Below are 283,373 nucleotides of genomic sequence, written 5' to 3' on the forward strand. Positions count from 1 at the left end.
GTGTTTATACAGCACCTAGCACGATGTGCTGGTCCTTGACTGGAACCCCTAGGTGCTACCGCAATACAAACAATCACTGTTACCTGGGGATTTAATCTGACTTTTTGGAGTTACAACAGAATCAGGACCATTTAAGCCTCCCTCCCTTCTGGGGAAATCTACAGCCCATAGGTTCCCCTACTTGCCCACGTGTGTTGGCTGCAGGTTTATCCGGGTTGAGTTCACTCTCCCTTCTTGCTCAACACCAAATATAGAACAAAGTAGGAACAGCCATTGTCATGGGTGCAATTTAAAGATAAGTCAGCTCATCTATCAGTTGGGGGGTTGCTAAACAAGACTAGAGCAACAATGGGACCATACACACATTTAAAAAAAAAAGACTGAAGCACTTTGAGACCTGATAGAAAGCATTTTATGAAAGCTAGGTATTATTAACCTAAATGTGACATCTATTATGGAAGTCCTGAACAGTTTTCTGCATAAAGTTAGCTTAGTAAGCCCTCCGTCACAGAACTCAAGACTGTTTCAATTCACTTTCTATTTTAACCACTAATTTTTCAGTGCAAAAATAGAACACAGCTCATCTCTGCAAGCCCCATGGAGTCTGTACAGGATAATATCCCGTACAGCACATTTGTAGTAATCACTTACTAATTACTTCCTTTTTGGTTCTTGTTTTGAAGGACTCTCAGCTGCTCTCTAACTAATGATTCCCTCCTCAGCCTAAACATCAAAAGAGCTGATCAGATAATTGTGACCTTAGGTCCCACACACTGAAGATACTCAAAACTAGGAGCTAAATCATAGCAAAAAGCTAAATGCACGCTCTACCTGTGCTGAAATAGGTGTCTTTCAGCCTTTTCTCTTGGGTATGAAATCATCTGGAAAGGTGACGCCTGCTTTATACCTTACCAAGGAATGCTGAAGAAGCAGGCAATAGAGGAAAGCTCATGAACCCTGGAAACAAGAATTGAGATCCTTACCTCATGCTTTAAATAGAGCCAGTTTCTATTTATCCCATTTAGGCTAAGTATGCTTTCCAACAATATACCCGTATTACCACAGGGGCATTCCAAAGGCCTCACGGGCCATAGCAAGTCCCACCCTGGGGCTAAGAAATGCCTGATGCAGGACCAGGCATCAAACAGAAGGGAAGGTTCATTCAATCCAGTGCCATATGTTATTTGCTGTGACTCAGGGTTTGCCTATCCAGAGATTTATTGGCATTACTATATCAGTATATGTATCAGCATGTACACTTACTTGGAGTAAGTGTCCTTTTATGGCTTAGCTTGTTGCCACCAAACTATAACTATAGCAATGCTGGTCAATGCCCCATGTAGACAAGACCTCTGTATGTGATCTGATTCAACTGCCATGACAGTACCTTATTAATTTTGGTCATAGAAAGCAGTTTACTAATTTATAGCTTGTTTGTATAGCAGCTAGCAGGATGGAATCCTGGCCTATGACTTGAGCCACAGGCACGATGGTAATACAAGTCAGTAACAGCAGGAATGGTGACAAAAATCAGGATTCCAGTCAGTTTTCCCACCAAGTCTTGGCCGAGACCTTGGTTTAGTTAGTTAAACTGTATAAAACGAGAGTAGTGCTAGTAAGTCACTTGGATCCTCCTGCAAGAGATCTGAAATGCCATGCATTAGCTTCTAGTCTTTCCTCTCAGCTGTATTCTTTGCCTCTCCATAGATTTAGGCCCAGGATGACTGGCAGCAGAAGTCAGTTTCTGGCTATTGACTTGGCAGCCTGACCAGAGAAGTTCATCCTTTCATGAGAGGATGCCGTCTAGTGTAGCATATAGCAACGCCATACTGAACAGACCACCACTAGTATGCAAGCCTTGGGAGAACAGCACCATCTAGCGAGTAAAAGCCTTCTAAAATGAAGGCTTTTAGTAAAATGAGGAAAAGGCTGTACGGATAGAAGTAATTTGTTGTATTATATGTCAGAGGTTAGAACTAGGTGGGTCTACCGGTCTGCCACTAATTGTGGTGAATGTTACAATGATATGGGGGTACTGGCCATTTTCAGTAGCCTGGGCTTTGCTAGTTTTAAAAAGAAGCTGCTCAAGGGATCTGCAAGGCCAAGCTTGAGGGGATGTTCTGCAGATTTGTGTTGGGGAAGCCTGATGCAGCTACAGAATGGAATGTTACAAAGCACTGGGAAAATTTCTCTTTAATTTAACTGGAGCGTATCCTGTTGCAACAGCTGGCCAAGTCCATTTGCCTCTCTTCTAGAGAGGGTGGTGTACTATTTACTCAAGAAGCTCCCAAAATTTCTCCAGAAGTGATCCTCAGTATTTCCCAGAGACTAAATATGACTAAAGAGGAGCTCAAGAAGTTAGAGTGCACATCAGCTTCTGCACGTTACTGTGTTCCCTTCTTTGAAGAGAGGAAGAATTGATCTTGTGTTTGTGAATATTAAGTACGCAAATGGCAGCATAACTGGGTGTTGCAGTATGGGTGAGACCTGAAAGTGTAATCTTTGAAATACTGTTTCCCATTCTCATACGAGCGTTTCCAGCTTTAGAAAGCCAGAAATCACATTGGAGAGTTTCACAATGAGTACCCTGAAAAAAACAGGAGGCTGTTTTATTGATGTGTAGAATTCCAATTGACAAATTGAGAGCAGATAATACACTAATACAGAGTGACTTAGATCAAAGCTCGTGCTTTGCATCTGGAGTCTTTTAAAGTGACATGATGCCTTAATAAATTAAGGAAACTGATTCTTCTTCCCTATCCGCTCTTCACTTCATGCTCTTCACAAACTCCTCTCCCTTCTTGATAGAAGCTTTCAGCTCAGTCATGGCCTCAGCTATCATCTTTTCTTCATAAGGAGAGATCTTGCCAATACCTAGATTCTTCTCAATTCCATTTTTCTGACAGGGGAAGAAGGGTTTTTGGGTTACACAATCATTGCACTCTTTAGCAAGGAATAGCTTTCATATCTGTGCCTAGTTAGAGGGTTAAACTTGGGTTTAAAACCAAACTTCCTCCTCCTCAGGTCTCTATAACTGGTATATCTGCAGGAGAATCTCACAAAGCAGTTCAAACAGCTCCTATATTTCAATATGAATTTCCTACCCACCAGTCAGGATGGGGGAAAAGAATGTGTCCTGTCTAATTTTAGGACTGACTCCTTCCTAGAAGAGGAGCTGAAATACCAACTGGTCCTTTGGTGCTTTCATCCCTTCCCTTCAAGTGTTCTGTTTTCCTAAAGCCACACACTAGTCCAACGACCTGAAATTTACTCTGCAGGAAGATGACCATCACATACATTTTCACCAATGGCTTCCAATGAATTTTCAAATCTCTTTAAAAAAGTGACCCTTCTAGCTTTCTAGATCCCAGAGAGTTTAGAGACTAACATCCTGTATCTGACCTGCTGGGCCCACTTATTTCACTCCAGTCTTTACTTCTGTCCACTCACCAGTGTGAGTGCGATACTCTTTCACTGTCCATAATTAATTCTTTCCCTCAAGGACTGAAACTCCCTTTTCTTTTTGTTGCCTCAAAAGCTTCTCTTTACATAGTCCACATAAAATAAACTACATTACTGTGTTTTAATGACACTATAAAACACTCTTATGTCACGTACAAAGGCCACAGCACAATCCTTAACCCAGCACCTGTACTGGCCATCAAACTGCAATCCCGGACACCAGTAGAACTTTGAAAACCTCAGCGTGACTTCCACACACACAGGGGTCAATGTGTAAAGGATTTATTTTAGTAGATTAAGTTAAGGTGACCAGACAATTGGGCTTTTATTGACATTTTGAAAGCTCTTCATACATGGAGACACTACAACCTCCTATTTACAGTGACTAGGAACCAAAAGTTCAGGCTGAGACACTGATTTAAATTAGAGGACCTGGTTACCCAGTCAATTCAAGTGCAGAACTAAGGACAGGAAGTAACTGAAACATGAAGTTTGCACTTGCCTGAGTAAGCAAATTACTAAAATAGCCAAGCCCTTCTTTTATTTAGTTTTGTTGAAACACCAGGAGCTCAAAAGCTATTGCAGGTATTTCTTTAAAGTATTCCATAGTCCTTGACATTTTTAATGAGAAATTAAAATAGCTTTATGAGTTAAGGCACTGCCCAGTCAAATACATTAGAATACGATTATTAAAAGTCTGAACCAAGTATCCAAAGTGTTAAAATGCTTTCTGAACAAGTGTTGCATTAGCCAAGCAAGCTAATTCTGCAACACCCTTCCTGCTTAATAAAGTACAATTTATTACATTAAACATGTCAGTTAAAAGCACCACCGTCCAAGATACATACCCCAAGTAGCAGAGGTGTGGAGAAGTACGGACACTCTGTTTCTTCCGATCTAACAAAGGAACATTCAATAACCCCTTCCTTTCCATTCATTGCATCCAGGACAGAAAAGACAAACCTGGCACCAGCATATGCCATAGATAAGGTGGCAGATCCTGTGCAAACAGAAGTCAGAACAAAAATATTAGAGATCTTAGTGGTATGGATTAATACACTTGTTATTAAACTTTACGCCCAATTGAGAAGTTAGTACTAGTGTAGGATGTAAATTGGTTTACAGTCTCTGCCATTTGAATAACTGTCACATTTTTGGCTAGGTGGCTGCCACAAGCTCAGAAGATACTGTAATTACATATTTTGAATACTTCAGAAGCATCAGAACCCATCCCATCATGCCAAGGGCATCTTTTCTTTCAAAGAGGCTGCACAAAGTGGGGGGAGGGAGGGAGGAGGGAAGCAGCTTTGCCTTTTACTGCACTATGTATCAAAAGGAGCAGAATACATTTTTCCTTTGTGACGTTCCTCTGCTTGTTTTTTCATATTTGCACTAGCTGGTCCTTACTTCCCTCTGTGCTGCAATGAGATAGGCAAGTTGTGTGTTTTTTTTAAATAAAGAAGAGTTGTATAGCAGAAGGGAGCAGTAAAGGACAAGAGTTGTGCTTAATTGTTCATAATTAACAGTACACTCGTCAAGTCCAAAGGATGTCATAACACACGATCAAAAGCCCTGAATCGAACACTAAAACAGTAACTTTTGGCCACAGGCATGCCATTTTAGTGATATGTGTTTGACCCGTTTAATTTGCTGGTGACGAGGGTTGTTGCACAGTAATAGATTCCATACAGTAGGTTACTGTTTAATTCTACCTTAAAGACTGAATTGCTTCTAAGCATGCCATTGGCAGCACTAACCCATTTGCAAAGATTTGTAATAAAACACCAATGCATTACATTGCCCTATAGTTTCCAGTCTATTCTGGAATAGACGAGTACTGCTCACACTCAGAACTGGTCAAAGACACAAAACAGTTTCCAAGAACCAACCTGCTCCTGCTTTAGCTTTCACAACTTCAGTACCAGCCTCCTGAATTCTCCCCGTAAGTGTTTCCAATTGATCCTGAGGGAACTCCACTTTTGGTGTACACTAAAATAGAAAGGTATCAGTTATCAGTAAATCTCAACATCCCTTACTTTCATTATAATGCTTTAGCGGCCTAAATACCCACATAGTATTTTTTATATTCCTATAGCAATTTTCATCAGCACATAGTCGAAGTGCTTCAAAGCAGGCAGACGCGTATCCCCATTTCAGAGACAGGCAGAGCCATTATGGAGCCTGATCCAGTTGCCATCAGAGCCAACAGAGAAGCTCTCATTGACTATAAATAGAGCTAGATCAAGTGATTTGCCCAAGGTCAAACTGCCACTTAATGGTAGAACTAGGAAGAAAACCCAGCAGATCCATCTTGCAGCCTCTTTCACCAGACAGACTCCCTTCAAGTAATGTGCATAGTGACTTCTCAAAGCTATACACTAACGCAGGCCTGCACAACTCGTAAAGCGGTGAGGGCCATATTACTCCAAAGAAAAACAGCTGAGGGCCGAAACCCCCTGGGCCCGCAGAAACACCCCCACCCCCAAGCATCGCCCACCCCGCGGAAACAAACCCTCCTTCCCCAGGGCCACCCCGCTGGGTGTGAGGGGATGCAGGGGGCAGGGCAGGGGGCTGAGTGTGTGTGTGGGGGGTGCAGGAGTCAGAGCAGGGGGAGTGTGGGGGGATGCAGGGGCTGGAAAGGATATGCCCTGATCCCAGCCCCTTCCCCAAGGCCATGCTTCCTCCTCTTCTCCTCCTCGTCCCTGGAGCAGCGAGCATACTGAGGCTCCGCTCTTCCCCCTCCCTCCTGCTGCCACTGTCTGCTCAGTTCATCATCCCCCCCACCCTCCCCGGCTTGCCTCCTCACTCCCTGCTGCCCCCTCAGCCCCCCTCCCCTGCCGCCAGCTCACCTGCCCCCCCAGCCAGCCATTGGCTTGCTCCACCCCGCCGCTTGCCTATTCACCCCCCCACGGGCCGCACAGTGAGGCCGCATGTTGTACAGGCCTGAGTCACTAATGGTTTCCACACCTCTAGCACAGGGGATTCCCTCTGGATACACACTGCCAAGAACCTCGTCTGCTGCTGGTGTTTACGAGGATTTTGAACACTTAAAGTCCTCTGTTCTACTACGGTCATCATCCACACCAACCATTAACAAATGTGCTCCCCGAATTGCTAAAATAATCTTTTCCAGTCATTTTGGCACCCACCCCTTTATTAGTTTCCTCCTTTTACTACATCAAACTCAAGATCCTGGACCTTTCCTTCCTAGTGCCATATAATCACACTCCTCACTTACACTTGAGCATAATTCCTCCCATTCCCAGCCCTCTCTCCTTTCTGTTCCCATCATGTCTTGTTAGCACTCATCTATCACACATTTCTTATCCTTGCAACAACCCACTTCCAGGATTCCTTCCTTCCCTTTTTTCAAAGTCTTGTGTTTCAGGCACAGGACTGAGAGTCAGATGTGGGTTTTCTTCTCGTTTCTGCCCAAAGGCTCCCAATACAACCCTAGGCCATTCATTTCATCTCTGTGCTTCAGTTATGACATTTCTCAGAGATGGATGCAGCTTAACTCATTTACGATTGTGAAGTGTACACAACAGTGAATGTCACAAATGCAGATACTAGATCTCTCTCAGCTCTCTTCCCTAAGCAGATGTGCCACGGTCTTGTCTATTTTAGACTAAAAGCTCCTTGAGGAAAAGGGTCTTACTCTCAAATGCCACATAAGTTTATGGTGCTTTAAAAGTCAGAGGAATTTTAGGTTTAGGACTTTGGAAGCATGCAGAATGAATTTCCAATCGTACAGCACAGTGCCTTGTGAATGAGCACACACAGATAGCTGGAAAGAGACATCAGCAACAGCATTTCAGATTAACGCTAATGCAATACTGAATGGGAGCGGGGAAGAAAGAACATTTCCATACATTGGGTATTTACTGTAACATACCTGAGAGATCAGAGGGATGATAGTCTTTCCTGCATGGCCACCAATAACGGGAACGTTTACTCGAGCTGGATCTAAGCCCTGCAGGAAAACTCATGGCTTTAGCAATTATTTTTAAAAGTGTCTGAGCAAGAAAAGCAGTATGCTTTTAAACACAATGTGCCCTTTTATCCTGGACATTTAATCAGACACCTGCAATGTAATGCTACATGGTGTAGAATAATGCAAGTGGTTTAAAGTCTAGTCATGTTCTGAAGAATGAATTAAAACCACATCATAGAAATCTATGTTTGTTATCCCAGTAACTTACTCTCACTAGGCTTTTATAAATGAACTGAAAGGCCAGCACTATAAACTCCACCCGGCGTATGAAAATCAAGCTGTTCTCCCACGAGACAATATCCTGCAACAAGTCTGTTGCTCAGTGGGGCGTGTCAGAAACCAGCTCACTTCCACAGTTGCATTGCACTCTAGCACTAGCAGGAGTGAAAATGCCACCGTCAGTAAGGTAAACGCGTGGCTCAGACTATCAAGCTGCAGCTATGAAATTCTCTTCCGACGACAACTGCACTGTGAAGGACAGAGACCCTATCCTGAGACTATTCAAAGACTGGAAATAGTAAAACATGTCCCCTCATCCTTGAGTTCTTGGGGAATCCGTGACCACTTGGCTCTGTTCACTCATGATTTATGACAAAGAGCATTGCTAACATGAATGATAAAGGTTCATAGCGACAAATCTATTGAAGCAGGAAGATTACAACCTACCTTTAGTTCAGCCACAAAAGTATTTGCTCTGACAATGTCCAGTGTGGTAACACCAAAGATTCTGTTGGGATTATAAACCCCATGCTTCTTAAAAAGTTCAGAGGTTATCGGGATGGTAGAATTTACCTACAATTGAAAAGCAGGCAGGCATGCATTACTCCACTAATACTTTTTGGTAGCTATTATGTTTTAACAGACTTACAAACCCTTACCAGGTAAATATCAAACAAAATAATAGTTACAAAACTTTTGTTTAGAGAAAATTATAATATAAACAGATCTCACTAACATGGTAGAGTGAGCCTCTTTACCATACCTATGATGTCATTTCTACTGTACCATCACAATTTTATTACACAAGCAAGCTGACAGTAGTGCTCAAATACCTCTGTATATACTAGTGTGCAGTTTTCCTGTGTTAAATGCATTCAGCAAACAAAAATTTATTCAAAGTCTTTGTCAATAACTAAACTGAAGAGCAGAACTCAGACTGCTGAAATAACGCTTCATCAAGCCTGGATCAAGACTCTCACTGGTTTATTCATCTTATGAAGGGCTGCATGTTAAAGAACCAAAGCTTCTAAGCAGACTAATTTACTGGTAGACACATAAATCCTATGTATCTGTCTCTTGTGGGTGTACTGCATGATATTGGTTTAGGACCGCTATACCATTTTATACCTATGGAACTGGTCATATTCACAGGACTTAAACATGAACTTGGGAATCTAGCTCTAGCCAATTTGTTTTCAGTCACAACAAGATTGGAAAATGCGTTAATAAGGATGGTACTACATTAATTCTTGGCTTGTTAATACAGTCAGTTAACTAACGCTGCTAGTCCCTTGGCTTCTCTCCACTATGTATTCAGACTCTCCCAGACATTAATGTTTACCGGGTTAGCAATAATGCAGATCATAGCTTCTGGACAGTGCTTGGCACAGGCAGACGTCAAATTCGCAACAATGGTAGCGTTGGTATTGAACAGGTCATCACGGGTCATACCTGGAAATCAACAAATTTAATATCATTCCAGAAGTTAACCAAGTTGTTCTCATTACAGTTGTTAGAAATGTGAGCACGACCTACCCCATCATTAACACCAGGAGGGATCAGTGTTAAATTAGACCCCACCGAATTCTTTCCTACTTCTCCTGGCTGAAGACTCTCCATTTCCGAGAAGGCAATTCATGTCCTCCAAGGCTAGTATCAAGGTTATCCCTTACAACTAGCTTCTGATAGTAAGACACTTAGGCCTGGTAAACACTTAAAAGTTAGGTCAACATAGCTACACTAGTGAGGGGTATGAAAATTCCACACTCCTGACCGATGTAGCTATGCCAACCTAACTCCCAGCATATATTGCTTGGAGAGATGGTATTCCTACAGCAATGGAAAAATCCATTCTACTAGTGCAGGTTGTCTCTACACTACAGGGTTATGTCAGCATAGCTACGACAATGTAGTTCTGCTGGTAATCTCCACAGTGTAGACATATCCTAAACTTCTCACTCCTGAAATATGCTTGACTACCTACTGGCCCGGGGAGCAGGTGCCACAGGTCATAACCCTGGTGATCTAGACAGCAGCCTAATGTATTACTATCACCACATCAGTCCAGACAAATACCAGTAGGGGCAGTCATTCAAAGAAGAGTGCACAGAGTAGGGGCAGGTGCACAGTGTTTACCCCATTTTGTGTGTCCAGGTACTTAAAAGGCCCTTATCACTATAGTATCTTGTCATTAACTGTCAAATATGGATACTCTGCTCATTGTATGGGTGCCACAGCCCTCTCTGTGAAGGCCAAAAGTATAACTGGGTTAAAAAAAGAATTAGATAAGTTCCTGGAGGATAGGTCCATCAATAGCTATTAGCCAAGATGGTATCAGAACGAAACCCCATGCCCTGGGTGCCCCTAATCCTCTGACTGCCAGAAGCTAGGACTGGACAACAGGGGATGGATCACACAATAATTGCCCTGTTCTTTTCATTCCCTCTGAAGCATCTGGCACTGGCCAGTGTCAGAAGTCAGGGTAATTGGCTAGATGGACCATTGATCTGACCCAGTATGGCCATTGTTATTCCACACTATTGGTTATGTTCCTAACACAATAGTTTAAGAACAAGATTTAGAGTCAAGAAGTCTGGGTTTATATAGCAGAGCTGGGAAATAGACTCCCTGTATGACCTTAGGAACAACAACAACAAAAAACCAAACACCAGCAAACAAAAGGCAATTTCCACTCATTTGTAAAATTCAGGGAATACATCACAAGGGTGTTGTGAAGCTTTATTAATATTTGTACAGTTCTCAGATCCTCAGAAGAGAGTAGTATAAAAGTGTCAGTACTACATTAATTTTATACTCCCAAGATTGGTCTCTAGTCTCAGTTAATAGCAGGATAAAATGAAGTTTTGTTCCTGGAACGTCCATCAGTACTACTTACAGCATGAAGCCCTTATGGGCTTTTCTATGATGCTTATAACTCTAGCATGAGTGCCTCATATATTCAATAATTCAGTAAATACTTACACACCTGCAAGGTAGGCATCTCCCTTTTACAGATGAGGAACTAGGAAACGGAAAGATTGTCTAATGTCTCACAGGAATTCTATGGCACAGCCAGAAACAGACCCCAAATGTCAGAGTCCATCTAGTGCTCTAAGCCCAAGATGGTCTTCTGAGAGACTTGCAGACTCAAGACAGAAGTAATGGTGTAGCATTTCAGGCCTTACTACAATAATCCAAACATTTTGGAGTGCTATGTTCAATAAAATTAAGACCTACCTGGTTTTCTAGGGACTCCTGCAGGAATAACTACAACTTCACAGCCCTTCAAACAGTCTGGCAACTGCTCAGATCCAATAAAACCTGCAATGGAAGATCCAGGTAACTATGCAGTTACTGTTACAGTGAAAGATTAAACTGTTCAAACCGAATTTAATAGTGTATGAAACTGTATGTTTACGGATATCCATGTTATTTTTTAATGTAGCTTTCACCTTCTTCAATATTAATTTAATTCCTTAGAATGAGAATGGCTAAGTTTTACTAGAGGGACTCAAACAATCTTATATGCAAATACCTCTGTCCTCAGAAGAAATGTTTGCAATTATATTCCATGAATCAAAACAAATCCCTATGCCTCATATCAAGCAGCAAGCAAAACTTTCTCCTTTGATAACAGACCCTATAAATGAAATGGAAACCAGAAGATTAAATAGCCTATCTAAACTTTCAGTTTAATGATACATCTGAATCTACACTCCTAGAACGCATCTCCCAAGGATGTGGCTTGGTATAGGCAATCTCAAAGAGCTACTATGGTAACCGGTTTTTCCTACAAAATTCTGAGTTTATGGAAGTAAGAAAATACAGCTGCTAGCTAAAGTCTATGATCAAATTTCTCAATTTTTACTGAATTTATTCTGGTAGCCAGTGTAAACTTTCACATTAACCAGAAATAGTTTCTCAGTGGACAAAAAAAAAAAATATATGAAAAAGTAGCTAAAGATGTTCTGACCATCTTAGCAGCAGCTGATATATTTAACTAAATCTTGTTCTGAGAAGTTATTTGGAGAAATAAGCCATTTCCAGCTTTAGTTTCAACTTAAGAGAAATTTAATTTATAAAGGACAAGTAGTTCCCCACTTCATATATAGTAATATTGGTGTGTATCCCACACATAACACATTTAAGAATCATTTCAATCTAGGACTGTTGTGTGCACAGTAACATGCCTCAGATAATATATAACGACTTACGATACCTTTGACATTGGCTCTTGTCTCAATGTGGCTGAGGTCAGCTGCAACGCCAGGGGTGTGAGCAATATCATACAGGCCGAGGTGGCTCACTAAGGGGCTATTCTTCAGTAGAAGGGAAAGAGGTTGGCCAATCCCTCCAGAGGCACCAAGCACTGCCACTTTAGCATTGCTCTGAGGAGAAAAGAAAGAAGGACACAGATGGTTTTTAGTAGTTACTCAGTAATGGCTTTGGAGCCTTCATCATACTTTTTTGCTTTGATTTTTGAAGAGCTCTATTTGTCTAAGTTTAGTTTCGTTTTAAACCAGACAGTGGGCAAACTGGATTCAAAACTAAATTCTTATGGAAGACATAATTTCTTAAAGGGAATATCAGTAGCAAGTCTTTGAAGAGACAAGACAAACATTTAAGAGATGCATGCTTCCTCAAAGCTGGATTCTTTTCAGTAAGGAAAGGTAATCAAATAAACAACTGTCTCTCAATTTGGAGATTCCCCCCCCCCACCCACAGCAAATGCCATCCAGAACTCTGCTAGGAGTAGCGCCCTACCAAAATCATGACCATGAAAAACACATCACGGACCGTGAAATCTGGTCTTTTGTGTGCTTTTACCCTATACTATACAGATTTGATGGGAGAAGACCAACATTTCTTAAATTGGGAACCCTGATTCAAAAGGAAGTTGCAGGGGGGTTGCAAGGTTATTTAAGGAGGGTCACAGTATTGCCACCCTTACTTCTGCACTGCCTTCAGAGCTGGTGGCTGGAGAGCAGCGGCTGTTGGCCAGGCACCCAGCACTGAAGGCAGCGCCCCGCCAGAAGCAGGGCAGAAAGTGGCAATACCATGCCAAGTGACTTACTTCTGCGCTGCTGCTGGTGGCTGCTCTGCCTTCAGAGCTGGGCTCCCAGCCAGCAACTGCCTCTCTCCAGCTGCCTAGCTCTGAAGGCAGCGCCGCTGCCAGCAGCAGTGCAGAAGTAAAGGTTGCAGTACTGCAACCCCCCCCACAATAACTTTTGTGACCCCCCCCCACAACACTCCTTTTGGGTCAGGACCCCTACAATTACAACACTGTGAAATTTCACGTTTAAATATCTGAAATCATGACATTTATGATTTTTTAAATCCTGTGGCCGTGAAATTGACCAAAATGGACCGTGAATTTGGTAGGGCCCTAGCTATGGGTCTACCTTCTGGTTTTTTAGGGAAGCACAATACTGTGGCTATTCCAGTTTTAGTTGTCAATATTAGAAGAAAATCTGCTTTCTTCCTAAGCTAGCTGAGTGAGTGACCATGCTGCAGGACGTTCCACCTACTTACTCGATTAGCAGCTGATGAGTTGTATCTTGAGCTGCTGCATCTCCACTGCATGACCAGCTCCAGTGTTAGCAGCATTTGGGCTTCAACCCACCCTCCATAACAGGCCAGCTAGCTCTAGCTTAACGCACCACAATCGAGATAGATGCTTTTGCAGACAGGAGTTGCGTTGGGGCAAAACTTGAGTTATAGTTCAAGTTAACAATGCAGTGAAGAAAAATCCTGAGATGTGGCAGCTAAATTCATGTGTTCACAAACAAGCGGTGCATCGCTTTTGCTACTGGAGTGGCAGGAAGCACTTAACTGCAGTGTTAAAATGGCATGGTCCAGTGAATCATTATGAAGCCTGTATCCTCTACAATAGATTGCTAGTTGATGAAACCCAACTCACGTAACTAAACTGCCATCTGACAGCACTAGATCAGGATGAAGACACAATGGTAAAGCAGTGAGAGAGAACACCCATATGGCTTTGCTGTATCGTCTTGTGTGACTAGAGGACCTTTACTATGCCTGATTGACAATTTTGAGCCTTTAACAAGCAGTACATGAACACACAAAGGTATGCTCCTAACCAGCTACCAGGTTGCACGGGTTAGCATAAAAGCGGAGTGCAAATCTTTGAATAGATTTCTTGAGTGTGCTTAGCGCTACTGCTTGAAAACAGAAATTTGAATTATACAGAAGATACTATTTTTAGTAGTTTGCTCTTGCCACGCAGAACTCTGCTCTTAGTTCCTGATTAAGAACTCTATCCACTTAGATTGCAGAGAGTGAATACTTATTGTTTAGACTAGGTCACCTGCTGCATTTTTCAGAGGTAGTTTCTGACTTGTAAAAGGGTTGCCGAAAACGAAGTTTTGCATTCTCACCTCTGCACTGCCTCATGTTCACATTTTTAGAAGGAAAAGTAAATGCAGTTGAAGTTTAATAGAAGAAAGTTTATTTTACTGATAGAGTTATCTTGCTAAGATACATTGGAATCAGTGCCCCTTTAAAATGAATGTACTGACTCAGTACATAATCATATAGCTTTAATGACTAATGTTTAAAGCTGGGATTTTCAAATGGGCCCCAAAGGAGTTGGGAGCCCAAATCCCACTAAGAATCAATGGGAACTGGGCCCCTGAACTCTTCAATCCCTTTGAAAAATCTGTTTAAATGGCTCTATATTTAAAGGGGGAAGACTATATCACTGTGACAAAACAGTAATTAGACTATTTATCAAAAAGTGGATTCACTTTGGCAGTAATCCAACCTGCTTGTTACTGGAAGAAGTAAAATTCTGCATAAATGCCCTCTCCCACAGAGATCAAAATCTAGCAATGGTCATAGGCAGTGTACTGCTATGAAGTGACCAATGAACCTTAAGTCTGCATTGTTTGAAATCACACTTAGGGGAAGAAGTCTTATAAATCTCTTAAATGACTTGAAGTCATGAGAAAATTAATAGGCAGTGAGTTCATTTCTAAGTACATCTGAATGTTTCTATTAGTCTTCCCCCTTTACACAATCACCCTTATATTCTCTTGCAATTAAGACATAGTCCTCTTAAATGAACACTTTACCATTGAGAAATTATTTACTTAAGATAGAAGGCAATAGAATGCTAGCCTTCCCCCAATACCAAAGATCAAATTTCATGCATAAATTGACTTAAACAGATTTAATCTGCAGCCTCCATCCTTAATTCCCATCATTACTTTGAAATATTAGATACTTATGTTCAGGAATGGATTGATGTAATCAATACCAATCTACCTCTCAGCTCCATTAAATCTTGTCAATACTAGTCGCCACACACCTGTTGATTACTAGCTACATCTGACCAATAAGAGACCATTTCTGTCCTGATCTGAAATGAATAGCCAAAAGGATAGAGAAGCAGAATGGCATGTTTATTTTGTGGCCCAGTGTCATCTCTCCTCTGTTTTTTCCACCAAATGCATCCGATGAAGTGAGCTGTAGCTCACGAAAGCTTATGCTCTAATAAATTTGTTAGTCTCTAAGGTGCCACAAGTACTCCTTTTCTTTTGGTAAAATTGATACCTTCAACTACGTGTGTTGCTGGACACCTAAAGATGCCAATATGCCCCATCTTTCACTCCAGTATTTCAGAGTTGCTACCCCATTTCTAACCTGTTTTGTTGTTTGTAGTAACTATTTAACATGAGATCCAATTTAAATAAGGTAATACTTGGTTGCAGCCATGCTGGTCCCAGAATATCAGCAAGACAAGGTGAGTGAAGTAATATTTTTTATTGCAGCAACTTCTGTTGATGAAAGAGAAGCTTTTGAGCCAAACAGAGGCTTATTGGACCACAGTTGGTCCAATAAAAGGTATTACCTCATCCACCTTGTCTCTCAAGTTAATACTTGTCACTTAAACGTAAATGTTAAATTTAACAAGCAACGTGTAACACCATAACTGACTACACATGCCATTAGCATAGTAGAGTTAAACTGAAAAGACTCCATCTCAACACATCTGATTTGTCTCACAGGACACAGGCGGGAGAGCACACACTTGAGTTAGGCTCGACATAGGATAAGAAAGGGAGAAAAGCAACAAGGAAGCATGGGAAGGAGGACAACAAAAAAGGATGGGCAAGACCCAAGAGGTGATGGAAAGACTGTCAAGAGGCATTTGAAGAGAAAAATGCCCCATGCTTAAGACCTACAAGCTCAGGACACAGGCCAGAAGGAGTGGGGAAGAATCGCCGGCACCTGCGACCCCGTGTAAAGGAGAAGAAGGGTGGAGAAACGACTGGTTTATCTCGGGGGAGCGTGGCCTCGCAGCCAGGGCAAAGTAAAGAAAGTCACGGCTGGGATGTGCGGTGTGACCTTGGGGAAGTCACACCCCGGGCTGCGCCTCAATTCCCCCCATCTGGAAAAGGGAAGGGGGAGGGGGCTGCCCTACAGCCAAGGCTCCCAGGTGGGGCTGCCTGGCCGAAGGGGGGTGCTCGTGGTCGAAGGCCCAGCACGGGGACTCCCCCCATTTTACCCCAAGCGCGGAGCCGGGGGGGGGGCGGAGCGGGGCAGCGCGGAGCCGGGGGGGGGGGGGGGGGGGGGGTGCGAGGGCAGCGCGGAGCCGGGTGGGGGGTGGTGACGGAGCGGGGCAGCGCGGAGCCGGGGGGGGGTTGGGAGGAGGGGGCAGAGGGAGCCGGGGGGGGGGTGAGGGAGGAGCGGGGCAGGGCGGAGCCGGTGTGGGGGGTTGGAGGAGCGGGGCAGGCGCGGAGCCCGGGGGGGGGGTTAGGAGCGGGGCAGCGCGGAGCCGGTGGGGGGGGGAGGAGGCGGGGCCGCGCGGAGCCGGGGGTGGGGGGAGGAGTCGGGGCAGCGCGGACGGAGCCGGGCGGGGGGGGGGGAGGGCGTGCCAGCGCCGGAGCCCGGGGGGTCGGGGGGAGGACGGGCGGCAGCGCGGAGCGGGGGGGGGGCGGATCGGGGCCAGCGCGGAGCCGCGGGGGGGGGAGGAGCGGGGCAGCGCGGAGCCGGGGGGGGGGGGAGGAGCGGGGCAGCGCGGAGCCGGGGGGGGGGGGGGGGAGGAGCGGGGCAGCGCGGAGCCGGGGGGGAGGGGGGAGGAGCGGGGCAGCGCGGAGCCGGGGGGAGGGGGGAGGAGCGGGGCAGCGCGGAGCCGGGGGGAGGGGGGGAGGAGCGGGGCAGCGCGGAGCCGGGGGGGAGGGGGAGGAGCGGGGCAGCGCGGAGCCGGGGGGAGGGGGGAGGAGCGGGGCAGCGCGGAGCCGGGGGGGAGGGGGGAGGAGCGGGGCAGCGCGGAGCCGGGGGGGAGGGGGGAGGAGCGGGGCAGCGCGGAGCCGGGGGGGAGGGGGGAGGAGCGGGGCAGCGCGGAGCCGGGGGGGCAGGGGGGGAGGAGCGGGGCAGCGCGGAGCCGGGGGGAAGGGGGGGAGGAGCGGGGCAGCGCGGAGCCGGGGGGGAGGGGGAGGAGCGGGGCGCGCGGAGCCGGGGGGGAGGGGGAGGAGCGGGGCGCGCGGAGCCGGGGGGGAGGGGGAGGAGCGGGGCGCGCGGAGCCGGGGGGGGGAGGGGGAGGAGCGGGGCGCGCGGAGCCGGGGGGGAGGGGGGAGGAGCGGGGCGCGCGGAGCCGGGGGGGAGGGGGGAGGAGCGGGGCGCGCGGAGCCGGGGGGGAGGGGGAGGAGCGGGGCGCGCGGAGCCGGGGGGGAGGGGGAGGAGCGGGGCGCGCGGAGCCGGGGGGGAGGGGGAGGAGCGGGGCGCGCGGAGCCGGGGGGTAGGGGGGAGGAGCGGGGCGCGCGGAGCCGGGGGGTAGGGGGGAGGAGCGGGGCGCGCGGAGCCGGGGGGGAGGGGGGAGGAGCGGGGCGCGCGGAGCCGGGGGGGAGGGGGGAGGAGCGGGGCAGCGCGGAGCCGGGGGGGAGGGGGGAGGAGCGGGGCAGCGCGGAGCCGGGGGGGAGGGGGGAGGAGCGGGGCGCGCGGAGCCGGGGGGGAGGGGGGTGACCCGGGGCGCGGGGCAGGGCCCGGGCCCGGGCGGTACCTGGGCCGAGGTGGCGATGCCCCGGCGGAGCGCGGCGGCGGGGCCGCTGAGGCGGGAGAGCAGCATGACGGGCCCGGGGCAGTGACTCCAACGACCTCCACCACTGGCAGCACCGCGAGATCACCTCCGCTCCCGAGCGACTCCGGCCTCCGGGCAACGCGAGAGAGCCAGCCCGAAGCACCGCGAGACTTGCCGCTCAACGCGCGCCCGGGCGAGACTGCGCCCGCCAAAGGATCGCGAGAGCTGGGAAAGGGGTGGTTCCCAAATGACGTCAGCCGTGGTTACGGCCGAGTGTCGCTGCGTAGCAACCGGGAGGTGAGCAGGGAATGGGACCGGGCCCAGGGCTTTGGAGACCCCAGCCTGAGCTAGCGCGACCTGGACAGTCCTAATGGGGGGCACAGCTGTAGGTGCCGCGGGTGTCATGACAACAGACCTCCATGGGTGCCATGGTAATAAATCTCCATGGGTGCCATGGCAACGGATGCCACAGGTGCGATAGGTGCCATGGCAACTGATGCCATAGCAACAGACACCCTGGGTACTACTGCTACAAACTCCATGGAAGTGGCATTGAACAGAGTATTATTTTGTATTAACTGAAATTTGATGTCATATTTTTTTACAAAATATAGAGAGAAACTCCAAGGGTATGGTGGGCGGGGAAGGTCGGATCGGGTCAGAGGAAGATCTCAGGCTTTTCAGTCTCCCATTGCCAGCAGGAGTGGTGTCTATTTATTCTGTTTCCTAACAGCACAGACACTTGGGAAACACGTGTTTCTAAATTACTGAGAAATAAATTGTTAATGACCATGGCCCCAATCCTGTGAAATGCTGAGCTCCTACATCTGCCAGTGGAGTCAGCCTCAGCACCACTCAGTCCTTAAATTTAGAAATACTGAACATGGATTTTTTTCTCCAAGAAAACAATTTTAAAAAATGTTTCAGAGTAGTACCCCTGTTAGTCTGTATGATTTTAGGCAATAGGATCTCTCCTTGTTCATTTCATAGCTGAGTGATGTGCACAGGTTTGGATGCTCTGTACAATGTACATCATATTCCATTTTTATATTTCACTATTTAAATTAGATTTTTTTAGATTGAATTCTGACCTATATTTTAAAAAGTCTGATCTTGCAGTTCTCATGGAGCAAATATTCCTTATGAAGGCAAGGATTTAAGGACTCAAGCTTGGGCTCAAAGAGATTGTTTTCATTCATAGATGAGTTGGGATGGATAAAAAGTAAACTCTTCATGTTAGCTTGGTTATTTTGCAAAGAACTCACATTTTAAGAATGTATTGACTCTTTAATTATTATTTCCATCCAGTAAAATGGCAGGGTTGGTTCTCTGTGAGCCCATAGAGCTTTACAACATCTTGAACCAGTCCACGAAGCTCTCCAGGTTAACTGAACCTAACTATCTCTGTTTACTGGGTAAGCTAATGAGAGTGTTGATATGTATTTTTATTGTGCAGTTTGTCATACGGGTCATTCTATTGTTTAATTATTGGGGCTAGATTGTTGGAAAACTTTGTATATGCTTTGGGAGTGACCCATCTGCCATAAAAGTCAGTGAAAAGATGCCTATTAACTGTAATGGGAGTTGAATCAGGCCCTTTGCAAAATGACTGTACAAGGTTCAGGGCAACAGGGATAGGTCTCTCAGTCCTGTTTGAACCATTAGTATCATATGATTGTATGGTGCACAGAGGTCTTGTGGGTCACTGTGATTTATGTATAGCTGTTAATATTTTACTTTGTAGTTGCATCTTTTATTAGAATTTGGGAGACCTATTTATCTTCGGCTATGTCTTCACTGCAAATATAGATGTGTTTTACAGTGAGATAATTATCTGGAGATAAGCATCTCAATGTGAAAGCCTAGGAGAGACAAGACACAGGAGTTGACTTGTGTCCACTAGGATTTCACAATGAGGTGGCTTTCTCAGAACAGGTGTTTTAATGTAATAAATACACCTGTATTTGCAGTGCAGACATAGCCTTAGAAGAGGCACCATTGTCTTGAGGACTGAGCATGTGTCTGGAATCCAGGAAAATGCTGAGTCCACTGCTTGCTCTGCTGCTGTCACTTAATCTCTCTGGACTAAATTTAGAAATGGTGTAAATGAAAGTGTTAATTGCATGCCTTTAAATAGGTCTAACTTACTTGCTGTGGGGCGGGGGGGTAGAAGAAAGGGGTATAACAGGAAAAGCAAGTAACAGGAAAGCAAACACCTCCTGCTTTGTTGCCGATTTGTATTATTTGCTTTCTCTGACACACCACTCTCCAGTCCCACCCCCTCAGCATGTAAACACCCTTAAGTCACCTTAGAATCATAGAAAATCAGGGTTGGAAGGGATCTCAGGAGGTCATCTAGTCCAAACCCCTGCTCAAAGCAGGACCAATTACCAATTTTTGGCCCAGATCCCTAAATGGCCCCGATCCCTAAATGGCCCCCTCAAGGATTGAACTCACAATCTTGGGTTTAGCAGGCTAAAGCTAAAACCACTGACCTATCTCTCACACACCTTACCTGTGTTTAACTTACAACATGATTTATATCATCTCTGAATTGGCCATCAGTGTCTCAGTTTCCCCTCAGTCAAATGGTGATAATGAGCCAAATTCATACCTAGCGTAAATCCATTCAATTATACCTGGGATTAATTTTGCCTGCTAATATTGCCTTCATCACAGAGTTTTTGGGAGGAATAATTAGTTAATGTTTGAACGATGCTTTGAACATATGAAGTGCTATATAAATGTTAATGAGAGTTATATTATTTTATAATAGGAACTACTAATTCATTTAGGAATTTTTCATAGACATTGTTTTAATGTTGCCATATTATAAAAGTGGTCATGTAAAAATGGCACCTACATACTCTACACAGGTTTCAGAGTAGCAGCCATGTTAGTATGTATTCGCAAAAAGAAAAGGAGTACTTGTGGCACCTTAGAGACTAACAACTTTATTTGAGCATAAGCTTTCATGAGCTACAGCTCACTTCATCGGACATGCTGTAGCTCACAAAAGCTTATGCTTATGCTCAAATAAATTTGTTAGTCTCTAAGATGCCACAAGTACTCCTTTTCTTTTTGCGAATACAGACTAACACGGCTGCTACTCTGAAACCTGTCATTATGCAAGGCACTGAATTTAGCCGTATAGAGTGGAAATCTATCAAATTCATGAAAGGAATGCATCCAATGAAGTGAGCTGTAGCTCACAAAAGCTTATGCTCAAATAAATTTGTTAGTCTCTAAGGTGCCACAAGTACTCCTGTTCTTTATACTCTACACAATTGCTGTCTGGGTGCATTCCAGCTTATCTATTTAATGTAATAAAAAAATAAATTATAACTATTATTTGGGTTAGCACAGTAGAGGAATAGAGTTATGGGAGAAATTGCTGATTCTGGTCTGGCTTTTGCATCATCGATAGAATTGTTTGCTAAATTCCAGTTGCAGCAACAAATTCTGCCCTGTATTACATATATGCAATCTCCGTGCAATGACTGCAGACTTTGGTCCTGCAGAATCTTTATTAGTGGTAGTGATGAAATGTGAGAAGGAAATAATGCAGCTTGATTTTCAAATCCCAGGTTAAATTCATAAAGCTGACATCTTGAAAAAATATTGTTTGCTTGCAAACGGAGACATTTAATCTGAAAGTCAATAGGCACAATAAACATGGAATCCCATGAAGAAATGTATACAATCAGTATTTTGGTGATGGGTATCTAGTTGTAAGATTTGTAGAGCTCTTTGCAATTTAAACTGCCATTGGCATCATTAGGAGCAGGATTCTGTCTTGAAGGCACTATGTAAGCCATTCACACAATCTTCATTGTTTTTTTCAGATGCCCGTACAAAGCGTAAATACAATGAAAGCCATGTGATTACAGCAAGAAGGGTTAAACAGGTAAGTTGTGGTTTCAAGTGGGTTTATCATTCATGTGTGCTGTCCATGACCTTCTGTTCTGGCTGGGGGGAGGAGCATATCACCTGGTCAGTGTCACCAAAAGGGCTCCAGGGAGCTGACAGCAAGCTAAAGCTGCCCCTCCTCCAGAAAGTAACAATGCAAACACCACTTAGGCTTCTCAGGGGGATATCTTTCTCAGGCACAGCAGCCCCTGCTGTCATGAGAAGAGAACACTTTTGTATCCCTGTGCTCTGGATCATTAATGAGACACACACACTGATGAGTCTAGGATTTAGCATTTAGCAGTGAGATAGAATTAGCCGAAAAGGATGAGGAACTCCCGTGCCTGATTCTGGAACATTTAATTTATCCCACAAGAGTCGATGCAGATTGGGGTAGAAAAGAGGGAAGTGAGATTATAGCAGCCTAAAGAAGGGAGACATTGAAATTGAATATCAGGAAGATATCCAGCAATAAGAGCTATTACACTGCAGAGTTGTCTCACAAAGGGCTGAGGGGAAACCCTTATTGCTTGAGATGTCTAACATTAGAGAGGACAAAGCATTCAAAAATCTACTGTATTGGCAGGTAAGCCGACAAAGTGACCTTCTAGGTATTTTCCATCTCTAACTTCTGGGATTCACCTAAAGGACTTAGATACACAAGTCCCATTAATGGGAACTGGGCTTCTAACTCCCTTAGGTGGTTTTGCAAATCTCAGCCTTAAGTGTCTTCACTGGTAAACATCACTGCATTCAATAAAAATTACAGGTGAAGATTTCAAGAAAATAGGAACAGTTGAGCTGGTCTAAAATAGTTCCATGGTGACCATTGCAGTGATAAGTAAATACAGCAGGGCTGGAGGCTGCTAACTTAGGGGGAAACACATTCAGAGATCTGGGGGAAAAAGCTGATGCTCAAAAGACAGTATGAAACAAAGGGGTGACTCTGAGGAGGCCACACTGTCCACTGCTTTGCATTTACAGCTGTGCAATGTAGCTGTAAATCGCTACCATTCTGAAGTAGTTATACCCACTTTACATTGGTGTAAATGATTGCTCAAGGTGAAAGGCAACAGTGAATCAGGAATGAGTTGGTGTACTTACATCTTCTTGGCAGTTCCTCGACGTACAAGTTACACACCAACCCTAGCTCTCCCATAGACTTAGACCTAGACCCACTTGCTGACATGTAAATTACATCACTTCTGAATTCCGCCCACTTTTTTCAAACTAAGGTACAATGGTAATTTGGAAGAAATTGATAGGGATAGTTGCATGAGAAAAATGCAGTCCCCCTCCTAATAATATTCTTTTGTGGTTTTGCTAGAATCCTAAGGGAGAATATCTGGTACCTGAATCAGTTGAGCTGGACTGTGTCAAATATTGTGTCGTGTATGATGGCAAAACCAGCTTTTTGGATGATACTTATTATGATGATTATGAGGAGAAGGATAAGGATGAAAAGGGTATGTTTACTGGCTAGCAAGAGATTCTTACTACAACTCACAGCTCAGCTGTATTCTGTTCTCTTCTATCAGCTCACCACCTTGTATGTGAATGCCTCTCATTCCTCATTTGCCTTTATTAACTTATTTCTATTTCAAATAACTTGACAAGAATACTTAAGTGCAAGCCTTTATTTTGGTAAATGTCATCAATAAGCCTTTGTCTGTCATAATATTTCACATATTCTGTTCTAGGCTTTATAAATCCAGATTTTCTTTCAAGGTCCCTGGGTCTGGGCTGGCTCATCTTCTAATATGTGTGAACCCTTCACTTTCAGAATTATTTAAGTGGAAAATAGGCTATTTTTCCCAGTTCAGCTGGGGTTGAGTGTATTTATTTATTGCTTTTTAGGGACTAAAGCTTCCTCAGAGATCTCAAGATATAAATCAAGTTCTTCATGTTTACAAAGTGAGTTCTTTCTTTTTATTAGTAAGCTCAGGATAAAAAAGAGAAGAATTTGCATTTTCATAGTAACAAAAATAGGACTTATCTTTAATGAGAGTAGTAATTAGATGAAGTTCTTTGGCAAATGCTTAGGTCTGGAAACCCAGAGAATAAAATGCAGATCATGGCACTGATAGCTTTGTGCATCTGTTGAGTTCATTTAAAGATACCAGGAAACATTGAAATTATTTTTCCCAAATGGCAGATTAGCTTTTAGACCCTGAACTTGTAGTGACATTGCATCTTATTGCAGAATTACAGTTCTAGCTTCTAGATCTCCCCCGCCCCCCATTATCCAGTGTTGCAATAACAGTTCTAGTTAGCATAGAAGTATTTTGCAAATACAGATGTTTTTAAGAGGATTATCCACTTTGTGCACATTCACCTTGTTCAGGCATTAGTTTGAAAGTGACGAAGCTAAGGAAGTTGACATTTCAACTGCTAATTTGTTAAAAATAGCTTTGTGGATTCTGAAAAGCCAGCTATTTGCAGATTTGATAAAATTTTCCAGAAAACCTAACTAAAGGCTTGTCTATGCATGCAGCAGCTGAGTATGTTTTTTCACACCCCTGAGTGATGTCATTATCCTGACCTAATTTCCTAGTGTAGACCAGGCTTAAGAAGTGAACAAACATGTACCTTGTCTTTGGTATATGCTTCAATCAGAGCTTTAGGCCTTGATTCTGCAATGGCTTGTCTGCTCAGAGGTCATTGTGGAATAAAAGGCTTAGGGATCCCATCCTGTACAGGAAAATCATTGGGCCTACAGGTGGTTCAAAAGTGACTAACAATTTGGAATACTTCAACTTGAGACTCCTTAAAGAGACCCGATTTTCAGAGAGTGGATGCTCAGCACTCTCTGAAATTCAGATCCTTTATGGTTGTCTCAACTTGGGCACTCCAGATTGATACCTAAATCATTAGGCACTGGAAAATGTAAAATCTTCATCTTTGCATCAAGCTCATTGATTTTTTCTTCTGTATCTGTGGTACGTTGTTCCAAACATATAATGTGATTTGAAACGGTCTGATTGAGACTCCTGTGTTAAATCTAAAGAGCCAATCCTACCGACATTTATGTATACACGCATAACTTGCTCACAGGAATAGTCTCATTAGGTACACACTAAAATGGACCTTATTTCAGAGTTTTATTGTGGAGAAAATCATCCTCCCATGAGACATGAAAAATGGAATGCGAGGGAGAACCAGAATCAGATTTCCATTGTGCTAGTTAGCTGCTTCTAAAGGTAGATACAGCTGAAGCAATCAGAGATGAGTCGGGGGGGGGGGACATCCTACATCCCCCATTTTTAGCCCCACTTGGGGTCATGATAGATCAAAGATGGGAAAAATTTCTCAAGGCACGTCTCTGTGTCCCCTCTGCCTTTTGTTTGGTGGCATAATGATGCAAGAAAAAGCCACCCCAAGAACCAGGAATATTATTTAGTTTTAAATAGCAGTACTTCCCTGTAGTGTACCTCACTGCAGGGATCTACAGAGAATAACGGGAGTTAAAATAATACCTGGACCTATGACAGAGCAAGAGAAAGAAAAACATATTCCCCACAGGAAAAAAAAAGTGACATAGAAAAAGAGGTTCACAGGGAATGTCAGAAACATCCCCAGTGGCTTCCTTACAGCAGCAGTGGCTGGAGAACGATTGTAGCTTTAAATCCTGCTCTCTCAAGGTTCTTCAGACATCAGGGTGAAATCCTGGCCCCATTGAAGCCAAAGGGAGTTTTGCCACTGATGTCAGTAGGGTCAGGATTTCACCCCAAGTACTCAAGGCCTGTTGGAAATAACCCTCTCCCGCATCAGATTCCCTGCAGCAACTGTGTATAATAGCTTTTCCATGTCTTTAGATGCTAAGGTAGGGGCTGCCATCCAGTGTGCCAGAGTCTTAGAGCAATTAACCCGCCACCCTGTCCGCATCCTGAAAGGAGGGTATGAGCGCTTCACTGCGTGCTACCATTTCTTGAGGACTCAGAAGATATTCTGGATGCCTCAGGTGAGATTATTGGAGAGAAGGGCCAGGCTTTCATGCTATAAACAGAATTTTTCTATGTACATTCAACTAATTCTAGTGAATTCCCTAGTAATAATTAAAGGGACACTGTCAATCTGCTATCTAGTCAATTTTAAAAAAGGAGTCAAAAGTCATTTCAAGTAATACCCTCGCCCCTGAGTCCCTCTGCTAATTTTTGTTCTTTTACAACCACAAGTATCTATTTTTCTCTCCCTGATGTTGTGGGGAAAAACTCACAAAAACAACATGGGAAACTGACTAACTGTAAAGTGTGGTTAGATTAAATAAATCTCTTTCCGTTATCGTCATCTGACATGTTATAACAATAGCAGGTAAACACATTTGGCAGAAATTGTGACTGTTGGGTTTTTTTTAAATGATAATATGTCTTTAATAACTTCTTACATGCAATGGCTTTCATCCCAAAGGATCACAAAGCAAATGGATACATTTTTTTCAGTATTGACTCAGGGAGAAAAGTGCCACCTATTGAGTCACTTATATTATTTCCAGCAGTGTTCTCTTATCCAAATATTAACCTGACTGGAGCCTGCTTAGGCTGTGAGAGATAAGCATCTCACTTTAACATCTAGAGCAAGGCTTAAAAAAAAAAGGTAGTTACACGTCACTGCAACATGTCTTTTCTTTCTGTTACTTCTTCTATTTCACACAAGCTATGTAATAAGTTGCTGGCCTGTGCAGCGCTCGAGTGCCATGTGCTGGCTTAATAAGGTGGCTTTTGAGTGATCTGCAAAGGAGAAAATTAATTGTCTTTGTGCCCTTTTTTGCTTCTTTATGATGCCTGACACTCCATCTACCTCAATTCTCATTGCAGTTACAGTTAGATACAGCATTCTTCTATCTGCCTTCTCTAAACTATTGTTCAGTGCTGTTTTGTGCTGTCAATCAGCTATTGTGTTTCACCCTAGTGAGGGCTGCACTTCAGTGGTGAACACTGGTGCATAGTCACTACTCAACTCTCTTCCCTTCCACTCTTGGCATGGCAACAGAATTTTGTCCTTAGCCTTCATGCTGCCCAAATAGTAGGCTGCTAAACTATGCTCAGAATTTTTCGTGCTCTGGTAGAAGCGATGAGTTGGAGTTGTGTTATGCAGTCACAGTACACCTGCCAGTCCCATTTGGCAAGTGGTTTCATTTGGCATTGGACCAAGTAATTAATAAACTCTAATTAATCTGAGGTACTAGTGTCCTTCCGTACATTACAAAGAACATAGTCTAGCTCTTATTCTTTTTTTTATTCCAGCAGGGCCACATTGGCAGTGACCATGTTAATTTCATTGACTGAGTCTAGAGATAACTTCTGTTCTTCAGAATATCTGTCTGATTAAATGAATGTACCCCATTTCTGTTTGAATGTAGGTGCAGAACATTGACTTAGCACTGGTTCATTTCTTCTCAGGATTCAGGTTTAAGAACTTTCCAAACTAAGATTAAGGCAAATAGATATACAGTTCTTTCAACTGTATTAATCCTTTTGTTTCTCTTGTGCAGGAATTGGATGCTTTTCAGCCATACCCTGTAGAGATATTGCCTGCTCAGTTATATATGGGAGATTGCAGACAGGCCTGTGACCAACAGATTCAGAAGGCTCTGAAAATCAAAGCACAAGTCAACATCTCAGAGGAGATTGCAACACTGTAAGTCAAATGGTCCAGTTAAATTTGCATCAAAGCTGCATGTTAGGAAACCTTCCAGGAACCTTGTGAGATACTCATTCAGTCAGAGTAGGATGGTGATTAGAAGTAGTGGGATAAACTTAAAGCTATTTAATGCTTGTTCTTCTGACTTCTCTGCTATAGAGGTTGCAAAGCAATGACTCATTACTGCATCAGCCTACCATAACTCAGAAGAAGTGAGACTATGTAGCCCAAGAATGGAATCTTTAGCACTAGAACCCAGATCCTCAGAGATACCTAATCTGGGCCTAAGAGTTCAACAATTAGCACCAACCCTCACAATGAACCTAATGCTAAATTTTGAAACAACATTTAAGAGGAAAACTTACAAACCAACATGCTTTAAAATGTAATTCATTTACCTTTTGTGTGATTTCTCTTGCTTCTTTTTCTGTATTTGTCAATGACTGAAGCTATTTGACTAGCCGCTCAAGTCAGTGGGCGAGTGATATTAGAACTACAGCTCGACACAGCCAAAAACCCAGTGACGTTTTGCAAGGATGTTACCAGCATGAAGCGAGTGAGGAAGACTATAGCTTTCTGCCTGGTTACATCTACACAGCCAGTTTTATAAATAACCAAGCATTTCTTGTGTATCTGGCTCCAAAGAGAACCCTCAAAAATCTCGAGAACTGGGCTTCCTCTCAGCTCTAAGTCACTGCTCATTATATGAAATGCATCTGCATAGCTTAAAAATTCCTCTTCATTGTTTTGCAGCCTTTTCCCAGTGAGATGAGATACCTTGTAAGGTGTATAACATCTTAATAAGAAACCACATACAGCAGCATCTTTTGATGTTACTTACATATTTAGGAAACTCCTAAAATATGTTTGACATGAAAGAACACTTGCTTTCGGCTATCTGCCTTCATCAGGCTCCCAGGTAGAACATACTATAGGGTCATGTTAATACACAATTACCAACACAGTTTAGGGTAGCTGACTGATAATGGAATTATTGGTTATGCACCTAATGCAGCCTCAGAGTCTTACTCTTCCTTACTGTGATGATGACAATGAAAAGTTATTACTCATGTAACTGCAAATAAAATATTACTGATTTGCCCTAGGCAAGTAGAATTTGGCAGAGCTACTTTATTGGCCTGTTTAACCTCTCCCCTTGCATTCCCTTTCCAGTTTCACAGATGAAAGCAAAACACTTCATGTTTCTGTGGCAGACTCCCCCGACGCAGATCTTTTTTCCTTTTTCCCCACCATTTGTCACTTCATAGGTGAGTGGATTCTGATCTACAACTATCAAGTGTGCACACTGATCCTCTGAGTGTGGAGGTTCGTAGTCTTTTAACATCTAGAAACATGGTCCTAAAGCCACTGCTCACTGGAGGTGTTCAGTCCATTTACTGGTGTGATGGGTTCCCCCACTCTCGGGGTGCTGCCTGGAACTGGGGTACCACTGAGCCCGCCTGACCCACCAGCCTGGACTCCCTTTTTACCCTGTAATGTTGTGACAAGTTGCTAAGCTCTCAAAGCTTGCTATTTCACCAGCATACACACAAGTAGGGACACACTCAGGTTCAGCACTACGCACACAGGTTCTTTAACCAGCCTCTGCATGGGAAGGCAAAGCTACGGCACCTCCCAGTTCCTAAGGCATGCACCCCGCTCTAGAGGGTAAACCCAAAATTGTACCATCTTGCGCTGCACAGAGAACTGTATAGCATAAGCTCATGAAATTCGCCCCCTCCCTCAAAGTGGAGAGGCATATACACAGCTTTCTGCCCCAAGTTATGATTTCCACACACTGGTTTTAAGTTTAAAGTTTATTAACTACAAAAGATAGTTATTAAGTGATCATAAGGGATAGCAAATAGATCAAAGCAGATTACCTATCAAATAAAACGAAAAACGCAGTCTAAGCTTAATATACTAAATAAAGTGGTTATAAGTAGCAAATTCTCACTCTGAATGTTGTTTTAGGCAGATTGCAGAGATTCTTGAAGGCAAGCTGCACTTGCTAGCAGCTTAAAACTCCAGATATTCCTTTCACAGGCTAGTAAACCCTCTAGCTTGGGCTCAGCCCTTCCCTCAAGTTCAAGGCTTTTGTTTCTCAGGTGTTTTCAGTAGTCTTCTTTCTTGGGTGGGGAGTCAGTGAAGAACGAAGCACAATGATGTCATTCCCCTGCCTTAAATAGGTTTTACATATGGTGAGAACCCTTTGTCTCTCAGTTTTATTCCCACGCCCCGGTCCGTGGAAAAACACTTGTATTATCATGGAGTCCAGTACCAGGTGACTTGGTCACATGTCTCTGTAGGACCACAGCAGCCATGAGACAGAGGCTGTCTGTAAGGTCCTCAGGAAGGCTTCCCAGGATGGCTCCCGGATGGGAGATTAGCATCTTCCAAGACTTACTGTTCTCCCTAATGGCCCTTTTCAGACAGCAATCTAGACTGATCGCATTCTGCCTAGTGGGTGTTCCCCAGGTGTAAACACATTTGTAATAGATGCCTAGACAATATTCCTAACTTTAGATACAAAAATGATACATGCATACAAATACAGTGAATCATAACCTTTTCAATGATACCTCACATGACATATCTTGCATAAAATACATCTTAGTTATGCCAGAATTATATCAGAACATATCTCTATGAAGAATATGGGGCACAGTGTCACACCTCCCCCCTCAGATTACTGTCAGAGGGTTAGTCACTGACAAATGTGAAGGCAGTGTGCCTGATGTCCTCCTTAGGTCTTGGTTATACAACTCCCAAGTTTTAACAAACATTAAAGTGTCATCCACAGGTGTTTTCGCAAAGCTCTGTGTTTCTTTTCCCAGGATGCCTGAAAACATTTTTGTGTGTATCATTGTTATCATAATACAGATCTCAATACCTTTGGAGTGTAGGTGTCTTGGCATTAAGCCACCAATGCCATGAGATGGCGTGCCTCAGTTTCCCCTTCCACACAGCAGTCTAGATTTGTTATGGTTTTTCTGCTGTGCTGGCTGTTACTGCTGTTACTGGCCAGCTCCCTGTGGAGCTGCATTCCATCTCCAGAGCTGTGCCCATACAAAAAATCCACCCTCCCTTCTAGGGTTTCTTTGTAATTTTCACTCCAAACATTGGAACTTTCCCCACCCCCTTCTCTCAGCAGCTTTTGCTTAGTTTCTGGGTGAATTTTACCTGCCCGGGAGATTGCTTCCTCCTCCCTTTTCTCAGATGCGTCATTAGCATTTTCACTGACACCCAAGTCGTTAGTAGGATTCTTATCCTGTCTTAAAGAGACAGAGTTAGTTTTCACAAGTACATTAGGAACAGCATTTTGCAAAAGTGGGACCTGTATTGGGATATCCTCTGTCACCCCTCTCTGTTCCTTCTGGGAGGTCAGTTACACATTTTCCTCTTAAAACCTGAACCACGGACTGGGTGCCTGGCAGCACAGACACCGACCCAGCAAATCTGGTCTGGGCAAACCCTCCCATGTGATCAGTGGGGAGACACTTCTGTACTCCCCCAAATTCCTTCTTAACGTCCTCCTCTAAGTCATACACATTTGTGCTCCCTAGCGTGGGATCTATCCCCTGTTCAGCTGTGGGCTCCTTATTGGCTCTTTATTTTACATATTATTTAAATTAACATCTGCACCAATGTCCTTCCTACACTGTAAATATTGATAGCATTTTAATAATACATTCGCAGTTCTCAAAAACACTCATTAAAAACCATGCTTAAACTAGTTATAACCAAAACATAACAGTAACATGACCCTGCACCTTATCCTTGGTAACTCTTCCTTTCTCATAACTCTCTGTCTCCAACTTATCTCTAACTTCTCACACTAGCAACTTCAATTTTCCTTACTCATCCACACTTAGGCTAACTTAAGTCCAAAAGCTAACTTCTTAACCCAATCCATCCTATAGCGAAAGGACAGACCCTTCTGGGGCAGCGTAGGGAAAAGTGTCTTGACACTGCCCAGCTGTACCTATTCAGTGGTTTAAGCGGGCTTGTGTCTCTGGGACAATTTATCTGGCACTTTTCACCAGCATTAGAAATTCACTTTAAAAATAACAGGAGTGGGGAGAGTTGTCTGGCTTTGATTTTTCAAGACACTAATTTGTAATGCACTTTTCTTTGTTTAGACGCTCAGATGGCTTTTGGAGCAGTTCTGGTTTTCTCTACCCTGGGTCTAAGTCGGAGCAGCACGGCAGTAATGGCTTTCCTCATGCATTCATCCCATTATCCCTTAAAGGTACATCAGCACTTCTGCTTTCTGCAGAGAGTGACTTGGTCTCCTGTACATTTCTATTTCTGAACTCTTCTGAGGTGTGTAGTAATGAGGAGCAAATAACCTGTGCTTTAATTCAGACTCCCTGAATACATTGTGTGACATATCTGTAATATCAAGGAGGAGACTTGGGTTTGATTCCTGGGTGGGCCTGTGATAATGCAGCTCAGAATCTGCGTGGAGAGTGATATGTATCTACCCTCCCCTGTTTGCCAGCAGACCCACCCAGAAGCCAGGACTACAAACATGGCTGACTGGAAGGATTACAAATCTAAGCAACTCTGCTCTCCTGGATCTCAGAGAGAGAGAGAGAGAGAGAGACTTTCTGAGTCTGCGAGCTACCATGAGCTGGCTTTGTCCCTTATTACTGAGGGATATAGGAAGTCCAGTCCACTCTGTTTATGGAACTCTGGCTTTGTGCCCTAAAGCTGAGGTTAGCAGCATGGCTGTCTTTAAAATCCCAGATTGCTTCCCCAAGACCACAGACCTTGACCCACAGATATTGTTCTAGGGAAACCCAGAATAAGGTTGCACTAATCTAGGAGGGGTGCCCTCCTCAACCTTAAAGGACCTGCACACCTGTCATAACCATACAGCTAAGGGTAGCCTAGAATTCCTCCTTACCTGTAAGGGGTTAAGAAGCTCAAATAACCTGGTTGGCACCTGACCAAAAGGACCAATGGGGAAAGAAGATACTTTCAAATCTGGGGAGAAGGAGGCTTTGTTTGTGCTTTTTGTTGGGTGTTCTCTCTTCTGGGACTGAGAGAGGCCAGGCTGAAATCCATCTCCTCCAACGAATCCTGAACCAGTCTCTAATATTATAAAAATAGTAAGTAAACCCAGGCAAGGTATGTTAGATTGTTTGTTTGTTTTTTGTTTTAGTATGTGAATTTTCCTATTGCTAGAGGGAGGTTTATTTCTGTTTTTTGTAACTTTGAACTAAGCCTAGAGGAAGTTCCTCTGTGTTTGTGAATTTTTTGTTACCCTGTAAAGTTATCTTCCATCCTGATTTTACAGAGGTGATTCTTTTGCCTTTTCTTTAAATAAAATTCTTCTTTTAAGACCCTGATTGATTTTCAGTGTCCCAAGACCCGGGGGGGTTGATCTGTGCTTACTTTGTAACCAATTGGTTAGGATATTATTCTGAAGCCTCCCCAGGAAAGGAGGTGTAAGCGCTTGGGGGGATATTTTGGGGGAGGTAGGGCTCCTAGTGGCCTTCCCTGAATGTTTGTTTAAATCACTTGGTGGTGGCAGCATACCATCCAAGGACAAAAGGGATTTGTGCGTTGGGGAATTTTTAACCTAAGCTGGTAGAATTAAGCTTAGGGGATCGTTCATGCGGGTCCCCATATCTGTACCCCAGAGTTCAGAATGGGGAGGGAACCCTGACAACACCTCATTACGTAGCTCCACAAGTCTTCAGAAGAATATTGAGTGAAGGCTGAGAAGTACCTAGCTGTATACTAGATTGATTGCTTATCCCAAATTCCAGGATGTTCCTCGGTTTACTCAGTGTCCCAGCATTTTGAAAAGAGAGATCTGTCTCTCATTCTGCCTTTTCTGGGCAGACCGGGATATCAGTGGTATCCAATCTCCTCCATGCCTTTGAAGTGATTCCTGCTAAAAGTCTTGGTTGTGTTTGGAAAAGGAGCCCCTCTTCTGGAAGTTGAGTACAGTATTTGAATCCAAACTGTCCTGAAGCTGAGCACAGATCTGGCCCATTTTTTTGTGTAAACATTTGCAACACAAAATGAGGCTTCTTATCCTGCAAGGCACATCAAAGAGCAATTGCAGAATGAGTTTGCCAGTGGAATAATAGAGACTCGCTGTGTGCTCTGCACAGGAACCGGAACCTACGGACCTACCCTACTAATATTGGATCTGATTGCTCCCACAGACTGATAACAGTTCTATCACTATCACACCCTCCCATGCTGAGCCCTAATAAAATACTTAACTTATTGCGCCCACAGTGCAAAAGTCCAAGGCTGATAACTGACTTTTCTCTTTATTGTGATCAACGTTTTTGTTTTAACATCTTGTCAGGTCTAAACAGAAATGCATCTACTCCAGAGCACCCCCACCATAGGCTGCCCATAGTGAAACAGGTTGAATGCTTGAGATTCCTGTTGCATGAAGCTTTCCTATGGGATGATTCAAATAGACAATCTTGCTGGACTGCAGCAGTGAAATATACTCAAGCTGCTCTTTCAATTAGGTCTTTGACCCAGTTTGGACAAAAGTCTTGGAATGCTTTAGTGAGGCTTCAGGGATCTGGAGACATGAGTATGTTAAAAGAAATTGCACTGGTAGAACATGCTCCTACCAAACCCTTACTCATATGAGTAACTAGTGTGTGTGGAGACCCACTGACGACTTGTTTGATTAGGAATTAATCATAGGAAGATTGGAGCTTTAGGCTGTTGGTCTGCAGTATCAGACATCCAGAAGAAACCATGCAATACCATTTCACCTTTCATCTCATTAAGTTTAAGCAATCCTAATTATGCTCCTGATTGCTATAAGAAATCCTGATTTTTTTTATCTGGTGAGAGGGACATTACTCAGCAACTTCAGTTGTGTAGCCTGAGAGGAGTGCAGTGCATTTGTATAACAACCCTGTTGTGTAACAGCATTCCGAGCTAATTACCTGAAACTAACAAACAATCCAGATGGCTGTAATTAGCACTTTGGGATAGCTGGACCGCTCCTTTGATGCTATAGATCACCACTGTGTAATAGCATATAGTGCCAGTCCAGGAACAGGAGAACCTCTGTCATGCAGCTTTAGGTAGCTGCTGCTTTTCTGCTTTTTCCACTGAAAAAGATGGTTAGCATTTTACACTACAGTCAGACCCAGTAGCACAAGGTAGGGCTCTGGCACTGTCTTGTTGCAGAATGATGGCAGGTACATCATAGATGAAGAAAGAAGAATATTCATAACTAGGATATCCTGGTTCATTATATATAGGGCCCTACCAAATTCAGAGTCAATTTTGGTCAATTTCACAATTATAGGATTTTAAAATCTGAAATTTCATGGTGTTGTAATTGTAGGGGTCCTGACCCATAAAGGAGTGTGTATGTGTATGTGTATGTGTGTGTGTGGAGCGGGAGTTGCAGTACTGCTACTCTTATTTCTGTGCTGCTGCTGCTGATGGCGGCGTTGCCTTCAGAGCTGGGCAGCTGGAGACCAGCAGCTGCTGGCTGGAAGCCCAACTCTGAAGGCAGAGCAGCCGCCAGCAGCACAGAAGTAAGGATGGCATGGTATGGTATTGCCACTCATACTTCTGCACTGCTGCTGGTGGGGAACTGCCTTCAGAGCTGGGCACCCGGCTAACAGCCACCAGTCTCCAGCCCCCCAGCTCTGAAGGCAGCACAGAAATCAGGGTAGCAATACTGCGACCCCCCTAAAATAACCTTGTGACCCTGCTGCAACTCCCTTTGGGTCAGGACCCCTCCCAATTTGAGAAATGCTGGTCTCACCTGTGAAATCTGTACAGTATAGGATAAAAGCACACAAAAGACCAGATTTCACTGGGGGAGACCAGATTTCATGGTTCGTGACACATTTTTCATGGACGTGAATTTGGTAGGGCCTTAATTATAGAGATAAGAGTCTACTCTAAAGTTCAGATCTGATCCAAATTACCTCCAGGTTTGTTCTGGTTCATACCAATCCCTAGCTATGTAGTGCATAATGTGGGGGGAACCAATATGTAATTGTGTAATTTACAAATATAACCACACAGTGTAACTGTGTTACATTTGCTTCCTACAGTATCTGTGTGACATTGTATTTAGTGTCTTTTAATAACACTCCAAGGGCCTGCATTTGAACTTTGGAATCAGGACCAATCTGCATTCTACAGGAGTATTCCATTAATAGTGAGTGTTACTACTGTGTTTGTACTCCCAGAGGTCAAACTAGGTAAATAGTGGGGGTCTGTACTGGGTCCAGTCCTATTCAACATGTTCATAAATGATCTGGAAAAAGGGGTAAACAGTGAGGTGGCAAAATTTGCAGATGATACAAAACTACTCAAGATAGTTAAGTCCAAGGCAGACCGTGAAGAGCTACAAAAGGATCTCACAAAACTGGGTGACTGGGCAACAAAATGGCAGATGAAATTCAGTGTTAATAAATGCAAAGTAATGCACATTAGAAAACATAATCCCAACTATACATATAAAATGATGAGGGTCTAAATTAGCTGTTACCACTCAAGAAAGAGATCTGGGAGTCATTGTGGATAGTTCTCTGAAAACATTCACTCAATGTGCAGTGGCAGTCAAAAAAGCCAACAGAATGTTGGGAATCATTAAGAAAGGGATAGATAATAGGACAGAAAATATCCTATTGCCTCTATATAAATCCATAGTATGCCCACAGCTTGAATACTGCGTGCAGATGTGGTCACCCAATCTCAAAAAAGATATATTGGAACTGGAAAAGGTTCAGAAAAGAGCAACAAAAATTATTAGGGTTATGGAACAGCTTCCATATGAGGAGAGATTGATAAGACTGGGACTTTTCAGCTTGGAAAAGAAACAATTAAGGGGGGATATGATTGAGGTCTATAAAATCATGACTGGTGTGGAGAAAGTAAATAAGTAAAAAAAAATATTTACTCCTTCTCATAATACAAGAAATAGGGGTCACCAAATGAAATTAGTAGGCAGCAGGTTTAAAACAAACAAAAGGAAGTATTTCTTCACACAATGCACAGTCAACCTGTGGAACCCTTTGCTAGAGGATGTTGTGAAGGCCAAGACTATAACAGGTTCAAAAAAGAACTAGATAGGTTCATGAAGAATAGGTCCATCAATGGCTATTAGCCAGGATGGGCAGGGATGGTGTCCATAGCCTCTATTTGCCAGAAGCTGGGAATTGGCGACAGGGGATGGATCACTTGATGATGACCTGTTCTGTTCATTCCCTCTGGGGCACCTGGCATTGGCTACTGTTGGAAGACCGGATACCGGGCTAGATGGACCATTGGTCTGACCCAGTATGGCCACATTGTTCTTATGTTAACTAAGGTTTCAGTGTAAAAGGATGTGCCCAAATTGTTTGCTGTGGAGACCAACCCATGGCAGATTGTTCTGCCTCCCCAAAACTAGAACATTGCAATCCAGTGCAGTTGTTAGTGAATGGTCAGGAAAAATTCATGTGTTTGGCATACAGACTTGATTGCTTGTGTCACTTTAAATACATCTCAAGGAAATTACTTTTACTAGCCAGCATGGTCACTGGGGTATTGTGCTATTCTGTGATTAGGGAAGCAGACGCAAGATCCTCCCTCTGCTTGGGAGGCAGAGGGCCAAATCCTGGCTCTTCAGCGGCAATAAGAGTTTTGCCATTGACTTCAGTGAGATCAGGATTTGATCTTTACTGTAGGTATTTATAAGATATCAATTGCCTTGGTACTGAAGGACTTTGAATGCATTGTTTGAATCAGAACACATTTATTTTCCATAAAGGAAGGTAATGTTTGCATCTTCTCATAGGCCCTTTCTGCCCACTCAACCACAGGTCAGCACTGGAGTTGGGTCCTGAGGCAGGGGAGAGCTAAGGGAACAAAGATACCATGAGGCTGCCCAAGGTGTGTGTGGGAGAGAGACATGGTGTTAAGCCAAGAGCTCCCAAATGAGCAACAGTTGGAGGGTGAGACAATCATGTTGTTATTTGATTTGCAGTAGCTCCAAGGAGCCTGTCATGGACCAGGGCTCCTTTGTGCTAGATGCTATACAAATACAGGACAAAAAGACAGTCTCTGCCCTCTGAACTCTGAACCCTTCCAAGCCCCATAACATAATTTTAATTCCAAATTCCTGGTAGAAACATAGGGGGAAACACTCTCTGCTCAATGTGCAAGGTTCACCGTTATACCCCTGCCTTGCAGAGACCACCTCTAGGAGAGAAGTACTTCAGTCTCCATGCAGTCCTTAGCCTCACTGCTGAGGCTGCTAAGTAGAGTCAACGGCTTTAGTGAAACTGACATCTATCCAATGGAAACTAGACTGAGACCTACAGTTTCTTGCTCAGAGGCAACTGGACAGCCATCACTTGATCATGAATTGTGATCATTACTGAGCTGGACTCAAGCCAATGATCTTCACGGACTGGAGAAAGGCTCCATATCGTAATACTACTTCCCTCAGACAGTTGCCGTGGTACTTCTTATTTTCAGCGGTCTAACTGTGTATTACTAAAAATGGAAGGTTAACAAAACCTTGTAATTGACTGTGTCCTTTTCTTTCTCTACTGGTGCAGATTACAGATTGGTTCATTTTTGTTCTGTATTTGCTCAGCACTTGGCACAATAGGGTCCTGGGCCATGAGTGACGCTCCTAGGTGCTATGGAAATGCAAATTATTAATCATTCTGAGACTTAGAAGTAATTGTAACCTGGACAAAACACAATAAGCACATTCCTGAGTCTTCTCTCTATCTTTACTTGTATTTGTAGGGGGCTTGGAAATACATCCAGAAATGCAAAACAAATATGAGACCAAACCGTGGCTTTGTGCAACAGTTGTCCGACTGGGAAAGCCAAATCTACGGGTCAGCGATCACCGATATCTCCGAACCACATTATTGACAGGCAGCAAGGAGAACATACAACAGGCAAAGAAGCTTTTCCATCTGTACCACCATTTAATTTGGGCTGTATTGTTTGGGTAAGGTCTGACTAGAATTGGTTGCGGTGAGTAAAATAATAAAAATAATATAATAACCTTAACCTTTAGGATTGGTTTTCATCTTCACATGTTATTATTTACATCATTTGGGGGCCATCATTTGGGATCCAATCTCTTATTCAGGCAAACTTGCTGAACGGTCAATGGGAGCTGTGCATGAGTAAAGACTTCAGGATTTGGCTCGTTTTGTTTTAATTGTCACTCTTGCTGGCTGGGACAATTGCGAGCTGATTATCAAAGTGCTGAGCAGTTGCAACTCCCATTGAAGCCAGTAGGGGCTGCAGGTGAGCAGCATCATTGAAAACCCATCCATGGATCTCTATCCTTGGACGGTAACTGGGTACTTAACCAGACAAACAGTTTCAACAGATAAATATGTGAGACAGCATTTCAACGTTTCAGGAATTCACCCATTACAAATACATTCTCTCAGATGTACAGTGCAATACCAAGATGGAGTCATGCCTTCACACACGCATGCATCTCCCATTGATTTATTGGGGCCCAGGCTCTCCAGCCTTGCCTCCTACTTGCATCCTCATATTTCAACAGTCAGACTTCTTTGCCTTGAAGTTCTAGTTGAAGGTCCAGTCCTATTATACTAAGCCAAATAAAAGTCCTGCCCAAGCTGATTCCGTCACCAGAGTAGCAATAAGATGGACACCTGAAGACAAGCGAAAAGGAGGCCACCCGAAAACAATCTGGCGAAGAGCTGTGGAAGCCGAGCTGAAAAACCTGAGGCACGGCTGGGGAACCATTGAAAGACTTGCCAGAAACAGACAGGAGTGGAGGAGTTTCATTGCTGCCCTAAACACCGGAGGTGTAATGGGAACATCATGATGATGATGATGATGATGATGAAGCTCAATACCATCTATCTCGAGGGCAGACAAACTTTTTGGCCTGAGGGCCACATCGGGTTTCCAAAATTGTATGGAGGGCCGTTAGAGGAGACTGTGCCTCCCCAAACAGCCAGGTGTGGCCCAGCCCCTGCCTCCTATCCACCCCACCCCCCTGTTTCTTGCCCCTTGAGGGCCCCCCAGTACTCCTGCCCCATCCGACCCTCCCCACCCCTGTCCCCTGACCGCCCCCGGAACCCCCGCCCCTGCCGCCCCATCCAACCTCCCCCTTTCTGACTGCCCCCCGGGACCCCTGCCCCCATTTAACCCCCGTTTCCTGCCCTCTAACCGCCCTGCCCCCTTACCATGCTGCCTGGAGCACCGGTGGCTGGCGGTGCTACAGCTGCGTCGCCTGGAGCACCAGGACAGGCAGCCGCGCTGCCTGGATGGAGCCAGCTACACCACCACGCAGCACAGAGCACGGGTCAAGCCACGGCTCTGCAGCTGCGCTGCCCAGCAGGAGATCGCAGCCTTGCCACCCAGAGCATTACGCCAGCAGCGCAGTGAGCTCAGGCTGTGGGGGAGGGGGAACACCAGGGGAGGGGCCAGGGGCTAGCCTCCTGGGCTAGGTGCTCAGGTGCCAGGCACGAGGGTCCCGTGGGCCGAATATGGCCCGCGAGCCGTAGTTTGCCCACCTCTGATTATCTCCTTTTTAACATTGTAAATTCTGTACGTTAGCAGCCTAGAATAAGAGTTTATAGAAAATGTTGTTTAGGCCTTACACCAAATTTTGATCTCCCCACTCTAATAGTTGTATTATGTCCTTCATTTTAAATCTTCATCCTAGATCTGAACCTTCAAAGGTTTTTTGACACATTTGTAGCAAAACATTATTACAGCCTCAATAACTCTAGCTTGGGACAGAATTACTCAACCTTGCCATTCTTGCTAATGAATTTAGACAACTAACTACTTCTGAGTGCTAAAATGTGTGTGCTTTGTGGGAATTGGATGACCAGAAATAAGCGCCGGTGCTGTAAATCGCAATCAGAGGTAGATTTTTCTGTACTAATGTCTTTTCACTGCAGTGAGATCTATAAATGGGTCTATCAGTTTTGTACTTAGTTTCAGATTTAGTTGGGGATTGGTCCTGCTTTGAGCAGGGCGTTGCACTAGATGACCTCCTGAGGTCCCTTCCAACCCTGATATTCTATGATTCAGAACCAGTATTTTTAAAGAAAATACTATGTACTTATGTGGCACCTTATGGTCCAGATCTTCAGCTGATGTGTAGCAGCAGAACTCCATTAACTTCCAGGAAATTATGCCAGTTTACACCAGCTGAGGATCTGCCCTTATTTCCCAGGATTTCAGAGCAATTTATAAAGGTGGATCTTGTTCTAACTGTTTTGCGTATGGGGAAGCAGAAGCACAGAGTGGTTTGACTTGTTTAAGTGAGTGAGGGTATGGCTACACCGGAGTTAAAACCCATGGCTGGCCCATGTCAGCTGACTTGGGCTCATGGCACTGGGGCTACAGGGCTGTTTAACTGTGGTGTAGACTTTTGGGTTCGGGCTGTAGTCTGGGCTCTGGGACCCTCCCCCCTCACTAGGCCCCAGAACTCCGACTCTACATCTACAGAACAGTTTTACAGCACCACGGCCTGAGCGAGCCCAAGTCAGCTGACACAGGCCAGCTGCAGAGGTTTAATTGCTGTTTATATCCTCAGTGACAGGTGGAACTAGGACTCAGGCTTGTGACTTCCAGTTCCAAGCACTAACCACTTGGTGGCACTTCTCAATAAAGGACTTACTTACAATTCTTTCCTTTCCTTAAAGGGCCACAAGGCTTGTGCAGTCTTCCAATTTGCCCAGTAGCAAAGACTGTATAGACTTTTCAAAGGGGCCCCAGGGAGTTAGGCACTCATCTCACATTGTATTGCAATGGCATTTGGATACCTAACTCTCTTAGACTCCTTCAAATATTCCAGCCCTTGCAGCCAACAAAGTGGGTTTTCACCCACGAAAGCTTATGCTCCAATAAGTCTGTTAGTCTATAAGGTGCCACAGGACTCTTTGCCGCTTTTACAGATCCAGACTAACACGGCTACCCCTCTGATACTACTTGCATTAGTATCTCAGATGTACTGATTTCAGTGTCCTTCCAGAAAGATCTCCAGAAGCGAGTGCTGTGTGCAGTGCTGAAGGCACGTGCCGATTTACAATGAAAGGGCAAACAATCGATGAAGTTAGCCCCATAAGAGGAAAATAAGCAAGGAATGAACAGATCCTCCAAACACTGCAGAGGGATTTCCTCACATTAAAAAATATAACTCTAATCTAACAAGAACATCAAAATAACACACTGGGGGGACTGAAGATGGACTTCACAGTATTACGGATGTAGCCACAGCCACAAGGAAAACAACAGTGAAAAGAAAGAGGGCAGATGATGGAGGAGGAAACAAAAATCCCCAGCAGGCTTGGAGGAAGAGGGGAAAAATCTAGACCATGTGCCCTATAAAGTGATGATGATTTTGTTGATTTGAAATCAATGGGAGTTACGTGCCTAAATACATGTGAAGATCTGGGCCTCAAACACAGTGGCGATAAGTGTGGTATAAGGGACCAGGCCAAATCTCACTGAGATCAATGGGAAGATACACCCCCATCCAGGCTGCTCCCCCAGGTCACCTCTAACACCCCCTTCCCAGGGCTGCTCCCCCAGGTGACCCCTGACATTGCCCCCAGGCTGTTCCCCCAGGTGACCCCCAGTACCCCCTCCCCAGGTCACCCCAACTCTGCCCCCAGGGCTGCTCCCTCCCCCAGGTCACCCCCAGAACCCCCTCCCCCAGGTCACCCCCAACACTGCCCCCAGGGCTGCTCCCTCCCCCAGGTCACCCCCCAGCACCCCCTCCCCCAGGTCACCCCCAACTCTGCCCCCAGGGCTGCTCCCTCCCCCAGGTCACCCCCGACACCGCCCCATCCAGGCTGTTATTGCCGCAACCTTCCCCACCCCCCACCGTCGCGTGGCGTTCGAAAGCACCGCTCCCGAGCGCCGATTGGTTGTGACGTCAGGATGACGCTCCCAGCACCCGCTGGACGATTGGTCGCGGCGGGTCCCGGAAGCGCCCCTGCCCGGAGGCTGTGGAGAGCGGAGCGGCGCTGCGGGTTCCTGCCGCTCGGTGACCTGCCGGCGCCGCCATGAGCCTCCGGGCCTCGGTCAGCGAGTGTCTGCGGGACTGGGAGGAGCTGCAGGGCGGCTTCCAGCACGTGCAGGTGCCGGGGGGCAGGCGCTGGGGAGCTATGGGGGGGGGCAGGCACCCGGGGCAGGCGCTGGGGAGCTATGGGGGGGCAGGCACCCGGGGCAGGCGCTGGGGAGCTATGGGGGGGGCAGGCACCCGGGGCAGGCGCTGGGGAGCTATGGGGGGGCAGGCACCCGGGGCAGGCGCTGGGGAGCTATGGGGGGGGCAGGCGCTGGGGAGCTATGGGGGGGCAGGCACCCGGGGCAGGCGCTGGGGAGCTATGGGGGGGCAGGCGCTGGGGAGCTATGGGGGGGCAGGCACCCGGGCAGGCGCTGGGGAGCTATGGGGGGGCAGGCGCTGGGGAGCTATGGGGGGGGCAGGCACCCGGGGCAGGCGCTGGGGAGCTATGGGGGGCAGGCACCCGGGGCAGGCGCTGGGGAGCTATGGGGGCAGGCGCTGGGGAGCTATGGGGGGGCAGGCACCCGGGGCAGGCGCTGGGGAGCTATGGGGGGGCAGGCGCTGGGGAGCTATGGGGGGGCAGGCACCCGGGGCAGGCGCTGGGGAGCTATGGGGGGGGGCAGGCGCTGGGGAGCTATGGGGGGGGCAGGCACCCGGGGCAGGCGCTGGGGAGCTATGGGGGGGCAGGCACCCGGGGCAGGCGCTGGGGAGCTATGGGGGGGGCAGGCGCTGGGGAGCTATGGGGGGGGCAGGCGCTGGGGAGCTATGGGGGGGGCAGGCGCTGGGGAGCTATGGGGGGGGCAGGCGCTGGGGAGCTATGGGGGGGGCAGGCGCTGGGGAGCTATGGGGGGGGCAGGCGCTGGGGAGCTATGGGGGGGGCAGGCACCCGGGGCAGGCGCTGGGGAGCTATGGGGGGGGCAGGCACCCGGGGCAGGCGCTGGGGAGCTATGGGGGTACCACAGTGCCTGTCTCTAGGGCTGGGGTTCCCCCACTGTCAGGGCTGGGCTGGGAGGACCATGTCACTGCTGCCCGGCTCTGGATGCAGGCCCAGCAGGCGGGGGGTGAGGAGACCAGAGCATGGCCTTCCCCTGGCAGGCGGGAGCAGGTGCATGTGGGAAGCAGCCACTGGGCCCCCGCAGCCTCTCCACGCTCTGGGGGCTTCACAAAGCTGCTTCGAACCTGCCCCCTCAGTAAGACCCTGATAACCGCCCCCGGCGCGCACCTGGGACACAAGCTGTGACTTGCCTGCCCAGAACCCCGCGACTGCGGCGGTGAAGTTGGCTAGCCTGCCTCGCTGCCACCCGCAGCCTCTCAACGGTGCCCTGCATGTCCCTGCGAAACGCTGACCCTTGCACTGTGCCCACAAGGGTGGTACACCCAAGCTCTGGTGGGAGGAGGGGGACATGCATCTTGGAGTTGAGGACTCGCCACTAAAAATACCCTGCCAGCCACCCCATTCCCAGGGGACTCCAGCACTTCCACTGATCACAACCGTTGTGCTGTGTGGGGGCAGAGGCAGTAAGGCAACCAGATCACCAACAATTAACAGCTTCAGAGGAAATTCCCCCCCCTCCACCTTACAGGCCCCTCAATGGGCAGTCAGTGCAGGCCATGGAGTGCTGGTATGGTGTGGCACTGCCTTTGGAGATGCATTCATCCAGTCCCGTATTGTTCAGGGTGGATGTGGTACATGAGTAACTGCTGATTTTAGATCCGATGAAGTGAGCTGTAGCTCACGAAAGCTTATGCTCTAATAAATTTGTTAGTCTCTAAGGTGCCACCGGTACTCCTTTTCTTTTTGCTGATTTTAGAATATCTCTAGTCTCCGTTATTTTGTATGTTGCCAAAGGTTCTTGCCTCAACAGGTCTAAACATTTGTAAAAGAACTTTAAAACAAAAATCTGTAATCTCTGGCTCTGGAGGAAAGCAGATAGTCAAGGCATGCAAGAGTGGCCATTTTCAGCATCTATTCTCATTTATTTTTATGTCCAATATTAATCATTCTACCTCAGTAGTCACACATATATAAATGCATAGTGAGAAATGGTCCTGCTGTGACCAGCCAAGCTTGTAGTCTGGAAGGAATTTTTAATCTTGACTTTATTAATGCCATGGCAGGGGGATGTGGGGGGAATGGTGGCCTTTAATGGAAGTATAAGGCTGCTGAGTGAATTGTGACCCAGTGACTCTTATCTAGTGTCAAAACACACACTGGAGGTGTGATCTCAGGCAAGGGTAGAAGAAAAAAAGAATAGAGGTGAAACAGCAGAGAACCATTTAGCTCCCATGTTGTATCCCTGTCTGTGAGAAGCAAGAGGTTTTAGTTGCTGCTAAGCTTGTCATTCAGTAACTGAGTCTACCATACACTTTATCAGTCAGTGATCAGTGGACCTTCCTGTCCCCCTTCACACTTCCTTTGTTATGTCTACCCTGCTTTGTCACATACTGATTATCTGCTGTCCTTGACAATCAGGACAAAACAGTCTCATTGGCTGGGGAAGCCCTTGTGTGTTTCTGGGCTGAGCTGTTTGGGATTTACATCTTGTGTGGATGCAGCTAGAAAGGAAACAATCATTTTAAGGTCTCTTTCGGAAGTCTGTTGTCTGTGGACAGGTTCAAAGATGCATCTGTTTTACTGGTAGGCTCCTTGCCTCTTGACTGTTTTTCTTTTAGTAAATGATTGAATGCTTTAATGTGTTCACTATGGAGTGAATACACTACAGTGTGTTTGTCCGCCTGCCTGGTGTGATTTATATGACAGTATGTGTAGTATATGTTCTTCTCCAAAGCTTTTTGTAATCTACTTGGTATGAATACACTTTAACTCCCCTCCTCTCCACTTGGTTCTTGTCTATGGTACTTAGGTGGTTCCTGTGTCAGTTAGATCCGAGACCTACCGGTGACATGCTTTAGGGGAGAAGATTCCTCTGTCCGTGTCCATTTGATGGAGACCAAGGGTACAGAGTATACTCAGGGCAGCCTTTCTTCACTGGCTCCTCTCAGATGCTGATGGCTTTTTCCCTCTTGGGACAGTCTGTGAAATTCCTAATCAGTCACTCTAGCGGCCTTGACAGAACAAGATTTATTAATACGAGAAAGAGATCAGATTCAAAGGGGGCGTCTCAAAGTCATCTAAGTGACGCAGCACCAAGTCCTGCTTTTAGATATCCCACCCTAGAACTGCAAAGCCAGTTTGCATGGCATATGTAGCGCCGCGTTCTACAAGAGGGATGTGTGGTATAATGGATAGAACACTAGACGAGGACTTAGGAGACCTGGCTTCAGTTTTGTCTCAGCTGCAGGCTACCTGTGTGTCCTGGGGTACGTCGGTGTGTCCTGTGCGAAATGGGATAAAATTTCCTTGCCTCACACCTAGTAGCAGTTATGTTATACCAAATAGTAGATGAAATGGCATATTTAACACGCCTTTCAGTATAAGGTTCTATCTATTTTAGGTCCGTATATGGCCCCTGTCACTCTAAAGATTAGGAGGAGCTCAGATACTAATCTTCAGCACCCCTGTGAGGTAGGAAAGTACCACTTTACAGATGGGAAACTGAGGCATAGCGAGACTAAGCAACTTGCCCAAGGCCACACACAAGTCTGTGGCATAGCAGGGAACTGAACCTGAGCCTCCCAAGTCCTAGTTAGTGCCCTAACCCTTAGGACCGTCCTGCCCCTTTAATAGTTGAGATTAGTGACAGTAAAAAATTTGCATCTGCTGTGACTCCATGGATGAGTTAGACATAGTGCCTCCTGCTAGGAATCCCCAATACAAAGTGCAGTGAACCTTACCACAGATTACCCAATGTTTCCGTTCCCTGGCAAGGCACACAGGGCTAAAGTCAGAGTTGTTGTCAGTGGAGCTGTACTTTATTACACCAGACTCAACTTGTCCCGGAGCTGCGACCACAGACGACTAACCACTATCAGGGCTGTGACTTCAGACGGGGCATCCGTTGCTGAGGACTAGGGAAGGAGTTACGCTCTAGGGAGACGCTCAGCCTCGGGGAGGGGACCACACTAGGCGTCAGTGAAGGTCTTTTGAGTTCCTCTGCGTGGAAAGCTGTGGGTGTCCTGCCTCAGAAACAGCCGTCTCTGGTACTGTCAGTGGTTCCTAGATGTCTGGCTGCTGATGCATCTGCTTGAATGACTGCAGTTCTTGCCAAGTACCGTGTTCACTTGTACTGGCTCCCGCGAAGGCTTTTACAGCTGCTCCGAACTTCCGAGTGTCGTGCCCAGTGATTTATGGGTGGCCAAGTCCCATTAACACACACCCAGCAGAGTACGTGGGAGTTCTCTAGGAGTTAGTCGTAGAGCAGGGGGTTTTCCAACCCCACTGGTGATTGTTTATGCATATTCCCATTCAGCGGCTCACTGCCGGAGCCTAGGGGGAGGAAGCTGCTCAGAGAAGTAGGATTCCAGTAGCTCTGCAGAAATCAGGCTGGCTATATTGCTTGGCATGGGTCACAGCCAGGAATGAACTGTTGCAAACTTTCCCGTGCGGTTACAGCAATTTACCTCTACCCTACCCCCCAGCATTCCAAGACCAGAGACTCTCAAGCACAAACTGCATGGTCAGCCTCCTCCTGGCCCTGGCTAAAGTGGCCATCTATAAAACCAGAGTGAGGAGGTTGGCCGATGGAGTCCCCTGTGACTGGGGGGCCTATTTCCAATCCTCCATCCGTTCATGCCTCCAGGCAGAGTTCCTCTGGGCGGCGTCCTCTGACTCCCTTGACACCTTCGAGGAGAAGTGGGCGCTGTCCGGGGTTCTCTGCTCGGTGTCCCCGTCCAGTTCCCTTCGTTTGACCCTTTGACCACACTCCTGTCCCTGTTGTTCATTAGTTGTCCCCCGTAATTATTTGGCTTTCCAGGTCCTGTGGACCCCCCTCTTAGGGTGGGGGGGGGCCTTTAGCAGTTGGTGGGCAAAACCCGCCCACTTCCTGGATCCCAATAAGGACAAACTGCATGGTGGCTTCTTGATTGGGGCACCTAAGTGAGACCAGCCAACTCGTTTCACTGGTGTCTCAAGACGTGCTGGACTCCAAGCCCCCTGATTCTGATTGACCAAGAGCGTGTGTGTGCCGCTCCCCAGAAGGGTTAAGTTAAATGTACCAGAGTTGCTGTGTGAAGGGTTGAGGAGGCAGAGTGAGAAGTGATGTAATCTGCTCTCATCCCCCACCCGTGGCATATAATCTTGTTCTTGGGAAAGCGACCTGCTCTTGAGAGACCTATCCTCGTTTTGCTCTTGATTTGGCCAATTTGTGAAAAGCAGGCAAAGATCTAATCTAACATCTTAACAGCTCTTAGTTCCTTCCTCTTACCTGCTACAAGCAGTGGGGTAAAGAACATGCCGTTTTAGAAGCAACTTGCGAGATGACAGCCCTCAAATATTCCACAGCGCACTCAGAGCTGGTCTGCTTGCACCCCAGTGTGCAAATTAAAAGGCTGCAAATTTAAATTGGGTGGAGAATTGTTTTCAGCAAAGTAGAACTAACCTGTGGGACTCCCTGCTGCAGGACACAGATAAAAGTAATTAAAAAGATAGTGGCTAGAACACTGGGCTAGAGCTCAGACTTTGGTTGTGTTCCCAGTTCTGCCACTGACCTGCTGGGTGACCTTGGGCAAGTCATTGCGCTGCTCTGTGCCTCAGTTTCCCCAACTGTAAATGAGGATAATGATACTGACCAACTTCCTAAAGCGTTTTGAGAGCTACTGGTAAAAGCTGTAGAAGGGCTTGAGATTCTAGATCTGCAACTGAAGGTTCATTATAAGATTAATTGTGAGCTCAGCTTTAATTCTCTAGTTGAAGGTGCTATTCTGAATTGTTCATCGATGTCAAACATGTAGCATCTCTCAGCAGACTTTCAAAAGAAGGGTAAGCGTTGATGTGGCAATGGCTACCACTGATTTCCTAAACACAAAACAAGGCAGGGCAGCATTTCAAAGACCATCCGTGCCAGGCTGCAGGCCATGACCCCTGATCACCAGCTGGGGGAAGATAGGGGCTCCTTCCTCCCGCAGGCTATGTCAGTCAACACGGTACGGGACCAGTCGGTGTTACATGGACACCTTCCCCTGAACCATCTGCCACTGGCCATGGTTGGAGGCCGGATGCTGGGCTCTTCACGGTCGCCTGGTTCTATAGGGCGGCTTTTAGTTCAGCAGCTTCCCCTCTGTCCCAGGCAGGTCCCAGCTGGGCGAACTTCCTCCCTGGCTGGGTGGGAGGCTGCTGGGAAATGGTGAGTCAGCTGGCCCCAGCTGGCTCCCGGGGCCTGGAAGCGAAATGGCGGTTCGGGGCAGGGAGATGCCCTAGGTCACCCGGCAGGTTGGTGGCAGGTGGGGAACAGAAGCCAGGGTCCAAAGCCTAGTCTAGGCTTCAGCTGGAGGTGGCTCCTTGCCAACTACTTGCTCTCGGCAATGAGGAGCAATGGAACACCATGGGCAAGCTTATGCCAGCCGAACTGCACCCCCTACCGTGGGGGGTGAGAGATCGTCTAAGGGAAACTGAATCCCAGTTTGGGACTGAAGGGGGTGGGGAGGGGGGTGAGACACTTGGCTCTGGGCTCACTTCCCACTACTCGTAGAGGCTGCATCAGGCCAGGGAAGCAACCCCCACTTCTCCGGTCTCCAAGCATTTACCCAGTGAGTTTCCAGCCCCAAACGGAGGGGCAAATACACTTCCCAAGCGGATGCCACGAGTTGGCGGTGGAGCTGGAGATGGTGTTCTAAAGTCCTGCCTCATGTTCCTCTGAATCCCCAGCCCACCCTCCCTCTCACACCTTCAGCCTCCCAGAGAATTAAACAGGCTCCCAGCTGAGGCACCTGGGCTCACCACTGATCTGTCCTTTCCATTGCCAGGAGGCCCATAAGCTGTACAAGCAGAAGCTCGAAGAACTAACCAAGCTGCAGGATGGGATCTCCAGTTCCATTGCAAGGCAGAAGAAGCGGCTGAAGGAGCTGTCTCTTGCCTTCAAAAGGTAAAGAGCTACGTGGGAAAACATAAGGACATCCTTGCGGAGCCCTGGTTGGAGGGAGTGTGGGAGCCTAGCAAGCAGCAGTCCTACACCGTGGGGTGCTGATTGGGGGAGGAATGATTTGGAGTAGGTGAACCATGGGGGCGGGGTAGGATGAAGGATCTGTTGCTTCTCTCATACCCTCCTTTCCTTTCTCCAGTAGTTCCTTCATCCCTTGCCCACATTAAACATCAGCTCCCCGCACTGACTTCCTAGGTTTAGAAAATTGGTGGATGCTCATTCATGCTGGTTTCCACCCTGCTTCCTCTTAGCCTAGGTCCCATTCAGAAACTTGGGGGCAGACCCAGGAATTAGCTTCTAGATTTCATCCCCCAGTTAATTCTGAATTAATCTTTTGTTTCCCGCTGTCGCACTGTCCTGCGGTGGGACAATGTCATGCAGCAGCAGCTGTTGGTTCTTTTTGTCAGACCAAGTCATGTTCCTTTCCCCAGCTGCAAGTCCTCAATAACCGCCGAACAGGAAGAGTCCATCCGGGAGATCCAGAGCCTCATCAAAGAGAGGCAAAGCATCTTCTTTGAAATGGAAGCGTATTTGCCAAAGAAGAATGGGTAAGAAGCCGTCCCATGGTCTTGGGGTCTTAGCCAGCAGTAAAAGGATTGAAGCTATTGACTTCTATGCAGCCGTTACTAGAGATTGCTTGGGTTTCCAGCCAAAAACTGTCCAGACTCTAGCAGAATGTCAGTGAGAGACCTGATACACAGCTGGTGCAAGTTAATTTCTCATCGCTTCTTTTCAATCCCCATCCTCCTGATTCAGTTTCCAAGCCCCCATTTCCACCGGGCTTGGGAAAACCTCAGAGTAACCAGCCAGAGACCGTTTAGGTTAGGGGCCTTGGAACAGTGTGTTGCCAGTTCGGAGCAGAGTATAACCCCTGGGGCTGGCTGCTTGGAGCAGCGGTGTCTTCGGACACCGCTGGCATGACGCTCGCTCGCTGTCCAGTGTACACTGGTGATGCCCTGTGACCAGCAGCCTGACCTCCCACTGGCCGGGCAAGAGGCCCATTAGTGGGGTGTTTGAACAGATGTTTATTCTAGGGTAACAGTCTCTCCTTAATGCAGTAAAGTGGGTGGGCGGGCGGGCGGGCGGGGGGGGAACAGTGACAAATGCTGCTTATTATCACTGGTTAGGAAGGTGAGGGCCGGGGGGTGGAGTTAAGGTCCCAGGTGGGATGTTTTGGGTGTGTTACCAGGCAGTGGAGCACAGGACTGCCTGCGTTCCTGGTTCCCCCACACAGCATCTGCAGTGTGCTGCTAAGCAGGGAGCCTTCCATTCAGCAGTTACTCTGCAGGCTGGCAGAGCGGGAGTAACCATCGCAGTCCTGGGACGGGAACGGCCCCATATTTTGCCTGATGTGACGTGCAGGGTTCCTGTCTCCATACCCCGCTCGTGCTATTGGCTGCCATTAGTGACTTTCCTAAATCCTCCTGCCATTGACTTGGTTGTGACAGCAGCGGCCCCAATTTGGTCCAGAGTTCTTGTCCCCAGCAAGCGCTACCCACTGTCCAGGGACCCTTGTGAGCATTGGTGGGGAGGTCCTAAGGGGCACAGGTTCTGCATTTGGCCATACTTATCCAGACTGCTGCAGGTGCCCGAGGCAGCCTTGGCCAGAAGCCACCTTCCGCTCTGCTAGTGACAGACCTGTGGCTGCGTCCTTGACAAGTGGAAAATGGACGGCTTGTCCCAGCCGGTGTTCCCACCAAGGGACCGACAGATGAATGAATAAGCCTACGTACGTCTGCACAGAGCGTGAGCGTAGTAATGCTTGGCGTCGAAGCCTGTACAATGCGTGTGTGTGATAGCCACGCACTAGCCATGCAGCAGGAGCTCTTTCAATCTCGGATGCAAGTCCGGCCACTGTCACAGCCATGCAGCTGGCTCCCCGCCTCAGTGGGCAGGGGGGGTGCTGTACACCTCCTGCGTATGTTCTCATTTCTCCTTCCATTCTCTTCTAGGTTGTACCTGAGTCTGGTGCTTGGGAACGTGAATGTGACTCTACTCAGCAAGCAGGCTAAGTAATGCCCCTCTGCTGTCCATCTGTTTGCGGCCGCTTACGGGCAGTAGAATCCTCTTTACTCTTGGAGAGGTGGGACGTCTTCTGCCAGCGCGTGAGCGTGTCTGGCCGTGACCCTGGCCAAGCTGAGCTGCAGTGCTGAGCACTGACCCGGCACTCTTCCGAGTCCCAGCACCCGCAGAGACCCTCTTCCACCAGCAGACTGATCGTCACGCTGACCCTCCCCAGGGCTGGGTTTAGGACGCTCCCTTCCCTAGAGTTATCCTCTGACACCTGACCTTCTCTTGCATGTTCTTACAACTGTCCTGCCTCTGGCGGGGGTCTTTCAGTCAAGCCTTGATGGGAGATGTACTGGGAAAACACAGGTTTGTTAGTGGTTCAGTAGGTGGCATTCTTAATCCAAGACATGCTCAACTAAGAGCCCCAGCACCCTTCCCTACAGTGTTGTGGGTCTCCTGACCAAGACGCAGTAGCTCACAGCCCAAGCTGGTATGGCCGCAGGGTTCAGGTTTACCCGGTTGCTCTTTGTAGCCACGGGAGATGGCCCTTGTCCACTGATCATTGCCTGAAGACTGGGCTTATTCTCTGCATACCATGACCCTTCGCTGTGCTTTTCTGCAGGTTTGCTTATAAAGATGAGTATGAGAAGTTCAAGCTCTACCTCACCATCATCCTGCTTATCATCTCCTTCTCCTGCAGGTTCCTTCTCAACTCCAGGTGAGTCTGTAGTGAGATGCTCACTAAGCCATGTGGGCAGCCTTACAACAGAGACCATCTCCTGGGCTGAAAGCAGGGTCTGCTAACAGACTGCTTAGGTGAGGTGCATGGGGCTCGCATGGAAGGTGCCGGGTTGAGTAGCTTCTGACTCAGGCTACCATCCCTGAATGATGGGAACCAAACTGCAGACTGGTGCCTCTATAGGATCCTGCAAGGACTGTGGGGCTACAATAGGATTTCTGGAGGTAACAAGATCTTGAGCTGAAACGTTCCCCTGGTGGGCTAGAGATGGGACCTCGGATAACAGACTGGAAAGGCGACAGTCGCGTCTCCCCAGCTTGGATCCAGTTTGCAGGCGTGCAGTGTGTCTGCTGGTAGCCCACTGGGTTCTGATGTGGTTGAGGCTGGCCAGCCATGGGGAACGGTACCCACCTGGGGGAGCAATCCAGGTGCTGAACAAGGCACCTCCACAAGTTGCCACCCTGCAGTACGGTGGGATTTTCCTGGTGCCTGTTCTGCAGTAAATTTCCATCTCATCGAAGGCGCGAGGGATGTAGCATCCAAGGGGTAGCATGGCTGGACTGGGTCAAAGGTCTGTAACTGGCTCGGGAATCGGGACTCTCCAAATAGCTGGTGACCTTTTTTCACACTCACACCCTGGTCAGTCGATGTCGCTGTTCCTGTCTCAGCACCTGGGTTGACATACAAGAGGCTTCCACTCCTCTTGGTGTGGCTGGAGCAGCTCCCCACTGAGACCAGAGCTGGTGGCCCCCGCTGAAATAACTGCACACTTGGAAATGCTCATTCAGGGGTGCGCTCAGACCCCTGGCTTCTCAAAAGCGTGCTCCTGTCTTTATTCCAGAGCCACGCCACTGCTTTCAAGTCCTTCCCAAAGAGCTTGACCTTATGTGAACAGGTTAGGTTGCTTCCCAGTTTAGGCTGTTCAGTGCCACTCTTACATTCCCTGCACTTGTTTCCTGCGTCCTGCCATGCTGCGCCCCTCGAGACTATCCCAGAGCTTGCCTCTCGGCAGCATGTGGGTCAGGAGTGGGAATGCACCAGAGCGCTTGCGTTGCGTTGCATCCCTGCCTCCCTGCAGCGGTGGCGTGGCTGTTCCCAGCAGTTCCATGGTAGCAGAAGCTGTTTAGTGAGCCAGACACTTAGCCCCAAACCGTTGCTCTGCATGTGGGCTGAACGCTCCTGCAGTGGGGAGTTCAGAGATGCCCTGCAGTGATGTCTGTCTGGTCCCCTGGGGAGCTGCAGAGACCCTGCTCTGCTCCCCTTCTTCACCGTCCGCTTTGTGTGTGACAGGGTGACGGACGCCGTCTTTAACTTCCTGCTGGTCTGGTACTACTGCACCCTTACCATCCGCGAGTGCATCTTAATCACCAACGGGTCCAGGTGAGCAGGGTCCCGTCCTCCCACCCCACAGCTGAACCCATCAGAGCCCTGTGTCCCCAGCCTTGCCAAGGAGGGGCAGTACGCAGGCTGAGCAGACGGACCCCTACCTGCCCCGAGCTCCAGGGAAGCGGGCGAAAGAGCCCCCCCAACTTGGGATCGCCTCGGCTAACTGGGAGAATGGCTTGCTCAATATTGTGAAGCACTCCCAGGGGAGGGTCAGCGGTGTCTGGGATGGGGCCATGGGAGGAGAACCAACAGCTTCAGGGGTAACAGTTCCAGCAGCCTGGCTCGCTGATTACAGCCCGGGCACGGCAGTCCCTGCTTCATGCCATAGTGCCAGCACCATCTTGGTGCCAGCTGGGCGTCTGCCCTGGCCTTGTTTTCTGCCCGCTCCTTGTGAGCAGGGGGGGAACTGATGACCTGTCTTCTCTGGCTGGAGGGGCCAGCCTGGCCCTCAGCTCCCTTGCAAACCTAGCCCCACCTGTGTGGGGGTCTAAGTCTGTCTCCCTCTTCTCTGATCCCCCAGAATCAAAGGCTGGTGGGTTTTCCATCACTACGTCTCTACCTTTCTCTCGGGCGTCATGCTGACTTGGTGAGTCTCCATCTCTGCCCGTCGCTGTGGATCCTGCATCATCCTGCCCTCTCCTCCCTGGCTCGCAGTTGGGTCACGATGAGTTAGAGGACAGATTTCACCTGGGCGGGCTCTTGCCAGCCTCCCCCTAAATTGTGTCCCTGCTGCCCTTGGGGCCTCAAAGGGAGTAGCCAGGGGATGGGGCTGTGGGACACACGCAGATAAAACCCATGGAGCAGGCTGATGCCAGCAGGGCTCTCCCTACGCGGTAATGCGCTGAGCATCCCCAGCCATCTCTTCTCTCCCGCAGGCCAGATGGGGTCATGTACCAGATGTTCCGAAACCAGTTCCTCTCCTTCTCCATGTATCAGAGTGAGTGTCCCTGTGCGGGCGGGCAGCAAGCCTGGGTGCTGGGCTTTGGAAACCAGGGCTGCTTGGAGCAGCCCAGCCGAAGCTTCCAGAGCAGCGGGCTGGCGGCTGCGTCCCTCTCCTGTTGACCTGTTTCAGCCGTGCCCTCTGGGTCCACAGCGCTTACAGGGGGATTTTTTGATGGGCCAGCAGGGGCAATGAGACTGTTTCTCCTCCCTGGCGCTCTGTGATGCTGCAGGCTTGGAAGCAGTGACAGAGCACTGGCCTGGCCTGCGTAGGGCACTGCCCAGAGCTGGGAGGGCCTGTTGCAGGCCAGTGGATTGCACGCTGGCAGTTGTGTAGGAATCTCCCCTTCCTGAAGCTCTCCTCTCCTTGCAGGCTTTGTGCAGTTCCTCCAGTATTACTATCAGAGTGGGTGCCTGTACCGGCTGAGGGCGCTGGGGGAGAGGCACAACATGGATCTCACCGTGGGTAAGTTGCTTCCCATCTCCCCGCCAGTGGCCACAGCTGAAACAGACCCCGCTGCTGTCTGCCCAGGCTGGAAGCTGCAATCTACCACCCAGCTGGCTGTCGTAGCAGCTGGCTTGGAAATGATCAGGCCCCGACCCTGACTTCATGCCCGTGGGGCAGCTTAGCCCATCCCCAAACTCAGTGCAGTCAGTCGGCCATCTGAGGGCCGGAGCAGCCCTGCTGCTCTCACCCTGAAGCTCAGGGCCGGTTGCACTTTTGGTGTTCCCCTCACTGGCGTTATGGCAGAGCAGACTGGGAGCATGGGCTGGGTCATCCCACAAATGTCTACCTCACTTGAGGCCACTGGGCATGTTTCTCTAGGGTACCTGGCTCAGTCGCTCTCCGGCTGGACTACACCTTCTACGGTGCACCGCTTCTCCCCTCCAAGTGCGAGGAGGGCATATGTCAGAGGGGTCCCTAGCAGTTGTGCATGAAGGGAGATGTAATCCGGCCAGAGGTCCCAGCCCAGAGAGGAGAAAGGGAGTGCAGACCATCTGGATACAACTCCCCCGAGGCTCTGGCACCAATTAGAGTGGGAAGATTTTGGTTCCTTATAAAATTTTCTGCAATCAAGTTTTCTTGTAGATAGAAACTTTTGACCAGCCCTACCGTTAACCCGCAGCATGCCACATGCACCCCTCCTTGCTTTCCAGCGCTCTTCCCTGGCTCTCTAAGATGCTGCTCACCCAATAAAGGCCGTCTCCTACGGCGGGTGGCCTTGCCTGGAAGCTAACGCCTCTCTCGGGGCTGTGGGATCCTTTAGGACACCAGGGTTGTCCCTGACGTCCGCGTCCCTTGTGTGTCCAAGGCTGCATAGCTCTTGGTGCTGGCTGAATCCAGCCCCGTACTCACAGCTGTAAGGCACGGAGTTCTAAGGCCCCTCTTCATGTCCTGTCTCTGCAGAGGGCTTCCAGTCGTGGATGTGGAGGGGCCTCACTTTCTTGCTGCCGTTCCTCTTCTTTGGCCAGGTGAGAACACACAGTCCGCCCTGGACGGCTCTCTGCCTGTTGGCAAGGGGGCTGTGCGGCTCAGAAAGCACTGCTGTAAAGGATCGAGGATTCTAATGGGTTTTTCGGCGCTCGCTCCTAACTCCGTCAGCCTTGGAGACGGATGAGAGGGAAGGGGAGCGAAAGCCACGGGCTAGCGCGCTACCGCCCAGGTGCCAGGGGAGGAGAGATTCCCAGCCGTGTTAGTGCGAGCAGAGTGCCTGGGAGATGCTGGCGTCTTGCAGGTGCAGGAAGCTGGGGAGTGGGACTCTGGACGGCCCCTCTGGCTAGAGACGTGCATAAAACAAGGCTCCTTAAATACTTAAACCAGCATCTCTGCTGAGCAGCACCTGCTCTTGCCTAGTGAGTTGGACTTTTCAGAAGTGGAGCTACCTCAAATCCCAGGGATGTTCAGGAAGAGCTGCCAGGTGCCTCAGGCTAGGTATTTGGGTAGCAGGAGGTAAGGCCCATGGCACTGGCCTGGGACATGTCCATGCTGGGGACCATCTTACATGAGTCTCTGTGAAAACCGTCCCTTAACCCTGTGTCTCCTTCAGTTCTGGCAGCTTTACAACGCCATCACCCTCTTCCGTCTGGTCAGACATCCGCAGTGCAAGGAATGGCAGGTAAGCGAGCGGCCCGGGCAAAGGGAGCATGGAGAGAGGGGTGGTGGAGCAGGGAAGTGAGAGGATGCCTTGGAAACTGCTGCCCCCGGACCCCCCTCGCTGCCAGCCCTTGTCCTCCCTGCAAGATGCCCAGGCAAGAGGGAAATTGTTTTGGGTGTGGTGGGTGCAGCCATTCTGCTGTGCAAGGATCGCAACCTCTGGCAATTTCCTGTCCTCATTCACTGCCTGCTGCTGACTTAGGTGGGGCATGTGCAGTGTGGGTCTGGTCGCCAGGCTTCCTCCCTCCCCTCTTAGGAGGGTCAGAACAGGGCTGAAGGGGCCACCTGTGCCTCAGCACAAAGGCAGAGAGAAATGTGGAGCTGGGAGCTCAGGTCTAGTCCCTCCTGCTGTGCTGAGGCAGGAATACGTCCACATGCAGCAGCTGAGCCAGGCTGCAGGGAAGAGACAGAGCAGTGTGATGGATGGGCCGTGGCCCCTCTTGCTGGCCACGGAGATCCCAGCTCAATACCCCCCTCAGGCTCCTGCTGGTGGGTTAATTCTAGTGTTTCCCATCAAACTCAGGTTCTCATGTGTGGGCTCCCCTTCTTCGTGCTCTTTGCGGGGAATTTCACCACCACCCTGCGGGTTGTCCACCAGAAATTCCAGAACCAGAACCAAGACACGAAGGCTGAGTGAGAAGAGGAACTGATGCTGAGATGGTGGGGGGGCTTGCTCTCTCCACCCCTCCCCACCCTCCCATCTCCTAGCCATACTCCAGGCTTTGCCGTCCGACTCTCCTCCTCACCCCTTGAACATGTTGTGCCCGTTCCTCAGAGGCAGGCCCGTACGGCCAACCTCGGGGGAACATATATGATCCAGTAAACCAGGCTGCTGAAGTCCGATGCACCCGACTGGTGCGAGGCTCCCTCCCAGTCCTGGCCCCGGGAAATGCTGCCTTTGGTTGGAGCCGCTGCACATCTGCTGTGATACAGGAGGATGGGAGCGATCTCCCCTGAGGACACCGGGGCCAGCCAGCCAATCATTTGTCCCTCTCTGCCCCCCAAGAGGTAGGGACTGCATTACCCCCCCTTTGCTCCAGAATTGGGGTGACTAGGGCAGCTACCCCAGACCCTTCTGTGCTCAGCTCTGATGTTAATGTGACCCCTTTCTTAGGGGTCAGGCCAAACCACTACCATGAATACCCAGCTTGCTCCAAGTAACCTGAGAACTGAATTCCCCCAGTTACAGCTGGTGGGGCAAAGCCTCCTACTTGGCTTCTGTTCTGAACCCTCCTGTGTGGACAGCTGGGCCTGAGGGGGAGGGAGCAACCCCCAGCCTTGACCTTATTCCAAGCTCCCCTTCCCATGGACAGTGCTGCTGAGACACAACGGGTGAACGGCTCAGCAATCATCCCCTTTGCATGGAAACGGGCTCCTTGCTTATTTGCTGCTGAGTCCCCAGTGGAAGTGCTCCGGCTGGGGGAACTAGGCTCTCCCAGCCCCAGAGTGGGAGCAGATTCCCTAAGGCCTGGCTCTTTCCTAAATCTCCTCCTAGTGATGGAAAACACATGCTTTAGAAGTGTTCTGTCCTCTTTACTACAGAGGTGGCAGCTGGTCTTCAGCCCAGGGCCACTCTGCAGCCTCTGCTTTAAGGGCATCCTGGAACTGCTGCAGCCTAATGCCCCGGCCTCCCCTTCCACAGTCCCCCCTACGCCCCCAAATCAATTCAGTGGGTAGCAGAAGCAGAGCGAGGGAAGAGATGCCAAAAACCATACAGGACACAGTGTGTGTGTAGCTGGTGCTAGCAAGTAGCTTGATGACTTAAGCTCTGACTTCCTAGCCAGCAGGTTCCCTGGGCTGGTCTCCCACCTCCTTGCTGGAGCAGCTGTCCTTGGCTGGCTTGTGATCTGCTGGGGGAAGTCTGATCAGCTAACGAGCTTTGGTTCTGCGGAAGACATGTCATGGAGGGAACTGTTGTACCTGTATTAATGTCTGTGCCTCCTTTGACAGGAAGCTCATCCAAAATAAAGGGAGGAAGGGGGCCATCCCTTCCCATGATGGAGCTGTCTCTGACCCCAACCACTGTTAATCCGCTGGTGGGGTAGTTCCAGGCTGGGGGGGAGGAGATGTTGTTTCAAAAGAAGGAAGAGGCTTGGGGGAGCCCTGTCCATTCTCATTGCCTCTGCCCAGAGCTCTGCTGCTGAGGGGTAACTCAGCAGGGGTAAGTGTTGCTTAGGCTTACACCCCCCCGCAGCATGAAATACAGACTGGGCAAGGCTAGTGTTGTTCAAGCTAGCCCAGGTGTGTGCCACAAGTGCAGCCAGACAGCTGCACGCAGGCTGCCATGTGGAGCAGTACAGCTAGAATTGAACCTGCCTTGATGCCAGTCCACATCCCCTTCTGACTGGGGAAGTTATGTGGTTCAGTCTTTGCCCTTAGTGCTAATCATACTGCTGAACACGTGACTCACTGCGATTACAAGTTGTTTTCCATCAACTCTCCACTGGAGGCCTGTTTGGAAAGAAAGCAGAGCTCTGAACCAGCCATGGAGGGAAGGAGAGAGGCCCAAAGTCAGCCAATGAGGAGAGAAACTCTGAATCAGTTTGAGCTCTTGGGGGCTGGCTGTGACAGCATTGTGTATAGCCAGACCTGAGCTAGCTTTGATCCCAGCAGTGAGCTGCACTTCAAGTCAGCCTAGAGCTGTATGTGGGACTAGCCCATGCTGCAGGTTCACTGCTACTGGAAAATGAGGTCAGGTGGAGCTTGCATGCACAGGTACCAAGGAAACACAGCCACCTTGGGAAGTGAGTTTTAAACACACTGGAGCCATGATGCACTCCACAGCTCTCCAGCACAGTCTTGCACTGAAAAGAGGGAAGAAGAGACTAAGTGACATGCCCAGGGTCTCCTTGGAAAGGCTGTGACAAAGCAGGGGACAGCAGCTGGGTCTCTTGGTCCCAGATTAGCACCCGAAGCATGGGCAGGCTGCTTGTAAAGCTCTTCTCGCAAGGAAGGTGTGACCTTCCCCCGGCACTGGAGGCCTTGTGAAAGGGTGTGGCAGCAGCCTGTAGCTCTTGCCTCTCAGGTCTGTTTCTCACTGAAATGAAGCACGAGGCAAAATAAAGACCCTGTTTTATTCCCAGGGGACAGTATATTTAAAGTATTTACATTCATGGGAGAGGCTGAGAGCGCTTTTCTGTGAGCAGATCTCAAGCAGGGGTGAACATAAAACACAGATACCAAAACTGGGCCTGGAGAAGCTGCAAAGGGGGGTTCTGTTCATGTAACTAACCGGGGTGGGGGACCCAGTCCTCCCTGCTCCCCTGGGCTGACTACAGCTGCACGAGTGCCCCCTGCATGCCAGTAGCTGGAATTATTCCCCCCCTTTCATGGGGCCATCTCTTGTCCCCTCTGACTAAGGAAACAAGATTCAGTGGAGGCAAGCACTGCGGTTAAGTCCCTGACCTGGTGGCATCACACAAGACAAACCCCAGGCCAGGGAAGCAGTCCTGGGAGGTTAGTGACAGCTCAGGAGGAAGCCAGCCTCCCCATTCCAGGGCCCAGGCTTCCAGAGGACTTTTCTGTCGCTGGGCTGGGACCTTACAAAGCAAGTCCCCAATTTGCTGAGACTGGAGCATTAAGCCACTGGGAGGCAGCCCTGACTCCAGCTCCCCACCACCACCAGCCAACTTACTGCTAGGGCCTGTGGGACCGAGGCGAGGCCAGGGCTGGCGCGAGCCTCGTGGCAGAGCAGGACTGGCACAGCTCTCCCTGGGTGCTAATGGGTTCCGAGAGCAGGTCTCTAGCCAGACCAGAGACGCCTCCATATCACAGACTGGGCAGGAGTTTACACCAGCACGGGCTTGTCCTAGATGTCGCCCGGCCCAAACAGGCCACGGTAGGCGTCGCGGGCTCTCAGCTGGCCAGGGCTGGTTTCAGACCACAGGAGAATTTCAAAGGAGGGCAAAGCTGCAGGCTGCCCCATCACAGCGAGAGGGGGCACATCCCAGCCCTATTGCTCAGGCCAAGTGCCAGCAGGACAGGACCTGCTTTGCCCACGAAACGACCAGCAAGCAGCGAGAGCTGGAAGTCTCGTAGGGCAAGGGAGACACGGGCTCAGCATCCTGGCCTCTGCCAGTGGAGACCTTCTGATGCCCCCCGAGGGAGCTAGGCCCTCTCTCTCCTGCCTCATGGGCCCTCAGCACTGGGCTCCCCACATGCAGCAGCCAGGGGGCTGGGTCGCTTTCCAAACCAGCATGCTCCAGGCAGCACACACTGCCCAGATCACCACCAGACCATGCCTGAGCAGGGGGCGTACCTCTGCTTGCACCAGATTGTCCCCAAAGAACGGGTTAAAAACCGAGGCAGCTGCCTGGGAGAGAAGGGGGCACTGGGGTCTATGCGACTAGGCCCAGAGGGGGTAGACTGGAAGCCAGGGGCTGGGTACAGGAAGGGCGGCCCCTCGCCCCCTGGCACAGTTTCCACAGGAGTACAAAGCAGCTCTGGAGAGAGGAGGGAGTGAGCGTCCTGCAGACTGTTTGCTGCACGGCAAAGCAGAGCGGGCAGCCCTGCCAGCGCCGCAGGAGAGGGGAACCCAGGAGCAGTTCATCAAGCCACGGCTCCTGCTGGTTCCTGGGGCGAGCCCGTCCATCTCAGTGGAGATGCGTCTCCCTCCAGAAAACCCAGGGGGGTTCCAGCAGTTCCCGCCCCGCCCTTTGCAGGGCTCTCAAGAGCTGTCTAGGGGGGAGGTGGATACAGAAGGGCGATTACCAGGTAAGGGGATCTAAGGTTTAGTTTAGTTTCATAGCACGTTCTTGCAATGGCTAGGGCAAGGGCTGTTCGTTTCCCGTCCAGCAGCCATCTGGGAATCCCTCCTCTCTCTGGCCCAGCAGCCCGGCTTAGCTCCAGACATCCAGGGAGTAGCGGCCCTTGGTCATCAGTTTCTTTACATAGTCCACGGCCTGGGGCTGGGTCATGCTGCCGAACTCGGCCACGATTTCGTAGAAGGCGTTCTGCACATCCCGCGCCATGTTGCGAGCGTCGCTGGAATGACAAGGGCACAGAGGGCGTGAGTGAGGGCAGGCGTCGCTCCTCCACCTCCCTCGGCTCCATAGCCCCAGGAAAGGCGAGACATTGCAGAGGCCAGCCAGGGCAGAGACTGGAAAGAAAGATACCAGCTCCCCAGCCTCTGGTGCCAGGCCTCAGCTGTGCATCTCCCTTGGGGAAAGTGACTTAGTTTGGGCCAAGGACAGGCAATACCAGGCTGGCATGTGGGCACCTGCAGCGGCATCTGGCCTAGCCAGGATCAGCCCCAGGTCTAAGGAGCTTGGCTACTGAGAGATCAGAGGTACACTGAGCAGGTAAACTCCACATGATGGTGTGGGCAACTATCCCTGGGGCCAGCAGCCTGCACCGCGCGTCGGCCTGGCACCCGCAAGCGCCCCCCAGGGCCAGCAGCCTGAACCGCGCGTTGGCCTGGCACCCACAAGCACCCCCCGGGGCCAGCAGCCTGCACTGCGCGTCGGCCTGGCACCCGCAAGCGCCCCCCGGGGCCAGCAGCCTGTACGGCGCGTCGGCCTGGCACCCGCAAGCGCCCCCCGGGGCCAGCAGCCTGTACGGCGCGTCGGCCTGGCACCCACAAGCGCCCCCCAGGGCCAGCAGCCTGTACCGCGTGTCAGCCTGGCACCCGCAAGCGCCTCCCCGGAGCCAGCAGCACCCCTGCGATGCAAGGACCTGCCCCAGTTTACATCCTGGGAAATCAGCAGAGGAGGGGTGTCTTGCCAAAGGCTATTTGACAAGTCCATGGCAGAGCTGGGGGAGAACCAAGGAGTTCCTGGCTCCCAGGCCTGTGCTCAGACCACACTGCTGTTATTCCATCCCCAGCTGCATTGGGAGGAGGGGAGGTGTTAGAGCCCATCACTCACTGAGCCTGAACCTGGCCCCTTTGCAGCCAGCTCTCCTCCCTCCCTGGAACCCACCCAGCCCTCTCTCCTTCCCCAGGCATTTCCCAGTTAGCCCAGGATACTCTGATTGCCTCGAAGTGCTCGGCCCTCCCCAGGGGCCAGGCCCGCTGTGGGCGCTGACAGAGCCAGCAGCCTTTGGCCCAGGGAGCTGCTGAGAGGGCTTTATTTGCAATCGACCCTGCTGGTTCAACTCCCCCCACCCCATTAGCTCAGCAAGGCCCTTCTCTGTGGACTCTCTGCAATGCCTCTATTCCCAGCCTGTGTCGGTTGGGACCTGAGCTGTACATATGGGGACACAGGGCAGGAGGGGAAGCTGGGGACCAAACCCAGGGCTCCCGTCCGCACCCATAGCAAGGCCTCAAGCCTGACACCTGCTGGCAGACCCAAGCACTCCCGTGACTTTACTGGGGCTCTGGATGGCCGGGATCGGAGCCTAGCACAGGACAGTGACTGGGAGACAGGGGTGTTGCTGGCCGTGACGGGGATGGCGCCACCGCCTTTGAGGTGCCAGCCCCCATGTGTGCGAGGCAAGCTCTTTGTTCCTCCCCTTGCACACGGGAGCGTCAACAAACCCAATATATGGGTTAAGAAGTGAGAGTCCAGCCACATGGTGCATCCCTTAAAGTAAATCGAGGTGCCAGGTCCTTGTAAAGCCACATGCCAGCCCCCTTTGAGCCCCCCCGAGAATAGGGCCCTGCAATGGGAAACCCCGGATTATCCCACTGTCTAGCCAAGGGCCCTGACGCAATTGAGCCTGTGAGGAGCCCAGCAGTGCTCCGGGCTGGCCTTACCCGCACACATAGATGTGAGCGTTCCCCTCGTGGATGAGCTTCCAGACCCCCGCTTTATTCTTCTTCAGCAAGTGCTGAACGTAGACCTGGCAGAACAAAGGCAGCTGGGTTTAGAATAGCGAGAAAGGGAGCAACGCCGACACCATGCGCCAAAATTGGCCAGCAGCCGAGCTGGCGGCTTCGTCCCGGAGCTGCTGCATGTCCCGCCGGGAGGGAACCAAAGCTGCAGGTCTGACCCACTCCGGCAACAGCCCGGGGGATGGCGGGGGGACATTAGGGCAGGCTCTCAAGCCAAGCAGGAGTGCAGACTGGGGCTCCCCATTCACGCCCAGCCAGGTGCTCTCTGCAGGGCATGGGGCCGCCTCACTCTGAAGTGCAGGGTACAGGCCGATGCTGCCAGGACGCAGTTGGAGCAGTAACCTGGGCTGGGGCTGGCAGCTCCTCCTGCAGCACCCTCCCGACTTTAAGAGTCCAGCCTCCCGCACATGGGCCGGAGGGAGGGAGGGACTGGAGCCTCTTCGCTGGGCTTTACCTTCTGGGCTTGGTCCCTGGAGAAGGCGACGTTGAGCTGGGTGAGGGCTCCCTCCTTGTGGAACTGGGCAAGCTCCTCTCGGTATAGGTAGTCCTCGTTCTCATGGCGACAGCCATAGTACAGCACCGTCTCGCCAACGTCCTTCCCTGGGACCCAACGGGACATCTGTCAGCCCATCCCCGTCACCTCCACATGGACTTCCATGGCCCCTGCTGCCGTCGCGTCTGAGCACTGCACCTAACTTCCATTGCTTGCAACGGGACATGGGCCTAAGTGACTTGGACAAGGTCACACAGGGAGTCTGTGCTGGAGCAGGGAATCGAAGCCAGGTCAGTGGCCCATCCTTCCACCCTACCAGGTCTAGCGGAAGGCAGAAACCTTCCACCCCTGCAGCCACATAACCTCCTGCTCCAACCCATGCCAGGTCTCTACAGCACTGTTATCTAGCTCCACCTGCCACTGGTTCCGCAAGCGCGAGCCAAGTTCGATGAAAGCGGCAGGGAAGCAGCTAATCGCAGGAGGTTGAGTTGAAACCTCTTCTGCTACTGACACCACTGGGTGCTTCCTCCTTTCTGGGCGTGGGCACCTCCAGATCAGCCACAACGCTGGTCAGACCCACCTTCCCTCAGCTCCCCGGCGCTGACAGACCCACCATGCTGCCTGCACCCCATTGCAGAGAAGGGAAGCAACGCTCCCTCCCGCTTTCCTGGCATTGAATGGTGCAGCTGTGTGTGTTGGACCAAAGTGCCGCCCAGCAGCTGGGCCCACAGAGGAAAAAGGGACCTGCTCCCCCCAGCAGCGTGTGCTGGGGTAGGAGCTGAACCTGGGGGAAAAGGCATTTTGGAGCAGATGTTACAATGATGAGACATGGCACCATTTAGGTAGGGCAAGGGGGCAGCTGCCACTCGTTATCTCAGGGACCCCAGCCCAGGTGTCATGCAGCTTCCCAGGGCTGCAAGTAAAAACAGGATGGGCTGCCGCTGGTGCCCTGAGCGCACCCCAGGGTTGCTCCATAGAGCCCCACGATAACGAGAGCCGTGATTGGCCCGTGGTGCTGTCAGTCACCGCAGGTCAGGGTGGGAGGGGATGCCCCCTACCAGCCTGCACATCTGCAGCAAACCATGCTGACCTAGGTGATTGCGGGGTGTGCGGAGTTGGGGGGGATGGGTGGCGGGGGTTTACAGGAAATAATCAGAACAATGCTCCCGTAACAGACTGACTTTTACATTCTAACCTTCAAAAACTCCAAAACCTTATGGCTGCTGAAAGTCTCTCCCCCCGGGGTGCCCCCCACACATGCTACAGAGAGAGCTACTTTTGAAGCCCCCTCAGGAACGATCCCCAGGTGTCTGGGAGGGGGCCCACCTCTGACAGCCAACATGCGATTGTCACTGGACACTGGCTCTATAGCGATGAGGCAGCACATCCAATCGATGGCTACTCCGGAACCAGCCCATCTGGCACCACGGCTGCACACTCACCTTGCTGCTTCAGCCAGGCCCGTTCTTGAATGAAGCCAACGAACGGGGCGATCCCAGTCCCGGGCCCAATCATGACGACGGGCGTGCTGGATTTGAAAGGCAACCGGAACTGTGACTTCCTGACGTACATGGGCACCGTTAACTTGTGCCCGTTTTCATTGGGCACCTTGTTCTTCAGCCAGGTAGTGGCCACTCCTTTGCTCACCCGGCCTGTCTTGGTCTCGTATTCCACAACCACAGCACAGATGTGGATGGAGTGAGGGTGAACCTGGAGCAAAACCAAAATTGGCACCAGCTTTAGAGATATGCGGTCACCCATCTGGCTTCTGGGAGGCACGTGAGGGTGAATTAGTCCCACTGGCTGTCCATAGACAAGAACCAGCATCCACTGGAGCGGGGAAGCTCACGAGAACAGTTGGTACAAGCCACTCTTTCCTGCAGCTCTCAGGATCTCAGATAACAGCCCAAGTGGACCTCCTGCTAAAGACTCATTTTATACCCCCTCTATCTTACACGGCTCCACGGGAACAATTTTGCCTCTATATATTCCACTCAGGGTACATCTCCATTGCAGTCAGAGGTGTGACTGCAGCACCGGCTTTGATCTAGCTAGCTCCAGTAACAATAGCAGCGAAGTCATGGCGGCATGGGCTACGCAAGCCCGCTTGGGACCTTGGGTTGGTACTTGAGCAACCACTACCAATGCTGTCACAGCTTCCCTGCTATTATTTGTTCAGGCTCCCTAGAGCAAAGCTACAGATGCTGTCACACCTCTGACTGCAGAGCAGACATGCCACAGGCTATGTTAAATCCTAGCACCAAAACAAGATGATATTGGGGAATCGATTATTTTTTGTCACGGTCCAAATTTCTTGGTCACGGTCTAGCCAAGAGAAAATAATAATAATTATGATAAGTAAATAAAAAATTTTCGGGGGTCTGTGCAAAAGCATCTGGGGGTCCGGATTTGGCCCCCTATTGACTACCCCGGTGCTCAAGGGAGTTGTCCTTTAGTGCCCCCTGCTGGGAGGAATGCCAGAGTCCTGGTGAGCTGATCTCAGTATCACTAGCCAGGTTAGTTGCCCAGCAGGATGGGGAGGAGGCAGAGTGCTGGTATGACATGCTCTCTAACTGAATCCTGTGACAGATCCCAATCCCGTCCCCCTGCATTGCGGGAGGAGTGAGGAACAAGTTGAGCTTTGAGGCAAAGCGAGGTTTTGCTGCACCTCAAATTCTCTCTGTGAGAGTTAGGGATGGAGCTAGGTCAGCAGGGGCTATCTGGAGGAACGGGAGCTCTGCATCAGCGTGTGGGACGTGTAACTGAAAGGATGCTGTGATCTGTTCCAGAGGATGCACCTCTCCCGCAATACCATGTCAGCTCTCTGGGCCGAGCTGTTCCTCTGCTTCTCTCCAAATTACAGCTCAGGAGATTTTCGATTCAGCATCCCGTTGTCCTGAGCTAGCTTGTAACGGCATCTCCAGCCTCGCAGGACACTTATTACTGCAGCAGACCTGACGCCAGTCTGAGTCTCAGCTACGGCTTCAGCCTGGTGCATGCTCAGAGCTGAGGTGTAGGGCTCTGCCCCATTCTGAGCTCCTGGTACAAAGTGCGAATGAAAACAATCCCAAGGCACGGAGTATTTACCTCCAGAATCCACCTCGCTACCAAACCATGGAAGCAGGACCCGAGAGCAGCAAGAGCGAAGCGGGGCAGCCTCAGGGCTGTGATGGGGACACTGATTCTGCATCCCACATGTGAAAGACCAAGTGCACAGTATGCATTTCCTTAAAGAGGAAATCCCTGCATTCCTTTCCCAGCCCCCAGATGCCCAACTATGCAGGGATTTGTCAGGATGGCTGGGGGGTTGGAAAGGGAGGGGATTCTCTCAGGGTTGCTCAGTGGCCTAGATCTTGCCAAGAAACAAAGTCCTTCCCCAGAGCTGATAGACTGCCCAGCTCCTGGAGGCACGGGGAAAGGACTCACCTTGGAAGAGGAGGCAATCGAGTAGTAACGGGCCTGCAGGCGAGGCAGCAGCTCACAGAGGTGGTCGATGGGAGGTCGGAGAGAAGATACATCCTGCAGAATGGCTAATATGTTCCTTCTGGCCTCCACAACCCAGCTGAGGTACAGCGTCTAGGTGCACAGAGGGTGTAGACAGGAGAACAAGGCAAAGGTGAAATCCTATGGCCTGTGAGATACAGGTGATCTGACTAGAGGATAATAATCATCCCTCATGGACTTAAAATCGGTGACTATCGGACATCAGTCACCAGGTTTCCTTGCACCCATCCTTTGGCACAATGAAGGAGCAGATCTGTGTAGGGAGCACAGGAGCAGGAGAGGAAATTGTAGCAGACTACAGGGAGTTGCACCGAGATGGATGGGGCTGGGGAAAGTTATTTCTGCAGGGCAGGTGGGAGCACTCTGCCTGCCATCAGCAAAGGCACTGCCAGCAATATCTGCACTCACGGCCTTTAACTCCTCCCCCAGAACACTCCTCCGCCCACCCCACCAGGTGCTACCTCCCTGCCCTGTCACATGGTGCAGGCCACTGGCACAGACCAAGCACGATAGGACTCTTGGAGTTCACCCAGCCTCTCTCCTAATAACCAAGGCAAGCCACCACTAAGGCCTCTGTTTGTCCTCTCCACCGTCACCCGGACACTTGGCACCGACAAAGATTAGGGGCAACATTTTCAAAAATACCTGTGACCGGTAGGCTCCCAAGTCCCATGTCCAGAAGTGACTGAGACACATGGGTGCCTGAGTCTCACTGGAGGTCAATGAAATTTAGGCTCCTAATGCCAACATTTTGGGAAAGAACCAAAACACACACACTCATTGAAACCTTCCTTGTCTTTTTCTCCCATCTACCTGCTGCTGCCCAAGGCTCTACTAGGGATTTGTAGGCACCTGGCTGTCTCAGGTAGATATTCAGGGGTTTAACTACTCATGACACCTAATTAACCCTTTCCCAGTAGCAAAACCAATTCCAAGGTTTGTGGGCCATTATTTACTTTAAGTATGATTTTCCCCCCTTGTTTTGCCGTGACATATCGTCGGCCTTGGACATAGATGGATAATTAGTTCAGCCCCAGTTACATTACAAATGGTAAAATATTTTATAATTTCAAAAAAAACCCACATCTATATAAATCCTCATACTTCAAGGCATAAGCCAACCTTTGACAGGTTACAGGATGGAACTTCTACAAACAGGTTACACCCTCGTTATCCATCCAGGGCTTCCTCAGACCGTCCTGTGACGGATCCAGGAGCAGTCAGTGTCCGAAAGAGGACACTGAGATAGACCCATCTGGCAGTTCCCAGACAGCCCGCCACCAGCCCACACAGAGAGAATCCCTGTTAAACAGCCTCCTCGCCCACAGAAGCGGTGGCACGCTCACCTTCCCCTCGGCAGCAGAAGACGCCATCTTGCGGAGGTGCTCCTGCTCGTTGGGGTCTGTGGCATACTGAGCCAGCTCGTACAGGACGTTGGTGCGCGGTGGGTTGGTGATGTCCAGGTAATAGGTCAGGGCTGTCCGGTACGTGGTGGGGCAGGGGAACGGATGCTTCTTATTGGATTCCTCTGGGGAAGGGAAAAGAGGAGGTTGAAATTCAGCGACACCATTGAGTCTCTGTGAGGCCATTAGAAAGAAAGTACACGGGGAAGACCACATTTATGGGGAAACAGACACAGAAAGGGGAACTGACTTCATGGAAGGCAGTGTGGCCTAGTGGCTTGAGCACCCTCTGAACGAATCTGTAATCACTAAGTGTAATTAACTCTAATCACCAGCACAAATGCTCCGTGACTACCCCGATGATCAGTCACATAAGCCGGAGTTAATTCAGTTTAGTGAGCTAGGAAAGAGTCCAAGGTATGCTGCCTGGGCTGTAACAGACAGAGAGGGCACTGCAGGCCGGGATCTTGTTGTCTCTACCTGCATGTTAAAGAAGTGGACAAGCTGCTTCACCTTTTGGAAACTGGGGCACTGGTTCTCAGCAGGGGCGGCTCTACCAATTTTGCAGCCCCAAGCAGTCACCGCCGCAATAGCGGCGGAGCTGTCGCTGAATTGCCGCCGCGCCCGGAAGAGCGGCGGAGCTGCCGCCGCGGGACACGGAACGCCGCCCCATTCTGAATGCCGCCCCAAGCACCTGCTTGGAAAGGTGGTGCCTGGAGCCAGCCCTGGTTCTCAGCCACCAGGAAGTTGCCTTCAGAGGGTAAAGCTTGGGTGTCCCTTCCCTATAACAACCTGTTTTCAAGGAGTCCAGACTAGGCTACTGTCCAACACAGAAGAACAGAACTGTAGGTGAAAAGGCCGCACGCCCCACACAGTGTCCATTCATAGCTTTTACATGCTGTCCTGCCAGAGCGCCATCGAGGAGGGTCAGCAACCTTGGCTGACTCTGCTGAGAGCAACGTGTGGAAGTATGTGCGGTGCTGTGACAAGGGCGTTATCGCTGCACAGTTCAATACACCGCAAGTCAGAGACTAACCCTTTAATTAAATAATGGCACTAAGGAACAAGGGCTCTTCTGGTGCTGCAGATTATCAGGTAACGTATAGGGAGAACACAGCAGACTCGCTCTGGTATCCTGTAACTAGGGACAAGTCAGGTGCCTCGCTTGTGCATACATCTGCGTAGCACATTCACAATAGAGCTACTTAATTATGCAACAGCACTGAAACTCGGCAGTAGTAATGCCAGTTATCCAGAATCCTGCCTCAGCGCAGGGGGATGGAACTGATGACCTCTTGAGGTCCCTTTGAGCTCTATGTTTCTACAATGATAAATTCTTTGTATTTTGGTGACACTAAAAGCCACGGTCACAGACTAAAATTCAGCAGTGCTAGATGCTGTACAAACACAGAACAAAAATATGGTCCCCGCCCCACAGAGACAGCAGGATCTGAAGTTCTTCCTAATCTGGGTTCTGATGGAAAGGCAGAGGATCAAATCCACTGCCCTGATTCTTAGAGCCTCAGGCCAAGTATGATCCAAATCAAAAGATCCTTCTCTGCAAAAATACCGATAGCATGATCAAAAGCAGTTCTTCAGTTCGTCTCATGTAGGGATAACCCCACTCTGCATAAGTAACACACAAAAACTCAGACACAAAGAAAAGGAGCAAATTTCCACTTGGCTGCTGGAACGATGGCTCTTGTTTGGACTACTAACCATCCAGGTTGTTTAAGGACATGATCATATCCAGATCTGCGCCCAGAATCTCGCCGATCTGGTTCACTAGTGATGTGTCGTTAGCTGGGTACACAGCAATATGGTCCCCAGACTCATACCTAGGGAGAGGAAAAGGATATCAACATGCAACACTGACTCATGGATGCTGTAGAGTCAGATGACCTGGTCACCTGATATAAACCTGCATCTTGGACTGCTGAACTGTTCCACAGGAGGATGGGGGGAATCAAACAAAAGTTCCCGCCTTATGGAAATTCTACATAAGGTGGGGGAGGAAAATAATGATTGTCTTCAGCTTGCTTCTCCTCTGCTCCCCACCCCAAAGAGATACTTGAAAACACCTGGAAACAAAAGGAGTGGAACTGAAAGGGGGAGAAGAACTGCTGGGCCCAAGCTAGAACTGCTGGCCTGTGAATGACTCTACCTGAACCAATATCTAGGGTGAGGAATTATTTGTAACCAGTTTCTTTAGGGAATCTAGCTTAGTTTGCTGCCTTGTATAATTTTCTTAGTAATCTGCTTTGCTGTTTGCCACCTCTTTATCCACTTAAAATATACCTTTTTGTAGTTGTTACAATGATCTATTGTTTATAATATAACCCAGTTTATAAAATTTCTAATGGGGGGCATCACCTCCTCCCTCGATGTGGAGGAAGGTGGTGAACTTCATATAACTTTGGGCTTGTACCCAAGGGGGGTGAACATCTGGGTGCTGTAGTAAGTCCCTTAAGCCGAGTCCTCACAGAGCTGATCTCAGTGGTTGTATCTTCCGCAGCTGGGGGTGGCCCTGCCTGTGAGCTTTGCTGGGGGAGGCTTAAGAGCCTGGCTCGGCAAGACGGTGTTCAAGGAGGCCCAGGCTGGCAGAAAAAGGCGGGCTCAGTGGTAGCTTTAGCACCTCAGGTGATATCTCAGGGGGTCCAGCCCATCATAGTGGGATGCCTGAACAGCCCTGTCTGAAGTGAGGCCAAAAAGATGAGTGTACTGATCCCATTATGATGCTCTCTTCTTCTAGCATATTTACTGAAGAAGGAGCCCAAAGACCATTAGACTGCAGCTATAGGGATTCCTCAACTGTGACCGACACATACAGCCACCTCTGGGGTAGAACACGGCAGCCGTTCTGTGATGAAACAACACAGTATTTAAGACAGGAGGAAATAACTGCAAGGAGAAAAATAAAAATTGATCAAAGTTATCCTGATCCAAAACCACAAAGGAACCTTGGTGCCAGAAAACACAATAGTGAGACTCCAATCTAAGCTCTGGGAGGAGTCAGGCACGTGAATTCCCAAGCTTCACTTATGGTCCCCACACCTTATCCCAGTATAATATCCCCCAGTGGAGGGGTACCTGATTTTGGAGCCAGAGATGTCCAATTCCAAGTGCATGAGGTGCCTCTCTCCGCCCTGGTTCAGCTTTCGGTTCAGGGTAACAGGTGCCAGGAAAGGGTTCTTTGCATCAAATGGGCTGGAGGGAACAGCAAGCACTCCGTTTACAACTAGACTTTACAGTATCCTTGTTCTGTGCAACTTAAAGGCACGATTAGTTTCACCCCATTGCACTGATCTTTCGGTTCATTTTCTTCCTTTTTCTAACGGAGTTTTTCTTTTTTTGATAGGTCAGTAGTTGACTTTACACAGAGTAACAGCTGGCTGGCTTGGAGGCATGAAAACATCAATGGATAAGACCTTCCTTTTCCAGGTCCTTCTACTTATGGGTCTCCCCATCTATAAAATGGGGATACCACCTCTTTTGTAAAGTGTTTTGAGATCTACAGATGAAATGCACTATATAAGAGCAAGGTATTAACATTACTGTTCCCACCACAATAGTACCTGAACCTCTGACACTCCCGCTTCCCTATATGGCAGGAATACAGTTTATTCCACTTTGCAGCACTTGGTTATAGAAGCTCCCAGGTCACCACCTACAGCCTGGTTGCTGACCCTGGGGATGAATGCAGGGCTCTCTGCATTAATTCTACAAGCAGGTGCCAGGGAGATTACAAATTAGTCTCTTTCCGCTTATAGTTATAGATGTGATGGCCCAGGAGCTTTTGACAAACTTTAAAACAGTCCATACCAAAATAATAAAACCTAGCAGCAAATCCTCGCCAACAGCACAAAAGTAACCAACCAAAGAGATGAGAGACCCCCAATTCCCTCCCAACCACACCAACCCTCATGTATCTACCACCTCCCCAAAAGTCCATGGAAAATCAATAGGTTTTGCAGAATGCGGGCCCCACCCAAGTTGCTGCAGGTGCTGCTTTAATCAAGGGCTTCAAATCCGGCCTCTAAGTTTGTTCCTGCCCAGAGAGAGAGAGATGCCAGCAGGTAGCACTGAAACTATGGGGTGTGTAGATGCAACAGGTATTCAGGAACTAAAATACTATTTACACACTTTTCTAGAGCACCACATCGTCAAGAGCGTCTGAGCACCATATATGCACTAGCGAATATAACCCAAATGCCCAGGTGAGATAAGGAAGGATTATAAAAAAGGATCCCCTCTCATGCAGATGGGGAAAACTGAGTGCGGAAGCAATTTCCTCTAAGGCCATCCAGCAAATGAGTGGCCTGTAATGTGCAAGTAACACTAAATGATCATGATGGTCCCTTCTGACCTTAGAGTCTATGAGTAGCAAAGCCAAGAAAAGAACTCCTGATTGCTAATTTAGCGTCTCAAACACAAGTCCATTCAGCCTCTCAGATCTGCACACTATTAAAACGCCCTGGTTAAAAACATAGCCTCTAGTGTTTAGAGCAAGTACCAGTTCCCACCTGCCAGAAAGGGTTTTTTTGTTGAAGTGTTGCAATTCCCCTGTAGCTCCCAAGAGGGAAAGCAGCTCCTGTAAACCACTAGCATGTCTCCCTCCAACAGCATTACGGGAAGGTGCGCAGCGTTTCATGTTCCCAAATGCAGCGCTGCTCATGAGCCAACCCAAAGGATCATTGCCTAAGCAGATGAACAGCCACAGTGTCCTTACTGAGAGAATGCAGAGCGTGACATTGCACCTGGTATCAGAGGACTTTCTGTTGGATCGCAGCTTTGCGGCTTTACAGGGCCAAACCTCTGAAGGTTAACAGACACCGGAGGGAAATTGCAATGGACTTTTCATGGGGTTTTGTCCTTCCATGTTCTGTGCCAAGCGCTGGTTTCTATTATCTGTCTGCAAATTGGTGACTCTGTCCCCACCCTTTCTGGAGCATGTTTCAATAGACATTGCAACATGTGCATGGATCTTCTGAGAGTGTCACATGGTTTTTCCTCACTGGCCTTCTACACTCAAGGGAGCAGAGAGTATTTCATAACACACTGAGTTCAGGAACTGCCATTCCAGAAGGGAAGCTAAGAGAGGGCTATGGCTTGGAAGTTCCTTCCACCCCCTCCATCTATCGATCGTACCTATATGGCCCCCAATAACTGGGGTATCTGAGCACATCCCGATCTTTAATGTATTTACCAAATCCCATGAGGGCAGTACTATTATCCCAATTTTAAAGGCGGCAAACTGAGGCACAGAGAGACCTGTCCCAGGTCACACACAAAGTCTGTGGCAGAGCAGAAAATTGAACCCTGGTCTCCCAAGTCATAGTCTAGTGCCTAACCCACTGTGCCACCTTTCCTCTCTTCTTCCACCCCCCCTAAATTAGTTGAAACTTAGTACAATGCAATCTTGTAAACTGACACAGTGTTAGAAGATGCATCAATGCTCTCTCTCTCTCTCTCTCTCTCTCTCATTAGCCCAAAATGGCTCCTCCTGGTAGCATGAAAAACTAGATCGGATCAGTTGGATCTGAAAAAGCCCTCTACTGGGTCATTTACCCCTCCATCACGCTGCAGTTCAACAGGACTGATTTCATTATCTTTACACCGTCCCTAAGGAATGGGTGTCTAGCCTTGACTATCCGGGCAGAGCCTCCCTTGGCAGCTTGATCCTTATGGTTATTCCTGATGCTTAACCTGAGTTTACCCTGCGGCAAGTGATCTCTTTCTTTCTTCTTCTGTCCTGTATGAAACTGCGGCCTCTCCCCTGCAGAAGACAGCTGGCTTCCCCCTTAGGCTTCCTCCCAGGCCTCAATCTTTCATTACAACAACATTTGTGGCTCTGCTCTGACCTCTCCAATGCATTTGTCTCTTGAGAAAGCGGTGAAGAAAGCTGCAATACCTAAACCAATGTCACAAGTGCAGTGCTGAAACTACCAGATCATTTTAAACTCAGTGCCTCTGATCATTGCCTGCTTCTCTCATTCCAGCAGAGCAGGTCTCAATCAGCACAGTCTTACCCATCCCATATAGACCAACCCCTGACTCAATACAGCACAAAGGGAATAAAATGTAATGGTCAGATCTTCGCCTGCATAATGCTTTTTCTTGGAAACTAAATCAGGGCTCAGGAATGAGACAGGACAGAACAGCGTCCCAAAGTTCTAAGTGAAAGTTAGTAGCAGCATTTCTGTCAGGTCATTGTGGGACACGACTTTTGTTTTTCAATCTCGACTCTGGTATTTTACAGCCACACATTCAAATAATGGGGTTTAATCTGCAAAATATGCCCACACAGACAATGTAATGCAGGCGGAATAAGCCTTTGCACATGGGTTTTGTATATACAATGGCATGGCCTTGCAGGAACAACTTAATTCCTAGTGTGGCCTTAAACAGCACTGGCGAAATTCAAAAGCAGAAGTCTACAACAGCATGTTTAATATAGCTGACTTTTCATCACCATTGTATTAGTCCTCATTATTCAGGTGGCACCTACAGGCCCCAATCAGAGTCCCACTGTGTTACGTACTGTACACACATAATACAAGAGACTGCCCCAGAGAGTTTATGGTCTAAGCACTGGCGGGGATTTTAGGAGGCCATGTTAGGGAAATGACAACTTCCAGCAGAGCCTTTAATATTAGGCTTTGAAGGACATGCTCCTTGACTTTTCTGCACTGACCACTCTCAGCCAAAGTTACCTGGGATAATCTGATACTTACGGTTTCTGGCTTTCATAGCTCTTTAGCCGGCCCATCTCGCCAATGTAGACCTTGTTCATATTGATGTCTGTGTGGACCACCAGCTCATATTGACGGATGCTGGAAAAAAGAGAGAAAGAAGGCAGCTGTGAACCACCAAACGCAGCTTGGACAATGTGTAGCATCTGATTTGCTGGGTGTAATCAACAACCCTCTTTTCCCAGTCAAAGTCCCTATGCAGAGAAAGCACTTTTGGAAGTGGTGGGAAGTAGCGGCATGATGAGTTATTTTAGCATTTTAAGCTTCAAAAATGCTGGTCAAAGCTGCTTAGGTCACACATACCACAAGTTTGGAGGTCTCAGTCTAATGGCCTAGAGACCACAGGCCTCATCACAAATACACTTAGTAATGTGGCACAACCCTCAGCTTTCTCAGAAAAGATCAGGGCCAGAGCTACCTGGGGAAGCTTCAAAAGGAAAAAACAATGTTCACTAAGCGCTGAAATTTGCTGAACCCTTTACGATTGATTGGAAAACGTTCTTTGCGGGACTTTGCTCCCGAGCTGTTAATCGACACAAAATTCATCAGCTTTAGGCTGTCAGACAAACGTTCCCCATTTATGAACTACAGTTTATGAACTACAGGGAGAGAGATAGCTCTAGATTGCATTCAATCAGTATTCAGCGTGACATGTTGGTGCCCAGGCTTGCTTTGGCAGATGATTTAAGTATTTTATCAGACCATGATAAATGGGGTTGGGCAGTGCCTGGGAGATGGCCTAGTGAGACACAAGAGGGAGACCAGAGAAACAGCAGCAGCATCACTGGACTCATCACCAGGTTGACAACTTGACAACTATTTATAAAGAGTTTTGTGCCATGGAGCCGCGAACTCAACAAATGGAGCCAAAAAAGTTCTGATCTGAAGTCACTTACCCCAGGACGTAGGGATGTTTGGACTGGACCCTCTCTCATTTACAAGGGTGAATCTACTTAAGGTTTCTCGCTACTTTTAAGTCTCAATAGGGTGATTCTTTGCTCTTTGAAAAGCAGACACCAGCTCAGGCCTGGATGGGGATTGGATGCCAAAATGCCACTTTCCACTTGGGATTTCTGCAAAAAAATCCATGCCGGTATCTCCTCTGCTCCCACACTTACCTGGACTCCTCTCCGGTAGCTTCCACGCCAAAGTGCTCGCACACTGCCGGCCAGAACTGCTCACGCCAAGTGATGAAATCTTCTTCCAGGCTGTTCAGGGCAGGAGAGAAGTAGCAGTGTCAATGCCATGTCCTGGACAGCCAGAGGGGTGCTCCGGAAGCAAACTGCAGTGAGGCCCCAATGCAATATCTCCTCCCACACCGCATGCACCCCTCCGTACCTGCCCTCCTCTAGTTCACACACCAAATAACTAATTTTAGCTGGACCCCAGGGAGCTAGGATGACAAATTCACATTCAGACCCAGGCCATGTCTCCATTTCTGCAATATCATCAGTGATTCAGGCAGCAGCCATACAAGAGGGTGCCGGTGCGATACTGGTGACCGCATGTTCACTGGTGAACTCCAGTTCACACAGAAGAATGTGCAGCAATGCTTTCTCCACTTCTGGGTTTTTTCTCCAGAGGTTTCCTCTCTATATCTGGCCCTCACTAATAAAATCAGAGCCCTAGGTGGGGAGTCTGCAGGCAGCATTACCGAGAAAGATCAATCAAGGTTTTGGGAGGCCTTTATTTTATTGAACAGTTTTAACTTCAGACTGAGAACACTTGAGGCAAGCTCCGGGCTAATGCAAGTTTCCATTTGGTGGAATAATCGCAGGAGTGATTGCACCCGTGCATGTAAAAGCAAATCAAAAGCTACAGTAACAACAGTGTGTCAGGCAGATATAGACGTGGGGGTTGAGAAAGACAGAGGGTCCAGCTAGTTTATACACTTGAAAGCTAAAGAATTTTAGCTACATCCTGCTGCCTCTATGAAAACAACTCCTGATGCACAAGGGATCTGGCAAACTACACGACTCCGAACCGTACAGCAATCCCATAGGTTTCTGCCCCAGTGAGGACGTAAAGCCCACTTCCCAATTCAGCACACATCCTAGCCCCCAACCAGTCTCTGCCAGGTACATATGCTAGTTAGCAGAAAGTTAGCCCCCATACGTTTTATATAGACACACACACAATATGGTCTGTTCTGCTGTGCTTGCTCCGAGCCAGCCAATGCTCAAACCAAACATCCAACTCTACTCACTTCCCATCATCATCTCCCATGCCGAGCTCAAATATCCGCTGGGCTCCAAGCTGCTCCAGCCTCTTGTCCACGTATTTCCCCATCGCGTTGAAGTGCTCGTAAGTCTTGTTGCCTAGCCCAAACACCTGGAAGGGAACGACAGTCAATCAATCAGACCAAGTCAATGCATTAATTCAAAAACCTCACGCCAAAGAGGATGGCTATAAACATATAAAGTCTCTATCAAAAGGAGTCGGGAAGCCCATTTGGAGGGCTCTGGCTGGCAAACGAGGTAGGTTTTCTGTGGCTATAACCTTTCACCACTATTGTAGGCCACTGGTTCAAATTCAGCCCAGATCCACAGTGACCAAAAGCTGTCCCCATCTGCTGGTTATTTGGTGTTCTCTGAAGTGAGCTGGAGGTTTCAGTTCCTGAGGGACAGAACCGTACTAAAAAGCACCCCCACAACTGGCTCCTTTTTAGAAGCCTCAAGAAAGAGGCCCAGCACTGAATGAGCCATGAGTCTGAACTGTCCTCTCCCCCATTATAAATAATCTGAATACCACCACCTTGCTCTTTCATAGCACTTTTCATTAGTAGATTTCAAAAGTGCTTTGCAAAGGTGTCATTTTACAGACGGGGAGACTGAGGTATGTTGCAGGGAAGTGACTCGCCCAAGGTCATCCCACAGGCCAGTCGAGCCAGGGATGGAACCCAGGTCTCCTGAGTCCCAGTCTGGAGTTCTATCCACTAGGTCACACTGGTTCAGGCACGTGAGTGGGGCAGAGTGAGGGTAGTGGCACCTCTTCTGGGGCCAAACAGAGAACTTGGCTCTACATCTCTCATCAATATCCAGCTCTCTAATCTACCATCCCTTCCATTCCATTGTCAGCGATGGACATCTTTGTACCGTATGTTATATCCCCACTGGGGTGAAACTACCTCATTTGGAGACCAAGCAATGGATTATCTCATTCTTTGCAATTCTGGGTACCACCCAGCCCAGGAAATCTGCAGGGGAGGTAGGTAAGGCAGTTCCATCTCAGCGATTATTAAATTTAAGTACAGGAAAGAAATGATACATTTCTTGGAATGACCTAATTTGCAGGAGAATATCTGGCCTAAGGCTGTCCAATTAGCCTGCTAAACAGTAACAGTAGCCTGTAACTGAGTTACAGCCTATGCATTCATGTGCATAGTAGACGCCGTCTGCAGCAATATGTACCCAATGATCCTTCCTGATGCAGAGGGGAAGGAGGGAGACATGAGTCATTTTTAAAGCACACAGAACCATGTTTACAAACGTGCAGCACACAATGGTGCGCACCTGATATAGACATGCAAGTCATGGATGCAAGGCATGCAAACTGAGACTGCATGCTCACGTGTAAATTCATGTCTGATTTGGGCATGTGCATTGGGGTCTTTCATACCTAAATCAGGCATAAGCAGTAACGCAGAGCTGGTTTACTTACTGCAAATTTGAGACCAGTCAGGTCAGTTTCAGTCTCCTGCAGCCAGTCATAGAAATCCTGGGCATTGTCCGTGGGATCACCCTCTCCGTACGTAGCCATGCAGAACACGGCCAAGGAATTGTCAATCTCAGAGAGGCGGCTCAGATCAGACTAGAAACAAGGCCAGAGAGATTAAGTTCCTTATATTATGTAACACTTCTCAACTTCAAGGATTCCAAAGCAATTATTGTGAACGTTATTATGGCTGGGCGGGGTGGGGGGGGGGGTTAACATCACCACCACTAAAATGCAACTGCCTCTGGTGTGCAATGTGGCAATTGTTTGGTGTTACTTTGCATTGTTAACCAATAGGATTGCGGCCAGGACAGTGCGGTTAATGCTCTTACTCTTCAGGAAAGCACCATGGAATATTCTGAACAGGCTACAAGTGGTGAGGCCAAATGTTTAATCGAAGAGATAGCACCTCAGAACCCTTCAGGTGGCCTGGCGACAGATTCCCAGGGTAAAGGTGACCTATCAGATCACCAGAATCGAGGTGTTGTCTGTGATACAGAGGTGGTAGAACATCTGCAAGGACTTCGGAGCACTGGTTCTGGTCCCAACTGAGAGATTTCTCTCACTCACTGGTTCTAAGAGCATGAGGTCCAATTTCTCTTCGGAGTGAAGTTCCTCTCCGACTCAGATCCCAGAGCAAGGTGGCCTCCTGCCCAGCCAGGCCTCAGAAGAGGAGCTTCTGGCTCACTTCACTTTGTAAGCAGCTATTATTGTCTATACTCTTCAGTAGCATATCTGACTGGCATGCCGAGGTCACAGAGGTCTCAGTTCAGCGGGCAGAGGTTAGCTAATGGAGGAACACGAACCAGAGCGGGCGAGCTCTGCAGAAGCGGCTAGCTCATTCTTTCCAAACAGCCCACAATAGCTTCCTGCTTGTTCCCACCCTTTCACTGCCTGGCATGATCAGCCCTGTTCAGCTCCTGCTTTCGGCACAATCAAGCCAAGAACCTGCTTGAAGCCCCAGAGCACACCCAAGATCTGCGGCTCACAGCCCTGCCCCAATCCCACTGCCAGAAAGGGAGAAATCCATTGGCCCAATCTCTCCTCCCAGCAGATGGTAAAGTCTGGCTCTTTGGGGGACCCTAAAAATGGTTGGTTCAGTTCACGATTGCTCCCCTTTTTGGAATAACACTGTAAAGCAGGTGGTGACCCCTCCTCGTTCCGACAGGAAGCAGCACATCACTTTCCAGGGGCTAAGGCCCTTGATTTTGCTAGCACTAAATGGTTCAATGACACATTCCTCATCCCTGTGCCATATCTTACTGGGTCCACAGTTACTTAATAATTGCTGCAAGCAGCCGATGCTAACAGCTCATCCCCTTCTTTGTTAATTAATAACACATCCCTTCAGCATGCTTGCGGGTCGCAGGCACCACTTACATACCCTTCGCACGCACGGAATTCGATAATGGAGTAAAGATGCTGTGTGCAGCAAAATTTAACTTACCAAATCATACTCCTCGGGGTCCGCTGACATACCTCGCATGCCGTACCGATGGGCATCTTTGGAAAGGCGATTGGAAAACTCCTCTGCTGTACCAGTCTGGGAACCATAAAACACCACGATGTTTCGCCCCTGGAAAGATAGAGACCCAGTTACACACAAGTTGCTAATTTGGCCAGTAACTGGAGTTCAGGAGCAAGGAGGGTGTTGTCATGGTTAAAGGAAAGGACCGGGAGTCAGGAGTCCTGGATTCTATTCCTGGCTCTGACACAAACTTGGGCAAATCACATCTCTGGGCTTCTGTGCGATACCTACTCACTGGGACTGGGAGGCTAAACTACTGCTCACACAGTGCTTTGAGATCCACTGTGGAAACCTGCTAAAATGTGACATGTTATTATTCTGTGAGGGGTTGGGGAACAATGAACAGTGTGTGATTGGAGAACAGCTCCTTCGCGTAGGAACTCCTTCGAGCAGAAATTGGTAATTCTGACGCGTTTGGAAACCACTTAGCAGGTGCTACCACAAATAATGATCAGTCAGGGAGTTTAAGGAATTCCACCATTTTCCTCCTGGTCCCAACCTCACATTACACTTACCTTTGTTGCTAAGTCCTCACCTGAATTACCTCTCTCTTCAAAGAGGCAGATTTCATCTGTCTAGTACAAAAGGATATCTGCAGAGAAACAGCCCTGATTTCCCACCCTCCCTTTTATTTAATTTGACTGGCCTTCCAGAACTCAGGTACTGCACAAAGATGCTCATTAGTAGCAGGACCGAATCCATCTCTCAGCAGCTCCCTGCTGATGCTAGCTAGACAACTCAGCTGCTAAGCAGCTCCTGCTTCTTTAGCGCTGGAGGGGTCTAGTAACTCTCACAAGAAGCTGCCCAGCCCCCCCAGAGTGCCATGAACAGTGGCAGGAATTGGAAAGACAATTCTCTCACCATAGGGAAGGAAGAGGTCTCCATCCCCTCCACACTGGCTGAACAGGAAGAACCTGCTCCTTCCACAGCCTCAGAAAGGAGAAAGAAAAAACTTACTGTTTTCTTCATCTTCTCAATGAAGCTGGTCTCCCTCACCGAGGATGTTCTGAAAGACAGCAAAGGCCTCCCTTTCAGTGGATGTGTAATTCAAAGAGAGGCAAAATGGGGCAGTCTGAGAGCATGGAGCGGGAGCTTGTTACACATGGCTAGGGAAGAGACCCGCTTCACAGAGGCAGGATAAGGCTACAGAGGGGAGCAGCCTGGTGAACATGTCCCGCTGCCATTCACAAGGGCATTAACAACCCTGAGATCCTACCTACATGGAACCTGGAGCAGGACAGGAGTGATGGAGCAGAGAGGACTTTCCCTCACCACCCTGAGAGATGAGATCAGCCCACTCCAAGAGCACTAGCAGTTGGATGATCTGCAAAGTGACAGGTACCAGGGAGACCAATGGGTGGGGAAGGAAGGGGAGGGGAAAGTCAGCCCCAAAAGGAGATGGGCAGTTAACTTACACACACACACACATCCCCCTCTGTCCTAAGCTCCCCACCCTGAAATGCAGCAACTGAAATGCAGACAAGACTCAGGATTACACGATCTATTGAATTAGCTGCAGGCGATACATGAGCCTTCTGTTCCCCTGTGCCTCCCCCAGACTGGGGGACACTGGGCTATGGATTGAGACTGAAACACTTATGTTGGAAGCATAAACCTCTTCATGGTGGTAGGGCCTGACTACTTCTGTTCCCTCCTTGATCTTCACAAGCTACCGTCACTGGAAACCAAGAACACACAGTGAACAGTGACGCTCCCTCGCTCCCAGACACTGATCCCCGTCTCGATTATTTTCTTGGTTTAATTGCCCTAGCTACTGAGATTACATCACTGCTTTATGAATCCATGGATACACCCTCGCCTTGAGCAATGGTGCTTCCACTTTGGCCACAAGAGCAGACAGAGAAGGACAGCAGAAATAATCAGTCACTGGGGTTGGGGCGCCCATGGGAGTCAGGTGCCTAACTCACTTTGGCACTTTCTAAAATCCCTCTAGGCGCTCAGCTGCGACTTCAAGCACCTAAATCCCTTTGTAAATCTAGCTCAAGGACTATTTAATCTAGAAGGCAGAGCTCCGATAGACATCTGTAAACACAGCAAGTTGCACAGAGATGCTCAATCGAATGCTTTTGTTTAACCAGTCCCAGAAGGCACTCAATGAAGTTATACAAAGGAAACAATCGAAATGCTTTTATGCAACATTAACCACTGAACTCACTGTAGCAGGAAGAAATAGCTCTAGTGGAGAAATAAGTAAAAAACAACAACAATTAATCATCTATATGAATAAAAGCAGCATCTGCACTTAAGCTAGCTAGGATACAGACTACAAAGGGTTGCTACTCCTCATGTTTTTAAGTCCAGATCCACACTACCAACTTTGGATGGCCTAGCCAGATCAGTCAGAGGTGTGATGGGGACACATCTCTGACAGAGACAGCTGTGCTGGCCAAACCCTGCAAAGCAGACACAGTTCTATCGATCACACTGTGCTTTTGCTAGCATAGCTTGCTTCACTCAGCAAGGATGGGGGCCTGGGATAACTGTACCAGCAAAGCGCGCATAGTATAGACCTGGCCTGAGTAAAAGCTGATCCCCAGTCTGGGATTGGGAATAAGCTCTCCTTCTCCCACCAGCGCTGCACTGATGAGAGGCAGGCGATGACCACTGCTGGAGACATGCTACCAGACTAGATGTGCAATTATTCTCTTTTGGTTTGGCAGTCCCTACGTTCAGGACACCTGGAGGACCCCAGTCGGTCAGTCACAGGGCTTCTTCATCTCAAAATCCAGCCAACAAGCTGAACAGATGTTTCAGTTTGCACAGCTCCCTGGAACTCCCTCCCCGTCTCGGGCAAACCTCAATGTGACGCAAACTCTGAACCTTGCGGCTCAACATAGGCCTCCAATTCGATGGATTTCCACTCAAGTCCCTTCAAACGTCCTTTCCCGCCTCTTGGCTAAGATGATCTGTTCTGAGATTCATTATCCTACAGGGTTCTCATGACTGCCCCGCACCGATATCCCTTGCTGGCGCTATCCATGGGGCAGGGCTGAGGAGAATGCAGGGCAAGAGAAGGGAAGGATGAACGTCTTGCTTCTCTCCAGGGGCAGAAAAGGGATGCTCTTTCATCCGTTAGCATTAGAGCAGAGTACATTTTAAACACATCAGACTCAGAAAGCAGGCACATCGGCCCACAGGCGCAGCTGCCCCTCATTACAAAGCTTCTAGGACAAGCCTGTGTCCTGTGGTTGCTGCTTGAGCTGGGGACTGGATGTGAAGGAACATGGCTGCTCTGCTCATAGAACGAACTAACGCCACAAGCCTCCATGGGTATGTGTACACTATGATAAAAAAAACTCCACAGCACCAAATGTCAGAGCCTGGGTCAGATGATTTCAGCTCGCAGGGCCAAATGGCTACATTGCAATTTTATAGTCAGGCAGCCCAAGTCAGCTGACCCGAGCCAGTTGCGAGTCTTTTGTCATAGTGTAGATGCACCCTAAGAACCAAACACCTGGAGACCTCCTTGGAACAGAGCTGTGCCTCTGGGGAGACTGATTAGAGCTACCAAAAGTCCCTTGCCAGCAGGTTGCTGCCATTAGAGGGCTAAAGTCTCCTCTCAGGCCTTGTCTACACAGGGATTTCAGCCACTGATGCAGGCCCCGATATAGACACAATTTATACTAGCATAGTGCAATTTGTATCAGTGCAGCTTGCTCCACTTTGAAACAGGAACAAACTCCCCCAGTCCAAATTGTGTCTACACTAGGGTCATTAGTGGCTAGAAAGGCAGTATAAACAAGGTCTCAGTCACACCAGTGCAACTGCACTCATCTCACAAGGGTGACACTGGTGTAAGGACCCAGATGACTCTGGAAGTGAACAGAAATAAACTATATGAGAACGTGATCCAGTCCTGGGAACCCTAGGAGAGGTGGTGGCTTTCTCACTATAGTCTTTTCCCAGACAGAAGGATGAGTGCCAGCCGTTTGCTCACTCTCATTCACCGCATGAGGCTTTAGCAGCACGCAGGAAGCGAGGAGCATGGGACGCGTTCCCATTTCCCTTTCACAGTGGAAGAATGCGAGGCTGGGTCTCCCGTGGGAAGAGAGGAGCCTCTGGGCAAAAACAAGAGGCTTTGGCTTCTGACCGTGTGAGAATGTGGAGAGTTCGCTAACAGTTTCCTAACCCGTGCGGCCCTGAAGGAGGGATTCCAGAGAATGTGTCTGAGCACATCCCCAGCACAAAGAGGGCTTTAAATAAATCTCTCTCCAGGCCTTCTCTCCCCACCCCAAAATAATGAACTGCTACAGCTCCCCTCACTAGGCTCTGACTGGACACTGTTCTCTTTGCAAGAAATAAGTCCCTTACAGCTACAGGTTAGGTGTCAGAGGAGAGAGAACTGTGCAAGGAGGTCTGACCTATTAGAAGAAACAAGCACCAGACAATGATAGATCCACGTAGACATTGTAACTTACACAGCAGCTGTACTAGACCAATTTTAAGGGAAAGCCATCGGGGGATTAGGTTGTTAGAAGCAGTTACACAACTTAAAACCAAAAGAAAATATGTTTCCTTACACAATATGTAGATTGTGTATCTTATTTAGATACACACTCATCTAGGTTTAGCTATTGTGGTGATGGGCGCTCCATAAACACCAAACAAATTAAAGACAACAGGTTTTGGTTTTTACAACCCACTGCAGCACCCTGATAGACCATGAGAACCTGCATGTGAAAATGAACAGAAATGGATGATAAAAGCCATCCAGAAATCTATTTTCATTGCCCGAAAAGGAGAGAGAACCAAAACAGTAAACCTAAGGGGTGAAAAGTACCGTCAATATGTACAATGCTCTTTTATTTCTAATAGTCTATGGTATAGTTTGTACCATAAGCAAGGAACAAGGCAGAGGGAGGGGGTGTTAATTTAACCTACATCTTTAAAATATAGAACTATACAGACTATGCTTCTCTGACTCTTCCTACCAACATCCAAAAATGCAGAGAACCTCCTTCAGACTCTGTCCCTTGTATGAGTTTAAAGCCAACAGTTCAAAAGAGAGAAATGCCAACACAGCCTGATGAGGGTCTGGAAGTCTCCAGATCATAATCATCCACATCCCAAGCTCCCAAGGCAGCAGCCAAGCTCCCAAGGCAGCAGCCTCCCAGCAGAGCAGTCTTGTTTAGTTACCAACTTGCAGAGTTGGCACTAGGCATAAGCAGATTAAGCAATTGCTTAGGGCCTGGAGCATCTCAAGAAGTCCCCCTATTATTAGTATGTATTGTGTGGGGGGGCCCCCAAAATATTCCTTCTTAGGACCCCCAATGGCACTAACTTGAACGTATTTTTCAGCACAAGACCCTAGGTCCAGATGTCGCTCTAAGTCAGAAAAAAAACAAACTGCCCTATACACCCTCCATCCCGCTGGACAGAGAGCAGTCTCTTGTACTTCTCAGTCTTAGTAACAGTTTAGGCAGAACCTCCTTTCCCCTTCTCTCCTTGCCCTCAGAGTTCAGCAGGGAGATCAATATACAATTACTGCAGCTCTTAAGAGAGACGCGGTCCTGGGAGTAAGATCTACAGATTGCTTGATCGGGAAGATTGACTCACCTCCCCAGAGTCAGGTCCTCTTGCGGTACCGAGTACAGACATCCCATGGTTAGGGTGGAAAAAAGGCAAACGAAAAGAATCCCAGAGCTTTTGTATCCGTCCGAGAAGAGAGAGATTTTAACTTAGCTGTTGAAAAATGTGCACACAGGCCTTTCCATTCTGCACCTCTCGGAGCTTAAAGCAAAATCGCTAGTTTCTTTTTGTTACGGAGAACGGAGCCTGCACGCCAAGTCCCTGCACAGGTCATGGTTGGAGCAGTTCAGTTCGCTAGGATTCTCGCCGGATGCTTTGAAAGTTACCAAGCAGATCCACACAACCCTGAGAAACTGCAACATCTGGCAGCAGTGGCAGAAAGGAATTAGGAGTCGAGAATGAAACCTCCCATGATTCTCTGCAGCACACTCTTCCCCCCCTCCCGCCAACTTCCCTTCTTCTGTATGGAAGGGGGGGAATAAATCTCCCTCCCCTGTACCCTTGTTACCCCAGCAACAGTTTATATCATAGCTGCTTTTTTCTTTTTTTAAAAGGAAACCATGTAGATTGAATGAAGCGATTCCAGACACCAGAAAGGCAGCGCTGAATGTTACTATGGTAGTGTCATCCATTAGGAAGAAAGGCTGTATTGATCATTGCAAGTTTGTTCCCTTTGGGGTCATATTAAATTAAATTAGAGATGGTCTCGCTCTCTTTCACACATACCCCCGTCCCCAATAAGTTAACTAATCAAGCCGAGAAACTGGAACAACTCCTAAAACTAGGAAGCCCTTTAAATACAGGGAATGAATCTCTCTAACATTTGAGGATACAGATAAGCCAGTTTCCGTCCCACATAATGCTGCAGGACAGATGGAAAATAATTACATACCAGCTAACATGTCTCAGCATATTCTCCATCTAACAAATACCACAGCAGAGAAACAGGAATGCACTAGGATATGGCGAGAAATCTAAGATCACGAAAAACACATATGCCGCCTTGCAAAGAGCTAGCTCCCCAATAATTCCACCCAAAGGCAAGTTGCATACTCACTGGTCCATGAGCCTAAGGAGATCAAAGGGACATTCCTCTCTAATGAGATCTGCATAGCAGGCACTCTAAAAATGAAACTCTAACGGTTTCAATTAAGTCTTTGAATGGTCAAAATGCAAGCATACTTCTCTAGGTTTCAATGTGCTAGCCTGCCACGAACGGCCAACTATACTGTGTATTTATACATGGTCTTTTGTACAAAGGTCTCAAGCATTTTACGAACATTAAGCCTCACATCCCATCCTGTGAGGAAATGACCTCCATTCTGCAGAGGGAAAGCTAAGGCATGGAGGAGTCAAGTAACTTGCCCAAGTCAAACAGAAAGTCAGTGACTGAGCTATGGAATAGGCCCAAGGAGTCCTGATTTCTATTTCTGTGCCCTAGCCATGACTGAACGCTGCCATTCCTACTGTGGCAGATCGCATGTATTGGATGCTCTCCATCCAGTTCAGACTGTCCAGAACAGGATTTTTGGGTCAAGCACCGTTTCCCTAGTAACCATAATAACCTCAACCATGTTGTACAATAGACTCAAACAAAGTTGTACAATAGATTCCCACCACACATGATGCAAGGCACCTTCACATCCTCTTCTGCATTATCAAATCAAGAGAACATTTTCCATCTAACCAAGAGCAATCTAAACATCCCAGCAGCAGCTCATACTAAATAAATCCTTCTGGGAAGTAACAGTGCACAGACACCTCCAGTCTCCCTCCCAGCTCTTCATTCCGCTGCTCAGTTTGTTTTGCATGGAGATCTGGGCAGGCTGTAACCTCTAGCCCAATGCAATTACGGAAGAGTCTTGGTTTGCAGCATTTTCTCCAGTAGGGCATCTAGGGATTATCCCCTTTGCAATCTGGATAACTACTCAAATTCTTCATTTACTGATAACTACATCTCAGTTTGGGATTTAATCCATCTCTCAAGTAGCAGCATTTTTATATCCAGTATGTCTTTTGGACTAATTTATCAACAGTTCTCTCCTTTCATGGGCAGAGGTGAGGTCTTTTTATCTGGCCTTTTCCATCCATTGTGGCAACCAATTCAATTCCATCCCATGAGTTTAGGCTACAAACTAAATTGCTCCATAATCAGCATAGACAGACACTGCAACAACAGAGAGCCAGCAACCTAACTCAATGCTTACTGCCCTGACACACGCAGTGGATGCTGAGCAAAGAGCTAATACCCATGAAGATGACAGGCAACTGATTTTTCTTCTCTGTAAATGGACATAGCCTTGTTGTGAGTGTCTAGTGCCAGTGAAGGATTATATTAGTAAGTGACATGTGAATCAAAGCATCATGAAGAAATCTGCCAAGGGACGCAACGAGTGTAATGTGACTACATTGATTTTTCATGACTTTAAAAAACAAATGCACGGCACTGCTGTAGTTACAGGTTGAACTGAGAGAGGTAAGAAACAAACAGCAACTTTATACCGTGATAGGACAAACATGCCCACAATAGTCTGAGGAGTGGTATTAACACAATGCAACCTGGGAAGGCTTCTGCCAGCCATGAGGGAGGAAGATCACAGCACTGAATAAAACCAACATACTGTAACAATAAAGGTCTGGGCTTAAGTCATTGGTAGCTTCAGCCAAGAGCCAACTGCCCATGTGGGCCTGATTCTCAGAGGCACTTAACTGCAGCTTGCACTGAAATCCAAGTGAGTTGAGGATGCTGAACATTTACTAGGATCAGGCCTTCTGAGTCCTGCCTGATTAATATACCCAGCTGTGGCTGGCTGACTAGTCAATCCATCATCAGGGTCAGGGTAACCCATCAAGAGGGCTAGGCTAGCTGCCAGATCTTGAAGCTAGAGTTAGTAGTAACTGATTCTGCAATGCACCGATTTTGCATATTTATCAAGTAGGAAACCCTACCCTGGGCTAGAGGATGGGAGGGAAGTAAATCCCAAGATAAAACAGCCTCACTCATTCATTTCCCTCAAGATTCCAATTATCCTAAAAATGTAGCTACAACCACAATCACAGGGCCCCAATCCAGCTGCAGCCTCTAGTTTTGCCTTTGGTGGCAGGCACGCAGCTTCTGGTGCCACTGGCTTAAGGCTCGGGAAATTAGTAAAGCCGCCAAGCAATTTGCTAACATGACTTATGTAGCCTCAGCCTGTCACTGCAGCAGAGTTGACTCTGGATTGCATGGGAAGAAGCCATTTCGAGGCTCATTTCCCATCCCCCTTTAATATCAAAATAGATAAGACTTAGGGTGTGTTACTGATGTCGCAACATGCAATTGTGCCAGACACACCAGTTATAGAGCAACCTTGCAAGCTGCATTCATTCAGCTGTTGGAAATGGGCAATGTCCCAGTGGGCAGGAGATATTCACACTTCAAGAGAAAACAGGAGGTACAGCTCTTCCACAGCTCCTAATGACCCCCCCCACCCCCGGTGGAGGAGCAGTGCAGCCACACAAGGACGACAGCACAGTGTGTACAGTGCAAAACTGCTAGAACTAGAATAAGTGACAGTGCAGGATAAAGGGGTGAAAACCCCGTGAACCAACTCACACTGGCCCCAAACCTCTACCACATTCTAAGATAAAAGCCCATAAACTTGCTCAGGTTTAGCGGGGAAAAGAACAGAGTGTGTGTGGCTGGATGCTTCCACCATACAAAGCAGCACAGACAGGCCTAGTGTTCAGTGCAGAATGGATGGCATGTTCTGCTGGGAGACACAGAAGGGCTGCTAGGACATGAGCTACTGTCATCTCAAAAAGAACAGGAATACTTGTGGCAATTCACTGGATGCATAGAATAGAACATATAGTCAGAAGAGATGGATAGATAGATAGATAGATAGATACACACATACAGAGAAGGTGGAAGTTGCCATACAAACTGTAAGAGGCTAATTAATTAAGATGAGCTATTATCAGCAGGAGAAAAAAAACTTTTGTATGATAATCAAGATGGCCCATTTAGACAGTTGACAAGAAGGTGTGAGGATACTTAACATAGGAAAATAGATTCAATATGCATAATGACCCAGCCACTCCCAGTCTCTATTCAAACCCAAGTTAATGGTATCTAGTTTGCATATTCAAGCTCAGCAGTTTCTCGCTGGAGTCTGTTTTTGAAACTTTTCTGTTGCAAAATTGCCACCCTTAAATCTTTTATGGAGTGGCCAGAGAGGTTGAAGTGTTCTCCTACAGGTTTTTGAATGTTATGATTCCTGATGTCAGATGTGTGTCCATTTATTCTTTTGTGTATAATAGCTCATCTTAATTAATTAGCCTCTTACAGTTTGTATGGCAACTTCCACCTTGTGTGTGTGTGTGTGAGTGTTTTTACTATATGTTCCAGTCTATGCATCCGATGAAGTGGGCTGTAGCCCACGAAAGCTTAAAGCTTATGCTGTCATAAATTTGTTAGTCTCTAAGGTGTCACAAGTACTCCTGTTCTTTTTGTGGATACAGACTAACATGGCTGTTACTCTGAAACCTCTCATTTCAAAGACAGTCCTGATGAGATCTGGAGCTGGATTCTCCCCAGCCTTGCAATGAGTGTAGTCACGAACACCTGTGCAAAATGAGTGTGAAAAGCTGCCACTCAGACATCAGTGTTTTACCCAGATGTAAATGACTACACAAGGTACAGGACGAGGGTGAGGAAATCAGGCCCTACAAAATGGCCAGTGGCTCTCAGCCCCAGAAAAGAGTTGGCCAATGTCACAAAAGCAAATAAAAAAGCCTCACAATGCCAGCAGTCTCTGCTTATGGGTGGGACAGAAGCTCAGGATGGAGACTTAATGGCAGATCTATGGTGCCTGCCTGCATTAACTACCTGCCCAAATGAGTGTTTCACTCCTTCATTTTCATAAGCACCAAATCATCGTCTCAAAACAAAAATATAAAACTATGGGCAACAAGACTCCTGCAGATAAAAGGGATGGGGCTTTGGGACACTCCTTCCAGACAAGGGGCCATGGTTTTACAGTTAAAGCCTTAATACAGGGCCAAGCTATCTGAGAGACCATCACAGCCCTTTGTCTTATTGCAGTGCCTGAGATGAATCCGGTGAATACTGCCAGCCATCCCATGATATGCAACAGAGGATGGGAGACAGGGGTTTCTCCTATGACCCTGGCATGCCCTCTTCCTTCAATGCACATCAAAGGAGAAGTGCCAGAGACTCCGTGAAGTCCTTTAGGGATGTTGCTAATTGCTACCGATTTTACATGGAAGGTGGTCACATACTGGGGTGACAGGCAGCCGCGAACAGCCCAAAGAGAGCTAGATGGATCTCAGGGTTCCTCTATGGTATGTTCCTCTGCAAGGCGCAGGATCATCTCCTTTGAAGCGCTGTGAGATTCGCATTCACAAGAGCTGTCCCTGGGAGTTTTAGCAGCTGATGGCACAGGAATCTAATTCAGCGTTCCAGTTTGCAGGAGTCTAGCAATACCATTCTCCTGGCTACTCCAGCTCCCATCATGAGAGATTGGGACTTATTAAACTCCCCAGAGATGAAGGCTGGAGCAGATAAATACACAAAGGGTGACCAGATAGCTAGTGTGAAAAATTGAGCCAGGTGTGTGTGTGTAAGTAACAGGGGCCCATATAAAGACAAAGCCCCGAATATCGGGCCTGTCCCTATAAAAATGGGGACATCTGGTCACCCTAAATACACCATTCACAAGCAAGGCCATTGGTGGAGGGAGGGGTGCTTGAACGGTCCAAGGAAACTCACAGGTTATGACTGAAGTTAGGACAGATGACAATTAGTAAACAACCACCATGCACAGTACCAGCTGCTTCTCTCTCTCTCTCTCTCTCTCTCACATACACACACACTCCCACCCACCCCCATCTCTCTGCCCCATACAGTGACTTCATTGCAAGATGCTTGCGAACAATGTGGGCTCCTCTCTTTAAACTTCTAGCCAGGGCATGAACTTTCCTTTTCCTGATGAGATCCATTTTCCTACGGCTTATGTTAAGCCACGCTGTTTCCTCTCTGTTAGCGTGTGACATTTGGCCCCAGGAATTTCACAACCCACCTCACTCCTGGCCTCTCTTCTGCGCAGAGACTCAGGGCTTGTCTATGCTGTGGCACTGACGTGCTGTGCTGTAACTCCCCCGTGCAGATGCTGCGGGCATGAACTGAAAGATTTCTACTCCATGTTACCATCGTCCTCTTGAGACAGGATTACATAATGAGAACTAGAAACTTTTCAGTTCATGCCCGCAGCATCCACATGGGGGAGTTACAGCACAGCAGCTGCAGGGCACAGCCTCAGTTACACCTAACACTGGGATGAGATTAAAGCAGTGGCTGAAGAGAGACTACAATGAAACCCAATGCCTTCATTTTCACTTGTGACCCACATCAGACCGCAGGAGTGAAACATCAGCCTCACCCAGACCCCCTGTCCTTCAGTTAACTCACTCTGCAGCAGATCCAGGAGTTTGGGAAAGATAAACAGAGACAAACATTCATTTCTAGTGCCTAAATCAGAATTGGTGTTACATTCACAGTAACAGAAGCATGGCATCCTTGCTGAAATTCACCTCTGTGCAGAGGGCCAACACAAGGCAGCTATGGATCAGTTAAGCCTTGTGTCAAGGGTGCTCATTTGACCATGCTATGGACATTTCTTTCCACAGGCATTCTGCGATAAACTGTAATTCTTGCAGTAGTGAAAGGATACTTCAAAGTAAAAGACATTTGTATTCACCAGCACAGGGCCTACTATTAGGTGGTGCGCAGTGGACAAACAGAGGAACCCATTCTACCGAAAATGCTAATGCACCATCACATCTGAGACATTAACACCATCTGAAGGCAGGACACTGGGCAGAAATCAAGGTCCCATCTCCTTATCCGTATGCATTCTGTGACCACATGGCAGACCCTACCAGAATACTGGGCATCTGCAATTTACAAAATATTTACCTTGCAAATAATTTCTATTTCACAAATAAGGTGAAATTCATTCCAAAACAAAGGCCAATTTACCCAAGCCACTCTTACGAAAAGGTCTTGGTACATCCTGTAGTCATCTTGGACCAGTGAAGTGTCTCTAGGAGCTACAGTCTCATCAGGTGAGGATGAATGCAAAGAGGCGGAGGCTGATCCTCCTGCAGTGTAGTGGGTGGATGTTGCAAAGCTTGCAGGCCTTGAGCGTTTTGTTCGGTACCGAAAACATCCTCCTGGGACTCCTCATGGAGCGTGGTAGGAGATCTAAGAGACTGAGGAACCAGGGAGGATCTGGAAACTAGAAACACGCCCCATGGGTTCCAGTAGGGCCACTGGTACAGCATAGGACCCCAACCATGAGTGAGGTTTCCTTTCTCTGGAGTGTCTCTGTATCTCCGGTGGGTACCTCCCTTGACGGAGGAGAGGAGTGCCGACATCTGTCTCAAGAGCAAGGGGCATAAAAGCCTACCTCAGGCTCCGAGCAAGACCCTGAGTCAGCCGATCACAGTGGTGCCATACCAAGCGGTGCCAAGGTCGAGGTGCACTGTTCTGGAGCTATTGGTACACAGCTCTGAGATATCGAAGTAGGTTTATCCCAGGACTGCACTGCTTGAGAAAATGCCAGACAGCTGGAAGCTTTATCCCCCTGCAGTGCCAACTCACTAGCTTCAGGCAAGTCCATAGCTGGGGCCTGAGGATGCACTGTCACCGAGTGAGTTGCCTCCTGTACCATCAGGGAGCCTGGCACCCAAAGGCAGAGTAGATCTCGTGCGGCCAAATGTGCCTCTGGCATCGTTGGTACAGAGATACTTTCTTGTTGCAGATGTTGTTGCCCAGAAGTAGCTGGTACAATGGCAGGGATCAGTTGCCAGAGTTGATGAGCCCTGATGCGAATAAGTCGGTAGGGGGAGCGTCTCTTGCCAAAGGGCCCCTTCCTCTGTCCTCCTGAGCACTTACTGATCTCAGCTCCTTGGACAAATCAGCTCCTTTGCATGGGGAAGGGGACTGGTGCCGACGTCCCGAGACAGTGTCCGGAGAGGCATTCCGCACCCAGGCTGAAGAGCCCTGTGCTGCATGCCCCAAGCAGTAAGGCTCAGAAGGTAAATGCAGGACAGCCTCCATCTTGGTCTTTCTTCATTTGAGGTTTAAAGTCCCTGCAAATTTGGCCACGGTCCCTAATGTGACCCTTGCTGAGATGCTTTAGGCAGGTGGAATGAGGGTAACTTACCGGCACAGGTCTTTTGCAGCTGGCACAAGGCTTAAACACTGGAGATCACGGCATACCCTAGTATTGGGGGTCTGCGCCCTGTACAAAAGGGGAACTGATGCGCCAATAAAACAATACAAATAATAAATGAAACTTATATTAATCTAAACGACTAACAAGTGGCAACTATTTATAGTAAAGCTGAGAGATTCCCCATAAGGGGATAAACTTGCAGAAGCAAGCCAACACACTCCGATTACCGATCACAGGCAGTGAGAAAGAACGTGGGGGTCTGGGGCAGCTTGGCCCTTTATACCATCATGCGGCAGTATGAGGCAACAGAGGCCACATGCTCTGCCCCAATGTTAAGGGAAAAATCCCTGATTCTGGGGCACTGGGCACACACACTCGTGAAGAGGAATGGACACGTGCACTCGAAGAATTCTGAATTTCTTAGCTTTTGTGGGGTTGAAATCTTGATTTGAACGTTGCATTAATGAAGCTGGGCTTTGTTTATAAAGGAGGGGGAAAAAAGACAGTGACAAAAAATACCAATGGGGAGAACTAAGGAACTGGCTGGAGGGGTATGCACACACTGAGCACCCAGCCCCAACTAACACTGGAGAATACTGTGCCCAGGGCTCGTGCTCTCAATATGGTCCCTGATCTAGAAGAAATAGAATGTTGTAGGGCAGATATAGGAGGCCCAAGAAAGTCAGGCACAAAGACAAGTCATGGTTAAACCCCTGAATGCTTGGAGTGCTTTTCGGATTCAGTAACTAATAAAGGAGCTTTCCCAGATGCGATGCTCGTGTTGCCAGAGAATGGTTCCCATTTTATCTGGAGTGTTTTCTCTTCTGTACTTGCTATTAAAAGCCATATTCGCTTAAGAACGACAGAAGCAACTGCTAAGCCATGCAAGGTACAGCCTGATGCTTTCAGACAGGCTGCTCCTGTCTTGCTGGAGGCTGGCACCAGTAAGGGGAGTAACAGCCAGGATGTGGGCCATTGTGATTCATCACCTTGCTCTTATGAGGTGTTACAGAGCGGGCAAGTGCAAGGCAAGGAGAGGATGAAACGGCCCACAAATAAATAAAGGAGACAATCATTAACTCTCCTCCTCCCTCTAGTACCTGTCAAGAGTGAAGGGATGTGGAGCAGCTCTCTAAGCATGCACAACTCCGCTGACTTCAGTGGTATCGCAAGCACTTGCAAAAGGCATGTTTTTGGCTCTTTGGGTTTCAAAAGCATTCAGTTAATCCATCTCTATATTCTGGTCACAGGCCAGTGGGTCATCTGATTAGTTCTGTTAATGATTCCTCTATGCTGGAAACTCTGAAGAAAGGTCTCCTGACATTACCCCACCGTGCCAATCCTTTTGCGAGGTGTTCTTTGCCCCAAACAAAGGCCTGTCTAAGCGATCACTGCTTCTCTGACCTTCCCCCCACGCTGTCAGAGAACCTCCATCCACCCATCCGGCCCCACATCACAGTTCTTCTGAAGGAGGATCCCTTTGGAGACATCAATCCCACACCTTAGTGGATGGAGTCAATACTGGGCAATATCACTGCTGCTGCACGGGAAGGAGTCTACTGAATTTACACTGCCACCCAGGAAATTCATTTGATTCCTGGTGTCTCACCTTCCAGGCTAGCAGAAATCAAAGCAGTGGATGACAGTGAAGAAAATAACCAAGCAGGGAAGCCTTTCTCCTCCTCGCTCTGGAAGTATGTTTAAAGCAGAGACCAGGTATAATGGCTGGCACCAAGGCTGACTTTATTCCTGCTCTACATGGCAGAGTTATGAATGGCAAGCCCCCACATCCCACCCTACAACTTAGTGGGACAAGGTAAAGACAAGCACTGATGGTACCACCTAACTACCCTCTGGTAGCGGGAAAGCCAGTTCTTCCCCTTCTGGCATCCCAGCGATGAGACTGGCCATGGCTTTCCCAACTTGGCTGGTAAGAACAGGATTTACATGCTAATCTCACTTAACACAGAGGAGTGGGAGGAGGGGCAGAAAAGAAGGGGAAACTGAAGAAATGTTATGACTGTATGTGATGGGGAACACAAACCCCACACTGGAGAAGAAAGGGTTAAGGAGCTTCTCTGGGCCCAGGCAGCCCCCCACCACACACACACACACACACACACACACACACACACACACACTTGCAAAGCCTGCACAAGCCGGTAAAAAGGGAAGTTGAGTAACTCAATGGCAGAGAAACAACAGAAGTGAACTGACCTGTGCTCTTAACTCCCGAGAAGGAGCACCACAGGGCACCTGCTGATTGAAGCCAGGTGATACTGACCTGACCCAGCCTGCAAAGCAGGGACTGGTGACTTTTTAAAGATTAGAAACTTTATCTGTGTGTTCAGTTATTTACTTTACCCTTTGGGAAGAGAGGGCACTGGCAGGAAATGATCCAGGGAGGTACCTGCATAGCACCTCAATGTACAGGGCCTAGCTGCCAATCATTGGGGCCCCAGATCGGAGCCCAGTGGAGAGGGTGGGCTCAGGCTCTCCTACCAACCCTAAAAAGGAGACAATGACAGAAGTCTATCCCTCACCAAGAAACCAAGTTGGGAAGACCCTGAAGATACGAGGGTTCACACCCAAGACCCTGATGCAAGAGGGGGAAGTCCTGAAGCCCTTGATGATTTCTGAAGACTTCTCCATCATTGGACTCTGTGTAACCCGAAAAAATTAGACTTGAATTTGTGACCCAGCCGGAGTGCAGAGACACTGAAATGACAGATCACCACAGGGCGACTATATAATGAGAAAGGGGATCACCCAGGAGGAAGACAACCTGCCACAGCCCCGCCTGACCACTAGGTGTGACTGGCGGTGAGCATTCCCCTTCACAACATACCAATGGGATTTAGATTCATCCCGATTTCATCAGGACAGTCACTTACATTGGCTGGATTTTGGTGAATTCGGGGATTTCTTCCTTTTTCTTGCGGAAGAGGAACCAATAAGAAAGGAGGCCAACGATGAGTGAGAAGAGAAACACATCGGTCATACTAAAGAGAGTGCCCTCCGGGACAGCACTTTCAGGAGTGGGGAGAGTGGAGTCCATGGCAGAATCCCCCATGACAACTGGCAACACTAGAAAGAGGAAAGAGAAAAAAAAATAAATTACATATAATCAAAATGCCAATAGTGACAGAGCATCACTGGAATGAGATGGGAGAGACCTAGGAGAAGACCTCCCAGTACATGCTGCGTCCACTATAGTTTTCAATGTCCCAAGAGCTAGCCCATCCTTTAGGGGATCATTTCACAGCCTAATGCATCTCACTTCGAAAAAGAAGCTTTCTGCTATATTCAGCCAAATTCCTACTTTCGAGTTGCATCAACCCTGGCCAGCTTGCACTCCATCCTTGGTATGAGCACATTTCAAACAGCTGTAGCCTTGTGCCTCTCGCAGAGGTCCTCATCTGGTTCCCATCAACGTCAGTGGCAAAGCTTGTGACGGGAGCCAGATCAAATTCACAGCTGGCCCTTGCCCCAGTAATACATATTCTGGAGGAGTCAATTCCTCCAGCCATCCCGATCGTTTTTGTTGCTCTTCTCTCTTATATCTTTCTAGGGCAGAATTTACTGCTGTATGACTCAACCACACCAGAGCCATGGAGAGAGCCTGTTACCTTCCTCCATAGCGGTGTGATGCCTCGTTGGATGCATCCCCAAGCTGCGTTCACTTTTGTTTTGCTTCAAATTCACGTCTAATTTGCCATCCACTAGCACCTCTAGGTCCCTGTTGGCACTACAGCATTCGCGTTCCCATTCCTCAAGATGAATCCCAGTTTGTTCATTTTTGTCCACCTTTCTATTCTCTCTAGTAAATCATAGGTCCACTTATACTATTGTCTTTGCACTCATTTAGTATCTGTCAGTTTTATTAATACCCGCTTTTTTCTTTCTTCTAGATCATTAAAGTGGCTAGATGAAGATAGATTTCTGAAATGACAAAGAGCAATGTAATGGATTGGATGGGACTGTTCAAGGAACACCTCTATGTTGATTTGCATGCAATTAATCATGTGTTACTGATCTATTATCAATTATTCTTATTTTCCCCCCTCCCTCCCGAAAAGCATCAAAAAAGAACTGATCGTTCTGAGCACATTCGGACTAGCAGTTCCCCTGATCCATCTGGCTAAGGTACTTACAGACGCTCCCCAGGTTACACAAGATCCGACTTATGTGAATCCGCACTCACGGAAAAAGTTACATAAGCTAGAAATAGGAGAGTTTTTTTGTTTGTTTTTGCACATAATGGTCGGGTATACATTTCCGACTTACGCAAAATTCGACTTATGCAAGGCATTCCGGAACGGAACGATAGCGCAAGTCAGGGAGCATCTGTATTTCGCCCTCATTACCACATTAGCTCAATGCCTCACAATCTTTAATGTATTTATCCTCACAACACTCTATGAGGCAGGGCAGTGCTATTATCCCATTGTACAGGTGAGGAACTGAGGCTCAGAGAGGTTAAGTGACTTGCCCAAAGTCACACATGGAGTGTGTGGCAGAGCAGGGACTTGAACCCAGGTCTCGCAAGTCCCAGGCTTCTGCCTGAACTACTGCCACCCTGCCCTTCGAGAATAAATAGCTACTGCTTTTCCTCTTCCATTGCTTCCCCAAGATTCCTATTAATCATGCTTCACATTGGAAGATTAGTTTCATAATGGGCAGAACAGAGTTCTGAGTGGGCAAGCAGATGATTAACTTGAACCATGATCCGTGGGGGTAGAGTAGTGACAAAGTTGACAGCGGGAAGAGTAGGCAGCACAGATCATTGCAATGGTAGCATTACATTAGGAAACTGGCAGAATGGTGACTCATAGAGCTCAAGGGAACATCGTAATCAACTAGTCTGACCTGCTCTTTAACCCAGGCCAGAGACCTGCCCCAGAATTATTCCTAGAGCAGTTCTTTTGGAAAAACATCCCATCTTGATTTTAAAATTGTCAGTGATGGAGAACCCATCACAATCCTTCCAATGGTTAGTCATTCTCACCGTTAATAATTTACACCTTATTTCCAGTCTGAATTTGTCTAGCTTCAACTTCCAGACATCGGGTCATGTTAGACCTTTCTATGCTAGACTGAAGAGCCCATTGTGCAATATTTGTTGCCCATGTAGGGATTTAAAGACTGTAATCACGTCACCCCTTAACCTTCTCTTTACTAAGCTAAACAGATGGAGCTCCTTGAGTCTATCACTGTAAGGCAGATTTTCTAATCCTTTCATCATTCTCATGGCTCTTCCCTGACCCCTCTCCAATTTATCACCATCCTTCTTGAATTGTTGGCACCAGAACTGGACAGAGGATTCCAGCAGCGGCTGCACCAGTGCCAAATACAGAAGTAAAATAACCTCTCTGCTCTGCCTCGAGATGCCCCTGCTTATACATCTCAGGCTCATATTAGCTCTTTTGGCCGCAGCATCACACTGGGAGCTCCTGTTCAGATGATTATTCACCACGGCCCCAAACTGTTTGCAGAGTTGCTGCTTCTCAGGATAGAGTCCCTCATCATGTAAGTGTGGGGAATTCTTTGTTCTTAGATGCAGAAACAATGTGATTCAGTTAACCTCCCTCTCCATGTGCCAATGAACTGGCTCTATCCACATCGCAATTGAACACCCATTGAATTGAACTGGCCCACGTCAGCTAACTTGAGCTCACAAGGCTGGGAGTATGGGGCTGTTTAACTGAGGTGAGGACGTTTGAACTCAGGCTGGAGCCTGGGTTCTGGGACCCTTCCTACTCGCGTGCAGGCTCTGAGGCCTAAGAAAGTGGGTGGGCGTCAGAGCCTGAGCTGCAAATTCAAAGCACTGTCTGTACAGCTATTTTAAAGAGCTAGCACAAGCCCCACTAATCCAAGTCTGTCGACCCAGACTGGTAGGCTTGTTCCAAAATGCAGTGTAGAGACACTTCTACAAACTGAGTGATCCCTCTATTGTGTTTATTATCAAAAACATACTAGAAAACACTTTGAGGCCACCAAAAAATTTGTTGTTAGAACCCTTCTAGTGGGATGTTACTGTGGGACTATAGCGAATTGCTGAACAGCACTGCTGTCAAAAGTTACAAATCAGCACTTCAGTAGAGGATGTAGAGACGCACATATGCACCTTGCAGTGACATTAGACAGGCCTTTCAGGTGCACCAATCAAGGAGCTTGCACTTCCAACATTGCAAGGCTAGTGCAGGAATAAACACAGAACAATTGATTCTCAGACCTGTTCAGAGTTTTATTTTACTAAAGAATTTAAGAATGCAATTCTACTCTGAGGAGTGATTAAACAAGGAGCCCCATGATGTTGTTTTCATTGTCTGGATTTCCTAAAAGTGAAGAGTTTTTTCTAGCCAGTACCCCTGCATACTAACTCTGAGAGTGTTAACCAGGAGGTAAGGTTTGGCTTTGTGCATCACCACAAGTTGCCCTGAGCCAACTGAGGTGGGTCATACCATAGATGCAATTACAGAGTAGACTTTATGATAAAGCCTCTGTACCTTGTGCCAAGCAACTTGTGTTTTCGGGCTCTCTTTTGTTCTCAAGGATGTCTGCGCATCTCCATTTATCGTTGATGTGCATTGTGTGCCAGAGTTGCAGGGAGAGTTTTTAGGCTGTTGGCCACTTTTCAGAGACATTTCCTGCCAAGGACTGTGTTTGTACTAATGACTTAATTGATAGTAATTCACTAGTGTTACGGCCAGGTCCTATGACCTGTTGAGCACCCTCCACTGACTCTGAACTCAATTGTGGAGGGTGCTCGGTGTCTTTCAGAATCAGGCCCTTTGATGCTCCCGATTCCGTGAAATGTCTGGCACTGAAGTTAGATGACTTTTAATTAAAGAAATTAAATGTGCATGAATTCACTGCTGTAGAACATTTCTGTATGACTTCACAATGATCTCAACTATACATGTATTTAGGGACCAGACCTTCTAAATTTAAGACAATATCAGAGCTCTAAGTCTGAAAAGGGACCATTTCAAAGCTGAATGGGCTAGAATATAACCATGCCTAACATATCCCCCCATTACTTCTTAATTTGTATTATATTGCTGCCTAGAGGTCCCAGCTGAGATGGGGGGAGGGTCCCCATTTTGCTGACAGAGTAAATAGACAAGGCAGAAAAGGAAATATATCCCACTTCACCAATGGGAACCAAGGCTCACAGAGATTTAAGGCTCAGATTTTCAGAAGTGATTGGTTATTTTGGGTGCCTCAGTCTTTGCCCATCTTGAGTCACCTCAGAGGGGCTCACAGTTCCAAGTGCCCACACTCTGTAAACCAGGCCCTTTAAGGTGTCTCAGGTTGTGCCTGTTTGAAATCTCCCCTGAAAGACACAAGTGATGGGAGATCTCTGAAGCAGAAATGCTGGTTTGGCTTTGTGCAAAGGGACAGTGGATGTTAAGAAGGGTGGGTGAGACATCTGGTGCTTGGTCTTGCAGTCCTTCCTCATGTGTAACCCCATCAATGCCTGTGAAGCTACTCAAATGTGAGTTGGGGTTGCAGGATTGGGGACCCTCTTTATTTTCTGCATGGACTGGCAAAAATGCACCTCACGTAAATATCTATCTAATCAGCTGCCTACTTGTTAGAAGGCCTTCAACTTCCTCCTTTCTTGGGCAGATCAGGGCTATAAGATAAAGCAGCTACCATGTTCAGTTTCCCATGTAGGAGTCAGCAATTTCCATATGTAATTTTTGCTGAGACCTTAAAGAGAAGTTGAGAATAAGCTGGGGCATAAGGCAGGAAGAAGTATTAAAGAACATAGAAGTGTGTATGAGAATGTGTCTTATTCAAATAATAACTCAAAGTGTTAAAGGCAGGGCTTTCCTTGGAAACAAGAGACCAGGTGGGATCAGAATTAAAACTTGTTAACTCTTGTCAGCTGTAGGTGACTCAGTGTCTCATCTGCCTACAGATAGTTTGTATAGGCCAGTTAATACTGAAGAGCAAGTACAGCAATATGAGAGAGGTGGATTCTTCCCTGACTCATGCATCATTCTGACAATGACATGAGGCCTTGCTATGCAGTTACTAGAAAAGAATCAAATCTCAGAACGTGCCCCAAAAGCCCAGAGATGTGAAAACCAGACCAACTTTCTAAAAAAAAAAAATAAACATTGTGGCTTTTTGCAAGGTAAACAAAGAGGCCTTTTATTTACACAAACATCTGTGACCCAACATTAATAGAAGCAGATAGGTGTGGAGACATTGTTGCAATTACATGCATTAGGTCAGCTTCACTTCCAGGTTATATAATCATAAAACTGAAGGGCTGGAACGGACCTCAAGAGGTCGTCTAGTCCAGCTCCCTGTGCCGAGACAGGACCCAGTACACCTAGACCGTCCCTAACGGCTGTTTGTCCAACCTGATCTTAAACTCCTCCAATGACAGAGACTCCACAGCCCCTGTTGGAAGCCTGTTCCAGATCTTAACTATCTTTATTAGTTAGAAAGGGTTTCTCAATGTCTAACCCTAATCTCCCTTGCTACAGCTCAAGCCCATTACTTCTTTCCTGCCTTCACTAGCCATGGAGAACAACTGATCACCTTTCTCTTTGTACTAGATCACGGATACAGTTACCAGGCCCCCTCCAGCATTTTTCCTCCAGACTGAGCATGCCCAGGTTTTAAACCTTTCCTTATAGGGCAGGCATTCTAGACCTTCTGTCATTTTTGTTGTTCTCCTCTGAACTTTCTTCAATTTCTTTAAATGTGGCACCCAAAACTGGACACAATTCTCTAGCTGAGGCCTCACCAGTGTCACACAGGGTGAAAGAATTACTCCATGTCTTACATATGCCCCATGACTGGAGTTTAGGGTTCTCCCTACAATACCTAGTGACGAAAATCTCCGGGCCCAATTCTCCCCTTACTTGCACTGGTGTAAATCGGGTGTAGCTCCACTGACACTGAGTTACATTCATGCATGCAAGAGAAGATTCAGGACCACTGCACAAAATGAAGCTCCAAGCTACTCTTCTGGGCTGTTCACTCCTCTTCCCTAACTTGACAACTCTGTCTCTGTCATTTCAGTCTCACTGAGTTTTCAGGCACTGGATCATCCAGGACACTTTGCCATCAGGTCTGCAACTGTGCCCAGCCCATATACAAGCCATGCAAGGTAGAAATGGATGAGGAAGAGGGTATTCCAGTTCCATCCACAACCACTGTGAACCCACGCAAGATCTATCCAGAATCTGGTTCTATATATGCAATGCAGAAGAAAAGAGATCTAGAGAGATGTTTTCTACACCATTACTCTTCTATCCATGAACTTTTATTCTAAGCAATAAGACAAGCTATACAGTTTCCAAACATGTAAAATCAGTGGAAGCAGCCACCTGTAGGAGGTTGGGCTGAGATTAAAATAGGACACTGCTGGCAGATCTGCAGAGGACATGTTTGGCAACACATACAGAGAGGCCTGCAATTAAGAATTTAAGGGTATGTCTATACTACGTGCCGGATCGGCGGGCAGCAATCGATCCAGTGGGGGTCAATTTATCACGTTTAGTCTAGATGCGATAAATCGACCCCCAAGTGCTCTCCCGTTGACTCCTGTACTCCACCAGAGTGAGAGGCATCGGCGGAGTTGACGGGGGAGCGTCAGCAGTCGACTCACCGCAGTGAGTAGATCTAAGTACATCGACTTCAGCTACATTGTTCAAGTAGCTGAAGTTGCGTAATTTAGATCGACCCCCCGCAGTGTAGACCAGACCTTAGAGAATAGTTTCAATTACTGAAGATGTACGTTCCAATCATAGACAAGAGTCAGAGAACTGATAATGGGGCATGGAGCCTTTCATCAGCTTGGTCCCATGCAGATATTAAGTGAAAATCCTTACTCGTTGAGTGTTGTGCTAATCTTTGTGGAAAGGTGGGACTAACAGCCCCCAATTCCCTGTTCAAAGCTTTAAGCAAAGTTCAATTTGCTTGAAAACATTTATTTTAAGATTGAGTTGTTGAAGCAGAAGTTCCAGTCAGAGCAACACATGACGGCTACAGAGAAAATGCTGATGCAAGTAACCAAAGAAAAGGGAAGGCAGAGAAAGTGTGCTGCCGATATAGAGAATCACAGCTAAATATCTGGGCAACAGACGGGATGACTTGGCAGATCAGCACTCTGTCACATTTCTGCAGTCACATGATGCCCCAGAATCGGCATGACTCAATACAGATATCATTAATAAAAAGGAAGTTGAAACACAAGACAGCAATGATTTTCCATCCCAGGAACCCTTGGCATCGCTAAGAACACGAAGGATTACACCATCATTGCAAAAATCATCATCTCTCCCAGTTAGGATACAACTGAACTTTTCCCTTGCGTGCAGCTGAGGAGCACAAAGATAAGGGAACACAAAGATAAGGGAAAGCAGAACCATTTGCTCCTCTTTACAACTTAACTGGAAATACCAATATTTGGGGGAGGGAGTAAAGTGCTTGGTCAAATACATCAGCCATGAGAGCACTTTACAAACTGTACAAAAACAGCTCCATGGAAATGCAACCACCTCTGGAGTGGAGGGCAGCAGCCTAGATGAACAACTGTGACATACCCAGCTCTTATGAATAGGGCAGGGGGTGACCTTTAACAGGCAGTATAAATTAAGGAAGGTGTTCATTTTGAAATATAGGGCAGTGACTCAGTTCTTTCAGCTATCAAAGTTACAAGAGAGATGTTATTAAAACATATTTAGTAGAGAGGCATTAAAGTGAGCACAGCTAATGTTAGCCAACCAGTGTCATAATAAGCAGTGAGGAGACAAACTGATACATATCTGGAGTGATACAAAAGCTACAGCTGCTTAAGGGAGGCATTGTGGCCAAAAGCACTGGCCTGGGACTCAGAAGACCTAGGCTCTGTTCTAGGCTCTGCCACTGGCCTGCTGTTGACCTTAGGCAAGTCATGTCCCCATTCTGTGTCTCAGTTTCCCTATCTGTAAAATGTGGATAATGACACTGACCTTCTTTGCGAAGCTTGCTGAGATTTAATTATGAACAATGCTATACAACATCCAGGTATTCATTATTACCACCACACTGTGCGTTAAAAATCAGTGCCTTCTGCTCCAGGATACTCAGCACAGAAACCCATCTCACAGCCTTTGTGGTACGTGGCATTTATACATTACAACATGCAGCATTAGCCAGAAAGAATTGTGGGTCTTTCTCCATGTCTGTTCAGCACCATTTTCCTTACCAAACAAACACAATTCACTAGAATGAAAGCTCTGATGCAGATTGTTTACCATTCCTCACCTCTTGAATTCAGGGCAATTCAGAAGATTTTCTTTTTCTCCATACCTTTGCAGTCCCAAGCACATAGCCTACCCTGATAATTCTCCCTCACTTGGCCAGATAAAGCAGGGAGGACTCTGAGCAGATGTGCTGCGGAGTGTCTCATGTCAGGGTGGCTTGCTATAGGTATTACCATTTCCTTCCCACTTTACCCACAGGGAATTTAAAGTACCAGTTATTGTGTTTTTTCTTGGTTGGTACCAGACGTATTCATAGATTCATAGATACTAAGGTCAGAAGGGACCATTCTGATCATCTAGTCCGACCTCCTGCACAGTGCAGGCCACAGAATCTCACCCACCCACTCCTATGAAAAACCTCACCTATGTCTGAGCTATTGAAGTCCTGTATTGTTTGGTATCTAGACAAAAAGACAGCGGAGAGAAGCCCCACAGCAGCCCAAGTGACCTCTACTTCTGGGTGCTTGTCACACTCGCTTCAGCAACGGTGAACAGATCACAAAGACTGAAGATGAGCTCTGTGTAGCTTGAAAGCTTCTCTCTCTCACTGACAGAAGCTGATCCAATACAAGACCTCACCCATCTTCTCTCACAGATTCAATGGCATTTTTTTGAGCATGGCACTACCTCAGCCTGCTATAGTCAAAGGGCCTGGTTTTATATTCCTTATGCAGACAGAACCCCCACTGTGGTCACTGGGAATACAGGACAGAGATCCAACATACAACTGCCAGTAGGAAAATGGGATTTCTCTAGTAGGTAGACAGAAAAGGTCCAGAAAGATGATGTCAAGATTCTGTCAGTAAAATTAACCCCTGGTGGAAACTACAGAGAACTCTACAGAGGGGCTGCTGAAACATACAAGGATAACTTTGCATGCACTATTTGATTCAATGATAGAAGACAATACCCAGGTATGGACGAAAAATTACTTTGCCAAAACCTCTTTTAAACCAGCCTTACACAACTTCCAGGAAGATGCATCAGCCCAGGCACAGAGTCTAGTTGCCTGCCATCTGCCCAAGTGGTTAGTTTTTCCTCCTCATTATCAAGGATATTTTACCCATTTGTTCTTGGCTCCTTCCCCCCTAAAGAAAAAAGTTCTATTCACTCTGGGTGAAAAGAATCTTTCCTAACTCTCCACGATTGGCATGATGCGCTTCCCAAGTCTCGACACAAGGAATCATCTCTTCTCTCGCAGATCTCAGTGAAGAGGGTAATTTAATATACAGACACTGTGACGTTGCACTCTATATGATTTTATAAAAGTATGCTAATGAGTGCAAATATAACGTAACTAAAATATGCTTCATGCAAAAGGTCTCTTGTGAGGTATCACTACAAAGCTTATAATCTATTGAGTGTGGTCATCCTATTTGTATAAATGTATCACTCTTGTATCTGAAACTAGAAATATGAAATATAACTGAGGTCCTATTGTAGTTATGCAAAGTGTGTGCCATTAATGGTAGTTTGGAATCTTAATGGCTCCCATTAACCAGGACAATTGACTGTAGATGGCTCTGTTTTACCTGTAAGTATTCCTTACAAGTGAGTAATGAAGTCTTACAGTGACATGTGATCATGTCACCTGAACTGGAATGAAGTGAGCTGTAGCTCACGAAAGCTTATGCTCTAATAAATTTGTTAGTCTCTAAGGTGCCACAAGTACTCCTTTTCTTTTTGTATCTTTAACCTGGTGCTTTTCCATTGAGAAGAAGGGTGGGAACCGAGAGGGACTAAGGATTCCCACCTTATGCAAAAGATATATATAAGGGGTGGAACAGAACAAAGGGGGCGGCTATCATGCGAAATCCCCTAGCTACCACCTGAGCTGAAACAAGGGCTGTACCAGGGGAAAGGATTGTGCCCAGACTAGGAAGGTGTCCAGTCTGTGAAAAACTTATTGAAACATCTCTGAGAGTGAGATTTTATCTGTATTCAGTTTTATTACTGTACTAGGCATAAACTTCATGTTTTATTTTATTTTGCTCGGTAATTCACTTTGTTCTGTCTGTTCCTACTTGGAATCACTTAAATCCCACTTTCTGTATTTAATAAAAATCACTTTTTACTTATTAATTAACCCAGAATATATATTAATCCTGGGGGGGGGGGGGTAAACAGCTGTGCATATCTCTCTATCAGTGTTATAGAGGGCAACAATTTATGAGTTTACCCTGTATAAGCTTTATACAGGGTAAAACGGATTTACTTGGGGTTTGGACCCCACTGGCAGTTGGGATTCATAGATACTAAGGTCAGAAGGGACCACTATGATCATCTAGTCTGACCTCCTGCACAACGCAGGCCATAGAATCTCACCCACCCACTCCTGCAAAAAACCTCACCTATGTCTGAGCTACTGAAGTCCTCAAATCATGGTTTAATAACTTCAAGGAGCAGAGACTCCTCCAGCAAGTGACCTGTGCCCCATGCTACAGAGGAAAGCGAAAAACCCCCAGGGCCTCTTCCAATCTGCCCTGGAGGAAGATTCCTTCCTGACCCCAAATATGGCGATCAGCCGAACCCTGAGCATATGGGCAAGATTTGAGTGTTAAAGACAGGAACACTTCTTAAGTTGCTTTCAGTTAAGACTGCTGCAGCTTTGGGGCCCGTGGTTCAGACCTGGGTCTGTGTTGGAGCAGACTGGTGTGTCTGGCTCAGCAAGAGAGGGTGCTGGAGTCCCACGCTGGGAGGCAGGGAAGGCAGGAGCAGAGGCAGTCTTGGCACATCAGTTGGCAGCCCCCAGGGGGTTCTGTGATCCAACCCGTCACAGACACAAAGCACATTCCTAGTCCAATTCCTACCCTAAATGCATCCGATGAAGTGAGCTGTAGCTCACGAAAGCTTATGCTCTAATAAATTTGTTAGTCTCTAAGGTGCCACAAGTACTCCTTTTCTTTTTACCCTAACTGCAAATGCTTCACTGCACTCAGACCCAGCCCTGCCTGACGTTCAGCTCCGTCAATTCTCGATGAAATCCAGGTCAGTTAGGATTGCTCAGCACCAACCAGGATCAGGCACCTACTCCAGCCCCGTAGCCAGGTGGAGGGAACGGGGGAGTGATCCAAAAACAAGGCGCCACCTGCTGCGGCGCTTTTACTCACCCGGCGGCGCTCCAGCGGCCGGCCCTCGCTCACACCGGGTGTCTCCGGCGGCACTGACGGTCCCACCGCTGCCAAGGCGCTGCCGAAGACCCGGAGTGAGGGGAGGTCCCGCCACCAAAGACCTGGAGCGAGGGGAGGTCCTGCTGCCAAGGTGCCGCCGAAAACCCGGAGCGCCGCCGGGTGAGTAAAAGCGCCGCAGTGGGTGGCACCTTGTTTTTTGGATCGCTCCCCCTGTTCCCTCAACAGGGGAAAATGTAAAAGGCGCCAAGACACTGACAAGATGCCACTTGTGCTCAGTGGGCGAGCGGCCGCTGCCCCTCTCCCCCCCCAGGCTACGCTACTGACCTACTCCACAGTTTTTATGCGAGCTAGATTTTTTTAAATCTTCTGTTCCTCATGTAAGAGTTTTGAGGAAAAGCTCAAATAAATCTCTTCTTGCTTTGCATAAATGTTTATTACACCATTGCTTGGCATAAATGTTTATTATACCATTGCTTGGCACTTCTATCCTTGGTTGGGAGGTGTTGTAGAAGCAGCACTGATGCAGCCTCACAACCAGGATGAGGTCCTATTTTTCTGATCAGGAAACTAGGGCATGGAGCAATGAGGTCCAGCCTCACCAGGAACGGTATAAAAAGAATGGTTGTTATCTTCCCTTGCAAGACACTGGTTTCTCAACAATTTTCAACAGCTCAGAATTCCCAATCTGAGCCGACGGCTTGGCTCTAGGAGCAAGTGAAGTAGGAGTAAAAACCATGTTGCATAATGCATAACTGTGAAGGGTTGTTTTTTTTTTATGTACAAAAGTAAACAAAAAAGCCATTCAACAAGGCATTCCCTTCTCATCAAATCTTGATGCTGTAACTCTCACAAGATGAAGACTGTACTTAGAATAGAATCTGTGCCAATGTGTATTTCTTCCTAGCAGATTTTTTAAGCATGATCTCAGCTTCAAGCATTGTACATTTGGGCTTTCATTATCAACCAAAAACAAAAAAAACTGGCAGCAGCCCTCACTTGAGAAGAGCGGAATGATTGTAAAAGCTAGAAGACAGAGCATCAGAAAGAAGAGGATGGTTTCACAGGGACAGGAAGAGAATTCTGTCCTTGGGCTGACAGATTCTGTCTTTGGGCTGCGTGCCAATTCAGGTTATCTTATTTTTGTAGTTTGAAGTCTCTTGTATTTAATTTGGTGTTATTAATTACAGCTTAGAGAACAGCTGTTTTCAACAGCCCTGAATCATTTCCCTTGAAAGCTTCCAGCCTTGAAAAGCCTGTCTGTTTTTGATTTTAAGCACCAAACATTGTGAGGTATTTGCCTCAATGTCAAACTGCCCTACCAAGAATGCCACAGTTACTTGCACACCAATTAACGTGGATCAGCATGGATGTTTTTGATTCTGCTCCCTAGACAAACTGAAACAATGAGGGCACGAGGTAAAAGAATACCCTCTTCCAACCAAAACTGTTGACCAGTTTGGTTTTCCACTGGGAAATAAGTTCAGATTGTAAACAGCAGTGTGGTAAAGGGAAAAACCAACACAGTAAAAAAGTCCACGTATCAAGACAGGGCAGCAGATGGTTAACTTCAACCCTGCACACTGTATTGTGGGGCATTGTTTACACAGTAAACACCTCTGCACAAGCTTACGCAGCAGAATTTTAAGAGCCCCCATGTAAACTGAATATTGTGGAGGGTTCAAGAATTTATCTGCAGGTAGCTGGATTTGGAGATTTGGATATGATTAAAAGGATACCGCCAATTTACATATCATACACCTGTCTGAAAGTGTTACAAGCAACACCTACAATCACTGTATCTTCTCCCTCTATCAATTTCTTTACCCTGTGCATTTGAGAGCACTTTGTGCATAGTTATCTCCACGGAGTCCCCTTGTATTCATAGTTGATCCACACAAATGGGAAATAATCCTTTCACACAGCAAGGGGAGAGTGGAGGGGGGGAAGACACATTGATGAGCAGGTGATTGTAAAGCCACCAGAACTGGCCAGGGGATTCATTAGGTGTCTGATAAATGTGAAGTCCTCATCATCAGTGGGGAGGTTTAGGTTGGATATTAGGAAAAATTATTTCACTAGGAGGGTGGTGAAGCACTGGAACGGGTTACCCAGGGAGGTAGTAAAATCTCCTTCCTTAAGAGGTTTTTAAGGTCAGGCTTAACAAAGCCCTGGCTGGGATGATTTAGTTGGCGATTGGTCCTGCTTTGAGCAGGGGATTGGACTAGATGACCTCCGGAGGTCCCTTCCAACCCTGATCTTCTATGATTCTATGATCCCCCACACTGTGGCTTCTGGTAAGGGGGCTTCTCTCTCAGCACATTGTTTCCTGGCTGTTGCAAGGGTAGGTTCCCAGCCTGCAAATCCTGTTCCCCCAGCGAGCAACTCCAGCGTCTGCCTCCGCTGGTGCTGCTACTGCTCTCAGCTTTCCCAACCAGCAGAAGGATAGTGAAACTGACAAAAATTAGGTCAGTTTCACTGTTTCCCAACCTTTCCAGCACCAGCCCTGATAAGGGACAAGACTGAGTTTTCACTCTGCTGCCCCTTGGCAAAGCACTGAGCAGCACCCAGGGCTCTAGAACTATCTGGCTGCACAATCAGGCAGACAGCCCTGCGCAGGGGTTCCTTGGTTCTTATTTTGACAGTTTCCTTTGCAACCATATGTGCTTAAAAAAAAAAAAGTCTGGGTGGGGGGGCAATGTTGAATGAAAGCTCAGATTCTGCAAAAGTTAAAGAATTGCAAATATGCATTATTAACCCAAAGTGTAGCAAATATCAGTATGATTTTTTTAAAACCCAAGATTTCATCATTAGTATATTATCACACTATTTCTTCAAAGCACTTCACGTCCATTAAATGTTTGTCTCAACACCTCCGCAAGGGTGGGAAATATTATTTTACATGAGAGAGAACAAAGATGCTGTGTCTTGCCCATGTCATGCACTATAGTGGTAGAGCACAAAACAGAACCCAGATCCCCAGACTCCCAATCCTGCTTTTTAAATACAACCACCCTATGCAAAATTTGCAGGAACATGATAGTTGCTGAAGATTAAGGAGTCCGAGTTAGAGAGCTTTATTTTACCAGGAAACATTTTTTTTTGGGGGGGGGGGGACGACAGTTCTAATTCAGTGCTCTCTGATACAGTCTTCACATTTGGGGTTTAGTGAGCATGAAATATGTCACATGTATTTGTTTTCTCTTTGTATACTTGAGAATTATTGGAGTGTTTTTCCTTTGTCTCAGTGTGAGTGGCTTACCGTTTGCCTGACACAGTTACGTATATGCCACTCCAATATTACATAATCAAGACTTGTGCAATGATTCTACCCTGTACTTTACCAGGCTGATACCCCAAAGTAGTGTCTAACTAGAAACTGGAATAAATCCTAGTCATGTTCCATGAGAGGTGATCAATAGTTACATTTTAGAAGTGACTTGCATGGTATCTGGATATTATAATGAGAGATAGTGTGCTTGTCAGTGCAGAAAACTGAGAACCAGGACTACTGGTTTCTATTTCCAGCTCTGCTACCAACTTACAGCAAGTTAAGTAAGGCACTTGGGCCAAATTTTTTTAGAAGTTTCAACACCTCCAATTAAGGCCAGATTTTCAGAGTTGAAAATATGACTCACTTCCCTACACAATTCCAATCCATTTCCTCTTCTGATCTGTAAAACAGAAACATATTTACCTGCCTCACAAGAAGTGATGAAGTTGGCCTGCTAGCAAAGTGCTTCGAAATGTTCAGAACTGTACAGGCTGTACAAATGTAAAAGGAAAATTAGGCTATTAGTACTCCTCAAAACATTCCAAAGAAACTATGCAAGTATCATTTAAAAAAAAAAAAAAACACAATTAGGAAGACACCCTTAGTTACTAACTAAGCAAGAACATTAAAATAATATGCAGCTAAAAGTCAAACCAACTGTCCCAGTGTGTGACTTTGGACTGTCACGGTTCTTAGGAGTAGCCTTCAGTACTACAAAGGCTTCTTGCTCAATGTTTTCTTTCTGCAGGTTCTATGGCCCAGAAGTAACACACAAATGGATTTTGGTGTTTAACCGAGTAAGAGGTAATCACAGATTATTAAATTTCAGACTGTCCATGTTGCATACAATAGAGTAGGTAATTAAGCTTATTAAGGACTCTATAAATATTGATCTTTTGAATAGGTGCACCAATACAATAGAACATGTGACACACCTTTTACAATACCTTGTGAAGCGTAATCCTAGCACTAGGATCTAGTTATACTGGGAAAACAACTTACATAAGATATTAACCATGGTTTTTTAGTTAAGAAAGCAGAACAAAGTTCATCCAGGGTAGATAACATCCTCTTGGTATCAAGTATCCGGGGGTAGCCGTGTTAATCTGTATCCACAAAAACAACAAGGAGTCCAGTAGCACCTTAAAGACTAAGATTTATTTGAGCATAAGCTTTTGTAGGTAAAAACCTCACTTCTTCAGGTGCATGGAGTGAAAGTTACAGATGTAGACATAAATATACTGACACATGAAGAGAAGGGAGTTACCTCACAAGTGGAGAACCAGTGTTGACAAGGCCAATTCGATCAGGGTGGATGTAGTTTTTTTATATAAAAGAGAACTATAAACTCTTGGTAGTTTTTTATATAAGAGAAAAAGGGAGAGACCAGGATGGGTATGGTACTGAACAAGGTAACAGATTAATCCAATTCTCTGAAGATCACACCAACGCAAAAGAGTAACTAAAAAATTACCCTATGGAATTCTATAGTTACTCTTTATCTGTAACTTATGAACCAAATTTGCTTCACCTCACATGTCTGAAGTTCAGAGGGCACTGTAAATTTGAACTCCAGTCAGTTTAAAAAAGAAGAAGTCGTCGTCATTTAGGTTTCAGAGTAGCAGCCGTGTTAGTCTGTATTTGCAAAAAGAAAAGGAGTACTTGTGGCACCTTAGAGACTAACAAATTTATTAGAGCATAAGCTTTCGTGAGCTACAGCTCACTTCATAGGTCTTACAGCTGCCTCTGAGGCCCCCAATCATTTTGGTGGTTTTCACAAGCAAGTTCTCCTGCTTCTAATTTTTTTTCTCATTCCTGTTGCAGTATAAAAGATCCCCACAAACATGGGAAACTGATCAAATGAACAACAGAGGAAAAGTGAGAATGATTATTCAGTAACAGACAGCTCTGTAAATGAAATTACTGTAAGTACAGGTTAATTGCTTAAAGAGATGCTAACTTACAAAGCCCAATAGTCTCAAATTTTTTCCATCTATTGTTTCAAATTTAGTACTTTAAAATAATAGGTAAGCTTAGTATAAACAAATGAGATTGGAAGAGTTTATTTGCTTTTGTTATAGATCCATGGTGTTTTGCTCCTACCAATGAGAATATATGTAAACAACTAGTTTGGCCAGATCCTCCCCTAATAGCTGGCTTAGTTGACAGCTTCTCAAAGCACATTTCAAGTTATTAATGGAACCACACAAATTACAAAGTGGGGCTCTGTTTGTTGTTGTTTTTAAAACACATTCAGGAGGACTTGAATGTTCAAAATACACATTTGAGGGCCTGAAGGAAAAACAAAAAACCTATTCATGCAGTCTTGCTATTGCCCTCACAGACAGATAAATACAGCCTTACAGGCACAGAACAGACCTGTCCCCAAAAAAAGTGCTGTGGAATTCTGCACCCATTCCACCCTCAGCTATCAGGAGATCTGCAGTTAAACCTATTACTGTAGTATGCGGATGAATGACTGCCAATGAAATGAATGAAAAAGTGGTGTTGCAATCCAGTAGATGGTGCTCTTCCCTCTGAATGAATGCCCCGGCATGATGATAATAGGGCATTTCAATAGGGCAAAGGTATGCCCTAATTCCAAGTCTGACCTGTTGCAGCGACAGTGTGCATCATTGAAACCAGTTACTCTATTTCACTCCAGGGTGGCTACATTTCAGCAGTGGATGAAGCGACCACTACGAAGCGTGCATCAAGCTTGACACATTTTGAAGTTAAAGGCTCCATACAAGTGAAAATATTGTCATTTCATATTCAGAACTGGGAAATATTTTAAGTGACTGGACTGAAGGAGATTCAGTTCTTTTTGACTTCTGGCCTGCGAGTTAGCTATTGAACAAACTCGGATTTTAAAAAAATCAGAAAGATGGAAGTGCAAAAGAACTTCAATGATACAATAATTCATCCTGTTCAGATGAAATGAACAAACTGTCTCTATATCTGGTCCACTCTTCCAATGGCTTATTTTAGCTTCAATAGCCCCTTTCAACCAAGGTTACATAAAATGTTTGGCCAAAACCCAGTGTAAGTGCCGCAGGATGGGTAACTTACTCCTATGAATGAGGAAACCTGATAAATGGAGGCATCCACTCTGCTGGTTAATCTTAGCCATTATGTTCCCTGTAGCTTGTCCCACAAGTTTTAACTCTCCACCACCTCCTTTGGAGAGATTTTTCTTCAGTCTATTAAACCTACATTTTTATTTTGTTTTTTTAAATTTCACCCCACCACTCCTAGCGATGTCCCTTTGTGCACAGATATTTGAAAGATGGAAAAAGATTTCCCGGGCCAAGCTGCCTACATGGCAAGAAAAACACCTGTGGAGATAACATAGGAGTTTTGAGTTTTAATAGCCAAGTCAGAGTTCTACCCCAGCACAGAAGCTGGACGGGAACAGACATCACTGGACTGCAGAGCCTGCCACCAGGCGATAGGGCATTCTGGGGGAGGTCTCCTCCAGCTCTCCTGTTGAAGCTGTTCCATTTTGGTTTAAAATTCTTGAACAGTCACTGGGCCAGAAATAGAGTGCAAGGAGGACTCTACAGCCTGGTGATCAGGGCCCTCACCAGGGAAACCTCGGTTCCAGTTCCTGCGCCAATAAATATTTAGTTATATATACAAAGTGAACCAGCTTCAACAGGTGAGATCAAGAAAGGCATAGCCTATAGCATCCGATGAAGTGAGCTGTAGCTCATGAAAGCTTATGCTCAAATAAATTCGTTAGTCTCTAAGGTGCCACAAGTCCTCCTTTTCTTTTTGCGAATACAGACTAACACGGCTGCTACTCTGAAACCTTTGTGGTTAGGGCATTCATCTGGGAGAGAAGAAACTTGGACTCAAATCCCTGCTCCAGAATGGGGATCTGAACCTGGGTCCCCACATCCCAGGTGAAGGTTCTAACTACCGCAATAAAAGGTGGCCAGTGGCACTACCCCCCCCCATCACCTCCTCCCCGATTTTGTGACTCTAGCCTGTCTTTCTTCTTCTGACCAAACTGCATTTTTGACAGACCCTTGTCGAATTTGCCAGTAGTTTCAGGTCAATTAAAACCAGCACTTTCCAACAAATGAACTATTCTTCTAAAAAGTTTCACCCAGCTCTTCTGTGGGGCACATGGCAGACCAGCTACCCTGCACAAGGAGCCACACAGCTCTAAGAGACTTCTGTCAGCATTCAGACAGAGCCACGGACAGAAACAGGAGTCCTGGTTCCCTGGCTCAAAGCCACCAGAGCCAGAAATAGCTCAGGAGTTCTGGCTCCCCCTGCTTGAATCCACTAGACCCCACTCCCCACCCAATGGTGGTGAAAGAACCCAGGAGTCCTGGCTCCCAATCCTCTTCCCTCCCCACACCGCTCTAACCCACTAGACCCCCCGCCCCACACACACACACACACTCTCCTCCCCAAGCAAGGGGAAAACCTCAGAGTCCCGGCTCCAGGCGCCCCATGTACCCCAGGAAATCCCCCCCGCAGCGCTGGGGAAAGAACCCAGGCGTCCCGGCTCCAGGCCCCCCATGTACCCCAAGAAATACCCCCCCTCCCCCAGCGCTGGGGAAAGAACCCAGGCGTCCCGGCTCCAGGCCCCCCATGTACCCCAAGAAATACCCCCCCTCCCCCAGCGCTGGGGAAAGAACCCAGGCGTCCCGGCTCCAGGCCCCCCATGTACCCCAAGAAATACCCCCCCTCCCCCAGCGCTGGGGAAAGAACCCAGGCGTCCCGGCTCCAGGCCCCCCATGTACCCCAAGAAATACCCCCCCTCCCCCAGCGCTGGGGAAAGAACCCAGGCGTCCCGGCTCCAGGCCCCCCATGTACCCCACGAGAGCCCCCCCCTCCCCCAGCGCTGGGGAAAGAACCCAGGCGTCCCGGCTCCAGGCCCCCCATGTACCCCACGAGAGCCCCCCCTCCCCCAGCGCTGGGGAAAGAACCCAGGCGTCCCGGCTCCAGGCCCCCCATGTACCCCACGAGAGCCCCCCCCTCCCCCAGCGCTGGGGAAAGAACCCAGGCGTCCCGGCTCCAGGCCCCCCATGTACCCCACGAGAGCCCCCCCCTCCCCCAGCGCTGGGGAAAGAACCCAGGCGTCCCGGCTCCAGGCCCCTCATGTACCCCACGAGAGCCCCCCCTCCCCCAGCGCTGGGGAAAGAACCCAGGCGTCCCGGCTCCAGGCCCCCCATGTACCCCACGAGAGCCCCCCCCTCCCCCAGCGCTGGGGAAAGAACCCAGGCGTCCCGGCTCCAGGCCCCCCATGTACCCCACGAGAGCCCCCCTCCCCCAGCGCTGGGGAAAGAACCCAGGCGTCCCAGCTCCAGGCCCCCCATGTACCCCACGAGAGCCCCCCTCCCCCAGCGCTGGGGAAAGAACCCAGGCGTCCCGGCTCCAGGCCCCCCATGTACCCCAAGAGCCCCCCCTCCCCCAGCGCTGGGGAAAGAACCCAGGCGTCCCGGCTCCAGGCCCCCCATGTACCCCAAGAGCCCCCCCTCCCCCAGCGCTGGGGAAAGAACCCAGGCGTCCCGGCTCCAGGCCCCCCATGTACCCCAAGAGCCCCCCTCCCCCAGCGCTGGGGAAAGAACCCAGGCGTCCCGGCTCCAGGCCCCCCATGTACCCCACGAGAGCCCCCCCCTCCCCCAGCGCTGGGGAAAGAACCCAGGCGTCCCGGCTCCAGGCCCCCCATGTACCCCAAGAGCCCCCCCTCCCCCAGCGCTGGGGAAAGAACCCAGGCGTCCCGGCTCCAGGCCCCCAATGTACCCCAAGAGCCCCCCCTCCCCCAGCGCTGGGGAAAGAACCCAGGCGTCCCGGCTCCAGGCCCCCCATGTACCCCAAGAGCCCCCCCTCCCCCAGCGCTGGGGAAAGAACCCAGGCGTCCCGGCTCCAGGCCCCTCATGTACCCCACGAGAGCCCCCCCTCCCCCAGCGCTGGGGAAAGAACCCAGGCGTCCCGGCTCCAGGCCCCCCATGTACCCCAAGAGCCCCCCCTCCCCCAGCGCTGGGGAAAGAACCCAGGCGTCCCGGCTCCAGGCCCCCCATGTACCCCAAGAGCCCCCCCTCCCCCAGCGCTGGGGAAAGAACCCAGGCGTCCCGGCTCCAGGCCCCCCATGTACCCCAAGAGCCCCCCCTCCCCCAGCGCTGGGGAAAGAACCCAGGCGTCCCGGCTCCAGGCCCCCCATGTACCCCAAGAGCCCCCCCTCCCCCAGCGCTGGGGAAAGAACCCAGGCGTCCCGGCTCCAGGCCCCCCATGTACCCCACGAGAGCCCCCCCTCCCCCAGCGCTGGGGAAAGAACCCAGGTGTCCCGGCTCCAGGCCCCCCATGTACCCCACGAGAGCCCCCCCCCCCCCAGCGCTGGGGAAAGAACCCAGGCGTCCTGGCTCCAGGCCCCCCATGTACCCCACGAGAGCCCCCCCTCCCCCAGCGCTGGGGAAAGAACCCAGGCATCCCGGCTCCAGGCCCCCCATGTACCCCACGAGAGCCCCCCCTCCCCCAGCGCTGGGGAAAGAACCCAGGCGTCCCGGCTCCAGGCCCCCCATGTACCCCACGAGAGCCCCCCCCTCCCCCAGCGCTGGGGAAAGAACCCAGGCGTCCCGGCTCCAGGCCCCTCATGTACCCCACGAGAGCCCCCCCTCCCCCAGCGCTGGGGAAAGAACCCAGGCGTCCCGGCTCCAGGCCCCCCATGTACCCCACGAGAGCCCCCCCCTCCCCCAGCGCTGGGGAAAGAACCCAGGCGTCCCGGCTCCAGGCCCCCCATGTACCCCACGAGAGCCCCCCTCCCCCAGCGCTGGGGAAAGAACCCAGGCGTCCCAGCTCCAGGCCCCCCATGTACCCCACGAGAGCCCCCCTCCCCCAGCGCTGGGGAAAGAACCCAGGCGTCCCGGCTCCAGGCCCCCCATGTACCCCAAGAGCCCCCCCTCCCCCAGCGCTGGGGAAAGAACCCAGGCGTCCCGGCTCCAGGCCCCCCATGTACCCCCAAGAGCCCCCCCTCCCCCAGCGCTGGGGAAAGAACCCAGGCGTCCCGGCTCCAGGCCCCCCATGTACCCCAAGAGCCCCCCCTCCCCCCGCGCTGGGGAAAGAACCCAGGCGTCCCGGCTCCAGGCCCCCATGTACCCCACGAGAGCCCCCCCCCTCCCCCAGCGCTGGGGAAAGAACCCAGGCGTCCCGGCTCCAGGCCCCCCAAGAGCCCCCCCTCCCCCAGCGCTGGGGAAAGAACCCAGGCGTCCCGGCTCCAGGCCCCCCATGTACCCCAAGAGCCCCCCCTCCCCCAGCGCTGGGGAAAGAACCCAGGCGTCCCGGCTCCAGGCCCCCCATGTACCCCAAGAGCCCCCCCTCCCCCAGCGCTGGGGAAAGAACCCAGGCGTCCCGGCTCCCGGCCCCCCATGTACCCCAAGAGCCCCCCCTCCCCCAGCGCTGGGGAAAGAACCCAGGCGTCCCGGCTCCAGGCCCCCCATGTACCCCAAGAGCCCCCCCTCCCCCAGCGCTGGGGAAAGAACCCAGGCGTCCCGGCTCCAGGCCCCCCATGTACCCCACGAGAGCCCCCCCCCTCCCCCAGCGCTGGGGAAAGAACCCAGGCGTCCCGGCTCCAGGCCCCCCAAGAGCCCCCCCTCCCCCAGCGCTGGGGAAAGAACCCAGGCGTCCCGGCTCCAGGCCCCCCATGTACCCCAAGAGCCCCCCCTCCCCCAGCGCTGGGGAAAGAACCCAGGCGTCCCGGCTCCAGGCCCCCCATGTACCCCAAGAGCCCCCCCTCCCCCAGCGCTGGGGAAAGAACCCAGGCGTCCCGGCTCCAGGCCCCCCATGTACCCCAAGAGCCCCCCCTCCCCCAGCGCTGGGGAAAGAACCCAGGCGTCCCGGCTCCAGGCCCCCCATGTACCCCAAGAGCCCCCCCTCCCCCAGCGCTGGGGAAAGAACCCAGGCGTCCCGGCTCCAGGCCCCCTCACCCACCTTGCGGCTCCTCCTCGGCGGCTGCAGCGGGGCCCAGCACAGCGCGGCCGGCGCGTACGGCGGCACCTACCACCTCGGGCCGTGGGGGGGAGGGTCTGGCCCCGCCACCGGGGCCTCCTGCGCCGCCGCCGCTCGGACCCCGGAGCAGCCGCGACCTCGGCGCGACCCCCGAGCCCCCCCGGCTTCCTCCCGGAGCGGTGAGCGGCGCCGACCCCCCTCCCTCCGCGGCCCCGCTTGGTACAGTCCGCGCGAGCGCCCGGCCTGGCGGGGGTGGGGAGGGTGATAAAGAGACAGCGCCGCCCAGGGAGGCCTGGCTGGGGGGGGGCAGACGGGGGGGTTGGGGGCGTAGGGCCGGTTGGGGGGCAGACGGGGGGTTTGGGGCGTAGGGCCGGTTGGGGGGCGGGGGCAGACGGGGGGTTTGGGGCGTAGGGCCGGTTGGGGAGACGGGGGGGTTTGGGGCGTAGGGCCGGTTGGGGGGCGGGGGGAGACGGGGGGGTTTGGGGCGTAGGGCCGGTTGGGGGGCGGGGGGAGACGGGGGGGTTTGGGGCGTAGGGCCGGTTGGGGGGCGGGGGGCAGACGGGGGGTTTGGGGCGTAAGGCCGGTTGGGGGGCAGGGGGGAGACGGGGGGGTTTGGGGCGTAGGGCCGGTTGGGGGGCGGGGGGGAGACGGGGGGGTTTGGGGCGTAGGACCGGTTGGGGGGCGGGGGGGAGACGGGGGGTTTGGGGCGTAGGACCGGTTGGGGGGCGGGGGGAGACGGGGGGGTTTGGGGCGTAGGGCCGGTTGGGGGGCGGGGGGAAGATGGGGGGTTGCTGAGGGCTCAGGATGCAAGGCCCAGTTGAGGGGTGGGGAAGAATGGGGGTGCTGGGGCCCCATTGTACTAGAAGCTGTACAAATTCATAGCAAGAGACAGTCACTGCCCCATACATCTATCTAGACAAGACAAAGTATTATCCCCATTTTACAGCACGGCGCTGAGGCATGGAGAAATTAAGGCCCAGATCCTCACAGGTATTTGAAATCAATAGGCATTAGGCACCTGAATACCACAGGGTTATGAAAAACGTTGTACCCTAAAAACGCAGGTCGAGTCACCCCTGGTACAGATGCAACTAGGTTGACAGAAGATCGACCTAGCTACCGTCTCTGGGAGAAGTGGATTAACTACATTGATGGAAAAACCCCGATTGTCGATGTAGGAAATATCTGTACTACAGCTGCAGCTGTGCTGTTGTAGCGGCTATGGTGTACATGTGGCCTAAATGACTTGCCCAGTGTCAAACAGGGAAGCTGTGGCAGAGTTGGTAACTACAAGATTTTCTGCGAGAGCATCTTTCCTAAGAAAAAGCCATCAGTGAGTCACTTAATATCCATGAAAAGAAAAGGTGGACTTGTGGCACCTTAGAGACTAACAAATTTATTTGAGCATAAGCTTTCGTGAGCTACAGCTCATTTCATCGGATGCGTTCATTTTCCACCGATGAAGTGAGCTGTAGCTCACGAAAGCTTATGCTCAAATAAATTAGTTAGTCTCTAAGGTGCCACAAGTCCTCCATTTCTTTTTGCAGATACAGAGTAACATGGCTGCTACTCTGAAACCTGTTAATATTCATGGTACATGTTCTTAGATTTAATTTAAAAAAACTATTGCTCCTGGAAAGATAACTCTCTATCTTACGCTGAAGGAAAATCTATTATAATACCATCAGATTTTGGTCTTGGGGCTTGTCTACAAGGTAACTAAAACCAAAATAACTAAATGGGTTGTAATTCACATCTTCAGTGGAAGTGTGTGGGGGGGATTTCCTGTGTCTGATTCCTCACTGCATTTCTCAACCTTTACATTAGTGTAAATCCAACTAGTGATTTCAGCAGTTACATCAGCGTAAAAGTGGAGTAACAGTGGTGACTTGCCTCTGTTACACAATCAATATTCATTCAAGAGCAAACCAGTAACCACAAGAGCAGAAGCCAGACCAGTCAAACATGCTCTAAAGATTTCCTGGGCTTGTCCTCAAGCAAAAGTTGTACTGCTTTAAGTGGTATAGTTAAAGAAGTACAAGCACCCTAGTTTGGACCAAGTTATACTGGTATAAAAGTGTTAATACTAGTATAGGGATACTCGTATAGTAGAGAAGGGGAATGAGCTATATGAATATTTAGCACTTACATAGAAGTTTTCATCCATAGATCTCAAAGCACTTTACAAAGAGGTCAGTATCATTAACCCCATTTTACAGATGGAGAAACTGAGGCACACGAAGGTGACATGACTTGCCCAAGGTCACCCAGCAGGACAAAACCAGATCTCCGGGTCCCAGTCTAGTGGTCTGGTCACTAAGCACCTTTACACCCATATAACTATGTCAACACAAGGAGTTCTACTAGTAAAAATCACCCCCCTAACAGTGAGTTATACTGGCACAACAACTGTGGGTACTAGTCAAAGTGAATGCAGCAGGTGGGAACTAAGACCACTAACCTTGTCAAAGGTAGATCTGTCCAATGTCACCAGCTTTGGCTCTTTTCTTGTCCTGGTTTTTTGATTATTTTGATCGATTGATTTTTACCATCCAGTTGGTGTCATATGATGTTGCCTGTGGTGGAAAAGCCTGCTGCATTCACACGTCCTTTTCTGGGACCCGTATTCCACATAAAGCTGAGTAACAAGGTTTGATCTCTGTAGTTCTGCGGAAGAGTTGACAGTATGTGCAAAAGGAAGAGCTGCCTCTCCGATTTCCTTTTTATTTCCTGGGCTGACCCTGTGTGGTTTAAGCTGAGGGGAAAGTCAGATGTGGAAAGGGTGGAGCCGGCAGGGAGGAGGGGTTATGCTAAACCTGGTTGCGGGGGCTCTGCCTTTGCTCCACAGCCCAGCCCCTTAAAATCAGAAATGCGATGATTCATATTTAGTAGAAAATGACCTAGGGACTCTTTGTACTTTCCTGTCCATATGCAACAGTAAGGTTGAAATCTGCACGTTTCTGTGGAAGAGGCCAGTGTTCTTGTCAAAATGACAACTGGTTACACAATTAACTTTTTCACTGCTGGCCCTTTACCACACCTGCTGGGCTGCCGTCATTCCTCAGGATTTCACTGAAATCCACAGAGCATTAGGGTGCACATTGAGAGATTCACCTCCGCAGCAGGAGCGTTCTACCTGCGCGCTTCAATCATTCAGGGGCACTACAGGGGCAGCCGGACAGGATGTAACCAGGGCACTGAGCAGCGTGGCAGTCTCCTTCTGCCTGGACCTAACTAGGACAGATTCCCAAGCCAGAAAGGACCACTGAGATCATCTAGGCTGACCTCCTGCATAACACAGACCAGAGAACTGCCCTAAAATAATGTCTAGAACAGATCCTTTACAGTTAGCCATATTAAAATGTATATTGTGTGCTTGTGCCCCGATCGCCAAGCAATCCAGATCGCTCGGTAGCAGTGACCAGTCTTCATTACTTACCACTCCCTCAATTTTTGTGTCATCTGCAAACTTTATCAGTAATGATTTTCTGTTTTCTTCTGGGTCATTAACGGACATATTGCCTAGCGCAAGGCCAAGAACCCTTTTGCCTCATGCACTGATCCAAGTGTGGTAGATGAGTACCTCCTCATCAGTCTATGCTTCAAGTATGCATCACGGCAGGTCACTTCTTTCGAGTCTGGGAGCAAAAGAGTTAATTCCTCCATAATGGTGGCAACTGATCCTGATGGCATTTTTGTTAGGCCAGCGGTCTAAGATTTCTAAAGGGAGTGCCATTCAACATTTTCCCAGGGTCCACCAATGAAAAAAGATTGAAAACCACTGAGTTAGGCCTGTAGGGGGCCTGCTTTAATAAATATCACGGGTATAGATCGGGATGACCAACTTGAGCCTGAGAAAGAGCCAGAATATACCAATATACATTGCCAAAGAGCCACAATAATACGTCAGCAGCCCCGCATCAGCTCCCCACACCTCCCACCCACCGATGGCCCCACAGATCAACACCTTCCCCTCCCTTCCCGCACCTCCTGATCAGCTGTTTCGTGGCATGCAGGAGGCTCTGTGGGAGGAGAGGGGGAGGAGTAAGGGCATGGCAGGCTCAGGGGAGGGGGCAGAAAGGGGTGGAGTGGGGGTAGGGCCTGTGGCAGAGCCAGGAGTTGAGCAATGAGCACCCCCTGGCACATTGGAAAGTTGGCGTCTGTAGCTCCAGCCCCGAGTCGGTGCCAATACAAGGAGCCGCATATTAACTTCTGAAGAGCCGCATGTGGCTCCAGAGCCACAGGTTGGCCCCCCCTGGGATAGATGAACAGAAGGATTAAAGTTCTCCTTTGGCAGAAGGAGCTGGGCATGAAAGCAATGATAGTCATTAGTTCCATGAACGAATATATTCCTTATATAAACAATAGCACAACTGGCCGATAAAACCATCACACCCCTCCCCAAAGCAATTGCAGCATCGTATTCCCCCAGTGCATGACACAGAACGAGATGCCAGGGTTACAGCCAGAGCTGTGTAGCACAATGGGACCCTGACCTTTACTGGGGTGTCTGGCCGGTATTGCAGTATAAACAATAAGTTACCTACAAAAGAAAAAGACATTAAAAGAATTTTAAGGTGCAAGTCAAGCACCCCAAAGTTGCAACCTTAATTTGGCCCCCTGGTGTGTCTGCATTATGATACAGTTTTTAACTATGTGCTCATACTCACATACTATTAGTCCACAGCTACCAGCTCCACCTGTAGTAATAATAATATTTAATAAATTAGTCACACCAACATGCCGGAGCCACGCCCAAGCCAGGTGCAAATACCTCATCATTCCTCCTGGATGACGGCAGTCACTTCACATACACAGCAATTGTGCCATTAGCACGAACAAAGTGCCCTTCTGTGACTCAGAGGTGCTCAAAACACACCTAGACGGGTATATTACACCCACCTCCAGCCATCTTCTCAATATTACACCAACAGGGGTTGTGTGGTGTCTCTTGTCATGGGTGTTGCAAGATGTTTTATGGGAAATAGCAGATAACGTATGTAGGACATTAGAATGTTAGGTTGCAAAACTGTTGCAGTCAGACTTCTTGTCACCTGAAGTGAGTGGCAGTCTCAGGACTACTTCAATCAATGTTGGGAACAATGGATGTCCATGGAGACAGCCTCTTGTTTACTGTCTGGGCCGGGTGGGGACTGGAACATCCACAAAGACAAAGGAAGCCCGGGATGGTGCTCTGAAGAGGGGAGTGCCTTGGGCTAAGAAACAGTGGTAGCTGTATAAGAGCAGGAGAAATGCCCAAGTTGTGATCTATTACAGGAGGACACCTTCTGCTAGTGGGGCCTCTTATGCAAAGCAGATCCCAGCTCATTGGACTGCGTTAGTGCTGCAAGCAATAATATTTGGGTGAGGAATACATTATTAGCCGAGAAAGTAACTGTAGCGAGGCGGTGTGGTGCCCCACCACCCCACAGAGGGAAGAACCTCCCCAGACACCAAAGTGGGCAGAGCCAGTGGATCCTGCGCCCGACCCCCAGAGGTCAAGGCACAGGACAGGAAGTATAAAAGCCCAACCCCAGAGCTCACTTGGGCTGCAGCTGCTGGAGAGGCCAGATGCTTGTGGCCTGGCTCTGGCTTGGGAGACCCTAGCAATGCGTGGCCGACCCGAGGACTGGCCGGACTTAACTCAGGAACCAATCCATGCAACAAACCTTGATGCCTACTCTGCCCACATATCTACACCAGCGACACCATCACAGGACCTAACCAGATCAGCCACACCATCACCGGTTCATTCACCTGCACATCCACCAACATAATCTACGCCATCATGTGCCAGCAATGCCCCTCTGCTATGTACGTCGGCCAAACTACACAGTCCTTATGTAAAAGGATAAATGGACACAAGTCAGATATTAGGAATGGCAATATACAAAAACCTGTAGGAGAATACTTCAATCTCCCTGGACGCAAATAGCAGATTTAAAGGTAGCCATCCTGCAGCAAAAAAACTTCAGGACCAGACTTCAAAGAGAAACTGAGCTTCAATTCATTTGCAAATTGGACACCATCAACTCAGGATTAAACACAGACCGTGAATGGCACGCCAACGACAAAAGCAGTTTCTCCTCCCTTGGTGTTCACAACTCAACTGCTAGAAGAAGGGCCTCATCCTCCCTGATGAAACCAACCTCGTTATCCCTGGCCTGATTCTTGCTTGCACATTTATACCTGCCTCTGGAAATTTCCACTACATGCGTCCGACGAAGTGGGTATTCACCCATGAAAGCTTATGCTCCAATACGTCTGTTAGTCTATAAGGTGCCACCGGCTTCTTGGCCACTTTTACAGATCCAGACTAACATGGCTACCCTTCTGATACATGCACAGATAAGTGATACCTGCTTAGCGTTATTATCATCAATGCATTTTCTTTACTCCTATAGTAAGTGTGGGGGCGGGGAAGGGGAGGTTGTGAAAAAAAATTGATTTCAAATAAAGGGTCGCCAACTTGGGAAACACTTTGTAGCATGCTGCCTCTCTTGCACCATAGGAAAAGCCTGTGAACAAGAGAAGCCCTCGCTGTTTTGCCAGCCAGGGTGGAAAACGTTTTCGGTGCACATGCCCTCCCCATGGGCCAGCTGGTCAATCAGAGGAGCAAAAAAAGCCGAGCGGCATGGTTGCCCCTATTAGTTGGCACCCAGGGAAGCGGCCCTGCTCACCCACCCTAGAACCAGCCCTACCAGTGAGCCCAGGACATGCTGAATAATGGCACCTGCATGACAGAGCCCAGCTCGCTTTGGCTGGTTGCTTTGCAGGCTGGTGGCATGCAGCAAGCTGGCTCTCCTCATTTTTCCGCTCCCCTCTAGCCTTATCTTAGGAACATAGGACTAGAAGGGAACTTCTGGGTCATTGAGTCCAGTCCCCTGCTAACCCAGGCGGCCCCGTCGCAATCCGTCGTGCAATCCCGTCTCATGCTCCATCTTAAAGCTAGTTAGGCTGTTTACTTCCTCCAGCTCCTACCGGGAGCCTGTTTCAGAATCTCCTGCCACTGATAGTTAGAAATCTCTTCATTTTCAGCCTAAACTTATTCAGGGCCAGTTTATCCCTGTTTGCATTGTCCAACTGCTTCAATAGCTCTTCTCCACCCCAGTGTTTGCCCTCCCCGCCAGGTATTCAGAGAGCAATCTGATCACCTCACGGCCTGCGCTTTGCCAAGCTAGACAAGGCAAGCTTTTTAGCCTCCTCTCCACACCCCAATCATCCTAGCAGCCCTTCATTTTGAAGTTACACTGTGTAACAGAAGGGCTGCAGCCTGTCCTACAGTATGCTGGGCTGGAGCTGCACCATTCAGAGCCAAACCAGAGCTGCTGTTCCACAGAGTGCACGGTGTTTTAATCCAGACACTTAGTTTGGCCTATTATATAGATAGGAGACAGCTTTGAAATCTGGATTTGACCTTCACCTGAGTTTGATTGGGCTGGGCCCAAACCAACCCACCAGCCCCATCTCCAGTGTCAATAGTTGCATAGGTTTCAGAGTAGCAGCCGTGTTAGTCTGTATTAGTTGCATATTGCATGGTGCATCCCCTAAGCCAGCCTGCACCTGCTGGGCTGATAAGGCTACGCAAAGCAACTGCCCTTGCTAGCACTGGTGATGTGTCAGGCTGCCATCTGTAGAGAATGGATGGGCAGGGCCAGCTCTCCAGTGACAGGGTTAGAGCCATCCCTGGGCATTGTTCTGGAAAGTTACTGAAGCCGGGTAAACATCCCTGCCATGCAGCTGCAGGAAGCGAAGCTGCAGAGGCCGAAAACTCTTCAGTCTCCCTATAGGAGGATCTGGGAATCCTTCAGAGACTGCAGTTCCCAGCCCAGCAGCAAAGAGGTAACAGCAAGGGGGAGGAAAAGGCAGGGAGAACTGATGCAGCAAAGGGCTACCTGGTTTCAGGGAAGCGTTCCCAGACAACTTAGGGGAAATCTTTTAGGGTTCACCAGCCATTTCCACCTTCCCCTCCATGTTAGGCATTCTGTGTGGCCCCCTCCCTGTGGTCCCCCATTTTCCCATTCCCGCTCCCTCCACCACCGTTATTATTTGCCTTGGAGGGCAGTCCTTCAGGATGTCAGCATGCTAAATTCTATTGCCAGGGCATGCAGAAAAGATACGGGGATTGTTATGCTGGAAGGCATAAATGGGTGCCACCAGCCAGTAGTTTGAGGCATAGATACTTGCTTGAAGCTGTGGCTGTGTTAAATAGATGGCAGAGGATTCATGTTTCTCCCCCTGCCCCAGTTTTTCCCCCTTTCGGTTTTCTAATTTCCCCCCAGATGAACAGGATTCTGGCCACCGTCGCCTAGAATGTTCCCAGAAATTTTGGAAGTGATCAGATGTGTCATTCAAAAGTTACTGTGTTATAGACAGACCAAGGAATGCTGAGCATAAAGCCTCTGCAAGCTCTGTCCCGAAGCCCACACTTCCTAACCCGGTGCCTCGTTCTGAGCACCGCCGTTTCAGGGCGTCCAGTTGTAGAAACTGTGCTCCTGATTTTCAGAGAGGCTGAACTCCCCAAACTCCAGGCTTCTAAAACTGGGCACCCCAAACTAGTGGCCACTTTGGAAGATTTGGGCTCAAGGTCTCACTGAGTCAGCAGTAGGGTTGATAATAGAACCCAAGACCACTGGCAGTATGTGCATGAATCCATGCACCTATGGTGGGTCTATATTATAAGTACATCTTTATGCAGTACTGCTTTTCTGTATATACAGGCCCAGGACCGGCTGTGGTCCTTATTCAAGCGCTTGAATAGCAAGGTGATGGGCCCCTTCTAGAAATTCCATAGAGAGACACAGGTACTCTTCCATTGACTTCAACAGGCGTTTGCCTTCAGGATACAGCCGGTAGAAACTGCCATTGGTATATTTCGTGACTGCAGTGCATGCGCTGTAATCTAACCTGGATGTCAATGGGTGTTTTAAACAGAGATGAAGAGTAGACTCTGGTCTGAACTGTTGCCCATGCCAGCTTCTCCATGGCATGACAAGGGGTTAAATGTGTTGAAGTGTTTGGCCTTCAGGCAGTCCCCGTTTCACATGGGGTGTAGCTGTTTGCTTTGTGTTTCCATGCTGTTCGTCTGGGCAGATAAGCTGCTTTCCTGAACCAGAAGCTCCGTGGAATGGGATGTGCTAGTGGCGTCTGTCATGATAATGATAAATAACTAGTGGGGAGGCACCACAGGGCCATTCTACACAAACAAAAGAGACAATGAACTACCCAGGGGAGAAAGCAGAAGCCACCAATGGCTGGGACAGAAAGAAAGGACTGAACGATGTAACTAAAACTAGACTGGCCAAATCTATCCCTCTCTCCAGATGTTTATGCACCCATTGAAGTCAAAGACAACATTCCCATTGATTTGAATGATACAGGGCCAGACTCATCGCCAAGGTATCTCAGGGTATGTTTACACAGCAGTGTAAGCCCAGGGTTAATAGATCTCGAGTTAGCAAACCCAGGGCTTGAGTGTAGGAATTGTTGAACCTGTAGCTCCAGCGTCTACACTGCATTCTGGGGGTCCAAGTCCAGCCACCCATCTCCCAGACTTCCTAGCGCCCTCCCACAAGGTGGCCACTCTAGCCCTTTTTTCATGGTGCAAACTTGATTGCATGGGAAAACTTGATTGTCCACCAAACTTGACTGTCCAGAGGACAAAGAAAGTCGGCCCATGGGATTGTGAGATACTTTTGGAGGATCCCCAGAGCATGAGTCTATACTGCAGTGCAAAAGGGCTTGAACCCTGGGTCCTGGCTTGAGGAAGGCCAAGGTAGGAAGAAGCCTAAGGATTCCTCAGTGAGGAATCTGGAAAAGGTAGTATGAGGACTCCCTGGCAGAGCCTGGGTAGGGGTGAAGAGTCTGGAGGAGTGAGCCCAGGGAGGGGTGAGTTTGAGTTTAGTTTATTGGACTCGCTGCTTATCCTGGAAGGGATGGAACTAAACTTGACATGGCCAGAGAGCTGAGTCACAAGAAGAGGTGGACAACAGCTATGGGGCTGGAAGGGCTGTTGGCAGAGGGCTCTAGGCAAAGCAGAGTCTGTCATGCCCTCCCCAGCCATGATGGGTCATGTTAAGGGTGAGCCACTCTTCTGCACACGCTGCTGGGTTTTAAGAGGGGCAGGGTAGTTTGGTGACCAGCTGTAGCAGGAATAGTTACAAAGGGTTATCACAAGGGTGTCCTAATCTCCTTCTGCGCAGGTCTTTTCCCCCTCCACACCTCTCCAGCCCCAGCCCCTCTATAGACCTTCCTGGGCCTTGTCTCCCTGCACTGACCTCTTCACTCCATTCCCTACAAAGATTTTTCTCCTTCCCTCCCACCTAGAGAACTCACCACAGGATCTTGCAAGACTTATCTTCAGCACCCCATACAGATGCCCACTGCGCACAGACCACCCAGACTCCCTCAGAATCCCTGTACTCCTATTTAGGGCTGCCAGATTTTCCCAGGATCATCCCCCTTTGAGGTAGCTGTCCTGGGAAATCTGTCAGGGGGCTCAGTACATCCTGCCAGCTGTCCAGTGGATGGGCTCAGGATCATCCCAGATATGTACCATGTTTTTTGCTTCTCCGAGGTGGCAATCCTACTCCTATCCTAGCCACCTCTGTCTTCCGCCCTTGCTCACACCTCTCCCGGGCCTCTGGCTGAGAACCTGGCAGCTCTGCTGTGTAATTGACACAGCATTTATCTAAATTACTGCTTTTCCTAATCCTCCCTCTCCCTGTAGACTTCCTGCTTCGAGGCCCAGGCTTACGCCCCGCAGGTTGACTGAGCCAGGGACAATGTTCCCCACAGTGCACTGAGGGGAACAGAGAGCCCCTGAGGCTGGGGAAACATTTCCCACAATGCATTGCGGGAAACAGACTAATCCCCAAGGCTTAGGGAAACGTTTCCCATAATGTGGTGGGGACCAGAGACTCCCGAGGTTGGGGGAATGTTTCCCATAGTGCATTGGGGAAACCACTTCCTATAATGTATTGGGGAGTGGGGGAGGACAAAGACCTTTGGAGGCCACCCATAATGCACTGGGGAAAAGAGAGATCCCTGCAGAAACATGGCCCATGAGACAGATGGAAGGGACAGACCTGGGTCAATTGGCTGAATAACCATCTTGTTTCCAGACCATGAGGTGTAGCTTGGGGAGGAGGGAATCACCCAGAGCAAGGGCTGCTCTGTGCTGCTGACTCCCTGCCAGCGGGCGAGGGTTGGGGTGAAGGGCACCGGAAGCACCAGGGGCATAAATCTGGCTGCCAGCAGGAACCTTGGGGAGTGAAGGCCTCTGAACACAGATATCCATCTCTGCCACAGGCATATACGCATGGGCCCTGACATCAGCAAGGACAAGGCACGTCCAGAACCCCCCACCCTTCTCCAGTGCCAGCTCACAGGGCTATTTCCAGGGTTGAGTGAGGAGGTGGTATCTCGGTTCAGCTTGGCTCCCTCCAGCACCAATATGGGGCCTCCCGCTGGGCACATGCCGGGCTAACGTCTGCGCTCAGCGGCAGAACCCAGTTCCCCACAGTAGCATGTTCCCCACAGTTCCTCTAACTCTGCCTTCCTCCTTCAGTGCATAGCAGGGATGCTGGCATTAGTCTACCTTTGTACGCCACGTGTGTCAACTACCCGCTGCCCCAACCAACTCTGGGCTTCACAGCTCTAGCCTGAGAGGGGCTTTGGAGCAGCTGTTGTCAGTCACTTCACTTTCCAGCAGGACTGACCTGCCCCAGCTGGCAATTTGGGCAGGGGCTGGGGTCACATGTTCACTCTGGGGCTTGCATGTGCCATTGCAGCACCCATGGTAGTGCTGATCCCCCAACCATGTGCCCATGCAATGGGCCAGGCAGCAATTCCCGTGAACCCAGCAGTGGAATCCAAGCTTCTTGCCCAAACTCTCCCCTGACTTCTAGGCAGGAATGATATTTCCCAGGCCCCATCTCCCCTTCCCTCCCTGGCTGCGAAGCTCAGTTCAGCTGCATTCGTTCCCAAGGGCTCGGAGGCCTGCCCAGGTTGCATGTGCATGACTGAGCACTTCTGCTCTTGGACAGGCTCCCTTCTCCCCTTTGTGCCCATGACCTGGCTGGCTCAGCACGGCCAGTCATTCCAGTGCGCGCATGTGTGTGTGTGTGTGTGTCAGTGGGGGGGAACAAACTTTGATCCAAGTTGTTGGCAAAAGGAACACTGTGTTGCAGAGGGAATGGGGTGCAGGGTCTGGCGCGATCCAGCAAGCGTTGAGGGAGCTGGGAAAGACCTGGTGATCTCAAAGCACTTCACTAGTTAACTGTGACAGAGGGCTCATCAAGTGAGGCTTAGACAGAGTCAAGGTGAGAACCCTGGAGTCCTGCTTCCCTCTGCTCTACCCTCGTCAACTCCCCCAGGCAAGAAGAGGCCAAGCAACTGCAGCATTGCTCCTCCAGACCCTAGTTTGGATTATGAGCTGCAAACCGTTAGGCAATGACTTAATATCCTCTCAGAGTAGCAGCCGTGTTAGTCTGTATTCGCAAAAAGAAAAGGAGTACTTGTGGCACCTTAGAGACTAACAAATTTATGTGAGCATAAGCTTTTGTGAGCTACAGCTTACGAAAGCTTATGCTCACATAAATTTGTTAGTCTCTAAGGTGCCACAAGTACTCCTTTTCTTTTTAATATCCTCTCTGACTCTCCCCCCCCCCCACTGACTCCTCTGTGTGTTTGTCTGGCGTTCCCACTATTCCACAAGGTCAGCAAATCACCCTCCCTTTTCTTTGTGTGAAATGTGTTTATCTCACACCTGGGGGGAGGTTTTAACCCTCCCCATTCAGCACCAAAGTCTATGCTCGCTCTCCTGGGCAGCGCGGGCAGCATGTGATGTCCCAGGTTCAGGTGATCACCAGGGTTGTGCTTGTGTCTGGGCAGAGGCTGGGGGAGGGGAGTGCTTTTACATGGAACATTCACAAATTCAGTCTGGGATGGGACGAGAAACCCTCTCCTCATGGAGTCTATAGGTGCCAATGAGACTGGCGTGTTGGGCGATTTGAGAGCAGATAAATCCCAAGATGTCATTCCACTGTCATGTCCAAATGCCTGTGGATGTCCACTTGTGCTGTGCTGACCATTGGTACCCCATGATACATCAAATGTGGTTTGTTTTTCTTGCTGCCAGCAGAGCTCGGGGTGCCTGACTCCCCTCTCACTCCTGCAGTACAGAAGGCTTCTCCCCTGCACGCTCAGCCGGGTGCTTCGGGGACATCCTTTGAGAGGAGGCTCAGAAAGCTTTGGGGTGAGCACAGGAGTTGCCAGACTGGCTCAGAACCAAGGGCCATCCTTTCCAGTGACCTGTCTCTGACAGTGTTAGCACCAGATGTTTCAGATGACGGTGTAAGAATCCCTCCCACCACTGCAGCAGATTGGGGAGAATCTGCCCCCTACATTAGCTCTCATCCTGGTCTCTAATAGTTAGAAGTTAAAAAAGAAAAGTAGTACTTGTGGCACCTTAGAGACTAACAAATTTATTTGAGCATAAGCTTTCGTGAGCTACAGCTCATTTCATCGGATGAAGTGAGCTGTAGCTCACGAAAGCTTATGCTCAAATAAATTTGTTAGTCTCTAAGGTGCCACAAGTCCTCCTTTTCTTTTTTGCGAATACAGACTAACACGGCTGCTACTCTGAAACGAGTTAGAAGTTAATTACTCACTTGGCAATTGCCTGTTCTCTTCATTCCTTCTGGGGCACCTGGCACGGCCGCTGTTGGAAGACAGGATACTGGGCTAGATGGACCTTTGGTCTGACCCAGTATGGTCATTCCTATGTTCTTATGCTGCCTAGTGCATAGGGCACTGGACTGGGACTCAGAAGAACTTGGTTCAGTTCCCAGCTCTGACACTGCTTTGCTGGGTGACCTTGGGCAAGTCACTTTCCTCCTTGTATCTGTTTCCCCACCTGTAAAATGAAGATAATGATGCCCACCTCCTTCGAAATATATGGCTCAAAATTGTTATAGACACCATAGGTGGTATTAAGATTTAATATCCCCGCCTACGTTTTTGTAATCATTAGATATGATAGTGGCATATAGTGTTGGTAAGTGTTTGTTTGTGTTCTTTGCCGGGGTTTTTATTTATTGTGAGAAGGGGGATGGTTGAGAGTAGGATGAGTGGAGGGATGTTGGAGGAATGATCAGGGGAAGTTAGGGACATGCATATCAGGGGTCTGGAGCTGGGATGCTGTGTGGGGCTTAGTGCAGTCAGGCAGTTTCACATGCGATGGCAGGTTGTGTGTCTAACTGGCAAGGGCCACGCCCGGCGTTGCAAGATTTGCATGCACAACTGTGGCAGATGCACGTTCAAATCTCATGCGCCGTTGCACATGCACAGGGTAGAAAAGCTCCTTTTACAATCATTAAATCGTTATCACAGGAGTTCTACTCCTCGCTCCAGCTCAGAAATGCCAACTATCCTTAACACAGTCCGAGTGAGAGTCTCCTGAGTTAGTGGGAGCCCCAGCTGCGCATCCCATGAAGAGAAGGGGACCCTTAATGTGCATGCACGTCATGGTTTCCCTCTGGTCAGAAATTGGATGCACTTCTGTTGGGGTGTTGGAGTATTGCCAAAATCCAGAGCCAAGCCCCAGAAAATCACGAGATTGACTTAAAACTCATGAGATTTTTTTGGAAATAGTAAATTTTGGGGTCTCTTATTTGCCTTCTGGATTCTCAGTCTTCTAGGATCCACTTATTTCACACTTCCAGCCTTCTCTTTGCTGCCAAGAGGTAAACACATGCTTACGGCACAAAGTGTGGCAAGCTGAGATGTAACTCTACAGCACTCCAGTGTGCCACGCACTAACTGTCAGGGTGGACCCTGCTGCTTCACACTAAAAGTTCCCTAGCTCGCTTTGACCTCCTGCTGTTTGCTCTGGGTTTTTTAAATAAAAGATGAGACTCCCCTGCAATCTCTTAAATCCAGCAACAGGGGGGTGGGAGGGGGTCAGTTTAAAAACACCAAATATCGCAAGACTTGTGCTCAAACTGCAAGAGTTGGTAACACTGCATTTCTCTATCATTCATTCATATGAGCTTTGAATGCAGAGAGAAGTACTCCACTCTTCTCACTGACACAAAAGAGGAACATAACAAATGGGTGTTGCACCCATGAATTTCAAGGAGAACCCACCAATTACGGTAAATTCCTGAGTCAGGGTCACAGTACAAGGTCTGCCTGACATGTGCCATGGCAGAAGAATCTGCCGAGGGAAGGCAAAACAGTATTCTAGGAACCAGTCATTTCGCTTTTCCAAATTTTTCAGAATGACTTGTCAGAGATAATATGACACGATCACATGGCTCAGAGCAGAGGTCAAAGCTAGCATAATTTTAGCCCGCTCTGATTTATTATGAATTAATTATTATTATTTGTATTATGGGAGAGCCGAGGAGCCCCCATCCTGGATGAAGACTCCATGGTGCTGTCCAAACACAGGGCCAAAAGACGGTCCCTGCCCCAGAGAGCTGGCAATCTAAGTATAAGAGACAACAAACAGATACAGATAGAAAGGGGAGAACAAGGAAATATTGTTCAGCCTGATAGGCAGCCGGTCTGAAAAATCTGACCCATCTTCCAGGGCTTTGTCTGTAAATAAAAGGCTAATAAGAGGCAGGAAAAGTCCGTACTAAGTCTCAGCTTTGTTTCCCAGGGACACTGATCCTTCTCACAGTGCTGCTGGGAGGAGCATCAGCAGAAACCCTCCGTTATGTACCTGGTCATAGCGTCTGACCAGGCAAGGATCGAAGGCAAGAGACAGGTTTCTAGATGGGGTGACTCAATCCCCTAGAAGGGGCAGGAAATATTGGATCCTCCACTGACCGTAGGTGGGCTCAGGTCTCTCACACCTTGTGTGTTAGGGCATGAGGCAGGCTCCAGACAGAACTTCCCCTCCGACGTGTCGCAGAATTAGGTGCCTTGGGCGTGTTTCTGAAAATTGTATGGAGGGCCAGTTAGGGGAGGCTGGGCCTCCCCAAACAGCCAGGCATGGCCCGGCCCCCACCCCCATCCAACCCCCCCTGCTTCCCGCCCCCTGACAGCCCCCCCGGGACTCCTGCCCCATCTAACCCTCCCCCCCCCCCATTCCCTGACAGCCCCCTGGGGACTCCTACCCCACCCCCCTGCTCTCGGTCCCCTGACTGCCCCAGGACCCCCCACCCCTAACTGCCCCCCACCACCCCATCCAACCCCCTCTCTCCTTCCTGACTGCCCCCCCTCCCCAGGACTCCTGCCCCATCCAACCACCCCTTCCCCTGGACCCCTCACCCCTAACTGCCTCCCACCACCCCATTCAATTCCCCCTCTCCTTCCTGACTGCCCCCCCAGACCCCTGCCCAATCTACCCCCCCAGCTCCCTGTCCCCTGACGCCCCCCACTGCCCCATCCAACCCCTCCTCTCCTTCCTGACTGCCCCCCCGGGACCCCTTCCCCCATTCAACCCCCCTGTTCCCTGCCCTCTGACTGCCCCGACCTCTATCCACGCCCCTGACCACTCCCCGAACTCCCCTGCCCTCTATCCAACCCCCTGTTCCCTGCCCGCGCTGCCTGGAGCACCGGTGGCTGGCAGCACAGCTGCACCAGGACAGGCAGCTGCGCTGCATAGCACAGAGCACCGGATCTCCCAGGCCATAGTTTGCCCACCTCTGCTCTATAAGCTCAGTTCTGCAGCCAGTATAGGTGATGCCTGCAAGTGTCAGTAATAAATAGGGATGCTGGAAAATGGGTCTGAAAAAAATGACACATCTTGTAGCTGGGGTCTGGGGAGATGTATGCCCTGCCTTGGGGCTCGAAGGGCAGCATGGACAGAAACACCCCTCTCCCCACTAACAGCTAATCCTTGGCAAACTAGGTGAGGGCTGCCCTCCAAAAGAGACGGTCAGGTTGTTATCTGGAGAGCAGACCCAACAAGGCAAGGGGGGTTACAACTAAACAAGCAGCCCTGACAGAGGTGCTGGGATGTGAAGTGGGGTAAAGCTCCTTCGGGCCTACAAAGTTCCAGAGTGAGGAAAGGGAAAAGAGTTTAATCTCTTTGCTACCGATTAATTATTCATTCTCTAAGCCTCTGCACCTGTAACGTGACCTGCTTGGGAACCAGAAAAGCCGGTAATGAATTTGGATTTATTAGCTGAGGTCTGTACAGAGCTTTGATCATGCCGAGCGCTGTATAAAGCCTGAATATTGGCACTTAGAGATGACTGTGATGAGCATTCTGGGAGATCCAAAGGGTAATGTCTGCACTGCAGCTGCTGTAGCGCCATACTATAGATGCTTCCCGGCGGAGAGTTCCGCTGATGCAATTAATCCATCTCTCCGAGAGGCGGGAGCTAAGTTGACAGAATTCTTCTGTCGACCTGGCTGCATCTACGCTGGATTCTAGTTTGACCTAACTACAGTGTTCAGGGCATGCCGTTTTTCACAACGTAGGTAGGTCAATGTAATTTTGAAGTGTAGACCAGGCCTAAGATGAATAGAGAGAGCCCTCTGAGGACTCAAGCATCCTACCCTGAAGGAAGAAATCTACAAGTTTAGATACATCATGTATTCCTGGCCCCTGGCTTGTGTACATGGGAACACTCAGGAAGGTTAAGATAAATTAACTAAAGGTGTGACGTTAAAGCACATTAAACCCTGTGTAGACGCTCTCATTCACAATTAATGGGCTTTATCTTCAAACCTGAGTTATTTCCTCTGACCTTTCCCATGAAGACCCACCCTAAGGGTTGGGGAGGTAAAGAAAAATGTCTTGATCAAGACATTTCAAATCCCCTCACTTCCATCGTAGCAGGAATCTTAATCAGTCACAGCTTCAAAGAGCTCTGCTGGAAACAGGCTGAGACAGTCACCTGCTATTTACGCTGCATCTCTCTCTAAGGTCTCTTATCGGTGTTGCAGGATTATTTTACATAGGACCTAGCTTTGTAAGTTCAGAAGAGGAGAAAAACCAGCAAGCCCTTGCTGCCCTGGGAATCTCTGTCTTCTGCTTTCTTTTCTGGCATTTACAAAGTTATCCTGCAGTAAAACTGTCTGAACAGGGAGAAGACCCTTGCGTCACTCTTCAAACCCCATGTGGCTGAGCAAGCCACAACGGAGGCCTAAGCAGGCCCTAGTGCTCTAGGCCAACCTAAGTTTTAAGTGTAGGGCAGGCCTTAGTACAGCTGGAGCTAATGAGCCCCACCTGGTTTGATTGCCAGGGTGAATCAGCAGAATGGTCCTTCACCTCCACACAGCGTCCTAAAGCCTAACACCTGTTTATTTCTTCATAAAGCATCTATAAAGGAAGAGTGGCCTTCATGTGTGGGAGAGGCCAAGTGTGCCTGTGACATGACGAGTTCATGAAAAGGTGAAGTTAAAAGAAAGGAAACAGGGCCCTAGAGACCAGTCCCCCGCAATGAGGTGTGGTAAGCCCTCCTCAGAGAAGTGCTCTAGTCTGCAGAATGCAATGAGAAGTCCACAGCGTCTTATTAAGATACCTGAATGCAGCCAAAATGGAGAAGAGCTTGATTTCTTTCCTGATTACAAGGTGTTATTAGACTTGTTTTGAACCTCGCTGGTGACAGAGCAAGAGCTGAGGAGCACGTGATGATAAACTCCTCAAAATAACCGTGAGCCTGCCCAGTCAGTTATGAATCATCATCATTTATTATTATTATTACACACAAGTACAAAGTGCCTATCGCCATGGTATCTGGGTGCCAGCGGAGTGACTGTTGCCACTTGGATTGTGACTTCTGTGAGTGGGCCAGCCCTTATGGCTAGCTACGCCTAGAACGGGACAACGAGGGCTGGTATATAAAACACAGCGATGTGTATGTATTGCCTTGTGTAGACAGTGCAGGTGTATGTTGTGCCACTGGGGAAGATAAATATGTAGGATTGAATTTAGAACTGGTGGAAGCAGGTGCTGTTCTGTTGACATCCCTGGTGGTATCTCTGCTTACAGCAGATCTGACCTTACTTCCACATGGTGTGTGAAGGAAGTGGGTTGGTATAGTGGATCCATCGCTTGGGACAGGTGGCTGCTTGACCTCATCCGATGCATCCGATGAAGTGAGCTGTAGCTCACGAAAGCTTATGCTCTAATAAATTTGTTAGTCTCTAAGGTGCCACAAGTACTCCTTTTCTTTTTGCTTGACCTCTGTAAGCCTGGCAGATCCATCCCTTTGGGAAATGATGATGTATGAATCACCAAGGTCTCTTCTCCAAGTGTTGATCAAGCTCAGTCCTGCTCAGCCTGGGAGGTCTGACTGGTTTGTAATGATAAAACAAGGAGTGTATTACTGCAAAGAACTGGAAGGACTCAGTGTTGCAACTCTTCCACTATTTGGTGTTTTTCATGAAGGCCCAGATGTTGGAATCAGGTTATTCCCTGAGAATCTCAGCTCTGCTGCTGCTAAGGTCGGGAATTCCTTTCTGGTTCTAAAAAAATAAAACTGGCTACCGTGAGTGCAGAAAAAGCTTGAAAATGTGACTCCTACGCTCGCTAACGACAGGAGGCAGATGAAAAGAACCCTAATACTTAATATTTTTAAATCTCATTATTTTCAAGATCATCTCTTGGTTTTTAGGGCCTGATCACAATGTTTGAACATGTAGGGTTGGCAACACTACCAGGCCAGATCTGCAGCTGGTGTAAACGAATGGAGTTTCACTGAAGTCAGTGGAGCTACACCGATATTTACATCATCTGAAAATCTGGGCCATCTGTCCTAACATATGGATCCATAGTGGTTGCTCAGCTGAGCACAGAGCACAACACGGTTCTTGTATGTTCCTGCAGCTTTACCTGTGCATGCCCAGAAACAGAGGATTTGGGCAGAGCAGAGCAATGATGGACTAAAGCTTTGCCCTGTTCTTTAGTAACACAAACACACAGGTCTCCTCAGTGACTCTGCCCAGGTCTACACTAAAATATTAGGCCAACCCAACTACGTTGCTCAGGGATGTGAAAAATCCACACCCCTGAGTGACGTAGTTAAGCTGACCTAAGCACCAGCATAGACAATGCTAGGCTGACAAAAGAATTCTTCAGCCAACCTAACTGTCGCCTCTTGGGAAGGTGGATCACCTACAGCGATCGGAGGAACCTTTCTTTTGCTGTAGTGAGGGGTCCACACTGCAGCTGGGCTGCTGTACCAAATTTAAGTGCAGACCTAGCCTATAGAAGGCAGGGAATTTGTCATCTTCCTTTGTTTCTCATGGTGCCCAGGGAATTCGTTCTTGTTTGTTTGAAGCACCACTCACTCGAGTAGAAAGCAGCAACTCTAGCTCATCTTTGTGCCACTTGGGGACAGTGGTTTAAATAAATATTAACAGGAAAAGCTTTAAGGGTTTGTGTCACAGGCGTGGCTACCCTGTAGCAACTCCTGCTGACCTAATGTGGCACTGCCTTCTCTGTGGTGGGCCCCCGCTGCCTTCCCACACAGACTGGAGGTGGTGCCTTTGCTGAGCCCTCTGGCCTAGTCGCACACTAATCCTTAACCCCTCCTAGGATAACAAAAGGCCAAACAAACAAAAGGTTTCACCCGCTGGGCCTCTCTTCAGCCCAACCTGAGGGCTCACCCCCAGCCCTCTGGGCTCCCTTCCAGTCCCTCTGCTCTGGGACAGAGCCTTGACTCCTGGCTGCTTCTCTGGAGCCCTTCCAGACCCCGCTTCAGGACCGGCCACAGCAGCCCACATGCTGAGCCCTCTGCCCTTTTAATGCCCAGGTGTTTACCATGCTGTCACATGACCCCATTAGTCCCGCCCCTTCAGGCTGGGAGGCAGCTAATTATGGCCTACCCAAACTACAGTCACACCTCCGTCAGCCGGGTAGCCACACCCAAAACTCTTCCCCCTACTTGGACGTATTGCTAAGGAGGATAATGAAGCAGCTCAGTTGTAGGATGTCAGTGAGCTGAGAACCCAGGCCAGGTTCCCAGGAGGTTCCCAAACTGGGGCTGAGGGTTGATGGAAGTCTGAGGCTAAAAATGGGTGGTTTTGCATTGAGAAAGCTATCTTGCTGTGACATCCCAGAGGCAAGGCACAGGGAGTTTTACTCTGTGCAGCTAGTTGAGATCAACACTAGTCTGACTGTGTTCGAGGGACTGGGGGGGCTTGTAGGGCTGACCTCAATTAGCTATATGAAGGAGTTCACAGGCCTTTCCACTGTTGCGCAGTTTCTAAACTCAGTTGACATTCACTGCAAAGTCAATAAAGTTCCTGCAGAAAGTACAAAGTGTTTAGATTCTGATCAGGAGTCAGGACAGACAAGAGTGGAATTCTGCTGCCTTGGTTCATCAGAGTTCAGCAGCTGCTCGGGTTAAAGAGCTCAATCGCTGGGTGGGAGCAGGCGGTATAGAGTTCAGCAGAGCACAAACCAAGAGTGATAGGGAGGAGAAAAGTCATGGAGGGGTGAGTTATACAGAGAACTGGCTGGAAAGACCAGTTGGCAGGGATCGGCTTTCAGATGTGCTCCCATACCCAGTTCCTAATGGACCTGCATGTCCACATCATGAAACCCAGCCTCACTATTGGCTCTCTCTGGGATTCCCACTGGTGGCTTAGAGGAGAGGTCACAGACTGATGGGCCATGGTGCATGAACACTTACCACATGCCGCGACATAGTCCCGGCATATCAGCAGGTGACACCTGGCGGAAAGGTAGCCTTGCTGCTGCCCAGGCTGTGGATAAATCAAAGGCGTTGGTTTCCCGGGCAGTTGAGGCAGCATCAAAATACATTTTATTTTTAAGATAAAGCCCAACCTTGTTCTGAACCCAGGGGAAATCCACCCACCAGAGGGAGGACCAGTCTGTAACTCATTCTTTTCCCTCTCCCGTTGCAGATCACTGGTGCATTTGGTAGGAGTGCCCTGACCAAGAGCTACCAGGGCTCGGCTGTGCTGGCATTGAGGTAGGTGCAGTAGCCTGGTGTATTTCACAATGCTGGCTCATCACACAACCGCAGTCCCGCAGCTGTGTTGACAGTGGTGGTGAGCAGACTCCCCAGTTTTGGGAAGCTTAATCAATTTGGCCACAAATCTTCTGAGAGCCCCTGGCTCAGAAATGCTGTAGGAGTTGTGATCCTGGTAAGAGTCCCAGAGCTTCTACTTTGTGAGGTGCAGAAGAGCAGGAAAATGACCCAAACAAACCCAAAGCTCAAACAAGCTTCTTCGATCAAGTGTTGGGTCAGGTTCGTATTTGATCGGCACCAGTGCAACATCTTTAGTGGACACAGGCACCTTTCCTGAACACACAATATACGGACATTCATCTCCACAAAAAGACATCGTCACTAAAGTCTTCAGGCATGTTCTGGTTCTACGCTAGCTCCCTTTCTCTTGTGATATGCAAAAAAGAAAAGGAGTACTTGTGGCACCTTAGAGGCTAACAAATTTATTTGAGCATAAGCTTTCGTGAGCTACAGCTCACTTCATCGGATGCAAGTGAGCTGTAGCTCACGAAAGCTTATGCTCAAATAAATTTGTTAGTCTCTAAGGTGCCACAAGTACTCCTTTTCTTTTTTGCGAATACAGACTAACATGGCTGCTACTCTGAATCTTGTGATATGCACTCACAATGCATACACATGGGTCAACCAGCCTCTGCCCTGAAGCCCTTACACTGTAGCACACTGACAGACAGGATACACTAGGAAAATCAGAGGTGGGAACAACGTGATGTGTATTCCTCTCTCTCCTTTCCTGCTCCCCTTCCTCTTCTCTAACTGCACAGATCTGAGATTTAGCCATGCGGCTTAAATGGATTAAAAAGTAGTAACACTGCATTACAAAGGTCACATCTGGACTTTCCCAGAGTTTGAGCCAGGGCTTTGGTTTGGCTGATTATCCAGCTGTGAAGGCTGGAGCCTGAGCTAAACTTTCCCCCAGGGGGAAATCTGGGTCCAGGGCTTTGGTTTGTACCCTTCGCTGGAAAATATCCCCACCCACCAGGAACCTCATTCACACCGAGTTAAGAAATCGCAAGTCTATTACCTCAGAACACAACCATAACTAAAACACAAGGAAATCCTAGAGCAGCTGCTTCACCCAGCACAATGCCAGACCCCGAGCGTCTGCCCACTGCCATCAACACACCTTCTACCAAATTCACTGTCGGCACCCTCTGTGCACACCGCAAAGAAATGACAAGTCAAATAGAAACTATTACACTTCCTAGGACTGATTACGTTTCAGAGCTTGAAAGTTGGTAGAGCATGAGACTCTTAATCTGAGGGTTGTGGGTTCAAGCCCCATGTTTGGCACTTGGTCTTGCTGCCTTAAGTGTAGTTTTTCTTTTTGGGGGAAGGATGGCTCAGTGCTTTGAGCATTGGCCTGCTAAACCCAGGGTTGTGAGTTCAATCCTTCAGGGGGTCATTTAGGGATCTGGGGCAAAAATTGGGGATTGGTCCTGCTTTGAGCAGGGGGTGGACTAGATGACCTCCTGAGGTCCCTTCCAACCCTGATATTCTATGATTATGATTAAAAGTACTAATAAATAAAAAATGACCACATGAATTAACTCATATTAGTGATGCCTTAGATTTTGCTACTGGGTAAAACTTTCAGAGGCGCCTAAATGACATCAGAGAATTTCACCAAGACTTAGACTCCTGTGTTCAAAGTGACAAAGACACCAGGGGCCAGATTTTGAAAGATATTTAGGCACCTAGAGATGGAGATAGGCACCTAGCAAGGTGTTCAAACGCACTAGGTGCCGAACCCCAATTGATTTCAAGCCCAGGTGCTTGGGCACTTTTGAAAATTCTACTAGATGCCTATTTGACAAAGGTATTTAGGCACCCAACAATGCAATCTGACCCTAAGAAGGCAAAGGCTCTGTAAAAGTCAATGGGACGTAACAGCCCCTAAGTTACTTATGCCACTCACACTCTAGGAGTATATTTTGGGGCATTTATCTCCCAGAGGGATTGGAATAGCAGGCCAGAGCCATACAGTACATTACAGGAGAAGGTGATGAAAGGGATAAAAATCACCCTAGCCTCCCCCCACACCATGTCCCCTCTTTCCCTCTTTATTGGACTGGCTCAATCAATCCAGCTCTGAGAGATCCTATGGGTGCTGTTCTCATCCAAGGAAGGGCCTCGCTTTCTGTCCGGCACCCTGAGAGGCCTGGCTTGGAGAGGTGCTGAGTGCAGCTGGCGTTGTGAGCGCTCAGCGCCCCCGGCGGCACATTTCGCAGTTAGCATTTCATGGCGCTGTCTGGGGAACATCTGGATCATCTCAACCAAGTTCTGAGACCGGAACATCTGGAACTTTCCCGATTGATTTCCCCTGACGTTTGGGATGCAGCGTGTCAGGCGTTGCACAGACTGGTCCGTCAGGTACCACAGGCTGCCTCGCTAGCGATCTTCCTGCCTCTGGTGCATTCAGGGTGGATTATGGTTAACTAGGGCATCTGTTCCCGAAGGGGAGTGGGTTAGGCTGGGCAGAGGCCATTTCCCTGCCACTACCCCCTCTGCTTCTGTTGCAGCCCGAGTCCCTTCACGGTGCACTTCAGGCTGCAGTTCAGCAGTGGCATTGAAATGGCAGCGAGGCTCAGCAACGCCACGGTGGTGCACGAATTGGCCCAAGGATACCAGGGCGCAGGGGACAAAGCTGAAATGCCCATGGACATCGGCAGCTTGCTGGTGAGAGGTGAGCGTGTGTTTCCGTAGCCCTGTCCCTCTGCCGTCATAAGGCCTGCGTTATTTAGCCTGGCCTGGAATGTAGCGTGCGATTGGGATAGGAAACGGAGACCAAGCCCTTGGTTCAACCCCAGTGCAGTGTTTTTTCTGGGTTCCTGCATCCGATGAAGTGAGCTGTAGCTCACGAAAGCTTATGCTCAAATAAATTTGTTAGTCTCCAAGGTGCCACAAGTCCTCCTTTTCTTTTTGTGAACCTTTAACACACTAAGCATCAATGTGAAAAGCAGGGCCTGGCCCATGCCTAGGTGCTGTGGGATGTGCCTCTGGCTGAGGAATGTGCCTCTGGCTGATCCTGATCCCATTAAGGTCAATGTAAACATGCCCTTTGATTGGGGTGGTACAGGATCAGGCCTCTGGAGAAGAAAGCAACTGCTCCGTCCCCACCCAGGAGAGAGAGCCCCTGTCTGGCTGTGAAGCTAAGGAGAGCAGACACCAGCAAGCCCTGGCAATGTGAGGTGAGGGATCCCTTGGAGGGTAAATAAGAACTAACTGAGGAGCCAGGAGACGCTTGCTCCCTCGGTGACAAGTATCTATCTCAGGTCCTCGTATGGCCCATCACCATCGTCTTTAATGGATTTCTCCTCACAACCCATTGTCCAGAAGGGGAACCGAGGCCCAGAGACACTGACTAACTTACTCAAGGTCACACAAGGAGCTTGTGGTAAAGCAGGGACTTGAACCAGGCTCTCCCAAGTCCCAGACTAGTGCTTTCCCCACTGGCTCATTCTTTTCTCCCAAACGGTGCCCCCTCCCCCAAAACCACCCACCCATGCCCAACAGTCCAAACTTGCACCCCACCCAGTGGCTGCGTCTAACCCCATGGCTTTTGCAGAAGCCACCCCCTTTCCTCCCTGGCAAACCCTCCATATTAATCTCCCTGCCATCACTCAAACACAATTTCTTCCAGCCGGCAGCATGGCTGGCCCCAGGCCAGCTCCTAGCACATTCCAAGGAGTCCAGAGTCTAAAACCACTTTTACCATCTTGATAAATAAAAGGACCCTATTGTCCATAAACTCCACAGAGCGAACGAGAAAGCTTTGGCTTCCTCTGATGAGATGACCCCCAAACTCCTTTCTGTTGTGCCCAGCGTAGAAGAATCAGACGGTCTCTTGTTTCCTCTCTCTTCCCCCTTTCTCTGGAAGATCACTGGGACAGGGACGTTCTCTCAGGCCTGGCCTGCCCACAAACTAGCACCAGTCTGAGGTCTTGTCTCCCTGCAGCGTTATACCTGTTTTAATTTAAGGTGTGATTTGAAACCACTTTTATTACATTAGGGCAAAAGGCCTAAGACACTTGTATTTTGGTTTAAACCAGGCGTATGCTGATTTAGTTTACCCTTGGTCTACACTACAAAGTTTTGCCAACATAGCTACTACGTTGGCTACAAATGTGCGGGAAAATCACCCTCCCTAGTCTACATAGCTGTGACATCAAAACCCCTGTGTAGACACAACAATACAAAGAGAAGAGTGCTTTGGGAGCATAGCTAATGTTGTTCAGAGAGGTGGTGTGGCTATGCTGGTAGAACTACTTTTGTGGGCCCATACTGCATTTCTACTAGGGGGCCTTGCCAGCATAGCTATACCAGTGAAGGCTCAGTTGTGTAGACAAGCCCCGAAATCAATTTAAGAACAGGTTTAAGCTGAACTGAAATAAGACACTCTTAAACAACACAGGGGGTTGTTCTAATTGGATCTAAATTAGTATGTAGAGAAGGCGAAAGCTTATGCTCAAATAAATTTGTTAGTCTCTAAGGTGCCACAAGTACTCCTTTTCTTATTTCAATTTGAGTGGCTCATTCTGATTTGGCTTCATCCAGTCAAAAAAAATTGCTTGAAGTTAAACCAAAATGTGTCCCCATGGGGCTGTGAGCCAGTTTAACTAAACCAGTTTAACAACGTGATAAATCAGTGCCACGTGGGTGTGTAGACAAAGGCTTATTTTGTGTGTGTACAGCACCTGGCGCAACGGGGGCCTCATCTCAATTCGTATATGTATATAATACAGGCGCTACTGTAATATATAGGACCATTGACACTGGTTTCCACCTGATTCCTATTAGATTATGGCACTTGCTTGTCAGCACTAATGCTGCATGTGGGTGACCCCGATGCACGGTGGCCATGGCAAGCCACAGTGTGGAAGAACGGAGACCCAGCATGTGCAGAAAGCCTGATCTCAGAGGGCTGGGCAAGTTTTGTCACAACCAGGAGCATGTCGGTGAGATCCATCAGCCTGTCTCTTCCATGCTCATTTTAATCAGAGGAAGGAAGTTCTATGGATACCGCTAGCGCAACAGAAGGGCAAGGGAGCGAGAGAACACGGTCTGAAAACCAATACGTGGACCCAGCTGTGGAGATGAGACAGGGAGAGCAAATGTGATGCATGTGCAAATAAGCCACATCAGTTGCTCTAGGCCAGGCTGATAATAGATAACATTGTACCTTGATGTAGTGCCATTTATCTTGAAGGATCTCAGAGCATTTACGTACCGTACATATACAGAAAGCACGTTGCACACCACTGCCAGTTCTATAATCATAGGCAGCAACTGTTTATTCGCACGTAGGCCAGAAAGCAAAGCAAAGAATGCAATTTCTTAACAATACTGCAAAGGCATTACAGGGAGGGAAGATGGTAATTACCCAGACAGAAATATAACCAGGACACTGCATGTACCACCACATCCTGTTCAAATGAGCACAAAGGTGAGCACGCATGGTCATCAGCTTTGTCACTTCTGCCAGTCTTAGGTCTTTGCCCTGAATTACCTGCTGGATTAGGTCAGGCCCTAGTTACGTGGATGTGCTTTTTGTGCACAAAGATCCTTGCAGTTTGTTTGGGACCTAAAGGTTTGAGCAGAGATGAGGGCTCATTGCGCTGGGCATAGTACATACAGTGATAGCCGTCGCTTCCTTGAGGTGTTCATAGTGGAAATAGACAAAAGGCTGGAACACAGAAAATTTCATTAACAGATAGGAACTGAAGCGTAGCGGGACAGATCTTGAAAAAGATATTTAGGCTCCTATGGCCCTTTAATTTCAGTGGCAATTAGGAGTCTTTGAGGATCTGAGAGTCTTAAAGGCCAGATTTTCCAAGGTGTTGAAGTGTCTAAAGATGCAGCTAGGTGCCTAGTGGGGTTTCAAAAGTGCCTAAGCGGACGAGGTGCCTGACTTCCATTAACAGATGCGCACTAGGCACCTAAATATCTTTGGAAATCTGGCCCTAAGTGACTTGCCCAGGATGAGACAGAGTGTCTGTGGCAGAGCCGCCAGGAATCCAACCCAGATTCCTGGGTTTCAGTCCAGTGTCTTCACCGCTAGCCCATCCCACCTTGTCTTGTCTGTCTTTGGCCCATGGAAGTTGTGCTACCTGGCCAAACCTAGAAGTCAGCAGTGGCCAAACCTAAAAGCCAGCAGTCCTCTAGCAATGATACATCGGGTTGCTGCCCTGCATAACCCTCCCTCTCTTCTTTTGTCAGCAAACCCTCGGCGTACTCCATGCAGCTGGGCACACAAGCAGGGGGTGGGACCAGCTCCCCAGAGGGGCAGCACTTGGTGGCAAAGATCATCCATCACCCTGACTATGCTTGCTCCCCCAGCACCCACGATATTGCCTTGATCCAGCTGGCAGAATCGGTGCTGTTCACCTCTGCCATTCAATCCATCCATCTTCCTGAGCCCCTTCACCTTGTGCCATCTGGGACCACGTGCTGGACTGTGGGGTCCAAAACCAGTGTAACAGTCCAAAACTGTAAGGGAGTAGCCTCCTGACATTAGGGCTTTGAATGAGTGTGGGGACAGGTTTCAGGCTGGGTGTGAAGAAGGGGGGAAAATCCTATTTGGGGTTCACTCCTCCAGCGGGAGAAAGGGGGAGAGAGTGCAGGGGGAGCAGTGAGGAAGGGGGACACTGCTGTGGTTACTTCTATTACTTGGGAAGCACTAAATGCCTGGAGGAGCTGGGCCTGGGATATTACAGAGACACAGGCCATGCAAGTATCTGAACAGGTGGCCTGTGGGGTTCAGTGCACCTGGTGATACAATTAATCACCTGCCTCCAGGACCCCACAATTGCAATCCTGATCTCCCTGGGACACCTGTAAATGTTATCACTGACCCTGTGCACAGTGCTATCGGGGGAGAACCTTGGGCGGGCTTCCAGTTCCACTCGCCCTGATAGACCCGGAGTATTGTAAACACAGCACGCGCAGGCCTTAGGGGAGGAAACAAGAGACACTGCAGTCAGCTGTCCTCAGCCAGCGAAGGTCACCCTGAAGAAGGGGGTTTGGAAAGTGGCAGGCACACAATAGAGCTGTTCAAAGCTGCATTTGCTGTCCAGACATGTGTGCTGGAAGGCATCCCCTTTGGAAGAGTGGAAAATCCACCAGGAATGCCTCGGAGGGACAAAACTCGCTTTAGAGAGAGCAGAAACGGAGGCGATTACCTTGCCACAGTCCAACACTTATGCACAGATAGGGACAAGCACTAAGCTTATCATAGATCTCAGTGACAAATTATTTTTTCAAGTAATTATGGTACTTTTTTAAACTCTCTGGCTCCCCAGTGAGGAAAAACAGTGTAGTGCAGCTTTCAACCAGCAACGCTGCTGTGCAGCGGCGGGGGGGGGGGGGGGGGAATATACTGCAGCATGCAGTAGATTCCTTTCATGCCTTCCTTTATCCTTACACTCTTTCCTTCCTGTGACCCTATTCTCTGTCCCTCTCTCCCCCTTTGCTATGAGGAATTTGGAAAGAAGCACTGAACCCAGTCCTGGTGAATTTAGACTTAGCAAATTTCCCTTTATAGTGACGTAGGAAGAAAGGCCAGAACCGCAAAGGTATGTAGGCTCCTAACTTCCGTACCTTTGAGGGTCTGGGTCAAAGTCCCCTGTTGAGCCAGTGCGTCAAAATAGATAGACTAATTCTAGCGTTAGTGAATTGCTGCTTAGAGTAAAGGTGCTCAGTAGAAACGATGGCTTGCCTAGATGTGGTTACACGTTTATATAGTTGAATATGTCCTAGTGACTGGAATGCTGGTGGGGGATGGGGTGGGAGGGGAGGATCTGTCCAAATGATGGAGAAATAAGAGACACTGGTTGCCAGGGTAAGAAATATTATTTTTTAAAAGAAGTAGAGGTTAGTGATATTGCAGATAAGAATTATAAGAGTAAAATTTCCAATTGTCTCACAAGGAGTTTTGGGTACTTTATGGACATAAACTAACCTGCAGCAGTCACTAACCAGGCCCCCATGTGAATTCTTCTGCTAGATCCCCAAGAAGAATGCACTCCCGTATGATTTGCTTGGGAGTGAATGACCTTAGTGTAGTTTTTCCATCAGGAGCTCCAACGCAGCGCTCTACCCTCAGAGAGAACTGGTTGGATTAGTATAAAGTGAAAACGCTTAGCCAGATAGAGCGAGACCACAAGATGAAGTTTGAAAAACCATTCAAAGTCTTAAGCGTGCAGGTTCTGCTCTGCGGCTAGAATGGTCAGACATCACTTCAGAGCTTTGTGGTTTTCTTCCCAGCAGCTGCACCCCGGGCACTTGAATGGACTAGCATCCGCTGCTAGCTGTCCTCATCTGACCAAGGATCTAGCAACATCTGCCCCGACGTCTCCGTCCGTAAAGCCAGTGCGCCAGGTACTTGTCCTTTTGCCTCTGCCATTACCATCCATCACTGCCATTATAAGCAAGTCCTTCTCAGCCACCATCCTCTGCCCTCCCCTAGGACTATGCTACCGTTACATTCATGAGTGGATGGAACCAGCCATTGCTGCCGCTAGGTTAAGCTGGTGATTAGCACCCTGAACACCATCACTATGATTGTCAGTGTCATGGCCCACTTGGCTGCTGTTGATCCCCTGACAGCAGGAGGAGCACTACAAGAACTCCCTCTCTCCTATGTACTCAGTTTCTATAGGTGGTAGCTCATCTTTCTGTCCCTGTCAGCTGGAGGAGCCTTTGTAGCCCAGGAAAGAATGAGCTGCTGTACATTGAAGGGATCATTCCATCTATGATAAAAATACAAACTCGGCATCCCTATGCTGCATTCACTAAGGTCGCTCCTTTTATTCCATGGATGCAACCCTACCTTCTCACCTGACATGCACGGTGCTTGTTGGGTTGTAGTCCCTTGTGCTCTGCTCCTCAGCCTAACTGATTAAGCTGCATTGGGTGCATGGTTTTACGGGCATGTGAGAATACATTTTCAGAGGAGATCACAGACCCCGCGTGCTCCTTTGAAGATGCAGTGTGTACCAAGACCCTGCAGGCTTATTCATAAGATGACTTCATTGCCTAGCTCCTGGCAGAAAGGGTCTAGTTATGCAAAGATGCAGCTTAACATGTGTGTGCTTATTACTCCCATGAATGGACTGACCTGGATGCCATAGCTCTTAAGATTGATCCTTCATGGCTTGCGACTCTGTTCCTGTACTTAAGGCAGATAAATCAGATTGTTTTAGCACAGTAGGGCTAAATTCATTGCTGATGGAACTCCTCTGAAGCCAGTGGAGCTTCACCGGTAATGAGCTAGGTTCATGATGTACCAAAAGTCAACAGATTCCAATTGGCCATGAACAGCGTTGTTTGTGTCTCTAATTCAGCCTGTAATGCATGTATTGTGTCTATACTGCTGCAGCCAGTGGTCTTGGCATGCCCAGAGCTTACAATTTGCATGTTTTCTGGTGAAGATTCCCTGGGGCAACTTTTTACTGTCTGATAATAAAAATGAGGCCAGAAAAATCAGTAAGCGCAATGGTACCAATGTGAAATTAAGCTTCCTTGGTAACATGCTGCCAGCAGCATTAACATACACAATGCTGGATAATGGAGGCAGCAGAGGATATGCAGCACCCGCTTCAACACTACTACACACAAAGCACTCAACTCCTGTCTCCAGGGCCGGCTGAATTTTTGCAAGCTCATTATACCTTGGGGATGTCCTTCACTGCTCTCACCGCAACGGACATGGGAGCAACTTTTAGAAGTCAATATTTTAGTGGCTATGCCTTTCCACGAGCATTAGATGACGTCTGTCAGACACTGCGTTCAGCAATGATGAGAAGGGGTTAACGTTCCCTATTGCCTCTGCAGTACCAACTTTCACCGGTGGGTGTGTCTCTTCACCAGCTAACACAACTAGCATGCTGTAGCTAGGCAGCCTTCACGGGGACAGCAGTGGGGCTCCACCAGTGGTGAATGTGATCCCCAGACACTACAGAAGGCATACTCCAGTTTTTGGTTTTGGCCAGGAAATAGATGGGGCTGCTAAGTTGTTTGCTTTTCAAATTAAACTAAAAGGTTACATTTTACATTGAAATATATATAAAGCAGCCAGTAACCAACACTCATCTCTATGCTATGGCATTTGGAAATATTTTTGGTAGAGCCTATTGGTTTGTAGGCAAAAGACCTCACACTTGTCACTGACCAGCGGTATGGTAGAAATATAGGCATGTGTTTGACTAACTGTGGTCACTCACCTCTTGATTTTATCCCTATTTCTAGTGTTTCTTCCAGGCTGTTAAACAAAATCAGAACAAAAACTCTAGAAAAGCATCTCATCCGTCAATTAAATACAGTCACAGTAGAATGCTTCCAGCTCGTAAGGAAGAGGTATGCCATCGCATAAGTCATCTTTTAAAATGTGGTGGCACACAGTGAATTGTAGTGTTCGTGAACGAGATGGTAGCAGCAGCTATCTCCAGCAGTAACACACACAGGTTCTGTGACCAGCCGCATCTTCTTCAGAGAGCTCCGCCCAGGGACCTCCATCTTCACATGCAACACCCCTGGCTATTCAAACCCTGGCCCACAAGGTCCTAATTTTGTACCTCAGTCTTCTCTCAATGTCTCAGCTTCTTAAGGTGATTGCCAGTCAGCTATGATACTAACATTAACAGCTGATAGTGGAGCATCAGCGCAGAGGTGCCTTCCCCTTTCAGACACTGATGGGACGAAAATGTAGGAGTAGGCGATCAATAAATATTGGATGTTAGCACCTAATCCAGCCCTTCTCACCTGACCCAAGAATCCAGATGCGGAACAGAATAGAAACCATCATATTCTCCCTGATATGCAGTTGTTTTTTTTACTTTGGTGCCTATAGTAATGTTAGGCACTGAATTATGATGATAGAAAAGATGTTGAATGAAGTGAAAACTAAGTACTTCAACACACCATAAAATAAGCAAATTTCACCTCCTTCTAGGAGCCAGACGTTATCCCCATTTTAGAGATGGGGAAACAAACACCAATGAATGGACTTTCCATCCAGGGTAATACAGTGAGAAGTAAAAAGAAAAGGAGTACTTGTGGCACCTTAGAGACTAACAAATTTATTAGAGCATAAGCTTATGTGAGCTACAGCTCACTTCATCGGCGAAAGCTTATGCTCTAATAAATTTGTTAGTCTCTAAGGTGCCACAAGTACTCCTTTTCTTTTTGCAAATACAGACTAACATGGCTGCTACTCTGAAACAGTGAGAAGTGACAGAGCTGGGACTAGAACACAGATCTTTTGAGTCCCAGTATGCTGATCTAATTAGCAGACACCGCCTACAACCCCCTGCTTACGTTAGTTGTCTCCGATACTAATTTTGGCACCAAAGAGCATTCTAAAAGCTCATCAAATGCTGCATAGAAGGGTAACAGCTAAATTCCATTTGATTCAGCCCAGTTCATTTTAAAGACTCTTCTCAAGCCTTGGAATTTATTAATTAATATACCGTAGCTTAAGTCTACCCTCATACTCCCCAGGAATATCCTAAATCCCTTAAATAAGATTCGCCCACCCCTTTTGCAAATATCTAGGACAGCCTTATGAATCAAAGCTGGCATTGTGGGCAGCATGCAAAGTTACTGTGGGTGCCTGCCATAGAGACTATATGACAGCAACATGATTGGGGAAGGCAGCCCGTGTGGCTGATGCTAATTAGAGACTCTAGCAGATGGAACAGCTGCTATTCTCCATGGCAGAAAATACCACCATATAATTCACTCCACTGTCCCCCGAATCTCAGCTCAGATTCCAAGGCCAGAAAGGACCATTGTGATCATCTTATCTGTCCTCCTATGTAACACAGGGCACAGAACTTCCAAGGCATAACTATAAAAACAGATCTCTCTCCTCTGCATCTCCATTTAAACACTGCTGTTAAATTAAATCGGTGTCAGGTCACTGGAAACCCAGCATGTGGGTCCTGGCTATACTGCAACTGTAAATGAGTCAGGGACCTACCTTAGTCCCTGTAGTCAGGTTAAAACCCAACTAGTCCAGTGTTTTGACCATTAGTGCCCATCTACACTACAGTATAATTGAGTCAAGGGACAAGTATGTTGTAACCAGGACCATAGCTGTAGTATAGAGAGATTAGGCTGTAGCCACAACGTGTAGTGAGGAATCCACATGAGAATGAGGGACAGACAGGTAGTGGTCACAGCCTTCAGCCAAAATTAAAAAATGTATCAAAATTAAAAAGGAATATAAATAAAAGAATGAACCTGAGCATTGGAAAAAATGTCTATAAGCAGTCTGCACCAGGACAAAAAATTCAGGGGCTGCCGTCGACTGTCCAATTTGACCCTGCACCCTCAGTTAAAATCAAATGAATCCTTTTGAAGCAGTCTCCTTTCTCAGCAGCACTCCACTGCAAGCTGTTCACACAAGGGCCTGCGAGGGGAGGAGGGTCCTGCTCCTCTTTGGATGATCAGTGTATTTGGACTCCTGAAAGTTCAGCTGGCACTTTCGCTGCAGGGGAACCTGATGCATGCTGAAACTTGGCCTCCAAGTTCTTCATCCCCGTGGGCATCCGAGAATCTGGCAGACATGCACCTTGGGGGGGATGGGGATCAGCTGGTTGGCAGCAGTGTCCAGGTGAGGCATCAAAGTGGCCCTGCACATAGAATTTCCCAAAGGCAGGGTTGGTTTGGTAAGGGGGGGAACCATGGATGTGCCCTGGTGTGCAGTTGTGCCAGGATCCTAGGCTCTGGGCATTGGGGTGCTCTAACTGAACCACAGGAAGGGCTGGAGGTGAAGAGCAATAGTAGCTCTGGGTGGGGTAGGAGCCTGGCACTGGATTAATCCTGAAAAGGGGAAAGAAAAATTACAGTGTGCTCACATCTGGCATTTCCAAACATCTACAAGCGCCCGTCAGGCAGACTTCTCTCCGAATCCACTACTCAGAACCGTCATTACAGTCAATCTCGATCATGACAGGCTGAGCTCAGCTGCCACTTCTTAGCAATTAAATAAAAGTAGGCTGATCAGGCACCCACTAGAGACATTTCCATACCCCTCAATAGAGAAAATACACGGACATAGTCTTGTGGAACAAGCATGCATGGAACCCCATGCAAGGGAAGAATTCTGTATGCATCTCCTGTGCCTCCATTTAAGGTGTGTGTCCTTTAACTATTCACTTGCTGAGTGCTATTTAGCAACACGTCATGAAGGCTTTAGAAGAGAAGAATAGGTAGTTCAGAGCTGCGAGGGCCGTTATTAGAATAATGAATAATTCAGGAGTGAGGGGATCCAGAAACGGCAGCTGCTAACAGGAGGTGTGACTCAGCAGGATGAATCAGACCAGGAGATGCTCTGCCCAACAGGTAATAAAGGAACGATTCTCCAATGCTCAAACCACGGAGCTATCCCCCCCCCCCAAAGTTCCATCCTGCTGTAGATCAAAGCCCACTATGGAACTTTTAGCACATGGCAGGGGCACAGCAGGCTACAGCACTGTAGATCTACACCCTAGCTTCCCACCTATGAACTTTTCACATAAACAAGCCCTTTGTCTCCCTTGAAAGCATTGTCAGGGCATGTTCCAGTTTAGCGTAGGAGATCTAGTGACACTGCCTGAGGAATTATTGTTATAGGCATGTTTTTATACCTCAGATGTCCCCCTTTGGTCATAAGAGAACAGCTGTAATCATGGGGAAATACTTCTCTGTTAGAGAACTCACTACAGTTATTCAGATACATAGAAGTTTAACCCTACTAAAAAAATCCTCCTCTGTCCATTGAGATTGGAATGTTGGCAGTAAAGGTGCTTTAGAATGGGATAAATTTCTAAATGTATCAGAAGACAAGTGAGCACTCACAGCTACAGGACATAAAGGGACTTGGAAGGCCCTGAACTCTATTTCTGCAGAAAAATCTTCCCTCTACACTGGAAATGTGCTCTGTAATGAAGACAATGACAAATTAATAACTGATACTGTGTTCTTATATCAAGCCTTTCATCAGAGGACTCTCAAAGTGCTGTATAAGTCCAGTATCCGAACATTCCTGTGAGGTAAAGTGAGGCTCAGTGATTTGCCAAAGGTCACCAGTGAACAAAAGCCCTACATCCTGTGTAAAGTTTTAATCATTAGATCCCAGTCCCTCCTCTAACAGGTGAGACAATACTGTGGAAATCATGATATAGCTTTGCAAGGTCATTTCACACCAGCACTTGTTGTCAGACCACACTCCCTACACATCACAGCTGCAGCCTTTCTTTGGGATTATAGGGAGTGTTATTGGAGTTCATGTACTTACCTCCTACTCTGGGAGGCTCTTCTCTCTGCTAAAGACCCTGGAATATACTTCAGCCCTGGTATTCTCTTCAGCAGGCTGAAAGGGAACTTCTGATCCAGCCTAGATACTACTGACTCTGGGAGATCCAAACAGAAGCAGTAGCCAAGACCATCTGAGTTTAGCAGCATGTTAAGGAAGACTGTGGGAGGTGCAAAATGGAATTAACTTTCTACATGCAACCACTCTAAATACACCTTCTTTTTACCACCAAATCAAGGCTTCTCTCAAGGCGGAATGGCTGGAAAAATTTTTTTCTACCCCCTCAGTGTTTAGACCCAATGAGCAACATGACTCTCCCAAACATATTCCTTATGTACACAAAAGCCTCACTGACTGCAATGGAAGCAAGGGGTGTAAAATAAATGCAGGACCAGGCCCCGCTGAGCAACAGTAAACCTAAGAGTCACTAAGCAGTCTACAGAAAGCCATGAACCAGCACAACAAAAAGTCAGCGAGCCTAAGCAATCAGAATTTAGCATTTTTTCCTACTCCTTCCCTAGCACAAGTCAGGCTCCACACATGCTCTTTTCACTGGTTAAACAGGTTATCACACCTGAAAAGGATACAGACTTTCCCAACTATGAGGCCACATATGTTACTCAGGAGAGAGGAATGGGGAATAAACCATGCCATGCAGAGCATTAACCAGGGCACCAGCACCATGGGAATGTTAATCCCAAAGAGTGGTGCCCTTCTCATGCGTGAACGTGTGGTGGACACTGCCAACATGGCAAAAGCAACTGGTGTAAATCCTTTGGCATCTTCCACCTCTGGCACCCCAGAGACGACAGCCTCAAATAAGAGATACAACAGGGCCGAAGAAACAGCAAAGGCAAAGGTGACGAAGCAATGCTTCACTGTGCCTACGTTCTTCTCAAAGCTGCCAGCAAAGTACCAGATGATAATGCCACCGCATACCAGGGATATCAGATCTTCATAGACAAAGATATAGGTCACCAGTCTGTGAACTGAGCAGACAGTCCTTTTAGAGAGGTACAGACAGCAGTGAGTTTGCTTTAGGCCATTTACTATGTTTGATCAGAAGAGGAGAAAATAAAATAGGAAACCACAGGACTTTTTTGTTTGTTTTTTAATTCTATCAGGCTGGAGAAGAATCTTCCACAGAATGGGGTGGAAGACAAATAGCTTGGGGCATTTAAATCTAACCTGGACAATGCGCTAACTGCAGTCAGGATAGTGCTGTGCTAGCTCCGGGGACATTTTCTTTCTGCTTCTTGGCTCAGCACCAGCATTTGGGAAAGTGTAATGGTCTGGAAATATCTGAATTGGTCTTACCAAAAAGTTTTTAGCCCTGTCAGAGTAAGAGGTGCACCAGACCTTAAAATCACATCTATCTAATTGTGGTCTTATTTCTTTCACTTAAACTGTAACACATTAGTTGCTGATATTTCTTCTTTGGACCATCAGAAGGATGCTGACAGGTTTGTAAGATATCATACCTTAGAAGTGCCCTCAGACTATCAGTTCTTTCTTCAGCACTGGGCTGCGACTGAACATAGCAAATCACAGACCTCAAACCAATAAACTTTCAATCTGTGGGTAGGATTTGGTGCCCCAACGAGTCCTCCTCCCACTCTAACTTCTGAGATTCTTATAATATGTAAAAGAAAGAGAATATTGTCTGATATAACTGATTAGGACCAAAGAGAAGGTAAGAAGAGTAAATTACAGATTCAGTTAACCAGAGCAGAAACACAAAAATCATTCAGTACTGGGGGGTGGAGAACATGGGGATTAGGAGCATGAACAAAAGGGTATATGGGGAAAGTGAAGAATGGAAGGGCAGATTCTTTAAGCTCCTGAGATCTTAAGCTAACCCTCCTAACGCATCCGATGAAGTGAGCTGTAGCTCACGAAAGCTTATGCTCAAATAAATTTGTTAGTCTCTAAGGTGCCACAAATCCTCCTTTTCTTTTTGCAAATACAGACTAAGACGGCTGCTACTCTGAAACCTCCTTCCAGAACATTCTGGAACTCAGGAACTCTCCCTTCATCCCACATCACACAATTACCAGCTTCTAAGGTGTTAACATTGCAACCCAGAAGGATAGGTCCCCAAATGAGGAGAGTTCTCCACTGAGGCTATGGTGTTCCAGCGTGAGAAAGGACCTCCGGGAGAGGCGTGTGACAGAGAAGTGGGTACCAAAACAGTGTAGGACAGGAAATATCAATAGTATTATGCAACTGTCCAGCAGCTTTGGGTGGACACAGAGCCATCTCTTGGCGATGAGGAGGCCCTTGGAAGAAAGTGGGGGTGCACCCCAGGGCGGGTGGATTTCTACAGCTGGTGAGGAGGGAGGTGGACCCTAGGATGCGGAAGGAGGTTTCCAGCAGATAGGACCCGGAGGGAGGAGTGTCCCATGGCGGCTGGTGTACTGGAGGAGGGATCTCCTGGGGGATGATCCCGAGGTAGGGGGGCCCCAAGCCAGCAGAGAGGGCCGCCGCGGGCGAGGAGGCCCCATAGATGGGGGGGATGGGAGGATGCACGAGGGGTGGGGAGTCCTGGGGCATCGGTGGCCGATGGGGGGGGGGGACCAGCTCCCGAGCGGCCCGCAGAGGGGGGTCCCGGGCCGACCCCACGGAGGCGGGAGGTCTCCTGGCCTCACCTTCCCCATCGCGCACCGGCCCGGGCCGCAGCGAGCAAGCGGCGGGGGCAGGCGGCGCGGTGGCCCCGGCGCTGTGCAGCAGGCCGGGCCCGGACACCAGCAGGGACAGCAGCCCGGTGAGGAAGGCGGCGGTGGGGAGACACGGCCAGGCCCCCGCCCAGCGGCTCTTCTCCGGCCCGGCCGGCATCCTCCCCTTGGGGCTCGGGGCCAGCTTCCGGCCGCGGCCCGGCTGCTTCCGGGTTCGGGTCCGCTTCCGCTTCCGCTTCCGCTTCCGGGTGAGGCGGGCCGGGCCGTGCGGTGACCAGAGCAGCGAGGCGCGAGGCCCTGGGCGGGGAGCTGCGTCCTTCTCGATTGCAGCGCCGGGCCTTGGCCCCGCCCCCAGCGGGGTTGCGGGCACGTGGCACAGGCCTCGCCCACTGGCCTGGGGTGGCAGGGCTGTCTGCCCCTCCCCCCCCCGCCCTGGCGGCTCAAAGCCAGGCCCCAGGCGCTGGAGCTGGGGTTCGGGTCCCCGTCCCGGCCCCGAGCCCGCGGGGGCTCCCCACAGCCGCCCTGCGGGGCAGGGTCCCGGGTGTCGGCTTTTATTTGACAAGAGCCCAAGCGCGTTTCCTGGCCTTGAGCAACCCCAGAGTTGACGTTAACAAGAGAATGTGTAGAAAGAGCCCGACCCTCCCTCGCCAGCTTCCCCTTGGCGCCTGTCTTCTTCCTGGCCGACCCCGCGCCTCCCCCGCACGTCCCGCCTCTTCCTCGCCAGCCCCCACCCCAAATCTGTACCCTCCTATCTACCTTAGGTGGCCCCCCAGAACGGTCAAGTCTGAACCCCGCGCAATCTTTCAGGTGTTCATCCTCGCCCCTCCCTCCCCCCGTGAGACAGGCTGGTGCTATTATCCCTATTGTACAGATGGGGAACTGGGACACAAAGAGACTAAGGGCTAGAATTGTGAAGGTCTTCAGCTACCTAAAGAAATAGAAAGGAGTGGCTAAGAGAGGGAAGTGGGGGACTATGGTGGGGGAGGAGGGTGTGGAGGATGGGAACTGAGAAGGTTAGAGGGTCCGCTCCCAAACCCAGCAAAGACAATGGCTTTTTCATAGGGAAGTGAAGGGATCTTGAAAATCATCACTCCTGTTGGGTCTTATGGGCCTAGGCGCTTTTGAGAATCACACCAGGGGCCTATCTGCATCTGCAGGCACCTACATACCTTTACAAATCTGGCCCTAAATGACTTGCCCAGGGTCACACAGGAAGTCTATGGCAGAGCAGGAATTGTCACTGGGTCTCCCAGACTAACATGCTAACCACTGGACCATCCTCCATGTCTTCCTTACTAATTCCCATTCAAGATCCCTCTGCTTCCCTCTCTCACTATGGGGCTGATCTAAAGTCCATTCACTTCACTGAGTTTGGGGTCAGACCCTATAACCATCTCGCTTCCCATCCTCAATAATCCTCTTCCCCCACTCTAATCCCCCCACTCCCTGCTTTCAGCCACTCCCCTTCATTTTCCTCGTGTTGGGGCAATGCTTTGGAAATGTAAAGGGCTATAAAACCGCTAAGCATCATTATTATTCCTTCCTCCATCTCTCTGCTGCTCTCCCACCACCAGACCCATCAGAGAGCAGTGTCCCCTTGTTGCTGAGGCCTCCAGCATTTCAAATCACTCACAAATGTTTAGGCGACAGTATAAATGGTGTGATTTGTATCACAAGAGGCAGCAGCACCGCGAAGCGTTAGGAATAAGCCCCTTACCCCACTTCCTGACTCCTACCAGTTCAGCGTCCCTGCAAAATGCACTGGGCGATCGCTCTGGTCACAAGAGATGACTATATATTTCCAGGCGCTCTTTTCCGCCATGTACTCGCAGTCATTAGGATATTCCCTAGAGAGTTGGCAATTAGTGACCCTGAATTTACTGATACTTTTTTTATACTCCTGGCCCTTTATGACATGCACTTTCCCCATGGTGCATGTGGCATCGATAACCTCCTCGCGAGCATGAATGAACGTGTTGAGTTTTTTACAGCCATCTCTAATCATTGTGATCCGTTTGTTTCTCATTTCACTGTTACATCTGTTGTGGTCTATGGTGTCCAGTAAGGTCAAATGTTTCCATCTGAAGGCCAGGGGGTTCTGAGCGCGAGAGATGCTGATGACAGACGTAGCAATGAATAACAGACATATCAGAGACATTCCCTTCAAAGCCATGTTGCTTAGCTGGACCTACGTTAAAAACAAAGACACAAAGGGATGGAGACCCAAGGAAGGACTCCATAGATTTTTAGATTTTAAGGCCAGACGAGGCTATCTTTCATCTAGTCTGACCTCCTGCATTACAGAGGTCATACAATTTCACCCAGTGATTTTTGCATCAAACATTTAACTTGTGGTTAAACTAAGAGCTTATCTTTTGGAAATCTGATCTTGCTGTAAAGATCTTAAGTGATATAGAATCTACTACATCCTTTGATAACTTGCCCCAAAGGTTAATTACCCTCCGTTAAAAATGTCCACCTTTGACTTCCCACTAGCCTTAAAATGTCTCACTGCTGCTGCACCAGTGCAGCTTCATTGGCAACAGCAGGGGCAGTAGACAAGGCCATGGCAGCCACAAGCAAGTTTACCATGGTGTTATCTAGTACTGCTGTCAGCAAAGTTAGATGATAGCATGGCAAAATCACCAGCACCTTGTTCACACTCAGGCTCCCATCCATCACTGCTACCTGAAATAGTAGGAAATTCTATGGATAAAAAGCCAAGTATTGACCTAGCTGCAGAATATTATTTGCTGAGCACCTGTGCTTGGTGCTGTACGAACATAGGAGACAGTCCATGCTCCAAGTTGCTTACAGTCTGAGACTGACATTGCTAATACAGTATTGCTGGCCATGTCAGTGCCTAAATAGACAGGCATAATACAGAGCAAAAACAGCGATGGAGGCTGGGTATTCCTAACTCATGGGGACTAGTATCTGTTAGATACCTTTCATGGCTATGTCTTTCTAAGCAGCTCAGCTTTCCAAACTGCTAGAACCAGACATAACTAGAACGTCTCAGAGGGGGGTTATCCATAACTCTACTGTTTTTATGTCCCCATGGTGTTTTTTTTCTGCTGTATGATAACTTTGTTTTGCAACTGCAAATATTTGTATAATAAACGTGTATTTAAAGGCTCTCTGCCTGATATCTGAAGGTGTACATGTCAGATTGCTTCCTGCGGGTGTATTATATCATCATCATCATCGCAAATCTCAAAGGGACGTGGCCTGCTGGCAAATCGAGCACCACCCAGGTTGATCTCTGGCAAGGTGGTTTGATTGCATATTCAGTTTGTTTATGTCCATCACTGGCAATCTTCTCCCACCACCAGGGCTGGGCTAAGTGTTAATTGCAGAACTGCCTGTGTCCTAAGCAGGGGAGCATTTATTAGTAGGGCTTCTGATTTTCAGACTTAACCGATAAACATCCCAATGCTAGATATACTGTATATGAAATCAGTGTTTATCCAATAAACACCAGAAATGGTTACTCAATTTATGTTGACTTCACTCCTTTCCCCATGCAGTTTGTGTATACACGTGAAGTCTCTGCTCTGTGGCTTGTATCTAATGGTTTGTCTACACAGAGCAGTAATGTGGACTACAGGGGTGTGATTTCTAAAGTGCACTGACATGTTGTGTATTAACAGGTCCATTTAGATCCTGCTGGTGCATACTAAAGGTTCCCTAGTGTACTTTAACCTTATGCTATTTGAAACAGTACTACGCATATATCCAAAAAGAAAGCCCTTAACTAAAATGCAGCCACCTCCAGCCTGAAGCATGGTAGCTACTTAACAGTGCACAGCAACTCTATACAATGTACACAAGTCAAACTGCAGGGAGCAATTTAGGCCTCCATCCTGCAAAGAATTAGGTCTGTACTTAGCTTTTATGCACTCTGATGTGTTCCATCAACATCAGTGAGATTATTCACAGCATACAAAATTAAGCATATGCATTTATCTTTGGAGCCTTAGGTTGGCAGTTTGGGATTATCTGAGCTGGAATTTGGCCATGGACACCCCTGTTCTTGTGACAAGTGAAACAGGATCTATGAAACGAGTACATAACCAGGACCTCTGTGTTGTAGGAAAGTTAAAAAGATAATTGCTCTCATATTTAAATGGGATTTAGCTGAAAGAAATACAGTATATAACTTCCCAGGATGCAATGTTTAGCAGGAAAAGGTAGAAATGGTTTGAACTATTTTAGACTTTTAGAGCCTGGCGGGAGATGAGCGGAGTATGGGGAACAGATTTTCAGAAGTTTCAAATTACTTTCTTCTTCTTCAAAATTAACTTTAAAATAAAGCAATTTTAGCTTTGGCACCAATGGGCCAGAGAGCATCAATGACTCAGGCCTCCTGAGTCTGTTCTATTTTCTATTATCTGTATTTTGCGAATACAGACTAACACGGCTGCTACTCTGAAACCTGAGTCTGTTCTATTCGCTAGATGCTCCTGGGATTGTTTAAAGGGCAAAGACATGTAACTGACTGTGTGCCTGTATCTGAATTAGAACTCTTTTGCCCCGGTAAGAGTGCAGGATTCTCTGACGGGTGCAGGGATTCTGAGTGGTGCTGGAGAGAGCTGTGTGAGAACTCCATAAACTGCTGATTTTGATCTCTATCATCCTGCTGCTTGCTGCCAAGTGCTGTTTAAAATCTGGTCCTTACTTAGGTGCCTAAATGGGAGTTGAGCGCTTTGGAAAATCTGGCCCAATCCCAAGAGCATGTCACATGGAGAAATTCCAATGGACATGGACAATTCTTTGGGCAGAGTGCTTAGGTCCCAGCTTTCCACAGTAGGGCTGGGAGCACAGAAGAAAATGCAGTTCACTGAGGGGAGAGAAAGTTGTCCAGACAGAGAGACAACACAAACCTCACTTTAACTAAATATTCTAGTCACTGCTTGTTCTGCAGAAATGCTTTCACTTCCTTCTGGGCTGCGGGAATAGGATCTGCCTCCTGCTATGCCTTGAAGGACAGAAACAACCCAACTTGTTTACCAGTCTCCTCAATCAGATCTGCTGCAATCAGAAAACTCTCTTCTTTCTCCATTTAAAAAACAGACAGAAACTTACTTTCTTACAAGTTACTTACAAAGTTACGTTGTTCTTCTCCAGCTGCTGATGGTGATCTGAAATAACAAACACCTTAGGGTTTAAAAGAAAATTGTACAAATGGCTTATTTTTCCTCCAACTCATTATTTTTGAACTTGCTATTATTTTGCTCTAGTCTTACATAGTCTTAAACTAAATCTTTAAAGTATTTTGAAGAGATCTAATCCTTAAATTAATATATTCATAGTGATCCCAGTGGAGTGGGGTTTGCACTCTGAATCAATATTGTCCTAACCTTTAATTTATTAAAGGTACAGATTGCTTACAAATTAAACTTCTTTGCTCAGTTTTTCTTTTAAAGTTCTCTTACCAGCTTTGAAATGGGACTTGAAATGGATTGACAGGCTTTTGTCTATAGCCTCACACAAGCTTCTGCATCCTCTGCTGAAATGCTGTTTTGTAACTTCTGTGAGCAAAGTGAGTCAGTTAATTGGCACAGATATTCCTGTGCCCTCTGCTACAGAAGTATACTAAAAGGGCTATATTTTCTCTTTCTCCAGCAGTGGAAGAACGCTACTGTTCCAAAGCTTTCCTGAATCAGATCCTTGGTCTTTTTTATAGTTCACTCATATCAACAGGGTCTGAATTTAAAGGGCACTTTGGGAGGGACAGGAAAGGAATATAAAGTTAAATCTACTGTTAGAGGGATTTCCCTCAACCCTCCCACTTCCCTGGTTCTTGTCACGCAGACAGCAAGCAGCAAAAGACAAGAAGTTCAAAGTGCAGAAAATGAGATCTTTATTGGGGTTAGTTTCCAAGCAAGCATGTTCTGAAGCCCTTCACACCAGTTGGGCTTATGTCTATATGCTGATAGAGTCTGTTCCCCAGTGTCGCCCTTCCCAGTTCTAATGCCGCAGAGCATTTACCCCGCCCGTGTCCCCCTTCCCAGCTCTGACGCTGCAGAACCTTGCCTGTGTCCCTGTTCCCCGTTCCCGTTCCCCCACCCCCTTAGCAAACACGATTCCAATTTCCCTTCCCTCCCACTTCCTGTTTGACCCCAGTTTATGTAGTAATATTCTCAGCTATACCTTAACCAATCATTTTACTGAAGTCTATCTAACCAATCCTAACATATTGTAACATAATTCTCTAACCAATTATATCCCACTACCCTAATTAACTTACACCTAGCAAAATTAATTATACATTAGATAGAAATAATTAGAGAACCAGACAGATTAACAATAGAAAAATGGGGGCCATAAAAATAAAACATACAGAAATGAGGGTTTCACAACCACAATCATTGATAAGTGATTTCTTGCCAGACATAGGGTGACCAGATAGCAACTGTGAAAAAACAGGAAAGGTGGTGGGGAGTAATAGGCGCCTATATAAGAAAAAGCCTCCAAAAATTGGACTTCAGCTCACTTCATCGGATGCATCCGATGAAGTGAGCTGTAGCTCACGAAAGCTTATGCGCTAATAAATTTGTTAGTCTCTAAGGTGCCACAAGTACTCCTTTTCTTTTTGCGAATACAGACTAACACGGCTGCTACTCTAAAAACTGGACTGTCCCTTTAAAAATGGGACAACTGGTCACCCTAGATTGACAGGATGCTATCAAACTAAGTTTTCTTTAACCATCTTTATCTGGTAGTGATGGGCACTATCAGGACAGGATTGTATTCCTAAGAGCCCAATACCACCCTATTTCAATGTGACTGGTTTGGGATGTGACCGTGCCCCTGCTGCTTAGCCAAAGGCCTTAGCCTAAGAACAAGGCCTCAGACTCTCCTAGTGAGAGAAGGCCCTTACATAGGTAGACTGCAATTTTGATTCTTTGTTTTATAGCCCTGTAACTAGCTAAGTGTAAAAATACACCTAAGTTCTTAAAGTATAGGCCTTTACAGGCAGGCCTGAATATCTGTATTCTAACATCTACAAAGATCAATCTAGGACCAAGAATCCAGATCCAATTTATAATATACAAATAGAGCAATGGCCACATTTTTGACCCAGCCTTAATTGGACTTTCATTTCTTTGCCCACAAGTTTACAAGCGCAAACTACTCAAAGAGAAGTTATCAATGGTTCGCTGTCAAACTGGGGGGATGTCATGGGGTCATGGGGTCATGCAGGGATCTGTCCTGGGGCCGGTACTATTCAATATTTTCATTAATGACTTGGATAATGGAGTGGAGGGTATGCTTATAAAATTTGCAGGTGACACCAAGCTGGGAGGGGTTGCAAGCACTTTGGAGGACAGTATTAGAATTTAAACCAACCTTGACAAATTGGAGTATTGGTTTGAAATAAAGAAGATGCAATTCAATAAAGACAAGCGCAAAATACTACACATTGCGGGGAAAAAGCGAATGTACAACTACAAAATGGGAAATAACTGGCTAGATGTAGTACTGCTGAAAAGGACCTGGGGCTGATAGTGGATCACAAATTGAACACGAGTCAACAGTGAGATGCAGTTGTAAAAAAGGCTAATATCATTCCGGGGTGTATTAATAGGAGTGTCATTTAAGACATGAGAAGTAACTGTCCCACTCTACTCAACACTGATGTGGCCTCAGCTGGAGTACTGTATCCACTTCTGGATGTCGCTTTAAGAAAAGATGTGAACAAATTGGAGAGTCCAGAGGAGAACAACAAAAATGAAAAAAAGTTTCGAAAACCTGACCTTGAGGAATGGCTTTAAAAACTGGCCAAGTTTAGTTTTGAGAAAAAAGACTGGGGGGTCGTGGGGGGACCTAAAAACAGTCTGCAAATACATTAGGGGCATGTTAAGAGGACGGTGATCAATTATTCTCCATGTCCACTGGAGGTCGGAGAAGAGGTAATGGGTTTAATCTGCAGCAAAGGAGATTTAGGTTAGATTTGGTGGTGGTGGTTGGGGAGGTGGTGTTGGAAATTAACCATAAGGGTAGCTAGGCTCTGGAAGAGGCTTCCTGTGGGGGTTGTGGAATCCGAGTTATTGGAGGATTCTAAGAACAGGTTGGACAAACACCTATCAAAGATGGTCTAGGACCCTGCCCCAGTGCAAAGGGCTGAACTAGATGAGCTCTCAAGGCCCCTTCCAGCCCTGCATTGCTGTGATTCTAAACATCACTAGCTGAGACTCCTGGGCAGTCCCAGGGGGAGCCTGGAGGACACAAAGGCCTGGATTGCCACAGGCTGGTGCTACACACCATGCACGCCCATCCCTGCAGGTTAGTGCAGTCAGCTACCCCTTCCCCAGGATAGAGTCTTAGGCCTGGTCTACACTACAAAGCTGGATCGACATTCGCTGTGTTAAGTCGAGTTAATAATGTATGCGTCTACACTTCCGAGTCCCTTCCGCTGACCTACAGGCCTTGTAGAGTTGACTTCTGTACTCCACCTCTGCGTGAGGCGTAGCGCTTCAGTTGACATCCATATATTGACATGGGGATAGTATAGACACTGTGCTGTGTAATTCGAATCAAGTGGCCTCCAGGAGGTGTCCCACAGTGCTCTACTGTGACCACTCTGGAGAGCACTTTCAACTCCACTGAACTTCAGCCTGGTACACAGGAAATAGCCAACCCCCTGTTAATGCCCCGGGAACTTTTGAATTTTCATGTCCCGTTTCATGTCATGTCCATCAGTGTGGAGAGCTCATCAGCACAGCTGATCATGGATGCTCAAGGCCGCAAACATCTCCAGCATGGAGCACCCAGGAGGTGATGGATCTTATTGCTGTGTGGGGAGAAGAGTCTGTGCAGGCAGAGTTCCAATCCTGCAGAAAAAAACATGAACATTTATGCCAAAATCGCGCAGGGCATGGGGGAGAAGGGCTACACTGGGGACACACAGCAGTGCCGTGTGACAATAAAGAAGCTTTCGGCAAGCGTACCAGAAGACTGAACAGTCGCTCTGGTTCTGAGCCACAGATACGTCGCTTCTAGGAGGAGCTGCATGCGATTTTAGGTGGCGACCCCACCACTATGCTCCGTGTATACCTCCCAGGGGCCCCAGGCGACCTCGGGCAACACCGAGGAGGACATTGTTGATGAGGAAGAGGAGGAGGAGGAGAATGCGTGTCAGGCAAGCAGAGGATCCATTTTCCCCAACATCCAAGAACTTTTTTTTAACTCTGGAGCCCATCCCCTCACAGGAGCAATTGTCAGCGGCGTGTGATGCCGGGGATACATGCTTTCATTTTTATTAACTCTTCTGGCATCATTGCGGTGCACAGCATTGCAGCATAAGGACCAGATCTGTACCCAGACGCTTGCAGCATCTGCTTCCTTTCTGCATCTGTTACCCTCAGGAGAGTGATATTGCATACGGTCACCAAGGGGAAACGAGGGAAGGTTTTAAATGCTAGTCCTTAAACCGCAATCAATTCAATAAGTAATCCACCCGTTTGCTGAATTGTGGGTCACACAACCATGCTTTCCTGAGCGTGCCCTGGTCATGTTTGGAAGGGATCACCCCATATTGCAGCCAGCATTTTAAAAAACCAGGGGCGACACTTCCTGTTCGTCTCCCTTCAACCCCAACCAGGTGCTGCTTCTGTAATGATCAAACTATTTGCGGGGCTTTATGCTGGTGCCTGTCCTCAAGCACTATCCTGGTTGCTATGGGAAAGGGGGCTGTGCTGAGATTGGAACCACTGATCCCAAGGATGTCTTAACAAAAGCTGCTGCACAAGATCTTCCGTCCCTGCCTCGTGGCCTTACTTACCATGGCTGCAGCAGCAAACTGACTCTTGCAGTAGCCAGGAGTTCTGCTTACGTTGTGGCTTGCAGGAAAGTGCATTGAGCAGGGGCAGTGGGTATCATAGGCCGGGGGAGGCTGTGCCGCCCCAAACAGCCTACCGTGGCCCCGCCCCCAAGCCAGCGTGCCTCCTGCGGGGACTCGGGGCCGCTGGTGCTGGGCCGCGCACCAGGACTGGGGGCCACCCAGAGCCCCAGGGCTGGGGGCGCGGTGACCATGCTGTCTGGCCACCTGAGCACCAGGGCTGGGGGCGTAACGACTGTGCTGCCCAGCTGCCTGAGCACCAGGACTGGGACCACCTAGGGCTGGGGGGGCACGGCGAGGGAGATCAGGGATGGGGCAGGGGTGTGGGAGGGGCTTAGGGGTGCTGGCTCTGGGCAGCGCTTACCTCAAGCAGCTCCCAGAAGCAGCGGCATGTCCCTCCTCCGGCTCCCACGCGGAGGTGCGGCGAGGGGGCACTGCGCGCTGCCCCGTCTGCAGGCATTACCCCCGCAGATCCCACGGGCTGCAGTTCCCGGCCAATGGGAGCTGCTGAACTGGGATTATAGGAGCTGGAGGGGGGACATGCCATTGCTTCCTGGAGCTGCACGGAACCAGGGCAGGCAGGGAGCCTGCCTTAGCCCCGGCGCGCCACCAACCAGACTTTAAACGGTCAGTGGTACCGATCAGCAGTACTGGCCAGGGTCCCTTTGAGACTTGGCGTTCCGGTCAAAAACCAGACACCTGGCAACCCTAGACATAGGAAAAAAGGTGCGAAAAAGGCTTGGTTTGTTTGCCGTTTATTTCAGGGAGGGAGGGCGGTGGGTGCATCATGGCCGGCTAATGCCATGTTCCATTTCCACCTGTGCAAATGTTTTCGTCTCATGGGGCATTGCAAGCCCAACCCGGCATTGCAAGCCCAACTTAGCCTTGCACTTGGCTCCATGCCCTGGGGGACACCTAGTGAGGATGCACTCTGCCGACGCAATGAGCATAATGGGGACATGCAAAATCCACTTGCTTCAATCGGAGGCTCAATGTCGACTTAACTAGAGTCGACCTAACGGTGTAGTGTAGAGTGGTAGAATCCGCGCCCCCCGCCTTTGCACATTGGTAGAGTTTCACCCACCCTCGCCCCCTCTGAATGGCAACGACTTGGTACATTCCACCCCCCTTCCTCCCCTGTGCAGCCGGGTGGTGGGCGCTGCGCTCGCGGATTGGCGGCGCGCGCCCGCAGTCGGCGCGAGGGTTGGGCGGGGCGCGTGGGGCCGGCGCGGCGCGAGGGCCTTGGCCTCCTTCCCGCGCGCGCCCCCCCGGCAGCGGCGGCCGGGATGGCTTCCGGTAAGTGCCTCGCGCCGCGGGGGCGGGCCCGGCCGCCGCCATGTTGGACTGGCCGCTTCTCCCCCCCCCCCGCCCCCGGGGCCTCATCTTCCCCTCTGGGAAGCCTTGGGGCAGCCCCGCCCCCTCCGTGGGGGGGTTGCCTCTCCCCTGGGGGCAGCGTGGGGGGCAGCCCCACCCCCACCCTGCTGCGTCGGGGGGGTTGCCTCTCCGTGGGGGGCAGCCCCACCCTCACCCCCTCTGCGTCGGGGGGGTTGCCTCTCCCCTGGGGGCAGCGTGGGGGGCAGCCCCACACCCTCTGCGTCGGGGGGGGTTGCCTCTCCCTTGCGGGCAGCCGCACCCCCACCCTGCTGCGTCGGGGGGGTTGCCTCTCCCCTGGGGGCAGCGTGGGGGGCAGCCCCATCCCCATCCCCACTCCCTCTGCGTCGGGGGGGGGTTGCCTCTCCCCTGGGGCAGCCCCATCCCCACCCCCACCCTGCTGCGTCGGGGGGGGGTTGCCTCTCCCCTGGGGCAGCCCCATCCCCACCCCCACCCTGCTGCGTCGGGGGGGGTTGCCTCTCCCCTGGGGCAGCCCCATCCCCACCCCCACCCTGCTGCGTCGGGGGGGGGGGGTTGCCTCTCCCCTGGGGGCAGCCCCACCCCCACCCTGCTGCGTCGGGGGGGGGGTTGCCTCTCCCCTGGGGGCAGCCCCACCCCCACCCTGCTGCGTCGGGGGGGGGGGTTGCCTCTCCCCTGGGGGCAGCCCCACCCCCACCCTGCTGCGTCGGGGGGGGGTTGCCTCTTCCCTGGGGGCAGCCCCACCCCCACCCTGCTGCGTCGGGGGGGGGTTGCCTCTCCCCTGGGGGCAGCCCCACCCCCACCCTGCTGCGTCGGGGGGGGGTTGCCTCTCCCCTGGGGGCAGCCCCACCCCCACCCTGCTGCGTCGGGGGGGTTTGCCTCTCCCCTGGGGGCAGCCCCACCCCCACCCTGCTGCGTCGGGGGGGGTTTGCCTCTCCCCTGGGGGCAGCCCCACCCCCACCCTGCTGCGTCGGGGGGGGGTTGCCTCTCCCCTGGGGGCAGCCCCACCCCCACCCTGCTGCGTCGGGGGGGGTTGCCTCTCCCCTGGGGGCAGCCCCACCCCCACCCTGCTGCGTCGGGGGGGGTTGCCTCTCCCCTGGGGGCAGCCCCACCCCCACCCTGCTGCGTCGGGGGGGGGGTTGCCTCTCCCCTGGGGGCAGCCCCACCCCCACCCTGCTGCGTCGGGGGGGGTTGCCTCTCCCCTGGGGGCAGCCCCACCCCCACCCTGCTGCGTCGGGGGGGGTTGCCTCTCTTTAGGAAGTGTGGACATGGGGCAGCTCCCTGACCCATGGGGGCTCCTGTCTCCCATTCAGTAGGTGGGTGCCCTGTGGTGGTCAGCAGGGGCCCCCTTATGTGCCCTCACTGGGTTAGGGCCCTGGGCACCCTTTGGGGAGTGTTAGTGCAGCACTTGAAGGTGTATGTCCCCGTCGGTGGCCGTGAGGGTGACCCTGGGGGTTGTGTGGTTCCTGGTACCCACTGGAACAGGGAATGGCTCCTGCTTCTAGCTCTGATTGCGGCTGGGTGACCCTGGCATCTCGCTTTCCATAGGCCTGTGGGCCTGCAGGCACCACATAGCCCAAGGGTCTGTTGCCTTTTTCTCACCCCCAGCAGAAAGTTGAGAGAGGGACCTTTACACCCTATACGACGTGATATAAAAAGAGCACCTGCCTCCATGTATTGAGGCTCCTCGTAGATGGGTTGGGGAGTAGAGGCTGTGCTGTCACATCATTAACTGGCACATAATCTCTATGGGGCTTCCTTGAGAACACACCAGTCCCTTTGCATCTGTCAACATTCAAATGTCTTTGACTTCTGGTACTGATATTTTGGGAAAATGTCATGTAGTCACAGGATACATGGTACCTAGAATGGATTGTAGATGGAGGGCTGTGGGGGTGGGGAGACTGTGAAAATAAAAACATTGCTGTTTCTGCTTGTTTATAGAAATGAATCCTATTTTAAGCTCTGCAGCAATGGCAGTTGAGGGAGAACATAGAAGTCCTGTGGTTGCAGGTGCTTCCGAGGGTCAGCCTTACTTTGTCAGGGTTGAGCTGTTACAGTGCTGTCTCAGGCTGTGACATTTTGGATGACAGAGAATGGATAAGAAAGGCATGAGATGCCTTTCATTTTTTATTTATTAGTACTTTTAATCAGAATCATAGAATATCAGGGTTGGAAGGGACCTCAGGAGGTCATCTAGTCCAACCCCCTGCTCAAAGCAGGACCAATCCCCAATTTTTGCCCCAGATCCCTAAATGACCCCCTGAAGGATTGAACTCACAACCCTGGGTTTAGCAGGCCAATGCTCAAGCCACTGAGCTATCCCTCCGCAACTCACAATTCTTCATATAAAAAGATAAAATTTAGAGGCAGAGCTGTCTCGTGCTAATAATTCAAGTAACTTGAATTCAAGAAAAACTGCTGAGGAAGCTGCTTTATTGATAGGCACTGCCTGTGTCCCAGCCAAAGCCCCTGGGGACTTCTTACAGGTTTTTTTAAAAATAGCATATACAGTAACTCCCAAAATAACCATCTAAACTCTCCAAAAATACTCAAAAATATTAGTATCTATTAAGCCTATCAAAATAAACCACATATAAAATTTGTAGACTAATCAGTTAAGTTTATGGAGGATAGGTCCATCAGTGGTTATTAGCCCAGACAGTCAGGGACACAATCCTGTGCTCCAGGTGTCCCTAAAACCTCTGACTGCCAGAAACTGTGACTGGATCACAGGAGATGGGCCATTCAAACTTTCTCTGTTCTGTTCATTCCCTCTGAAGCCTCCGACAACGGCCACTGTCGGAGAGAGGGTACGGGGCTTGATGGATCATTGGTCTGACCCAGTATATCTATTTCTATTTGTGTTCAGTGTAAAAAAAAAGACACAAAACATTAGAAAAAGTATACAAAAATACTTTTCTTTTTTTTTAAAAAAATGTATTCTCTTATCTTACATACTCCTTGTCCAGTTACCCTCAGACTTTTTGGAAAAGTCCCACTTTGGCAGAAGGTCACAAGTGAAAAATTAGGAGGATAAAAGACAAGTTAATAACTTAAAGCTGGCTACATTCTTAACTGATATGGTGCTCTTTGGTTCAGTGCTTCAGTTCATTTTGAAACTGATATCTCATGCAAGCTGTTAGACATTCAAGTTAAAAATTTATTAAAAATACCTTTACCTGTTTAATAGTAACCTCTATTAAATCATTAAAACTAAAAAAATTTAAAATTGAATTAATATTCACCTTTATAGTGGTTTTTTCCCTTTTGCATTTGTCAGCTTGGAGAGGGGAAAAAAAACAAACGTGAATTTCACTCTGTTTTAGGTCACAGTTTCAGAAGGGTAGTGGTGTTAGTCTGTATCAGCAAAAACAACGAGGAGTCCTTGTGGCACCTTAGAGACTAACCAATTTATTTGGGCATAAGCTTTCATGGGCTATAACCCACTTCATCAGATGCATGGAGTGGAAAATACAGTAGGCAGGTATAAATATGCAGCACATGAAAAGATGCGAGTTGCCTTACCAAGGGGGGGGGGTCAGTGCTAACGAGGCCAATTCAATTAGGGTGGATGTGGCCCATTCACAACAGTTGACAAGAAGGTGTGAGTATCAACAGAGGGGAAAATTATTTTTTGTTGTGACCCAGCCACTCCCAGTCTTTATTCAGGCCTAACTTGATGGTGTCAAAACTCGACAAAGTTAATAGTGGAATGTGAAAGTAGGCTTGGCTGTGTAGGACGATATAAATAGTTGTTGTTGTTGTTTTTTTAATATACACAGAAACCATAGATATGTTCTAATTTTTCATTTCTGGAGACTTAAATTTGGATTGGATTGCAAGTGAATTGAGGAAGTACTTAAATAAAGTAATTACACAAATTGTTAGAATTTTAGTTGTGACTGATAGTGTAGTTTCTAAAGGGACTAAAGTTGGCATGGCAATGGGTAAGTGACCACTGGAACATATGTAGATGACTTGTAAAGTTCAGTCTCTAACTCAGTGGTGGGCAACCTGTGGGCCGCATGCGGCCCATCAGGGTAATCTGATTGCGGGTGGCAAGACATTTTGCTGATGTTGACCGTGCGCAGGCACGGCCCCCCGCAGCTCCCGGTGGCCGCAGTTCACCATTGACCACCACTGCTCTAACAGATATCATTTCACCAGGTCTATCAAAAGTTTTTGACATTTACACATTGTAAATGGTATCAGCCATTAAAATGTAAAAAGCCAAGGAAATCCACCTTTATCCATAACTGTTGTAGAGGAATATAGTAGGCCTAATCTATCAGGGAAAGGCAATTCACACTTCAGAATATTAAATTCCTGATACCTAGGCAAATGGGCATGGTCACCCTAATGTTGCTCTCTGATAGCTTTTAAAGTCTACATTCGTAGACCTGATGTGGTAATAGTATATTCTGGGGAGCTTCAGGTGCAGAGTTTGCTGCTCAGGGTCCTTATTAAGATGTCTTACAAAGTACAGGTTTAACTTGATCTTAATTACCGTGGTTCTGAGATTTTTCTCTCAAAATCCACATTCTTTTCACGTGCTTGTGTTGTCTGAATCTGTTTGCCTGCGATCAGAAAGATTCCATCATTTGTAAGTAGAGTAGTAAAGTCTTGACCTTTGTTCGGACAACTTGCATCCTTTGTAAATGAACAACCAAAACTGGGGTTTCTATCTGGCTTGTGCTGTTGATTATAATTTTCCTGCCACTGCCAAAAGGCAGGGAAATGTCATGGGGGAGAGTGCGGGGGTCTTTCTTTCCACTAATGCTCCCCCAAATTTCACGTTACCCTCTGCTCCTTTGCCAAGAAAAGCTCTCTAACATAACCCATTGTCTTAAAATGGACATCAGATAAAACTGACAGATTTGGCTTTGTCTGATTATTTTAAGATGTTTATGATGTACTCTTAATTGATAATGGTATTTCGTTCTCTAGCCATCAGAGGGTATCCGTTATTAGTCATGCAATCCTTGAGACTTAAAGTGGTGTCATCAAAGTAAATCTGTATTTCAAAACGCAAGGTGAAAGTAGTTACGAGTACTGCACTTGCCTGAGTCCCACTCTTAGGTCTGTTGTTTTACAAACAGATTTTAAAAGATTTTCTCTCACCTGTTTTCTCTTGCAGACAAAAGGGGAAACAGGCTGACTATACAAGGAAAATACTAAACTGATAAATACTGTACAATGCACAAAATAACCTGAGAAAATAATTTTTTCTCTGTTTCATTTACAATAATTTTAGGAGCTACTTCTGAAAGTAATAGATAAAAAGATTTTCAAAGAAATGTCTTTGTTTTTAAACTTGATGTCCTTTAATGACTTCAGTTTGACACATTGCTGTTTTGGTGACTGTCCCTTTTTACTACTCTAAAAACTGTGTAATAAACATATCATGCATACATAGGTTGACTTTTTTTATGTAAAACTCATTTCTTTGAATTCATTGAAAATCTGTAAATGACTTAGAAGAAATTCTGGATTAACTGTTAACTTCTGCCTTGACTCTATTTACGAGACTTTTTCTTGTCAGTCCTTACCTAAGTACTCTAGAGTTGAGGTCTCGTTTGGGTGAATCAGAAGTGCTCCGTGCTTCTTACTAAAAATATCTTTTTTTTTTTTTTTTAATAGATTCTGGAAATTGCAGTCAATCTGGGGGCCAGCAGCAGAGGTATGTATGACATAACATACGAAGTACTTTTGAAAGTGTGTGTGGATGATGCCTTAAATATACTCAAGTATTTTTTTCTTTTTGTTACATTCTTAAGGTGTTTGTGGGGTAGTCAGAGATATGGTAAGTAGTAAGACTTTGGTCAAAATAGGTGGTCAGAAGTGTCAAGTAAGGTAAATGTTCTTCCCACAACTAGTTGAAAGAACTTAAAACCTACCTTTGGGCTCCCTGAAATTGATAAATTCATCGCTAAGAATGTTTAAAAGCTGATTCATAAAATAGCCACAGGTGTTTTCCATGTGACAATCTATCCCATTTATTTTAAATTCACAGGGCTGCTTCACAATCACTTGTATGTGTTTTGTTATTGGACAAGTCGCTCTTAAGCTCTTTCGTTCCCAGAATGCCTCTTCTAACCAATTGTAGGGATTTGGCTCTGTGCTGCACATAGAATGTAAATACAGTAGCTGGTTTGTGTGTTATAACTCTAAAATCCCAGTTCTACAATTGGATCTACACAGGCAGACCTTTATGCCCATACACAGTTCCAGAGAATTTTCTGGGGCTCTCCCCATGGAGATCCAATAGCAGGATATCAGCGTGAATCTGGTTTTCACCATGAGAAATTGATATTTAAAAGTGTTGTATTGAAATAGGAAAAATGGACTACAACTGGGTTTATGCACGTTTGCAGAAATTACATTAATTCTGGAATCTACTCAGTATTACAATAATCTGAATTGTGAAAAAGATATTATCGATAATAGTATTCCTTTACAAAAATATTAAAATCCTGGATATACCTGACTGTTTTAGTGAAAGTATCTACAGTACGTGTGTGTACATTAACACATGGTTAAATAGGTCATAGTGATGTATGTTATACACAGCTGAATAGTACCTTATTTTAGTTCATAACTTTTCTGTGAAGTTCGTGATGGATTCAGTAAAATGGGACAATATCAAGTAAATGTAGTCTGAAGCTGGTGCAGTTTTTCATGAGGATAAACTACGGTATTGTTAGACTCCTCAGCAAATTATCAGAGGAACAGTAATTGATTAAAAGGCAACTGACTTAAAATCTGTTAGTATGCTTTTTGTGTTTTTTTTGTATTTGACCTTTTTAAGTGTTCTTTAATTTTGAATCATTTGGATTCATATAAGATTCATTTTTATTATATGATATTCTGGAAAATTACATAAAGGCTCAGCTCCTATACCCTAAAATCTATACTTGAAACAGAATTTGAGTTTAAATTCTCCAGCTTTTGTCTACCAAATCTTTCATTTTAGTCATTCATTATTTTATCTCTGCATTTCTAATCTGTTTATCACTGTAGGCACATAGGTTAAATGCATAAATGACAAATACTTAAATTAGAAATATTCCCAAATCACAGTAAGTACAAGAAACTTGCAGTGTACATAACATAGTTTACTATATACTTTTCCTTATACTATGTATTTTATTTTATCTAATACTTGATTCAAGTTTATTTGAAAAATTCTATATTTTACAGCTATTCATCATATGGCAGTCAAGGCAATCAAAATTATGGACAAGCACCACAGGTAGGTTGAAATACAATTTGTGCTTCTCAATTTTTTTTTTTTTCTCCTGAGTAAGAGATGTTTGTTGGGTTGACTTGTCTGCATTAAGAAATAGCCCAATTTCAGTCATCAGTGGAATAGAGCTGCATTGATGCAGGCCTCCAGTCTAGACAAGGAAAGACATTATTTCCTCTAGTGGATCTTACCTCTGCTTGAAATCTTTCTCTAAATTACAGGGTTATTCTGGCTATGGGCAGAGTGGGGAGAGTTCTTCTTATGGACAGAACTATGGAAGTTATCAAGAAAACTATGGACAAAGTCAAACAGGTTGGCTAGCTTGCTGAATTTACTGTCTAGTAAAAATTCAGGGTTTGATTATGTAAAAAATTCCCCCATTCAATTTTCAGGTAATGGACAAACTTCACAACAAGGATATGGTGGAGGATCTGGTTATGAAAATAAGAATCAGAGCTCATATGGCCAACAGTCTTATGGCAATCAGGAGCAACAAAAAGAATCATTTGGAGGGTAAGGAAATAAAGTTAACCATGTAAGTTTCAAGCACAGTCTGCCAGAGATACCTTGTTAAGTAGCTATATTAGGAAACTTATTAGAGCAACCTTTAAGAACATCCTCCAACTCCCAGCTCTGGAAACTTTTAAATGGAAATGTAATTTTCTGATAAATGGGTTAAACAGTCATACTAGCAATTGTCTGTTCTTCTAACAATTCTCTGTCCTGATTTTTGTGGCTTCCTTATTGCTTATATTGTTGACATCATGGATAATGTTTAATTTAAACTAAAGGTTTTTTTACCAATACAATATGATCTAAATACTCTAAATAGAACATCAATAGACATTTGAGGTATTTGACTTTCTTAAGAGCCACCTACTTTCACTGTAAGATACTTTGCACGACTCCTCTAGAGAGGAGCTGAAAGGAGTCAGTAATCTTATAAAAAGAAAAGGAGTACTTGTGGCACCTTAGAGACTAACAAATTTATTTGAGCATAAGCCTTCGTGAGCTACAGCTCACTTCAGTGGAAAATACAATGGGGAGATATATATACACGCACAGAGAACATGAAACAATGGGTATTACCATACACACTGTAAGAAGAGTGATCACTTAAGATAAGCTATTACTAGCAGGTAGGGAGGGTGGGGGGAAGGAAGAAAACCTTTTGTGGTGATAGTCAAGGTGGCCATTTCCAGCAGCTGACAAGAACGTCTGAAGAACGGGGGGGGGGGGGGGTGTAAGACTAACATGGGGAAAAAGTTTTACTTTGTGTAATGACCCATCCACTCCCAGTCTCTATTCAAGTGGAGTTATTTGACAACTGAAGACTTTAAATACCAATTGCCTGCTGTTTTTTCCTGTTCAGGCAGGCTTGATTTTAGGAATAAGGGAGGGAAAGCAAACTACAGTAGGGGTCTGTTTGTCTCAACGGCAGGAAGCTTTAGCAATCATGAAGTGGATAAAGACCATCTTTTTGTTGTTGTTTAACTACTATTTATTTATTTATTTAGGAAGTTTTAACAGGTTTACAAATCTTTCACATGTAAATATCAGAAACAAAATAATTAAAGCTGACCTTTTGTTTAAGGAGACACTATACAAATAATATACTCCTTAGAGCTCTTTGGTTACCAGGGTGTTGCCATATTACAGTGAGCATCATAACACCATTCAAACCTGCTTGAACATGTTGTTTCTAGTGATTTTTTTTATTAAAGTGATTACACATATTTAAAAAATCAGGCATGTCTGTCAAATATAAATTTTCCAAAAAAATTAGACCAATGTGCTGTTTTCTGTACTGAATAGTCCCAGTCTTTAAATTTCTCTGGTTCATGATGTGGGTTAAGAGCTAGATTATTTGTAATTGGCGTAGTTGGTAAGGGAAAAGAACTTCTCTCTAGTTCTATCCCAAACTCATAGAGAAGCCTTTGCTAAAGGATCTGTGTACATTTCTGGAGGGTGTGAACTTTTTATTAATCTATGGTAGCCTAGCAGTATTTACACTGCCACAATTTTTTTTTCTTCAGTAAAGACCCACTGTTGGCTGGGTTAGAGCCCTCTAATCTGCTACTGCTTTGAGCTGGCTGCTTAACGGATCTGTACACGGTATCTGCACTCACTCTTGGTCTTTTCTTATTCTGTATAAATTCTAACATCATCCGTGGTATTTCTGCTAAAGTTACATCTGGAATGACTACAAGAAAATTTTGAAAGAAGAAAGAGATCCCTTGGCAAAATACTCATTTTGACTGTGGCTCTTCTCCCCAACTAAGGAATTGCATACTGTCCCCAGTACTCAAGATCTTTTCATTTGCTGAAATAGTGGTTTGACATTTAAATGTTGCGCTCTTCTAGGGTATTTGAGATTTGAATCCCTAGGTATCTTATTCAATTTGTTTCCCGTTTGTACCCAGATGTTTTGTGGAAGAATGACTTTTCAGAGTTTGGGAAATTTATAGCTATAACTTCATATCTGATATGATTTACTTTGTCTTTCTTTGGGAAAAATCTGGATTCCATCTTCTTATCCCAAATAGCATGGAGGACCAAATTCATCCTTTGTGTAACTCTTTTGATTTTCTTGGAGTTACTCTAAGGCTGATTGTGGTCCAGGATCGTGGTGGAAGTAGGTGTAAACCAGGAGGAACAGTCCTTGCATTAGCTGTCTGGATTTTCACTATGATTGCTAACATCATCAATAGAAAACAGAACAAAACCCATGTTTCCTAGGGTGGTGGTAGCATTTTCTATTGGTTTGTTTCTGCTGTTAAACAGATGATGTGATGATAATACACACGTTTCTGCTCCCCTGCATCTGAAGCCACACGTAACCAAGTCGAACAGTATGATATTTCTGTATAAATAAAGGTGGTGGTTTTGTGGTTTTTGTATTTTGTTTTTGAGTCCTGAAGGAAATCAAGACTAGGAAGTCTGATCAGAATCATTATGCATTTTTAGCCATTATTCTGCTCTCTATACTGGGAATATAAACTCTGTTTACTGTCTAATAATTAAATTATTATTCCTCTTTATTTTCAGTGGAAGAGCCTCTTCATATGAACCCAAGTCAAGCTATGACCAGCAGTCGAGCTATGGTCAGCAGCAAGGATCATATGACCAACAGTCCGACTATGGCCAGCAGCAGGGCTCATATGACCAGCAGTCAAGCTATGATCAGCAACAAGGTTCATATGGTCAGCATCAGAAATCCTATCAATCACAGCAAAAGGAAAGCTACAGTCACAACATGCAAGGTAGAGCGTGCAGAATGAGTATAGCAATCTTTAGCCAAGTTAAATTGAAGAACTTTGTTCTGTTTTGTGTTATGAAACGTTCTGGGTTTCTGCATACAGATTATTATTTGGGGGAGATGGAAAGCATTGAAAGCCTTTTTCTCCAATTTGGTGAGTGTTTGTTTCTTGTAGAATGATGGAGATAGAGAACTCTTACTAACTACACATGACTTGGTGGGGTCAAAAATTGTGTCCACATCTATGCGTGAGTGTTCTGATCCCTGAAACTTTTTTTACCTTTTTCTTCCTTATGTGTGGGAAGAAAGGTTTTCACTTTAGATTTGAGGGTGGGTGTCCTGATCAACACTAATGTTCTAAGAATCTTCATCCCAAGCCTTCAGCTTCCTTAGTTAAATTAAACAATATCAGGTGCTTGGCATGCCCTTTTTCAGCCCCCTTGTTGTTTCTTTCATTTGGAGTGTTTATATTTTTAAGAGGAGGGAGGGAAGTGAATGCCTCTATAAAGGGTGAGTCCCACTAGAAAGGCTTTCCATCCTTTCCAATGTCTAGGAGCACAGTCGCCTTTTGAGGGGGAAAAATGAAGATATTAGAGATATTGCAAATTTGCTGCCCTGTGTCACTTCCTTGTGAAGACTGGCTGGATGTGGAGGTCTGGCTGTGTGCATAGGAGATCAAAGCTCTGTACAGGGAGTTGACAGACAGATGAAATGACTTTCCTTGCATGTAACGAATGTTTCTTGTCCCTCCTCTCCTTAAAGTATGTTTGAAAAGAAGAGAGGATCTCTGAAAGGGAGCTGAGTCCTTTGGGCAGAATCTATGAGAAGGAAGCTGCTCCTATTGAAGTTCTGCCACTTTGTCAAAGCTGCTAAGGAAAAGGAGCCTGTAGTTTCCTGAGGCTTTTGCTCCCTCTGTTTACTCTCTCCCATCAGCTTGCAGCAGCTTAGTTACATCCTTTTGCCCTGGTGGCTATCACTGCAGGGTCTCTTCTTTACTACACTCTTTTCCAGACTAGATACAAGTGGGGAATGAAGCAAGATGACGAGTCTGAAGCAGCATGCAGGGAGGAGGAGAATAAGAGACTTTGCAGCTGCATGCGGAGTAAAGGCAGAAAAAGTGGGAGACTTGACGGGGGGGAAAGGCTTTCTCTCTCCTTCAGTGGTATCGTGGAAGTTGCAGGGCCAGAGCTGACTATCACTGTTTCCATATTCCAGGGCTTTGTGGTCTTATTTGCCTGCCTGTATTGGAGAGTTACTGGGAAGTGGAGGGAAGAAATATCTCTCTATGCACAGGAGCTAGGCACCTTGGAATCTGTCTTTACCTCCCTGGACTGTGGTCTGATCTGCTTTACTTATCTATCACAGCACCAATGTCTCAGCTTCTGTCTTGACAAACAAGTGATGTGAAGATTAAAACTTAGTCTTTAACCAAACTATTTACATGTCTGTCTTTTTCAGGGTAGGAGAAATTCAGCTGGGATTTTAGGTGCTATGGATTTATTTTCTGCAAAATGTGATGTACCAGAATATGGTGGTATCCACATTCTAAGGAATATCACGTCCCATAGTAATCTAGGAAGATAAATCAGAACTTGATTTAGGCCTTGTGATTGTGTGGAAAAGATACAAGAAAAGAGCTTAAAACATGAAAGTCTTATTTATTTTTAACTGGAAAATTTAAGCAATGGGTTTAGTATAAACTTGAAATTCAATTTACACATACTTTGTGGTTCTCTAGATGGTCGACGTGAAAAGAGTAGGTATGGAGAAGATAATAGAGGATACAGCGGCTCACAGGGAGGAGGTAGAGGGGGATATGAAATGGATGGAAGAGGTCATATGTCTGGATTAACGTAAGTGATCTAATCCCAATATCTGCAAATGTATTTGTAATATCTTGCTACTTAGTTGCTTTGGTTTCAATGTTTAAGATAACACAATTCAGATCTTTGAGCACAGAAAACAGAAGATAGTTGCTTCCTAAAATTACACTGATCGGCCTGCACTGAAATACCAAAGATTTAGCCCAGGGAACATTACTTATATTGGAATAGGACAAGACTTAGAGTGATGATCATAAAGATACTTGGCTATATTTTATATCTAATGGCTGTGATACAAAGCTTCTCAAAGAGACCACTCTTTGACATCAAGTATTTTACATGCTGTAAACCAAGATTCTTTCTAGATGTCTTTTAAAAAAAAAAAAAAAAAAAAAAAGGCCGGCTAAAAAATAGAATTTAGAGGGGTTAATGGCAGATAACCCTCTGGCAGGAAAGCATTTTCTGTATATGATGACTTATTATTATAATATTACCAAGTCTTGTATAGTGCTTTATATCAATAGATTTCAGTGTGCTTTACAAAGAAGGCCAGTATTATTATTAGATGATATGCAAGGTTTGGCTAATGTCTTTAATAAAGCAGAAAGACTAGGATTACTTGATCTTGACTACTTTTTTCCCCCAATATTTCCTTTGAAGTAGTGACTGAATAAACAAACATGAACCTGAAGGAATTCGACAGCTTAGCTACATTTTTCTGTCACTGTTTTAGCTATAAAACTAAAACAATGATGGCCTTCTAATTCAGTTTATTTGCCTTTACTAGATGTCAGGTTTTTATACTTACTGTAAATGTTTCTACAGCTGACTTAGGCCGTGATCCTACAAAGACAGACTTATGAACATGCTTAACTGTATATATGTATAGCGTTCATGCATGTGCATGAGTTTGCAGGATTGGGGGCCTTTGTTTTAAAATCCATTTAAACTGCCCAAACTACATATAAAGTTAGCAAAGATGCAAAGAAACTGTTAATTTATACCCGCTACTTACGGTTCTGAGTGCAATTCTACTGATGTAAAGCAATACAGCGTCAACTAGAAATTAAATCTACCAGCAACCCAAGCACTGTTGTTTATTAACACCGCCATTCCACTGCCACATGGGGCTGCTTTGGGTTAGTGCTAGATCCGCTGAGGTGGAATGAGAAGTAGATCATATTGTTTGTGGGGAGCCGTCGAGGTTTAAGTAAAATAACCATGTCTCATAATGTTGTAGGACTGCCTTTCACATGCAAATATGGTTTTTCTCTGAATGGATATTTTGTAGAATACTTTCCATAGATTCTCTTGTAATATTAGACTGTTAGTGCTCACTTTTATATTATGAAAATGATTGTTTTTCATAGTTGAAATAAAAATGAGATCATGTTATTTAACCTGGTTATAACATGGTTTACTCTGATCCCATCCATATAGGAGTGTCCAAATAATGTTCTACATTATTCTTCATTGTAACCAGTTCGATAGTGTATATGGATCTTGAATATTTTGACTTGGTATATGGTATCAAAGTTACTAGAAACTCATTTTAGATGGAACTTAGAAGTGAGCGAACTCTATGCTCCTTTATAATTGGCAGCTTTTGTATAGTGTAAGTTTCACAGGCAGCAAAACCTCTTCAGATGTTCAATTTCAATTAGAATTGAGGTTTTTAAGAATATTGTAGCTGCGTCATTGTGGGTAAGGGTCTCTTATAACTCCCATGATAGATTTTTTGTCTTTGTAGTTGAGCCTCTTTTAGCGAAGAAATTTTAAAGTAAGCTTTCAAAAGACATACAACTGGTGGACAGTGTCCATTCAAAACAAACTTAGTGTGTTTTGCAAGGTGGTGGAACAGAAGCCAGGAAAATACATAAATAATCACTCGCGCATTACTGTTGTTTCAACAGATGTGTAAATAATCATGTTGGCATGTAAATATAGTTGATCCCATTGCTTGATATCCACTTTCAGGAAAGGAAAAGAGTGTGGATGAGGGTTGAAAAATGTGAAGGAATGTATTAGTGGGAGGGGAATGGAGCCATTTTTAATTATTCTGTTTTCCTCTGTTCAGCACAGTACAGTGATGGTGTTTAAGCTTAATGACTCAAACTAAAATATGTCCTAGAATTTTTCAGCCTAGATGCAGTTGTCTTCTATTTTGATTTAAGGTTTCTACTCCTAAAAGTCAATTTTACTCCACATTCAAACACTTCTTGAACAAGTTCTAACAAAAGCTTGAATTGTTTGCAATCACAAAATAATGTGATGGAAGGAGAACAACTTTACTAAGGTAACAGATCCCTGCTTTTAGTCCTGAGAACAATATTTGTCCCCCCTTCCCCCCCCCCCCCAAAAAAGGCAGCCTAAATCTAAAAGCAACTTGTGCACATATGCTGAGGCTACTTCTGATGGTTATTTGTTACACAGTGTTTGACTGTGGTAGTGTTTTGCATGGTAACACTTAAATGCGATATTTCCTGTAATATCAGGAAGTATTTAACTCTAAAGGCTTGTCTAAACACAGTTTTTGTACTGCTATAACGATATAGGTTTAAACATTTGCAGTTAGTGGTCTAAAAAAAAGTTAGACCAGCCCTTAGGTTGCACTAAACGTTTCCAACTTAAAAATTTAAATACATTTCTTTAATGATGCTGTAACATTTGTCTGAAGTGCCTTCTTTGCACTTTTCCTGGATGTTGCATGAAATCATTAGCTAATCTGAGACTACAATGGATGAATGTCCTTTGCATATTAGCTGTTCATAAAGATGTTATAGCTCCCCGATGGTAACAGTGACAAGCGGGTGGTCCAGCCATGGGTGTTCTTACCACTTAGTCCAGGTCTGAATTTTTCGTTCAGGGTATAGTCAAGGTCCAGGCTTCAGAGAAAATAATAAAAAGTAATAATGATGCTAAATAATAAGATTTTTGGGTCTGTTCAAAAGGGTCTTGCGGTCCAGCTTTGGCCCATGGTCCACCCGTTGACTACCCCAACTTAGTCTAACTCTACTGTGAGCCATGATGAGCAACAGAATCGTTAAAATGCCAGCAACAGTTAGTGCCTATGCTGGCACTGCCCTGACTTTCTTTGCTAGCATTTTTTTTAACAAGGGAGGATTGCTAGGTGTGGAGTCATATCTGTATTTGTGCAATTCCAGGCTTTTGTGTGGGACAAAACCAAATTATTGTTCTTAAACAATTTTTGAGAGTTTGTTTCCATAAGCATTTTGGACAAAAGTAGCTGAAAATATAGATGCTTCTTAAAATGTGTAATGTTGTCCTGACACTGAATGAATGAATGAATTGCTTTCAAGATAATGTGCAGAGATTCCCAAAAATGTACCTTACTTAATGCCTACATCATTCAGCTCACTTCCTGTGCCATGTGCAGAGTCGTGCAGCTTTGGGGGAAAGAGCTTTCTGTGAAAATTGCTGCTCAAATCCAGTAAGCCATATTCAAATTCAGTAGTTCTTAACTTTCTTCTGCCCCAAATGCTCGCATCGTGGTAAGTAACCCGTGGTCTGATGATTGCTTTTTTATTTTTAAAAATGGTTTTGAGCTGGATCTCTTGGAACTCTAGATGCAAAATAACAATCCATCCAAACTTTCATTTTTGTTGTTTTTTAAAATAGACTGCTGAGATCCTTTGTGCCAGACTTTAGCTAAGAACAAATATTAAATCTATACTATAAAACCATTAAAAAAAAAAAAAAAGTTTACAACTGAAACCAAACAAAACCATCGACTGTCACTTGAGATGCACTGATTTTAGGGAAGAGGTCATGCTGGCACTTGCGTAGTAATTGTTCTATATTCCCTTTCCTCTCTCCTCCACCCATTCTGTACTCTTACGGTTAGAACACAGCTCTAGGACTGAGGAGTCCTGAGTTCTGTTCTTGACTCTGCCTCCAGCTTGTTTTTCTTCTTTGAGCCAATCACTGTTCCTCTCTGGAAAATAGAGAATGTCTCTCTCAGGCTGTTGTGGTACTTAATCCTTTTCTTCAAAATGTCTTGAGCCCATTAGATGAAAGGTGCTATGGAAAAGTGGGGGGGAGGGGGACCTAAAATCCAGAAAGTCACTCAATTAGTGACACTGCACTCTGTCAATGGAGCAACCATAATTGTTCTGTCCCCTTGTATCAGAATCTGTGGACTCAATGGGTGAAGTTCTGCCTTCAGATTACACTGAAAATTGGGCTACACCGATGCAGCTTCTTGTGCAACGTAAAACAGAATTTGTTCCACTCAGTCATTGAGTTATCACACTGCTAAACATAGGATTTTCTTGGTTGTGTGTGATTAAATCTAAACCTGATTTTAACTTTATTATATTACAAGTGAAAATTATGCATTGCTGCATATTTGTTATATTTAGCTCCTTTGTGTGGGGACTGAGCCTAATCTAATATCAAGAAATTGTAGTACAGCCAAAGTGTCTTGTATTATCATGCCATTAGTGTTTAGAATTAATATTGCATTATTAGGTTTCTGTACGTTCATGTTAGGCTTTACAGAGTTTGGAAGAAAATAAACAGGGACACAGGTTTATGGAGTTCAGTGAAAAAATAACTGTTTGTATGGAACTTCATTAGAAAACAATAGTGATTTCTCATCTCTTTGTATCCACATTACACTTCCAAGTAGGTCACCTCCTGCAGCTGTTTCTTTATACTAGCACAAATTTAAAATACTTTGATAGAAGTAAAATCCATAGTTAGCAGAATCTGTCTTTATTGCTGTGCTAAATAGTCAGTTCTCATTTCATTTATATTTAGAAAGCTATGTCCTTGCATGTAACTCCCATTGTACTCAATGAGAAGTCTAGGTGCATATTGGAGGGAAGAATTTGGCCTTTGGTTTTTAATGCCACTTGTTCCGATATCTGCAGCTTTTTTCTCTTTATGGCTTGAAGTCCTCTAAAGACAATACAAGTATGCATCATTGATAAAAAGGGAGTAGTAAAGCTATTTGAAGAATTTTAGCTGAAAGATGCTGCTTGCTTCAACCATGATCTTGGGAACACTGGTGATACCTGTACTCCTAAGATTCTAGCAGCTGTTATTCCTGATGTGACAGATTTGATCACAGAGACACCTTGGGACTGTCAACTGATGTGCTGAAATTACCTCTGAGCCCAGTTTCCCTGCCAGCCTGGGACTTCCAGAACCCTGCCTGGTTGAGCCAGACACACTAGCCTGGTGCAACACAGACCCAGGGTCTGGGCCATGCCCCCAAAGCTGCAAAGTTAACTGAAAAAAACTCAGCAGGTTTCCTGTCTCCAGCACCCAGACACCCAGTTCCCAATGGGATCCAAACCCCAAATAAATCTGTTTTACTCAGTTTAAAGCTTATATAGGGTAAATTTGTAAATTGTTCACCCTCTGTCACTGATAGAGAGATATGCACAGCTGTTTGCTCCCCCAGCAGTAATCACTTACTTTGGGTTTATTAATAAACAAAAGTGATATTAAGTATAAAAATAGGATTTAAATGGTTTCAAGTAATAACAGACCAAAGTAAGTCACAAAGAGAAAACAAAACACACAAGTCTAAGCCTAATACATTCAAAAACTGATTACAGGTAATATCTCACCCTCAAAGACGTTCCAATAAGCTTCTGTCACAGACTAGACTCCTTCCTAGTCTGGGCCCAATCCTTTCACCTGGTGCAGTCGTTGTTAGTTCCAGCAGACATTTCAGGTGGTAAGCAGGGGTTTTCTCATGACTGGCAGCCCACTTTGGCAGCCTGCTCCACCCCCTTTTATAGCTCTGGCACAAGGCGGGAATCTTTTCTCTCTGGGTCTCCACCCCTCTCAGGGCTGGATTAACCTTTTGTGGGCCCCCCTTAGAGTCAATGGAGCATGGTGCGGGGGGGGGGGTTGTTCCCTGGAGCGAGGGGCCAGCAAGGGGCAATGGGGCATGGCATGTCGGTGGCGGCCCCACTCCGCCCAGCCCAGTGCGAGGGCACTGTTTAGAAACAGGCAGTTGCCAGATGCACAGTGGACCACCCGGCCCTGTGCTGCCAGCATGCCCCCTTCCCCTCAGGGATGGGCCTATGCCGTGCCACACAGCCCCCCCTGCCGAACACCAAAATACACCCTCCCCATCCCCCGGATTCCCTATGGCCAGAGCATCTCCCCTAACCCGGGGGCTCAGGGCACAGTGCAAGCAGAGCAGGCCAGGGCCCCTTCTGAGTATGAGCCCAGCTCCATGACGCTACTGCTCCTCCTTGTAAATGGAAAAGTACCAGATTTAAGATGGATTTCATTATCAGTGACATGGTCACATGTCACTGTAAGACCCTAGTCTCTATTCTTCCTTGGTTGGCCCACACATACACAGGAAGGCTTGCAGATAAATAAACCATTTACAACCAATTGTCCTTAGTCAGTGGGAGCCATCAAGGTTCTAAACCACCATTAATGGCCCACACTTTGCATATTACAGTAGGATCTCAGAGTTATACTTCATATTTCTAGCTTCAGATACAAGAATGATACATGCATACAAATAGGAATATATTTAATAGTTTATAACCTTCATTATGATACCTTACAAGAGACCTTTTGCATAAAGCATATTCCAGTTAAATCATATTCACACTCATAAGCATATTTCCATAAAACGTATGGAGTGCAACGTCACACCAGACTATGCCAATAGGTTTGAAAATAAATGAAGATAGGTGGATATCAGCTTACAAAAAAAAATCTAAGGACAGCATTTTTGTGGCATTAGGGTTAATTATTGTGAATGGTGATTAGCATTCACTTTGGCTGCCTAGAATTCAATTTTTTGTATTGGTGATATGGCTGAATTTTTGCTAGTTTTCTGACTGATTAAAGGATGTTTTAAAAACCAGAACTCGAGCTGATTATCTGTCATATTCAGTTTATATATAAAGCTTATAAAAGGCAGTATACAGTGTGATACTAGTTATATGTTACACACATCCCAGGACAGGGGTGTCTATTTTATTGCATCCATGTATTGCCAAACAGTCCAGTTGCTGAGACTGTCTTCTTAACTAGGTCTTCATGATAAATGTGAGGCTGCACAGCATCAGCTATTTAAAGCAAACAGGTCTATGTGACTTTTCCCTCACTTAGTACAGCATTTTGGATCCATATCCATGCATCTCTTCTCTTTAAGAAACCTAAACTCGTGTTGGGAAGGTGAGAAATAAGATGTTTAAGTCCCTGGGTCCCCAGCAGCTATTTGCACCGATCTCAGGAATGGGGAAAATGTAACACTAAAGTACATGTGAAAGAGGAAAATTTGTCACTTGCATTCATCCAAGAGGTCTGCCATCTAACTAATACAGATACATTAGTTCAGTTGGTCACATGAGGCATAGCGGAGAATAATCAACACTGAAGCACATTAGGACAACAGTACACTTTTACAGAATACACCTCTACCCCAATATAACGCGGTCCTCGGGAGACCAAAAAATCTCACCGCGTTATAGGTGAGACCGCGTTACATCGAACTTGCTTTGCCTCCTCCCACCCCTCGTTCCTTGTTCCCTGACTGCCCCCTCCAGAGACCCCTGTCCCTAATCACCCACAGGACCCTACCCCCTCCCAACCCCCCCGCTCCCTGTCCCCTGACTGCTCCAACCTCTATCCACACCCTCTCTGCCCCCTGACAGGCACTTACTGGCAGTGGTGGGAAGTGGACCAACGTGGCCCCTGGCCACTCTGCTCCACTCCACAGGTTGGGGAAAGGACACCCTCCACACTCACCGGCGGCTGGAAGCGGAGTGACGTAGTCACAGCCCGCTCCGCTTTCTTTGCCCAGGTGTGTCACGGGGGGGGCGGGGTGTCTTGCACTCACTTGTGGCAGGAAGCGGAGCGCCGTGGCTGGGAGCTGGCGGAGTGGAGCGGGCTGGGGCCGGGCTGCTCCGCAACTGCTGGTGAGTGTGGGGGGGATCCCTTCCCCCAAGACCCCCTCCCCCAAGTGACATGGCTGGGGCCGGGGCAAGGGAAGCTAAGCGGGCTGCTCCCAGCCCCCCACCTATCCTCTGAGCCACTCTGGGACTGTGGGCCCCCAAAAGTGCCCCCCCACAGCTTCTGTCTCCCAGAACCTGCGGGGGGAGCCCCTGACCGCCCATGAGACCCTCTGCCCCTTATCCAACCCCTTGGCCCTGACCTGGCACCCTTAACACGCTGCTCAGAGCAGCGTGTCGGAGCTTTACCGCATTGTATGCGAACCCATGTTCTATCGGGTCACGTTATATTGGGGTAGAGGTGTGTAGTAAAAATATAAACGGTCTATAAGTTGCAAAAATTGATCTCTGTTGTATAGTAATGCTTTCAGGCTGTGGCTTTAGGCATTACATATCCAGCTCAGTCACCTTCTTGAATCCTGGGGCATACATTTTCTACTCACAGTATTCATTTTCCATAACATCCTGATTGTTTACTGTAATAAGTGTCTTATTTCTCTATCTACATCTTTCATGTGTATATTTACAAACCAGAAAAAAATGCACGTTCTGAATCGTGCAGTCCTGGTGAACTGGGGAAGGAATCCAGAATTTGAAATCTTGAAGACAAAATTTGCGTGACTGATTCATTCACTATAAATCAGTGTACCTAGTTCTGAGCTAATATGCCAATGGGGCAAAGTTTTAACTGACATTTAATAAGAAGGGTACAAGGAAACCTGTTGGTTGGTTCTTGGGGGATTGAAGTGAATTGTGGGTGACAGAAGTGTGTTTGCAATAGAATTTTTGTGATCACCATTCTTGATTTATCATCAGTCTTTAAAATTATCCATCCTTTAGCAGAGGCTCCTGTAAATAGTGTTTGGAACCATATATTTTTATCTTTCATGTAGCTGAATATAATTGCATATAATGTCTGCCATTTAGTGTTTCAAATACTCTGTGTATATAATACTTTGAAAATCAACAGCAAGTTTATTAAAATAGATCCTAGCTGAAGGTAATATTCCATGAATGTAAATATAACAGCAGTTGCTAGAAGGTTTTGTCATGATATAACAGCTGTTGTTTTCCTTGTATGGTAATAAGTCTTTAAAGCTAGCTTACATAATGATTAATGAATCCTGGCCCTTGTTTTAGACAGACTTACCGTCACCTCACAGAAACATTTGACTTTTTAAAATTGTAAATTACATCTTGTATTCATGACTTCACATTTGTTGTAACAGAAAATGCATATACAGTATCCTAAAGAAATAAATCCCATATTGACACTTCATAACCTTGTGACAGGTTGAATCACAGAAGCCCCCTGAGGGTTGCCAACTGATGTGCTAAGGCTACTTCTGCCGCTGCTTTCCCTGCCATCTTGGGACTCCAACACCATGTCTTGTTGAGCCAGACACACCAGTGTGCTCCAGCACAGACACAGGGTCTGAACCACGTGCCCCAAAGCTGCAGACGTAACTGAAAGCAACTTAAGAAGTGTTCCTGTCTTTAACATTCAGATCTCAACTCCCAATGGGGTCCAAACCCCAAATAAATCCGTTTTACCCTCTATAAACTCATAAATTGTTCGCCCTCTGTAACACTGACATGCACAGCTGTCCCCCCCCCCCCCCGCCCGGTATTGATACGTACTCTGGGTTAATTAATAAGTAAAAGTGATTTTATTAAATACAGAAAGTAGGATTTAAGTGATTCCAAGTAGTAACAGACAGAACAAAGTGAATTACCAAGCAAAATAAAATAGATCACACAAGTCTATGTCTAAGAAAACTGAATACAGATAAAAACCTCACCCTTAGAGGAATTCCAGTAAACTTCCTTTTACAGATTAGTCTCCTTCTAATCTGGGTCCAGCAATCTCTCACACCCCCTGTAGCTACTGTCTTTGTTCCAGTTTCTTTCAGATATCCTTGGGGGTGGAGAGGTTATCTCTTTAGCCAGCTGAAAACCAAAATGGAGGGGTCTCCCACGGGCTTAAATAGACTTTCTCTTGTGGGTGGATACCCCAGTGTAGAATCCAGCTACAAAAAGGAGTTTTGGAGTCAATCTGTTGACTACTTAAGGCTACTTAAAAAGAAAAGGAGTACTTGTGGCACCTTAGAGACTAACAAATTTATTAGAGCATAAGCTTTCGTGAGCTACAGCTCACTTCATCGGATGCATCACGAAAGCTTATGCTCTAATAAATTTGTTAGTCTCTAAGGTGCCACAAGTACTCCTTTTCTTTTTGCGAATACAGACTAACACGGCTGCTACTCTGAAACCTAAGGCTACTTAGAAATCAGGCAAGTATACAGCCAATATTCATAACTTCAAGTAACAAATGATACATGCATACAAATAGGAGGAATGTATTCAGTAGATCATCATCTTTACAGAGATATGTTACATGGCATATGTAGCATAAAACACATTCCAGTTATGTCATATATACGTTCATAAGCATATTTCCATTAAGCCTTATGGGGTGCAATGTCACAAGCCTGTTTTACTAATGTCCTTTATTTTGAGCTCTTGTCCCACACTTGGACCTTGACAAGTTGAGAGATTGGAGTTAATTAGGAGTCCCTCCAGATTTTAATCATAAAAAAACTACTGCAGTGGCTGGTGCATTAGCTGTGGAGCAGAACCTCCAAGGGTTAGGCAAGGAGTGCTAGTTGAGGATTTTTACTTGTACTCTCTTTATCTTAGTTACTCTGCATAAAAGTTCCCACCATGAGAAATGAATTTTCCAGTTTACTGCTGTGGAAAACCTGCACTCCCACACAAGCAGGCAGTCTTGTAAACTTGGAAAGGCTTGGCTGTTAACTTTAAAAATGCCGTTGATCTTTTTCTAAAGGCCTTGAATATTGAGTGTTTTAATCCTTGCACCTGGATTTAGTTGTTAATGTTAAATGTGGGAAATATCAGTACGACAACCACACATTAAATAGAATAAGTGTGGGATATATCAGGCTTTTACTTCCATTAAATTTGGAATGGGACGTCACAACAACTAAACTCCCCTCATTCCGTGGCAATCTGTGTGTGTGTGTGTAAGCTATTAACTTGGTCTACGTTTTGTGCCACAGGTTTCAGAATGAATTAATTAAAAGTTCACGATCCTGCTGTTGAAGCTCATTCTCATACACACACTATCATTAATGTCAAATGCTAGTAGTACATTGTTGCACAGATTCCCAAATCCTCTCACATCCTACTTCAGAGTGTGCTTAGTAATACTAATTTATCCAAATTTACTTGAATGCATAAGAATAGAGGTTAATTAATTTCAGTTTACAAGTGGTAATTAACTATCCATGCAGCTGCTAGATTGGAGTAAAGCCCACTAATTTTTATCAAAAGTATGCCTGGGTTTTAAATCCCAGTTTTAAATAGCATTTGTTTGGCTTGTGGGCTGGAAAAGGGTTTTTTAATTAGAGTATACACCCACCTTTGTTTCAGCAATTCTTTTAGAGGTTAGTTTCTGGGATTCATGCCCTAGGAGATTAGCTATCTGAAAGAATAATCTTTGAACACAAATAGTGTGCAAAACACAGAGGTGATACTTTAGCCACTAGACAATAATTTTTGATCAGATAAGTGTAGATTGAGCCTTAGGCTCAGCACGTAGAGACTTGAGGAAAAAATCATTTCTTCAATTTTCCCTCTGCAGTGGTGGTGACCGTGGTGGCTTCAAAAATTTTGGTGGTAAGTGCCAAGTATCCAAAATGTTTCAGTGGAAATTCTGTATAAATCTAAAAGCCACCAATATCTTATTACTATCCAGTAGAAGCATTCTAGCGTTTCTGTTTTGCTGGGGCTGGTGTGTTTGTGTGCTTTAAAAGTCAATCTCTTAACAATAAACTGGATTTCTACTCTGTCACATTGCATGAAAGAAATTATGGAGATTTACGACCTTCACCGGATTTTGGGTTTTTTGTTACAAATGCTGCTTTGAAAGGTACTAGTGACAAAATAATTGTGGTAAACTGCTTGGTCATCTGACAACCAGCATTTGCAAGATAAACACCAGCATAATGCTAATGTGGCAGATGCCTTATACTGCAAGTTAAAGAACGTGTTAACATTCTACAGATGCCTGCTATTGAACATTTTAATCTAAATATTCTCCAGATCTCTGGTTAATGACTTAGATTTTAGATACGTTGCATATGTAGCTTGAATATCTTCTTATCTTATTTAACAAGCTTTTAAAAAGGCTTTCCTGGCTAAAGTAGCCTTTCTTTCATTTTTTTACCCATTCTACAGGTCAAAGGGATTATGGACAGAAATCAGATGCTGGTAAGAAAACAAGCATTGTGTGGATTGCAGTTCTCCATCCTTCATAGCATTTGTAACATATGCAAGCACTTCGGAGAATCTTGACCAATTAGAGAACTGATCTGAAACCAACAAGATGACATTCAATAAAGACAAGTGCAAAGTACTACACTTACAAAGGAAAAATCAAATGCTCGAGTACAAAATGGGAAATAACTGGCTACGTGGTAGTATTGCTAAAAAGGATCTGGGGGTGATAATGGAACACAAAGTGAACATGAGTTATCAGTGTGATGCAGTTGTGAAAAATGCTAAATCATTCTGGAGTATATTAACAGGAGTGCCGAATGTAAGACATGAGAGGTAATTGTCTCCCTTTATTTGGCACTCATGAGGCTTCAGCTGGAGAACTGTGTCCAGTTCTGGGTGACACTTTAGGAAAGATATGGACAAATTGGAAATAGTCAGAGGAGAACAATAAAAAGTTTAGGAAATCTGACCTATGAAGAAAACAGGTCCCCCTGGTTTTTTTAACCTAAATCTTCAAATATGTTAAGGGATGTTACAAAGAGGATGGTAATCAATTGTTGCTCATGTTCATTGAATGTAGGACAAGAAGTAATGGGCTTAATTTGCAGCAAGGAAGATTTTGCTTAGATATTAGGAAAAACTTTTTAACTGTTAGGGTAATTAGGCTCTAGAATGGGCTTCCAAGAGAGGTTGTGGAATCCTCCGCATTGGAGGTTTTTAAGAACAGGTTGGACAAACACCTGTCAGGATGATCTAGGTTTACTTGGTCCTGCCTGAGCGGAGGGGGGTTGGACCTGATGAGTTTTCTAGGTCCCTTGCAACCCTGCATTTCTGTGATTTTATGTACTTTAAAATGCATGCCTGGAAAGAGGTGGGGTGGCTTGGATTTTTGTGTGATTCAGTTTAACCAGGTGGGCTTTCTGCTGGGATAGATCAGCTCTGTTAAATACTGGTGCATGTGACTATACAAGCGTATTCTTTTAATGTTTAACGCATTGCTCAGCAAGTAAAAATCAAGTTTTGACTAGTGAATTCTGGATCAACTTGAGTCAAGTAACTGATGATGATCTTGTTTTCCTTGAAGATGCTGAATATAGATAATTTTCTGATGTAGATTATTTTGGCAATGTTCTTTTAATTTTTATACTTGTTTCACCATAGTCCTTCACTAAAACTTGAAGGACTTTTCAAAAGCTGAATTACTCTTTACAATTGCTATTCACTTTTTGCACTCTGTCTTGGATATGGAAGTAGACTAATCTGTTTCACTCTTATTTTTGGTTTCATTTTTCTGATTCTTTTATGCTGATACAGTGCTTTTTGTGTCTTCCGTGGTATTTCAGTTAAATTTTATAGGCCTCTTTTTTTATTTAAAATCTACGCATTTTGGGCCTACTCTACTTGAATGTCCTAGGTGCAGAGAAAAGTTGTCAGATATTCAATGTAATCATTCTGTGACATATGAGAGCTTCCAATCTGCCAGGTATCCAAGGAGATGTTGCAGGACCATAGATATGAGTCTAAAATGATGGAGGTTTTCTCTGACCTGAGATGAAGTAGCATTTTTAACTGCTGCAGCATGTTACATCTGATTCTGGCTAATCCATACAAAAGCATTTTGGTAAAAAAAACTTACTTTTTTTAATAGATACAGAATCTGACAACTCTGATAACAACACCATCTTTGTGCAAGGACTTGGAGAAGGTGTTTCGACAGATCAAGTGGCTGATTATTTCAAGCAAATAGGTATTATAAAGGTGTGTGTGGTGACAGATCATTAGGAAACCTGTAGATCGAATATGTTGGAAGTGTCTTGAATAGCAGCATGTTTCCTCCCTTATATTTCCCAGAAATTGTAGATCTTTCTTTTATCCTATTGGGTCGCAGATGACAGTTTACAGAAAAAGAAATTGCGGGTCCTACCAACTTATTAGCACAGATGTCAGCTGCCGTTTCTCTTTTCTATTCCTAATTCTCTAATCAATTCCCTTATCACATGTCCCTATCAGTAGTAAATCTCTAATGCTTCAATAAGTAATTATGATCCATGACCCACTCAGTCAGGGCTTTTCTTCCTATCCCAAGAAATCCAAATCAGGACTCTCATTCACTGTACTTGACCTCAACTAATGTCCAAACAAGGCCTGGGGCCACTTCATTTTAAGGTTCATGCTGTGAGCTGAAAGGCAGTCAGTATTCTTCCATCAGCCACTTTGTTTCTGTAAGCTAACCCCCAGGAATCTCCTCTGCGAACACTAATTAATTATAACCGCTCTTACTGTTAACTGGCTCAAGCAGTTTCTCCATTAACTGAATGTTGAAGAAATACACTTTTTTTTTTTCCCCTCCCCAGACTAACAAAAAGACTGGAAAACTTATGATAAATCTATATACAGATAAGGATACAGGCAAACCAAAGGGAGAAGCAACAGTATCTTTTGATGACCCTCCTTCTGCTAAAGCAGCCATTGACTGGTTTGATGGTAAGATTGCTAAGTTTCACACACAAAAGGAAGAACAGACAATCAGTAGAGACTGCATATTAATGTTCACATGTGGACTGCATGCCACTTTTTAAATTCATTTCAAACTGACTCCTGTTTTTTTTTCCTCTGATGTACTAGTTGAGACGAAAACCATGATTTATGCTGCTTCATGTCAGTTGTTCCTGTATCCAGTTTAGTTAGCGTGAGGGTGGGTTTTTCTGATGTGATTCAAGACCATGCATCTTCATGTGCAGCCCATGAAACTAGAATATCACAGTAAGCAGGAGAATACAAACTGATGTGTGGTGTGGAAGGTACCATGGTGTTGGTGGCAGTGCCTAGAAACCCCAGACCTTAACCCCAGGTTAAGAGCTCATTGTGGTAGACACTCTACAAACACAGTGGAAAAAGGTCCTGTGCCCTAAAGAACTGACAATCTAAATGGACAAGATGGACAAAGAGCAGGAGGGGAAGCAGAGGCACAGAACAGTGATCTGCCCAAGGCAAGACAGCCTGTCAGTAGCAGAACTGGAAATGGAACCCAGGTCTCCTGGCTTCCAGTTTTGTTGCCCTGTCCACTAGACCACACTGCCTCCAAAAGTACTTCAAACCAAATTAAATTAAGCCCTATCATAATTCCTTTTGTAACATCTTCTCTTCATTTATGCTCCTATTTTTCCTTCATGTGGATGCTTTCTTTAACATTTATCTGTGAGAACATAAACTTGGGCACTGCAGTAACCAATGTATATAGCTAGTTTGAGCATACAGTGTATGGTGTGCTAGCTTATTATTCCTTAAACGCTTTATAACGGTCTTAATTGCATCTTACAATTAAAACCATATATTAGCAAACAAGTCCTTCAAATAAGATTTTAAAAAACAATATTTTGCCCTATAGCTAGAAATTATCGCATGGCCAGTTGAAAGCTTGATCAGAAGCTTTGGGCTGTGCCCTGAAGCTCTGAAAACTGTCTGTCTGTAACGGAGAGGGGGAGCAGGTTCCAAAAACATGCTTCTGTCAGTCTTGAAGAGTTCCACTGCAGAAAAAAGGACAGTTGTACTGCTTTATAGTAACAACAAGTTTAAACAATATTAATGCCCATTCTAATGGCTTTGTGTTTCCACTGACACTTGGCTTACATAGACCTAAGCATCAAAGAGGGAGGGATGTGCTTAGGTTTGGAGTTCATGTAATGGTAAGCAAAAAGACATTGACTATCAAATTGTTTTTCATGACTTATTTTTTGCTAATATGTTTCAAATTGATTGATCTTAAAGACATTACTATGGTTGCTGTATGATGTACCCTAACGGTAATAGGCCCCATAGTGTCCTGTGATAAAATTTTAACTTTTTATAATACATGCTGGTTGCAACCTTATAATAAACACATGCCTGTCTTTTTCCCACATGGGATATATTGGTTCCATACTATATATTGGTATGGAAACTTGCTGTCTGATTGGCAGGATCAAGATTCTTGCATATTTAAACTGCCCTGTAATAAGCTATACTGATGACAAGCATAGCAGGGAAATGTATTACGTGCTTGCATCATGTGACTTTAATTTAAATTGCAACTTGTAGATCATACTTTGATTTAAATAAGCATCTCTTTGTGATAGCATATTATATCAAGAATAGATGTAAATACAAATATGTATCTCCTTACTGTTTGTCATCTGTGCGTTGATGTGATATGATGCTACAACTCACATTTTCAAAAGCATTTTGATTTACCGGGATGTTTTTTCTCATACTGCTGGTGTTGAATTTAACAATGCAAGTTACAGTCCCTTTGGATCTTGCTGTTAATTATTGAGCTCCTGTGAGTTGTTCCTCTTCCTCTATCCCCCTTTAGGAAAGGAATTCCATGGCAATGTTATCAAAGTTTCTTTTGCAACCAGGAGGCCTGAATTTCTGAGAGGAGGTGGAGCAGGTGGTGGTGGCAGCGGACGTCGAGGTGGTAGTAAACTTAGAGGGTCTTTCCTTTAGCATGTTAAATGCTTTAGCTTGTGATCTCTTAATAATAATTTAAAAAAAAAAAAAAGGACTAACCTTATGACAGTAATTTGTTAAATAATGAAGTGTGGGCTTTGGGAAGGCATAGTGGAAGAGATTTTTTGGCACTTGGGGGTTAGTAGGGATGGCACCAGCATGTAGGAGTTCAGGAAAACTGAAGTCTGTAGTCCACTCTTCTGGACTGGACTATAACTAGTTCTGTATGTTCCTGATGTGGAGATGCTCTCTAGTTCAGTACTCATCCTGGCTTATAAAGAAATGGTGAAGTAGCAACTTCAAGGCTGGGTGTGTATAATTACACAACACTGCATTCTCAGCGATTGTCTTAAGATGCATTGTCTGGAATTTGCAAAGGGAGTGCAGGGAGTTGGGCACTCAACTCCTGCTCAAAGTTAATGGAAGATGGGTACCAACTCCCATAGTCCTCTTTGAAAATCCCAGACCCTTTGCATAGTACAGCCTTATCAAATGAGTCTGCTGAATATTGATCTTACTACACTTCCTTTAACATGGGGGTTTTACACATTGTGACTCTTGTGAACAAACACTAGTTTTTAGGCCAAGAATTTTAGGTGGCTGATAAACAGATCATTTTTAAGAACTCCATTTTGTGTAAAAGGTCAGGACTGATGCCAAAAGCAAGGAGAGAATCCTGGTGCCTACATTGGAATGATCCTGGTGTACATGGTCAGGGAGAGCATATATTTAGTTTATTCTGTGACTTGATCTGTTCATGTGTAGTTGGAGTTGGACGTGTCTTAGAATTTCAATGAAACTTCAACAATGCGTGTGACAGAGTTCAAGCTGATTAACTATAAATCGATCAGTTGGTAAAGTACTTGTGCTGAAAAGGGAATAAATAGAAAATACATGGATCGGACTTGTCTGGCCACCAGGTGCTGCTCCTGCACAATATTTCCTCTTCTGCATGAGCTGAAATAAGCACATTCATACTTGAAGCTCTATAGCTGCCCAAATACATACACTAGGGGAGACTTGAGTCCTGCAGTTCAGAGGTTTGACGGATGTTTAAACTCCTATAAAGTATTTGCAGTACCTTTAAATATTAAATGTTTTCTCTTTTGGCTAATTACATTTTAGAATTTCTTATGAAATGCTAAAATGATCAGTTTTGTAAATTACACTTTGTTGTTATTTACAGGCTGTCATCCATTTCCAGAGTTCCTAATTCACTGAAACTATAATCTTAGAAGGTGGCTGATTAAATCAACTAGCTGCTTATTGCTCTACCAAGAAACTGAGTCTGTCACTTGGGGCCTGAAGCCAGTGATAGTCTGCAAATAAATGTCTCGTGTGTAGATTACAGGAGCACTTCCCTGCTTTATTCTTATTATAATTCTATCCACAGGTTCACGAGGTGGATTTGGAAGAGGTGGAGGTTTCCAGGGTAGAAGTGGGGATCCCAAAAATGGTGATTGGATTTGTCCTAACCCGTAAGTGTTGTGTTAGTTCGGTAGCAGTGTTTCATGTATGTACATTCAGTTGTTGAGAGAACTCCATCTGAGGAATCTTTGTCTCTTTCAGGAGCTGTGGTAATATGAACTTTGCTCGCAGGAATTCCTGCAATCAGTGCAATGAGCCCAGACCGGAAGATTCACGTCCATCAGGAGGAGGTGTGTAAGAGATCAGCACAAATTTAATGAGTTGCTTCTGACTGTTTGTTAAATTTGTGGCCTTTTAACAACACGGTTTTGATCTTGCATTTCTGCCTTGCAGACTTTCGTGGGAGAGGTGGTTTTGGAGGTGAAAGAGGATACAGAGGGCGCAGTAGCAGAGGGGGTGACCGAGGTGGTGGCTATGGTGGTAAAATGGGAGGAAGGTAAGCATTATCTTTGCTACTTTGTCAGAACGTGTGGGGTGTAGATTTTAGGAGTGTAGACTTTTCTTTGACTAATAGAACATGTGATTGGCTGGAACAGTCCGGGGGGATTCATGGATCATGAAGTAACAGTATTAAGCACATGTATTTTTCATAGTATAACTGTGTTCATAATGTAGATTCCTTTTGCTAAAGGACATACAAACACAGGTCACTAATAATCATTTCTGCTAGGCAGATGTCTAGCTATCAGCAGTTGGCAATGCTCACAGTAGAAGGGGAGCGTAAAGAAGGTATTTTCACACGTTGGTGTGGGGGAGGATGGAGTTGCACTGTGACTCGCTAGACTCAGATTTTTTTCTTTCAGAAATGACTTCAGAAATGACCAGCGCAACAGGCCATATTAGAGACCCTTGTGAATGTTCTATTGGTCTCTTTGACGCAATTAGTAGTGAAATTGCCGGAGTTTTGCCTGCTGCTTTGCCCATGGCCGCTTTTGGATGGTGAATGACATTAAATTGGATTTTTATTTTGGTGGGAGGGACTGGGGAAGTTTTTTCTTTGGTTTTCTTTTGTTTTTTTTTTAAGCAAGTCTACTGAAATTTCATCTTTAATTTCCAACATTCTCCTGTTTTCTCCCCCGGAGCTCTTCAGCTGGCTATAAGAAGGAACAGAATGAACTGTAAAATATTGCCAATATCGAAAATGTTTTGTAATACAACAATAAAAGCTGATTGTTTTATTTGTGAAATCTTGCATTGTTTTTCCAATTACTTCATAACTTTAAGCCCCATCCTTTCCCTCTACATTCCCTGTCTTTCTATGGTGCAACCTGTGTAACAAATAAGGGTCTTGCTTACAAATGACATTACACATTGTCCCTAGCTCCATGAAGTGCTCTTAGAACCTCTTTGGTTTAGTCCAGAGGTGGGCAAATTTTTTGGCCCAAGGGCCATATCTGGGTATGGAAATTGTATGGCAGGCCATGAATGCTCACGAAATTGGGGGTTGGGGTGTGGAAGGGGGCGAGGGCTCTAGCTGGGGGTGTGGGCTCTGGGGTGGGGCCAGAAATGAGGAGTTCAAGATGTAGGAGAGGGTTCCAGGCTGGGGCAGGGGATTGGAGGGTGTGGGGGGGGGTGAGGGCTCTGGGGGGGCTAGGGATGAGGGGTTGGGGGTACAGGAGGGTGCTCCGGACTGGGACCGAGAGGTTTGGCCGGTTGGAGGGGGATCAGGGATGGGGCAGGGGGTTGGGGTGCAGGAGGGGGTCAGGGGCGCAGGCTCCAGGCGGCGCTTACCTCAATCAGCTCCCAGAAGCGGCAGCATGTCTCCCATCTGGCTCCTAGGCAAAGGCGCGGCCAGGCAGTTCTGCGCGTTGCCCTATCCGCAGGCGCTGCCCCTGCAGCTCCCATTGGCCGTGGTTCCAGGATCAGCCTCCTCGTCTTGTAGATCAATTGGGTATGATGCAGTTTGCTGTGTGAGGATCTTTGAGGCATCATCTCAAAAACAGATCTCTTGTCAGTTCTGCATGGGCACTAAAGATACCACGACCCTTAGATCTAATCGATGCCTTTCAGTGTCCGTTTTTAGAGCAGAATGGTTGCTAGACATTTTCTATGTCCCCAAGGGATGTGTCCCAAGCCTCTGTTTGCCAGAAGGTAGGAATGAGCAACACACTTGATGATGACCTTCTGGGGCACCTGGCACTGACCACTGCCAGAAGACAGGCTTCAGAGTAGCAGCCGTGTTGGTCTGTATCCGCAAAAAGAACAGGAGTACTTGTGGCACCTTTGAGACTAACAAATGTATTAGAGCATAAGCTTTCGTGGGCTACAGCTCACTTGATCAGATGCATGGAATGGAACATATATATTGTGGAGGGGGAGGTAAAGTAAAACTAAATGAGCACTTCCCATTTTCACCGCTTTAGGTGTTGTGTATTTCCCCTGAACTACATCAAGACTGGAGCCAGTGAGCACCAATCTGCTTTCGTGTTTCTGTACAGGTGGCGTTGCCATGTTAGTCAAACAGATGTTTGCTGTATGGCTTCTTGTAGATTGTAGATTTACTTTTTTGGTTTAGGCCTTAAATATGCAACACCATTGAGCTAGGCAGTCTGTGTTGTAAATTCCTATGCTAATATGATTGCAATCTTGTTCCAGCATAAGTGCTAACCTAACTGTCCCACCCCTTTAAAAAAACAACAACAAACAAACAAACAAAAAAAAACAACCAACTGAGGTTTCCTAGTTTGTAAATTGCCTTGGGTTTGACTGGCTAAGGCCAGTCCAAAATACACAGGCAGAGTTGTTTATTACCCACAGAGCTCCATAGCTGTGCACTGTGATTTTTGCCTTCCTGATAGATGGAATCCTGGTCGCAGAGAGCTTATCATTTCAAGCCCTCGGGCTCTATGTGGATGCATGGATCCACGTGCACAATTCTCCATGCAGGATTGGGGCCTAAAATGAACAAGAGCCAATGCTGATGAGCAGCTGGGTTATGGGAGGACAACATAATTATGAAGTCATGTGGAAGGTGAGCTCACATATCTAGAGATTAGCAAGAAGCTTGTCACATCAAATAAAAACCTCTTCAGTATAGAATGGCTTGAATTAAGTCAAATATACCACAAGCAAGAATAAAACTCCCCACCACGCATGCTCACCTGGCTAGGCAGTGCTCTTTGCCCCTTGGGATAGTTTAGGGGCAAGCAGCACACCTGGCCAAGGGGAGCAATGGGGAGGAAGATAGAACATCAGGGCTGACAGGTAAGATGGAGGAAGATTGATCTCTGCACCAGCACCACCTCACTCAGGTAGAAAGCACTGCCTTGGAAGAACCAAAGCAAGGACCATGAATTGCAGGAAGTGGCAGAAAGGGCCTTGGTCAATTAACTAAGTAGGGGAAACTGAACAGGGTGTTAGTTCTTTGGGCATAAAAACACTTCCAAATTGCATGAGTGTATCTTAATAGCCACCCTCCCCCCGCACCACCTTTTGAGATTTAAAACCACTGCTACCTGCCTTTTTCATTTCAAATCAGGTGCAGTCCCGATAGCTCCCACTGAGACCTAAGTGCTTTCCCTTAGTTAAGAGCATCTGTGCTTTCAAATGCCCTGATGCTGCATAGCAGGATGATAAATCTTAATGCTGCCTTGGGTGCCTGAAGTCCATCTGTCTTACTAAGCAGGTAAATGACCAACTAAACTGGCCAGGCCAACCGCTGGACCTTTATCTTCCCACTCTTGCAATGAAAACTTCATGTCGCTTGGGTTGGGTTTAGCATTGCTGGCTGCACCACTAATTTTGCTACCAATGTTTTGCACCTTTCTCATGAAATGAAGGACATTTTTTGCTGAATGCTTTGTCTTGTGAGAAACTTGCCGGCCAGCCAGGGAAGGGTAGCATTAGCCCTAATGACAGATCCACTCTCTTAGCTGGTCTTGCTTAGATACAGCATTAAATACAGTGGCATGTTTGTTTTTTATTGTGGTGTTTTTGGGTCTTGTAACCACTGCAAAAGCCCAGATGAAAGTTTAAGTATGACAGCACTCCTACCATATCTGTCAGTGGATACTGGATGAAGATCAGTGGAACAAGATTTAATGAGGCAGGAATTGGCATCTGATTTTCCAGCTAAAAGGAAAATGAATAGCTGGGAGCTGCCCAGGAGCTGTGTCCAGACTTGTGCTTTCCAGACAAGGTAACGACTGCTGCTAACTCTTTGCCTTCCAATTAAGTAGGTTACTGTTCTTTGAAACTATAGTGTCTTGCACTTAGGTTGGAAAGCTGCCTGCATTGACTCCCAGAATTATGGAGCAGTTGCAAATCTAAATCAGTGCAACTCCTAAAGGGTTCAGCGGAGGATTTCTGGTTTTATATGGACTTATGTAAATAAAAATAAGGTGTTTTTATAATACCCTGCCTTCCTGTAGCAATTTTCATCAGTAGACTTCACAGCAACTTTACAAAGGAGATGAGTATATTATCACCATTTTACAGCTGAGGAAACTGACGTACTGAGAGGAGATGTGACTTGGCCAAAGTGACCCAGCAAGTGAATAGCTGAGCCAGGAATAGAGTACAGGTCTCCTGAGTTCTAGTTGGCTGTGCTGTCCATTAGGCCAGCCTGCTGTAAGATGGAAAGCTTTCTTTTCTGACAAGCTTATAATTATGCAGCCAAAAGGAGAAACAGGCCAACAGCTCCTGTACAGATCATGTAGGGAAAGATTGGCGGAATAAATGGGTTTGAGGGCTGTGGGGTAAGGATTACTAGTTCTTTCCCCTTTACTCCCCCGATCCCTACATGTACAGCACCTAACACAATAGATGTAAACACTTTGCCATTTTTAAAAAGGCCAGCGGGGGTGTTGTTTCGGAAGGTCTTGTTATGAAACAATGACAGATTATTTATAAAAATGCATCTGGCACTTGCCAGGAGGAATAACAAGTTTATAAAATAACTACATACCACAGAGAGATGCCAGCACAGAAAGCGGGGATGCAGTAATTCCAGAACTTGTAATGCCACAAAAATAGCTAAGAATTCAACATAAGGCCAAGCAATTTCAGTGCTGTCTAATAAGTCGCACACTGTCCCAGCACTTGTACTGTTGTGCCACTGGGTGAAATCCTGGCCCCATAGAAGCTGATGGAAAAATTCTTTTGACTTCAGTGTAGCTAGGATTGCATCCATGAGAAACACCTAGATTAGACAAGACACAGGTATCTATTATGTTTCCACCAATAGGTGGCACCTGCTCCTGCCCTAATTTTGGTTGCCCTCAGTTTCGTTATACAAGCCTGGCAACAACACAGCAGTCCAAATTCACTCTTGGGTGCAAGCAGGCTTTTTTTTTTTTTTTAAAAAAAAAACAGCTCATCAGTTTTAGTTTTAGTTCCGACACCCTTCTGTAATTCAAATGAGGCCCTGATCCCGCATAAGAGGTTGTGTGCCTGCTTAACTGTAGGCCGCTGAAAAGTTCCTTTGGTCCAATGAAGCAAGACTCAGCGCATAAAGTGAAGCATGCGTATAAACCCTTGCAGGATCGGGGGCCTAAGCTTGCGATGTGTTTTACTTATTTTTACGCACGCGTAACTCAAATAGCTTTAATTTAAAAATAGTCTTCTGGGAACTGGGTGGTTCAGGAGATGGAAGATGCACTGCCTTTCCCACTCAGCTTGATGGTTCAAATTGAGCTGTGTCAGTGCTAACCCAACGTTACCATTGGGTATGGGTAAGGCTCCTCGTTTTTGGGTTACCAATTTTTACCTTGGGTTTTACAAAACCCACTATTCGGTTGTACTGATTTCCCCCTGAATTTTGGCCACTCAAGTACATGAAAATACTGATCACGTTAAGGAAATCCAATCCATTACATTAGGTAGGTGTGCTTATGTTAATAAATTAGTCTAAGTGCAAATGCAAGGTTGTCTGTTAAAGTAAGGTACGGTAGTGGAAGATACGCACCAGTGCAGGTGGGTACTTGAGTCATAAAAACAGAAGGACAGTAACTCCCTGGAGCCGGCTCTCCACTGTGGAAGGAGAGATGGGGGCTCAGTAACCTGGTCAGGTTGCCGAGCTGAAGTGGGCCCAGAAATGGAAGAGTTGGAGGAGGTAGCATGAGGAGATGACTCCCCTTCTGCTTCTGGGCCCACTTGTCTCTATTTGTTGTTTTTCTTTTGTCCTCCCATCCCACAGTGTTAATCCTGATATTTACTCAGAGAACTATGCAGTTAATTTTGGCCTGTTTTTTAAAAAAAAATGATAATAAACACTGATAAATTTCTGGGAAATTTTAAGCAAAATAAAACCTGAAAATCAGAGGGCCTTGCCTCTGGGAAATGAGCTGGGGGTTCTCAGTCCAGTTCCTAGCAGGGAGGCAGTGTCACCCAGTGGCTAAAGCATTGGACTGGGACTCAGGAGTCTCAGCTTCTGTTCTCCTGGCTCTGCCACTGACCTGCTGGGTGGCCTTGGGCAAGTTACTTCCCCTCTCTTTGCCTCGGTTTCCCCATTTTAAAAGGGCACGTGTGACTCTGTGTATGTGTCAGTGAAAGCAGCTCAGAGAAGTGTGCCTGGCCCTTGGAATGGATGGTCCTTATTTCCAGTCTAGGACAGACCCCTGAGAAAACTCTGTCTCCTGCACAGACCACTCTTCTTATTCTAGTACCTATCCCTCCAGTTCAGGAATGAGGCATATTTATGGGGCGGCCTGGGAGAAATTAACACTTCTGCTGCCTGTGGAGGCTAAAGCAGTAGATTTCAGTCTGTTAAAGCAAGACTTTGTGGGGGAGGGATAGCTCAGTGGTTAGAGCATTGGCCTGCTAAGCCCAGCATTGTGAGTTCAATCCTTGATGGGGCCATTTAGGGATCTGGGGAAAAAATTGGGGATTGGTCCTGCTTTGAGTAGGGGGTTAGACTAGATGACCTCCTGAGAGGTCCCTTCCAACTCTGATATTCTATGATTCTATGAATGCCTTCCACTTGATATTTTTTTTTAATTGCATTAAAATTGCCTTTAACCCTTCCTATTGCTAAACAGCTGTTAACCATTCTATTAGTGGATGGGAGAAAGGCCAACTTTGAAAAGCGGCTGCTATGTAGGAGCTCCTTTTCATCAAGATTTTTCTTATGTGCATGAGACCAATGGAAAAACATTATCACAATGCAATGGAAAGTTATGTATGTAATCCCTGTGCATCAATTCCATCTGCCAGAAGGCACTGCAAAGAGTAATTCTTGTTGTCATTTTGTTATCAAGATAACAAACAGAGGAGACTGGAATGCTTGGCCGATAGTGATTCATAATGTTGGTTTATAAACTTTTCCTGAACTCACCTCCACCGGAAACAGACGATGATTTATTTGCTGCTCAGCACCACTACACTACTACTCCATCACCCCCCATATATTTTCATAAACCTTCACGGCTGCAGAGCTGCTGCTGTAGCAATGTATTTTACCCTCCATTATGTTTTTAGGCTACAATTACAATGCTAGAGGCCGTAGTTCAGGCTAAGCACTGGGATGCGAGCCACCTTAGAATCAGACTTCAAATTCTGGAAGTCTCATCATCTGTTGGGGGAGAAAAAGAGAATTTGAAGTCCCTGCAGTTAAGATCTTACAGAAACAAGGCCCTGTATGGATGCTCAAGAAGTTGTGGTGCTGTTGTACTGGTGTCTGTGGCCAAACTTCCCCTCCCTGTGCTGCTCTATAGTGTGTTGGTTGCCTGGCTGCTGTTCTCCTCCCAAGAGGTGGCTGCATTCCCATGCTAGGTTAATTGATTCCTGGGTCTAGGTAATTTGCAATATTCTTTGGGATCTTGTATGATGAAAACTGTTTAAAGCCTTGAACCTGAATCTCTTTCAGTTTGGGGAAGAAGTAAAAGTGGCAGGGTTCAAATTTCTGGATATAATTCCCACCCTACATTGCTGTTCTGAGTTTGATCCTGAACCTGAAAGGGTCTTTAGGGCAAGTTCAGCTGTGTCCAAATTCTTGAAAGAACAATCGCTCTCATAGGAGCAGCTGAACTCACATTTCTGGTTTTAGGGGCCAAAATCTCTTGAGCAGCAGCTTTTCAGACCTGGGCTTTCTAGAATCTATACTTGAGCCCGGGCCCCTGACTCAGCCTTGAGCTCAAGGCCGGCTCCTTGACCCAGCTTCGGCCTGGGTCAGACACTAGCCTCCTAAAAATCACAAAAAGGAAACCCAGGAAATTCAGTTAGAAGGTTCAAACATTTCTTGAGTCATTAGGGGGCCCTGGTGCAGGTGCTTTTCCAGACACCTCTGCGCAGCAGGGTAATGTGAGGATGAAGTTTCCTGCTTTGTTTGGATCTAAGCCAGTCACTTTCCCATAGTTGTATTCTCAAGTGAAACGGCAGATGGACGGTTACTTCCTCAAGCCATCTCAGACATTGACACATGTGCAGGAGATTTTTTTTTTTTTTGCTGCTAAAGGGACTGTTGCTTAGAAGTGCCCTGAGGAACATTCTGATCTTGTGTCTGCTTGGCTGTGCTGGTAAACTGACACCAAATATTCCAATGAACCACCCCTTCCCGCATCTTGGCCCTGGTCTCTTATGATATCCCATCTTGCCCTCGGCAGGTCAGGCTCATTGCCCCGGTATCTGAGCGTCTGCCCCAATTCCAGCCTCACCACTCCTTCGTTCCGTCTTGGCTGGCTATTGCTCAGCCTCCGATTCCTGCCAGCACCAGGGTCTCTTCCTTTAAATCACTTCTGTGGCCTGCAGTCTGCAATCTGTACAACAGACAAACATCAGGAAGGAGCACTGGAAGAATCGGAGGTTGGCTATTGTTTTTGAAGTGGGATGGGCGTTGATGTGGCCGTTATAAACTGATGCTTCTTGGCGTCAACCGTAGGTGGCCCAACTCTGAGTCCTTCTCCTTGGAACCCCATCAACTGAGCTGGGCCTCCGTGTATTCTCATCCAAATGAGTTTTAGGAGCTGTAGTTGGGCAGAATGCTTGAGAAGCGAGCCCGCTGTCTGCAGGGAGGGACGGGTCGATGGGAGCAGGACAGGCTCAGCGGGAATCATCGAGGAGAGGACTAGAAAAGGGGGAAAAGGAAAAAAAATTGAGTGAGTCAGTTGCAATGACCCTGTGGGTTTGTCTACACTGCAGCTGGGTGCGGGGGCAGAATGGTTAACCGCCCCCAGGATGGAACTAGGGTTTCAAACAGGATTGGCCTCAGGGTGGTTAGCCCCTCTGGCTCCCTGTGCAGCTGTTGCCACACTGTGATTTTTAGCATGCTGGCTCAATCAGACCTAACGCAGGTATGTCTCTCCAAGGGGGAAGTGACGCCCCCCGGCTGCAGTGTAGACATAGCCTGAGTTGCAAAAGACACACAAGAGTTAGACTTTTGATCAGGGCTTCTTAACCCCATGTCGCTGTTGTTCCCGGGTTACTAGTCTGTTCTGATTTTTATCCACCATGAAGGGCTGGGTAAAGTCATGAAAGCAGGTTAGGAATTCCATGAGATGAAGGATGGTCTTATGGGTAAGAGACTCAATGGACTGCATTCAACTTTCAGCTCTGACCTCCTTGGACTGGTCATTAAAAATAATAATCTTCCTGTGCCTCAGTTTCCCCATCTGTAAAAGGGGCTGATAAAACTTCCTCTTCCTCTTTATACTGTAGACTCATCAGGATTGTCTCCTACTATATGTGTGTACAGTACGTAGTGCAAGAGGGTCTCGGAGTCAGAGACTTTAGCTGCTATAGTAATAGAAATACACAAATAATAATGATGTAAGGCTGGAATGTGGTGTGAATTCCAGTAGCTTGCTACTAGCTGTCTGCAGTGCCCCTAGGTGTGGAGGGGCCGGAATTGGGTCTGGTTTTATTTAACATCTTCATTAATGAGCTGGAAGGGGTTGGAGCCATGCCTAGCTTAAATGAATACATCTGCAGATGAGATACTTGGACCTCCAGCAGGGCCAGAGCAGTACATCTAAATCTTGGTGCAAACTGCCCTGGAAAGGAGCTGCCTGGAGGGGGAGCATCTGCCAGACTGTTCTGTTGAGGAAGTGGGGGGCAAGGTGAAATGTTGCTCAGTGTTGCTCCCCCACAAAGCCCATCACGGTCTATAGAGCCACGGCAGGACCCTGTGCCACCAGAGGAAAGCTAGGCCACGTTTTTTAGCCAAAGCTTTTTGCAGATTCACCTACCCCACAGTGTGTTGTGAATTTGTGTCCCTGGTGCCCAATTGTTTTGCGTGCCCCCCCCTGAAAGAAAGAACAGAAAAGAAAACCCCTCAAGGGTTTGATTTTGCCATTCAAAATGTCTCTCTGTTTCAAAATTTCTTTAATTTTGTTAAAGGATCCCGATCCAAAGTCACCAGGAAACATTCCAGTTGATCTCAAACAAAATGTGTCAACCTTTTGATTCAAAAATATCCCTAATATATGACCCCAAACCATATATTAAATTTCAGAATTACCAGGGACAGAAAACATCCCTTCTTGTCCCAGCTCTGTTCTGGGTCCATCCTGTCTCCATTTATCCCCCAGAGACCAGGCGGGTGAGGTAATATCTTGGACTGGACCAACAAACACAGGCTGGCCAGCTTACACAGAGCTCTTCTTCGGGTCTAGCCTGGGAACCTGGGGGGAAAGGGGTTGGCAGAACCAACCAGCCGCTTGAGGACAAGTGCCCTGCAGAGGAGCTGGGTGCATCGGCCAGCGGGGGCCGGGCCGGGCCCTGGCACCTTCCCAAGGTCGCCTCTCATCCCCTTCAGTCCATCCGAGCTCCGAGCAGCCCGGCGGGGCACTGGGGCCCCCACAGCGGCGAGGCGGGTTTATGGGGGAACTTGGCCAAATCTGGGGGGCGAGCGCGGGGAAGGGGGGCACAGACCCAGCTGAATCGTAGCCGCGGAGAGTTTCCAGCTCGTCCCCGCACGCTGCTGCCGGCGGATCTGCCAGAGCCCCGGGCCGGGGCCGGGATCGGGATCAGCCCCAGCGGGGGCGGGGAGCCGAGCCCCGCCCAGGCAGCTCGCCTCGGCCGGGCGTGCCGAGCCCTGCCCCAGCTGGCGAGCCCGGCTCCCGGGGAGGCGCCAGAGCGGCCGGCGGAGCGCACGGGGATGGAGGCGGCTGCTGCCCTGGCCGCCCTGGCCCTGGGGCTCCTGCTGCTGGCGCCGCCCGGCCCGGGGCCAGCCTGGAGCGGGGGCCGCCAAGGTGAGGGCTGCCCAGCCCGGGGGACTCTGGGGTGCGCGGAGGGGCAGAGGGCTGCGGGGATTCTGGGGGGATCCCGGGAGCTCTGGGGGGATCCCGCTATCCCTCGCCCTAAAGCAAAACGGGCTACTTGAGAGACCAACTGAGATCGGCTCTAAGGGAAATCGGGGGATTCCTTTATCTGGGTCAGTTTGCCATTTTATTTGGGTTTCAGTTTATTTTTGTCTTTATGGCACTGAATGGGTGTCTCCCCTCCTGTTCGTTCTGGAGAATTTAGATGTCAGATTTTGGCACCGAACAAAGGGAGCCTTTAGGGCTTTGAGGTTCCTCTTATTTGGGCTCTGATTCACTGAAGATTTACAGATGCATAATTTTAAAACCATGGGTAGTCCCATTGGGTTAACTGGGTTTGCTCCTGGTTTTAAAATCAAGCACGTGCATAAAATCAGACAGCATCATGGTTTTAAAGTATAACCTACAAGATCTGGGAGAAGCAGTTTCCACCCCCGATTCCCCCTGTCATTATCGGCATGGCCAACCCCAACTGCTCCAGAACCGTGAGCCCAGCTCTTAAAAGTGTGAGACTGCCATAAAATCATGAGATTTAAAACTAAATAAAATTTTGGATTCTTTTTATTCCCATCTGGGTTTTGAGCCTTAAGGTGTGTGTGTGTGTGACATTTTTAAGTGCCTGCCCTCAGTCCTGAGGGTTAGAAAATGGGAAAGATGGACTGGTGTTTAGGGCCTGGGACTTGGGAATCCTCTATTCAAATCCTTGCTCTGCCACTGACTTCCTGTGTGGCCTTGGGCACATAGTCGCTCTCTGCCTCAGTTCCGCATCTGTAAAATGGGGATAATAGCACTGCGTCACGGCGGGTTGGAAAGATGAATACATTTGAGTGTGACATGCTCAGATACTACAGTCCCGCAGGCCATGTAAGTACTTTCAACATTTATTTTTGTTTTTACATGAAAGTGGAGATGAGTGCTTTGAGATCTGCTGATGAAATGTGTTATCTAAGAGCTTGGTGGTGGTGTTGTTAATAATTATCCTGAATTAATCACATGACTCCAGAAGCTGAGGTTTTAAAAAGAAACATCAAATTTGGCCAGACTTGTCATTAAAACCACAGGAGTAGGTAATACTGGACTATATAAACTAGACGCGCAAGTTTGTGTGCAAATTGTTAATCGTTTTATTTCCTCGCTTGGCCTTTGGTTTTCTTTGTGTTAGTAGTGACTGTGATGGCAATAAAAAATAAAGTTGAAAAGCTACATCTGAAATATCTGAATGTTGAACCATTATTATCCCCTCTATGCACATGGAGAAAAGGAGAGTGTGGATTCAGATTGGATTTGAATTTGGGAGAGTTGGCTCCCAGACCCATGCTGAGGGCACTGGCCAACGTTTAGCTGATTCAGGGAAGCACTTTGCCAATTCTCCTTGCAGTCAGCAGAACTTTCTTAAAACAGTGGGGAGTGCGCTTCGGTCCCATTGTTATCAATTAAAGTTAAGCACATGCTTAAAGGTAAGCATGTGCGGAAGTGTCTTCTGGAATCTGGCTCTTTGTGTACAATACAATAAATGACAAAATCCCTGTAGCTTGATGAAGGAAACACCATAAAGCCATTAGAAATAGGCAGAAAGATTGTTTAGAAAAGAAAGACGGAGAAAGGGTTGTCGGAGAAGTGAGAGAGAATGTAAGGCATAGCTGAAACCTCATTGAGGAATTTTTTATACTTCCTCCCCCAATATCGCCATGGTGTCTGGCTCCCATTTCTCTCCCCCTTCACATGCTCAGTCTTGAGCACAAATTGAATGTACTTCCCTAGGTGTATTTATATATGCTGAGAAATCCTCCAAAATTCCTAAATCTGCCTTCACTTGGTATAGTAGCTCCTCCAATGTAGCCACTCAGTCTGTGTGTGTAAAATTGATCTTGCCAGCACGGGCAGGAGTGGATTTTGCATTTTTGTTTGTTATGGAGTGCTGGGATTAGCCTGCTGTGTTGTGAGAGGTAGTGTGCATTCCCTCTCCCTTGTTGTATCGTGCGGCTTTAGTGGAATTGGTGCTGCCTTTAAAGAAACTAAACACGAGGGCTGTCAACTAATCGCAGTTAACGCCAGCGATTAACGCAAAACAAATTAACTAGATTTAAAAAAAAATCGCAGTTTTAATCGCACTGTTAAAGAGTAATAGAATACCAATTTAAATGTATCATAAATGTTTTTGGATGTTTTTCTACCTTTTCAAATATATTGATTTCAATTACAACACAGGTTTCAGAGTAGCAGCCCTGTTAGTCTGTATTCACAAAAAAGAAAAGGAGGACTTGTGGCACCTTAGAGACTAACAAATGTATTTGAGCATAAGCTTTTGTGAGCTACAGCTCACTTCATCAGATGCATTCCTTTCATGAAGTTGATAGATTTCCACTCTATACGGCTAAATTCAGTGCCTTGCATAATGACAGGTTTCAGAGTAGCAGCCGTGTTAGTCTGTATTCGCAAAAAAGAAAAGGAGGACTTATGGCACCTTAAAGACTAACAACTTTATTTGAGCATAAGCTCTCGTGAGCTACAGCTCACTTCATCGGATGCATCCAATGAAGTGAGCTGTAGCTCACGAAAGCTTATGCTCAAATAAATTTGTTAGTCTCTAAGGTGCCACAAGTCCTCCTTTTCTTAATTACAACACAGAATGTGAAGTGTACAGTGCTCACTTTATATAGGGTTACCAGATAGCAACTGTGGAAAAAATGGGACAGGGTAGGGGGTAATAGATGCCTATATAAGAAAAAGTCCCCAAAAATGGGACTGTCCTTTTAAAAACGGGACATCTGGTTACCCTAACTTTATATTATTATTTTTTTTACAATATTTGCACTGTAAAAAAGATAATGATGCAAAGCCGCCGTGTAAACCGACGCACCTTCATTTTCATCTGACTCAGATGCCGCCAACAGAAATTAACTTTTTTTTTTTTTTTTTAACTAGAGTCATCAGCATGGAAGTGTGTCCTCTGGAATGGTGATTGAAGCCTGAAGGGGCATGCAAATGTTTAGTATATCTGGCATGTAAATAACTTGCAATGCCAGCTACAATAGTGCCATGTGAATGCCTGTTCTCATTTTCAGGTGACATTGTAAATAAGAAGCAGGCAGCATTATCTCCTGTAAATGTAAAGAAATGTGTTTGTCTTAGCGATTGGCTGAACAAGTAGTAGCACTGAGTGGACTTGTAGGCTCTAAAGTTTTACATTGTTTTGTTTTTGAGCGCAGTTACATAAAAAAACAGTTACATTTGTCAGTTACACTTTCACAATAAAGAGATTGCGCTACAGTACTTGTATGAGGTGAATTGAAAAATATTATTTCTGTAGTTTATCTTTTTTACAGTGCAAATATTTGTCATCAATAAGAATAATATAAAGTGAACACAGCACACTTTGCATTCTGTGTTGTAATCAATTTATTTGAAAACGGAGGAAAAACATCCAAAATATTTATCATAAATTTAAATTGGTATTCTGCTATTGTTTAAAACTGCGATTAATCATGACTTTTTTTTAATCTTACAATTAATTGTGATTTTTTTTTTTAAAAAAATCGATGGCAACCCTACCCAAAACCACACTCTTGTGGGGGTAACCTCGCACTCCTACCACAGCAGGAAATAGGGAATGTTGGAGTGGCAGAAATCAAATATGTCCCACTTTATTGAACCGTGGATCTATCACGTTGCCCACATCAGAGGCTTTTCATCAGAGCAAGGCTGGGAAGGGTTAGGTTTTAAAAGTACACGTCGAGAAATGTCAATTTCAGCATATACACGCAAAGGGAGGGGGAAATATTTGGATAATATTTGAAATGTACAGATCGGCAAAGAAAGAAAAATGCTGCTTGAAAACTAAGACCTTCTGGGGAAGGCATTGGACTTGGATGGATTCGTTTACACTCCCAGCTTGGCCACAGACTGTCCTTGTGCAAATCACTTAGGCCTGCTCTCCATTTAAAGATTAGATGGATTTAGCTCCGTGCTCTGAGAAATTTCACACCCTGAGTCCTAACCCATGGGGATAAACTCAACTAGGTCAGTGGAAGAATTCTTCTGTAAATCTAGCTACCGCCTCGCAGTAGTGGATTAACTATCTCGACGGAAAAACCCCTTCTGTCGCTGTCGGAAGCATCTACACCATGGCAGCCCAGCTGCAACGCCATAGCTGACCAGGTATAGCAGCTGTAGCGTAGACATGCCCATAGACATAGCCTAGACTCTTTGGGCCAGGGACTATCTCTTGCCAAGTATCTATGCAGTGTCTCGCCCAATGGGATGCTGGTCTGTAGGTGTTATTGTATTTCTGCTAAGAGTGACACCCCCACAAACTTACTTTGTGAAAGATTTAAATTAAAATGTTTTAAAAAATTCTGCTGCTGGAATAATTCCTTCAATTTGGCACCAGTATATTTCCTACCTTAACAGGAGGAAAAGCAGCACTGGGGTGAAGGGAGAGGTCATTAGTCAATTTCCTGTAAAGAATAAGAGTCATCATTTTATTGATCCTGTAATCTAAGGAGGAATAAAAGGCTCATTAGATCATAGCTGCTAACAATGGCTCGTGATAGCACCGAGGTGTCAAATGGTTCAAAGATTTCAACATGAGCCTCCATGTGGATAATTGCGACACAATTACATGAGTCACAGATGTGAATGTGCAGTGTGAACAATCAAACTTTCTTTACAGCTGGTTCATGAAACAATCATTGCTTGTTACTGAAAAGAACACCCTGGAGTCAAATGTTTGAAAGCTTCTGGGGCCAGTCAGATTTCGCTTTCCTGACTTTTATTCTGACTAATGGTGACGGATTCTATTTTTTCCTCTCTTGATTTCCCTTTAAAAACAAAAACAACCCCCCCTCCCCCAAACATTAATATTTTTTAAATAGAGCAGCATGTGAAAACTGGTTTGGCAGGTGTTTGTAGGATCAGAGCCTCATTCTGAACTCTGGCAAAACTCCCCCAAGCGCCTTAAACCATCTGATTTCACTTGCACCACAATAACTTCTGTCCCTCCCGGGTGTGAGTGAGATGACCATTGGGCCACCAAGTGGGGAATGCAGGCTCAGTTGCAAGTAATTGCAGTCGCTCAGGGCAAAGCTGAGAAGGCTGTCTGCGTTTACAATGGCAGTTATTTTCCTAGCATCAGTGCTGAGTGAAGGGAGTGTACAGTAGCCAGAGCGCGGAGGCCGGAAGACGAAAGGAGGGGGGAGCATACAGTTCATGAGCAAAGGGGAAATTCTAGTTTATGCTGATGTGAAATTTATTTATTTAATATTAAAGCAACTGAGAAGAATCTCTTTGATTGCTCAGTGGAAAATAACACGTCACAGATGACACAAAGGCTGAAACTGTGTACATTTCAACTTCCTCGTGGTGGCTATATGTGTTTAATTTTTGTAGGGATATACTATTTATTATTAGTGTTCCAGTACCACCTGTGCTCTGCTTGGTGCTTTTCAAACAAGCAGGAAGCCACTGGGCCAGGTTGGCATAGTGCTGTTGCAGGTCTGGTCCACTGAAATTGATGAAGATGCTCCATTTACACCAGCTGAAGATCTAGCCCACAGTCCCTGCCCAGAAAAGGCAGGTCAAGAAGACAAACAAAGGATGAAGAACTTGGAAAAGGCTTAAAATATACAGTCAAAATGTAAACAGCTTACATGTTCTATCTTTGTTCCAATCATTCTGTTGTCTGTTGGTTAATTTCATGTTGGAGTGGGTCTTGAGGAGGAGAGAGCATTCCTTACGGAGGAATTTCATATGTAGGGATGGCATGGGTGGAAGAGTAAAGCTGGGTGTTGGTTTAACCGATCTCGGTCCTCCTTTTCTGTTGAACTTGGTTCATGTACCTCTTCAGTGATGGAGGAAACTAGGGCTGTACTTAAAGTATCATATGTGTGTTTGAAAAAAGATCCATGAGGACTCGCTCCAAGAGGTTGTGCCATCAAGAGTGCAGCTTGGGAGTGTGGGAAATAGACAAACAAGAAGTCTTTGCATCCACCTAAACCACATGTTTAGAAAGCAGTGAACAGCTTAGGGTGATGCAGGTAGCATGGATCCTGCCATCGCAGCACTTACCCTCCCATAGCGCTCTTCACCCAAGCATCTTGCCATGCTTTGTAAATGTTAATTAAACCTTATCAGTCCTGTGAAGTAGGTAAGTATCGTTTTCCCTGTTGGAGGGAAACTGAGGCACAGGAGTTAAGGGCCTTCGTTTCAGAGGTGATGAGCACCTGCAGCTCCCATTGACTTTCAGTGATGCTATTGGCCCTCTGCGTGTCTTCGCTGCCCCTAAGCAGGGGTGCTGGGGGGGGGGGCTGCCGCATCCCCTGGCTTGAAGAGCTTTCCATCATATACAGGATTTATACATTGGTTCAATGGCTCTCAGCCCCCGCACTGTACAAATTGTTTACTGTGCTAGCCATTGGTAATGCTGAACTTGCAGTAAGGAACTCATTGGTTTAACTGCTGAATCGGAATGCACATGGATTCGCTTGCGTGGCAATCATTTTATCCACTGTGACGGGGAAAGGGAGATACAAAAAAAGGTTCCTTGTAGATTTCTGAGTTGTGCCAGGTGGGACTGAAAGCCGGAGAGAGGCTGAGGTCCAAAGGACATGGCATCCAGTTGAAACTATCATTCAAACGAGGGAGAAGGGCTTTCGGAGTGTTTCTGTTCTAAAACAATTACAATCTGCCTGAAATCTCGCTGTCTTGGGGTTAAGGATTCAACCTGCAACTAAAATCTGCTGCTTCCAATTGTGGTTTCCAAGGGGAGGCCATTCAGATTGTATTTGCTTCTTGCCTACGGACACTTTAAAGTGAGGAAACACCTTGCCCTCGGCCTGAAGTATCCATAGGGATGTTTTCCCCGGCGGGAACTCTTGCTCTCTTGGAGTGTTATCTGAGGCGAGGCCAGGACATTGCAACTTTGTCTTCCCTTCCAGCTGCAGGCAACCAGGGCCAAGCTTCATGCAAGTTCATGGGAATAACAGTGGGTGGGCTGTCTGCTCCAGGGCTGAACCCTCTGCCATAAAGGCTTAATTGGCTTCAATGGGCTTTGGGTCAGGCCCAGGAAAGCAGGATCTCTATCATAGGTACTTACAAGGCCCCCATTGCCTTAGTACCTGAGTCCCCAGATCCTCAAAGGTATGAAAGTGCCGACTGCCAAGTTCCCATTGAAATCAATGGTCGTTGGGTGCCTATATACCTTTGAGGATCTGGGCCTGAGTGCCTCATGCTCTTTGGTGTATTTATCTTCACAGCGCCCCTGTGTGGCAGGGAAGGGCTGTTCTCCTTGTCCTACGGATAAGGAACCGAGGCACAGAGAGGCTACACCATTTCACTTCCCTGCCTCAGTTTCCCTGTCTGCCAAATGGATAATACACACCACCTTTTAGGGGTGTGCTCCTTTGTCAGTGAGCATCCGTATCAGGGCCTGAAAGGGTCAAATACCTTTGCCACTTTCACCCCATGAATCCCCCCCCTGCAGCATCCTCATCCCTGTGCATAGTAAGTCCCTCCTGTCCTGGCTTGACCTGCTCCCTGGGGCACTTGCTGCCTTCTGTGAGCAGCTCTGGCTTTGAACCAGCCAGAAGAATTTCCCTCTTGTTTTGCTCCATTCTCCGGTGCGGAGGGAGTGCTGGGCATGTTTTCCTTTAATGCTCAACTGTTCATTTCCTGCTGCTTTTTATATTGCATGGAAAATAGAATTTCTCCTTCTGTGGCAGTGGACGGGGCGGGGAGGGGGCTAAAACTTTCCTAGCATTGCGAAACTTTTAGTGATGGCTTCTAGCTCTGCCTAGTAACTTTAAATTGTAGCTCTAATGAGATTTAATCATCTTGTTTTGATCAAGTGACATAAAATCCCCCTATTTGTATTCTCTGGGGTGGGGGTTCAGAGCAGTAGCAATTCTAGAGGCTGTGTTGTCTATTGGTTAGAGCAGAGGTGGCTGAGCGTCAGGACTCTTGGGTTCCATTGTTATAGTCAAAGGTCTCTGGTGCAGGGACCTTGCCCCCGATCCCCAAAGGTATTTAGGCACCTGTATTCCATTGATTTCAGTGGGAATTAGGTGCCTAAATACCTTTTGAGGACCTGGACCCTTGTCGTGTTCAATGTCTGATAATTGCCTTGTAGAGTCAGAGAACTATACACACAAAGCAGAACTCACCCCTTTGTGGATGGCCAGCATAAAACCTATATCCACTTCACTACTAGAAGTTTGTATCTGCATCCGATCCATGATCCGCAAAAGAGGTCCGAGGATATCTGTGGATTTGCAGGGCTCTATTCACTACCTCTCCCCACAAGGAATAATCATGCTCTATCCAGGGTCTGTGCAATTGATTATATAACTAGTCCCCAGAGTAATAATGGAAACCATTTTTCAAGGTTCCTTCCCCACTCTGAACGCTAGGGTACAGATGTGGAGACCTGCATGAAAACCTCCTAAGCTTACTTTTACCAGCTTAGGTTAAAACTTCCCCAAGGTACAAACTATTTTACCCTTTGACTTTCGCTGCCACCACCAAATGTCTAACTGGTATTATTATTATTATTAGGAAAGAGCCCGTTTGGAAACTTCTCCCCCCCCCCCCCAAATCCTCCCTTACCTTTATACCCCCTTTCCTGGGGAAGGCTTGATAAAAATCCTCACCAATTTGCAAAGGTGATCACAGATCCAAACCCTTGGATCTTAAGAACAATGAAAAAGCATTCAATTTCTTGAAAGAAGAATTTTAATAGAAGAAAAAGTAAAAAGAATCACCTCTGTAAAATCAGGATGGTAAATACAAAACAGAGTAATCAGATTCAAAACATAGAGAATCCCTCTAGGCAAAACCTTAAGTTACAAAAAGACACAAAAACAGGAATATCCATTCCATTCAGCACAGCTTATTTTCTCAGCCATTTAAACAAACAGAATCTAACGCATCTCTAGCTAGATTACTTCCTAAGTTCTAAGACTCCATTCCTGTTCTGTCCCTGGCAAAAGCATCACCCAGACAGACCCAGACCCTTTGTTTCTCCCCACCTCCAGCTTTGAAAGTATCTTGTCTCCTCATTGGTCATTGTGGTCAGGTGCCAGCGAGGTTATCCTAGCTTCTTAACCCTTTACAGGTGAAAGGGTTTTTCCTCTGGCCAGGAGGGATTTTAAAGGTGTTTACCCTTCCCTTTATATTTATGACTCCGTTTAAAAAAAAAACAAATAAACATTCCCCCGCTGTGTTTACAACCCAAATATTGCCTCCCATGAGAGCTGGCAAGTGAAACTGACCAGAAACTAAAGGGAAGGTGACCAGCCTAGTTTCATTTTCAAAGCGGAGTGAAATACAGAAAGTTTTAAGGGCTTGTATATGCTGGGAAGATATTTCAGATTAGGCATAATGTGAATTTAAAGCAGCACAGCTATTCCTCATTAACCCCACTTTGTGGATTAAATTGATTTGGAATATGGCACTCTGGAATAAAAGCATCCAAACAGAGAGTTAATCAGGAATAGCAATTTTGGAGTAACTCTCCATATAGACAAGCGCTTCACAAACAGCATGAGACCTTGTTGACACACACAATTACTCCAGAATAGCTATTGTGCTTTAAATTCACACCCTACCTAAATTGCAGTTAACTTTCAACTACAGACAAGCCCTTTGTAGAGAAAAATACATTAGATTTCCCCCCCGTTTTAAGAATTTGAGGTATTATTAAAACACACACATGGGAATGTGCTTAAAATGTGATTTTTTTTTTTTAAAACCAACTATCCCTTTGAATGTTTGTAAAGGGCTTTTAGACTCTCTGATTGAAAATATGCTGTGGCTCAATAGTATTGTAATAAGACCATGCACTTTTTGTATCGGGGCGGGCTTTCCATTTGTGCTGTATTGCACTTTTGGGTGCAATTAAACAGTTTGAAATAAAACCAGCAAGCACTGTACAAGTAACTGGTGGTGATCTAAGTTCATCTGCAGAGTAACAAACACAAAGGTATAGGTGTTGTTAAGGGGAGGGGAGAGAAACCATCTATTCCTCAGACATTTTTTTTCTATGCTGTGTGGTTGTAGCTGGGTCAGTCCTAGGACCTTAGAGAGACAAGGTGAGTGAGGTGATACTTTTTATTGGACCAACTTCTGTTGCTGAGAGAGACAAGCTTTCCAGCGAGACAGATCTCTTCTTGAAGCTCGGCTCTCTTACCAACAGAAGTTGGGTCAACAAAAGAGATCACCGCGCCCACCTTGTGTTTCTAACGTTTTGTGTGTGTTGGCTATACCAGATGTTGTATATCACAACCAGAAAGACACAATCTCTGGCAGGGCTATATGATGAAATCTGTGGTCTGCCTGCACTTCCCTCCCCCCTCAACTGGGGTGTATTTACTCCAGGAATGCTGATAAGGAAAGGGGAGTACCGGAGAGAACAGAGATGGAACAGTGCAGTGCCTCTGGGGGTCTGCTGGTCTCTGCAGAGTTTTGGCTAGAAGCTGGATTAATGAGAAATGAGCTCTCTTTGTAGCATGCTAGGATAGAATGTAACGGAAACGGCTTGGCTTTCCCTGAAAGCGATTGCTCACAAAGACCGAGCCAAACAGCAAAGTCACCCGAATTGATCAGAAGCACGAGGGCTGCGTGCAATGAGATGAGATTCAGTGCTAATGAATTTAAAGTCAGGCACCTAGGAACAATAATTGGAAACCTTAGGACCTGAGCTCCTCACTACCATTGATGGATTCATCCTCACAACTTCCCTGGGAGGCCAGGCAGGATCCCCATTGTACAGATGGGGAATTGAGGCACGGGACACCATGGTCTTGTCTACACTGAAAAATGTTGCTGTTTCAGCTATGCGGGTATAGTTAAAGGGGCAAAAACCCTGAGAGTAGATGCAATTATGGTCTAAAAGCATTTGTATCAGTATAGCTTTTTATGATTCAGCAGAGCAAAATGATCGATATCGGTATAACTGGGTCTGTGCAAAGGCTTTTAGTGATGTAACTCTGTCAGCAAAAGTCACCCCCCCAATCAACATTGCTGTGCCACTAAAGCTTTGAGTGTCAATTGGGCCAAAGTGACTTGTCCCTGTAAGTCAGTGGCAGAGCTGGGAATTGAACCCAGATCTCGTGGTGAAAACTCTAGCCTGTCTTAGACACACTGTAGTGAAGGACAGTGTTGGAGAAGAAGGCCTCAGAGAAGAGAGTCTGAAGGAACTGAGATTATAGCCTGGGAAGGAGAAGATTGAAGGAAGGTGGCTATAAACAATTCTGAGGAGTGAAGGGAGGGAACTGTTCATCTCATAGAATAGTAGGAGCAGCAGGCTAAATGTGATGGAGGAAGAAATCCCAGATCTGCTCATAGCCATAGCAACTGGAGGTTGGCATGGACTTGCCAAAGGGAGTTGAGACAACTAGTCCCTGATCCTGCTCACGTTGAATTCAGTGTCAAAGCTCCCATTGCGGGTGCAGGGTTATGGCCTGTCATGGCAGTCACCAAAGAGGATGGGATGTTAATGCGACAGAGTGTAACTTACCTGTCCAGGAACTGGGGAGGTGTAAGGTAAATAGTAGTTAAAAGCCCTCATTATGTTTGACAGCATACACATAAAGAAGTGAGATAAAAACGTAAATGCTCTTGCTGAAAGGTTGCAACGTAACTTTATTTCTCAGAATTCAGAGAGAACTACACAAGAACCCAAAAACAGGAGAGACAAAACAGGCTGCTCCCTGGGGGTAGGGAGGCATAACTTTCCAGCCTGACTCTCATCACAAGCTTCATTGCAGAGCCCTCTAGCCTGCAAGCAAGACCAGGAGCCCCTTCTCCCCTTAAAATGATAGCTTGCAAATCCAACATGGTCCTCAGGACACCACAAATATATAGTTTAAAACAAAATATCTACATCCACCCTGATTTACCCACCCACCCAAATGTATTGGTGACACCTTGGATCATGAAAACAGCCCAGTTGGTCTCACTTCAGTTTCCCATTGGTTACGCTCTCTGGTTCTCACTGCTAGCAGGGGAGGTTGGTTGTCTAATGAAACTGTTTCCACTGGGATGGGAGACAATTTCCTGAGAACTTTTTTCTATGCATCTTGTATGTTGGACCAAGTCTGAACTGACGAGGTCCCTTTATTTAAAATAATTAATAATTAAAGAACAATCTGGAAAACAGAACTCCCTGTTTGCAGAGCAGAGAATGCCATGAGAGCATGTTCCCTCTCCAGTGATGCATCTGGTTCCTTTGCAGCCGAAGATTATGCACACACAACTTTACTGTGGCCACAAATCTCTCCTGTGCTCGATCCTTTCCCACAGTGAAGGCCATGGGAGTCTTGCCATTGATTCTGTAGGGCGCAGAATGGAGCTGATCGACATCTGGTGTCTTCCTTGTCCCTCAGAGGCTTAGAACCATTTCAGGGCGCTTGGTGAACTTTGGCTATGGGCTGTGTGGTCGGCAGGCTGTGCCCAGAGCTCTCTGTTTCAGAGACACGTCGCAGTATTTCCAAAAACTCAGTGGCTCTCAAAAATGTTGGCAGTGTATTGTAATGAACGGCATGTATGTGGCAGTGCAAAAACTACTGCCCTCTGCTGGCTGGAATCAGAATGGCCCAATAATATCATGAGGCCTATAGTGCCAGCAAAGAAAGAAGAATCCCTTTTAGCTCAAAGTGGTAGAGGCTGATGCTTTTGGGATGGGAAGATCTCAGTTCTGTGACTTCTGTCCCCACTAAAATCAAAGTAAGCAACATCCACACAACTGTGTACTCCTAGGTGGGCCTGGTTTTGCTGTACTATTTCCAGACGTGAACGTTGTGTCCCAAGCAATCAAGTGCAGATGAGCGACTGTTAATATTTTCAGGCTTTTTTTTTTTCTTTTTCCCAGTTTTGCTTCAGCTATGATTTCGTTTTCTCTCTTCCTGTTTTTCCTTTGATGGCAGATGTTCCTGGAGAAGTATGGCTACTTTGATGAGCCAGCTCCTAGGGGACCCACGTCTGCACAGTTCGCAGAAGCAGTGAGGTAAGAATTTGTGTAGAAATTTCAAATGCAGCAAACCAAGATCCCCATCCAGCCCCTGGCTTCTGGGTTGTGTGAGCTGCCCCCTGACCTTAGATGGGGTTGCCAACTTTCTACTCACACAAAACTGAACACCCTGGCCCTGCCCCTTCGCTGAGGCCACCCCCCGCTTACTTCACACCCCTGCCCCGCTGTTGCTTGCTCTCCTCACCCTCAGTCACTCGCTCATTTTCACCGGGCTGGCTCAGGGGGCTCACTGCGGGAGGGTTGAGGGCTCTGGCTGGGGCATGCGGGCTCCAGGGTGGGGCTAGAAATGAGTTCAGAGTGTGGGAGGGGGCTCCAGGCTGAGGCAGTGGGTTAGGGTATGGGGGGGCATGAGGGCTCCAGCTGGGGGTGCAGACTCTGGGGTGGGGCTGGGGATGAAGGGTTTGCGGTGTAGGAGAGTGCTCTGGGCTGGGACCGACAGGTTCAGAGGGCAGGAGGGGGCTCTGGGCTGGCGCAGGGGGCTGGAGTGTGGGGGGTGTGAGGGCTCCAGCTGGGGGTGTGGGCTCTGCGGTGGGGTTGTGGCTGAGGCGATTGGGGTGTAGGAGGGTGCTCAGGGCTGGGACTGAGGAGATCAGAGGGCAGGAGGGGGATGAGGGCTGAGGGAGGGGGTTGGAGCACGGGGGGGGGTATCAGGTATGCAGGCTCCGGGCTGCGCTTACCTCAAGCAGCCGCCATGTCTCCTCACTTCCGGCTCCTACACGGAGGCGCGGCCAGGCGGCTCTCCGCGCTGCCCATCCGCAGGTGCTGCCCCCGCAGCTCCCACTGGGGGGACAACATGGCAGCTGCTTCCCAGGAGCCACGCAGCGTGGAGGTTAGCAGGGAGGCTGCCAGCCCCTCTGTGCGATGCCACCAACCGGAAAAGTCGTTGATCAGAGCTGCCAGGATCCCTTTTCGACTGGGTGAAAATTGGACACCTGGTCACCCTAACCTTAAAGTCTCTTCCCAGCAAAGGTCTTTTCCTATGCTCTGTCTCTCTTATGAGCAGAAAAAACACAGCTGGTTGTTCTAAAATACACATCCGTATGCCCAGCGCCATTCAGCCCAGTATCTTACTGCACTGATTAGTTTTCCTTTTATGGCCTGGTTAGAATAATATCTGCAGCAATGCTGCAGTTCATGGCTGGCTGGAAGATTTCATGAATGCCTGGGATGACAGCCACACTTATAATAACAACACCACCGGGTTCTTCTATGGCGCTTTTCATCAGTAGATCTCAAAGCACATTACAAAGGAGGCCAGTATCATCACCCCCATTTTGCAAATGGGTAAATTGAGGCACGATACATGAGTTGCCCAAGGTCACCCAGAAGGTCAGGAATAGAACCCAGGTCTCCTGAGCACTTGTCAGGTGCTCTGCTTCCTAGGACGCACCGTCTATGTTCTCTCCTATGCTGCTGTAGAGGGGCCATAGATTTCAAGGCCAGAAGGGTCCATTGTGATTGAAGGGTATCATAGAATCATAGAATATCAGGGTTGGAAGGGACCTCAGGAGGTCATCTAGTCCAACCCCCTGCTCAAAGCAGGACCAATCCACAACAAAAAGATTGTTGTCTCCAGGAAGCTGTGCTCCTCCTGGGGCTTTAGTTAACTGATTAATGCCAGGGGCCGGCTTCCCACCCCAGTGCATCCTCATGGATTGTGTTCGGTGCCATGGAGATTTGCCCTTTCCGAGGGAGCCTGGCTTCGGAGAGTTACCCCCTTCCCCAAGTGCCCAGCCTATGAGCATCAGTGAGAGGGGAGTTTCACACTGGTAAAATGGCACATGTTAGAGGAGGGATCACGTGGCCACCAACAGCCAATGCAAAAGCTATATTGACCCCTGGCTGTATTACGTTAACCGCCCCAGGAGCCTGTAGTACAGCAGAGACAGCAATAAACGTGTGGCAGCCCGGAGTGCTGGGAGCTGACTGATTTTATTTTGTCTGGGCCCAATCACCTGATAGGGGACAGGGTTACAAAAGGTTAATACCCCATCACATGGCAGGGGTCAGTGTGTGCTGACTCCTGTTCCAGCTACCCTGGCCCACACTCTGATCTCAGTGACACCTGTGTGCACTCGGGTTACTGCACTGACTTCAGTGCGTGTATCCCAATCTAATTAAGATCCAATCAATCCTGGGCCTCCCCTGCTAAGACTGCCAGCCAGAGCCAAGTGTGCTTCTTGTCTGTCTACTTGTAGCTGAATGTGGAGACCTGCCTGTGAGAAACTGAACTGGGATGCACTGACTCATTTTAGCAGGCAGTGTGGTGCAGTGGTTAGAGCATAGGCCTGGGAGTCAGGAGGCCTGGGTTCTAGTCCAGGCTCTACTGTTGTGTTCCCTGCTCTGTGTCTCAGTTTCCCCTCTGTGCAGTGTGGGTAACCACATCTATAAACAGCTTTCAGATCTGTGGATGACAAGTGCTGCATCCTGCTCGCAGTACAATGAGAGCTTTGCCGTGAGACTGGGATCTGGTCCTATAGGTGTAGAGTGCTATCATTTCCCATAACGCACCAATGCCAGTGGCTATTCCGGGTGAACCAGTGATTGAGGGCTGGTCGTGCTGTCATTCTGCGTGGCCATTCAGTTCCCACCGTCTGCGCTGCCTCTGATGTTTCCCCTTCCAGGGAGTTCCAGTGGGTGACCCACCTGCCTCTCAGCGGGGTCCTGGATATCCACGGTCCACCAGATGAACTTGCCACGGTGTGGTGTGAGTGACGCAGAAAGCCATGCTGCCTGGACCGAGCGGGTACATGCCCTGCTCTCCGGCAGACGGGCCAAGACGAGACGCGGGAAGCGCTACGCGCAGCAGGGTAGGTGCTTTCACTGGTCACTGAGATTTTCATGGGTTGAGCGCAATAATGCAGGCTGCTGGCCAGTACAACCTGGCTACATGCTACTGAACTTTTACATACTGTGAGTAGATTCACAACGCTCCCATCACTTGGCTGAGGTGCTGGTAGCCAATCCAAGCAAAACAAGAGTAGGAGAAGACTTAATAAGTTACCTCGTCCTACTGCTGCCTAGGATGGATGTTCCTAGAAGCTGCCTAAAGATGGGCCCTTCGGCTGAGTTTTACCCATTCTTTGCACAATCTGACCTCAGCAACAATTAGAGCTGATTGGAAACTGAAATTTCTGTTCCACAGGAAATTCTGAAATTAGATTCTTTTTAGGGCTGTCAAGCGATTTAAAAAAATATCGCGGTTAAACAATAACAGAATACCATTATTTAAATATTTTGGATGTTTTTCTACATTTTCAAATATATGATTTCTATTACAACACAGAATACAAAGTGTACAGTGCTCACTTTATTTTTATTACAAATATTGACTGTAAAAATGATAGATAAAGAAATAGTATTTTTCAATTCACCTCATACAAGTACCGTAGTGCAATCTCTTTATCATGAAAGCGCAACTCACAAATGTAGATTTTTTGTTGTTGTTAAACGCGTCAAAACAAAACAATGAACTCAGAGCCTACAAGCACTGAGGTCCTTCTTGTTCAGCAATCAAGCCAAACAAGTAGTTACTTTACTGTAGATATGTTGCCCATCTTATTATATGTCACCTGAAAGTGAGAACAGGCATTCGCACGGCACTTTTGTAACTGGCGTTGCAAGGTATTTACATGCCAGATATGATAAACATTTATATGCTTCTTCATGCTTCGGCCACCATTCCAGAGGACATGCTTCTATGCTGATGATGCTCGTTAAACAAATAATGCATTAATTATATTTGTGACTGAACTCCTTGGGGGAGAACTGTATGTCCCCTGCTCTGTTTTACCCACATTCTGCCATATAGTTCATGTTATAGCAGTCTCAGATGATGACCCAGCACACAGTCATTTTAAGAACACTTTCACAGCAGATTTGACAAAACGCAAAGAGGGTACCAATGTGAGATTTATAAAAATAGCTACAGCACTTGACCCAAGGTTTAAGAATCTGAAGTGCCTTCCAAAATCTAAGAAGAACAAGGTGAGGAGCATGCTTTCAGAAGTCTTAAAAGAGCAACACTCGGATGCGGAAACTGCAGAACCCAAACCACCAAAAAAGAAAATCAACCTTCTGCTGATGGCAGCTGACTCAGATGATGAAAATGAACATGCGTCGGCCTGCACTGCTTTGGATCGTTGTCGAGCAGAACCCGTCATCAGCATGGATGCATGTCCTCTGGAATGGTGGTGGAAGCATGAAGGGACATACGAATCTTTAGTGTGTCTGGCACGTAAATATCTTGCAATGCCAGCTACAACAGTTCCATGCGCATGATAGAATACCTATCAATTGGTATTCTATTGTTTAACAGTGCGCTTAATCATGATTAATTTTTTTTGTGTGAGTTAACTGTGATTAATCGACAGCCCTAATTCTTTTTTTCATTGTCCTGAATCATAATGAAAAGCCAAACTTTCCCATGGAACAAAAATTCCAAAAAATTTCTATTTGGGACCATCAAATTGTTCCATTTCACTGATGTTGAAACACGTCATTTTGGTAATGTCCAAACATTATAATGTAATTAAAAGTATTATAATAAATACAATATATATGATAGTATTAAAAGAATATTTAATGCAATATAAATGTCTAAACAAATCGAAATGATAAATCTTAAACGAAACTTTTGCATCTTATCAAAATGCAACATTTTTGACTTTCTCGAAATGAGAGCCCATAAGGATTTGTTTCAACATATTCCTTATTGAAATTGACATGGTCCCATGAAATATTTTGATTGTGACAAAGCTGCATTTTCCAATAGAAAACTCTTCTGTAGGGAATTTTTTAACCAGGTCTAGCAACCCTGAGATCCTGTTGTTTTTTCTAGATCATCTCCGCATGTCCTGCTAGGTCTGTTTTAAATTACTCTGGCAGCCACTACAAGTGTCCAGCTCTAGGCGTGGCCGGGGCAGTTGGATGTATCTTTTATTTAGTTCTTTTCCTGGCTTTACTGCAGAAATTTTATGCTTGGAGAAGATGGGGCAAGAATATAGAAATATCTTTTCTCCCTTTCAAGGACATTTGAATGCATCTGTCTGTTTAAACATAATTTCACCCATTGGAACATAACGTCCCTGATCAACATCAAGGAAATAGCTGCCCGAAATTAAAATTGCGTGACTGGGATCCAGGCTTGTTAGTGAGAAGGAAATTTTGGAAAATATGTATCTGCCTATTCCAGCCTTTTGGAGGTTAATGGCTGAGCCACTACTGAGTTGATCCCGGCACTAGGATTGTTTGGAAGGAATCGCACTGAACATTGATTCTGAAAATTGTCCCAAGTTTCTCTCCACAGACAATAGCTTGCAAAGACACTGCTGTAAATGACTCTTATTTGGCATTGCTCTCAGTATTGCAAGTTCATGCTGTGCGGGTTCTATTCTATTCTCTCTCTTTTACTGTCGTATCTGAGCATCTTCCAACTGTGCATTAAGTAACATGGGTAACCTCTGGCATGCGTAGTTCATTCCTCGATGTGTGCTGTGGAGTGTCTTGTTTGGATAGGGTTTGGTTTTGCTTTAAATGTCCAAGCAAATGTGTTTGTATCTGAGAAGACAGGTCAGAGAATGTGCCTGGCACTTGGAGTGGAAGCTGGTAAAGTTTGTGAGGGTCCTGTGGGAGTTAGGATTTAAAATTGTTATTAAAGATAATGTTAAAAAAAATTATATAGTACATAAGTTGGGAAAAGAGTGTCTGTACATCTGGGTGTAGTGCTTAGATTATTCACAAATTCAAAGGGTTTTTTTTGAATGTCATATGCTACATAGAGTACATAATCATCAATAACCCAAATTTAGGTGAATAGATTTAACAATACAGTTTAGATATTAGAATCTGAATACCCAGGTACATCTCTCATGAAAAGTTGCACAAAGATTTGGTTGCGCAAAGCAAAATATATCAATGAGTGGAGATTGTCCCTCAGTAATTTGAGAATTAGGTTGGTTGTCCATTTAGAAAATACAATCCATGAGGAAAGTATTTGTTACTTTCCTGACTGCGATTCTCATCGGCACTCCAGCTCATTCCTCCTGGTATTGCTGATGTCCAGTGATGTGTTCTATGTAGATGTCCACCTGATGGCATCTGACACCATGAGTTGCCACATTGGCCGAGTGTAGCGTTGACCAATTCCGCGTTCTCTCAGCACTTGTTTGTTACCAGGGGTCCCATGTGCCTAAGGCTCCAACAGTCAGTATGTATGTCTGGACCTGGTAACCCTTAGCTCTCAAGGTTTTGGCCAGAGGGGCATATTTCTCTACCTTTCGAGCTTGGGCATCGTCCTGTTCTCGAAGGGCACTGTGATGTCCACCACGATGATCTTCTTCTGGTCCTCATTGGTGCTGATGATCTCCAGTTGCAATTGGCTGTCGGTTCCAGGGATATAGTCTTAGACTGGCCCCTGATGATGCTCTGTCTCCTGCACATGTGAGTTTGACCCTTATAACAGAAAGTTCCTCGGTGCTTGAGGCATGGAGCTGTGGACTCTGGACCCCGTCCTGAAGTTTGGTGATTTTTTTTTTTTAAGCAAGATAACTAATGCACTGGTGCCATCTCATTGTGAAATCCAAGTGGAGATAAGGCACAGGTAGATTTCCCCACAGTGTAGCTATTCAAGATCAACACCCAGAGATGACCTTGCTGGGCTACATCACAATGGCCTTATCTGCGTTAGGATTATGATGGCCTATTTATCTCACTGTAACATAAACATCTTTTCTGGCGGGGAAGACAGAGCCCCTTGGTCCAGGCCATTGAGTGCCTTGAAGATGAGGGCCAAGACCTCTCATTGTTTCTAGCTTGCTCAGGGAGGGGAAATTAAGGCAGGCTGGGCACCTCTCTGGGACTCATGGCTACTTAGGCCAGGTTAGGAGGCTCTCTTTTAGGATGGCATTATTTGCAAATGAAGGGTTGGGCAGCTCCATCCGTATTTGGGCACCTAAATCAAAGTGCCTTGATTTTCAAAGTTGCTGAACAACTGCAGTTCCCATTGAAATCGGCGGGCATTCCAGATTGGCATCACCTCTGAAAATCAGGATGCTTTGCCCTAGGTGCCTGTGTTCGAACGTAGGGGTTTGCACCTTGGTAGTGCCTCCCACTGGAGACTCTCAAAGTGCCTGGCAAGGACGAAAGCCTGATCACCAGTCTGGGTGTATGTCTGTCCATTGAGTCAATTGCTTCAGACTGTCTGGTCATAGATTTGTTGCTACAGGGCCGGATTTGCCTCTGAGCTGGGCATGTCTAACGCCAGGCGAGTCAGCACCGTCACACCCATTTACCCGGCCCCTCAGCTGCCTTCCAAATACGCCTGTCAGTAACGTGCTTTGTGGTGAGAGTGGGCTGGGCACAGCTGTGCCTGGGACATGGGAAAAGTTAATGAGTGATTAGGTAAGTGCCAGTGACAAGTCTGCATCTGTTTTAGCGGCTGAGGTTGGTGGTGGGGTGGGGAATGTTCCCCAGAGGTTCCCCCGCCCCGAGTCTGGGCAGGATTGTTACACACCACTGGTTTCCCTACAACAAAAACGTGACTCTTCTTCGCATCTTTCCTACAAACTGTATCTTGGCAGGGCTCTAGGGAGATAAGACCAAGCGTTTGTCGGCGGGAGGGCGGGGAAGCGAACAGGATATAGGCAAGGCAGGTTTACAGAGGAGACTGAGGCAGGCAGGGACATATGGGCTGCGGAGGAGAAGGTGCTGGAACTGTGATGGAGCAGAAGGGAGGGAGCGCTAAAGAAGCAGGAGCAGGGAGAGCTGTAGAGAGACCAGGAGACAGACAAGAGCAGACCCCTGCAGTCGAGGGGGGTGATTTGGAACAGGATCCTGGACTGACCTGAGAGCCACGGGGTTGGTCTGGGGAGGGTGCTGTGTGTTTGGGCTACTCTGCCCGCATCCGAAGCAGGGCAGCAGCGTTCTGCCTGATGCCGGAGTCAGGAGAGCAGGGGCTGGGGGGGCTGCAGAGAATTCCAGCTGCGCCGCTGAGAATCCTGACTCTCGGTCCCCTGCTCTAAGCCCTGCTTAATGCACCCTCCCCGTTCTGGCTCGCCCAGCCCTGTTCTGTCCCAGGAAACCTGGGCCGTGCGGTCCGTGCTGCCGGGAAGAGGTGGAACTGGATAAGGTTCAGAGAAGGTCAAGAAAGATGATCAAGGCTATGGAATGGTTTCTGTAGGAGGAGAGACTAAAAAGATGAAGGCTCTTCACCTTAGAAAAGAGACGGCCATGGGGCGGGGGAGATATTAGAGGTCTATAAAGCCACGAACGGTTGTAGAAAAAGTATATGGAGAAGTGTTATTTATCCCTTCACCCCGTGCAAAAACCAGGGGGCACCTGATGAAAATAATAGGCCACAGGTTTAATACAAACAAGAAATACTTGTTCACACAAGGCACAACTAACCTGTGGAACTCATTGCCAGGGGATGTTGTGAAAGCCACAAGAATAACTGTGTTCAAAAAGAACTGGATACGTTCATGGAGGATAGGTCCATCAATAGCCATGGTGATCAGGGACAGTACCCCATGCTCGAGGTGACCCTAAGCCTCTGACTGCCAGAAACTGGGAGTGGAAGATGGTGGATCACTCCAGAATTGCCCTGTTCTGTATGCTCCCCCTGAAGCTGTGGTATGGGCCACTGTCAGAGACAGGACACTGAGCTAGGCAGACCATGGTCTGACCCAGTATGGCAACTCTTATGTTCTTATGATGCCCCTTGCACTGTTTTATGTGACTTCTCTTCCTTTGTCTTCCTTGGGCTGGGTCAATGTTCAATGACAGAGCCCTGGCAGCATTCACAACAGTGCCTCTCTCTGGTACAGACACCCAGGGTTAATCTGGGCATCCTGAAGCTGTACATGGCAGCTGTTGATCCTTTCCTGATGCTGGTTTCCAGTGCATCTATATCTACCCTATCCCTGGTGATGACAAGGTGAAGTGACATATGATGTGTGTGCATACGTGTGAAATGTCCAGTCCAGACCTGACTGCATCCTTGGTCTCTCAGGCATGTTTGCCTTGCTTAGGTGCCCTGCCCAAGGACCTGCCAAGCAGTGTCCCAAACCAGCCTCATAAATGCAGGCTCAGATCCACTACTAATAGTAGCTACCCCCTTGTGGCCCCCATGGGAGATGCTGGATTGAGAATCTGGGTTAAATCATTTTGTCTGGCCAAAGTGTTGGCAGCAGGACCCTCTGCGGCTGGGAAGTGGTCTCTTGCATCCTCAAGAGTCTTGGGACACTTTACAGATCATATATAACAACCTTTCCATTCTTCACTGAAATGCAACCATCTCTGGGGTGGAGGGCAGCAGCCATCATGGTGTGCAGGGAGAGGAAGGATTGGCAGGGAACCCTTACAAGTATGAGATCTTCAGTGTACATGGAGACTAGAGAGGATCTTATCTGACTGACCCATGCACAGGGAGCTGCAGGGAATCCCAGTGTATCGGCCTTGCAGTGATGAATGTGCCAGGGTTCTAGGCACTTCACATCTGGAGCTAAGCCCCCCAGCCCTGATGTGGATCGGGAATAGGAATGCTGCAGAATCCATGGTGCAGAGGCTTTTTGGTCGCTGGGAGCTGTCTCTCTCTGTGTCTGGGGACAGCTGGGCTCTGCTGGCTCCAGAGCGAAGCCAGCAGGATGGGGTGTGAATTGTGCAAACACCATGTAACCTGCTGGGTTCTGTGAGTGCCCCAGAAACTTGGGGACTGATCCTGCCTGGTGCTGGCCACCCAGTGGACTTTGCAGTGGTGAAAGCAGAATGAAAGAGGAGGGGTGTGGGTGGGTCACTGCTACCCCAAGCCAGGAAGAGGCCACTGCTGTTAGCTGGGCCTCCCCCTGCTCCTGCTTACTCTAACCCCTGCTTCAGCGGTGGCCCCGAGGATCAAATTCTGCCCTTGGTGATGCACATGGAGTCAATGGGCGTGAGGGGTGTGCATCTGAGACCAGAGTCTGACCGCTGGGGTCTAATCCATCTACTGAAGCCAGTGGCATCTCTCCAGGAATGACTTGGCCCAGAGAAGTCTAAGGGTGCAACTGAGACTAAACCCCCAAGAGAAGAGAAATGCAGCTTGGGAGAAATCATCTCTCTGAAGCCATAAACCATCTTCCCTTCCCACCCCCCTATGAGTCATTCCAGGGAGAGGGGGTTGGGGAGGAAGAGTCCCTAAGCGAGGCAGTCCAAGTGTGGGGGGTGAAGCTTCCAGCATGCCTGGGAATGGAGGAAGTGGGCAAGGGGAGACATGGATCCCTCAGCTGGCTCTTCATGTCCTGTCAGACCAGCTTCCTCGAGGGGGCGAATTGGGTAGAATGGACCAAAGCCAGGGAGGATGCTCTAGTTCCAACAGGCATTAGTTTGGGTCAGTTCTTCTGGCCTGTGTTATACAGGCCTGATGGTCAAGTGGTCCCTTCTGGCTTTAGAATTTACGAATTATGCTGACGTGTGGGCGGGGAAGGGGAAGAGAAGCTGAACACTCCTGCCACGTGATCCTCCCAGGGGAAATGCCGAGAGTGGCTGTGGCAGGACAAAGAGTGATTAGGCCCAATGGCTGAAGCTTTCTGCTGAGCTCATTGTTTATCCTGCTTTCAACAGGAAGCAATCTGTCTGAGCCGGGGTGAGCTTTGTTGGAAAAAGGGGAATAGTCGTGATGGGATCTTCTATTAGGCGACAGTCTCACCCGTGTGCTCCGCAATGCGAGCTCCCGATTACAACATGCTGGTTCCCTGCTGTGCATAAAACACTGTTGCATCTTGTAGTGTAGACTGGACCTAACCACGTTTTAACCCCAGTCCAAACTGGGGTCAGACCAGGGTTGGTTCTATGCAGGAAGATGGAGCTGTGTTTTGATCATGGCAGGGGACAAGCATGCTGCTGCTTGTGGCCATGCTAGTTTAGGCACCGGACGCTCATAGAGGAGAGCACGCTGCAGACTGCATCTGCCCCTGAATCCTTCCCTGCCTTTTTCTGCCCCTGCCTCCAGCCCTACAGAACCTTTACCCTGCTGAGTTGGGGCTGGCAGTGGGGGAAACATGTAACTGAGCCACTGTAATGCATCCGATGAAGTGAGCTGTAGCTCACGAAAGCTTATGCTCTAATAAATTTGTTAGTCTCTAAGGTGCCACAAGTACTCCTTTTCTTTTTGCGAATACAGACTAACACGGCTGCTACTCTGAAACCTGTTCACTTCAGACTGGCTTCAGCATCTGTAGGTCCTGGCTTGGCTGCTGCAGTGAGAACAGGGCCTCATCTTCCAGGCACCTTCCCGTAGTGTTCCCTGATGTCTGGTGCAGTGTTCCCTGATGTTTTAAGCCCCAGCCATGGTTTGCCTTTGCAATAGGGGACTGAACTTGTTAGAAAGACGTGTCCTGTCACCTGCCTTAATTGCCAGCCCCAGACGTTTATCTGGCTATGCCCACAATAGGAGAAGAGTGTGTCTGGAGGTATCTGCAACGAAGCCCTGAAACAGCCTCTGCAGGCTTTGGAAACGCTGGCCCGTCAACGGTGGTTAGCTGCGAAAAAGCCCTGTACAAGCAGAGCCAAGCCGGGATAAACAGCAGAAAATGGGCACCCTACTGTCCAGGCTGCAGTTGCCTTTTCCTAGACCCCAGCGCTCGCTCTGCTTTAGCTGCAGGCTGCGGTGGCCTGGCTTTCCCAGAATATGCAGACGCAGGGCCTGGTTCAGATTTTATTCTGTGGGAACTCATTGGCTTCACTGGGGTCTCTCCTGATTCGCACCAGTGCAAGTGAGATCCAAATCGTGCCTGCAGCCTTTAGGAGCAAGAGGGGGCCTCATTGATGTGCCTGGTGTCTGCTCAGTTGGAAGGGGCTGATGCTAAGGGATGAGAGGGACATATTCCTCACCACAGCCTGAACTGGCTGCTTTCACCCTGCAGGGCCGGGGCGCGAACAACTGGACTCGGAATCTGGTTAACACTCTCTGGTTAAATGCCAGGGGCCTGATCAGCTGTTGCCCTGCACCCTTGCATTGTCACTTACCCCAGGGAGTGTAAAATGCTACCATTCTGATCTGGTATGTTGTATGCACTTCATACTCGCTTTGCACCAGCACAGATGAAGACACACACTGCTGGGCCCCTGGAAAAATGAGCCCTATGTCTTTTTAAAAGGTTCTTCCCTACATCACAGACGCTGCCTGGGGTTAGACCAAGTGAACAACGGTTTAAACGCTTTGTCCCATTCGTTCCCTTTGTATGTTTAACTCTCCTGGGCCAACGAAATCCGGCCCCAGCTGGTTTAATTTTAGTGTTGAGTCAGTTACACTTTCTGATTCTCGCATACCAGCATCTTGTTGCAACGATGGGTTACAAATGCTGCAGGGCAAGGTTTAAATCTGGATTTAAAATCTTCAAGGATCAAGGCCCAGATCCTCAAACTCCCATGGGAGTTAGGTGCCTAAAATACCTCTGAGGATCTGGGCCCCAGTTCCCATTGTTGTACCAGGGTGAATAATGAGCTGTTCCACTAAGGGAATTTCTCTGGCTGTGACTGGGGCAGATTCAACCCAATGTTGCAAATGTCTCTAACTTATGGTTTTGTAAGCTTCTTTCCCTGTCTTTCCCCACCCCTGAGCATTTGGCATAAACTCTCTGCTGATGTCTCTTTATAGTATCTTCTTAGCGTTATACAATCCATCAGAGTCCTGTATTACGTCTGTTCTCAGCCCAAGTGCTGCTGGTAGCAGAAGGCTCAGGAAAGTCCACTTCGGTGTTTAAAAATCCCTTGCTCTCAATTGCATTTGACAATTTATACCAGGTGTAAAATGCTTTGTGCCTGTGTCCACTTTCCAACCAGTAGAGGTGCAGCCATTCCCCTGGGTGATGCCCCATAAGGCAGAGTTATGTGAAGCATTTCCAAATGCACGGTTCCCATGTCCTGCATCCAGCTGGCCAGCTAGTTATTAGTGCTGGCACATGTTATAGCCTAGGCCACTCGGACCTTACGTAAATCACATGAGGAACCAGGAATTTCTTTTTTCCTCCACCCCCCATAACTGCCAGTAAATGCTTCTCATCCTTTGGCTTTTGCGTGTGTATGTGCAGAACTCCTCGGTTGCCTGGAAGTAATGAGCCAGACCAGCAGCTGGTGCAGAGCAGGCTGGGTCAGTTGATGTTCATAGATCCATTTACTTAATGGTGCTATGCTGTTTTTCTGAGAGGAAAGATGGCCTAGTGGTTAGGGAACTAGCCTAGAATTTGGGAGACCTAGGTTCTCTATCCTGCTACAGACTTCGTGTGTGACCTTGGGCCAATCATTTATCCTCTCTGTGTTAGTTCCCCATGGATAAAATGGTGATTCTAGCACTGCTTTCCCTCATGGGTGGGTTGTGAAGATAAATGTATTGTGAGATGCTCAGCTACTACAGTACGGGGTGGCTGGCTAGATGGACACTAGCCAAGGATATAGCTCAGTATGCGGATAAAACACTATGAAACAGCATTGCAATGGATAACGTAAAGTGTCTTGTAATCGAACTGGAAGAACTCCTGGTGCCAAATTTAGAACATGCTCATAGATTCCAAGGCCAGAAAGGACCATTGTGCTCATCTAGTCTGACCACCCGTATAACCCAGGCCAGAGAACGGCCCCAGAATTATTCCTAGAGCAGATCTCTTAGAAAAACATCCAATCTTGATTTAAAAATTGCCGGTGATGGAGAATCCACCACAGCCCTTGGTAAATGGATCCTGTGGTTAATTCTCCTCACTGTTAAAAATTGACGCCTTATTTCCAGTCTGAATTTGTCTAGCTTCAACTTCCAGCCGTTGGATAGTTTTGTATCTTTCTCTGTTAGGTTGACAAGCTCAAGAATTGTAGGTCTAAGTATAACAAGAACGTGGAACCTCTGAGGTTCCAGGTCCACTTGGTGCTGGCAAAACGCAAGTTTGAGCCTGCTGAATGCTTTAGCTATTTCTTACCCACAGCCATCCTAGTATTGTAATAGGGCAAGGAGAATAGCGTTCACATAGGCCTTTTTGGGCCACATCCCCTGCTGCTGTAAATCACTGAAGCTCCTCTACAATCTAGTTTACTTAGCACAGTTTCCACTATGTTAGAAATGTAATTAAAAAAAAAAATTCCTTAGAAAAACAAAGGTTGAAACACGGAGTGGGGGCGGAGGAGTGTTCATGAGACTGCCCAAAATGTCGGGCAATTTGTCTTCATGGAAATCTGAACCCCAGTAGAACTCCCCCACTCCAATGCCACTTTCCCCCAGAGATTTTGGTCACTACAGCTGGTGGTTCGGATACTAAACGACTCTCTTTTCCCCACAATTGAGTGGAAACACGGAGGTTGCCGAGTGCTTTATGTTGGACACATAGAAACCAATGCACCCAAAATTAGCATTGACTTTTGAAATAATAGCAACCCGTAGCTCTTATCGAGCGCTTTGCACCAGTAGATCTCAAAGGGCTTCACCAAGGAGGTGAGTCTCATTGTCCCCACTGTACAGATATCAGCCGTAACTTATTTCTTGTATGAGGGTAAGCTTGGGGAGGTCCTGGTCAGGGATCAGGGCCCCAGTGTACTGCACAGGTGTATAATGAAAAGATAGTCCCTGCCCCAAGGAGTTTATAATGAAGCATGTATCAAGCGACAAAAGGTAAACACAGAAGAGAAGGGGAAGGCAAGGTGACAGTGAAAGGATCCTGTTTGATATAAGAGGACAGCGGTTGGATCACTCTCTGCCTCGGTAAAGGGGCTGGGCAATGATACACCCTTGGAAAGCCTTGGAAAGCACTGTTGGATCTGTGGATTAAACACATTACACAAGTGCTCGTGCACTGGTGGCGGATGGGTGTAAATGCTCCCCTGCTGCTTTTCAACCTTAGCCAGTCGTCTGGGTTTGAAAAGCAGCATTGTTGCCTTACGACACCGGAGCTGATCTTCGCCACGTGGCCCAGCAGGGGATGCAAGGGGAAACCCGCTCTGCAGAATTGGGTTTCAGCTCCACCGGCCAATCCCAAGAGCTGCCACTCTCAGCCTGTTTGACCTGAGCTCAGCGGCTGCTGGTCCACCTTTTCACACCGTTCATTCCTGGGGACGCATTTCAACCCCACCCACGTGCTGCCCAGGAGTCGAAGCGTTGTGACCGAAGCCTGGCTTTCCGCGTGGACAGTTCAGCGACGCGTGCCTGAAATCTTGCATTCCTTTTGAGCTGCCTTACCAGTCACCCTCAGCCTCACCCCTGTGTTTGAGGCCAGTCCCCTTCCCACATCTTTGCTATTTCTTTCCGCCTGCAGGGCAGTTGTTTTCAGCAGCAACCTTGTTTTCATTCACTGAAACCCACAGGTGGTAAAGCTAGTTATGGGGCCAGATCGGCAGCTCGTGTAAACCGGTATAGATCCATTGACTTCAATAGAACTGCACCCATCCACACCAGCTGAGGATCTGGCCCTCTACATGCACTTACTCCGCTTGGCACTGGGAGGCAAATGCCCTCCTTCAGGCTGGGTGTCCCACTTTCTTTCCTAACTAGATCAAAACACCCCTTGGCTTCAAAATGCTCATCTCTCCAGCAATTCAGTGGTGGTGATTGTTCCCTTCTCTGGCAAATCTTTGCGGATGGTAGGCAATGGAGATCCTTGCTGCTGAGAAGAGATTCAGTGGGCCAAATTCTGCTGTCAGTTTTACTGGTGTAAATTCAAAGTATCTCCATTCAAGGCAGTGGAATTATTCCAGTATCCTCTCGTCACTGAGATCTGTATTTTGCCCAGTGTGTGACCTGGAGGAGGTGTGTTGAGCTGAAAGAACCTTCAGATCAACAGGGCTGGATTCTGATCTCATTTACACCAATGTGAAACCAGAGTCACTCCATTAGAGGAACCTACTCCAGATTAACTCTGTTGTACCTGAGATCAGGATCTGTAGGATTTCTGAATGCACTGTTCAATGGAGGTGAAGTATAGTCCATTGGATAGGGTGCTGGGTCAGGAGACAGGACACTTGCTTCTATTCCTAGCTCTAACATGACCAGATCACTTTTCTTCTAGTGCCTCAGTTTCACCATGTGTAAAATGGGTATAATGATCCCAGCCTTCCTTTGGAAGGTGCAGTGAGATCTGTGGATGGGGAGCACAATGGAGGCATAAAAGAAAACCCTCCCTCTTGCAGGTGGAAAGTGGTACAAGCGGCACCTGACCTACCGGATCGTGAACTGGCCTTGGTATCTGCCCCAGCACCAGGTGCAGCTGGCGGTGAAGGCAGCTTTCGATCTCTGGAGCAACGTCTCATCCTTGGTATTCTGGGAGGTGCTGGACGGCCCTGCTGACATCCGCCTGGCTTTCTTCCATGGCGACCACAACGATGGACTCAGCAACGCCTTCGATGGGCCAGGTGCTAATCGCTCCCTCATCGTAAGCTTCTCTTTTACACCGGGGGCTCTTACCAGGCAGCAAGCAAGGGAGGGTGGGGTAGGAAGGGGAAGAGGCTTGTGATGCTCCAGTGCCACCCCCATGAGGAGATCGGCTTAGTGTCGTTGGCTAGGAATAGCACACGATGGCTGAAGGGGAAGGATGGGCCTGACTAATATCATTCTGGGCTGTCCTATGTAAGACATGGGTGGTTATTGTCCTTCTCTGCGTGGCACTGGTGAGGCCTCAGCTGGAGCACTGTGTCCAGTTCTGGGTGCCGCACTTCACGACAGATGGGGACAAATTGGAGAGAGTCCAGAGGAGAGCAACAAACATGATCAAAGGTTTAGAAAACCGGACTTGTGAGCAAAGGCTAAAATAACTGGGCATGTTTAGTCTTGAGAAAAGACTGACCTGACAACAGTCTTCACATATGTTAAGGGCTGTTATAAACAGAACTGTGATTAATTGTTCTCCTTAGCACAATGGAACAAACAGCGTGGGGAAGTCATGGAAGTTCCTACACCGGAGGTTTTCAAAAGGAGGCTGGTTAGCCATCTGTCTTGGATGGTTTAGTCACAACAAATCCTGCATTTTGGCAGAAGATTAGACTAGATGACCCTTGCAGTTCCTCCTAACCCTCTGGCTCTATGATTCAGTGTCTACTGGAGGCTGGACATGAAGTTATGGGCTTGAACTGCAGCAAGGGAGACTTAGGTTAGCTATTAGGAAAAATCTTCTAACTCTAAGGGGAGTTTAGCTCTGGAACAGGCTTCCATGGAAGGTTGTGGAATCCCCATCATTAGAGGTTGCACAAACACCTGTCAGGGCTGGTCTAGCTTTACTTGGTCCTGCCTCAGCACAGGGGCCTGGACTTGATTGCGCGTTGAGGTCCCTTCCAGCCCTGCATTTATGATTCTGTGTCTCTGATCTCACTCTGGTGCCAGCTCCATTTCTTCGATGGAGTTCCTCCTGGTTTACACAGATGTAAGTGAGAGCAGAATTGGGGCCACACCGTCCAATGGAGACTGAGGCAGGGATTTAGGGGGGTAGAATGTAATTGTTACTTAGCTGGAGTTTGGTTAGGACACTGGTTAGGACTAACTTTGGTTAGGACTAACTACGCAAGTGCCTTTGTCTCACTCTTGTCTACATACTGAACAACACTAGTCCTGCAAAGCATGCCCGGAGATCTTTCCTAGACACAGCTGTGCTCTCAAGGACTTGGGACAGATCCTCACATGGTGTAAATCAATGTTGCTCCATTGACGGATCTAGGCACTAGACACAGATCTGTGCCCTACTTTTTATTTCTCCTCCGAAGCTGGTTAGTGGTAAAGTGTGGGCCTCTCGATTCTGGATAGACGGCTACAAATTCCACACCTTCGAAACCTGAGGTTAGTTGCAGATATTTATTCCTAATGTCCTGGCTTTAAGGAATTTGTGATTCCTTAGAATTTGTTCTTATTAGGCAGCATGTTTAAAACAAACACAAGGAACTTCTTCATGCAATGCACAGTCAACCTGTGGAACTCCTTGCCAGAGTATGTTGTGAAGGCCAAAAGTATAACAGGGTTCAAAAAAGGATTAGGTAAGTTCCTGGAGGATAGGTCCATGAATGGCTATTAGCCAAGATGGTCAGGGATGCAACCCCGAGCTCCGGGTGTCCCTAAACCTCCAACTGCTTTAAGCATTTGACACCGGCCACTCTCAGAGCCAGAATACTGGGCTAGATGGGCCATTGGTCTGACCTGCTATGGCTGTTCTTATGTTCTTGTGTGTTGAATTTGTGATGTCAGTTGTTAAACTGTGCTGTGGACTTTCACACAAATCCGGGACCACAAACTTTTCACAGCTTGGGCTATTTTCTCCCAAGTCCATCACATCCCTTGCTAAGCCATTCTGCTATGTCAGGGGCATTTCAATCCCCGTAGCCTTCAGCCAATGCAGCATAATAGCTCGTACTGAGTTACTGCAGAGTGACTACTCCCACGCCCAAGTGATTAACCTATGTGATAAAGATCTTCATGCCAATTTCAATGGAACAACACACTCTACAGATAAAATCGTCTGTATTTAGAAATGAATAAGATAAATCATTTTAATCTCACTATTGCTAAAGAGATTAGTCCACAATATCCAACCCCCAGCCTTTTTTTTTTTTTTTAAAGGCCTGGTTTTAATTCACATTTTAAGAATGTATTTTTGGGACAATTAATTCAAACTATCCAATGCATTTGGTTTTAAAAGAACAGTTGCTTTTCGGCTGAGCCCTTTTTTAATTATCCCTGCAAATAAGAGATTCGATTTAAATGCTGTCAGACCTGTAACGCCCCTGATACAGACATTACTTCTTGGTGCCTTAGATTCCACAGGTTTTAGAGGGGTAGCCGTGTTAGTCTGTATCAGCAAAAACAATGAGGAGTCCTTGTGGCACCTTAGAGACTAACACATTTATTTGGGCATAAGCTTTTGTGGGCTAAAACCCACTTCATCAGATGCATGGAGTGGAGGAAATACAGTAACAGGTATATATACACAGCATATGAAAAGATGGGAGTTGCCTTACAAGTGGGGGGTCAGTGCTAACGAGCCAATTCAATTAAGGTGGAAGTGGGTTATTCTCAACAGTTGACAAGAAGGGAGGAAATCACTTTTGTAGTGCTAATGAGACCAATGTAATCAAGGTGGCCCATTTCAAACAGTTGACAAGAAGGTATGAGTATCAGCAGGGGGAAATTGGTTTTTGTAGTGATTCCACAGTGAATGTTTGTGGCGTGTGAAAGGAAATGAATAGCTAGTGAAAGGGAGCCAGAGAGGATTTACCTGAAGGTGAGTGGTTCAAATCCAGCCAAGATCAGCTATAACCAAAATGTCATGTTAGCTGGAATTGGATGCCCGTTCCTATTGGGCTGATTTCCATTTCCCAAACCCACTGGCAGACTCAATGAAGAGGTTAAGGACAGAACAAGACATTTGGCATGAATTACTCGTAGATTCTCCCCATCACTGAGGAAGCAAATTTTCCCCGCCCACATACTCCCTCATCTGGGAATAGCTACAGGGCTTCTACCTTTGGGGTTGCCAATCTCCCATCAGCGTTGTATTCACACACACTAACCTAGCTGCCACTGTATCCAGAGGCGGTGCTAGCCCATTGGGGGGCCCTAAACAGGAATGTTTTTGCCCCCCCCTTATAGCTCAACCACTCTCTAAAAATATTAATTACATTATTTCCACAAACCAAAAAATTTACCAGCACAGCCAGTACTAATATACTTGTTAAAAAGTCCACGTTAAATAAGATGATTGATATTTTAGGGGTAATACTAAATCTAAGCAATTGCTCAATCTACATATACCTAGTGCCCCCACGGACAGCATCCTTTGCCCTTTTGTGCCCAGCCATCCCTCACCATTGTAGAACAAGACCGGCACATGCATGTGACCTTTGTGTCTGTTGTAACCGCCTCCGCTCCTCTCTTTCCACCAGGGGGCGCCCTGGCGCACGCGTTCTTCCCCCGCCGTGGGGAGGCGCACTTCGACAGCGATGAGCGATGGTCCCTGCACAGCGGCAAGGGTCGCAACCTGTTTGTGGTGGTAGCGCACGAGATCGGGCACACTCTGGGGCTGGAGCACTCCCCCGTCAGGAGCGCCCTGATGTCTCCCTATTATAAGAAGCTGGGCAAGGACTTTGTGCTGAGCTGGGATGACATCCTTGCTGTCCAGAACCTGTACGGTGAGCACTGGTCTCCTGGATCCCCTCTGTCATCTCTTGGCTTGTGTGTACGTCCTCTCCATGTGCTGCCCCAGCTCTGCACTGGTAGCTGACCCTGCAGGCATCGATAGTGCTACCCAGAAAGACCCCAGACGCAGTTTGGTGTGAAGGCGCTCGGCTAGGTTTATTGTCAATGAAGTACAGTACTAGCACCCCGCAGATTCTGCAGTTACACTAAGACATGTATGCCCATTACAATGGACCAGCTTCATCAGCAGTGGGACTTTCTACTGCCCCCTAAGCTGGACAAAGGGTTAAGAAAAGGTACCCTGAGGTTTATGGACAGAGACAAACAACTGGGTTAAACAACTTACATGCCACCTTACGTGTTTCATGACATCTATTTGTTACCTCCTCTTGTTCCTTATATCTTGGACAAAACATCCCTATTGCCAAACCAGCTTCTCTTGTACTAGACTGGGGTGTATCCAGAGGTGAAACTTAAGGGACTTATCGGTACGCAGGGCCGGGGTCCTGAGCAGGCGGCAGTATGTGTCCCTCGGGCGGAAGGGGCAGGGCCTCGGGCAGAAGGGGTGGGGCCTTTAAATCCCCGGGCCCTTTAAATCACTGCTGCTACCCCGGGGCTCCCGGGGTGATTTAAAGGGCCTGGGGCTCTGGCTTCGGTAGCAGCCATGGTAGCATTAGCTGCGGCGGTGGCCGGGAGCCACAGGGTTCTGGCGGTGATTTAAAGGACCCGAGGCTCCCAGCCACCACCGCTACCCTGGGGCTCTGGCAGCAGGGAGGCAATTTTAAGGGTCGGGGGCTCTGGCTGCGGTACCAGCAGCTGGGAGCCCCGAGACCTTTAAATCACCGCTGGAGCCCTATGGTAGCTGTAGCTGCAGCGGCAGCCAGGAGCCCTGGGGCTCTGGTGGTGATTTAAAGGGCCTGGAGCTCTGGCTGCTGCCTGGAGCCCCAGGCCCTTTAAATCTCTGCCGGAGCCCCGGGGCTCCCGGCCGCTGCCGCTACTTCAGGGCTTTGGCAGTGGGGCTCTGGCAACAATTTAAAGGGCCAGGGGCTCCGGCTGCTGACGGGAGCCCAGGGCCCTTTTAAATTGCCTGCCTGGGGAAGCTGCCCCCTGCCAGTATGGTCGGCTGTGGACCGGCTCTTGCCAGTATGCTGCACCATACTGTACTGGCTTACTTTCACCTCTGGGTGTATCTGTACTAGCTGGATTAACTTTATGTAAATATCTAGTGCCTTGTCAACTAGCAACAACTTTGCCAAGTCATATACCAGATAATGAACTTGTGAGCATCTGCTTTAATCCATGGCCTGGCTTTGGTTCACAGCCTCTGGTTCAGGCCTCAGATCTTGCACCAGGCCCAGTGCCCCAGGCTCTGACTCTCTCTCTATTACACCCTCTTGTTTCAGCTAGAACTGGGTGAACGATGGATCTTCTGGTTCTCTGGCAATTCCGAAATGTCTGGGGGGTGGGGCAGGGAATCGTTGTCTGATCAAAACCAAAAACTGTCAGAATTTCAGGTGAATTGAAAAAGTAACAAAAAAAATTGTTTCAGCAACATTGGAAAGTTTCATTTAGATTTTGATCATCTGAAAATGTTTCTGATTTAAAAACAACAACAACAACGACGAAGTTAATGGAAATTTTGGAACAAAAAGTTGCTTCAAACTGGAAAATCGAAATGTTGCAGGGTTTGGGGATTTTGTTTTTAAACAATTCAGTGAAATTGATGTGAATTTCCAAACCGTTTCAGGGTAGCCAAATCTGCATCTTTTGCTGAAAAAAATGTTTCAGCCGAAAAGGTTCACCCAGCTCTAGTTCCTTGGTCGTAACCTCACATCCAGATAAAAGGCTTGCGTGATGTCTAAGTGCATCTACAGACCACCCCTTTTCCTGGGTTTGCCGAAGCCCTGGGGGACTCTTTGCCAGAGGATGTTGTGAAAGCCAAGACAATACAAGGGTTAAAAAAGAACTAGATAAATTCATGGAGGATAGGTCCATCAATGGCTATTAGCCAGGATGGGTAGGGATGGTGACCCTAGCCTCTGTTTGCCAGAAGATGTCAACAGGCAACACAGGATGGATCACTTGCTGATGACCTGTTCTGTTCGTTCCCTCTGGGGCACCTGGCATTGGCCACTGTCAGAAGACAGGACACTGGGCTAGATGGACCTTTGGTCTGACCCAGTCTGGCTGTTTTATGGAAGCATCCCCTGTGCAGCCACTCTACACATCTCATGGTTTCCCTTTCCACCACAGGAAAGCCTTCGAGGGGCTCCGCTGTGCGGCTTCCTGGGAAGTTATTTGCTCATTTCCAGAACAGGAGCCCTGATTTTCCAGGCGACAATCAGCTGCAGGGGAGCCTCGGCTCTTATTACTGCCAGTCCTTCTTCGATGCTATCACCATCGGTGAGTCTCCCAGATGCCAACACGCAGCTGGAGCCCTCTCCTGGCTGCTCCGCCCTCTCTTGTTGCTTGTCATTTGTAGACGTTTGAGATGGAAAAGACAGATTTCTTAGATCGGGGTTCTCAAACTGGGGGTCAGGACCCTTCGGGGGTCGTGAGGTTATTATGTGGGGGGTCACGAGCTGTCAGCCTCCACCCCAAACCTCACTTTACCTCGAGCATTTATAATGCTGTTAAATATATAAAAAAGTTTTTTTAATTCCTCAGGGGGGTCGCACTCAGAGGCTTGCTGTGTGAAAGGGGGTTACCAGTACAAAAGTTTGAGAAGCACTGTATTAGATCCATTGGCCCGTTTCCCCTCCAGCTGCTGATGGCGGAGGCAGTGTTGTTAACCCCCTGGGAGATCAAGTCTAGGGTACCACTGAAAGAGTTGAGGAAGTAGCACATGTGTGTCGTGAGGAGAGGTGTGCAGGGAAAGAGAAAGACATGCCAGTGGAGAGCTGCTGTGTTGGCCAACACACCAAGGATTGAACTGGGGACCTCCAGAACTAAAAGCAGGAGCCAAGGGTCCCAGAGTGGGACTGTGACAGACTCCTATCCTCGGCAGATCAGGTACAGAGGGGTAGACCTGTAACACGCTCCCCAGGGGAGTACCTAAGTACACATGGTAGCGAGGAAGAAGGTGCGAGGAGGCTTGAGGGAGGAGTACAGAGGGAAGGTATAGCGGATGTAGTGGGAAATGAACTCAGCGATGCAGAGCCTTGAAGGTGAGGGCGAAGAATGAACTTGATGCAGGAGGAGACAGATGGGGTGGGTGAGGTGGTATCTTTTATTGGGCTGACTTCTGTTGGCGAAAGGCAGGTGACGAAGGGGAGTAACCTAGATGGAGCGACAGGGGAGGAAGACGCCTTCCACAATAGCAGTGTCTATGGATTGAGAGGAGAAGCTGGGAGGCCATGGAGGGACGGGCGGCTGCAGGGGTTGGGGGAGAGAGGACCGAAGGGTCAGTGCTGTTGGGTAGGGATGGGACTTAAAGATGGCATAGCAGAGGAGCTGGCAGGGCCTCCACAGAGCCTGAATGTAGGGAGAGGAGAGGTGAGTCAAAGACAGCCTTGTGGTGAGGAGATGGGCAGGTGGGGTTGTGAATGGATGGGGAGCAGAGGGCTTGGGAAGAAGTGGTGGGTTTGCCATGGCATGTTCAAGGTGCCTGCAGGGCACCCAGGTGGAGATGTTTGGGCAGAGAGGTGGAGCTGGCACACACGGGGATGGGGCTGGCCCTGGAGAAGATGAGCTCCTCCAGGGTGAGTGAGGAGCCTGAGTGTGGATCCCTGGGGGAAGAAGCAGAGAGGTTGGAGGGGCAGGAGAGAGGCCCTTGCTGTAGTGGATTTGCACATGCTGCTTTCTGTTCTGGGTGGGGCGCAGAGTGGGGCCGGTTGGCTTGCAGAGATAGGACCCTCTGGTCAGGTTCGCAAGGCCACGCTCCCTGTAACTTGGTTTCCCCTTCTGCACAGATGCAGATCACAACCTTTACATCTTCAAAGGCCACCACTACTGGGTTGTGGCGAAGGGAGGCAACGCCACCGACCCACAGCTGCTCCAGACCCAATGGGCAGAGCTCCCAGCTGGCATTGACGCGGCTGCTGTGTCGGAGACAGACGGCAAATTCTACTTCTTCAAAGGTAGCCAGACCCAGATGGGGAGGAGCAACAATCTCCCCCTTGTGGCTGTGTCCTTGATCTGTCTGTCCGTCCAGAGCATGGCCTGGTGCATTGGGCTCTAGACTGGGAGTTGGGACTCTGGATTCTGTTCCTGGCTTCGCCACTGACCTTGGGCAAGTCCCCTTTGCTTTGTTGCGCCTCAGTTTCCCCATCTGTAAAATTGGGAGAATGGTGCTCCCCCTTTTTTGTATAATGACAGGTTTCAGAGTAGCAGCCGTGTTAGTCTGTATTCGCAAAAAGAAAAGGAGTACTTGTGGCACCTTAGAGACTAACAAATTTATTAGAGCATAAGCTTTCGATGCATCCGATGAAGTGAGCTGTAGCTCACGAAAGCTTATGCTCTAATAAATTTGTTAGTCTCTAAGGTGCCACAAGTACTCCTTTTCTTTTTCCCCTTTTTTGTGAAACTCTTTGGGATGAAGGGGTGGAAAGCACTTTCCAAGCACTAAGTGGTGTTGATTAGCAAGAGGCCAGTGCAGCGCTCTGAGCCCCGAGTGTTACAGGGGCTGTGGCCATAGTGTTTGGGACCCCAATGGCTAAGACGATGTAGTCCCCCGTCTGACTGGGAACTGCTGCAGTGGGCTGACTTACTGGCCATTTAAAGGGGAAGCTCAGGGTCAATAGGGCAGGCCCAGGCACTGGGCTGCAAAGGAGAATGGATGTCAGTGTCACATTGGCTTGTAACTGTAACAGCTTGGAGGCTGTTCAGAATGGGGGCTTTGTTCCTACAGCAGGGTGGGGCTCAGCTTTCCCTCTTCCCTCCCGCCCCTGGCTTTCGCCCCCCCCCTTGCAGGGCTAGCATCAGAAACAGCCTGGGAGCATGAGAGGCTCTTTGAAAAGAGTTTTTGTTTTTCTTCCCTTGCCATAATCCACAGTCCAGTAACTGAGTGTCCAGCCGGTGCTGAGGCTGATGGGGCAGTGGGAAATCAGCCCATGTGCCGAGGGCCTGCGGTTGCAGGGGAAGGGATTGCTGCTGTTCTTGCTGTTTTATTTGTTTTGCCATAACTACCAGGGAGGGATCAGGGCGCCAACTCTGTCTGCTGATGTTGTTGTACGGCGCTGAGCACAAGGGGGCCCGGCCATAATACAAACTAATAACGATAACCCAGCAGCCGTAGGCAGCTGGCATCACAGTGGAAAAGAAGAGAGGTGCAAAGGCAGGCCATGGTTACAAAGATTGTCAGGGAGATTCTCCCTGTGCACGAGCCCCCTTGCAAGGAAGGATGGTCTAGCGGTTCGGGCACGAGAGCAGGTGGTGGAAGAACTGGCTTCAATTCCTGCCCTGCCACAGATTTCTTGCATGACCCGGGACAAATTACTTATCTCTCTGTGCCTCGGATCCCCATCTGTAACAGTCCAGCCCGACCTCACAGAGGTGTGGGGAGGAGAAATACATTAGAGATTGTGGGGCGCTTGGACATGATGGTAACGGGTCCATAGTAGACAGCCAGAGTCCAGTGCCTTTAGCCAGCAATTGCAGAGATCTCAGTTTACAGCTCAAAACGCCAGCTGGGGACATTTCCCTTTGATTTCTGGGGTCCCTGGGCAGGGCCATCCCTAGCTATTCAGGGGCCCTATGCAGCCCCCCCACGCGGGGGTGGAGGCTGGCTTGGGGAACAGGGTGAATGCAGGCCCAGCCCGGCTGCAGAGTCCAAGGGAGTGGGAGCTGGCCCTGGGGAAGAGCTGCAGCCTCAAATTTCCTGGTGCCCGACGCAGCTGCGTACTTTGCCTATGGGTAAGGACGGCCCTGACCCCAGATTTCACTGCACCGGTCGGGGCTCACTAACCAGAGGTGCACTCAGTGGCAATGGAGGGTCCTCGGTGTGGAGGATCCCAGTAAGGGCTGGTCCGTGCACTCACCGCTGGTTGCATCAGTCCTGAGATCCTTGGTTTTGCTCTGGAGTGACTGGCTTGGCATTTTTCAGAGTAGCAGCCGTGTTAGTCTGTATTCGCAAAAAGAAAAGGAGTACTTGTGGCACCTTAGAGACTAACAAATTTATTTGAGCATAAGCTTTCGTGAGCTACAGCTCACTTCATCGGATTACACCAAATGCATCTGATGAAGTGAGCTGTAATGCATCCAATGAAGCAAGCTGTAGCTCACGAAAGCTTATGCTCAAATAAATTTGTTAGTCTCTAAGGTGCCACAAGTCCTCCTTTCCTTTTTGGCTTGGCATTGAGATGCTGTGCACCAGCAGCCCCTATTGGAAGCAGTGGGAATAGCAAGTGCTCAGCTGGTTGTGTATTGTGTTGGTTTTTGCACAAAGTGGCAGCCCTGGGGCCTCGGGCAGCAGGAACAGGAAGAGCAGGGTGATCTTGCCTCACCCCTGCCCTAGAGGAATCACCTCACAACGGCTGAGAGAGGAGATTAGCCAGCAGCCCATTCAGTCCGACTCTAAGGAGGCCAGTTCCGCTACTTTCATCCACTAGTGCCTGCCTCATTTAGGCTGCATGCCCTTTGGGAGAGGGATTGAGCACTCCTCCATCTACTGGGTAGCACAAAGCGCTCCATAAATCCTGGTCAGAGACAGGCTCTTCTCACAGGGATTTCAATCCATGCCCTGGAAGAGGTGAATGGCCCTGTATCCCATTGTCAGTCTCTTCAGCCAGCCTCTTCCAGTTCCCTTCCTGAACAGAAGGGGGCAAAGACCTAGAGCAGGGGTTCTCAAACTGGGAGTTGGGGCTATGTGAAAGGGGTCAAAAAGTTTGAGAATCACTGACCTAGAGTTTATTGAGCTGGTTGGCCTGTCGGATGGCTGCCCTATCTGCTGTGTGTCTGGCAAGTGACGCGTGCTTTGGCACCGAGTAAATATAATCGGAATAAGACAGGTGTTTGTAGCCTTGGACTTGAGAGACCTGGGTTCAGTTCTCTGCTCTGCTACAGACTTCCTGAGAGATCTTGGGCAAGTCACTTAGCCTTTCTGCACCTCAGTTCCCCAGCTGTGCCATGGAGATAACAGCCCTACCCTGCCCTGTCTAACCAGGGTGTTTGGGAGGAGAAAAGCATGAAAGAAATCATGAGGTGCTTAGGTATTACAGTGCTGGTCACCCTATAAGTACCTTAGGTAGGATATCCCGTGCAGGTGAGTTCCCCCTTGTGAGCCCGGAGCTAGGTTTGATCACAGGTTTCCTGAGCGCATCTAGGCCTCTCTGCAGTCCACGTTAGCTCTTTAGGATCCTCTGTTGTTGCGCGTCGATCTGTGAAGGGGGCATTAGTTGGGCTGTTGTCTTTTAATAATAAACCCCAAACGTATAAGTATCCCTCTTCCCCCTGAGAATCGCTCAGGGATTCTGATGTAGGGCTGGGGAACCTATCATAAATTGGACAACACTGACACCCGCTGGTTGTTTGTCATTAGAAATCTACGCCCATCTCCCTCCTCTCTCTGAGTCAGCCTTTTGTAGCCACGGCCTTGATTCCCCCCCATCCTTTTGTTTTCATTTGAATGACAGCCATCAATGGTGCAGCAGGCATGTGTGACCAGCACTGGGGAGCATGTATAGATGGATGGTCCAAGGACACAGGGGCGCTGCAGCAGCTGGCTACAGGAACTAATAATATTCCTGTGGAAAGCATCTTCCCCAGTTGTGCCCATGATCTCAGAGCGGCTGGGTGTGTCTGCGGAAAGAGTCCGCTACCAAATGCAGGCATTAGGATTCAGGGTCCATGCCCACGGAGGTGAATGAGGGCAGGCAGGTCTGACCTCTCGTAGCTATTATTTGCAAACTAAGGTGGGCGGTGCTGGATGTGGGCACCACCCACAAGGTGTTCATCCTTCCAAGGCAGTTTATCCGCGTTCTGTGCAATTCACCATGGGTGAGCTGGCCCCAGATCTGAATCACAGCCCAGGGTGTGGGATCTCCCGCAGCGTGATACTGGGCCACAGATGAGCCTGCTGCAGCCTTGGGTCATTTAGCTCAGCAGGAAAGGCTCCTGCTTTTAGATCCAGATCCCTCCTGCCGGCAGCCCACTTGGGGTGCAGTGTTACACTTGAACCACAACACCATCTGTCTCCTCCAAGTGCCTGTTTGACCTGCCCATGTGGCCTAGTGGATAGAGCACTGGACTGGGACTCAGGAGACCTGTATTCTATTCCCAGCTCTGCTACGGGCCTGCTGGGTGACCTTGAGCAAATCGCATTGCCTTTCTGTGCCTCAGTTTCCCCATCTGTAAAATTGCAGGAAAGGTGTTGTGCTCCTTTGTAAAGTGCTTTGAGATCTGCTGATGAAACATGCTGTCTAGCATTTATTAACTACACACCTTTGAGAAACCAGCTCCCTGTCTCTCTCTTGTCATTGTCAAAATGCTGTCGATAGATCATGGCTTTTGACTTCCCCTCTATGTGTCCTGGCCCCTACACAGACTCCCCCCGCAGCGATCCTAACCAGCTTTGTCTCTGGCTTCTCCCCAGGCGGCCGATGCTGGCGATACAAAGGGTCCGCCCTGGAGACGGGATTCCCCCAGAAATGCACCACCAGCAACCTCCCTCGCCACCCTGACGCAGCCTTCTACTTCCAGCAGCTCCGCCACCTGGTGCTCTTCAAGGGCCCCAAGTATTACGTGGTGAGCGAGGAGTCCCTGCAGGTGGAGTGCTACTACCCCAGGAGCCTGAGGGACTGGAACGGGGTCCCGGCCGGGGTGAATGGCGCTCTGACACAGCAGGATGGCTTCATGTACTTCTTCAAGGACGACCAATACTGGAAGTTCGACCAGGCCAAGCTGCAGGTGGTAGCGACTGGGAAATGGGCCGCCCAGCTGCCGTGGATTGGCTGCTGGGGCAGGAATTCCAGTCAGACTCTCTTCTGATCTCTCACAGGATCGGACATGACCAGGGGCCATGCTGTGCCTTCTGTCCCCTTTCCCACATCGATGCCCTGGGCACAGACAAGGGCAAAATCCGGCCCTGAACATGGCATTGAAAAGATGGTGGCAGATCCCCATCTCCTGCCCTGCTCTTTATGGGGAGGGCTTTTATTCAGATACATGTTTAGCTTCCCAGGTCGGTCCTTCACCCAGGTACCTCTTGTCAATGATCTACTTGAACTCCTGTCTCAGGAGCCATCCCAATGACTGGCACAGGCGAGCAGGGATAGTCCCTATCTGGAGATGAACAGTGGGCAGATCTCTCCTGCCTGAGTGTTCTTCAGTGGGTTAACCCATGTCTTCCCTAAGTAGAAGCGCTAAAATGGGCATTTTACAGAGCTCTAGAGAAGACAAGACCAGCTTCTCAGTTCAAAGACATCTCCACTTGCAAACAAGAGGAGACTGGCCCTTTAGCCTGACAGGGTTGGATAATCCCAGAACTACCACTCCAACGTGCCAGGGTCCAGATGATTGAAATTTTAAACATATTTGGAAGGGGGTTTTTGGTCCAAAGATGCCAACATATTTCCCATAAAATGAAAAGTTTTGGATGGGAGAGACTCTAAAAAATAAAATCCTGTTGACTTTTTCCACATACTTTTTATGTTGTTTTTCACAATATTTTTAATGGGAATTTTTATCAAAACTGCTATTGTCATTTTTCGTTTACCCCAAACTGGGGTTTTCACTAGACCATTTACCGAAAAAAACGGAGGAGTTGATAAATGCAAATAGAACGTTTTCAATTAAAACAAACAAACCAAGGAAAAATGGGCCCATGTTGAACCTGCGAAACAGAACGTAATTTCCAAATGATTGGCAAATTTTTCCCCCGTTTTTCCAGTGGCTTTAATCTTGCTGTGTTCATTTGGTGACAAATGAGAACAACTCTGATAATTCTCCAGGCCAAATTCAGGGGTTAGCATAGGCTACTGTAACTCGCTGAGAGATCCAGAAGAAGTTGTAAATTACAGCAGTTTAGACTGGCAGCCGTTTGCTTGGTGGAGGAGGTGGTCTGTATAGCCATGAAAGTATCCTATACTGTAAACACAAAACACTGTACACGCCTATTAAAACCCTTTGAAACATCATCAGCTTGTACTTCTAAATTAGCTGGCAGCATCTGAAAAGAAGCATCATCTCCTAAGGGCAATGGTGAAAGCTACACTCCTGGAAACCGAAATCTAGACTGGGCAAATAGACAAAATAGCGGGGGTGGGAGGGTGGCGGAGGTTTGGACTCATGGGACATAATAGCTCTGCTCCATCTCTGGCTCCGGGCAGATTCAGTGATTGTGTATTGATTTCCCGGTAATGCTGTAGGCTGGGCTGTGATGTGGTGCTCAGTGCTGGGGCCACATCACGCAGATGGATCAGCTAGGGAATTTCTCTGCCTGGTCTCTGGGGATTGTATTCTCTCCATCTTCTTGGAGATGTGTCACTTCTGGATGCCTAAGCAGGAGCTGGCCTGGGTAGCTCAGGAAATCAAGAAACCAGAGTGGTAACCCTACGCTTGCATCCTGCCCACGCTGCAGAAGTTGCCCAGCACAGTTTGTTCCTGTGCTGGGAGAGGGGCCTGCAGAGACATTGCCCTGTTTTCTTTCAAGAACACTTCGGACTCTCAACTCCTGAGCCACCAGGAAGGTGAGTGAATGTCTCGGAAGTAGAAGGCGACACATGTTTTGCTGGAGTCTGCCATCAAAAGCATTTCAATCCTTGTCTAAAGCTGCCTCCTCACCAGCAGCTGTCCCGGCTCACACCCTCTTTGGAGGTCTCCTGGCTTCCAGCTCCCTTTACATCCTGCTTCTCCAGCTCGCAGTGTGTGTGGCTCTCCAGTTTTGCTGATTTAAGCAGCTCTTAAAGCAGCCTGGCCTCCTGGTTTGGTCCAGCAGGGGGCACGCCTGGACAGGAATTAAAGGATTTGATAACAAGGTAGGGTAACAGGTTTCAGAGTAGCAGCCGTGTTAGTCTGTATTTGCAAAAAAGAAAAGGAGGACTTGTGGCACCTTAGAGACTAACAAATTTATTTGAGCATAAGCTTTCGTGAGCTACTTCCCATATAAAAACCAAATCCCACTTTCTTGGCCCTTTCACCAAAGCCTCTCAAACTGGCATCTTCCACTGCGTGCCCAGAAGACCATCGAATTGGGCTGGGTTGACTCTGGTAGGAGAGCAATTTCCAGAGTCTTCCAGCCTTCGCAGAGAATGCTGTACCAGTCACCCCTTCACATTTATCATGCCAGCTTGAGCCCTCTGCTGAAGCATCGGGGAACAAGGTGATACCTCAGGTATTTCTATTGTGAACCCTGCTAACTGATGGTGACCGTACTCGCTCAATCAGAAGGACTATTGCAATGAATGGGATCTGGGTATCCAATCCCTTAGGCAGCTCTGGGCATCTCACCCTTAGCTCACAATATTGCCAGCTCTCACACTGGCTGATGTTTTTTCTTAAAGCCCCCTGCTCCTGGAGGCATGTGATATTTGTGAGAAATTCAGCTTTCATGTAAAAATAAGTGCAAGTTTCTAGCCTTTCTTGCTGCAGAGAAAAGCTTGAGAATGTGGTTGCAGTGAACTCTAAAAAGCTCAAAATGCAAATAAAAGGAATCTCATGATTTTTAAGCCAATCTCAAGATTTATTTGGGAGGCGTATAGCTTGTTGATTTCTTTTGAATGTTTGTGGTTGGCATTGCTGAGTTTATTTTAACAGATTAGCTGCCAGCAAGGGAATGGAGTGGGCTGGCTTTGTTAGTGGAATCCTGGAGACTGTTTTGGACCAAAGTAGGATGAAATTCAGTGTTCCCAATAAAGGCACAAAGTGGGTTATTTTCCAGGGGTGGGGAAAAGTTTCCCTCTGATCTGATTGTCACAGGCACCTGTCAGAAGCTTTTCATCCGTAGCTGTCGAAACCAGCTTTGATTGTTCAAATTGCAACTGGCACAACAACAGATCATGCAGATTTCCCAGGGTTTTTTTTTCACCCCGGCCACCAACTGCTCAGCTGCCTCTTCCCTGTACTAAAACCCAGTCCCTGCAATGAAGAGCTGGTTTAACTGTGCAAGCATTTTGGGCTACAGTGTGTATGAAGGGCATTATACTAAATAAGGGCCTGCTCCTGCCTTGGGATGTGATCCTTCACTGAGGATTAAAGGGCCTCACCTCACAGGAGCAGGCCCTCGATTAGCAAGGATTTCTTCCAGCATTGTGATTCATTAATTTCGTTTTCCTCCAGAGCTGAAATAAGGAGCACAGAGGATTAACTCGTGGCCGTCCATAGCGGCAGTGCATGGGTGATGCCAGTTCTGTTTGGGGATGAGCTGGTGAGACACAATATTGACCACTTCCTAGCCCACACCAGCTCTGGCTAAGGAGTCACTCCTCCCCCATCGCTGAAGAGACAAAGGGGCATCTGCCCCTGTTTGTTTTTCTTCGTGTTGTAACATGCCAGTGGTGTGTTTTGTTTGCTGCCTACTGACACCCAGGTATGTTGGCGGGGGACAGGATATAAAGCGCAGAACAATGCGGAAGGTGTCGCAATACGTGCGGAGGGCAGGATGGGCCAAGTTCACTCCTGCTCCAACTCCACAGAGCTCAAACAACTTATCCCGCAAAGGGATCTGGCTCCCCTAGCCTAACCTCCACCAGCTCCCAGTGGCCGTGGGGGAGATAGATAGGGGGAAAGAACAGAACAATCACAGGTCTATGAAAGGGCTGGGAAGGAATTTCTTCTCAGATAAGAGAGGCTGGGAAGAAAGCCCAAGCATGTTAATCATAAAAGATGGCAGCTCCCCGGACTTCAGGGAAATCAGACGTGGAATTGCTAACGAAAGGGCATGTTCTTGGAGGCGGCATGTATTTGCCTCATTTGATGAAGGACAAATAAGATCTCACGCAGTGTTAGAATTAGGCCAAGGCTGAGCTACAGACACTCCCCAATTCCATCCAAGGACTGCAGAGCACCTGATACAGCTTAGTGACTGAATCCTACAAGGCCCCCCAATCCCAGGAGGGAGGTGGGTATTGCTAGGCGCATTCTAGAAAAGGGGAAATGGGGCGCCCAAAGGTAAGGTGACCTGACCAAGGCCACACAGCAAGTCTGTGGCAGAACCGGGAGTAGAACCAAAACCCAAGCCCCTGCGCTAACTACTAAACAATGTGTCCTCTTCTCCGGTCATTGGAGGTTCTTAGCATGGCAGGAGGCAAGATTTTGATAGTAAAGGGTGCTGATTCCAGCCCTGATTGGAGGTGAGCCTGCCCCTAGCTGTATGTTTCAGGGGTTCTGGTAATAATTTATTTGTATTATCATAGCACTTAGGAGCCTCCATCATGGACCACAACCCCATTGTGTGAGGCGCTGTACAAACGCAAGGCACTGCCAGACTCTTAACCGCTTCTATAAGGGCTGATGCTTGGATGGGGGTCGTTTGTGAAGGGGTTTTTCCCTAGCACTAGATCTGTGATTGTATCTATGATCTTGCAGTCAGGCTGTGCCATTCACCTCCATGCAGGTCCCACAGTCTAGCGAGAAACGTGCTTATCCTTTTTCATAGATGGGCTCCAATTGTGTTAATGAAGGAGGCACAATGAACAGAGCTCACTGTTCCTCACCTATCACTTGCTTTTACAGCAAGGACCCATTCCTTGTCAGGGAGCGCTGTTAGGATGTTGTGATTAGAGCAAGATGGTGCTAGGTGAACATCGAGGCTCAAGGCAGAATGGGATCTTGCTAACTGCAGAGCTAAAAGGCTGCTGAGCTATATAAGATCTTTTCTACAGAGCATGTTCTTCCACTATAACTAAAGCAGAATAACCACAGCCAAAGGGTGCCTCCACGTGCTTTGTTTATGCTGGTTTAAGGCACTTCCCTGTGAATCAGGCATCCACAAAGCACTGTGCTTTTTCCAGATAACCATAAGAATGGCCACACTGGGTCAGACCAAAGGTCCATCTAGCCCAGTGTCCTGTCTTCCGACAGTGGCCAATGCCAGGTGCCCCAGAGGGAATGAACGGAACAGGGCATCATCAAGTAATCCATCCCCGGTCACCCATTCCCAGCTTCTGGCAAAAAGAGGCTAGGGATATCATCCCTGCCCATCCTGGCTAAAAGCCATTGATGGACCTATCCTCCATGAACTTATCTAGCTCTTTTTTTGAATGCTGTTATGGTCTTGGCCTTCACAACATCCTTTGGCAAAGAGTTCCACAGGTTGACTGTGAGTTGTGTGAAGAAAGACTTCCTTTTGTTTGTTTTAAACCTGCTGCCTGTTAATTTCATTTGATGACCCCTAGTTCTTGTGCTATGAGAAGGAGTAAATAACATGTCCTTGTTTACTTTCTCCACACCAGTCATGATTTTATAGACCTCAACCATATCCCCCCTTAGTCACCTCTTTTCCAAGCTGAAAGGTCCCAGTCTTATCAATCTCTCCTCATACGGAAGCCGTTCCATCCCCCTCATCATTTTTGTTGCCCTTTTCTGAACCTCTTCCAATTCCAATACATCTTTTTTGAGATGGGGTGACCACATCTGCACACAATATTCAAGGTGTGGGCCTACCATGGATTTATATAGAGGCAATAGGATATTTTCTGTCTTATTATCTATCCCTTTCTTAATGATTCCCAACAGTCTGTTGGCTTTTTTGACGGCCGCTGCACATTGAGTGGATGTTTTAAGAGAACTATCCACAATGACTCCCAGATCTCTTTCTTGAGCGGTAACAGCTAATTTAGACCCCATCATTTTATATGTATAGTTGGGATTATGTTTTCCAATGTGCATTACTTTGCATTTGTCAATATTGAATTTCATCTGCCATTTTGTTGCCCAGTCACCCAGTCTTGTGAGATCTTTTTGTAGCTCTTTGCGGTCTGCCTTGGACTTAACTATCTTGAGTAGTTTTGTATCATCTGCAAATTTTGCCACCTCACTGTTTACCCTCTTTTCCAGATCATTTATGAATATGTTGAATAGGACTGGTCCCAGTACAGACCAGACTGCTTTCTGGGAAGGCATCCCATGGTGCAGTGTTCTGCAGTCAGGCTCGTGCATTCTGGGATTGTTCTCATGGCAGCACACTGTCTGCAGCTATGTACATCCTTACTTGTAAAATCATCTCAAGAACAAACATTGTGGAATTTCCAAAACAGTTGCTGAGGAATGAAGGGATTTCTGAGCTTCAGTGGGGAGTAGGGAGGGGTCTAATTCAGAGCATGTGGCTCTGATGAAAGCGGGATTTCAGGCCGTTTTCCCCATTTTTCCACTCTGTGTCACTCACAACAACTCCCTGGAGCTTAAAATGGAAATCTCTTCCCGAGCTGAAATAATTTTTTCTCCATTGCATGTAATGATTTGTGATTGTATGGTTATGCAAGAGTGCTGGGCTGCACACACTGGTTTGTTATCCTAGGGTTGCTCAGAAGCGCTGAGCTACATGCGGACTGGTTTGTTATTCTTGGAGTGCAGGGCAGCACATGCTGGTTTGTTATTGTAGGGCTACGCAAAAGCAGTGGGCTCCATGCACTGGTTTGTTATTGCAGGGCTGCTCAGGAGCGCTGGGCTACATGCACTGGTTTGTTATCGTAGGGTTGATCCTGAGCAATAGGTGAATCACATGAGCTGGATCAAAGTGGGGAAGCAGAAATGGAAGGAGGAGGATTCTCCAATGAAATCCAAGAAGTAGCAGGGAAAATAAAAGGAACTGCTTCCCCTACCTCCCTTTTGGGATAGGACAGAAGAAATATACACAGGGCACCTGTTAATTAGCATTGCCCCAGTTGTCTATGCTGAGGTCCTCCCAACTTAACTTCTTGGGCTGGGTGGAGCTCATACTTCATGCAATATGGCAAGCTCCAAGCCACCAGGCAGTCCTGTCTCAGAGCCTATTTTACAATGGATCTTTTCTCCTCCGTGACCTTGCTTCTCCGAGTATGTCAGGCATGCAGCATTCCTGAGCCTGCGGGAATATTTGAGATTTTTCGGCCACTCGGACCTCCTTCCCCAACGTGGTGTTGACTAGCAGAGTACAATTCTGTGTCAAGTCACAAACTCCTTGCACACTCGTTCTTGGGGGTGGGGGCGGGTTTACACTGATGCAGCCAAAACATGTGAAGCTAAATCTATGGCCCATAAAATGTCCATTATGTGTGTGGAGGTTTTGAGCAAATGATCCAAACTAGACACTGTAATCCTGCAAGCTTTGTTACAAGGCAGGAGAGCAGGAGTCTGGGGAACTATTCATGTTCTCGTTATGCCAGCGTTCACAATTAATGGTGTTCTTCTTAAACCCTCAGCTCCTGGAGCCAGGTCTTTAGAGAAGAAAGTCAGAAGAAATGAAAAGAAATTATGTTTCTAGTCCTTGTGATTGCAGAGAAAATCTTAAAGACATGAAGCAAGTGCATCCTAGAGAGGTTCAAACACCAGAAGGCAAACAAAAAGAACCCAATATTTATTATTAAAAAAAATCTCATGATTTTCATGCCAATCTCATTAATTCTTTTGGACCTGATCCATTATTTTTTATATGCTTGGGTTTGGCTGTACTGCATTCCCACCGAGCCCAGATTGCAAAACCAGTATTTGATTCTCAGCCTAGTACTAACGTGTCTTCAGATTAAGTCCCTAACTTAAATGGCTGGCTTCATGCTATCTAGCCATCTGCTGCCAGCTCTGGAGCTCATCTCTCAGCCAGAAACCTAGCTTTGTGGCATCCAAGCACCTAATAACTACACCTGGAGTTCTTCCAGCAAATAGATGAGCTTCCAGACACCTGCTGTGCTAATATCCCTGGAACTCATCTGCTCACCTGGGACCAGATCCATGGCATCAGGATACCTACAGCCAGGCAGGGTGATTCTATTCCAACCAGGGAGCTGAAGGCATTTCAGCCTGCTAGGCAACTAGAAAAATATACGAGCAAATATAAAAGGTCGGAAGTTGCCTGTTTATAAATCTCTTTCCTGCCCTTCTAGCACGGGTTGCGGTTGTGTGGGAACAAAGAGATATGATGAGCACCTCACAGCTCTTTCAGTGTTGCAAGACCCAAGACCATTGAAACAAGCAGGGCTTGAAAAATCCACCCCATCCAAGGCAAAAAATTCCTTGGGGGGTGCGGTGATCTTTGGAACATTAAGTTTCTAGCTGGAAGCAGAACCCCATTGAAGGCAGTGAAACAGTCCTGAATCAGGTCAATTCATGCTGCCACCACTGCCGAGGACTGGGGAGAGGGGGAGCTGGAAATGGCTGGTAGAGGAGCACAGACCCACTAGCACCTGTGCGGCAGACAGGAGGTTCTGGAGGGCGATTGGTGGAAAAGCCAGAGTACACTCCTCCTTCCTTCCGCCGGTCAGTGGGATTGGAAGGGTGGCTTCAGATTAATGAGCACTTCATTGACTGCGCTTTGGGAGCGTCCCCCTGAGATCAGAGAGCCACTCGCTTAGGAGGAATGTCCCCAAGCATGAGTGAAGACAGCGTTTGGTGATGGCACAGGATAGAGGAGAAAAGGAAGTAGAGTAGCTGTGAATCGGGCACTATCTGCCATAGGAGACAGCCTGACGAGAACTGGGGAGAGGAGGAGCTGGAAATGGCTGGTAGATGAAGCAGGCGCCATCTGCCATAGGAGACAGCCTGGTCCCATCAGACCAATGCATGTGGCTGGTCCAGAGACAAGCACTTACAGTAGCATTTTGTCTTCTGTGGTTGAGAATTGTCTATTTAGCTGTGAGATCTACAATAACCAGAGCTTGCCATTCTCCCGACAGGGACAATGGGTCCATCTACACCAGTAAATATATAAATCCCAGGGCTGCAACATGATTATAATGCAGCTTGGTCCTGTGCCCATAAGGAGATCATGGCACTATCATGTTTTAACACACAACCCCAGCAAGGTCCGTACGCTAGAGTTAAGTAGTTTTCTCTCCATGCATCTGAAGGAGTGGTTTTTTTACCCATGAAAGCTTATGCCCAAATAAATCTGTTAGTCTTTAAGATGCCACCAGACTCCTTGTTGTTCTAGAGTTAGGCCTCTAATTTACAGCCTATCCACACAGCTGCTGGACCTGGAAATATTTCAATTGACCCAAACTGATTTCCGCCCCCAAGATTTTAAGGTCATAAAAATTTTGAAGATTTTTGACTTTTGTCTCCATGCAGGATGGGAAAAAATGTTCAAATCTCAAATTTTTTTGCAGGATGAGAAAACTATTCTGGGGTCCCTGGTTCAATACCTGAGCACCTGGCGAAATAGCATCTGTCACAACAAGCACAAGGGTTATGCATCACCCTATTTTGCAGGCTTGACTGGGATTTAAGGGGTGTGAAGGCCTTCTACACCGGTGAATTTCAGCCTCCCTGACCAGCTGATGAATGGCTCTGATGAACCGTAGAAGATCAGGGTTGGAAGGGACCTCAGGAGGTCATCAAAGCAGGACCAATCCCCAATTTTTGCCCCAGATTCCTAAGTGGCCCCCTCAAGGAGTGAACTCAGAACCCTGGATTTAGCAGGCCAATGCTCAAACCACTGAGCTATCCCTCCCCACTCTGCTCTCCAAGTCAGGGTGTCTCTATGCTTAGGATTTTCTGAAATCGTCCCCCAATGATCTGGCAGCAGTGCGGTGCTACCTGTGTTATCAACGGTGGCTGAGCTATTCCACGCCAGCCATTGGTATCAGCTAAGTCTGGTACACCAGCAGCCAACCCAGGCTAGTGCTCCATCACTGCTAGCACTGGGACAGGTTGCATCAGCGCTAGACTAAAGGTGGGAGAATTTCAGAAGCTCCCCAGTATACATGTGACCCATGCTGATGACCAGTCAGTGGAAACGGGACTGATGGGGGGAATTATCAGTGAGTGGAGGTTGAAGGGGTGCCAGTCACAGAAAACCCTAGGGCTAGATCCAAAGTCCAGTGCAGCCAATGGAAACACGCTTGTTTGGATCCAAAGCCTTCTCCACTCCCAGCACTGACTGTGCAGCATGTATGTATCTCCGTCCACTGTCAAATGCCTTCCTCCACCAACAGACTCTACCCTAGCCTCTTGCTCCTCGTTACTCTTAGTTACAGCCCTTTTTATCTCCCTGAATAATCCCTCGGCATCCTTGGGATTTTTTTTTACCTGCTTCACATCCAGGGACTGTCTCTGTCTCTGGTTGGAAAGTGCCTGTCACATTTTTGGGTCGCTAATGTACTCTGTATAATACCCTTATTATTATATGTAGCATTCAGATGCCAGCGGGGAAGAGGAGGAGGTGGAGGTATTGGTCTGAGGTGTATAAGAAACCCTCTGCATTGCTTTTCTCTTCCGTGGGGTGGGGCTGGCAAGGGAGAGCTGGTTGGAAAATGTTTGGGCTTGCTGGGAGGGTTTTTGGGTGGAAATTTTTGACTTCTGGTCAAAAAAACCCAAAAGCCCCAAACTGAAAAAGTCTCAATTTTTGGCAACCAAACCTCACCAAATTTTGGCTGAAAATGCTGCCAACCAAACTGTTTCTTTTCTTTTCTTTTTTCTTTTGGCCAAAGCCTGTTGAAATTCAAAAAAAAAAATTTGTTGTTTGGTCCCAAATGTTCAGATTTTTGCATTTGCAGTGACACACCGAATTGGTTTGAGTAAAAACAGATGCTTTCTGCAGACATTTTTGTTTAATGGAAACCCCCCATTTTCCATCGAGAAAAAGTTCCAATGGCTAATTTTCAACCAGTCCTACGGGAAAGGCTCTTGTGTGCTGCGGAAGATCACTGAGTGCACGGGCCGGTAGATACGTCGTCAGGCAGGCAGCCCCTCACCTTCTTTTAGGAGCAAGAATGTGGGTGCAAGTGCAGTCTCTGCCTGTCTGCGGTGTCAGGTGATTTATGGGGGAATAAAGGAGAATTATTACAGTTGCCACTTCATTTTCTCTCCATTTCTTCATCTTCTGTTCCCCCTGGAGTGACAGCCAGGTTGATGGAATCTGGAATAAGGGACGATCGCACGTTATGATTGGAGGGGGTGGGGGGGTTGACAGCCTGAATGATGAGTGCTATAACTCTCAATCTCCTCTCCGTGTTTAATTGTCAGTGGTCTAACGACCTCTCTTTCCCCATCTCCTTTTGCTGCTGCTCTAGACACTGCTCCCTGCCGCAGGGCAGGTGCCAACCCCCAGCCAGCTGCACCAGTTTGGGAATCTACTGTGGCCCTAACCCTAACCCTGTGCAGTGCTGGCATCAGCGGTGTGTCCTCAGTGCTGATGTTACGCCACACGCAGGCTGAGCTTCCAGCCAGCATTGGAGCTGGAGAGGTGGCTAGGAAGGGCGTTACCGTTTGAGGGATGCCATGATTTTGGGAAGAGCTCTGCCATGAGAGAAAGCCAGCTGGCTGGAAGAGCCCAGGGCTCTGGGAGCAGTGTGGGCTGCAGGAAGAGACGGGCAGGTACGGAGGCAAGGAGACCCCAGAGAAGAGTGTGCAATTTATGCTGAGTTTCTCAGACGCTGCACGTGGAGGCCGGCTTGGGGTTCCACTCCTTAGCAAGAGGAAGGGGAGAATGGGGGCAAAGGGATGGGAAGTGACTGATGTAGGGAAGGGGGAGGGCAAGAGAGGGGGATCTACTTTGAGATGGGGGTAAAGGGGAAGCACAAGGATCCTCTGCCTAAGGCCCTGACATACCTAGGGCTAGCCCGGTGCCATGCCTGTAGCACAAGAGACAGGTTGGAGCCCATGCACCTGGTATGCCTAGCAGTGCTTCACGGCTGTCAAATCCCAGCCTATCAGCTCTTTGTTCAACCCACCTGCGCTCAGAATGGGGCTGATGAGGCCTGAACGCCTGCCCTCTGGCTCCTCCTTGCCATGGCCCAGGATGCAGTGCTCTATGAAACTCGGGTTGTAGTGCAGCGCCTCACATTTCCTGCAGAACAGGATCTCGCACTCGGAGCATGTGTTGCCTGGGGGCCTCTTCTTGTCCAGCAGGCAACAGATGGGCTCCTGCTGAGATGTCTTCCTAGATGGGAAAAGGGAGATGAGAGGAAGTCCTCATGGCTTCTGCTGTGTGGCTAGTCTCTCTCCCCAGCCCTGCAGGATGACACTGATTATAGCAACAGGTGTGGCAAGTTTAAGAGACGTCCATTTCAAGGTGATGAAATGAAACGTTTTTAAATGGCTGGCTAGTTTTCAGATGACTAATAACATTCATTATGCAAGCTAAGAAAATAAAACGTTAAACCTCCCTCAGGGGTGATAGCTGCTGACCTGCAAGACAAAGGAAGAAATGTTGCCTTTGGACAGCATGGTACAATTGATCAGACAATCACTTTCCTTGAAGCATCCGGTAATGGATACTTGGGGACAGGGCACTGGATTAGGTGGAGACAGATCAAGGGTCTAATCAATCCAGGAGGAAACCAGAGCTATCTAGGACAGGGGTCTGGCAAGTCTCACGTTCCTAGGTTAGGTTTCTGAACCCACATTTTGACCTGCTTGCTAAATTCTTACCCTCTGATCCAACTTCCTGCTCTGATGTTAAGACACGGATGCCTTCAGAACAAACCTCACCAGCTTTTTTAGGAAGCAAGGGAGAGCCGTGAACTGCCCAACAGCTAACCCTGTCTGCTGATGAAGGAATGCCATTGATATGCTGGGAAGGAAATCCTCCCCTACCTTCCTCCTCAAGAAGAATAGTGGCCTGAAGGGGCAGAGGAGTAAAGTGGGAGACAAACTAGGGGACTGGATGTGGTACATAGATTCAAAGGCCAGAAGGGGCCATTGTGATCATCAAGTCTGCCCTTCTGTATGACACAGGCCAGAGAACTGCCCCTAAATAATTCCTAGAGCAGAGCTTTTAGAAAACCAGCCCATCTCGATTTAAAATTTGTCAGTGATGGAGAATCCACCAAGAGGACCCTTGTTAAATTGTTCCAGTGGTTAATTACCCTCACTGTTATTGCCAGTCTGAATTTGTCTAGCTTCAACTTCCAGCCATGTTAGACCTTTCTCTGCTAGATTGAAGAGCCCATTATTAAATATCTGTTCCCCATGTAGCTACTAATAGACCGGAATCAAGTCACCCCTTAACTTTCTCTTTGCTATGGTAAATAGATTGAGCTCTTTGAGTCTATCACTGTAAGGCATGTTTGCTAATCCCTTAATCATTCTCATGGCTCTTCTCTGAACCATCTCCAATTTATCAACATCCTGCCTGAATTGTGAACACCAGAACTGGACACAATATTCCAGCCACGATCGCACCAGTGCCGGTCTGAAATCCAGCTCGGACTTGGCTTTCTGTGCACTGATTCTTTCTGCTGACATTTTGGGAGCTGCGCAGATGGTGATGTGCAGATGGTGCTCTCGTATGGAGACTTTTCTTTTGTTCTTTCTTGATTTGTTGTTTCCTTTAATATAACTAATTTAGGCTGAAAGTATAGTGTTGCTCTTTATATATGTTACACACACAACACTGGCAGGCTTTAGGGATCAGAACTGAAGTAACTGGAGGCTGACTGTTTCATCTCTAGGTCACCATTTTCAATCCAGTCCATGTTAGCAGTGATTGAAAGGCATTACCCATGTGACGGTTGTGATATGGTCTAAATGAAATGAGTTATTGCCAGTGTCAGGCCCACTTGTAGTGGATAGTTGTCCATAACATGAAAACTCTCACTACGGTATTCCAAAGTCACAGTTCGACAACATTTTTCTGCCAAAAAGTTCTTTGTCAAAAAATGCAGATTTGGGATGATTGAAACATTCTATGACTTTGGGTTAAATTTGTCAAATTGTTTCAGTTAACAAAAGAAAAGAAAAAAGGGGAAAAAATTCCTCCCAAATCAAAACATTTTATTTTGACATTTTTGAGTTAGAACAGTTAGATTTTTTTAATGCAAAATGTCTTTTTAAAAACATTTTACTGCAATTTTATATTTAACAAGTTTTTTTAAAAAAGCCCCAGAATGAAGTGAAACTGCTTTTTCGGGTTGCCCTGAAACAAACTGTTTTCCAGTGTTTTGGTTCAGCCACTGAACTGAAAAATTGTTTCTTTGCACAGCTCTAGTTCATCCCTATCATTTTAGAGAACTGGCATTGATAATGATCCGTCTCAGTAGATGGAGTAGGTCATGCAAACAGTCCCTCTGGAGCAGCCTGGCCACAACTGATGGCCCAGTGTGCGGGACACTTCCACTGGTGATGTGCATGAGCTGGGAACAGAGGACTTCAGCCTCCAGGGAATTTAGAAAATAGTGGCAGGTTGGAGTGATCCTCTGGGCTCACTAGAGGACTTGGAGGGACACCTCTCAAGCTGTCATGCCATTGTAGTAACATCTCCCCTACTGTTGGTGTGAGGCGCACCAGCACTGCTGCAGACTCCCCTCTTTTGCCCCAGGTGGGTCGCCCTCTGAAGAGCACGGCCAGCTCCCAGATTCCCAGTGCTGGTACCTGTCTGCCTCCTTGGTCAATCTGGAGAAGATGGAGAATGGCGACAGCCAGCCCCAGAACCAGTTCTCCTCTGCTTTGTTCAGCTCTTGGACCTGCTCTGTGCTGGACGTCTGAGGAGAAAGGGTGATGTAGGAGACTATGTTCTCTTCCTCTGTGTCCTCTTCTACCACTTCCAGCTCTTCGGCCTCCTCCTCTGGCATCTCCTCCTCCTCCTCCTTTTCTTTGCTCCACCAAGACATGGGAAGCTATCGAAATGCTGGGGGAGGGGCAAAAAGCAGCATAAAATGAAGTTGGGGCTAAGGCCCCGGTATGTTTATATCCTCTATGTCCTGCTGCTAGGACCAGTGACCTTGCTGACCAGCCAGGGCCCTTTCTTGCCTGACTCATGTGATGGTCATTCTCTGGGTTGACCATGTGGCTGAAGGCTTCTGGGCACTTACGTGAAACCACGGAACAAAATTGCCTTTTGTCTTATGGCCCTCACCCCATAGCACGAGGGGTGCTTTGGCTGGTGGTTGCTGGATCCAGATGCCTTGGGACTGGGCATTACCAGTGAGAGACCCCCAGCTCTGGACTCAGTTATCTGGTCCCACAGTCTGTTGCCTTCCAAAGCATGTTGAGGGGCTCATCTCGTCTCTCAAGCTGTAACCAGCTGGGGTAGGCCATAGGTAATGGTGGGTGTGGTTTGGGGAGGGGACCTGTTGTGTCTATAAACTTTGAAGTAAAATCCTTGCAATGCACTTTAAGCCATTGAACAAACTAAGGAAGCTACCACGTTGGGGGAATTTGTCATTGGCTGAATGGTCTTTGCATAAAGTTACATGGTATTGCCTAGCACCAGGGAGGATGCAATAAATCACATTAACACATATGTGCGTGCCACCAAAATCCAGCCACGCTCCACCTCGGCCGCTCGAGCCGTGTGGGTCTGGACTTGGTGGGTCTTATCAGGGCTCCGCCCCCCTTGCGAGCGAGTGGCATGCCAATCCCAGGAGCACTGCCTGGAGATGGCCAATCAACGCAGGGAGCAATGAGTGATCAAACCAGGGCTTGGAGTCACCCCCTTTCTTCCAGCAGGGGATGGGAAAGGGGACCACAGGAATTCGCCCTTCTCTCCAAGCACATGGCATTGCCACACTCCCAGAGGGAGCACTGAATGTTGGAATGGTGCAAAATCATTTCTTGCAGCATTTGCCTTGTGTCAATGCAGCTAGAGTGCCAGTAACTATGAGACGCTCCAGACAAAACCCGGTACAGTTCAGTGTTTGAAATCAAACTCCTGCTGGAACCACCGCTGAGCCTGGGGACAGCACAATGGAGCGCCCTGCATACTGCGATCACTGCCAGTGGGCAGGTCCAAGAGGAACGGAGCGTGGGATTGTATGAGGCATTCAGGGGACCAGCCGCAGTGATCCAGGAGGTGCCTTTCAGTCCTGAGTTCCTATGAAATCTATCATGGCTGGAGCTGAGGCAGTCCCTGCTTCTGCTGGGTCTGTCCATCTGATCTCTCTGGCATCAAGCGGCCCATGGAGTCCTTGCTAAGGTAATACACTCCCAGGGGAATATAAAATCTTTTGTCCCAATATTGGGCAGGGTTAGGAGATTAGACAGAGTCTGTTGCTGGGTTTTAAACAAGGTAGAGAAAGACCTGCCTGTCCTCCTTGTCTGGGCCCTTGTCATATTACACCAGGGTGATGGAGGAGGAGAAGGGACCTCGAGAGGTCACCTAGTCTAGCCCCCCATGCTGAGGCCGGATTCAATATCACAAGCCCCCAGCTGCCCACCTGCTCACTCAGCTTTAACATTTTAAATTCCTCCTGACGATTACATTTCAAGGGATTTCAGGAGAAAGCCTCTTAGCCGAGTCTCACCTGCCAAGGCCTCACTGCCACTTGCTGCAAAGCCACTCTCAGCTCCCTAGCCGCCAGCCGCTGGGCCGTGGCTCATTGTGACACCTTGGGGGTTCTCCAGGCAGGTTCTACACACATGCCAGTGGAAGGGAGTGACCTGATGGGTCACCCCAGTGTCATTGGGCATGAGGGCCCAGCTTTGCAGCAGGTCTAACCCTAAGGGCCCCATTTTCTTTTGAAACCAGTGAGAGGGGATTTCAGTGGGAGCAGTAGGCCAAGAATATCTGTCCATCCACTCATGCATACTCCCAGCTCTCTTTGCCCTTGCTGGGGTCCGTTCTACCTCCCATAGCTCCCACTGAAGAACCTCTCCTTGATATAATCTCGAACCACACCCTATAGCAGCCCCCTCACCCCTCCTCTGGATCTGTAACCCCCCCCTTGTAATGTGACCACATCTTTCTTCGGGCCCCAGTCAGGGAAATGTGGTTCGTTTACGGGGAAAGGCCTCATCAGTATATCTGCATCTTCTCCTCGGCTCTTCTCTCTGAACGTTCACTGACACATGAGCTCCACAGGCGGGTGGGGTAGCGCTGACCCCATGTTTTTTTGTTGCTGCCCAGCAGCCATCCATGTACACCTCCAGAGAGGTGCCCGCTTTCATCCAGGCGCTTAGGAGATCACTGATGCAGGGACCAGGCTGGAGCAGTGAATGACTTGGGCTGCCACGTTTGGAGGCATTAGGTGTGGCAAGACGTGGTGACATGGCTACTCTGACAGCTCAGCCTCACTCTGGGCCCATAGATCAGTTTCTTCATCAGGAGATGCACCATCAGCTCCCGATGCGCGGGGGCAGCACTGTGGGGCTCTGATGCAGGTGCTGCGACCACAGGGCGTGGCACCATGGAGTGATTGTTCAGTCCTGGAAAACAGACACCAAAATATGGTAGCCCTCCTGATCACGCCCAGTCGCCAGTTGGCATGTGATACTATAGACTGTTACACGGGTCGGATGAGCCCGGGCCCTGCAGTACCTGGCTTCAAAAGATCCTCAGCTGGTGTGAATGGACGCAGCTCTGTTGATGCCGGTGGAGGTGTTCTGAGTTACACCCCAGCTGACGATCTGGCACTCTGGTTTTCAATTGAGGCAGAGGGCCAAATTTTAACCTCAGTTGTGGCTCTCCGCTTTGACTAACTTCAGCAGGGCGGCACGGGTGGAGTGGGATTTGGCCGGGCGTGTTTAGCATTTTGAGCGGGAGATTGTGACTCCTGGGGGGGGGTCTGCCACTGACTTGCTGTGTGACCTTGACAAAGCCGCTTCCCCGTCACAGTGCCTCAGTTTGCCAATCTGTAAAATGGGGCAGACCTACAGTACTGCACAGAGCGGGCTGTGGGGGGGAGGAGGAACTGAGGATCAATTCATTAATGGTTGTAAAGTGCTTTGAGATATTTGGAGGAAACATGCCGTAGAGTCATATGATATTTCTAAACAAGCCCCCCCCCCAAACCAATGCTCCAGACCCAAATGCTCCCAAACTTTGGGGGAGTTCAGAGTTGTATTAAAATCTCCTGGTTTGGGATGATTGTTGCTTTAAAAAAAAAAAAAAAAGGAGTGAGGCCCATTGGTTGGGAAAGCAGGAGCCTAAGGGGTTAACGGGGAGTGTTTGTAGCAAGTCTGTGTCACCAAGGAGAAGAGAACAGCACTTGGGGAAGGAAACAAAACACTGGGCTGTCCAGGAGGGGTGATTTCCCGTTTAAATCGACTCCAGCTCCAAGCAACTGCTCGGGGGGGAAGGAGACAGGCTTCTGACATTCCCAAGGGGGTGAAGGGCAGGCAGCAGGAGCTCTGGGGGAAGGGGAAACGCCCCAGCTCCTTGTCGAAGAAAGAGGGAGAGCGTTCCAGGGTAAGGTCAGTTCCCAGCCTAGGAATGTGTGTCCCCTCGCAATGGGGCACGGCTGCAGGCAGGTTCCTCCAGGGGGATGGGGTAGCAAGGGCTCTGGGCCCTGGGCGCAGGAATGAGGCGTGAGGACAGCACCTTCCAGTGGAGGGCTTGGAGGAGCCGAGCATCTGCGTGTGGGGTGGATGGAGGAACTTGCTCTCCCTGAAGGAATGCAATTGTGATGGCTAGGGGATCTTACCCACGACTAGGGGACCAAGTCAGCTGTGCCACCAGTGAACTTGCCGCTCCTCAGGAGGGGAGAAATATTGCGACTTTTTCAGCCTAGATCTGCAGTTTGGCAAGTCATGGCGATGGGGGGTCCAGGGACAGGCCCATGAGAACCCACTCTGGGGGCAGAGAGGTGGAAACTCACCATACCTGGGTAAGTCTGGAACCAAACCAAGGGGTTGACGGTTCAGTGTCCCACATGGAAGTCTTTGACGCCCCTTCTCTGTCTCCCTTTAGCCCCGTGTCTCATGGCAAGATGGCTGGGATTCAGGGGGCCACAGTGCAGAGCATCCGGCCCTACAAGTCCAGTGAGCAGTATCTCTACGCCATGAAGGAGGACCTGGCCGAGTGGCTCAAGGAACTCTATGACTTGGATGTTAACGTTGGGTCCCTCCTGGAGGTGCTGGAGACGGGCTCTATGCTGTGCTACCATGCCAACAACATCACCCATGTGGCCAGAGAGTTCTCCCGGGACTATCTGGGCCTGGCCCACAACCTTCAGCTGCCCAGATATGGGGTGATCTGTAATGACTCTGCCCAACCAGGGACCTTCCAGGCCAGGGATAACGTGTCTAACTTCATCCAGTGGTGCAGGAAGGAGATGGATATTAAAGGTAAAGGGGATTCTGATCTTTCCCTCCAGTTTCTTTCCATTATTTTCTTTTCTGTTTATTTCTAACACCTTTTCCTGCCCCCTCACCCCATGGCAATTCTTTTTCTTCTCATTATTTATTTGTCTTGCTTTGGTGCCTAGGACCACAGTCATGCACCAGGACCCCATTGTGCTGGGCGCTGTACATTATTTATTAGGTGTATTATGGTAGCCTGTAGGAGCAACAGTGATGGACCAGACCCTAGATGCTAGATGCTGTACAAACACAGAACAAAAAGCCCCTGTCCCCCAAAAGCTGACAATCTAATATATTTCACTCTTTCCTAGCACCTTCTCTCTGAGGATCTCAAAGCACTTTGCAAACATTCAGTTAGTCCTGCCACCTCCATCTTTATCCTCCATTTATAGACAGGAGAAACTGCAGGGAAGCCGCTTGCTCAAGGTCACAAAGTGGCCCAGTTAGGGAGGCCCTGATCCCATCCAGAGCCTTGATCACAAGCGCATTCTCCCTCCCTTCTCATTAAACTTAGCCCAAACTGAGATGCTGTCTGGGGATTGAGCTCCGAGATGAAGCATCTTAAGGAAGGGCGTGTTGTCTAGTATCGTGTCCTAAGGCACTGGCCTAGATTCTGTTCCTGTTTCTGATACTCTACCACTGAGTAGCCATGTGAGCTCGGGCAATTCAGTTCATCCCTTTGGGCTTCACTTCCCCATCTGCAAAGGGGGCCAATATCCTTTGTTTCTCCCACCTTCTTGTGTGTCTTGTCTATTTCGCTTGTCAGCTCCTTGGGGCAGGGCTGGTCTCTCGCTGTGTGTATGTGCAGCGTCCAGCGCAAAGGGGCCCCGCTCTCAGTTGGGGCCTCCAGGTGCTACCACAATACAAATAATGAATAACAATAACAACAACGCATTGGGAGTCAGAACACTTTCCCCGCCCCCTAAAAAAGGAATTGCAAATCTGATTTAAGGTTAGCCCTGGCAACCCTACAATAACAACAAACTGCAGTACGGACAGGAGCTGGCAAAGGGACATAAGAGCGCTATGTGTCGGAGGTAGCTAGCAGATTGGATTGATTTGCATTGCCCCTTGAATATCTTCTTTCCAAAAGACACCCGAATCTTTGGCAGCCTGCGCTAAAGCCCCGTGCAGCAGCAGCTCCGAATGTCATTAATGCAGCACTGCCTTAATGCATTTCCGTATTTCCCCTCTGATTGGGGTTCAGTGCTGCACTGGCAGCTAGGGTCGGGGAGGGGGGTGTGCTCTAACAGCGTGTGAATCTCTGCCTCATTGACTGGCTGAGGTTGTGCCCACGTGGTTGTTTTAATTCCTTGGTCAAACTGGCAACACTTCTGCTGGCTGCTGAAGGGCTAATCCAGGCCTTGGTTCTCTTACACAGAACCCAGCCTCTACTCCTCAACTCCTTGAACAGCTGGCGCCAGGGGGGAGCCCAGATTCTGTTTAACTCTTCCCCAGTCAAAGCAGTGTCTGTGCTCATGGCCTCACTTTATCAAGACATTAGCATCCACTTCCAGAAAAGAGCTGGGCATGCTAGTGATTCATAGATCCAGAGGCTTTAAGACCAGTAGGGACCATTAGATCACCTAGTCTGACGTCCTGTATAACCCAGGCCAGAGAGCTTCCCCCAGTTACTCCTGTGTTGAGCTCAGTGATTTGTGTTTGGCTCAAGCATCTCTTCCAGAAAGGCCTTATCTGGAGATGTCAAGAGATTGAGAATCCATCCCTTCCCTTGGGATCTAGCTCCTACCGTTTATTTCTAACTTGAATTTGTTGACTCTAACTACCAGCCATTGGCTTTTATTCTACTTTTCTCCCTTAGATGTAATTAAAGAGCCAGTATGGTCTCCCCACAAAGCTACTTATACACTGTGATCAAGTCACCTCTAGGTCTTCCTTTTGATACACTAAGCAGAATAAGCCCCTTCACTCTCCCACTGTAAGGTGGGTCTGAATGCCCACTTGCCTGGCATCTCATGAGCAGGATACCCCATATTTATATCTAAGGAATCCCTAATGTATGTTCATGCAAGGATACTGACACCTCATATGTAGCTACACATTTGCCTGGTATATCAAGGATGTTCCACGCAAGTACCCCTTCACTTGGCCTATCAGGGCAGGGCATATCCAATATTTGTCCCACCACTTACTGTACCCCCTTAGGCCTGAAGAGGGTACATCTTCACCCATGTCTTCACAGTCTCCCTGCAGAATGTTAGTAGGTCAGGCTGGCTCTCACTCTATTGTCTCACCACACCAGGCCTTCCTTAGCTCTTCCTACATCAGACAGTCTCTGTGGCAGAGATTTGTGGCCACGCGATTAAATGCCCATCGTACATGCTGCATCCGTGGGACAATTCACCACCCTGGACACAACAGCGCTGCTGCTCTCATTAGCTCTGCCCTTGTCTCTCATTCCTTCTCTCCATGCTTCCTCTTCTTCTTCTCATGTTTCGCTCATTTGCTGTGCCTCAGAGGTGCTGATGTTTGAGACGGAGGACCTGGTGCTGAGGAAGAATGAGAAAAACTTTGTGCTGTGCCTGCTGGAGGTGGCCCGCCGGGCCTCTCGCTTCGGGATGAGTGCTCCCACCCTGATCCAAATGGAGGAGGAGATTGAGGAGGAGATCCGAGAGGAGATGGACCTCCCCCCTGAGGATACCCGGCTTCCCAAGCCTCAGAGGAAGCCTTGTGACTTCAAGAACCTGGACCAGATGGTAAGGGGTTCTGAGTTCCCTGATACTCATTGTTCTGTCCAGGCATGAACTTCATGAGGATCTGACTGGGAGCCTGTCTCAATGTGGGGGGAGGTTCTCTGTTATATGCAATCTACTTTGGGACCTTTCAGGGAGAAAGGTGCTACCTGAATGTGAGAGATTCTTATTCTTGGCTCATGGGTATTTAAAACCCAGCAGAGTTAACAGGAGTTCTGTGCCTCTGTTTCCAGCAGGCCAGACCCTTCGGTGGTTAATGGCACTAACTGGGATTAGAAGATAATAAGGGTCATATTACTGAATGGAATAGTGCAAAGGGAACCGATTTCTTCAATTGTTAGCTGGCCCCAGTTAGAAATCCCAAGGCCCAAATCAGCATGGCTTAAACTTCCTGGATCTTCGCATCGAGTGCTACGTGATCCTGACCTGGATCTCGTTAGAGGTTCAAGAATGTTCAGCTAATTTCCTCCCTCACCCCTGTTGGATTTTTTTATTTTTGTGGTGGCTTCTGTGCTCCCAGTTTCCAAATACAGCCCGAGCCAGAAGCCTGGTTTTCAGCGCCCAAGCACAAGAAGGCAGCAGCAGAAATCTTTTCGTGTGGGATTTCCAGTCTGTTTTTACAGGATCAAATAGCTTTGATGAGATTTGGATAAGCCCTGGCACCCCGTCTGTCTGACAGAGAATGGGCCTAAGGAGCGTAGCACCCCTCTCCCCAAAGCTATAAACTATCCAGGGTGCACAGGGAGTAGCACTTTCCTCATATTGACCGTGAATGGACTCCACAGGTCCAACACCTGGTGAGCCGGTGCATGTGCCCAGTCCAGTTCTCCATGATCAAGGTATCTGAAGGAAAATACCGCGTGGGCGATTCCAACACCCTTATTTTTGTCAGGGTAAGTCCAGGAGGGTGTGCTTTCCAGATGCTGTTATGTTGGTCTATATGATACCAGGAACTTCTAATCTATGCTAGGGGTAGGAGGGACACCTGCACTGCTGCTACCATCTGGGGCCGGGATGCTGAGTCTTTGGGGTGGGATTCACCAAACACGGGCTCTTCACCTCTCATTGTGCCTGGTCCCACTCCAAAAAATGGCATGTGTCGATATGGCAAGCAAGGCTGCCCGAGTCAGAGTAACCGAGCATCGTGACCATTCGCAAGGCAGAGATTTTCATACTATGCTGTGTTAGCACAGAGCAAAACGCATTCAGGCTGAATGGCCTTGAGGATTAGTAACGGGATCTGCATGTCTTCACCTTAAGTAGGATGGGACAGCTCAATGGTGACCCAACCCTGAAGCCCTTTGATGTCACTTGGTGAAATGAGTCACTCCACTCCCTAGTGGGACAGGGGACCACGTCTCAAAACCCCAGCACTCCAGCCAGCCCATTGGTTGAACTGGCTGGGCCATGGAGAGTGCGTTCCCCTTTCTCCCTGGAAGTGCTCTCTCTGGGTGAGAGCTGAATGGGGCTGCGGGAGGGAAGCTCGCCTTGGTACTGCCAGGGTCATACCAGCTATCCAGTGGATGAGTACGGGGCTCCAGCCTCCAGAGCAGTCAGCCTGATGCCTTTCACCAGAGCTGCATTCACTGTGGGGGGAAACATGGATAGGGTCATCTCTCCATCCTCCTCTGTATTCTCTTCAGTTGGCTTCTTTCAGGTCTCTAGGCCCCTTCATTAACTTTCCTGGGTGATAGCCTTATCAGTGATTGCAGTGAAAGTCATGTGCCCTGCAGGTTATGGTTGCCTGGAGAGAATCCTCAGATTTTCTTCTCTTTGTGGGGGTGGCCACCCATATTAACCCTCAAACCCCTCTCCTGCCGTCAGAGATGCCATCATGGTCTGACCTGCATGTACATCTCTCAATTAACTGAATAATCACTAGGTCCCCGAGGCATCCTGCTGGAGTAAGACATGGTGGTAGCAAGCTCTGTATTGGGTTGTGTGTGAGAACCTGAATATTTTCCATGGCAGGAATCATATGCAACTGCGCTCCTGGCTGCAGGTCTTCCACCCCTGCCGGTTCATCTGAGTGTATTCAAATCCTCTTTGGACTACATGGTATTTTTACACATTGTCCACATGTACCTGGGTAAGAGTGGTTATACATGTGTGTGCACACGCATATGCCACCATATGCATGGCTAGGTATGCATGCATAGGCGGGCATGTAAACCAAATGTATGCTTGTGTTTGCATGCGTGTATTGTAATGTACAAGCTTAACACCGGCTCCTGAGATGGGCTGAGCAATGGAGTCAGTGGAAGACTAGGATATTCTGCACCGATCAGGGTCAGTCCGTAGCGCTGGGATTTCCAGAAGAGCTCAGCACATTGAATGCGCACTGGCTGTGCTGTATTAACGCAACAGGTGCTGAGCTCTTTGGAAAATCTGGGGCGCCAAGCACTGCAAAATCTGGCCCTGATCTCTTTGGAAAACCTGGCTGCACATCTGTTTAAGGATGTTATCTAGTAGCTGGCCCACAGAGAGTATGAGGTTCTCCTTTAATTCAAGTGGTAGAGGCTGTTTTGGAAGCCAAAGGTCCTGGGTTCTCTCCCCACCTATGACCATGAAAACCACTATATGCTGTGGCACCTGGAATTATTATGTGCATCACATATACGTGTGCATGTAACTCTGTGTGCATCCACAGTCATGTGCCTGTGAAATACTGTATATACCTCACCGGAAAAAAACCAACAGGATGGTGATATCCATCTGTTGAGCTTTCACTCATTTCTAGCTCAGGATGCTGCAGGCCCAGGTGAGCCCCCGTTCATGGGTGCTCTGTTTGTTCCAGATCCTCCGGAATCATGTGATGGTGCGGGTTGGAGGTGGCTGGGACACGCTGGAGCATTATTTGGATAAGCATGACCCCTGCCGGTGCACCTCGCTGTGTAAGTCTCCTTGTGCTGCTTCAGTTGGCAGATTCTATGTGTGCAGCCTTGGGGAGGTCTGCATGGGAGGTGACTCTTCTCCTTGGATGAGGTTAGAATCTGGGGGGTGGGTGTCCTACGCTGTCATCAGGTCCTCAGTAGTAGAAGACTGTGTGGGTCACAGTGAAGAACAGCAAAGAAGCATAGCCAGGAGAAGCACATCCGATCTAAACAATTCCCTAGGCTTGCCCATGGCTACTGTGCTGGGTGGAAAGCAGCTCAGCCTTTATAAATCTCTGACAGGGTTACAGGAACTTTTTGGTAGGGGTCATTTCTTTCTGGGTTCTTGTAGCAAGAGGCAGGTGCCTCCTTACAGCATGGAGAAGGCTCCAGGGAAGCCGTTTGTCTCACATAGTGCCACTAGAGGTCAGGCTAGCACTTCAGAAGGGAGAGAGACTTATAACACCGCAGTCCTGCCTAGGGGTGTGTGTAGGAATTGCCCTTTGGGACTATTGTATTTAGGGTTGGTTTTTTTTGTATATTTCACAAGGTTTAAAATGCCTCAGGGAACCAGTTACGGTGGCAGAATAATGTGAGATCTGCTCTCACTGCATTTCAGCATCTGGACGATAGAAATGTCGTAAGACAATGAGATCTTGCTTTATTCCAGCTGAGTAAATTATTCCTAGAGGTTAAAGACCCATGTGAAATTCCTAGGTGTCCAGGGCCAACTTTCCAATCCATCATGAGTATTCACAAGGGATTTTCACCATGAGGCTTGGAGTGGGCTGGCATAAATTCTGGTCTACCCCAGTCTCCATGGCGAGTTAGAACATGCACAGTTGAATCGGAAGTGGTTGGTACTATCTGGCACTGCTTAGGTCTGGCACACCAGTACAGCCACCCCACAAGGTTAATCCACCGGAGTGTGGTGACCAGAGATACTGAGTCCCTGAATCTCTTCACAGCTCACAAGCAGGCTGTCAAGCTGACAAGCCCTCAAAGGCTGCAGGCAATACAGGTGCAGCATGAGATCAAGGTCTGCCCGACACCCAGGACAGACAACCCAAAGAAGCCCCAGCCCACGCTGATCGTGAGCAGGTCCCAAAGCCCACTGCCCCCAGTGGAGTGGAGGACCTACACCCCCCAGAGCCTCAGCACCAGCCGGAAGCTTCGTTCATCTCCATCGCCAGACAGCACCAGCAAGAAGGATTCCAGGCTCAGGCCCCCGCGGGAGCCGTCAGAACCCAGGAGGGTCCCTTCGGCCAGGTAATGAAAAGAAGTTTGCGAAAGGCCTTGGGCTTGGTTTCCCGGATGACTGCCATGGATGCTGTGCTGAGCAGTCGGTATAGTCACTGACACCGAAGAGCAGCTGGCATTGGACAAAGCTGGAGGATTACACAATGAATGGTACATTTTACTGCTAGCCAGACCTCCTTTGTGGTGCCTTCCAGCACTCCCAGTGCCCCCGTTGTTCCTGTTTGGTTCCCACCTCAAAAGACCTGTTTCAAGCTTGAGCATAGTTGGCCATGGTCTTCTTCAGTGCCCATCAGGTCATCTTGGGATCAGCTGGAGGGAGTCACTTAACTGCTATAGGGTTTCTGCTCAAGTGAGGCCCCAGGACTGGACTGAGGGTCATTGGCAGTGCTTGTGTGTGTTAGGGTCCAGGACTGGAACAACGGGGGGGACTGTAGGTCAGGATTGAGGCAGAGCTGTAGGACAAGGCCCGGAACTAGAAGAGGTAGGGCTGTTTCCAGATGCAGGCAGATTATTGGCAATCTGTGTGATGTCCCTGTGTTGATTGAGTGGGTGGTATGTCAGGATAGAGATGCACTGGCAGAGCTGTACTGGGGTGTCTGCCCGTGCTAACTCTGACTTCAGGCAGCGCACTCAGCCCCTCGAACTCAGCAGCACCAAAATGTAACTATTGTAACATTTGTAACCCAAATGTAATCCATGCCTGTGTTTCTTAGTGGAGTTGATGACATTATGGGGCCCTGTCTTGCTGACTTTGAGCTTGTCAGCACCTCCCAGAGGTGGTGGCCTGCACTGGCCTTTGTGCCGGCTTGTGAGTGCATCACAAGACCAATGATTACAGCCCCTAACGAGGGATGTATACACCCTCCCACTGCTTGTCAGCACAGAACCAGCTTCATGCCCGGAGCACTGCAGGTACCTGCCTCCCTAGGGCTAGAGGCGACTGACACACCAATCTGATGCTTTGTCTCTGTTATAGGGCAACCGAGCGGTCTGCTACTCCTTCACGGTGGCAGCAGTTTGCTGAAAAAAGATCTGCTACCCAACAGACCTCTTCTGCCCAGAGCCAGAGGGATGAGCTGTGTGTTTCTATGTCCTCCCTGACATCGCAACTGACTGGAAGCGAGGAGGATGGTTCTGGCGCCTCGGAAGCTCTCCCAGAGCCCCAGAGAGGGCGTCAGACAAGTAGAATCCCTGGGATGAATCAGAAGGACCCAGCTAGGCTTGTGCAAGCCAGATGTACAGAGTTCAGGCCCCAGATGACAGTGCCAAAAGACAGAACAGCTCAGCCATCAAGGAGTACCCAGTATGGAGTCAAACCCTTTCCACAGGCTCACAAGCCTCAGGAATCAGGGGTCAAGAGCTTTCCTGGGATGGTCCGTTCCTGCAGCCCAATGAAACCCCTTCATCTCTCCTCACAACAGGATTCCAAGGGAGCTGCACAGAGCCTCAACGCTGCATATGGCTGGGGGGATGCTGGGGTTTTGTTGCCATCCTCCCCAGTTAAACACATGGGCCAGACTCCAAAACAGGAAAGTAGCACTAAGATCCCAGTCAAAGCTGGCCCCACATTCAGCAAGCCCCCAACCCCTGTTCAGAGCCACCAGGGGGAGCCCCGCCTCCGAAATGGGTGGAAAGCCCCTGCCAGTGAAATGGCAAAAGCCCCAGCTCTCTCAAAGATCAAAGTCATGTCCAGGGCTGAGGAAGGCTCTCAGGGGCACAGACAATGCAGTGGGGCAGTCAAGCCAGAGACATTGTTGACCAACCTTCCCACAAGCCCAGAAGATAGACTCAGCCTGTCAGATCCAACAGGAAAGGACAAGGATCCAAACGCCAAACTGGGGCAGGAGGTAGAGCCAGGGAACACCAATAACAGCAGCAGCAGGAGTGGTGGCGATGCAATAGGCTGCTCAGAGGAGAGGGAATGCGTGTATACACCTTTGCCCATCAACCTGGCCCAGGAGCAAGCGCTGTACAGGAGCCTAGAAGATGAGATCTTATCCAACATAAAGGTTCTAGAGGCTGATTCGGATGAAAGCCACAGCCCTGAAGGGAACCAGCTGGGCGACTTCACCCTGGACTGCAGCCTAGCGAGTGTCACCACAGCCAGTGATGTAAGTTGGCTCAGGTCCTCCATGCCCTCCCTGTCTTCCTTTACAAGCGCCAGGCAGATCTTGCCCTGTGGCGAGGGTGTGCCCCGGAGTGGTGTCTATGTGCCCAGCGGAGGGGCAAAATGGCACCCAGCTGGATTCCGCTATGGTGATGTGATTGACGAACTCTCCCAGGGGCACAAGCCACTCCATCCAGTGGATGTGGAGAACTGGATCGCTAAAATCCCACCCAAGGGGACTGTGAGGGTTTCCTCTCAGTCAAGTTCGCTTCTGGTGAATGGAAACCAGGTGGAAAAGAAGCTTCTGGAGCCAGAAGGGGCTTTGTTCCAGGAGAACATGTCCAATGAAACCAAAGGCAACCAGTCAAGGAAGCAGCCACCTCACACAAGCCATGCAGAGTCTGCTGCAGTCAGTAGAAATAGCAAAGTTCCTCAGGCAGCCTCTGATGGCCCCAAAGCATCTATCAATTCTCCGGCCGCCGTGGACGGCCTTGAAAAGTCTAAACTGCCTCAAGGTAAGCCCAAAAGGTCCCTGAAGAAGCCCGAACGGGTGCCATCCATCTACAAGCTAAAGCTACGCCCCAAAATCCGCCCACGCAGGGACAACAGACCTGAGAAACGGCCATCCAAAATCCCCACTCCAGTGACCTACCGACAGGCACAGAAAGCAGCCAGTGCCAAAGCCCAAGAGAAGGCCCACAGCTTAAAGCATCAGATCTGGCCAACTCAGGACAGCCTGGATAGTACAAGGCAGAACAGCACAGAAAATGCTGGGTCCGAGGAAGAGGCTTGGCTTTCAGAACATAGTGGCTCCCCACAAGCTGGGAAGAAGACAGTCCTAGCAGATACCAAAGTGTGGCTCACAGAAGAAGATGAGGAATCCTGGGTCTGATGTCTTGCCTGCTGGTGCCAGTTTTGCCTCCCAGTTGTCAGTGTTTATAGCTCCACACTGAGCCACATTCTCCTCCAGCTGCATTGGAGAAACGGGGTTAGAGAGGAGACTCTGGCCCAACAGATGAGAAGACAGTGAACTGATGACATTGGGGATGAAGCTGAAGTTCTCCCACGTTCTCAGCTGAGTGGCTCAAAAAAGTGACCTGTTCATTTGGCCCAAAGAAACGCGACATTTATTTTGAAGGAAGAGAATCTAAGAGGCAGATTTTCAAAGAGGCCTCAACATGACCCTCAAAAACTGCAGGTACAATTTTGTGCTCTCTCCTGGTTTTTGAACATGCACTAAC

The 283,373-nt window shown here is 47.7% G+C and overlaps 9 protein-coding genes across 36 annotated transcripts in view; 5 read left to right on the forward strand and 4 right to left on the reverse strand.

The window, feature by feature from the left end:
* Positions 1 to 2,583: 2,583 nt before the first annotated feature.
* On the reverse strand, positions 2,584 to 17,844 carry MDH2 (malate dehydrogenase 2). 2 transcript variants are annotated; one of them, XM_043499463.1, is made up of 10 exons: positions 15,732 to 16,226; positions 14,007 to 14,083; positions 11,895 to 12,063; positions 10,913 to 10,996; positions 9,018 to 9,127; positions 8,123 to 8,248; positions 7,358 to 7,435; positions 5,352 to 5,451; positions 4,311 to 4,462; positions 2,584 to 2,899 (listed from the first exon to the last, which is right to left on the reverse strand). In XM_043499463.1, exons 2-10 carry the CDS (start codon positions 14,013 to 14,015, stop codon positions 2,768 to 2,770), a joined length of 960 nt encoding a protein of 319 aa, XP_043355398.1. In that variant the 5' UTR covers positions 14,016 to 14,083; positions 15,732 to 16,226; the 3' UTR covers positions 2,584 to 2,767. The 2 variants fall into 2 exon arrangements, with proteins under 2 accessions (XP_043355398.1, XP_038231874.1); XM_038375946.2 differs by lacking the exons at positions 14,007 to 14,083; positions 15,732 to 16,226 and adding an exon at positions 17,703 to 17,844.
* Positions 17,845 to 17,877: 33 nt separating this feature from the next.
* On the forward strand, positions 17,878 to 41,616 carry STYXL1 (serine/threonine/tyrosine interacting like 1). 10 transcript variants are annotated; one of them, XM_043499456.1, is made up of 11 exons: positions 17,878 to 18,017; positions 18,840 to 18,921; positions 19,029 to 19,135; positions 21,566 to 21,627; positions 22,957 to 23,095; positions 23,487 to 23,543; positions 25,445 to 25,590; positions 27,121 to 27,266; positions 31,412 to 31,521; positions 38,031 to 38,241; positions 41,269 to 41,615. In XM_043499456.1, the coding sequence occupies exons 3-11, from the start codon at positions 19,033 to 19,035 to the stop codon at positions 41,303 to 41,305; spliced, it is 1,011 nt and encodes a 336-aa protein (XP_043355391.1). In that variant the 5' UTR covers positions 17,878 to 18,017; positions 18,840 to 18,921; positions 19,029 to 19,032; the 3' UTR covers positions 41,306 to 41,615. The 10 variants fall into 10 exon arrangements, 9 of the variants coding, with proteins under 9 accessions (XP_043355391.1, XP_043355394.1, XP_043355390.1 ...); XR_006276230.1 differs by lacking the exon at positions 18,840 to 18,921 and adding an exon at positions 28,443 to 28,537 and having other exon boundaries at positions 17,886 to 18,017; positions 41,269 to 41,610; XM_043499459.1 differs by lacking the exons at positions 18,840 to 18,921; positions 41,269 to 41,615 and adding exons at positions 28,443 to 28,537; positions 37,094 to 37,163 and having other exon boundaries at positions 17,886 to 18,017; positions 38,031 to 38,166.
* Positions 41,617 to 42,124: 508 nt separating this feature from the next.
* TMEM120A (transmembrane protein 120A) lies at positions 42,125 to 58,571 on the forward strand. The gene is made up of 12 exons (XM_038376310.2): positions 42,125 to 42,379; positions 49,165 to 49,283; positions 49,772 to 49,888; positions 51,293 to 51,352; positions 51,973 to 52,068; positions 53,380 to 53,469; positions 53,996 to 54,061; positions 54,351 to 54,412; positions 54,788 to 54,880; positions 55,823 to 55,887; positions 56,463 to 56,531; positions 57,093 to 58,571. The coding sequence occupies exons 1-12, from the start codon at positions 42,305 to 42,307 to the stop codon at positions 57,204 to 57,206; spliced, it is 1,026 nt and encodes a 341-aa protein (XP_038232238.1). The 5' UTR covers positions 42,125 to 42,304; the 3' UTR covers positions 57,207 to 58,571.
* Positions 58,572 to 59,626: 1,055 nt separating this feature from the next.
* LOC119844870 (NADPH--cytochrome P450 reductase) lies at positions 59,627 to 122,876 on the reverse strand. Of its 9 annotated transcripts, none has more exons than XM_043499446.1 (18): positions 120,151 to 120,300; positions 115,456 to 115,457; positions 112,634 to 112,697; positions 97,423 to 97,615; positions 81,693 to 81,741; positions 80,655 to 80,783; positions 79,154 to 79,303; positions 77,700 to 77,824; positions 76,612 to 76,701; positions 75,476 to 75,574; positions 71,832 to 71,948; positions 70,461 to 70,579; positions 68,685 to 68,866; positions 67,261 to 67,410; positions 65,277 to 65,544; positions 63,796 to 63,941; positions 63,264 to 63,349; positions 59,627 to 61,552 (listed from the first exon to the last, which is right to left on the reverse strand). In XM_043499446.1, the coding sequence occupies exons 4-18, from the start codon at positions 97,599 to 97,601 to the stop codon at positions 61,408 to 61,410; spliced, it is 2,034 nt and encodes a 677-aa protein (XP_043355381.1). In that variant the 5' UTR covers positions 97,602 to 97,615; positions 112,634 to 112,697; positions 115,456 to 115,457; positions 120,151 to 120,300; the 3' UTR covers positions 59,627 to 61,407. The 9 variants fall into 9 exon arrangements, with proteins under 9 accessions (XP_043355381.1, XP_043355377.1, XP_043355380.1 ...); XM_043499442.1 differs by having other exon boundaries at positions 112,630 to 112,697; positions 120,151 to 120,299; XM_043499445.1 differs by lacking the exons at positions 115,456 to 115,457; positions 120,151 to 120,300 and adding an exon at positions 122,623 to 122,876.
* Positions 122,877 to 152,125: 29,249 nt separating this feature from the next.
* Positions 152,126 to 159,351, reverse strand: RHBDD2 (rhomboid domain containing 2). Of its 3 annotated transcripts, none has more exons than XM_038375950.2 (4): positions 159,081 to 159,351; positions 157,020 to 157,414; positions 156,415 to 156,565; positions 152,126 to 154,958 (listed from the first exon to the last, which is right to left on the reverse strand). In XM_038375950.2, the coding sequence occupies exons 2-4, from the start codon at positions 157,180 to 157,182 to the stop codon at positions 154,583 to 154,585; spliced, it is 690 nt and encodes a 229-aa protein (XP_038231878.1). In that variant the 5' UTR covers positions 157,183 to 157,414; positions 159,081 to 159,351; the 3' UTR covers positions 152,126 to 154,582. The 3 variants fall into 3 exon arrangements, with proteins under 3 accessions (XP_038231878.1, XP_038231877.1, XP_038231876.1); XM_038375949.2 differs by having other exon boundaries at positions 157,020 to 157,435; XM_038375948.2 differs by having other exon boundaries at positions 157,020 to 157,421; positions 159,081 to 159,344.
* Positions 159,352 to 170,086: 10,735 nt separating this feature from the next.
* TAF15 (TATA-box binding protein associated factor 15) lies at positions 170,087 to 201,998 on the forward strand. Of its 6 annotated transcripts, none has more exons than XM_038375770.2 (16): positions 170,087 to 170,250; positions 175,948 to 175,987; positions 177,508 to 177,559; positions 177,775 to 177,865; positions 177,946 to 178,066; positions 180,602 to 180,816; positions 182,551 to 182,665; positions 194,258 to 194,292; positions 194,854 to 194,886; positions 196,544 to 196,653; positions 197,250 to 197,379; positions 199,247 to 199,348; positions 200,777 to 200,861; positions 200,953 to 201,041; positions 201,145 to 201,247; positions 201,615 to 201,998. In XM_038375770.2, the coding sequence occupies exons 1-16, from the start codon at positions 170,241 to 170,243 to the stop codon at positions 201,652 to 201,654; spliced, it is 1,371 nt and encodes a 456-aa protein (XP_038231698.1). In that variant the 5' UTR covers positions 170,087 to 170,240; the 3' UTR covers positions 201,655 to 201,998. The 6 variants fall into 6 exon arrangements, with proteins under 6 accessions (XP_038231698.1, XP_043355385.1, XP_038231700.1 ...); XM_043499450.1 differs by having other exon boundaries at positions 170,100 to 170,250; positions 199,247 to 199,351; positions 201,600 to 201,998; XM_038375772.2 differs by having other exon boundaries at positions 170,100 to 170,250; positions 199,247 to 199,351.
* A 9,808-nt stretch (positions 201,999 to 211,806) lies between these two features.
* On the forward strand, positions 211,807 to 256,755 carry MMP28 (matrix metallopeptidase 28). The gene is given in 10 exon segments (XM_043499449.1): positions 211,807 to 211,937; positions 224,927 to 225,006; positions 227,655 to 227,699; positions 227,701 to 227,840; positions 241,168 to 241,389; positions 244,900 to 245,145; positions 247,406 to 247,555; positions 249,064 to 249,231; positions 253,683 to 256,077; positions 256,182 to 256,755. Coding segments are annotated over 8 exon segments (1,446 nt in total). The 5' UTR covers positions 211,807 to 211,937; the 3' UTR covers positions 254,078 to 256,077; positions 256,182 to 256,755.
* An 8,259-nt stretch (positions 256,756 to 265,014) lies between these two features.
* Positions 265,015 to 268,770, reverse strand: C17H17orf50 (chromosome 17 C17orf50 homolog). Its single transcript, XM_043499618.1, has 3 exons — positions 268,532 to 268,770; positions 265,891 to 266,099; positions 265,015 to 265,076 (listed from the first exon to the last, which is right to left on the reverse strand). Exons 1-3 carry the CDS (start codon positions 268,768 to 268,770, stop codon positions 265,015 to 265,017), a joined length of 510 nt encoding a protein of 169 aa, XP_043355553.1.
* A 2,937-nt stretch (positions 268,771 to 271,707) lies between these two features.
* GAS2L2 (growth arrest specific 2 like 2) overlaps positions 271,708 to 283,373 on the forward strand; it is a 16,047-nt gene continuing 4,381 nt past the window's right edge. The window contains exons 1-7 of one of the 3 annotated variants that reach the window (XM_043499438.1): positions 271,708 to 272,703; positions 272,787 to 273,163; positions 275,657 to 275,895; positions 276,678 to 276,785; positions 278,690 to 278,786; positions 279,734 to 280,034; positions 281,002 to 283,373. The exon at positions 281,002 to 283,373 is cut by the window's right edge and continues 1,865 nt beyond it. In XM_043499438.1, the coding sequence (XP_043355373.1) occupies positions 272,806 to 273,163; positions 275,657 to 275,895; positions 276,678 to 276,785; positions 278,690 to 278,786; positions 279,734 to 280,034; positions 281,002 to 283,024 (3,126 nt within the window). In that variant the 5' untranslated portion in view covers positions 271,708 to 272,703; positions 272,787 to 272,805 and the 3' untranslated portion in view covers positions 283,025 to 283,373. Of the gene's footprint in view, positions 272,704 to 272,748; positions 273,164 to 275,656; positions 275,896 to 276,677; positions 276,786 to 278,689; positions 278,787 to 279,733; positions 280,035 to 281,001 lie in introns of those variants that run through there. The other 2 variants (XR_006276228.1, XM_038375814.2) reach the window with 2 other exon arrangements.

This window comes from Dermochelys coriacea, chromosome 17 (genome assembly GCF_009764565.3).
Source record: "Dermochelys coriacea isolate rDerCor1 chromosome 17, rDerCor1.pri.v4, whole genome shotgun sequence".
Lineage (NCBI taxonomy): Eukaryota > Metazoa > Chordata > Testudines > Dermochelyidae > Dermochelys > Dermochelys coriacea.

What these genes read in the sequence shown, in the direction of transcription:
- MDH2 (XM_038375946.2), bottom strand. Translation starts at nt 17,768, where the DNA reads ATGCTGCTCTCCCGCCTCAGCGGCCCCGCCGCCGCGCTCCGCCGGGGC. An exon ending in GACAAGAGCCAATGTCAAAG is followed by an intron (nt 10,997 to 11,894) that starts GTATCGTAAGTC and finishes CTTCCATTGCAG; the next exon opens with GTTTTATTGGATCTGAGCAG. An exon ending in CCACACCTCTGCTACTTGGG is followed by an intron (nt 2,900 to 4,310) that starts GTATGTATCTTG and finishes TTCCCCTGTCAG; the next exon opens with AAAAATGGAATTGAGAAGAA.
- STYXL1 (XM_043499455.1), top strand. Translation starts at nt 17,968, where the DNA reads ATGACGTCAGCCGTGGTTACGGCCGAGTGTCGCTGCGTAGCAACCGGG. An exon ending in GAAGGATAAGGATGAAAAGG is followed by an intron (nt 23,096 to 23,486) that starts GTATGTTTACTG and finishes ATTGCTTTTTAG; the next exon opens with GGACTAAAGCTTCCTCAGAG. An exon ending in TCAGAGGAGATTGCAACACT is followed by an intron (nt 27,267 to 31,411) that starts GTAAGTCAAATG and finishes TTCTTTGTTTAG; the next exon opens with ACGCTCAGATGGCTTTTGGA.
- TMEM120A (XM_038376310.2), top strand. Translation starts at nt 42,305, where the DNA reads ATGAGCCTCCGGGCCTCGGTCAGCGAGTGTCTGCGGGACTGGGAGGAG. An exon ending in CTGTCTCTTGCCTTCAAAAG is followed by an intron (nt 49,284 to 49,771) that starts GTAAAGAGCTAC and finishes TCCTTTCCCCAG; the next exon opens with CTGCAAGTCCTCAATAACCG. An exon ending in TTAATCACCAACGGGTCCAG is followed by an intron (nt 53,470 to 53,995) that starts GTGAGCAGGGTC and finishes CTGATCCCCCAG; the next exon opens with AATCAAAGGCTGGTGGGTTT.
- LOC119844870 (XM_043499445.1), bottom strand. Translation starts at nt 97,601, where the DNA reads ATGGGGGATTCTGCCATGGACTCCACTCTCCCCACTCCTGAAAGTGCT. An exon ending in GCTACCGGAGAGGAGTCCAG is followed by an intron (nt 75,575 to 76,611) that starts GTAAGTGTGGGA and finishes TCTTTTTTCCAG; the next exon opens with CATCCGTCAATATGAGCTGG. An exon ending in CTTCTGCTGCCGAGGGGAAG is followed by an intron (nt 67,411 to 68,684) that starts GTGAGCGTGCCA and finishes CTGTGCACCTAG; the next exon opens with ACGCTGTACCTCAGCTGGGT.
- RHBDD2 (XM_038375948.2), bottom strand. Translation starts at nt 159,267, where the DNA reads ATGCCGGCCGGGCCGGAGAAGAGCCGCTGGGCGGGGGCCTGGCCGTGT. An exon ending in GCCGGTGCGCGATGGGGAAG is followed by an intron (nt 157,422 to 159,080) that starts GTGAGGCCAGGA and finishes CTGTCTGCTCAG; the next exon opens with TTCACAGACTGGTGACCTAT. An exon ending in AGAGCCTCCCAGAGTAGGAG is followed by an intron (nt 154,959 to 156,414) that starts GTAAGTACATGA and finishes TCCCCTTTTCAG; the next exon opens with GATTAATCCAGTGCCAGGCT.
- TAF15 (XM_043499450.1), top strand. An exon ending in TCTGGGGGCCAGCAGCAGAG is followed by an intron (nt 175,988 to 177,507) that starts GTATGTATGACA and finishes TATATTTTACAG; the next exon opens with CTATTCATCATATGGCAGTC. An exon ending in TTCACGTCCATCAGGAGGAG is followed by an intron (nt 201,042 to 201,144) that starts GTGTGTAAGAGA and finishes TCTGCCTTGCAG; the next exon opens with ACTTTCGTGGGAGAGGTGGT.
- C17H17orf50 (XM_043499618.1), bottom strand. Translation starts at nt 268,770, where the DNA reads ATGTCTTGGTGGAGCAAAGAAAAGGAGGAGGAGGAGGAGATGCCAGAG. An exon ending in TTGACCAAGGAGGCAGACAG is followed by an intron (nt 266,100 to 268,531) that starts GTACCAGCACTG and finishes TTTCCCATCTAG; the next exon opens with GAAGACATCTCAGCAGGAGC. An exon ending in CAGCCCCATTCTGAGCGCAG is followed by an intron (nt 265,077 to 265,890) that starts GTGGGTTGAACA and finishes CCCTTATTCCAG; the next exon opens with ATTCCATCAACCTGGCTGTC.